Below are 288,358 nucleotides of genomic sequence, written 5' to 3'. Positions count from 1 at the left end.
ATCCATTTATCCCTTGTTCTTTCCGTTTTGCGCTAAACTTCTAACTCTTCCCCATGTTCCCTGCTGCCTTCTTCCTATTTTCTTTCTGTCTCTCTCTCCTCTTTTCCCACCAGCTGGACATAAAGGGACCAGGATTTGAAATACCAAACAATAGCTTTTCAGATCTTGGTATGTTTCCTAAGGACTTCACAGGACTGAAGTCTATGGGAGGGGGAGTAGCCTTTAAAAAAATAAGTAGATGTTCCTAATCATTGCCAGGAGAGGCACTAAGGGGAGCCTACAAGGACTCAGTCAAAAAAAGGGAGTGGTATTTTCCTTGCCATGAGCCCAGTATTGAGCTAGCCAGCACTCTGAGTCACTGGGGGGAGATTTGGTGGGAGAAGTCATCCAGCATGTTCAGTCCAAGAAATGAATCTTAGAACAGCCATTGCCCTATTTTGGAGAATATTAAGTATCAACACAGAGTTTCAGGAAGGTTGTTCAAGGTAATCTTCTTGTTATGGTGAAAAGCGTCAGCTATGCTGAAGTAGAACAGTCCTCCTTAACAGTTTCTCCCTGGTATCCCTCTGGTGTTAACATGGTCACTGTGACCCAGGGTCATCTGCTCAGTACAGATTGGTGGCATATGTTCAAAATGTCCCTACATTCTTTTAAATAGCTCAAGAAATATTTTCCTAATCTCTACAAGTTTTGGAGATACCAAATGATAATTAAGTCCATCCCTGTCCACATACACTTTTCCCAGCTCACTCCAATTGCTCTTAATTTTAACATAAGCATTGTTCATCAATTTCCACTAAAATTACCTAATAAACAAAGATCAGTAAAACTGAAATACCTCGAGGTGTCCCTCTGCATCCTGTAGCCTGTAACATAGTTGGAAGCTTGGGGGAAAAAAATCTTGTTCTCAGAATCCTTCCTTCAACAGAGATAGAAAGGAAGAAAGAGGATTATAGAAAATGTTGGGAGGGCTTTTAGCAAACTGGAACAAAAACTGAGAAACAAACGATGGATGTTTTCTAGTCTCAGATGTCTATAATGGATTTCAAATCAAGCATTAACCGTGGTATATTTGTATGGGAATAGATGTCCCAAAGACATTTGAGACAGGTCCTTTGTTGTAAGAAATGTGGAAAATAAGAGGCAGCTTCCCAAAGACTCCTTTGATTTCTGTTTGTGTATCTTGTATGGCAAATGGAATAATTTGGTAGAGTCTCCATTTGTTACTTTGTCATTTAAAATGTGATGTGCAAAGAAAGTCACAGAAGAGTGACAAAACAGTCACATGGACCAGCTTGTCATCTATTGCTTTACATACATATTTTTCATCACAAGCACTGCTGAAACATTATATTAACTAATCTATGTGATATAATGAGAAACCAGGGCATATAACCCAGGACATCTCTTCATATGCCTCTCTAATCATGGTAAGCCTTTCTGTTTCTGAAATCCATGAGTGGGTTTTTATCTTGTGGTATGGAATGTACAAAAATAAAGAGCAGGGAGACTATATGCTTGGTCATACAAAGGGAAAAATATTAAAAAAATTCTCAATATCAAACATGATGTTGATGAGTTCACTGCTATTCTGACTTTATTTCTAGATCAGGGGATAAACTTTTTTTAAGTCTGTCACCAGATCTGCCACAGCTTTGGGCAAAAAAGGAGTTTTCTCCATGTTTCTGATGCTCCTCCCTTAAAATGAACTTTACAAACGTAAACTACCACAAGATGAACTGATATAACTCACAGGTGAGAGCCTAGGCAGCACCAGAACATGATGTGTGATCAGTTCCCCAGTACCAAATCCATGCCTGAGGCATGCCCAAAATCCTCACTCTTGACTGTGGGGGCAGCCAAAACAAGACTCAGAGGTACAGCCTCCCTCCCTCCCTCCCTCATGTCCTCAGTCTCAAGGGAAGAAAAGCCAGATGCATTTGCTGGAGGCAACTCCAGCATTTTCCAACATAGGTAAGGTCTGATGAGCTGACAGACCAGGACAGCAAGGGAAGGGAGATGATTTTGTACACAGAATTTCCTCTCTTCGATGATAATCTAAAAGAAATCATAAAACCAACCTTACAATCATGCGGGGGAAAAAAAAAAAAGACAATGTGAGCTCTTGAACTTTAGGCTCACAGGGAGCGGTACTTTCCAAGCAATTCATGCAGATGTTCCCAGGTGTGTATTAGACTGCAGGCATACAAAATTAATGTAGCTTTCTCAGAATCTTAATAGGAGGATGAACAAGCAACTAAGCTGATCTGACAACATGTAGATGTACCAGATAGTATGGCCCTGGAAAGAAAAGAAGAAGGCATTTGAAAACCTTCTGTTTAGGGAGCATTATGTCCCTTTGAGATACCTCAAAGACAGCCTTGTGCAAGGTTTACAATTAGTGAGGGAAAAGAGGATTGTGGGAAAAAAAAAAAAAAAAAAAGAAATTAAGGAAATGTAAGGAGAACATGAAGAGCATTTTAAGAGGTTGAAGGCAACCCCCCCCCTCCCAAAGACAGCGGGCAAAAAAGGAGCTAAAAATAGGCAGCATGAGACAGGGCTCTCCAAAAGAGAGCGGGAAGGACACTGTGTTCTGAAAATTGGTGTGACCAACCACAAACAAATGTGCCAAGACTCTTGTACATTTTGTTGGCAGTTGCTCAAGGTTGGCACATAATATATACCAGGAAAGGTATCACCAAGTAGTCAGTGCCCTTCACTAGGGCATGCTTTGCTGCTACAAACTCCTGAAAAATCAGAGGCAAATGGTTCACCATTCAGTGACAAAAAATGATAAAACAAAGACCTTCCTAGACTCTCCCTTATCACCAGACAACTGACAGAAGAAAATTTTTATGTACTTATCTAGCTCCATCAAAAAAATAGTTGGCTTTTCTTTACCTACTTACAGTAAGTTTATAGCCATTTGTTCTCATGCTTACCTTGGTATTTAGTTTCATTCTAAATTAGCTTTAGTCAGCTTATCTTCTTCACCCATGTGTGTAGAGAGAGTAATCATATCCCCCCCACTAAGCTAACACACCAACCTCTGCTATTTTCCTACTGTAGATCAGATCTTTTACTTTCTGATCACTCTCCTTTTCCACCTATGCTTCTACTCTGGTCTAACCTAGTTACTCTTGAAGTAAGGCAAACAGAGTGAAAATGAAACTTCAAATACAAGCTCACAAATATCTTGCAAAATAATACCTCTCTACGTCCATTGAAGATGCCAGACCTGATAAAACATCTGAGGGTAAGTCTTTTTCACTCCCAAATCACACTGATGTTTCTAATCCCTATGACCTCTTCCAGAGATCTGGTTTATGACAGATGTTCTAATTTCCTTTTATGACAAAGTAACTCACCTAGTTGATCAAGGAAAGCCAACTGATGTAATCTTTTAGGATTTCAGTCAAGCTTATGATACTATCTCTCACAGGATCCTTCTGGACAAAATGTCCAGCACACATCTGGATAAACACATCATACAGTGGGTAAGCAGTTGGCTCACAGGTTGAGCACAGAGGGTAACAGTGAATGGGGTGACATCAGACTGGCTACCTGTCATTAGTGGGGTTCCACAGGGCTTCATCTTAGGCCCTGCGCTCTTCAACATCTTCATAAATGACTTGGATGCAGGACTGGAAGGGATACTAAGTAGGTTTGCAGATGATACAAAACTGGGAGGACCTGTTGACTCCCTCGAAGGTAGGGAGACCCTGCAGAGAGACCTCAACAAATTAGAGGACTGGGCAATCACCAACTATATGAAGTTCAACAAAGGGAAGGGCTGGATTCTGTACCTGGGATGGGGCAATCCCAGATATTCGTACAGACTGGGGAATGAGATGCTGGAAAACAGTGCCATGGAAAGGGACCTGGGGTCCTGGTTGGAGGTAAGCTGAATATGAGTTAGCAGTGCCCTGGCAGCCAGGAGGGCCAACCATGTCCTGGGGCAAAGCATCGCCAGCCAGTTGAGGGAGGTGATTGTCCCCCTCTGCTCTGCACTGGTGTGGCCTCACCTTGAATATTGTGTGCAGTTTTGGGCACCACAATATAAGAAAGATATTCAACTCTTAGAGAGTGTCCAAAGGAGGGCAACAGAGATGGGGAAGGGCCTTGAGGGGAAGCTGTATGAGGAGCGGCTGAGGTCACTTGGTCTGTTCAGCCTGGAGGAGACTGAGGGGAGACCTCATTGCAGTCTTCAACTTCCCCGTGAGGGGAAGAGGAGGGGCTCTGATCTCTCTGATTAGAAACACTGATCTCTTCTCTGTGGTGACCAGTGACAGACCTAAGGGAATGGCCTGAAGTTGTGTCAGGGAAGGTTTAGGTTGGATATTAGAAAAAAGTTCTTCACGCACAGAGTAGTTGGGCACTGAAACAGGCTCCCCGGGGAAGCGGTCACAGCCCCAAGCCTGACAGAGTTCAAGCAGCATTTGGACAATACTCTCAAGAGTTACATGGCATGACTCTTGGGGATGGTCCTGTGCAGGGTCAGGAGTTGGACTCAATTATTCTTGTGGGCATATTTTGTGATTCTGTAAATGCAATGATTACCTATTTGTATTATTAAATTCTACCCCGTTTCTGCTGCAGTCATCTACAAAGTAGTCTTCAAAGTCATCTTTATTCAACTATCTGATATTCATCTGTATTGACATGCTTCTCTTTTTATTTATCACTAGCAGTTTTCATCAGATTTTTTCCTGTTTTCTCTTCCAAACTCATTCAACAAACATATTGAATGACACCAGTGCCAAGACAGGGTCTCAAGATACCTCCTTGCAGTCTGACAGGTTTCTTTTCAGAACAGAATGTTGTCCCATCCCTTTTATGTGCAACTCAGCTTTCTCATATTACTCTCCATCATCTCCAATCTGACAGTTTCTCAGGTGGTATAATATAAAATATTTCACTAGAGACCAGGAATATTGAAATTGTCTGCTCAGGGAAGAGTCACCAGCCTGGAGGTATTTAAAAGAGGTGTAGATGTAGTACTTAGGGACATGGTGGACTTGGCAACACTGAGTTAACATTGGACTAAATGATCTTAGTGGTCCTTTCCAAATGAAATGATTCTATGATTTCACTATATTTCCTTAAGTTAGAAAATCACTTATTTACCTCAAAGAGAAATTTTACATCAATATGGAATGGTTTATGCAAGCAAGGTAGTGCTTTCTCATGTTTTCTATTTACCTCCCTTTCCTTAATTATTCTGTACGTTGGCAGTAAGCTGTACTAAAAATCCTTGCTGATAGAGCTACAATTCTCCAACTGGTCTCAGGTGAAGATTGTCCAGTGCCCTGGCTGGGGTACTTGGAGAGGTCTTGGAGACCACATGTTCCTCACTGTCTCTTCCAATCCAAGAAGCAGGAGACAAATTCAAAGCAAACACAAGGAGGTTGTTCTTCAGTCAAGCTGCTGGTAACCTCTGAGATGTCATGGATGATCAAAGTTCAAAATAGATGAGGGGGTACATGATTGAGTCAACGGAAGTGGAAGCAACTGAAGGGCAATACCACAACCCTTCCCACGCTTACTCTGGGTATGGGAGTCCCTGGGCCACAAAATGCTGGAGGCTTGGAAGCTAATACTGTATTGGGAAGCATAGTGAGGTGGATTTTCAGGCAAACTCAGTGAATTGACTCATATATTTATGTAATATAACGTATCTCACTGTGGAGCTTATCTGAGTCTTGGTTCCACAACACTCATTCTGAGATACTCCCATTCACTTTCCCACTTTTTACCTCATTGCCAACATCATAATTATTGAAAGCTGAGACAAAGTGCTTCTTTAGCTTTTACATGATATTCAGATCACCTTTAAACCTCGTAATATCCTTAGGACACAGTAGGTGAATATTTTCTTTTTTTTCTTTGTGTTGCTTGATTTACCTGCTGTCAGTCATTGTAATTTCTTTTGTTAAGAGCCTGACTTCTGGAAATTCTCACTTTGTTCCTACATTTTCTATGATCCAGGTAATTCCTGCTAAGTCCTTTTTCCATTCCTTGTAGACTTCAAGTTCCATTGTTCTTGTTTGACACAACAATTTGTTAGGCCACAACCGGACCCCTTTCTGCAAGTTCTTCCTTGCCAAAGATGAAATAGATTTTACATATTTGAGGTAAATTTTACACCTTTTACACCTAGAGATAGATATTACATCTTTGATCTGAGGAATTCCATCCTTTTGCTGCCTCTCAGTTCTTCGTGTTCTCTAAACAATGAAAGTAAGGATGACAGCTCAGGAGAGAACTGAAAGTAGATTCTCTCATCTGAAGCTCCTTCCAAGCACTTAAGGTACTCACTTACCTTCAAGAATTGCAGCCATCTAGTGGGCAAATACCAGAAAGAGTCACTAGTCAGTAAAAATGTCTCCCTACTTGCAATTGTTCACTGAGTGGACTGGTATTTCATGGCTAAACCAGGCAATATGAAAAAACATGTCCCCAAAGTATTTTATCATAAGTCTGTACTACAGCAGAGTTGCCCTGGTCACCCCACTAAGACCTCAGGAATGAGCACGCCTTGCTACAACACAACATAATACCACAAGGAGTCACTTGGGCATGCAGATATAGTCTTTTGCATTTCCAATACCACAAAAAAGTTACGACTTTACTAATGCTGCCATACTCTGGGAGTTATAAAAAATACATAACCAGAATGGTTTCCACAGAGGGCCACATCACTGACTCACTTGGATGCTTGACAAGTGAGTGTGGATGCAGCTTTGTGTGTCAAGGCCTTACCCTACAGTACCGATTCCCAACCTGTGCTACACCTCCCTGACTGATGTATTGATCACTCTGTCAAGCTGCTGATTATCCCTGGTGTAAATGCGTGCCATCACAGTAGGGAACTACATAGACAACTACCACTTTTGCAAGCTCAATTAGCTCAGTCAGCTAGGTAGTGGCAATCCAACAGCAATCACTGCTTAAAGTGAGGGAATTATGGAAGGTAAATTTGATCAGATGGTTTGCATTTGGTGGAGGAGAGAAAAAGAAAGAAAGGAATGTAGAAATCTTTTGAGCTCTCAAGAGACAGCTATGGAGACAGAAGTGGTTGCTGTTGCGGCTGTAAGTGGTAATTACCTCTTTTAGCAACAGTTGTGATAATATCCACATACTCTATGACCACCAACTGCTTTGACAAAGATTTTTTTATGCAGATATCAGTCACAATTTGTACATCATATAAAATAAAGTACTCCCTTAAGACTGATCTTCATTATTTTTTTAAATGGACACATTATCATAGAGTGCATAACTCCCAAAATGCTCATGTCACAAAAATGTGCATTTGGTAACATGATGCCAGTCTTTCCCTGCCAAAATCCATCTTTTAAAATAAAGGTACTTTAGGGCAAGACAGGACTATTCCATTTTGTTAGCTAGGAGCTCACCAAAATTTTGACGATGTACCACTGATACATGCACCTAAATACAGTGCAGGAACGACTTGTTGGAATCATAGGCACTTTCAGATTTTTTTAAAGTCCTGCCACAAAACATAATTGAATTCCAGCCATTATTACCAAGATAAAAGTCATATGCCCATAAAAGAATTTGCTGAAAAGTGAACCCTGAGAATCCAACTAATATACTAAGCAGGCACAATACAAAAACCTAGCTTTTCCACACTCTGTACACATATTATGGGTGCTTTCAGGTGTCATCATTATATGCCCGCATTTTTCCTGGCTGTTAGGAATAAAAAATTGTAAATAACATTTTTCTAGTGAGACTCAGTTATTGTTCTTCCTTGAGATCACTGTTATGAAGCTGGGTACAAAGAGGATAGACATGAGAGGAGAGGATCAGACCAACAAGGATGAGAAAGGAAGTCAGGAACATTCAGCCACTGAAGTTCCCCTTTCCATACCTGCAGTGTTTTCCCTCCCTTTCTCTTCATTCAGCTCTCATTTCTCCCTGTCTGAGTATCTGAACTGATGCACAGAATTTTCTCCATTTTCTGCTCCTCCATCTCCCAGCAAAGTATCACTGCCAAATACTCACAACTGCTGCTGCTTTTTCTGGAGCAGCAGGTATTTGTCTCCAGAACCTGAAGCACGACTGTTCACAAGGGTATCTCCAGTGTTTCATATTTTATGGTCAGGGCACTTTCTATGAAAAAACAGAAACAGCTCTGTACCACTAACCTCCAGGACAAAACCATGAGCATGCAGCAGCAGCCAACAGTGCCCCAGGAGCAGGGAGATTTTACCAGAGGAAATGCCATGCTCTATGCAGACTTTCATAGTGTTTAGCACAGCTTCTGAAGCTCCTGGAGAAAAACACCATTTGGACAGTAGTTTAACCTGGCTGATTCAGCACCAGAGCTAAGAAAACTATTTGTAGCCAACAGCATAACAAATCCAGCCATTTTTCCTATACATAAATTATGTTTAAGTTTTGCATTTTTGAATTTTTTTGTTTTACTTGCAAGGAATTCACTGTAAAGCTTTATTGAGAAACACGCTATTCATGTTATACCTAAGTCATAGGATATAATTTCTATCACTAGAAACTGAAACCTTACATCAACAGACAGTGTAACTGAAACAGTCATTTCTAGTTGGATCTTTGAGCAAAGACAGACTTACTTACACACACATACAGAAAACAGCAGCCAATGTTTGCTTGTGTGCATGGCCTGAGGCAGCAGTTTTCAATATTGAAACCCAATGGTACACAAGAGATAGGAAAACAGATGTGCCATGAAGTTCCCAGCATGAGCAGAGCATCCTCAGCTACATATTCTAATGATCAATTCACCCCAGGGGGCTGACATCAAACTGCTGTTGGATTTATTTCACATTCCAGAACAGCAGCAATAATCCTAAATTACATAGGTCTACACTGGACTTTAGTGCCTGGCAGTCATCTGTCAGCTGCAGTCTTACTCTGCATGCACTCAGTCCCTGCGATATTTTAGCATCTTGCCTTTTGGAAGGATTAGGGTACTGGACATCCCCTGAGAAAGCATAGGAAATACATACTGGTCTTGTGGTTAATTTAACAAAGCTCTTGATGTCATTATTATTTAGTGGAAATGTAGTCAAACACTTACTGAGCAGCCAAAATTTAAATAAATTCCCATGTTCTTAAGTGGTCATTTGAATGTTTGACATAAAACGTACATCTCTGTTTAAGACATGGCATACGCAAATGAACTTACACACCACTGTGGGTTTTAACATGCTGAAACAATTTGCAACTCTGCTTTAAGGTTACTGGCTTCCAGAACAAATGATGATAAGTAAAGTGAGATCTGGAACAAATTAATATATTTCCAAATAACCTGCGGGGTTCTTCAGGGCTGCCCATAGTACTTAATGGGCAGCCAGAGCTTCCCATAACAACAACAAAATGTAAAAGAAGAAAAAGCACTATGAATATTAATAAGGTGTAAAGCCAGGCACTTAAAATTTAGGAAGTATAAAACTCTCATTCCCCACATGATGTTAATTTGAGACACTTGTATCCATTTATTCTCATACAAACCTGATATTCAACTTAGACTGGATATTAGGAAAAATTTCTTCATGGAAAGGCTTGTCAAGCACTGGTACAGGCTGTCCAGGGAAGTGTTTGAGTCACCATCCCTGGAGGTATTTAGAAGATGTGTAGATGTGGCACTTGGGGACATGGTTTAGTGATGGACTTGGCAGTTCTGGGTTAACGGTTTGACTCGATGATCTTAGAGGTCTTTCTTTTCCAATCTAAATGATTCTGTGACTCTATGATTAATACCATACTGCACCCAGCCTTATGAGCTCGGTTTCTTAACCTTATGATTCTTTCCATGGCTGCGTTATTCTCTATGTGACTGTTTTATATTGGCCTTTTTTATTATAGCAATTTAAAATGGAGAGAAAAGACTTTACAATTTGCACCCATTTTATTCTCCTTCTTTTTTTCTTCTTTACAGAGGGATAAAAAAACCAACCAAAAACCCCAAAGACCATCTCTTCCATTCAGCTTGTCAGTTTTGTACTTGGGCATTACAATGGTTCACATTAACAGCTGTAATATTTTTTACAGGAGGTAACTGGAAGTTCAGAGACACTGAGTGACCTCTCCATGCAGGAGTAAACAAAAGCCTTCATTTCCAGCTTCCTCTTCTAACAGCAAAACTGCTCTCCCACTCTCCTTACAGTTTATCAAAATTTGTCCCTTCTCCTTAAAATGTTTACTCTAAAGTATAGTCTCAGATTCCCACAAAGTTCAGAGTAACAATACAACAGATCCCAAATCTGTCAACATAGTTTTACCTCAGTATTGCTGCTATAGACAAGAATTGGATTAATGTACCGCAGGCTGAGGAACTGCCTATATGTGGTGCCTAGCCACCTATAAAGGAGGCAACAGTGAGGTATGGGTGACAAACTGGCATATGGATTTGAGGAAATGCAAGGACTAGCTGACTAGCTTTAAAATTGTAACCCAGGGACGTATCTGTGACATCTACTTAACACCTACCTGGAGGCCAAGCCCTACTTTCTGAAAGCCATTCATGGATAACTTCAAAGAGTGCTGGTTACTAGTATGTAATCTGTCTGCTGTCTTTTCTCCTTTCTTCAGTCTGTACAATGTTTAGACTAAAAATGTGTTAAGAGCTCTGTGTTGGTTTAGCCAGTCCTTTCAGTGCATCTGCAAACTGCATTGTTTTAGCATGTCTCAACTTCCTGTTATAATTTAGGATGAAATTAGTTGATTCACTTCATGAAAACTGCAAACTCAAACACATTTTGCTTGTTGTGGGTATGACTTGCCCTAGTGCCCCATCACTCCTGTACTGCAAAGTGTCATGTGAGAAAGCAGGAAAGAACTTAGACTCAAAGGTAGACTGCTAGACCCTTTGCTGACACCTTAATGAAGAATGGGTGTCCTCTGGTTGGCAGAAAGCACAAAGTTTGTCCATTTCCTTTGTCAAATCTGTTAGTAGTCCTTCTGCTGCCCCAGGAAACTCAGGTTTCCAGGATCACTGGAAACTGCTCAATGAATCATCACAGATCTACAAATGCATGGCTGCTTCTGAATAAAAGTGTCCTTCATGCACCCTACGTGTACATGGGGAACTTCTCCTCAAGAGGCTTACTGCAAGACTACAAGTTCTTTGCTCATGTCACAGAGTTTTCATGAGATTAAAAATGAGGTTTTGCACAGTACTATGAACAAATATTTATAATTCTGAGCTGAACTAACATGTAACTGTGCCTGCCATAGCTCAACAAGGATTTTAATATGCTACCTGCTTAAAACAAATAAATAAAGCTGAATAAAAGCCAAAGGGAAGAGACTTTGAAAGAAGATTACGTAGTCATATATGATTGCACAAAGTTTTCAAGCAAACTTCAATTGTTTGAAGTTTACTTGAAACTTGTTTTCCCTTCAATTCTGATGCCTTACATTTCTTTAATTCGTATTGCTTTCCCAGCAGAATTTCAGTGCAGCTCTTATCTTTACAATAAAATAGAAATAAAACTGAAGCAAAATTATCCTTTCTCATTTGACTGAGTACCAGTTTTTAATGGGTGGAGTCAGGTCCAAACACAGAATTTCTCAGACAGTCTCTGAGTTCTTTATTTTCATCTCCCCAAACCCTTGAACTGTTCTAAAAATGTTTTTTCTTGCAGTAATTAAATTAAAAATCAGTCATTTCAATATAATTTCAAATGATACATGTAGCATACGTGGGTCTTGTAAACACAGCAAAACATTACAACATCTGTTATTATAAATGCTCCTTATTTTCTGCCAAGTTTATCCATGGTCCTGTCGAGTGAAGAAATCCTTCGTCACTGATACAAGAATCAGACGATCAGTTAGGTTCACGAGGGAAGAGGAGACACAAGGATTCTGGTGCATTTCAAGAGAGTGTAAAGCATACATATTTTTCTTGCTTAGAATAAGAATGAAGGAGTTGTTGCCTATGACTATGACTGAAAGGACTGAGTGCCATATGAATCTCCTTACCAATGTGTTGGGATCTCCTGGATAACCTTAGCATTGTTGGATTTAGTGGGGTGTAGTGAAGGTTCATTACTCATCTTCAGTGGCTTGTAAAGAGAAGCACAGTGTCCTGCATCACCCAGGTTCTGTTTATCAAACATGAAACGATTACATATATTTAGCCCAGAGACAGCAGTATTCAAGTACTCACTCAATGATGATGTTTCAAGCAATAAAAGGATTTTTACTGTGCTGAATACCTAAAAGTGGTAGAAATCAAATAGAGAATCATAATAATGGTGCAAGATGAGATTGACAAGCTATTTGCATGTCAATATACAGAAATCTGAGCTGTGGTATGCCATGGTAACATCTGGAGGAATGAACTGCAAGATTTGAGCCTCATGTTTCTGAAGGCTCAGAAATGTTTTCTGTGGCATTGATAAAGATTAGGAGAAAAAAAATGTCTCTAAAATCTCCAGGAAAAATACATTCAACCTAAAAAAAACTCTCACAATCTTAATTTGCTCAGATCTATCCCATAGGGTGATCCTCATCCTTTCTGCCTGTTTCCACCCCATTTGGTTTATGCCATCTCTTTCTAATACAACCAGGGAAACTGATCAAACACATTCTATACATACCACCCAGCCCACAGTCTCAACACCCCAGCTGTATTCTTAACCTCACAAATTTGCAGTGAAACCATCTCCAGGGTTTCAAAAGCATAGCAGCTTTCATGAAGGGAGGCAGTGGGAACTCTCTTAATTAGCTCAGCTTCTTTGTGCATTTCTAGACATGTCTCCCTCCTTGTTCACCTTTAAGGATTTAGTGCGAGGGTACAAATAGAAGATTTCTCCTCTGTAAAGTACCATCACATTCTTCGGGATCTTCTTTTTTTCCTGACACTCTAAAAAACAGCTGGGGCCAAACATCTAAACAGAAAGAGGTGAATTTTAACCAGTCTGCACATTTGTTGAGGACTAACAGGAAAATTTGGAAGCCCAACCTGTTAGGTGAGTATTTCATTACTAAGAAGTCCTTTACATGTCGTACTCTACAATTCTGCAGGAGAAAATTGAAGTACAAAACCATCATTAATGCAATTCAACCCTTTCTGGAAGTACAAGAAAATTAAATTCAATCTTGATAGCTTAATTCTTTTATTTTTTTCTCTAGAGACATAACTTACCTACCTGACAGTCATTTCTAGAATGCAGAGAAGGCAGCAGAACTGTGAATTTTCTCACCAGAGCTTTAAAGAGAAGAGAGTTGAGAATAAAGCCATGGAAAAATGGGTTCCAGATTCACTGCGTTCCTGATTCCATTGTCAGAGGTTTTCAGCAAGGAAATTGCATGATCCTCTCGCACGTTCAGCCTGGACTGAGAGGTCCTGAGGCAACAGATCACTCAAGGATATGTCTCAATTACACACAGCAAGTTTTTCTAAGGAGATACCATGAAGAACAAGTTAGATAATTTAAATCATTGTTACCATTCTCTTCTGCATACTAACAAAAAGGCTTGAAAACAGACTCTCCATTAAAATCTGCATGAATTCTGAAATCTGAACTAGTAGATGGCTATATAAGAGGCAGCGGTCAATTAAATTTGTAGCTTCTGAGAATTGTTTTGTCTTATATGCTGCAATATTTCTATTACTAGAGAACTGTATTAAAAAGGTTAAATTCTGGGGATTGTCTAATTTTTATGCATTTTCATGATGGCTGAAAAGAAAGATGAAAACATCAAAGAAATTGGAAATTTTGAACCACACGAAAAATGGATCTCCCCCTGAAGGTAAGGCAGCTAAAAACATCAATCCATCTCTAGAAGTTTCCTCATTGTTATGAAGAGGCTGTCTTTCCTACTAAGGAAGCTATATTTAAAGAATTTCATATAAATCCAGTTCCATATAAAGAAAAATAAATTAATTCTGGTCTCTGCCGCAGCTCTACCTCTCTTTTGAACCTCCTTGGCCTAGTACTGGTAGACTATTCCAATTCATCTCACCAACGCCCTTACCAATTCCCCCCTTGAAGTCCTTGCAAGTCTCTCCTGACTATTTAAAACACAATTTTTCTGCTAGAGAGGAGGCAATGATCAAATTAAGGACTACTGACCTTTTCAGTGCATGCACATATGTACACTGTACATCTTGCTGCATGTGTATTCTCTGCTGTATGTGTATTGATCTGCTTCATCAGAAACAGCAAACTTTAAGGGGGTGGGTGTTACCTAAAATTATATCAGCATTGTTTTAAAAGCTTATATTAATAAACTGCTTCAATTTCTTAAAAAACTGTACAACTCTCACAGTAAGGTCTTGGGTATTTTATTTTTCTGATGTAAAATAAGGTCTTAGTTTTATATAACAAGCTTGAACAAGAGTTACATTTAATTTAAGCATAACTTAATTTGCATACTGTACACAGTCCTACTGGTTTAAAAGGTAGCATTTCAAAAGAGACATTTTGGCTATTGGAGCTTTAATGTCAGCGAACCACTGTAACAACTACAAATACATATAGTTAAAGCACAGAGTGAAGCATATATAATATATTCACACTCATGGAGTCCAAGTTATCAATTTTTGCAAATCAGCATCTTAATTCATATTTTAAATTAATTGTAATTAATATTTAGCTGTTCGACTGCTGCTGCATGGAACTTGATGAGAAAAAGTTCACAGGAATATATCCACAGTCAACTTCAGGCAACTAATCACATCTGCTCCGCCTGGATTCTGCCATTCATGGTAACTCAACAGGTCCCAAACCTCATTTCTCAACTGTTCTGTTGAACAAAGGTCACAGACTTTGCATTCACTATGGAAAAAACAGGCTCAATTGACTAGGTTGACCAGCTATTTACCCTTGTTTCTTTTCCATGTAATATCTAACACATTGATGCTATTTAACAAAAATTGAATTCATTAACACATTAGCCAATATACCAATATTGTTTGTTGATTAAGTTCTTGGGTTTTTTTCCCAGGCATAAAATGATCAAATTAAATCTCAGATGGCTTTTTTTCTTGCTTTACTTTCTCAGCTGTTTTTCAAACTATCATTTTCTGTAGATAATTGGGTAAAAGGAAAGGCTTCTGTAACTATTGTCTCTTCGGATGGTCTCTTTTATGTATTCTTACTAGAGCATTTCTGCTGTCCGAAGGGACTGTGACCATCCCTCCTACTGAAGGGCCATACTCAAAGAAAAAAATGAAAAACACAATTCTACAACCACCATGCACGGACTTCTCTTTATTTGTCTGAATAGGGCTTGGCCTGTAGTATCCTGGGGGGTAATTTTATGACTCTTGGACATAGCCTCACTGTCCTGCCTAAGCACAGCAGACTGTGGGGTACAGCTCATTTACATCTGTGCTACCAGACAATGGCTCTCCTCCTGTTTCTAGTGTAGTCACTGAGAATTTTGCCATGAACTCATATTACTGTAATTCAGATGTGCTACTGAAATAAATGTGATGTATATTTTCCATTATATGATTACTGGATTCAGTTCTGGTCAATTAAAGTAGGCCTGCCCAGGGCTATCAAGAGGGTAATGATTAATGTCAGTAGGCAACCTTTGCTCACATCTGCTGGTTAGCTGTATTAAAAAAATAATAAAAAAAGGGGCAGTCACATTAATTTGCTGCCTTCAGCCACACTTAGACTAAGAATATATAACTGCACGCAGCTGAAGTATTGTGTCCAAAGAGAAACTGCCACAGGGAACGCATATTGCTAGGGGCGTGTCAGACCTGAATGACACACTGAATGAGGCCCTGGTTCAAGGTGGAGAGTACAGCTGTAACACCGCCCACATCATCTCTGAAAGGCCATTCAGCAGCACTCTACCATTTCACAAGACAGAAAAACTAGATCACGGCCTCCAAAACAGCCCTAGTGCCAACCAGGGCTCTGGTATGTATGTGGCAGGCAGCCTAAGTGACATCACTGCAGAGGACAGCATAAGAGTAGGTGGGCTTGGACTCTGCTACGGAGGGAGAAATTCAGAATAGAGAAACTCCTGGTGAACTTCACATGGGTCCCTAGCTCTCTCCACTCTCCTTCCAGCTAGCTCCTGATACACTACAGTGACCCTTAGTGCTTCAGCAAGCATGAGATAACCTCTTTTCTGTCCTAGCTGGGCCTTCATCCAGGGGGTTGTATCTCTAAAACAAAGACACCTCCCTGCACTCTAGTTCCTCTCCTAGTTCCTTCTCACGCAGTTTCGATGCCACCCTAGAGACTGTGCTAAGTCGTGAGGGATGGGCATCTCTCATGCTCCATTGTTTTGAAGCAGGAAATGGCTGCAGAAAAGCTCCTTCTCAGTGCACCCAGGCTGATGGCATGGGACTGGTGAGATCCCTTTTGGTCAGAACGTAACCCTCACTGGAACAATCAGCAATTTGGACATCTGAAAATTATTTTATTAAACAACAGTTGTTAATCAGTTGGAGATCTTTTTCCACAGCCATTCTTTAAAGCCGAAACATTTCCATGTTTCCTGTAATACTTGTGCTTAGTCACACATTGACAAATACAAAGAAAAAACCTCAGATCTGTATGACAGTTTTTTGGAACTGCCAAAATAATCTCTTTGAATTCTGCAGCCACTTGACAGCAGGAGTCCAGGCGGAGAGTGTTGAAAGCAAAAACTTGTATTTATTCACTGAAGTTTTTATTGCATTTCTCTCCCAGAACAAGATACCTATCATATTCTGCTAAAAATATATTATCAAACCAACAGACCACAGACCCCATTAAAGTTTAAAAGTTTCCAAGTCAGCTTTTTGCTACCCAGCCCGTAAGCCTGACAGAGAGAAGAGATGGTCTTTGCAGTTCAGCCAGAATTTAACACACTCAGGTATGGAGGCCAAAGGCTCTGCTAGAGGACATCTTCTGCAGAACATCCCATCTTGCACTCTTGCAACTCGCACATTCACACATGCAAAAAGTCTCAGGCTGAGTCTGGCCTCCCCTGTTGTAATATATCACAAGAAAAGCGATCCCTAGGTCAAAATGACCCAAAGTTTGAATGTTTCAGAAGTATAAAGTACTATAATTAAGAGTTATTACTATTAATCTCTAATTACTTAGAGAAGAAGGACTGTGGTGGTTGGGCACAAGGTCATGTGTCACTAAGTCATGAAACTTTCCTCCTCCACACCAGGTGGTCTAGAGGCTGGCAGCTGGGTTCTTTCACAGTGCTGTCCATGCAAAGAGCAGGTCTGCTCATTCTTTTTTTTTATGGTCATCCCAAAAGGCCATGACTTCAATGGAAATGAAGGTGAATATCCTCTCCCACATCTATCAATTTTGAGGCATGCAAGGAACAAGTACTTCATCTCTAAGAAGATTTGGAAAGAAAGAGACAAGTCTGCCTGTTTTACAAAGGACTGGCTATAGCACAGAGCTGGCACTGGGCATAAGCAGCTGAGGAGGGCAATAGCCTGCAGAGGATGACAGTCCTGTGATCTGCTCTACTGGTGGCATGGGCCTGAGAAACTGGGTTCGCTGCTTGACCTTGCATGGGCAGCTCCTGCTGGTGGGATCCTTGCTCCTTTCACCAGGCATCCATCCCTGAGCAGGAGTAGCAGGCTGGGCTCTCCCCCAGCTCTGCCTCATATTTGTCCTTTCCTTCTCCCTCATCTCTTTCCAGGGCAAGCCAAATCTCTCCATCACTCGCCTCAGACCAGGCTAGTTGTGTTGTTGAAAACTTCAAGCATGGTATGCTTTGGGGTCTACCTTGAGGGGAGAGCTTCGGGCTGTGTCCCACAGCAGACCAGTATCAGTACTGGAGATCCAGAAAGGCTTGCAGCTTGGACTTACCTATGGTGTGTCCTACTAGCCTGTTGAGCACCATGTAAACATCATTCACATCCACTCCATATGCCACTACACATGCCAGAGTGTGATTGCTGTACTGGGAATTGAGACTTTATAAAAATCACTAATATCCCCTTACAATAAAGACAGTATTGATGTTAAAAACTGTGTTTAAAATTCATTTTAGCCAGGTGCTGGCCATAATGGGGTAAAGCTGGGAAAGAATTTTGCTGGAAAAGCAAATAATGATATAGCTAGATGTGTATGATGGGTGCAGCTGGGCACCACCAAGCGTTCATAGTGACCTCAGAGGATGAGTAAGTAGACCCACCATTTTCCATGCAGCAGAGAACAATATTTTTCACTTTGCAGCTTTCTCTTGAGACTCCCAAGAGAGCAATTCTTCGTTTTTCCAGACTGCTTCCAACTGCCATAGAGCTTCCCCTCAAATCCCTATAACTCCTGCCTTATCAATAAAAGAAAGGAAGGAAACATAAAATGTACAGAGTGACACGTTCAACTGTTTTTTTCTTCTTAACTAAAAATGTAGGAAGTCTGTGGTGGTGATAGAAAGAGGTGAAAATAAATCAGTGTGTCAAGGTGACGTGCCTTTGCAAACCTCCTGCCTCTTGCTCTCCTTCCACAGGCACAACAGGCCATGAACATAGATGCAATAGCAGCAGCTGTTGCAGATTCCCTAGTTTGCCCTGTTATATTTCCTAGTGGTTCTTCTTGATGCAGACCCCTTTGATCAGCAAAACAGGAAAGATTAGATCTGAGCTAATACAACAGCTCATTGTGGGATAAGGTGCATTCAGCTCCTTCCAGTCAGTGTCATGAAGTGCCATGTCCATGGGGCTACTGCATGTGCATAAGGGTGGCCATGCTGAGTTCCCACGATACACAAAACTCATGTAACAGATTTTCCCTCTTTGCCTCCAGCCATCCCTGTTCTGCTTCTTGCTAAGTCAATATCTACCACACTAGCAGTAAAGGACCCTTGGGAAAAAGGAAATCAGGGAGTAGGCTAGTTTTTCCTGATCTAGGCTTGCTCTGTGCCAATACAGCATATTTTCTAAAATGTTTTTTACAATTCAGTTTAAATGACTCAGCTAAGAGATTTTGTATAACTTCTGACCACAGCCTAACAGTTCTCACAGGAGGTAATATTTCCTAGTGTTTGGCATGAGCTTTCCTCCTTTTCATCTTAGCACTTGTGCTCCTTCAGCAATCCTTACCCACTTCTTTCCTTTCTTCATGCTTACAGCCTACAACTTTGTAAGTGGTTACTGGATCCCTCAACTTCCACTGAGCCCTTCACCACGCAGTGTAATATATCACATTCATTATTGTTATGCAAGTACCTAGACAGGCAGGCTTTATCTAGCTGTCTTAATCTTTCCCATAAACCAGTCCTTAAAGTCGAACAGTGGTTTGAGTTATTTTATGTGAATTCCCTCCAGTTTGTCAACATCAATCTGCAATGCTCTGATGTTTGAATAACTGGATTGTCACAGTGTTGACAAGGTGTGACCATTTTCTTTTTTGTAAGTAACCAACTACTCATTTGTTGCATGTTACTAATTGCACTTAATTCTACCTCTCTTTTTTTTCCCCATTATACTTTCCACATTACAATTTTGTGGTAAGCAGCACCAGACACCATTGGATTCCTTAGCCTGTCAACAGCAAAGGTAATTGCCATAAATATTTAAAACACAGCAAACTATGATATATGAAACAATTAAAACCCTTTCAAAAGCATCTTCTCCCTAACCCAATCTCCTGGTAAACTGAATTTAAGTGGCAGCAAAGCAACCAAGCCAAAACATTGCCTTTCTTTTCTGTCAATGGGAAATATTCCTCCTCTCTGCTCTACATTCTTGCTCCTCACAGAGTGAGTAGATATTTGATTAGGTACAGATTTAAACAGAAAAAGATTTTCCAAGCCTCAGTTCCAGTTCCAAGCAATTACATATTTGCTGGGTGTAACTCACTGCAGGATCACCCAACTAGAGAGCAGAATAGAGAAGGCTCTTTACAAAGAAAAAAACATATTTCAAGTGTTTCATCTCACAAGGAATTCTTGAAAAATTTGCTTCTCTCCAGAGTTCTGGGGTTGTTTGTCTCATTCGAGGGCTGAGTATTTTCCTCTCGCTAGCAAACTGGCAAAGAGGTAGAGGGCTCGTGCTGCAGGGTGAATTGAAGAGCTGCCCTAAGCTGACACCAAATTTGTATAGGAGCTCTTGAGGTCTCCACCTGTGTCACCTAACAGTGCTGTCTGCTGGACACTGGACCCTTGTGTTTGATCTCAAGTATAGCAAGCAGGATGTATTCACCTTATCTGCTCTCCAGCAGCATTGGTAGCAAAATAACTTGGCGATCATTGGAAAAAGTCTCAGTCACGTGCCTAGGTCTGCCCCAAAAGCAGCCTTTCTAAGAGAGAATACAGTTGTTAAGGCTGCTGGTCTTCTGGTGACACTGCAGTGCTATCCCTGAAGAGCTTACCCGGAGAGAATAAAAGCTAGTATTGGTCCACTGGATCTCACATAATCAGGATTAAATGTGATTTTTATAACACTAAAACCAAGTCTAGAACAAGAAGCTAACTAGCTCTGACTAGATGACACCAAGTGGTCATAACAAAGTTTACATTTATTATTACTGGAACACTTTGCAAAACTTTCACCCTTTGAACTGGAGTTTTGCAGCATTGCCATTTGAACAATTTTATTTTTTACATGGGAGCCACTAAGTCTGGATAGTTTGAGTCTAGGAAGAGCACTCAATCTGTGAAAAAAATACAAGGGAAATAGTTACACATGAATTGCTACCATACTTCAAAGTTAATTTACTGTATATTAAGATGCAGTTTTTTAAGCACTAGTTATTTAGTTAATTAATGGTTAATTAAGTGATTAATAACTAGGCTATGTGATAGTGCTAATATAGAAGTCAATTAAAATGTTCCTGATATTATTAAAATATCAGAGGTCTTTGGATAAGGCATTGTGTGGTCTACTCCAGCCTATTGAGTATAAAATAGCAGCAGATCAGCTACGCCATTATTTCAGAGCAAGTGTTTATCACTCCCTATGCTGTTTGAGTTATAATACCTCTCACAAAAGATATTTGAACATGGATTTACTGGACAAGATACTAATTGATGTAGGAAAAGAGATGTCATTGGTGCATTTTCTCATCTGTTACAATTTTGAATATGATGTAGAGTTATATGAGCAAATATCAAAATGTATTTCTAAAAGTTAGTCGTCTGCTGGAATGTGTTCTGCAAAGATGTTTTCTTTTGTTCCTTAGATGACCCTTTGAAATACTTGCCTAGTTATTTTGCCAGCAACCATGAAACCCCAGCAAAACATCAGAAGTCCAGCCAACCCAGCACTGGAAAACTGGCTACACTGAAAATTAACTCAACAGGTTCTTCCATTGTTTTTGAAGGGCTTACGTTTTTCTCCACTAGAAGACTTATCCCATGCAGGCACATGTGAAAAAGAAGAGGAGTCATGATGGGAAAGCAAATGCTCTCTATGCCCATGGGGAAGGCAAGAAGCAGGTGTGTGGACAAAGGTGTGCTGTTGACACATGTACTTTGCACTATTCCTGATCCCAGCAGTGAAATTCTGTTGTCCATAGAGTTATCATCCTCTCTAGATATCTCCTGTACTGACTCTGATCCCTGTACAAGGCATGTGCTGAACTGCAACTTGAATAAGAAGGCAAGGACAGCATGAAACACGCAAGGGAGGGAAACAAGTCCCATTCTCCCTGAGTTTTCCAAGGGGGCTAAATGGCCTGTCTGTGTCTCTGACGTGACAGCAGCTGGCTGCACCATAAGGATTTATTCCCCTGGTACCTATGCAGGTCTGCTCCACAAGTGCATGGCTGTTTCACCAGCTGAACTACAGTGGCCACTTCATACACTTGATGCGCTAAAAATACTCTGTGCCCCCCTGTTCACTGGAATGTACCCCAATTTCTCACGATTCACCTTGCACCTCGGGCTGTGTTTCCTGAGCTCTCCAGGTTGCTTTCTGTCATGCTCATGTTCTTATTGCTATTGTCAGATCTTCTAAATTTTAAATCAATTTATATACTCTATTTATCATCACTCCAGTAGTCTCCTTACTTCCCATTTAAGATCAATACAGAAGAAATCAATGGACTAAACAACAATTCTCTCAGACACTCCTCTCCAGACCACAAAGCATTGCTGGCACCTCCTCTTTATAGATGGTCTGTTAGCTGTCTTTCTCTCTTTACTGTAGTGTTTTTATCTGAGATAATTGTAATTAGCAGAAAGTTTCGATTTCTGGAGAAAATCTGCATGGAAGAGTGGTCCTGAAAATCTAAATATGTATTACTTGTTGTATTGTGCTATTTTATGTTTTGCTGCATGGAACAAATGAAATGCTGTTTTGTTAATAACACAAGTGATGGACTTCAGATGATCCCATAGAGTTATAGAGCACAAGGACTCTGGCCCTTCTGTAACTACAGCAAAAGTCTGACTCTATATGCAACTGTGCCCTGAGCCCTGCAGGGTACCCATTGTGTGGGTACTAACCGAATTAAGATAGGAAGGTACTTGGCAACAGCCTCCAGCAGGGCACTTACTTTGCATGACACTCCCCTCTCCTTACATAATACCAGCAAGAAAATTTTCCCTGGTTCTCCTGACTGTCAGACTCCCTCACACAGTAGGAAGGTTTGGGCTCTCTGGCAGCTGAGGTAGTAAAGCAGCAGGGAGGTTTCTGTAGCTCATCCCACTTACCTCCATCTTCCCTGACAGAGCTCCAACTTGGAATTCCCCTATCAGGGAAGAAAAATTCCTCCTGATTGCAGGAATCCAAATCTCCCTCAGAGATGGATGGGTGATGGAGTCCAAGTGCCACTGCTCTGATATGTCACCTCACGAAGAAAACCTCATGCATGCTGAAGTACCTCAGTGTGGGGCTTCCAGCCAGCAGAAGCTCCAGGGCTGACAGTTTAGGGACATGGACATACCTGGTAACCCTAGGGGCACTCAGGGTTTACAGCACCTAAGCTTAGGCCCAGAAACAATTTAAATGTAATACAGGAGATAAACTAGCAGCATTATTGTAATATAACTTGGAAAATACTGGAGCTAGTCTGTGCTGGGGAGCACCTGCTGAGCCTGGACAATCAGTGTGGTGAGTCTGAGCAGATGTCACAGACAACCCTCATGTTGGGAGCCCCGAACAATCACTGCTAACCCTGAGAGTACCTGAAAAATCCACCAAAGTGCATCAGAGACTGTGCAAGCACAGGAACGGGGAAGGCAGATAAGTCTGACTTGAGCAAACTACCAGAAGATGTTAGGAGAGAATATGGTAAGGGAAAAGGCAGGGTGAGGGAGAGCTGGGGAAAAGCCTGGATAGTGAAGACGGGGTATTTCAGGCAGAGTAGGAATGAGTGATCCAGAAGGAGTGACAGGAGCTGTTAACCAGGAGGATGAACTGAACAGCTTTTCTAAAAGCCCAGAAGCAAAGAGAGGAGGTGTGCTTGGGAAGCAAAGCAGGAGCCTGAACAAAATTTAGTCTACCTAGCAGAAAAGTCAGATTATTCTCTGGTTTTGTGGGAAAATCTGATATCTGCACTTAGAGCCAACCTTGACATCTAAGCAAACAAAAGGGCAGAGAAGGCACCAGCACTACAAGCCTTTCTCATCAAGACTAGAAGAACTGGTTCCCTCAGCCTTATTCAAGAAAGCAGAGAAGAAAAGAGACAAGAAGGAAGAAGAGTTCAGTGTTGACTGTGTAAAAAAGGGCAAAGATGGGAGAAGGACACAGAAATAGGGAGAGTCTATCGAAAAAGGCACTATGTAAAAGGCACTCTGTGACTGGGAAATCATTGCTAGAAATCGGGATCTGCAACCTGCAGTCCAAAGACATCATCAGGTTGTTCCTAGCGATGGAGCTGGCAAAGAGGAAGGGAGAATGTCTCATGAAGAGCAGTAGAAAATAAAGCAACAATCAGAAAGGAAGCTAAGGAGCAAGGCTTGCAGAAGGCCAGGGCAGCTTCCAAGCAGGAGCAATGGTCCAAAAGAAGAGAAAGTTCCAGAGACCTGAGCTTTGGCTCAGAAAATAAAGCTAAAATATTCAGTTTAAAAAAGCATTCCATGGTCAAAAACAATACAACAGTGGCTAAGCTGGGGGCTTGAGAGAGGAAACATGAAAGAACAGCACCTGATTTATCCTTAACACCAGAATAAAAACACCCAAGGACCTCATGGTGTGTTGGCAGGAGGAGTGTCCATTTGCTGTGGTTCTAGAAGGGTCACAGAATCACAGAAAGGATAAGGTTGGAAGGGACCACTGCATGTCATGTATTCCAACCCCCCAGCTCAGGTAGGGTCCCCCAGCACGTGTTACTCTAGAATTGCATCCAGATAGCTTTTAATATATCTAGGAGAGGAGATTCCCAGACTGAAGGCCTGAGGAAGTGCTGCTAGCCAACCCAGGTCCTGCAATGAAGCTCAAAAAAGGAACAGCATGGGTACAAAAATGGCAGTTCTGCTCCTTGCAAAGGTGAGCACCAAGACCCACACAGAACTATCAAGCACCAAAAGCAAACTGTTCTTGCAGTAATTGTAAATGTGCTTTGGTTAACATCTGCCATAAAAAATGAAACACAAGAAAACAACTTACCAAGCAAAAGAAAGTATTTAGAATTTTGGAAAGCTTTCAGTCCGCACAGAATTTCATCCCTTGTACCACAAAGAACAATGAACACTTTTTTAGTCACTGACAATTAGTCTGACATGTCCTCAGAGCTGCAGAGCTTTCCTCTCAAAGTCTGATCTCCTTTTGCTGTAATACGACATATTTATTTTCAACTGTGTCTAACAGAAAAAGTAAACAAAAAAAATTTACACAGAATAAAATTAATTGGAAAGATGTTTAAATAAAATAATACCAAAATAATATAATATTTTGAAGGAGAGAGAAAAGTTTATCACTATAAATCAAAAATACCTTGACAAAATTGTTTTCTTTTAGAAGTAAGAAGAAAATTGGAATTAGGCCCAGTTCCTACAGAGAGAGAGTTTCAATTTCTTTCTTGAAGCAAAATTCATATTCAGTCAACACAGGGTTTTCCTGATTAGGCTCAGCAGGATCAAACATGATATTAACTAAAGAATCACAAAAATACTTGTTCAAGCACAGGCAGCCGTGCTGTGCCGTAAGACACAAGACTGAACAGAACAGAACAGAAGCAACTTCTCTCTCTTGGACAATGGCTGGCAAAAAGGAACTTTCTGTAGTATAGATGAAAAGTTCTCTACATGAATACATATTGATGTTAGTATGTAAAATTTTCACTTTGGGGAAAAACAGTTTCTTCCTTTGGTTTAAAAACCTGATCGAAACTCTTCTGTGGGATAAGACTCTGGCTCTTGACTGCATTTATGCCTGTTTAATTTGGGTACAAATTTTACCAGTTGAGCACTCATTTTGACCCTACATGATTTATTTCAGAGACTTGGAAGATGTTTTCATTAATAATTTTCTTTTTCCAGAGATCATACCTTCTTCTACTGACAAGCAGATGTTTAGTGTGTCCTTTTACTTATCTAGCTTTGCAGGATCTGTAGTTTCAAAGTCCCTTCCAAGTGCCAATAATGACTGTTATTACTGAGGAAGTTTGCTAAAATACCATGGATCTATCCAGAATATCTGGGGTTGCTTATTTTTATTATATGCACAGTCTATATGCAGGAGCATTTTTAGAGCACTAGGTGATGTGCTTTATTATTAACAGCTAGGTTTGAAGCCTGGAGATGATACACTATTTTCTCTCATAAATAAATCTTGGCTAAAATCTTAGCATTGCCTTAAAATTGATTCCTTCCTAACTTTCTGGAAAGCATCTTTGTTTTTACCTTAAAAGAGCAACCAATAACAAAATGCAAATAATGACAATTCTCTGGTTTTTGGCAACCAAAAAGCATTAAAGAAGTACCATTTGGAGTGAAAACATAACAGAAATACAGCAAAACGATGAAAAAAGCTGACTAGGAACAAGGAACTAAAAAAAAAAGAAACAGAATTCCTTTAGCTCAAAACCCACCAAGATTTTATTTAAAAATTCAAGCTCTCCATTTTTGACACAAGACGTGTTTATCTAGCCTTGCTTGCCGCACTTAGTAGTGAATTAAACCATGTTTCACCACTGTGAAAATTTATTTAAACAGAAATGAGTTTCAGTGAGAAAGCTGTGATTATGTGCTCATTTTTACAAGTACTCTATTTCCATTATAATAGGGTAGTTTTATTCTTGCTACAGGTCTATGGATTTTAATAGAGCTACCTCTAAAATAGATTAAAGTTCATAATTTGTGTTGTGCAGAAAACCGTGAGACTAAGTTCTGTATATTTTTGTGAGGTAATTAAGTGGCCTGATTTCCATTAATAAAGGAAGTGCCCTAGTTCCCATTAGCAGCATTGAAGCTGTTCATTAAGATGACTAAAGTTAGTGAGTTCTTAAATCTTGGCCCATAGTTTTTGAAAAAAACACAGAGCCAAAGCCAAGGAGATGTTCCATGAAAGTTTAAAATGCACGGTGATGTCCTAATTCTCTACTGCTGCACGTCTTCTGTGGTCATGTACAGCTGGGTACAGTCCTCATAAAATATTACCAGGCAAGAATTTTGCACATGTGTAGAAAATCAGGACCTGACTTTTGCAGAACATATATGCTGAGTATCAGGCAAAATGCTGTCATTACCAAGACCCTTCACACAATGATTTTAAACTGTTAGCAGGCAATTACTATTTCCATTTTATGGATAAGGGTCTAACATAGAGGGACAAAGCAAGCTAGGCTAGATGGAAATGCCCAGGAAAATTAACAGAGTTAATTTTTAGAGTGGATTAGTTAAACCACAAACAATTCTATGTAGACATCCATTCAAAACCAAAGCTGCTTTTATTCTACTCAGTGTTATTTTATTCTGAAAGTGAATTAATTTAAATCAAATTGCAGCCAGTTCTGTTGTGAATAAGAGCATGCAAATTGAAGTTCAACACACTTCACAGACACTTTTAATTTATACCTTTTGCAAATTTAATTAATTGTCTTGAGTGCCTGAACTCACATAGGAAGCGTGCCAAGGTGCAAAGAGTTAAGGATGAGACTCTCGACTGCAGGGCTTGGCCTCTCCAGCAGCCCTTCCTTGGGGTGCTCTTTCATCACCCTTGTTATCACTAGAAAGTGGGAGCCAGAGGAGGTATTCCTGTTTTTCTGTATCACCTACGATCTAGTGACAGCTCTCAGGGAGAGCATTGCATGCATTGAATGGGAGGACTGGACAAACATGCAACACCTATTGACTAGGGGTCAGGAGGAAGCACTCGACCCAGAAGGGTGCATCCATTGACCTCTGTAGGCACCAAAACAGAGAAGTAGTGTGACACATTACAGGCGATGCAGAGTTATGTTTTCAGTGCTCAGCCTAAAAACCCGATAGACGACTTAACTACTTGACCAAGATCAGATTTTGGAGGTGTAGCTCAATGATAAACATTAAAAGTTGTTACTGAGAAAGGTCTATAAATACCCATCGCATCTTCCTTCCTACTTTTTTTTCTAATCATCTCCAGCCTGAAATGTTAATTTATTATATCTTGTCTTTGTGCATTTTTTATCCTTCCCAAAACTGAAGTAAGCTGAAGTGATCTATTGGAGTGATTGCATCCATCTGAGGGCATTGCAGTTTTATCAGTATCTACGAGGTTATTGTACTACTGCACTAATCACCTGTGGATCAGCCCCTATATAACCTATCAGCAAGAATCCTACAACCCAGCTAATAGTCAAATACTCTCCACAATGCAAATATGCATGGAATGCCATGCATCCACTTCCACCCATGTGCAGCCACTGTCTAGGCAAAGCCACATATTTTAAGGTGTCTTCACTTTTTTTGAGCATTATTTCCTTCAGTTTCATAACACATGGTTTCCTCAGTTGTCTGCTCTTACTTCAGTCTGTGCATCCCACCTTGGTATGAATGTGGCCAGAAATCATGTTAACCTTCTATTTACAATCACACTGGAGAAAAGAAAAAATCAAGAAGGATTTTTCTCATTTTCCTGGCAGTTAGTGATGAGTCCAACAAACAAACAAAAGTAACAGTGCTATCGCTCATAGTCCATGAATGCAAATTGTCTATCTCTACTGTTCTTAAGAGCTTCCTAATATGAGAAGGTAACTTAAAAGTAATAGAACAGTTATCCCTAAGAGGCTGATTACTGAGTGAAGGAAATGGGATAGAAACGTTTGTTTAGAGCAAGAGGGGGTAAAGTATAAAACAAAAAAAAACCAAGAAAAACCCACGCTCTGAGACTAAAGTCTGAGTGCCTTCCGTGTCCAGTAAAGACACTCGGGACAATCTTGAGTCCCTTTGAAGAGAGCTGCTGAGAAAATCTTCAGCTCCTTCAGGAGGCCATGCACATTTTTAAAAGTCTTTAAACCCCCAGCTATTTAATCTTAAATGGCTCACAGCGACGTGTAAAAGGGGCAATCCTGAAACCTCGGGGAAAAGGAAGTTTCATTTTCGGGGACGGAGCAAACGAGAATTGCTTCTCTGCGGGAGCCAGCTCTATAGATGTATCGGGAATATCCTGCTTTGCTTATTTCGCTAGCCAATTCTGGAAGTGCCCCCACGGCTCAGCCCCTGGCGGGGGGCACCGGCCCCACCGCGCCCCGGAGCGCCCACGGGGGCGCATTCCACCGCCGCCTCCAGGCCCCGCAGCCACACTGAATACCAAGTTTTCCAAGAGGAAAAACCAAAAACCAAACCAAACCAAAAAAGCCCCCCCCCCAAAAAAAAACCCCAACCCCCCCCAAACAAAAACAAACAAACAAACAAAAACAAAACAAAAAAAAACCAAAATAAAATTAATTAAAAAAATAAAATAAATTTTAAAAAAAAACCCAACACCACAAAACCAAACCAACCAAACAACAAAAACACAAGAAACCAAACCCGAGGGAGGGAGGGGGAGCTGCCTGACCTCCTCCCGCCGCCCCTAGGCCGGGACAGGAGCCCTGCGGGCCGAGCAGCCTCCGCGGAGCCGCTGCCCGCCCTCTGGCTGGGGCTGCCTCTCCCGGGGAAAAGCTGCTCGGGGAGCGAGGGTCGCCACCCAGCTCTCCCTGCCTGCGGTGCGTGAGAGCGGGGGCTGTCCCGGGGCCTCCAGGCCAGAGGGAAGCGGCGAGTCTGCCCGGCTTTTTCCCTTTGGAGGAAAAAGCACCGGGAAATGAAGAAAGATGCGCTTCCCTGAGCTTCAAATGCGTGGCTGCCACCGCTGAGTGCTGCTAGCAGAGCGGGCAGTCCCGCCGCAGCAAATGCTCTGCAGTGCCACTGGAAAAAGGGACACGCGAGCCATACACCCGGGGCCAAAGCAAAACAAGAGGCTTCGCCCCGCGACGGCGGCTCCCCGAGCGCGGAGAGCCCGCCCGAGCCCCAGCCCCACCCGTGAGTGGTGGTGCTGGTGCTGTCCCGGGGGGCCATGGGGTCCCCACGGAGCCCTTGCCTGCCGCAGAGCACCTGCTGCGGGGAGCAAGCCCGAGACCTGGAGGGGATGCAAAGGCCTCCCTTCCTCGCTGCGTCCTGGGAAAGCCCGTAATTCCTCCTCCAGGGAGCAGGTAGACCTCTTAAAAAAAAAATAAAAATTAATGTGGGCAAAATGAAAACAGGAGCTTGCCGGAGGAAGGACTTCAGCCAGGCTGCCAGGAGGATTTAGTAGCCAGATCCACGACAAACGACGCTGACATAAACCCTACCCGGGGAGATAACCATAAGATAGCTCAGGTTTCTGTAGGAGAACAGCACGCGGGACTTGTGCCCCGGGAAAAAAATTATACCATTAAGCAGTAGGAGCTATTTCCAGAGTGAGCAGAAATTACAAATCCAGCGGCACCGACGCGTGACATTAAAGATTTCTGTGCAAAACCCCGAGACAGCGCAGAAATGCACCAGCATCCTCGGGTGATTCGCGTGCTTTAGAGGGGATTCAGACACCCACCCTCGAGCCTGTGGCCCGTGTTTGTAGGCGCCTCTCGAGCAGCTGCAGCCCAGGCGAGGTAACACGGACTTTAATTCAGACCTACCAATCCTCGCCCCCCTCTGAAAGGCGATGTCTGTGGCCGGGCAGCATCTCACGGCCGCTCCCGGGGCACCCAGCACAAGGGTCCCGGCCGGGGGCGGGAGCGGGCCCGGCTCCCGCAGGTCTCCCGTGTCGTCGCAGCATAAACAACGAAGGGAACTTTAGGGTGGTTTTTTGTTTATTTGGATTTTTTAACAAATATTCTATAAACCCCCTTTTCGAACAGTAAAACTGCTGAGCCTAATCCCAGATTTCTAAAGTGTTTGTGCTTCAAATTGCAGTCGGGCGCTGCAGGCTGCTCCTAGTAGTCCACTTTCCCGAAAGGTCCCAGCACTTTTTGGGGTTGTTTGTTCGTGGGGTTTGTTGGTTGGTTGGGGGGAGTTGTTTGTTTCTTTGTTTTTGGTTTGTTTTTGGTTTTATGTCAGACCCCATCAAAGGGGCCATTGTGGGGAGTGCGTCCCAAGTTCCCGAGAGCTGTCTTCGCCATTCCTGCGGACGCTCGCTTCTGTTGTGTCTGAGCAGCCGCGGATCTTTTAGTAACTCTGCAAACGCGGGCATGAAAAGGATGTCCCGGTAGGGCAATGAGGCATGAAATCCCGCTGTTCCTTTACATAGTAGCAACATCCACATGAAAGGGCAAACACCCGACGTGCCACCAAACATAATTGCAGAGATGGCGGATGTCGGCGTAAAAAAGAGCTGGCGCCGGTTTCTCTTTCGCCACGGCCCTTTCCTACATGCACACCCGCGAACGAACCAAACCACCTGCACCTTCCGTGGGATTTAACTGAGTGGAAAACTGAGTCATTGGCACTGTTGGCCGCTAAATATAAGGCAGCTGGGACAAACTTCACCCGCGAGCAGAAGCGGCCTCGGCCCCGCGCCGGGAAGGTACTCGCTCCTTCAGGCCCGCCGAGCTCGCAGCCTGTCCCGAAAGGAAACCCGAAGCCATTGGCGCCCTCAAACCCTTCTTTCCTCCCTACTCGACTCGCCGATCCTCTCTCCCTCGGGACATAGCAACATCGTGCTGTCGCCGCCTGAAAAGCCGGCGCCACGGTGAGGGTCGCGGCTCCACGCCGGCCCGAAGGGGAGGCGACCCCTCGCCACTTTATCATTTTGCGGCGATGCCGCTAATTGCTTCCCGTGTCTCTCTCCCCGGCAGGTGCTGCCGCAGCGCTCCCCGGAGTCCGGGACGGGCAGCCGCAGCCCTGGGCAGCCAGCTGGGGTGGCGAGGGGGCTGCTGCCGCGACACAGTGCCTGGTAAGGGTAGGGGCAGGGGCAGGGGCAGCCCGCCCCTCGCCGCCCCGCCTGGCCGCAAGCCGGCAAGTTCTCGGGACTGCTGAGCGACCGCGGCTCCGTGCGCCCTGAGAGCCAGGATAACGCGGCGGTGTCCGCGCTGGTGCCGAACCCTCCTCGCCCCGCCCCGGTCTCTCTCGGCGAGCGTCCCGGCAGCAGGGGTGGGAGAAAAATGTTCCCAGGAAGGTGGCAAAGGGGACGGAGGGGGGAACAGGCAGAGGGACGGGCACCAAAGTCGAAAGATTGCATTTCTGCGGAGAACGTACCACTCCGAACGTGTTTTGTCAGGAACCCGGAATTTGAAAACACAAACAAACGGTGTGGGGAAATCCCAAACAAAAGCAAAATAAAGCCCTCTTGCTACAGATTCTCCGGTAAGCGAGACGCTAAACTTCCTCCAAATTCTTCCCAGAAGGGATTATCGCCGTGCTTGGCTCCCGGCCCTGCAAGTGCCCTCGGCGCACCCGTGGAGCCCAGAGGGACGGGGCGGCCAGGGCCGCTCGCCCGAACGGGCGATACCTTTGCCGGGATTGGAAAACTCTCCAACCCGAGCTCATGTGCCCGCTAAGACAACCCACAGCACCCCAAGAGAGCGGTCAGAGCTGCTCGCCACCGCCTGGGGCTCTGGAGTACGGGGCGGGGGGCTGATCCGGCTCCTATCTTAGGGGCCAGGGGGAACAAGGTCTTCCCAAATGCCTGCTGAGACACGGACAGCGGGGCCGCCTCCTGCCTCCCCTCCTCCTCCGACGGCATGGGAGGGCTAGGAGCCTGACAGCGCTTCTTTCCCCCGGAGGGAGAGCTCCGAGGATACCCAGGGCCTCGCGCCGCCGGCATCTCCGCGGCTCCGCTCTCCGCTTGCTGTGATCCGAGAGCGGTCAGGCCCCCGCTGGGCGACCGCTCGCTCCTCCACACGGCTCCGCGCCTCGGCGGTGGGCGGCCCCCTCCCGTCACCCTCGGCAGGGCGGGCCTTGCCGGGGGCGGGCCGTCGGGCTTGAGGCTGTGCCGCGGCGTGGGAAAGCGCCTCAGAGAGGATTTGCTCTGCTGGTGGTGTGGTGCCGTGCTGGAGCCCCCCCCCCCCCCCGGATTTATTTATCTCTGCCCCCGCCCCGGCAAGAAGCTGCGCCGCGCCCTGTGCTCACGATGAAGCGACCTTGCGAGGAAACTACCTCAGACAGCGACATGGACGAGACTATAGATGTGGGGAGTGAGAACAACTACTCGGGGTAAGTGGGGCATCCCTGGGACCGCCGCCTCTGCCGGTGGCACGGGCCGGGGTGCGCGCCGGGATGGGTCAGGGTGGGCGGGAATGCCGGCCACCCCGTCGGGGGAGGTGGTGGCCCCCTGAGGGGAGAGCGGGGTACTGTTGTGTCCCCCCCGGTTAGCTGGCAGCTCGTTCTTAGCCCACCGAAAATTAGCCCCGCAGTCTGACTGCCCGAGCCTCGAAATTACGTGAAGCACTCAAGTAGCTTGCGAGCCGTTCCTTAGCTCCGCTTAATTTGCCATTTGCAATCAGATCCTTTCCAAAATCGATCCTGAGCGGGCCAAACAAGCTACGGGAATCGGCGCCAGTGGAAAACGATCCGTGGAAAGTAAGCAGGGATCCACAGCAGTTGAACTTCAGCAAACCCGCTGTGCAAGCCGAGGGCGAGCAGTGGTGTTTTGCCCAGGCAGGGCCGAGCTGGGCTTGCTGGGCGCACGGTGAGGGGCTTTAGGGCTGGTCCTGCCAATTTAGAGGCTTATGTACCGGACCTCCGTCTCATGCGCACCAGTAGCCAAATGAGTATTAAAGGCTAGTGGGTTTTTTTCACTCGCTTATGATAAAATAAAAGCCTTTTCGTACTCGTGGGTAGTACAGGTTTAAAAGTGGATTTTGAATTCTGCTCCCGATGCCGAACGATGCAACAGACCCGGGCAGGGCAACTGGCATCGTACTTGAGCATCTATTGACTTGCATAGCAATAGGCAGGAACGTCAAAACCCAGCAGGCCTGGCAGAGGTTGTGTCATAGTGTACATGCACTTACCACTTCTGTTGGCATTTAGAGATGGTTCACCTGGGTTAGGGCTCGGTTCTTCAGCCTGTACAGGCTTTATAGGCAAAAGGATTTATATGCAAAGAAAATTAAAGCCACTGTGCTGGACCGTGAATTGTCTCCAGGAAAGGACTTCATTTCCAATAGAATGTTCTGTCAATTCAAAATATATGCTGAGGCAGTCAAAACTGAAATATCTCTCTCTTTAAAAATACTGTGCAATAAAAGGAGTGTTTTCTAGGCATTGAAAACGGCATGAGGAGGACTGCATACATAATATGGTGACCTTGGGTGTCTTCAAAGAGTTTTGTCAAGTTGTGCAACACCTGACATACTTTTATTGTTCCACAGGCAAAGTAATAGTTCTGTCATTCGATCTAATTCACCAACAACGACATCTCAGATCATGGCCAGAAAGAAAAGAAGAGGGGTATGTTGCATTTAATTGTTTTCGTATCTGACAATTTGCATGTGTGCTGTGCTTTTGACCTCCAACATTTTTTATAAACTTAATGTGTTTTGTTTTTTTGGGAATAGATTATAGAGAAAAGGCGCCGTGATCGTATAAATAACAGTTTATCAGAGCTGAGGCGGCTTGTGCCAACTGCTTTTGAAAAACAAGTAAGCCCTTTTTTTTTTTTTTTTTTAAATTCTATATCTCATCTGGCAATGCTAGTTCTCTTGTAAATCTCATTAAAATAATACTGTATGTGTCCTGATCTGGCACAAAGCAGGCATTTCAATAAAATGCTTTGTTGTGGCAAAACTATTAGAAACATAATTCATTATAAGGCTGAGAAACATTTCCATTCTTTGGCTTGTTTTTCCCTTAAGGGTAACTGTGTTCATGTTGCCTCTGTTCTTTCAATGAATTCCAGTAGTGGCTTTGTTGAAAATGTGCTTTATTCCATATTTTTTAAAAAACTACACAAACACGACATAACTCTCCCAAACCTGTATGTACATTATCCTTCTGTCTAAATCTTTAAATATAATCTCCTTTGCCCCTACTTTAAGAAACCTTTATTTTTAAATCTTGTCATTGCAAACTAATCAGTCCAGTTTCCTTAGAAGGGAACAGACAGTCTGGATTATTCACGTTTTAAAATAACTCCTTAGAACCAGAGGTTCTAGGAAGTGGAATAGGCCCATGTTTTGTGGGCTAGTGAAGTCAGTGATATATTCAGACTTTCAGTGAGAAAGTATTGAGCAGGAAAACTGGAAGGATCCAGCTAACTTTGGCTCGACTCTGTGGTCATGAAATTTTAGACCAAAATCTTAGAATATAATCTGTTCTTTTTAAAAAAGGCTTTTTGGTTTTGCCAGTAAAATTAATTTTTTTTCAATATCTTGATTTTTATTTTTTTGGGCTTTGATTCAATATTTAGTCTTGTTCCTGTTTTTCTGTATGTGTCTGAAGATCTATGGATGTGTGCAATTGACACTGTGTTTCAATAAAAAGGAAACATCTGAAAATAAATAACCTGACTTCCTTGTAATAGTAAAATAAAAAAAAACAGAAAATAAAAATCTGAGAGCAGGACTGGGAAGTGCTGGATGCCAGTGGTAACTACGTGGCAAACACTGCACCGTATTAGGCCTGTTCCATCCCTGGCCTGAACAAAAGCTGGCTAAAACTGAACTTAAGTATTGGTGAGAGCATCACTTGTGTCACCTGCAATATGATTTTAGTAACTGGTAGTTGTCACTGTGCCCTTGCACTGGTACTGGCAAAACAGCGACAGAGATATTTTCAGCTAGATAAACAGGGGCAAGAGACAACAGTTGTTTGTCCCATTTTATTGTTTATTTCTTGAAAACCACAAACATTATAAAACAAGTCCTACAAGAGGCTTTGGAAATTACCCAGCGCCATGCAGTTTTTAGCTATTAGTCACTCTCGCTGAGACAGCTTGTACTGTGTCTATGGAAAAGATGAAGTCTGAGAAAACTGCAGGATGTAGTTACATGTAAAATGAGGAATTCTGACCAAAAATTAACACGCACACCAACCTTTGTATGAGCAAAGCATTGAAAGCAATAAGCAGATTGAAAAAAATTCATTGGCGTAAAAATGAGCACGTACTGTATTTGGATCAGAAAATCCCACCATTTTTCTGCAATATGCCAAGGACAAAGTCATCAGTCCTTTTCCAGCTCCTTGACATTCAGCTCACTGGAGTTTCCAAGCTGGAGGTTTAGTTTCGCTTCCGCCTCCTTCCCTTCCCAAATCACAGCGCCGCTCTCGAGACCATAGCAGAGATGGGTGCTGTGGAGGAGGGTGTAAGCCTTGCCTAATATGCACACGTGCCAGCTGGGTGAAGCTGAGACAGTGAGGTTGCCCAGATGATAACTAAGAGAAAGAAATTTGCTTGCAGGATGTGATCCACCGATATCTGCCTCTTGTTTTAGCTGATGCCAAGGGATGATCTCTTCCTGGGAAATAACATTTGTGTTGTCTGGGAGTGCTCCAGATATTGAAGGGAATGCTACCGGGCAAAATAGTTTTATTTATATATTAATACTACCTTTTGAATTGTATTTTGTACTTTTTCAGTACCTGTTGTAGCTCTGTGAGCCACCCCTAGTTTCAGAAAAGATTTTAATGACAGAGGAGCTACACCCTTGCTTTTTCACAGTACTTAGTCCTTACAACTAGGTCTCTCACCAACTTAAAATACTGTGGACTGTGTAGCTGTTGTTTCAGTTGAGAATGAGAATTAAATATTCAGCAGCCAAATAACGTGCTGAAAAGGAACAGGCGATTAAGAGAGGGATAGTGCTGGGTATGTGTCCGCAGGGACATCTACCGGTAATAGCACAGAAAGTAACGTTGCAGCAGGATCTTCATTGATGACCATACGGACCCGTCCTGTCAGCTCTCCATTTGTGTTTGTCATTAAAAAGAAGTCCGGGAAGTTACATATTTCTCTCATTTCATAAAGATGTCATCCTACAATACCTTCAAGGCCAGAGCCACACTGAGCTATAGCCCTAATAAAGCAAAATTCTGCTGCTGCTTATGTCACTAGATAGGAGATGGCATTAGTTCTTAGACAAAGTCTGGAAAGCAGATGCTCACGAAAGAATTAAGCTGAAAATGTCCTAATGATAGGGGAAATTGAAACCATAAGGCTGAGCTCAGTGGAAAGTATATCAAATTAAAGTTTCTAGTACCCGTAAGCCTTTATTTATATGTTTCTCTTATCTCAAAGGGATCTGCCAAATTAGAAAAAGCGGAAATACTGCAAATGACAGTGGATCATCTGAAGATGCTGCAGGCGACAGGAGGTAAAGGTAAGGAGCCAATGATTTCTTTTTTAATATTTGGGGAAATCTCAGCAAAAAAAAAAGTGCTTTGAGGAGCTGTGATAGGCGTTTCCAGATTAAAGGAGTGGAAATCAATGCTAATGGCAGGATTGAACTCGTGGGAAAGAACTACTGGGACAAAAGAAGCACTTGACCCTGGGCTTGTGTTTGCTTTCATAACACTGTGGGAGTAAAGGCTTCATTCACAGGCAGCCCAGTCAGAGATTTGTTTGGGGTTTCCAAAGAGCACTGAAATCTGCACAGGGAGACAAAACAAATACACAAACACCAAACATAAACAGAAGGTTTGTGGCAACAATTGTATAGCACAAAACCGATGCTAAACCTCATTATCCAGCAGCTATACTGAAGGAAGTGGACGGAGAAGAACTTTATTTTTAAATATTTTCTTTGTTCTGGAAAGACTTTTCCGTGCCAGGTTAGACCGTCTCATTCACCAGAACAAAACCCAGTCTTGCTCTATACAGCTCCAGGTATCTGATAAAGCAGACAGACAGGAGGCTAGCAGTGCTCTCTGCACTCATATTTCTACGCCACGTCTGCGTGTCAGAGGCCTGGGTAGCTCCCTGTTAATGGGTGCTGGTGTGACACAGTGGCTGCACCGGCTGACCCGCTAGATCAGCCGACTGCCGGGAGTCGAGCGTACCTCGCTTGTGCAAGCTGACAGTCCTGAAGCTGGAGGCCAAATGATTTCAGCCACCCACGAGGTGTTCTGTGTAGTCATGATTTTGGAACTTATTTGGAGCGAAAAACTTGCTGGCGTCCACATCCCATGCCATCAACTGTGATCATTGTTCAAATTGTGGTAATGAAAACCAGCTGATTCTTCATTCACCCACTATGCCATATAGGTAAAGGCTAGAAAAGAAGCTGCTGCTTCTTTCTTCCTTTTTTTGATTAAAGTTTTTAGCGCATGATTGAATTACTGCTTCTTTCCGTACCTTGCAGCAATTACAAAACTCAACTTAGAACCAGTGCATGCATAACAACAGATGGCTATAGGAAAGCACGTTGAAAGCTGGTGGTCTGTTAATTGTGAAAATTAACACCAAGCTGATATATGTTTTTTCTACATGTTAAGGAGTTTCTCCTAGGAGTCCATTTAAGCTTAAACTTTATGGGTGACTCGTTCAGTGAGAGATGAAAGGAATATTATTGCCCACCAGGTAACAGACATGCCTCTGGATTCCTTGGAAAATGTGCAAAATTAAAAAAAGAAATTAATGTATATGTATAGAAAGTCCTTGAGGAAAGCACTATTTAGTTGGTAAAGCTACACACTTGAAAGTTATGAAACACCAGAATTGATCACGCTTGTGCAATCTGGACTTGGATACTCTGTGTGTGTGCGTGAAGGTGCCGTCTCTAATTGCGTGGTAGCGTTCCACAAGCTCTGTCTCACTCAGTGCACAGAGCAAACAGCACTCGTCTGCTGAGGGAAGTGGTGGCTGTTTCACTTCATCCTCCCTGTGCGACGTGTGGTTCAGCTATCCCAGCCTGACCCCCACTTCACATGGCACATTTTTCCTCTGAGGAGCTGCAGCAGCTCCCACCCCTCCAGTGTTGGCAACAACAGCAAGAGGGCCAGGAGGTGAACCCAGTCAGAGGCCTAATTTAACAGGAAGCTTCCTTTCCCTGCTTCTCCACCCAAAAAAAAGTATATGAGGGATTTTTTTATAACTGGGTCAGTTGGCTCAGCTAGTGAGGGTGGGAGCCGTGGGACAGAGAGAGGTGTTGGCGGAGGCCCAGCCTCTGGCTGCTACTAGACAAGCTGGATGCTGTTAGCAGTCCCAGGTTCCGTGGTCTGGTCTCTTCCTTGGTCAGCCACTAATGCTATGCATCTTCTGCCCAGGCTAACTCTGGCACACCTGTAGCAGTGCAGGGAAGGATGAAGCATTGGGGCGTGGGGAGAAGTGATGCAGGCTGATTTCTGCAGCTGCCTCTCACACTATGGTCCATAGTGGATGGCCCATCCATGTAATACCTGATTGCTTCACAAATCCTACAACTTTGTCTTCTCCTTCTGTCCCACAGATAAGAGTAATCTCACTGCACGAATTAAGAAAGTGTAAGAAAAAGAGGTTTGAGAATTAGTACTGGGCAAAGTTTAAGCCTGCTTTCCTGCTTACTTAATGTTTTACTTTGCTGCTTAAGTAACAGTTTTAAATATAACTTCTTAGGATGTTTTTAAAGTAGATGTGCGGTTTTTTTGCAAGTGTAGTTATTCCCACTTCATAATTCATCCTGTGAACAGGAGTTTTTTGTATCAGCAAAAAAGTCAGTTTCATCGTTTTTCCCATGGACAAATGCAGGAAGGAGAAATGGGTCCTGATACCCTTATTCTCCCCCGCATTAAGGGCTGGGGAGAATTTCTCATCCTCCTCCTCATGCAGAAAGGAGGACACCCCGGATGGGAAATGCATTGGGCTCGACAAGTCAGGATGGTGTCCGCCACTCTCAGCACACTGAGCCTGAGGTGGGCATAGTGGAAGGAAACTCAGTGTGGCTTCTGACCCTTCTCTGCTTTTCTGAGCTGCCAGGATGGACAGGCAGATGTCTCTGAGGACCTGTGCGGACTGCACGTTTCCGCCGCCCTGACGCAGGTGCGGGCAGTGGTCTCTTGTTCACGTTGAGTTATTATTTTGGCCTAGGGCCAGGGCTTTTTGCTGACAGTGCAAGCATGCACGGGGAGGAGTGCTTTGTCAACAGTGAGTTGCTTGCTGAGACCTCAATGTGGTTTTATTGCAGATTCACTGCAAATTTAGCTTGAGTGACTGATATCTGGGTCAGTAGCATGGGTTTGCGTAGCTCAAATGACTTGTGCCCTGTGTGCAGCGCAGATGGGTTACCAGGACAGCTGAAGTAAAACCAAGACTTCCCATTTGCTACAAAACACTGGCATGTATGCTTGTAGGTGGTGGTGGAGGATGTTCTTGGGTTTTGGAAGGAAATGAGAAAGAATATTTTTAAGTCTCTCTCAGAGGGGGGAAGCCAGAGAAGGAGAAACCTGGAAAAGATAACCATCAAAATATAATGGAGCCTGGGAGTCCCAGCTCTCATCTACCCTCTGTTTTTGTGTCTCGGCCACCATAGGAGACTGAAAGGGAGCCAGGATCATCAGGGCTTTGGGATGGCTCGTCACAGAGCCAGCAGCTCAGACTCAGAGGAAGCTGGTGACAATCACATCCCCCACATCTCCTCCGGTCCAGAAGGAGGGACAGAGGGAGGCTGGGAAGCCCTGGCTTGAGCTGAGTGCTCTCAGGACTCCCAGGCTGGCTGACTTGTGGCCAGAGCTGGGAAGCGGTTTTGGCTCTGCGTCAGCCTCTCTGAAGCCGCTGGAGGTCCTGGAGCCTCCAGCCTGGCTGACTGGCACCCGAGAAGGTACCCTCCTATCTCCCCACTGCTGGCATGCCTGGTCTTTGTTTCTCAGGATTTCACTCAAACTGAGGCATTTCCACAGATCATTTGGTTGCAGTGGACCTAGCAGGAGAAAAGCTTTGAGAAATTAGTGCTTGCTGACAGGAGTCGTCTGCCCCTCATGCTCGCTGATCTGCTGGCCAAGCCAGAGTTTCTCTCGGGTTCAGATGAGTGAGATGGACTGCAGCAAAAGTGCCATTGTGATTTGGCAAGAAGGGGTGTATAGCTGGGCACTCAGTGATGGAAACGCTCCTTTCTAGCTTGCAAATTTATAGAAGTGAAAAAAGCCATCTAAGGTGCTAGCACTTTTCAGAAAGGCAGATATTATTTCATGACAGAGTACGAGGTATTGCTGCCACATTCCTCCATAATAAGGGCACTTGATCTTTATATATGGACACACATCACTGTCATGCATACCTAAAAATTTTCATTGAAGGCAAGTGGAAAAACACCATGCCAGCTTGGGAGTGAATAGGATATTATTCCCCCAAGGAGACTACATTTAAACTAAAATTGGAAAATTGCAAAAACTGGAATAGGTTTTTTTGGTTGAAGAGATGCAACTTAAAAACAAGATTTTATGCTATACCCTTTTAGAAAGAGCGTATCATTTCATGTGCATTTAATAAGACTTTTGTTTTTTTCAAATGCTTTTTTGTCCTGGGCCTGTGAGGCTCCAGTTGCTGTTTGTTGAAATACCTCATGGGCCATATGACTGTCAGTCTTCCATCTCCAAATTAGCAATGGCATTACATAAAACGTTTTCTCAGTAAAGCTTTTTATTGTGTGTGTGCAGAGTCATCACAAGATGTTTTTAGTTTGTAGTTAAGTAACACCGTATGTCATATTGTCTTAATGACTCTCTGAAGTAGATGGGACCCCAGCAGTTACAACAACTATCTCACAATGTCAAGAAATAGTTTGAAGCATTCGGATGAATGCCAGTGTAGGAAATAAAAGGCAGGGTAGTACATGCAAGCTCTCTGATCTCCAGCCTGTTTCTTTGTGTGGATAAGCATCTCATTCACACATACAGGATCAACACTGCACTGCAGCAGCTTGCCGAGGAATTTCAGGAAAGGCTGTCACGTATCTTTTTAAGTGTCTTATGGACTTAGTTCTTTTCATGTGTATATTGTCTGCATAAACAACTGCAGCCTATTGCATTACAGGGATGGTGACAGAGATGGTTTACAGATCAGAGAACCAACTTCTCATATTCCACATCTTAACCCATAAATGGCAAATGGGTGATGGGGCAGCTGAGCCAGGACTGGCTGGGCTGTTTCACCTAATATTGGCTGGGAAGCCAGCTCCACACTCAACACATCTTTTGCCCTCCCCTTGCAGGTTATTTTGATGCTCATTCCCTGGCCATGGATTTCATGAGCATCGGCTTCCGAGAGTGCTTGACAGAAGTCGCAAGGTACTTGACTTCAGTGGAAGGTCTCGACACATCTGACCCCCTGCGTGTTAGACTCGTGTCTCACCTGAGCACCTGTGCATCTCAGAGGGAAGCTGCTGCCATGACCTCCTCCATGGCCCACCACCACCACCCCTTGCATCCTCACCACTGGGCAGCTGCCTTTCACCACCTCCCAGCCGCTTTGCTGCAGCCAAATGGACTCCACGCCTCCGATGCCGCCCCATGCAGACTCTCCTCAGATGTGCCCCCCCATGGTTCCGCCCTGCTCACGGCCACCTTCGCCCACACCGATGCCGCCCTCAGAGTTCCCTCCGCTGGCAGCATTGCTCCCTGTGTCCCTCCTCTCTCTACCTCCCTCTTGTCCCTCTCAGCTACTGTTCATGCTGCAGCAGCAGCAGCTACAGCTGCTGCCCAGAGCTTCCCCCTCTCCTTCACTGGCACCTTCCCCATGCTTCCCCCCAGCGCGGCTGCCGCTGCTGTAGCTGCGGCAACAGCCATCACCCCTCCGCTGGCTGTATCGGCCACTGCCAGCCCCCAGCAGGCTGGCAGTGGAGGCAGCACAAAATCCTACCGACCCTGGGGGACAGAAGTTGGAGCATTTTAACTCCCCCCCTCTCTCCTCCCAGTCCAGCTCCCTCCTCTCCCTCAGCACACGCACATGTGCTCAACCCACGTGCCCACACACACCCCCCCACGCATGGGCCTCTGGGACTTGGTGTGTCCTTCCTGCTCAGGATGCCCGGGTGGCCGCCTTCACCCAAAGGGCCCGAGAGGTGCCGGCAAGTCCACCGAGGAATGGCACAGTTATCTTCCTCACTGGGGTGCTGGAGAGGTCATGGGCACCTTCTTCTTCCCAGTTTGTCTTGCTGGAGGCACCTTGAGGGACCAGCAATGGCTTTCATAACAGCATACCGGCACGTAGAGGTTTCCTGTGAAATACTTAGGAATATGTAGACACTAGAACTAATAATTCTCCAGCTATGCATCCTTGTTTGGCAGAGAGTGAGGGATTGTATCTACCAGGTCTACTCAGGCTAGAAAAAGAGTTTAAGTTTCATAAGTGCCTGACATTGAAAAAATAATAAATAAATATATATATGTGTGTGTGTTCTGCTAAAAGAAATAACATTGCACAGGTATAGAAATGGTATGGGGGACAAATTCTGCATTCAACTTCAGAACTCAGATACATTTCCAAGGCAGAGCGCGCTCTTGAAGGGGAGAAGGTTTTTTAGCCAAAAGATTGCCCAGGAAGAATGTTCAATTTGACAGGCCTAGTTGTCACTTCCTTAGTTCACTTTCTTTGTACAGACTTGCTAAATTGTGACGTCTAGCATAGCACTGGCAAAAGCAATTATCTTATCAGTGCTGGGATTAATAAACGTTTCAGCGCTGCCTGTGAGCCCTGAGGCACCCATTTTTATGGCTTAAACATGGTGCTAGCTCTATCTGCACAAACAGTGTATTTGTCATGCACCCAGAAGTAACCACCTATTTAAAGCGTGCACACTTGGATACAGTTGATTCATGCCAATACAAGAGAGTCAGTGTTGCAAGAGTTCAATTTAACTTATTTAGCTGTATTTGGACATTTATGTTTAGCTGATTCCATGTAAGATCCCTCTCCTTTTCACTATCAGTTTCTGGGAGAATGATCACTCTGGGTATGAATGAAGTTATGGTAGGGACAATTTTTAAATTGGCTATTAACATGCCAACATTGTAATGTGGGTTTGATTCCAAACCAAAATGAATGTATTAAATCGATGTAAATTATTTTGTCAATACCCAGATAACTAGTGCTGCATAAAATGGTTTGCTTTCATTTTCTATTACAGTGACTTAAAATAACATAAGTATTTTAATACATCCAGTCAAGAACTAGAGATTTTATGTAAAAAAAAAATAATAAAAATAAAGCACAGCATGTATTATTATGCACTTGATTTCTCTGCTGTGTGGAGAAAGCAATAAGCATTGAGAATGTTAAACATTATGCAAAATATACTTTAAAATATTTGTTTTAAAAATACTGTACCTACTCGGTCTTTTATGCATTACCTTGTTAACCTTTTTCTATGCAAAAGTCTTTACATATCACTAATTAAACGAAGTCCTTTTTGACTGCGTTTTATGGATGATTTGTTGCAGTTTTTGTTTGTTTTTGAGGAATACTCATGGACTCACAATTGTTTTCTGCCACTGGTAACAAGCCTGTTGGCTGCTCTGTACTCTTCTGCTCCCCTTGTTCAGTCAGGAAGCCTGTCTCATACAGTGTGCTTTGGAATAGGCAGGAAAAAGCAGCAGTAAAACAGCACTGGTTTTCAGGCTTGTAAACTGGTTCTGCCTTGACAGTGTGTTTAATGATGCAAACCTATCCGTCCATCCTGGAGAGCCCCAAAAATCATTGGGGTTTTTAGGTTCAGCTTTCCTTCAGATCCACACTAAGGGTTTGGAAGGCAAAAGGTTTAATTGACATCGTTAAATATACAGAATGAGAGGACGTGGGTTTTACCTCCAATTTTGATCTTCTAATTTGCCAGTTCTCACTGAGGCAAGGGTTTGTTATTGTTTCATCTGAGACCTGCAAAGCCCCTCTATGGAAGGTGTGTAAAGCTCTGTTTAAAGGTAGGAGCATGAAGTCTTTCATGTCTGAATGCCCAAGTTACAGCTGACAAGACTGTGGCACAGAAGAAGGGTGATCACCCTACAGTCAGACAGATATTTCACCTGTGATCAAAAGCCTCAGCAGCCTCAGCTCGGTGGCTCACTCCCTGTGATCCCTTTCTCCTGAATGTGAAACCTGGAACCGATCCCTGCCTGAATCAGTTGATCTCCAGCACCTAGGTGAGGAGGGGTTGTGATTCTTGTGAACAGCATTCTGTCCCATGGAAAAAATGGACAAAAGAGGGGAAAGAAGCCTTGCAATCCCTGCACTGTAAATCAACCTTGATATTCTTTGAAGTATTGTATGGAGAGGAATATGACGTTTTTCTGATTAGGGACAGTAATGCTGTACTTCTGTACTGCCATTTTTAGCAGCATACAGTTCAGGTACCATTCACTGTATATGTATGTAGTTTCAAGAAAAAAGATGACATTGATGAACTGGCAGGTATATAAAAAGTGGGGGTTACATGAAAAAGAGCAGGTTGCAGTCCTCCTTGACTTTAAGATGTTAACTATTAACCTGCCTTCTAAGAGCCTGTTAGGAGGTCTCCAATTCATGTATCGTTAAAAATTGGCACCCACTGACTCGGTTCCCTCTAAGGCCTTCAATCTAATTGACGTGCCCCAAAACATTATAATTTGTTTCCCCAAATGCAATATTCTGCCTCATTCTAAATAAAAAGAGAAAAGTCAGTTTGAAAAAATATTTCTAAGACACCGATTAGATGAAAGTGTACTTATTTTAATATCCTGAAACAATACACCACAGATGGATTTGCTGCAGCCTGTTGGTGCTTATCCCATTTTCACCCACAAAACAGGCCAGATCCATGGATGATGAGTTGCTGATGTTTCCTCTATTTCTTGTTGTGTTACTTTTTGGTCTCCTCTATTGCTTGTTGTGTTCTCTTTTGGTTTGGTTTGGTTTCTTTTTAATTCAATCATCTAGAGAGGCTGGGACACTAAGCAGGAGTTCATCCTTCATGCCTGTTCATTCCTAGCCTGTTGGGAACCTCTCTGAGAGTGGATGAAGATTTCCCAAGTGAGAAGTTAACGGAGAGGTATATTTCACATGTGCTGTTGGAAAGACATCAGAGGATAATAGCTTCTGATGGCTTTGGTGCTAACAGGTGATGGTTGTGCTAACTGGTCAGAGCTGAAGAAGTCTATGCAGTTTTTAAAACAGAGCAAGAGAAAGCTCTTTACTTGGCATAACTAAAATCCAACAGATAGGACTCGTGGCTGTGCATATGCAACCTTACTTCAGCATTTTTCTATCTTTACTATTCGTTCGGTGATAAGTGGACCTGAATGAAGAATAAAGTTTTTAATTTATATAATTTAGGACATAATCATAGCACATACCACAAGAAGGCAAATCAGGCTACTTGTTCAACAGTAAGCAGTTGGCTTTGACTAACTTTTCAATGGGTGGGTTTGCAACCTTAAATTCCAGTTATCAAGAGGATCAAAGCAGGTTATGCGATTTCCTAGAATGTTTTTCTTTAGAGGAAAAAACTAAAAACCAATTCTGTCACTCAGCATTAGCAGGCTCGAAACCTTAGCCCTCAGCAATGCAAATAAAAAGCACTTAGGCTGCTGAGAGAAGATTATTACCCTAGAGAGAAGACAGGCAATTGAGAAGTGGTGCTGCCTGTCCTCCCTTTGCTCTGATTGCAAGTGGAGGAAATCCGGCATTAGGTGTTGCCCAGAAGAAAAACCAGCTACTGTGGCTGAGTGTTGAATGCATATATATTCAAAGTAGAATAATCACCTCATGGTTGTGACTACATCTGCCTGAACAACCGCCAGGAGGTGCCAATTCATGCTGCTGCCTCCTTAGTGTAAGCTTTCAAAATGTTTGTTTGCAGCTATTTTGGAAGATGACACTTTAATCAGAATGTTGTGAGATAAGCCTGAGACATGGATATTGGCAAATTCTTAGGGCTATTGTAAATGAGGAATTTCTTCTTTACAATAGGAAAAGGTCACAAGCATTTTTTAATCAGAAGATACAATATCAGAAAATCTACTGAAGTGTGGACTGTTACCAGCTTTGTAGTCACAAACCTCATTAGTCATGTGCTTCTACAGGCACAGATAGCCTGAGATCACACAAATGAGGACCTGGGTGATTGAAAAGTCATTGGTAGTTTTGTCCAACTTCGAGAAAAGATGAAGGAATTGGTATAGCTTTGTTTGCAAGCCTCATTTTTGTGAGATCATTGAGTGAACCTGAGTTAATTTTACTCAGCAGTGAACTTTTTATTTGTGCTCTGTTTCTCTGCTTCATCTTTTTACTCAGCAAGTACTTGCGTGTTTGGAAGCTAATGTGTAAAAACCTCAAAGGGATGATTGCAGCAACTCATCCTATCATAACCAGAAATGATAAGCAGAGAAGCACCAGGCAGGTGCTAGAAATGCTGGGATCTTCACTTGAGGGTAAATTAAACCTTTCCTGATTTATAAATGAAACAATATTTTGACAGATAATTATCTGAAAATACGTGGGATGTTTTTGTTTTGTTTTTATTCCTGGTAATTGCTACTACTGGAAGTTGTAAAGTGCTATTAATGTGTAAATACAATCACTCGGCATTTAGTTGCCTAAATGTTTGCTATGTCCTAAGCTGGGCTTCAACCTCTGGAAGGTGCAGGTCTCCTTTGTGCCTTGTGTCACCTCTGCCTCTGTGCAGATGCCTGGGAAACCCAAGTTGCTTAAGTGGCACTAAATGTGTGTGGCCAGACAACTGAATTTCTCCCTATCTTGCATAATCTCTGGAGCTGTGATCTAATTTTTTCAAAGAATCAGACTCCTCACCAGAAGAAACAACAGAACAATATCAAAATCATTTGGTGATAATGTGTTGTCATCATCTATCAATCCTTTAAAACTAAGACCACTCAACACTTCATTCAACACTAATTTCAGAAGTTCTCTTAATGGTCTGACTGCAGCAGTGGTGGTGATTATAAGATGATACCAATATAATTTATTTTTAAGAGGTATTTTTCTCCATTCATGGTGGCAAGGCAAAGCTGGGACACGTGAATTGGTGTCATACCCTAGATAATCAAATGGAAATTATTATGGGAAATAAAATTAAGTATGTCTGGACGATTACTTTCATGGTCTGGAGAGGCAGAGTCTTTTTTTACAGATGCAACTGCCAATATTGAATTCAAGCAAAGCTAAATATTTTAGACAATGTTTATTTGAAGAGTGCTATTACTTATTCTACAGGGAAGTCCTTCTGAGTGTTGACTTAATTTTGCTTTTTGCCCAGTCCATATTTGGCATTTTTCTCTTCTACAAAGGAAAGTCTTCTGGATGAAAAAATACCTTGATACAACACTGAAATTGTGATTGCTAGGAAATTTCGAACGCTGCCAGTGTCTTCACATGTGTTACACTGCAAGAGCTCTGCATGCAGTGCTGCAGGAAACAGTGTCTCAATAGAAGGTCAATGAAAAGTGTTTTATTTGTAAAGAATACTTGTAAAGAATAATATTACTTGTAAAGAATAATATTACTGTGTGGTAAGTGAAAATCTAACAAATGACTACAAGGCAATACAGAAACCTAAGAAGACAAAATTATAATTACTTAAAGGCCTATACTTTTCCCCCCCTTTGTTTCGATTTAACTCAGAATGCCGTATTTTTTTATATATATTTCAGACAGACAAGTAACTTTAATTTTCTTTAGGAGAAGGACTCTCTCCCTTGAGTAGTTTAAAAGAAAAGTTATGCATTCAAGGTACATTTTTGCAACTTGATTAAAAAGATGAGGTATGTTATGTTGATTGTTCACATAGTTTTTAATGTCACTTGCCAGCACAACTCTTGACTTTAATATACAAAACCTAAAATAAGATAACATTGTTTTTCTCCCCCCCTCCTCTCTCTTTGTTGCTTTCTAAATGTATTTTGGTGGAGGAGAAGGGAGTTTCTTTTGCTTGGGTTTTCTGGGGTTTGTTTTCCTGAAGAGGCACCAGGATGGCAAGGAGGAATGGCAGCTGGGATGCTGCCTCCTGGGACAGCAAGAGCATCTCCTTCCCTCTGGGTAGGCAAAGCTGCTTCCTCTCCTTTTCCCTCCCCTGCCCTCTTTTTGGGCAGCCATCCCACCAGGTGTCTCCCTCCTTCCTTTCCCAACATGAAGGAGATGCAACTGCAGTGAAAGGTCCCTGCCAGGCAGCCATCCCAGCAGCAGCCGGTGGCAAGGACCAGCTACCAGCCTGCAATTTCATCAGGCTGTCCTAGTCCCCCTCGCCACACTTTTTGTCATTTTGTTGATCATAAAAGCTGAAGTGAATGTTTTTTGATAATTATCTCAGACCTTCAGCCTCAATCTGCTGTCACCAGTGGCTGTTTCCTTCCCCGCTCATGTTATCAGGAGTCTGATACCTGCCCAGCTACAATTACTTTGACCCTTCATTTTATTATTGGATTTAGTGGATAAAAATGCTACAAACAGCATTCTCAAAACAAATAAAACCATTTCTCGGTACTGCTGGAAACTGACCTGCATATGCTGCTCTGTCCTCCTTCAAGGTCTGCTAAACTGACAAACAAGATTCCCATTAGTAAATCACTATTGGATCATTAAACCTTTTTAAGGCAGTGTGTGCCTTACCAAGCGAATGAGGATTACGACACAGCAGTGGCTGCTGCCCACCGACAATCATGGGAACCGACCTCAGTAATAAATCCATTAATTATCTGGCTCACTTTGACCGGTTCTCACGCCAGAGCCGCTCCTTTGATGTGACCGTCAAACCCCAAGGATGCCCAATAGCAGTAGCCACCAACAAAACAAAAGAGGAGTAATAATTCAATACAAATGTGTAAAACCTGCTTGCTCGTATGCGCAGCTTTTGCAGTGGGGTATTTCTGTCCCTGTGGACCAAACTGGAGACAAAAAAAATGGGAAATGAAGCCCTTTTTTTTACTGTATATAACCTTTTAAGGGAAGAACAGCTAGAAATGTTAGAGAGATATTTTTTAGCTATTGTTAACATGCATGACTTTTTCAGCAATGGAAAGGAGTTCCCTGTTGCTTTTCAAAATCAGTCTTATAGTTCATCAATATGCACTTAGGAGTTGTCCTGCAGATGGACTAAGGATGTCCTTCTGAGGGACACAGAGGAATTATTCCTCTTCATTGTTATTATTTGTATAAACAAAATTATTTACACTTTCAATCCTGCAAGCCCAAAACTTTAGAGGATGCATTCTTATTTGTCTGATTTTTAAAAATTTTGGGGATCCAGCTACTTTTGAGTGTTTAAATACATCAGAAATACAACTGTTTGTTATCCTGCTTCTTGGCTACCCACCTGCAAAGTTGGAATAGTGTTATTTAATTCTTGTCCTTGACCTTGTCTAATTAGACTTTAGACTCCAGGGGAAAGATTGTCTCCTAACTCGTCATCATCTTGTGAGCACCTGAGTTTCTGGCCCTTACCATAAACCTCTGGTTAATAGAATATAGTAGCTCTCCTGGAGCCCAGATGATAGTGATGGAGACAAATTTCTGATGGCATAAGGGATGACATGGAAGAAAATCCCCTTTAAATCGTATGACCAGAAGAGAAGCAGAACTTATTAAATTACTTTTAATTGTTCGATTTTTTACTCTTCAAGGAGGATCAGCAAACCGTAATAAACACTAGGTACAAAAGATTTTAAAATACTTGGTTTTCAGGAGCACTATAATATTTGTAAATACACCAATATGATGGGAATGAATAAGCAGAGGACGCTGCTTCTGTGTATTATTGTGCTGAGCTGTCCTGGGGAAATTGTTGCCTCATGCCTGGGTGGGGTAACTCTTGCCTGCCTGTAGGCAAACAGCTGCCTGCTCCTGCTGCCTGCAGTGTGTTTGCCTCATGCTGCTGAGAGTTATGTACTGCAAATAGCCCATCAACGGAGTGCAGTCACCAAGAAAGCAGACATGGGGGGTGATGGGCACCTGTTCTAAACTTCTGTGTTTCTGAAGAAGCATGTCAGCACAGCATGCCACAGGGAGCTGTTGCGTTTTACCTGCATCCACAGCCAGAACCACCAGCCACCTGTCACTCCTTTCTCACCAAAGACAGACTTGGGAAGATCATGGTGGTAAAGCCCAAGGGTGAGCACTTCAGAACCAGATTTGGCACACACACAAAGGCTGCCTGTGAGCCTTGTAGCAGGGGAGTCATGGTGATAGGAGCTTACGAGCTCATGTTCATCCTCTCACGTGCTTCACACTCAGCTTCAGCCTGGTTGCTTAAGGGGAGATGGGTGCAGTATGGTAGGAGGGATGAAAGCCACCCAGCAGGCTACAATAAGAAACTCCATTTCAATTGACCCAAGGCCATAGTCCAAACAAATCTGAAATTGAGACTTACTACCTGGCTTGGGGTGGAGAATGAACAAACTGAAGATTAGATATTGCAAAAGTTCACCCTAATAGAATTACACAGGTAGTCTCTTATCTGAACACAAACGAAAATCATTCCTGTTTTTTTGATTTATTTTGGTAGAACTCTTGCGCAGATCTGCAGCTTACAAAATACCAATTATGCCATTTCTAGAAATCAGAGTTGTCATTTATGTAAAAAAAATCCCTTGCAAAGGATGCAGGACCAGTTTGGGTGCAGAGCCACTCGATGGCAGAGCTGCAGAAGGCACTCTGCTATGGCCATGCTCCATCAGCCCAGCCACCTTGTCCTTGTCTGGGTCACTGCTATTCCCTGTTACATGCAGCAGACAGCACCACCACCCAGACCATGTGTTGTAATAGCAGTTTATAGTCTGTTATTATTTTCCTGCTTTGGGGAGAAACTGGCACTTCCCAGCTATGTTTTCCTGCCAGCAAGACAAAAATTAGGCACAGCATAATAATGTTGTCAATATAGTCTACTACAATGTGATTAATCAAAAGAGCATATGGGAAACAAAGCATGGAAAGGCAAAAGGTAATGATTGACTGTAGCCACAAGGCAGTATAAAAAGGGTCTAGAAAACAGATTTCCAGCATGCAAAAGTTCAGACTTTTAAAAGGATCAGAGCTTTCATAATTTCATGATCAGACCACTTCTTAATAGGATATGGCAATTGCTCCTGTTAAAGGACTTGCTGGAAAATGGTCCTTGGATAATATTATGCAGATCTGTGAGTGGTAATTAAATCTGCACTGGACTTCTGTTAACATTACCTTAAATAAAATACCTTGGTTTGGATAAAATAATTTCTCTTAAAACATGATTAAGAGTAAATTTCCCAACTGTAGTTCTGAAGGGACAGTCCTAGGAGGATATGAAATGAGGTTATGTTTTTATCTTACTGTCCAGAAGGTGTTTCATATTGAATCTGTAGCTAGGGAAGAGATTTACAGTTATATTTTAAGACAGTAATATTTTACAGAAAAAATCTTGGGATAGATAATAGGATGGGGGGAAAGTCTGGAGAAGGGATTGTGTGCCTGAAAGCTTCTTTTAGGGTTGTTTTTTTTCTTCTACCTTCAGCAGTTTAATAAATACTTTGCCTTTTTTGTGTCGTTTGACTGCCATGGTGAAAATAGCACTAATGTCATAGCACAGACTGCTCCCATGGCTCACCATTCTTGTGAATCCATGCAGAAGAGAATGAAAGCAGACCTTGCCTCGTGTCCCTGGGCAGCCGATGCCCTGGGATCCTGACCTGGGATGCAGAAATTCTTCTCTTCTTTGCCTTGGCACAAACTTTCCACATGATCTTCAGTTCAAAATCTACAGGTGAAAAGCAGGGATGCTGCTGGTCCCGAACAGAGCAGCTGTGAGGGTGAACACATCCAGGGACACGTGGTTCTTTGTCACTATGGTAATGGTATGTATCATTAATGTATTAATGCCACAGACAGGATGAAGTTTTAGAGTCCAAGTCGTACTCCTGATAATACTGTGTGCCTTTTCTTTTTTCTTTTCTTTAAATGCCATGTTAAGACTGTTTAAAGACAGCTTGTAAAGTTTCCATGTACAACTTCTGAACTAGGCTGCATATAATTTGCCTTAATAACAACCTCATTTGTGCATGAAGTTGGCTTTATCAGCAAATACAAAGCCTTCATTACTCGTTGGAATGAACGGGCACAATGTTAACCTATGGAATTGAATCCGAAACCTCCAGAGCAGGGACCGCTCTGGGAGCCATGGGCGGGTGGGGGCAGACATAGGACCGGGCTGCCACCTCGTGGCGTGTTCCAACGGTATTTTTATCAATAGGCAGAGGCTCGTTGCCTTGCAGAGGACACCACGAAGTTGTACTTGTCTATGTCCACAATAAAACGAAAAATAAGGCCATAAGCGGCCACCAGAGTGTCCTGGGAACAGAATAAATTTAATGACTGCATGACTGTATGCCCTTCAGATAGAAGTGAAACATGAGGGCAAGTAGAAAATATGCCTATTTAAAAAAAAGATGTTCCATTTTCCAAAGAGCTGCCAGTTGTAAAAGTCATGCAAAATTTTATGTTCACTCCCAGCCAAGCTACTTCATATAAGAAGTGGAATTAATGCAGGGCTATAACCTAAGGGAGGTAGCCAGAAAGAAAAGTTGACTCAGCTGGTAGTTAAAGCTGATCTACTGTTAAGATATTGTCTTCCTTATTATTCTTATTTCTTCTGCAGTGCTTTCCCATCAACCTTTGCTGTGAGATGAAAAGCACTCGGTCACACTTTTGAGGAAGAAGAGAAATGAAAGTAAAAATACTTGTGAGCTAGTATTTCAAAATCTATCCAGTTAAAAGCAAATTCAGCTACACTTTCAAAATGTGATATTAATAATCTTATATTTGTTTGCAATATCTGTATTCTAGCCAGATCACTTTTGTAATGTGCTTTTGATTGCACTGCCGCTATTCTGTAAGACTGCCTGCCTTTTCTGGGGTTTCAGCATGCCAGCATCATGAGTTATTTTTTACTTTAAACAAAAATATCAACAAAGACTCTAGGAAGGATGGTTCTTCCACCTGTTAAAAACAAGTACTCTGTTCTTTTCCTCCGTCACATTAATCTAAGGTCCAAGAAACAGTGAATCAGAAACTGCTATAACTGTTCAACACACGCTGAAGGTGAACATTGATTCTGGAGTCTTTTCACCCCAAATCAGGATACCCTTAATCATACTGGGACATGAACAGTAAGGACATCAGCAAGAAGACTGGTTCTTACTCCTTGCCAGGTGGATATTTGCCATCTGCACAAGGGAAAATTTCAGGTCTGTCATTGGACTGAAAACAGATTGGGAAGGCCATTAGATAGTTTCTTCATAGACTATGCTAGTATTCCTAACAAAATATTGAAAACTACTCTTTCTTTGTGTACAAGAGGTACTGTAGTGGCTTTTCCATGTTTCTAAAATCTTACACATGATTATCCTTTCTCAAGTGACTCTGAAGGTGGACTTAAGGTGCTAAAAGTGTGCAAATGTCCTACTACAAAATGAGTTAAAACCAAAGCAGATGCTTTTTTTGTTCCTATTCTGTAAACCCATACATATATCTTTTCTTGGAAGCTAGTCAACACCTGTAATTCATTTTAGCTGCTTTCTAAAACAATGCATCATTTTTTGAGGTGGAAACCGGAAACTTCTTCCACCAACTTGGTAAGGCATTTCACTGAGATCTAAGAGGGAGGGAAGAATCTCAGGGCCCTACACAGCTCAGTGCAGCTCATGTGAACTGTTAATGAAAGGGGAAAGTGCAAGATGAAATAATATAATTGTGACTTTCAGGATCCTAGGTGACCCACTGAGCTATTCCCCTGATCCAGCCTGAGAGCGTTGATGAGATGCTTGCCAGCCCACTCTTAACAACCTCCAGCCATAGGAATGCAATAATTCCTTACGTGACATCCTTTGGTCCTTGGGTTTAACTATTATTTGGCACTTTTTCTTAATACCTAAGAGGTGACAACAGCCCTGTTGACTGTTTGCCTTCTGCCTTAAAGCAAAAGTTATCCCATCCCTTTGCACCTTCTTGAAGCTTGGCATACAAAATATAGTGTAGGACCTTGGGATTTCTCATGAGACACTCCTATCTGCATTGAAGGGCAGCCCAGGCTGCAGTACGTCTCTGGCATGCCTGGGAAAGGCAGCCAAAACCATTATTTCCAGTGGTGTTTTCACATCAGACCAAAGTACTCCCACATAAAGAGTGGCCTGCCAGTACCAAGGAGTTACATGGGTGATGCAAGGGCCATGGCTTGCTCTTGGCAGCAGGGAGAATCCCTGCTAAAGCATAATCTGCCCAGTGTGCTAGCCCCTGGCTTGCAGTCTGTCTAAGATATTATGTTCATTTATTATCAATATTTCTTGTTTTACCAAGAAATAGTGATAGTATTTCTTACGGCAGTGTCCTGGGTCCAGCTGGGATGGAGCTAATTTTCCCCTCAGCAGCCTTCATAATGCTGTGCTTTCTGTTTGTAGCTAGAAGGGTGTTGATAACACATCAGTGTTTTGGCTACTGCTGATCAGTGTTTCCACAGCATCAAGACACTAACACGCCTCCCTCCCAAGGCCAGTAGGAGAGGAGGGGAGTCAGGAGAGGGAGAATTTGGGCAGGGACTCAGCTGGGACAGCTAACCTAAACTTACCAAAGGGGATATTCCCTACTCTATAACCACTGTACTCAGCAATAAAATGCAAGAAAAGGGTGGGGGAAGGGATTAATTTTTAAGGTATTTTTCTTCCAAAGCAACTGCTACATGTACTGGGCCTTTGTTTTTTTGGTTTTTTTTTTTTTTTTCATTAAACTCCCTTTATTCAATCCACAAGTCTTTCATCTTATTTTCTCCCCCTGTACTGCTGAGGAGGGGGCGTAAGAGAACAGTTAAGTGGGCACCTCATAGCAAGCCAGTATGAGCTCACCACAGACAGGCACTGTTCCAACGTGAAAGAAGAGGTCCTCCCACTGCCCTCTCACCCTACAAATTAGGGGCAGGTGTGCGAGCGGGGGGCTACAGGTGAAGAAGAGCAGCTCTTGCTGGAGCCCCAGATGAGGATTTGGATGTGCAGCTGATTGTGCACTGCTACAGGACAGAGCTGTGAGCTCTGGGTGGAGGAGAAGGGGAGGCACCCCCTGCTGCAAGACTGGAGTAGGCTGTACCCTGTTCTCATCACTTCTTCCCTTCACACATACTGGAGAACCCACACCACTTTTAGGAGCTGAGAAAGAAATGGCCTCAAGTTGTGCCAGAGTAGGTTTAGATTATATATTAGGAAATTTTTTTCATGAAAAGGGTTGTTAAGCATTGGAACAGACTGCCCAGAGAAGTAGCGGAATCACCATTCCTGGAAGGGTTAAAAAAACATAGCTCAATGGTGAAGATGGCAGTGGTGCTCTGTCAGCAGCTGGCCGTGATAATCTTAAAGGTCTTTTTCCAACAATAATGATTCTAAGTTGTGGTGAGGGTTTCATTGCAGGAGAGAGCAAGATAGGTGCTAATTGCAGGGAGGTATTAAAAATCCTTTTGTCTCTTTGTTTATGTCTTTCCACCTCCAGAAGAATATCTTATCTCTTCCTTGCACCCCCCCCAACCATATGCGTTGCATGGTGGGGGCTGTGCAAATACACTGCACAAAGACAGCCTGTAGCTTTGCTGAGGAAGCACCACAGAGCACTGCAGTCCCCCTTCTGCCACGACAGGGGTGCAGGGGACAAACCCTTCCCACCTTCTTTGGGGGAAACAGCACTTGGTCAGAGAGGCACATACACACCACAGACAGCTAAGCTGGTCACAGAACCACAGAATGAGTCAGGGAAGGGCTCACAGCAGGTCATCTGCTCCAACCTCCCTGCTCAAGCAGAGTCATCCTAGAGCACATTGCACAGGATTGCATCCAGACGATTCTTGAATATCTCCAGTGAGGGAGACTCCACAACGTCTCTGGGCAATCTGTTCCAGTGCTTGGACACCAGCACAGTAAAGAAGTTCTTTCTCATATTCAGGTGAAACTTCCTGTGCATCAGTTTCTGCCCGTTGCCTCTTGTCTTATTGCTTGGCACCACTGAAAAGAGCCTGGTTCTCTCCTCCTGACACCCTCCCTTCAGATCCTTGTAGACATTGATGAGGTTTCCTCTCATTTGTCTATTCTTGAGGCTGAAGAGGCCCAGTTTCCTCAGCCTTTCCCCATAACAAAGATAGTTCAAAGATTTGTGATAGCACTAAGTAAGCATTCAGCTCTGGGGAGAAAGATGTGGAAACACCCTAACTGTAAGAGCAGCCAAAAAAAAAAAGGAAATTATGGTATTTGTGAGTGCTGGCCAACGGCCCTACTTTTACCCCTCTAAGCAGCCTCTGCTGACTTCTAGACTCCCTATGCGCGAGCATGGGGTGTCCACAGGTAGTTCCGTGAAGTCAAGGCTTCCAAACACTACACCTGGCCACACTTCCCCTGCCCACAGCGCTGTGACTTTGCTCATTGCCTTTGTGCACGATTCCTCCACGCTGCCACATGTGTCTTAATACTCACAGCTGGGCAGTAATGCCCACGCCTCGCGCTCGCACAGCAGCCGGCCGATGCTCCCAGAATTGTAAAAGCAGGAGAGGGGCGGAAAGAATCCAAAAACGCAAGAGTTGGAGGGGAAAAACAGAAAAAACAATCTTCCCTGACCGGGAATCGAACCCGGGCCGCGGCGGTGAGAGCGCCGAATCCTAACCACTAGACCACCAGGGAACTTGACGATATCGCCGTCATTCCTTCCTACCACTCCTTTCTAAAGACCCCCAACGGCCATAACGACACCCCCACGCCGCATTGTGCCGCTGGTTTTTCCTTGTGCTCCCACTTTCCAGGCAGTACCAAGTCGTGGAGGCAGCTGCGTGTACGGAGGGACGTTCCATTCCACCCCACAGAAGGGGATAGCGACGGCGGGGTGGGAAGGAGAGTGGGCGGCCCAGGCGAGGCGGGTGAGGGTCCCCCACCGCGGGCGGGAGGCGGGATGGCTGTGGGGGGCCGGGCGAGACGGAGCCGTCAGCCCGGGGGTGCCGCAGCGGCAGCGGGGGTGACTCGCTCATGGCCACAGGCGAGAGCTGCGCGGCCGGGGCAGGGGCGGGGAGTTCGGGGAAAGGCGCCCGAGCGCGGGGCCGGGTCTCCCTCCCTTCTCCCGCGGGGCCCCCTCCGGCCGCCTTCGGCGGGCGCGGAGCTCCGCACAGTTGTTTTCCCTCATTTCGTGTTGCTTGTACACGCTGTTCCTGACGAGATCGTTTCTTTACGGGGCGCCGCTGTCACGGCTGCAGGCGGGGCCTCGTCAGCCGAGCGCTCTGCCCTGCACATCCCGGGAGGCGGCTGCCGGGAGGGAATGAACGTGGCGGTTCCCTCAGCTCCGGCTTAGTCGTTCTCCGGGCGGGCTGTGAAAATAAAAGCACCGGTGTTAGGCCTGCAGGGGAGAGCCGGTCCAAGGGCGTGCCTCAAGTGGGAGCCAGTGGCCCCGCAGAGGGACTCGAGGTTGGGGGTTTGCTTGCCTTGCACTCCCGCGGCCTACTCACGCCATAGATAATAATCTGTGACCTTGCTTTTTTTGGTAAGATTTGTGTGAGAGGAATGAAAACTGCCAGCGATGCAGATGACATTGCATGAGCGCTTCTTCCTCTGGCATGTTGGTTTTATGAATGCAGTAGATCTGCAAGCAGTACGAGGAAAAATAATATTTCCTGTTTAAGCAGTGTCCAATAATACGGGAGGGTTGGCTCTACACAAGCAAATTTCTCTAGTTCTCAAGCGCTCTGCCTCTAAAATGCATTATATAAGAAACCTTTTCTGTGTTAAGATAGATAAGCTTCTCCTGGACTGTGCAAATATACATTAGCTTATCTTTAAAAGTTTTAGAGTCAGAAAACAAACCTAAAGGGATCCCTTTCTTCGGGAATGTATTCAGGAGGTTGATGGTGTTTGTTTTGTGTCTCACTGGAGTTCCTTGTCATCAGCCAACAGTTGATTTCATCCCAAACCCTTCACCATAGCAGGCTGGAACAAAACATGGGTCTTGATTGTGATGGAGATTTCTTTTGTCTGAACTGAGCAATTTTATTGTGCAATGAGGTAGATATCATAAAATACAAGGTTATAATCAGGCTGTCTTAAATACAGTCTTATGTCTTATATATGCAAGAATACCATTTCACATGTGTAGATTGATAGCACTTTCTTTGGTAAGACCAATGCATTTCAGGCCTTGAAGAGACAAAGCTGTGGAGTGCTAGGGGCTGAGGTATCACTGTGGCCTGAGGCCACTGCAAAGAGGAGTGTGTGGTTAGGGGAAAGAGGTCAGCTGGTCCCAGCAGGTAATCTGTGCCCATTGTCAAAGAGAAAGGCAAGGTGGGACCTAGTTTCCTGCAACATGGAACCTGCAAGGAATGTGAACCAAATAATGAGATGGTTCCATGCTGCAGAAACTGAGCTAGCCTTAAGGAGTTTGTATGCTTCACTAGGTCCACAGTGTCATGGTTAAAAGCATGGACTTCTCCACCCTGGGTGCCTATAATGTGTGTTTTGGAGTGGTACTGAGTTCTGTGCTTCTGTGGCTGAGATGTTAGCAGCATGAGACAATTAGGTTAGAACTAGAGTAGGTCCACAGCAGTTGCATTTGCAGTGTTGACAGTGTGTGTTACAGAAGGGTCATTACCACTGAGTTCTTAGAAGGTCTCTGTTGTGTGACACTGCAGAGGAAGTGTCAGATGAGCCCCCTGATTCTTAAGCTGCCTAAGTGTTGGAGACAAAATATTCCTCCCTGACAATTTCAGAAAAGTAGCGGAGCCTATGAAAGCTGTGATCTTATGGCTGATGGCAGGGTGGGGAAATGTGTTTTTTACAGGCCCTAGAAAACTCTTAAAGGTAGAAACAAATCAGTCTTGTTCTGTTACGCTTGACAATTAGCAAATTATTCTCCAAGTGAGTAATACATCTTACTAAATTTCTCTTGAGCAGTGAAGGGGTTGTTGATTACATCTATAGAAGCAGTGAAAACTAAGGTATGTACTATAAAAATGTATTGAAATAAGAAATCTTTTCCTGGATGTGAACCTGGCTGACCACTAGACCATCAGGAAAGTAGCACTGAGAGTCATATGCTGTCTAGTTATTTTTAGAAATGGCTTTCTCTGCTGTACAAGTCATGTGCACTGACAAAAGATTATGCCTCTTCTCTTGCTTCCTGTATCCGACAGAGAAATGCATCAGTGAAACTGTCAGCGATTCAGCCTCCTGCCAGCACAGAAGCAGCCGGTGCCTGCGTCCCTGAGATGCTGGCTGAAGAATGATCTTCCCGAAAGCTCCAGGGAGGGAATGTCAGAGACTGATGTTTCTTTTCACTTAACAGAACAGCGGTGTATTGGTAAAACCAAGTGAGTACCATTCAGTCTTAGAGCTACTGTACCACAGCTGTCAGTTTGGAATGTAAAGCTGAATTTTGGAATCTGGAAAATCAGAGCGATTACTTTAAATGCAAGCTGTACAGCAGCATGCAATTAACTTGTCTGTTCCATATGAATACATTACATATTATTATTATTTTAATTTGCCATGTTAATTGATGTGTGACAGTAGGCTTACTATGTAAAGATGAGTAAGAATAACATCAAAGCAATGTGCTAATTTATGAAAAGTACATCATTTGAGTATGTTTCTCCTCTATAACTGTAAATACAAAGTGTCTTTAGGACCCGTGGTACATGCTTCAGCAGTAGTGAAAATCCTCGATCCGCACAAAATCTGTAAATTGTATTTGCGACTGTGTAATTTGTGCATTTATCACTCTTCTCTTACCTCAAGTGTGTGTTTCATTTGGAAAGTCCTGGCATCAGCCTTTCTTCTTTAAGTTAGACTGACTTAAAACGTACATCATCCCAGTTTCAAGGAAGTGGAGAGGAGGGGGACGGAGATGATGATGCATGGTCTTTTGCTATTTTATGTTTACTTTCCATGTATGGTCAGAATGGTTACCTAACTGTTAGATTATAATGATTTTCTGGCGGAAAAAATACTATTGTAGTTTATATTTATTATATCTGTTTTAACCGTAGTAGTGTTTTTATGGAAATAATGTAAGGAAAACCTCAGAAGGCATTGTCCAAGTATCAGAACTGCTGATCTCCCAGCTCCAAGCCCCTATTCCAGGCTCCCTCTGCCTGCAGTGTGCCGCACACAGCGCCAGGGAGCGGCACACGGGGACGTGCAGCGTCACATCTCGGTGCCGTCCAGGCGCGGCGTTCCCTGTTTACTTTAATGAGAAATCCTTTAATGGGAAATACTTTAATGATCCTGAAGAACAAGAAAAGGATCAACTAGCAATATTTTTAAAATAATTTTACAAGTTCTTTTATTCTTTTCCTTCAGCTGCCATTTTAACCTTGGCACTGTATTTGATTTAGAAAAACATGTGTCAGCTCTTAGCCTATGTTAAAATGCACCTGATTCGGGGGGTTTGGGATAAGGTATGGTGGTGGGATGCTTCATCCAGCGCCCACTGAGCTCAAAAACATACCTTAGTTGAAACAAATAGGACTTTTTTGCCATCTCTTGTATCAGCAAATTTCATTTCTTTTACAGTCTTTATTCTGAGCATTTTGGAAGCAACTTTTGGTTTGCTCTACTACACAGTAAAAATGGGTGCATAGAACCAGTTATTAGTGGAGAAGTTCTTATAAAATTTTCAAGCTGTGGCCTCTTTCTAATTTTTGTAAAACTTGTGGAAATTTTCAATACCTCTGTCAAATTGAGTTCTACTTAGATGATCAATTCAAAGTTAAAGGGTGAGTTGGGGACACTCTGAAAATTCATCATTATATAAACTGAGGAAACCAGGCTAAAAATAGCCCTCAGTGCATGGTAGGATCAAGCTGGGCCTCAATTATGTATGCATAAAAGTCTGTCTGTATGAAACCTATTTTGTGACTACTTCATGGTGAATAATTGTAGGAATAATTGGGAAAAATGGGACTGCTAATGGAAAAAAAAGATCAGTGTCACCTTTATTTTCATATCTTTTCAAAAATGGACTGTTGTGGTTGTCAAGGTTATCAGTGTAATTCTTTATGGCAGGTTGTCTTTTTTAAATAAGCAAGCTGTAAGCTAACAGTTGCAGATGTAAAAAAAAAATCCAGAAACTACATGAAACACACATGAGTAATACAATATTTTTTTCTGCTATTAATGTAAGCTGATCTGAATGCAGGCCATAAACATACTGTGCCTCTAACAATTTTTTCACTGTAATGCATGCAATTCTGTTAATGTACTCTGAAGTGTGTATTGTGGGAGAACAAAACCCCTTCAAATGTAGTACTTAAGTATCCCAAATCTGTTCTGTCTTCCACGTGTGGTTATACATGTGAGTTTTGTGAGAAATCTATTTCTAGGGTAAAAATTCACAATTTGGAAGTGATTAAAATAGTGAAATTGCATTTTATGTCCATCAAAATAGTGCAATCAGCGATAAAACTAATTTGCGCAATCCTGAAATGAACGAGCAACGTGAACTTAAGATTTTCTCAGGTAAAGATATTCTAACCTCTAAAGATATTCTCCTCTAACTATAAAGAAAAAAAGAAGACAGAGAAAAGAAACACACGTTGCTTTAAAACTTTCATAATTTTAAATATAGCCTTGGGATTTCTTGGGCCCTGATGCATATCTTGGGAATGCCTGGGGTTGACTCTTGAGCAAATCAAATGCTACCATCTGAAGTTAAAATAGGACCCATGGTTCCCAGTTTCCCATCTGTCATTAGGATAAGATCTGACACTAGTGAGATCATACTAAGGATTACCAATTGCAGTGGAAAATAATATGTTTTAATCACACCATTACAATCATGTGAAGAAAAGCAAAATGGGTAATTTTTTCCAAAAAAAGAAGCAAAGGCCTTGTAGCAAGAATCCATGCCCCATTTTCAGTCCACAAACTTTCCCAACTTTGGGTTGACTTGTAACAATAAAAGCCCCAAACTATCTATTCTCAAACCAGCAGTTGATACTACAAAGACAATGAATTAAACTATGTTAGAGCATTTGTATTCAAATGAATTGGCACAGAACATATTGCCATGGGAAAGAGCAAACCATTCAGATCTCTAAACTGTAGAGAGAACAAAACTAAATTTTATTTCAAAGGTGATGTGTGTGTGTGTCTAATCTACCTATCTGCTTATCTCATGTTCATTGCTGCAACAAATAGGCAGGCATTACTTATTACTTCCAGACTCAGTAAAACAAAACAGTGCATTATATCCCACTTACCCAGGTTCTTGTAATGACATGAAGTCTGTGGGTTGAGCTACAACCACAGTAATCCACAGTGCCATAACTGGAACTTGTACAATGCTTTTGTTCTAGTCCTAACCTACTTAGCCTGCTGCTCTGACAGGAGTTCAAGTCATTTGTTCCTCATGCCAGCAGTTTAGAATATGTATTTGAAATGCTTGGGGCAACAAGAATGCTATAGAAATGTGTAGTTTCTTTGTCTACTATATGGAATCTACTCACTGTCTTCATAGAGCTACCTACACAATACAATAGAGGTGACTGTGCTTGGAATGATGATTGGCAGCAAACTGGTACATTAGGACAGGGACAGCTTTTTCTGGAGCTAAAATAAGTTGTTAGTCACTGTCATTGTTGTGCAAGTGCAGCTAAGAGATAATTAGGGTTTCCACTACTTTGATGGATAGGGCTTCATAGTTTCTGCAATTTGGCAAAAGAAGTTGGGTAAATAGTACTGCAGTTTTCTTCCTCTTTTGTTATCTTCCTCTTTTCTTCCTCTGATTTTGTTATCTAAGCACTGCTGGAAGAGTAACTGAGAGCAGGGCCCCTTTCTTCTGTGTGGTGGTAGAGAACCTGTGTGCTAGTGAAGTATTTGAAATTTTAACCAATGTAACTTTGGTTTTGTCCATCTTTTGCCTGGTAATAATATAGATATAAGATGTAGTAGCTGCAGTATGCGATCAAAATGTATCCTCTAAGCAGGAGACTATGTTTTAAAGCAGATTTTTGTCTTGTAAAATGCACTGTTTCAGTTTAAAAAAAAAATCAGATGGAAACTTCAATTTTAGCAGCAAATTTAGTGGAGGAGTTGAGGCAGTTGTTGTCCCAGTATTGAAACTGAGTGGTAGCAAGCATATGCTATGAATAGGGTAATGGCAGTGGTGGGAGATGGCTGTGTGTCTGTATTGGAGTTGCATTTTGTCCTGAAAATGATACATATGTTTTCAAAATGGATCTTTAAGCAGCTGTTAAATTAAAAAATAGGCCTCTGACAAATATCTCTCTTACTTAAAATTAGAATTTGTTGGGTTTGTAACATTATAACTGGTAAAATTATACTTGAGACACCTGCACACCACTTGTTATTTTGACATACTCTCTTAGCATCTCCATGTATATGTGTCATTTTTTCATTTATGCAGGTGTCTGCCTATCTTCTGGCTTTTGTCTTGTGGAATTTAGGATTTAATGTTACAATGCCTTTTTGGCCTTCTCCTAAGCTTTCAGCCTTTTAGAGCTGGTTACTGACCGAAGGAAGAAATAAGCAGCTAGATCTTGTTTAGGCTAGCCGCAAATATCTAGAATGGTTACCTGGAGTTACCTCGGGTAAGGGAATGTAGTTTCTGGTAGCTATAGCAGATGGTGTTTTTTGGGGGTCGGGTGAAGAAGCCTACTTGCTGGCAGTGCAGAAACAGCAGATGAAGTTTGCAGGCGTTTCAGTTTCCCACGGATCTAAAGGCTTTGGTTAACCTTAATTTCCAAAACTGGTTGTTTTGTTTTTAGTACTGCCCTTGAGAAAACTCCTCTTTAGAGGCACACACTGGCGCTCAGGCTGTATGAAGAAACACGCCTAACTCGTAGGACTTATTCTGGCCCCGCAGACCGACCCCTTTCCCCAGGATAGGGCTTGAAGGCCGTGAAGCCCAGGAGGAGCGTGCGCCGGTACGACCCCGCTCCCGAGGCAATGAACGCGGCTCCCGCCCGCCGACGGCGGGGCCAGCGCGGTCCGCTGGGGCCGGGCGGGGCCGAAGGGAGGTGGGACCGTCGGGGCGGGGCGGAGCCGCGGGGGCGCGGCGGGGCCGACGGCGCTGTGGCAGAGCGGGGAGCGGCGGAGCCCTCGCAGAGCGCTCCCGCCGCCGCTGGGCCGCGGGCCCGCCATGCCGCCCGCCCGCAGGTCGGTGTGACTGCCCGTGCCCTGCCGAGGGGCCGCGGGGCGGGCGGGGCTGCTCGGTCACGGCCTTGTTTCCCGGCCGGGGCGTGGACAGGGCGCTGTGGTGGCGGAGGAGCTGTTTGTTTGCCCGCTCGCCGGTGCGCGGAGCCAGCCCGGCACCGCTGCGCGGGAGGTGAGGGGCGGCCCTGCGGGCGCGGCGGGGCCGTGCGGGGCCGTGCGGGGCCGGGGCGGCGGCCGGGGCTGTCTGGGGACCAGCGCTGGGCTCTGCGGCCGCCGCTGACCAGCCGGTACTGCTGAGGGGCGCTTTGACGGCTTTCACGGCTTCGAACCTCATTGATGTCCTCCCTCGCCAGGTCTTGGATGATTTACTGGAATGTTCCAGGCTCTCTCTCGCTCTGTCTCTCTCTGCTTCTCTTAATTTATAGTCTTAGGTTGTCGTTATTAAGAAGTACTGCGGTGCTAGAGGTGTGTCGGTGATTGATTTTTGTCTCTAATCTGTGCAATGGACTTTCTTCCTTGTACCTCATCATACAGTACTTCAGAGTTGGTTTTGGGGTGGAGGGGCATACTTGTGTCTTGAGTGGTGTGTTAGCAATATTATGGCGCTAAAGGATGCAGTCAGTAACTGCTTGTCCCCTAGGTGATGAAATGAGATGATGAACACTTCCATTCAATAACGGGCTTTTAGCATGTGTTTACTTTACATGCTACAATTATTGTTCTCTCATTAAGTAGTCATACATTTCTTGTATTAACGCACAATGGTGGACTTTTAAGATGTGTAGGTGCCCATTAATCCATTATGGTTTGCCTCAAATCCTGTGAAACAGCCTAAGGGCCTGTGTTTGTGTGATACTTAAAAATGCATGTTGATGAACTTTGCCAGTATATTTTATCAGCGAATGTTTACATAGTGTGGAAATAATAATTTACTGATGTTGTTCTGTTGGACGGTTATGTATACACACACAGACTTTCAGAAAATTAATGGAGAAGGCAATAGAAAATGCCAAGAAATTATGTGTGAATATATGTTTTCTGAATTAAAATTACTTTATCGGGAATATATATCTTTAACTGTAAGTCATGGTTAAAAACATATAAGTCACAGTGCATTTTAGACTGCTTTCTCTTTTATGCTTTTACCTGGAAAATGTCCATAAATAAACCGAAAATGTTTTAAAGACCTGAATAGTCAAGTAAGGTTGGTCCTGTGAAGAGTTGTCTTGAAGCAGATGCTTGTAGCCAAAATGCTGTCTGATGCCTTTCCCTCTTTTTTGTTTTTGTTTTTAAATAATGGATCAAAATCTTGGGCTTGGAGAGAAATTCTCTGCTTCATTTAAATTAAATTGCTTTTTTTCTTGTTGCATATTATTATGAAGAAGAAACACTTCTAGAACATCTGATTTGTCCAAGTTAGTTATGAGGCAGTCTCTGGGTTTCACTCCTGGCCTTTGCCCAGTGTCCTGTTCTCATTGCACCAGTGGCCCCACTTCCATTTGGATTTGTCACATCTACCGCCAAAATGATAAGTGATTCCCTTTGGAGTTGAAGTGAGTTAGAATTGATTGGAACAGTTCTTGTCTTGTTGTATAGGCTTTGTTGCTTTGCTTATCCAGGATTTTGAAAGACTAAAGTTGGCTGGAGGTTGGCCCTGACTTCAGGGGACAGCTTGAAAATCTCTTACGGTGTTAGGGAATAAGCCCCTCTATTCAAACAGAAGTGAATTCACTTGAGAGTGATTTGGGTTGGAGAATAACATTTTTTCAAAAAGATAATTAACAAATCATGAGAATCCTATGGATAGGTACTGCAGCCAGAGTGACTCCGTGCAGTCACACATTTGGGTGGGAAATTAGTATGAGCCTCTGCAGCATGATCTGACACAAGAAATTGCCCACCAGGCAGCTGGAAGTACTCACAAACAATAATTATGGAAATAAGGGACAAAGGGACTCAATTTCTCTTTGCTATCTAGTAGGCATGGAAGGAAAGCTGGAACATAACCAGTGTTGAGAAAAATGGTAAAACTACCTTTCTGGAACCGGGCTTGTGTCCTCTGTCTCAGCGGGTGCTGCCCAGTGCAGCTGCAGTAGTCCTTGGCACTTCTGGAGTGAATCCAGTGTCATCAGCCAAGAAGCAGCAAACTGACAAATTGCTTCCTCATCGTGATCAATAAGCCAAAAAATTCTAAGGCTTTATGGGTGCAGCTCTTGTTTTAGTGAGGTACCCACCTGCTGGTGGAGTTATTGACAGTGGGGATGGCCACCTGCCACACAGTTGGTGCCTTCTCATTTGAGGGAGCTGGGCCTGGGGATCTGTACCCTCATGGAAGGAAATGCAGAAGTCACGCTGCTGCTGCTGTGAGTTTGTCCTGGGGGTTAAGATTGCTTCCCCAAAAAGAGGAAATATAATTCTATGTTTCAATGAAGTCAGCATTAAAAGCACTCACTTAGGTGACCTCCTTTGACTAGGAAGTAAAGCAGGGTAGGAGAAACAAGTCTTTGTTTTTATTCCCTCTCCTCCCTTTTTTTTCTTTTTAAATTCTTATTTCCTTGTCATTTTTCCTTAGCCAGATTTATGAAATGAGGCAGTGACAAAATTCACAGCAGGCTAGAGGTTTTATATTTTCCCCCAAAACATAATGTTTCAGGTTGATATATTAAACATATACATAGGAGTATTCTTTTTCTCCCCCTCCCCCTTTTCTTTGCAAACCCTTCTGACTGTAAGCAGAAATCTGTATGTCTTTGTTCCTGGTCAAAACATCAGGTGGGTATGAGTAGTTCTGCTGCTGCTGGAAGGTGTGTGTTAGGAACAGTTTGCTCAATGTTGGGGTGGGCAGCGCACTGCAATGCTTCATGGGGCTGTAGTTGTGTATCTGCAGTCTTTGCTCTGCTTGCCTGCAAGGGCAGGGTGCAGGCAGGCGTCCTGGAGTCTGTTGGTATTTCCAGTGGGTTGCATTGCACTGCAGAAGGTGGTAGTTAAGTGCTCAGAAGGGTGAGTTACTCCAGGTGCAGTACTTCACTTTTGCACCTGAGCTGCTCCCAGTCTCTAACCAAGCTTGGAGAAACAGTACCAGTATTTCTGCTCAGTACCATATAGCATCCTGGTGACTTGCATGTACTTGAGACTTAATGACTTGTCCTGGAACCACAGTTTATCCTTTAGGAAGACTTCTGGCTTAGACTTGGAACTTTCAATGTATGCAGTACTCATCATGATCTCACTAAGCCTTTCTGATTGTTATTTATCTTAAGAGGTGAGCTGTGCTTTGAGTTGCATGCCTCAAATTCCTTGTGTTGTGTGGTCCAGTGCCCTGTCAGGTAGGTGAAGCTGTTCCCTGCTCTCAGTTTTTCTATGCCCTGAAGTACTCCCAAGGTGTAATTAAGCATTAGGCCTCCTCTTCGATATGCTATGTGTAGATCCCACTGAGGTGCCACTTTTTTCTTTTGTTGCCTTTCTTATGGCTACTCTGTACGTTTTACAGGGTTTTTTTCCAATATCCTTCTTGACATGCAGGCTCTATGACTACCCATCATGTTTAAGTAATGGTAACATCAAACTGATTTACAGGAACAGAAAGCATCCAAGCTGAGCAGGGAAGTTATACCTGTTTATACAGGCAAGATATGTGTTTATCTTTTGGTTATAGTGTCAAATTAGTATTGTTTATGTTTCATTTTTTGTTCACTTAGAGAATTTAAAAGATTTTTATATAATTTCTATAAAGGAACATTTCTTACTGTAGTCTCACTCATTAGTGACTGATTTTAATATCTTCCATAGTGTTTCTGTAGATAGGAGAGCCATTTCCCCAAAGTCTAAGACTCCCCAGGCAAAGAGCTGTCCTGGTGCATCAGTTAGAGGAAATCACAGCTTTGTTTTACAGAAGTTCACAGTGAGAGCTGTTGCTTCCTTGAACTCATCTTAAGAAAAGGTAATTTATTCCCTGACTCATTCTTTCAAGTGAATTTAACCTTTTTTTAACAGTGCTCTCTCTATCTGCTGCTACTCCTGTCTGGTTTTTTTCTGCTTTCTGTCCCACATGCCATCTGTCTTATTTTCTGGTTTGTTTTCCTTTGAAATACTCTAAGGTAATGCAGAGGATAGAAAGAAGTATGAATATTTATGAAGTATCACTGCCACCTTCATTCCGAAGGGAAGAGGTGTGAATGGCTTCCTGCCAGATCAGGTGATGCTGTGATTGCAGAAATACTTGAGTCTGCTTAGGTTGTTACTTTGGAGGAGATGCTACAAGGAACAACTCGGTGTTGTCAGTGGCTTGGCAGTGCTTGGATGCTGTGTCAGTAGTCACTGTGCACAAATGCAGTAGGTAGCATTAGGCTGTTGCTGTAGTTAACTATCTCATGGTCAAGTAATGCTTTAGTCTGGTGGCAAGGGCTTTATTTTACTCAGCTTAAGAAGCAGCATTTCCATAATGCTTTTTAAGTAGCTGTACTGATACCAAAGATCTGGGCACTTCTGTTAAAGCTGGGTTTAATCTGTATGGATTTGGTAGCTGTAGCAATTGTGGCAAAACTTTGTAGGCCAGAGAGTGGCTTGAGTTTTTCCATTATACTTTCTTCGCAGAAGCATTGAAGTGTATAATAATTTTACATATGAAGATTGCTTGCGTGATATTTAGAATATATATTAAAAATAAATTCTTCACTGATATGAGCAATGTTTGACTTTTTGTACTCCCTTTTTTTTCCATCCTGGATCAAACCTTTTTCACTGAAGCTGCTGAAGACTGCCAAAGGTAGGAGATGTGATAACCCATGACATAAAATCCAGGCCATGCCATCTGTCCCAGCTTCAAAAACTGAAGTGCCGGTGTTGTCCACTAGATGTGTGGTGTGAGTCATGACATCATGGTGACAATGGGTGGAGAACCAAGGAGGTAAAACTTTTACTTTGTGTGCTGAAATGTGCCCAGGTATGTGGTGAAAGACTGACTTTGCCTGCTGTGAGCCAGTCACTTGTGCAGATCTGGTCCAGATGATTAACAGCTTTGCAACAGCTGATGAGCATGAAAGTCCCTTTGCCACCCAGATATAGGGGTCAAGTTGCAAGCAGCCTGAGTAGTCATCAGGGCAGTTAAGAGGTGAATCCAGAACCATAAAGGAATGACAAGGGTGGCTCTGTGCTAAGGCTGAGTTCTTCAGTCTTTGTGGTTAGGTATCAGCTGAAGCAATTTAATTTGATTTGCAGGTAATTGTTTCTTTGGTTAGGTATGCCTTGTGGTTGGAATGAATAGAGGGTAGCATCACATCACTGTACAAAGGCTAGGCAAGAACTTCTTGTGACATCTACATTTGTGTCCTGCTATGGTAATACAGGATGGAAAATAAAATCTCCTTTATTGGGCTAGTGCTGATGTGGTTGCTCATCGGGACTTATTTGTTCACTTCTATCAGGAGTTCTAGATTCCTTAAAATAGAGCTCTGCTGCTAACTGATCAGTCAGTGGGCAAATTTTTAAGTGGGTTATTTGTTTTGAAAATTGGATTCTGTTTGTAATGCATCATTTCTGTTAGTATAACTAACACATCGGTTGTCATGAAAAGAGATTAAGGAGATGAAGATTAGTTTTCTTTTCTCCTGCTCTGTTGACACTGTGCACCTGACCCTATTGCGTGAGAAGTAAGTTTCAGTGTTTTGTCAACTGGTTATGTCCTTTTCTGAGCCCTACTCTGGTAGTTCCCAGTCCCAGGCTGAGCCTCGCAGGTAACAAGCAGGTTTAGGGAAAGGGGACTAGAAACTGATCTTGAAACCAAAACGGTACAGCAAGTACAAGAAATCATAAATCTCCTACAGGGAGTTTGGAAAGAGCAAGTAACATGAACCCCAGGAATCAATGAGACCTTATGTATTGGAGGGTTCTCCTGGGCTCCATGGATGGTGAGCTGCGGGAAAAACACTGCATCCAGGAGCATTGTTCCTTGCCCTTCTGCTCAACTCTGGATGCGCTTCAGATTAAGTTTATGAGAAGAGCACAGAAGATGCGTTCCCTTCCTTGTTTTCCTCCTGGGAAGGAAATGTAGACCCAGACCTGGCAGAGCAGAGTGACCCTGCTCCTTGCAGAATGGGACCCTGCTGCTTTAGGAACGAGTCATAATTGAAGAGTGTGGTGGGTAGTGTGTGCAAATGGCAGTGGAAAGCCAAGAAGGTTTGCAAAAGGAAAGGTGGTGGAGCTGAAGGGGGCCCCCTGTAGCAGCAAACCTGATTTTAAGGTCCTTCTGAGGAGACATGTATTTCTTTGTACTTGGTAACTGTCATGTGGACCAGCGTAGGGTTTGGAATGTAAGGGCTTCAAGTTACCAAATTTATTTCTTGGGCAAAATTCTCATCATCCCTTCGTAAATGGTTACAGTCCTTCAAAAGCCTGTCTTCTGACTGTGGGGTTTTTTTTCTGTTAGTTCTTGTTGTTGTTGTTCTGGTTTGGTTTTCTTATAATATCCAAAAACTTTGTAAACAATCAGACTTCCGTGGATGTCAGCTGGAATCAGGACTTCACATTCAGTATGGAGTACAGTCTTCAACTCTTAACTCCTTTGCAGTCAGCATTATATTGCATTTAAAATAAAAAGTGTTACCTTGTACTGTGTTTTGCAACTGTTGTTTAAGTTTTTATTTCTTCTTCATGCCATATACTATTTGTTGTGAGTTCTGTGATGAAAGAGCTGTGGATTATTTTCTCACTGAAAGGCTCTGGCGTGACAACATACTGTGTCATAAACTGGAATTTACATTGTCTGGCCTTGAAACGTATCTTTTTTTCCTGCTTCTTTTCACGTTTTTTTTTTTATTCTTATTTTTCTTTTTTTTTTTATACTTCCCTGAGTCCAGCAAGCAGATAGCTCAGAAAAGCAATTTTGACCTGTGGAAGCTACTCCAGGTGTTACTTGTTCATTAGGTTAGTCCAACCATGGGTTTGAGATTGATGAGTGCATTTTAATCCTAGGTCCTGTAATAATTATTGACAAGAATAGGTAGGTAGGTTAAACAGGTAGGTTTAGGGTTAAACTTGATGACCTTAAAGATCTTTCAACTTAAATGATCCTTGATTCTAGGAATCTAGCTCTGGGGTAATACACTTTCCACAGTTATTTGTCAGATTTTCTGAGTTTGTGATGTTTGTTTTGTATTTTTTTTCCCAGAAAGAAGAAATATCTAGCTTCAGCATCCTGAGTTACTTTGTTGATACTGTCACTGTAAGATGTTCAAATTTTAGTTTCAAAATCAGTCTGTTTTGTTCAACAAGAGCACCTCTATTCAATAAAATGTTTAAAACACATGAGTAAGCTGAAAGTAAAATATATACTGCTACTGTGTTACCAGAAAATTTCTACACTTGTTTTTTATGCAACAGTACTCAATCTTAATTTAAGTGTATCTTTAACTTCTTTGTTGTTTAATGAAGCCCTGAACCATGTCCCTGACTGAACACATCCAAGAGTTGAGCAAATAACAACCAGATTAGATATGCTGAAGAAAGGATATCATATAACTGTTTTGTATGAATCTTTCTGTTGTACTGTCTTTTCTGCATACATAGAAATAGGCTACTAACTTTATTTACTGTAATAATTTTGAACAGACAGCTGTGCATGAATGCTCAGAACACAGAAAAGCAAGAAGAACTTTTCTGTTTCTGGAAACAAAAAAGCAGGTCTTCGAAGAGAGACTCTCTGATTAGTAGGTCAATGTGTCTGTGCTCTGGTGTATAGCGAGGGGAATTCTATTTGAGAGGGGAGTTTTTGCATTGTATATAGTGCAAGGTGGCTCTTGTTGCAAGGCCAGAAACTATGTGTAGTTGTTTACAGGAATCTGGAGATGGAGGAAGGAAAAATGGTAAGATAAAAAAGATTTTAACGATGTTTCAGAAAAGCAAGAAACTAAATCACTTTCTCTTACCTAATGCGTAAAGGAATGTGCAAGGAGGAAGGAAATAATTAGAAACATTGCTGCTCTTACAGGCTTCAGTTTATGCAGCAGGGAGAGAGTTTCATTTACGGTTTATCATTGTAATTTTAATGCACCTAATGGTGCCAACATCAGAGCACCTGTGAAGCTGCATGTGCTGGTGTAGTACAGGGTCACACTCAAGAGACAATAAATGCAATAAATGTTGCAGGTTAAGCAATTGAAAAGGAAACAGTGAAGGTTTCCAGTGTTGATTTTGTACATTACAAATGTACAGGATTTTGTGTTACAAGTAAACTGTTCAATATGTTACTTGATGTACAGAGTATGCAATGTGACACTGTTCAGGTTGCTATGGAAACCTGGCATTTTGGTTCTGTTAACAGTGTTTCAGATAGGAAAACATTTGCATTGCATTACTGTGAGACTCCTTTGTGCCCCCACTCTTCAGCTCCTTTGCTTCTCGGCTGGGAGATAGATGACAGAGAAAAAGGCATGGCGTGGAATTTGCATGAGTCAGGGTCAATTGTAAAAAGGACTGTTGAGCTGAAACTTAAAATTTGTGTCTTTAGTTGCTTTTCTGAAGTAACACAGTATTTAAATATTAATCCTTCACAGTGTAGTGTCATTGGCCTGTTGATGTGAGGTTCTTTTTCTAAGAACCTGAGAATGATGGGTACTTTTTAAAGAAACATTTCCCATAATTTTCACAGCATGATTATGAATATGGCTGGAAATGTGCTTGACCTAAAAAACAGTGACCAGTTCTAGTGCTGATGAGTTTGTTCATATTTTAAATCTTTCTTGTTGCCTTGTCTTACTCTGTAAAGCACTGAGAACATGTTTAACAAGTCTCATTGAGTACAATGGATATATTTGCAAATATAAACCTGACTTTAAGCATTTTGGGACGTAAGCTAATTGTAAGTAGAAGGTGATTTATGGTACCCTGGGATTGATGGTACAGGTATTTGTGCCAAGCATAGAGCCGCATCTTTGTGGCTTAAGTGACTCTTCAATCACCAATCTCTTTTGGCTCTGAGCTTTATTTGCTTTTGGTATCAATGCCTTTCTTGTGCTTGTGAGAAAAGAACTGAGAAGAGAGAGAGCAAGATTGCTGTGAAACTGAGATCATGCATTTATTTGTCTTTCGTAGCCTGTTTCTCATCTCGGGAATGCTGGCTGTAGGTCTCCACAGCACTCATCTTTCCAAGTATGTGGTTGCTAATGCCTCCTGAACAAAGTCACTGCCCAAGCTTTCTCCTGCAGTTCTGCTTTCTGTGGCACAAGTGAGAGTGTGCCTACAGTTCATCCATGTGCAGCAAAGCCCACTGGAAGGGGGCGTGAGCTGGCATGGTAGGATATAAACGGAAGTACAGACACAGAGCCACTTTTGCTGAGTCTTCTGCAAGTCATCTCTGTGGAAATTTTGGGTGAAGTGGTAGCAAGCAGCTGAAGTAAGTGAAAGGGAGGAAGGCGAAGGGCAGTAATACTTGAAACTGACAGCTGCTTGTTGCAGGGACGTATGTTAACAGCCTTAGACAGATGAATGGAAACCCAATTCCTTTGGCTGATCAGGGTCCCCTTTATCACCAAAGGACATTTGCTGTATGTTGTCTGCCATGATGCTGCTGTTTTACCCGTGCAAATCGCACTCGAGGCCTGTGTAAGCTAATTCATAGAAACAACTCTGGTGTGTAGCCAGGCTGCAATATGTGACACTCTGGTTTCAGTGGCCTTTAGCAGCATTCTAACTATGGGGTGTAGGACAGTTCTTCTGGTTGCTCACCTGGCACGGAGGGAGCCCCAAGTGGTTGGCTGAATTTGTTTGCTACCTGACTTGCTCTTGTAACATACCACTGTGTAGGAACGGTGAGGATGGAGTGACTTTCTGTTCACTGCTTCTCTCCCTTTGCTTGGTTCAGAGAGGGGAATCTAAGGAGGACTTGATCGTGTCACTTATAAACCTGGTAGAGAACCTGTAATTCCTTGGGTCTGGGAGTGATGTGGTTATCTTTATGCATGTGTTTTGACCTTGTCAAAACAGATATGCAGGCTTTCTTTGAAATACTAAACAGATCATGAAATTAGAAGTTGTTATGAGCAAGGAACATGATGGTGTCAAGTGACAAATCAGCAAGGTAGTGCTAAGCAGATTGCCTAAATGCTAGTTGATATGTTGAGTGTTTATAATTTTTTTTGGATTGTAGAAAATGGTAAATATTTGGTGTTTTAGTTGAATGCTGGGAAGTGCCTACATAAAAAGTCCTTTGTGTATATGTCTGCATGCTCTAGGGAGAGGTAAGGGAACAGTGATCCATCTTACCTCGCTGGATATGGTAAACTGCATCCTTCTCTAGTTCACAGAATCACAGAGTCATTAAGGTTGCAAAAGACCTCCAAGATCATCAAATCCAACCTTCTACCGAATCCATATTGCAAAGTGCCATGTCTGCTCATTTTTTCAACACTTCAGGGATGGTGATTCTACCACTTTCCTGGGGGGTATGTTCCAATGCTTAACCACTATTCTAGTGAAGAAATATTTCCTAATATACAACCTGCACCTTCACTGGTGCAATTTAAGGCCTTTTCCCTTTGTCATATCACTAGTTCCCTGAAAGAAGAGGCCGACCCCCATCTCTTTTCAGATAGTTGTAGAGGGTAATACTGTGTATACCTCTAGAGTGTGAGCATAAGAAGCCGCAGGATTCAGAGGGCTTGGACTTGATGCTTGATTGAATTGGGGTGGGTTGAAACAGGATAAACAAGAAAATGAAAGTATTAATTGTTTTAAAACATCTGCAACAGTGTTCTTGTTGACCTAAAAATCAAAATCTTCCCAAGTGGCCTGATTTCCAATGGCACTGCACTTTTACATTTGAGATGGCATAGCACTCTCTCTGTTAATAGTTTATGTTCTGTTTTGTAACCAGTTTCTGTCTAGCAACTGCAGCTGAGTTAAACAGTAAAATACATTGTGTTCCTTATGGAAAATACATCTGGTGATGTTCAGCTGCCTGTGAGGGAAGAGTGAATCTGGATGTTTTTGTCTCTTGACAACTTCACTGGTGATGTGGAATTTCTGGTAGGTCTTATGCTTCTCTTTATTCTGTGTTAAATGTGACAGGTTGAGTTAGTGGGTAAAAGTCTCTTCCCAAGCTAGACAGGAGTAATTTGTGTGGAGAGTTCTTTGGAGCTGAATCAAGTTTTGTTATTTGAACTTTGTTCATGTGGACAGACTGTTGCAGATCCAGTTGGGGAGCTGAAGGTGATCTAAACTTAACCTGTTCTTACTTCATTAATAGGGAATGAAAATGCTTGGACCATTAGCTTACTATATCACTGTAGGGGGGATAATAACCTCCTAAACATTGTACTGTATTCCTCAAGAGCAAGAGTATTTGTTTTCTTTGCCTGTCTTATCTCCAGATCTTATCTGTCCTTGAGGGTCCACAGCATGCAAATAGCCATATCGAATCTCTTTTTTTCTCTCCATTTGGTAACACAGGAATTGTGATGCTGTTCTGTGTTTAATATGAGCAAGAAGTCTAGAAATTGCTTCTGCATACAGATTTATTTTCAGTCCCTTAATTGATGCATTTTAATTCTTTTTGGATTTTAAGAGTGTACCCTTGTTACAAGAAATAATGTGACAGGAGTAAATATTAAAGGTTAAAGGCATGAATAAGGGTCATTCACCTAAGCAAGGGTTGAGTCATCAGCCTCAGCTTCCAGTGGAGAGGCTCTCCTAGGTTAGTTTAACACCCTTCAGTTATGTGTAACGAACTGCAACTTCTTTATAGAGCTTATTAATGTTTTAGAAGTAACATTACTATTCACATGGTGATTATAATGTGTCTATATAATTCTATTAAAATAATTCCATATTTGTCTTAAGATAACTTTAGAATAAACAATTATTTTACCAATCCAACTTAATACATTAAGTCTGTGCTGTGTTTTATTTGCTTGTGCTAGGTGCTTTCCTGAAAGCTTCCAATCCCACTTTTTTCTGGGTCATTCTGCCTGAAGAAAAAGACTAAAAGAGTTGTAGCTTACTCTCCTCGTTGCTGGCTGTGCATTTGTGTTAACATTTCATCTTGGGATGCTGTAGTATTTATTCCAAAACTTTTATCTTTACTATTGTGCCAAATAAAATACACTAGCAGAATATAAAAGCAGTAAAACTCAACCTGGTTAGTCCAGTCAGTGAGGCGTTAATGAAATGCTGCAAAGTTGAGCATTTCTCCTGAAGTGTGAATGTGTGTTCACCTTCCTGACTTTAAACATGGGAGGTCTGTTGAAACGAATGCAAGAATCAGTATTGGTGGTTTGGCTTGTGAAGCTTAATCATCTGTATTTATATGACCGAGAAGCAGTGTCTCTTCTTTCATGTTTCTGTTACCTTATGTTTAAAGGTGGTTTGTGTGACAACCTTCTTAGTGTGTGGTTTTACCTATTTGCATCTGCACAGTGCTCTGGCAACTCCTTTGGGCTTATCGGAGCCACAGCTAGCAACCCCCAAGGGTTCAGTTTCAGATCTAATACACTGAAAATTCTTTCTCTATACCTGTGTTATGTTCTACAATTTTGTATTTTTCCAACTTGATAGACATTTTTAATATTGCTTTTGGAGTACTACATACATATCTTTTCTGGTTTTGGTCTTAGTATTGACTTGTTGGTGTAATCCTTGTCATCTGTCATGGTACATCTTTTAGGGTCAGAATTGGCACATGTACCCAGAAGACTTGTTATTGATAAGAAGACAGAGTTGCAGATCTAAGGCAAATAATTAGTAATGCTTCATGTCTGAATATGACCAGTTTTGAATGTTGGTATTACAGCAGGTGATAGTAAGGAAGTGTGCAGTGGTATGAGCAGATGTGGGTGATGTTTGTCTGTAGTCTCACAGACAGAGGTATAATAGAGAAGCAAAAATTTAAAAATTACTATTGTATGGGTTACCATACCAGAGAGCACCAGAACCTGGATCCTCAGAGAGCTGGCTTTTTATTTTCTTTTGTAGATCTGAGCTGTAATTTCTATGAATATGCCCACAGAGCCAAATAAAATGGAGACTGTGCTTTGGTCTTAAAAGTTAGTCGGTTTAAATTCTTAGAAAATAATAACTGTCTCCGTGTCAAAATAGTCTCCTCCCGTGTTCTCATTACTGCTAGTTATTGAGGCTGGCTGGATTAAAGCTAGTGGGAGGATACTTGCACACATTGCTGTTCTGCTTTCATTTGAGCATGTGGAGGTACTTCTGGTAGTTCACTTCCCTTTTTGCGTTGTAGGGAATTACATAATTTTCCTACCTTATGAAAGGTTGAGAGATATTGACTCTACAGGATCATAAAAAATATATCTAGAGAACTGCATGATCTTGAATGCTTTTTTTTCTCTGTATGTCCTTCCAGGACTTGCAGTGGGCACAGATGGTCAGAGACAAGCCATCAAGTCCACTGAGTATTCTAAAAATAATCAGATACTCCATTAGCTTCTGCATTGCTAGTGCTGTTGGATGTACTCTTGTTCATGTGCATGGTTTTGCAAAGTAATGCCCACAGTTGGGGGATTGTTGATGCTTTAGAGCCAGCAAACAGGATTTCTGGGTGCTTACCCATGAGTGCAGCAAGCAGGGTTTTTTGTTGTCTCATGAAAATGTAAACTACTTAAACTCCAAGTAGCAGGTACATTATTCTTCATGCCTGAGCAGGGAGGGAGAAGGAAGAAAAAATAATTTTGAAAAATTGATAAATTTATCATCCTTTAAAGGGTGCTCTAGTCACATACTTAGTTATTTTTAATGTTCCCCTCAAAAATACAGTTCTCATTCCCTTTGTTTATCCTCACACTTAGAGCATCTGCTACTGCTGCTTTGAATGTATCAGTACAGGAGGCTGCTGTCCTGCAGAGCCAGGTGGCAGGATGGGCAGCAGGACCTGGAAGCAGCATTTCTGGAGATCTTGGGAGGGTGGTAGCAGTTGAAGTGGTGTGGGTATCCATGGTCAGGAGCTCAGTCTGTTCCCTGGATTTTAACTTTAAAATTTCTGTTCTTTTTTTATGGCGTTGCTGGAGCATTCCCACTCTCATTACAAACTCTCAGTAGCATCCCCAGAACTCCCTGGTGGCAAAACTAAATAGACGAAGCAAATATCCAAAAATGAGCAAATATAAATGAAAATATCCAGAACAACAGGACCAACATTGAAAAGGACAGTATATTTTTATGCATTTTGTACTTTTCTTCATATAGTTATCAGGTGCTGACATTGGTTAAATTTGGAGAGTGGCAAATTTTTAACTGGATCCTTCCTTAAATGCATTGTTTGGTCGTTAGGAATATCTTTCCTCTTGAAAATGCCAAATTAAAAGAATTAGCATTGCTGTAGACATGTAATATAAGCTTTTCACTGTTTCAGTTTCAGAGTAGAAAGAGTTAAACTCAGCCTGAAATTTCTATAAAATCAGCTTTGTCATCATTTGAGTTTGCACTGAACTCATGATACGTAAGTTGTCTGTCTCTGGGCATATAAATATCCCCCAAATATGTACATTTTTAACAGTCTGTCTGATTCAGTCTTCATCTCTACCAGAAAGGAGCTGCCAGGAAACCAAGATTCATTTTAATCATATAGCATTAATAACATTTTAAGCAGTTAATATTAATAAAGATTACTTGGTCTTTCTTTCTTGGGAGATATCAAAGGGCGGGTGGGGGGAAGTGTGGAGTAGGTTTGCATTTTTTGGTATAATCTTAACACGTCAGTGACAATCTAAAAGGAATTGTGGCTTTTGTACTGTTACTGCTTAAACAACTAAAAAATGAAAAGGACCTTTCAGAAATACTAAATACTGGTTTTCTGTAGCAATTACTGCAGGTTGCACTTCCTAGCTTTCAGGCTTTTTTTTTTTTCTCTCTTAAAGCCAACTAGTACATGAAAATTCCCAACAAAAAAAGTAAACTCAGAACTTACGAAGTCAGCATTCCTGATCAGTTTGCTTTTCCTAGTACTGCATTTTCAAAGTATAATTTTCAGACTTAAATATACCTTTCTAGAGCAACACCTTTGTTTCTTCTAGGGAGATGAGCTAAGTAAGTTTTAAGTCAACAGAGTGGGATCTGATGTTAAATTATTTTATTGTAAAAATTTTCTATAATTGGATATTATGTTCCTGTATATTTTTATTAGTGAAAGAAAAAATCAAATTCTCCTGAATGCCTTTGCTGCTTCTGGTCTTTGGATAGCATTCCGATTTTCTGAATGCCCATCTGTTATGATTATAATTATTAATTTTTTTTAAAGTTCTTGATTTATTCCCCCTCACTGTGTGAAAGGACTTGGATCTGCATTTAGCTGATGTGAGAGGAACAGGCTCCATACTTGGCCTTGTCATTGCAAGCTTTGTTTAGTGTTGATGAAAGCAAACCGCAAACCTTACACATACCTTGCTGGTTTAGTGTTGGTACCTCCTGCATCATCTGTGGTTAGGTCCAGGCTTAAGCCCTACCTCCTCTCTCTTTCTTCATGCCCCTTTTTGCTGAAGCAGCCAGGGGCTTCTCTGGCACTGGGCCAGACAGGGATGTGGGCAGGCAGGGGCATCTCCTGGCTCCCTGGGCAGTAGTCCCATCGGGGCAGGGCTGTTATTCCCCTAGGTGGGATTGGTAGATCATGGGAGAGGAAGAGAATGAATGGAAAGAGCATGCCACTGACTCTTGCACTGGATGAGGCACTGAGGAGAGATCTCTCTTCCCTTTGTTCATCCCAGCTGACCATGTTGCAGTGAGGTGAAGGGCTCTCCCCGCTTCCCTCTTCTCATTTCCATGGGTTCCACTGTCCTTGTGGTCATGGGTTTAATACTATCTCAATGCTTTGTGGTTATTTGATAGTTCTTGGTGTCAACATGAGACTCAGCTGTGGCCTGAGTGCCCTCATGCCTCAACACAGTGTAGTGAAGGCCAAGGGGAAAGAGTAGTTCCTTTTTCCTTGAACTCTTTTTGTAATTTGGTACATAGGTTGTAGTTGTATGCTTTGAAAGACTTTTTGTACTTCTAACTGCAGTGATAAGAAAGCCACCAGTTCTGATCCTCTGAAGATCTAAGGACCTGCCCCAACAGGGAAGATAAAGATGCATTAAAATTCTCAGGAAGTATGTGGTATCTTCATACAGACTGAACATCTAAGCAGGCCAATTTGTTTTGATGCTGCTGTTATGCTATTGTCGTGTAGGTTTCTGTGTCCAGCTGAAGATTGCATCTTGTAGAGATAAAATAGTATTCTCTTTATAAAGCCAAAGTTGTCTTAGACATTTGCCTTTAAAGAGTGCCCATTACTGTAAGACTCTACCTGATGTGTAAAGATCAGAGAGACTAGAGTCCTTTTGATGTGCTGGATATATTCAAACATAATGAGTAAGAAAAACTGCATTTTGAAGCAATAGACTTCAGTTGCTGTGGACTGATCGTCTATAAATAAGGAGGGAAAATTGTGGCAAGTACTTCTGATAGAATCTAGCATGGTATGTTCTTGGGTTTTTCAAGTAGATTAGTCTGTCTTTGCTACGTTATCTATTTTGTTGACAACTGGTAGTTTGTAGCTTATGATCTTTTAATGCAGGGAAAAATAGGTCCTCTGATTAGGTCCCAGAGGAATTTTTCTTCTTTTGCTATGATTTATGTGGCTTCCATTTCTTTGTTATGCAGCCCATTAAACTAAAATGTTTAGGAGTAACTTCTGGTTTGAGCTTAATCTGAAATATCGATAATGAGCTCTAAAGTTAACTTATTTTGTGCATGTGCACAAGCAACTGAGATGGGTTAACATGTATTTAAGAGGGAAAGAGGATAAAAAAATTTGGCAGGATCTTGGACAGGAGTAGATGTGGCAAATTTTTAATTGCAGTAATTATAAAGCAGTTTGAAAATTTCCAGCTCCTGGTTTCCCAGTGTCTTAGTATGGCATTCTGCCAAGAGGTGGTGATGTTCATGTCTAAAGCCAGTGTTACTAGTCTCTTTTTTTAATTATTTATTTAATTTCTGAGATAACCTAGATAATCTTCCCTAGTCTTGCCTATCTCAAGGTGACTGCATTTCATCTGGAGAGCTGGAGGTCCATCTTGTTTCTCCCTTATACTTGTTTGAACTTTTGTATTGGTGACAACAGTCAAACCTCTGTAAAGAATGTAGGTCACTCTTTCTTCCTTTACACTGTTTTAAAACTTCTTGATTTCTCACTGTTTTACAGATTTTTTATAAAGTGCGTGTCTTACTGGTTTTACTGTGTGTACTGTACATTTCCAAAGCTTCTCTTGGTCTTCTGTCTATGAAACACGTGAGACTTTGAAGATGTTTTGGTAGAAACGTGCCAAGTAGTTTAATCTTTCCAGAGTTTTAGAACTTGGTGCAGCTCTTTGGGTTACCTGCTTTGCAGTATCTCTTTTTTGCTGATGGGGAAACTGGCCTGAGTGCATTTATTTGGTTTTGTCTCATTGTATACTAAACGGGTATTGCATGGCAAACACTGGTTAAAGTTTTACTTCGCTTTGTCACTGGGTCAGTTTTATTTCCACGACCTGTTGGGTTTTGTAGGTGTTGTTGACATGTTGATTTATGAACTTCCGGTTTTTAAATGTTATATACAGGAGACGCTGCCTGGATATGAGGTACTGAGGGGAGAAAGAGCATCGTGCTTGGCTGCTCACCTTGCCCATTTGAGTCTGAATTATGGAGACCAAGGAAGAGAAGAAAGAACGGCGACAAGGCTATTTTGCTCGGTAAGGTTATGGGGTTTATTTCAGTGTTGATTAAAATATGGAATTCATTATTCTGCCTTTTTCACAAGTATGATTTTTCAGATATGTATAAAAATGAAACCTGCTGCAGTATGTATCCAAGAAATGCTATCCCTGCTGTGTCCTCAGTGTTGGAGTGGTGATTTTTTCTTTTGGGTAGCGGAGAGAATTATAATTGTAATTTGTGACACTAAACTGTTCTTGGGTACTCGATTGCAAATTGCCCTGCATCTGAGCTTCCAACATCCAGTTCTTGGAGAGTGTTTAGAAAACAAGCATATCTAAAATATAAACATGTCTAAACCTAAAGTTTATCTAAGTAGTATTATCTCATACTATAAGACCAACTCAGAAAGGGTAAGCTGTCTAGACTGTATCATCTCTTGGTGACCAGTGACAGGACCTGAGGGAATGGCCTGAGGTTTCGTTAGGTTTAGGTTGGATATTAAAAAAAGATTCTTTACCCAGAGGGTGGTTGGGCACTGGAACAGGCTCCCCAGGGAAGTGGTCACAGCACCAAGCCTGGCAGAGTTCAAGAAGCATTTGGACAATACTCTTTGGGCACATGGTGTGACTCTTGGGGATGGTCCTGTGTAGGGACCGATGATCCCTGTGACTCCCTTCCAACTTGGCATATTCTGTGATTTTGTGACCTTTATAAATGAAAACAATATTTTTTCAGTCAATTATTTTTATCATTTGGAATTTACAGTTGGTGACTTCTAAGAAATAAATGATGTTGCTTTCCTAGTACCTTTTGTTTGTTAAGTTATCAAGTCTCAATCATCTTGACCTCTGATGTACAAGAAGAACCAAAGCTCGCTTATTCTTGGGGGGGTAGGAAATAAGTATAAAAAACATCTTTGTCTCCAGGATGTTTTCTCTACTGTTGAAGAGGAGAATCGTATACTCTCTTCACTCAGTACTAAGTGACTGTTATCAAAGCTGCACTAAACCAGTAGCCGTAGTGCATTACAGACATCTAGAGACATGTCTGTCCCACTTAGAAGTAGTAGCGTGGGGAAAAGTTGCTACTTTATTGCTATTCAGATGGTATGCAGTGGTGGCTGAAGATCTGTGGTCAAGTTTCATCTCTTAATGCCTTGTGACTGGCTTTCCATCGGTAGAAATGCAATTATGTTGATGTTTGACAGAATGGAATGTTGTGGTTTGGGATTCTGAGAAGGGGAAATTGACAGTGGCACCTGTAGCAGAGGATGCATGGGGAAGGATAAAGCAGAAGTAGCTAAAGGGATTGTACTAAGGAACAATTAACTTTGTGTTAAGGAAGACTCAGGCTTTGAGACAGATGTCTGAGTAAGATGCTTTACTATTGAGGATGTTATGAGTTCTTTCTAAGTGCTGTCTGCTAAACAAATGGAAAGCCCTGAGAGGCTTTCAGGAAAGTCCTTGACATGGTGTTTAATCTGTTGTGCAGCTTTTCTCTGTCCTCTTGTGGCTGTTTTCTTTGAAAAATTCACAGGGGCGGTGTGTCTTGTATGGGCATAGGACATTGAGCAAGGGTCAAAAGGATCTGAAATCAGTTCTTAGTTCTAGCACTTAACTGCTGTGTAAGTTTGAGGAGGTCACCTGTCTCTTTCCCTCCCAGCTTCCATTTTTTTTCCTCTCTGTAAGTTGCAGGCCCTTAAGTGAAGTCCCCACTCGAAGCAAACCCATGCATGATTTCTACAAGAATGTTCTTGCAGACCCTCAAGTCATGTTTTAATAGAAGCTAAAGTATGTCAGTAGGTGGTATGCCCAGCCAGCATCCCAAAGCGGCTGACTTACCAATCAGAAGGCACCTTTCAGCCTTCAGACTAGTGTAATTCTTGTGCCTCCTGGACAGCTTTTTGTAGGAGTGTTGCTCCGTGTCTGAGTGGTTACTCTAGCAATTGTTGGAAAGGTTAGCTTGAGAATGCCAAAATACTGTGTGCTGGCAAACCAGCTCCTGAACTGCAAGAGAGGAAGCAAGATGAACATGAAATTTTCTACATCTTTTCCCCCAAGATTTAGTGTTGTAAATAAGCTTGTTTACACATTTATCCTTTAAAGTATTTGAAAGTTCTCTGTAGAAGAGAGCCACACAGCCATTTTATCTTTCCTCTATGGATAGTCATGGTCTGAGAACCTCAGTTTTCCCAGGTCTTTTCCTCTCTCTCTGGCAAGTGATGCTGAAATAAAACCCTCTCCATCCATTTTTACTTCTTACCAAATGCTCCTTTTTTGTCTTGTGGTAAAGGGCTTATTTTTTGCCTTGGTTGGCAAGAAATGAAAAAGTACCTTTTCAAACAAAATAGAAATGTCTACAAAAATTTTAAAGAGCAATTTAGACTCCTTATGTAGATAAGATGTTATAGCTCGTGGGAGTTTAACAGGCAAGAAGTAAAAGAGTAACATGCAAGCATAAATTTCTCTTATGCAATAGGTCCTTATTTAAGACTGTTACTCCTACTTAAAGACTATTCTGTGTAGTTAAGTTTTCTTGCCTAATTTTACAAACCTTGTTTTTAGGCTCTTCTGTTGTCACTGGCTCCCAAGTGGACCAATACCCGTGCTGGTATCCAGCAAGTCCAAAAATAAATGGCACAGTGTAATACAGATGTACAGTGGCACATCTATGTCTGTTGGGTCCCTGACTCTGCTGTGACGTTTGGTCCTTTTATTGTGATTATGTGCCCTTGAGCCCAGGTACAACTTGCTATTTTCCTCTATGTGTGCATCTTCTCTCTCACCTTACAGAATGGAGAGCCTCTCTGTTTTCCCTTGCCCATTGCATAGGGTCAAGTTCTTAGGCAATGCACCTCATAAATTATTAGCTATTAAAATTTTAACTTCATTTAAAAAGAAATTACCAAAATGAGTGATGTGTGTCCCATGGAAAGAATTGGTAGTCTAGAAGACTGAATGTACAGCTTGAAATTGGAATTGGTTTGCATGTGCTATTGTGTGATACTGGATGTGTTTGGACAAGAAGTTGAAGGAGATGAGAAATCATAATGGAAGAGTTTGAATAGTTTTCTGAAAGAATGATGAAAGGGGCTCTTTTAGTTTCAGGTTTTCTGTGTATCTTAACTTCCATCACAGTGAGTTACTCGGCATTTTCCATGCTGTGTACGACCTGTGTCAAGTAGCTGTGTACTACTGTCTTAGCAGTGAAAACAACTAAGTATACTTTATTTGAAAAAATGTTGCTTTTCAACAAGTTGACCAAAATGCTTACATTAATTTTATTAATTGTTATATCTCCAACTTGTGGTGACCTTAATCTGAAGAATGCTATGTGCAGGTGAACTGTAAGAACAATACTTACATTGAATGATTTCTTAGTGGTTTCCAGGGGAATTATGAATCTTAGTTTTCAGTCTCTTTTTTTCGGTCATCACCGAGAGCCAGATTTCTGAAGTCAAAGAAGAAGTGAAAGTATTAGGGAAAATGTTCTCACTGGGATTTGGGTGCTTTTGTATTTATTACATTTACATTGGTCTTATTACCATCATTCTTTTGAAAAAACTACATCAGTGCTCCAAAGCCCATCTCAGTAGGCAGGCACTCCCTTTAGTTCGAGATTGCTAATACTTTGTCAGAACCTGAAGCCTGTTGTACAACCTATTATTCACCTCATGTTTCCTTATGATGTGAATATCTAAGGGAAATAAAGAAATTCACAGCATGTTGTAATTTAATTTAAATTCTTGGCTTAGATGCTACCTAAATCTGCATTCAGACAGATGAAGACATACATTAAAACCAAGATTTACAAGCAAATATATGAGTGTTTACTGCAGTTGTTATTTAGTTGTTTCCAGGCTCTAATTTACAGCTTTCCCCCCTCTTTCTAATTATTTTTAATGCCTAAAAATAACTAAAACAAACCATACAACAAATGGTATACAGATTTTCAATCACAGTAGTTGTTTACGACCTAACCTTAGCTTTCCCTTTAAACATTCACAACAATTCCAACAATAGGAATCATTGATACATAGTTACTGAGTTGTAAACAGCTAGAGAGTGGAAAGCTTATATCATATTGTTACGGCCTTTCCTGGGTCCTTACAGCTGTTGGAGGCAGGATGTTGGCTTGCAGAGACCCTGGGTCTGACATGCTATGGTCACTCCTTTGGTCAGTTGTTTGTGTACTGCAAACTAACAAGTTTGTAAGCATCTCATTTGGAATTTTTCTGTCTTCTATTTTATTCTCATGTTGAGTATTTGTACCCTGTGGCTATTAAGACATAGGAAGATCGTGAAATAAGAAAAATGCAGCAAGCACAGAGGGAATGTGTGGAAAGAAGAAATCATTGATGTCTAGGACAAAGGAAAACACAATATAGGGGATATATAGATAAGGGATATATACACAAACACCCTTTCTTGAGGGCATCTCCTATGCATGAGACTTTGTCATAAGTTGTTCTGTTAAGTGCTTTCCTTGTTGGCCAGACTCATTATATCCATGCAAGGAGCTTCAAAAGTTTGGTGCTCCTCAGTTCATTATTTCTCCAGCAGTTGCCTCCTTGCAATTGTTCTTACTCTGCTGAGCCAAAGTGTTGGTGTTTATTCAGGTTTCCTGTAGCACCCGTAATTTATTTTTTGCTTTTAGAAGGAAAAGTTTCCACACATTGTTTTTAAAACAAACCATCATGGAGGTTTATCTTGGGTGTGAAGAATAGTCAAGCCAAGATCCTGGAGATGCTTAAATATTTTTAAATGACTGTAGGAAATAATACATCATTTCGGTTCATCTGTATAATGGAAATAACTCTGCTTCCAGACGTATAAACATTACCTCATAATCCTGTTACTAACACTAAATAACAATATTGCATTTTACTCACATTGTTTCAGTCAATAACTTGTATGCTTGAGGCATTTTATTTTGTAGGAAAAGATGAATATATCCCTACTTCAAATTTATGGGGTGCAATGTTTATTATTTGCTCTGTTATTTAGGAGTATATGTTAGGGATAGGTGATTTGCGATGTTGGATAAAATGTTTTCTGAAACATACAGTATTGTGATTTATCTTCCAGTTACTTAAAATGGAAGGGTTTCAATGTTTTTAGCAGACTTTCTGCCTGCTGCTGGGTAGGTTAGTGTTTTAGCTGTCCTTTGCAATTGCCGTAGTTTAAGACATTGAAAAATGTCTCAAATTTCACAGACAGCAGCACTAGGACCTTTTGAGTAGAACTTTGCGAGGTTGGTTAGGTCCTTCAGATGCTTAAGAGACAGCTGCTATTCATTGCTTACAAACTTACTGTTTTATATCTATCTATATATAGATATGTATATATATAAAAGTTTTATCATAGTTGTAAACCTGGAGAATGAGAGTTGGGAGGGAAACTGAACCTACTTTTTCTGAAGAGTGTTGCAGTGCCTGGGAAGAGTATGTTGAACAATTGTTTATCTTGGGAACTGTTTCCTCATCTCACATTGTGTTGCACAGTTGCTTACTGGATTCTGACGTTTTTATATTAGCAGTCTTTTAATTCTGTGGTGCAGATTGGGAGTCAGCAGAACATGGATTACTGTTTTCTATTTAGTCTTTGAATCACAGAATTATTCCCAACGTGAGTGCTTCCTCTGGGAAACATAAACAAGATAGTGGTTTCTGTAGTCACGGTTCTTTTCATTGCTTTCATCCTCAAGAGTAGCCAAGTTATTTAGGATTGAAGAAGACTTCAGTTACTGATAACAGAGTTAGTGAAAGTATTTAATGGGGCCCTGAGGCCCAGTGTTCTTCAAAATTTTCCAGTACTGGAAATGCTGTTAATGGAGATAAAAACCTTGCATAAGAAGGGAAGAGTGGTTAATCTCCTCACCCATTCACTTTCCCCCTACATGTGAAGTGAGACTTGGGTAACAGTGTGAGCTCTGTATGAAGAACCTTTTTTTAGGAGGGAGAAGAAAGGCGGAGTTTTGCGATGTTATTGATTTCTTTGAGTGCTATATCACAGACTATGCAGAGAAAAGAGTTTATTTAATCTTCAAACATGTGGTGTCACACCAGTAATTTCAGAATTTTTCACCTTGCAAGATTCTTATAAGACTGGATTGTTGGGCAGAGGCCTAACAATGACCTTAAATTTGCTTTTCCCAAAGGGACCTTTGGGTGTCTCTTATCAGCCTTTAGAAAGAAACTTATTTAGCCTCATTTTTAGAACATAGTTACACCATAGGCTTTTTGATGTAGATGTCTGTGCAGTTTTGGTAAGAGTTGCTATTAAGATAGTTGCAATGTATTTTGTCTTCCTCTGCTTCCCTTCCCCACGAATGCCGGGCATGCGGGGTGTGCTGGACGTTCCTGGTGGGCTGTGCCATTTACCTTTTCACTCATGGAGAGATTTAAAGACATATCTTAAAGGTTATAAAATTTGGAGCCTTCACAAGATGGCTTTCTGGATAGATGAGATACAGACTTCTTGCTGTATCTGATATAATTACCTTTTTAAATTGCACTGTTTCTGTAGCATCTGCAAGTATGGTGTTGTCCCTTCAGCTTCCCAGACATGTCTTCTCTTCTGCTCTTAGATGCTTTATGTACTTACTGCATAAAATTTTGCTTAATCCCAGTGAACTCTTTTAAAATTAAGTCTAACTTAAATGCTGGTGGAAATTAGCATTACTAATTGGCAGATGTGTGTTCTACAATCAGTTTTTAAAGCAGTGTTGCATAAGATGCTACTGTGAAACAGGTGATCCAACTCAGCCTTCTGATTTTACCATGTCTCTTACGCATGACAGCTGCATCACTGAGTTACTACGGCATGAAGGCACCTTCCAGAAGCAGCCACCTAAAGAGATGCCTAATGGTACTGACTTTTTAGTGGTGCTCATGCTTGGAGAAATCTCAGCTGTCTTACCTCTTTGTGGCAGCAGTCCTAGTCAGCTCTCCTGTGCTTTGTACCACATGGTAGTAGGGAATAGGGTGTATAGTATTTTGAGAAGAAGAGTTAGCATTGTGACATATGTTAAGAGTTTACTGGGTTGAAGAAAACACGGGTTGATAAGAAGCCAGATATGCCTGTTCAGGGAAGGTGCCAGTGTTTCTGGCCCACAAATTAAATTGCCTGCCTTTGTATCTGCTGCCCCTTATTCAAGGCTGTTGCCCGTTTGGTTCTGGAATGTGCCGTGCTACATTGTATTGTTGGTTTGGCTGGTGGGATGGTCTATTCTGGTAATAGTGCTGCGTGTTTAAAGGGAAAGGTATGAATAATACCTGCAGGAATGTGCTTTTGGAAAGAGGCAGGTTTTCCCCCTCTGTCAGAGAGATTATAGAGCATTATATAGCTAACTAAGGGAATTTTGTCTGGGTGCACTGGGTGCCTGTTTGCTTGCAGTGTATCTGAACTATTTAACTGCATGTTCTGAAGTTTCTGCTGCGTGCCTGTGCACATTGGGGTCCCAGCTCCTACCTCCCCAAGGGACTGAAGTTTTTTCCTATGCTCTGGGACTTTGAACAGGGTAAGAGGCTGTGTGGATATTCCTGATGGCCTTAGGTTCCCCGTGGTGCTAAGGTGGTAAACTCTCATGCCCTCAGCGTTAATCCAGCTTCCAGACTGTATTTTGAAGGGATTTCTACCCACCCCACTCTGCTCCTGCCAATCGGATTATGGGGAGGTGAGTTACAAGCGTAGATTTGCGGTGGGTTTTTTTTGTCCTACTCAGTAGTCTGGATAGGGAGCATTTCCTAGGATCATCTGAAATTTGAGCATGTGTGTTAGCTATGCTCTAAGTCTCTATGCCATTCCACTGAGGTCTGTGGGATTCCTCTTGTTGATTGGTGTGAAAGAAAATCCCAAGGAGAGCAACAGAACTGCTTAGGAATTTGGGGAGGAGGGAGATAATTGTCCTTACTTTAGAAAACGTTTGTAATGTAAATGAGCCATAAATCAATTCTCTAGGTGTCTCAATGCACTGAGTATTTTCCTGTGACACATCAGTCTCAGGCATAGAGAACTTGCCTTGTATAACACTTGTATAATACTGATAACAGCTTCAGGTTTTTACCACTGTTTTTCTGGACTGGCTGTTTTTATTTAAGTAGATGTAAACTTAACAGCTAACCAATCACAGGTAAGCTTAATTTAAATTATATTTTATGTTTCTGGCATATTTCTTTCATGGATTTTTGCTTTTGGTAATGCTTCTATAAATAAATAGCTTCAAGCTGTTAATCACATATTTCAATCAGACAATCTTTAAAAATAAAGCCTCCTTAAGCAGAAGATTTATCTCTATGTTCACTCTCTGTGTTAAAAAGACGATGCTCCTCTTTCCACCTGGACCACAGCAGGTGCTGCATGTAGCAGTTCTGCTTGCCTGAGGCTGAGAAGGATTTTTGTTGTTATAGAGGTGTTTTGTTTTACAAATGCTGCCAAAACTTTTTTTTTCGCAATCTGAAACTACAGCGTATGACTCTGGTCCCATGGACTAAAGCACTTCAGCAATTGTATGCATATGAAGAACCATACTGTTAGGTTTAACAGAACAGAGGAAGTTGCTTGTAGGAACTGAACTGTGCAGGCAGGGGTGGTGAGGGCAAGTCCAAAGCACTGTGGCTGCAGGGTGAAGTGCCAGGGCACTGCAGAGGAGGGGAGGCCAGCAGCTCCCTACTCACCTTCCATAGCCAAGAGTAGGACCCAACATGACAGGAAGCTTTCCTCCCCAGCCCAGAAGGGAATGGTCAGGTGTGGGCATAGTGGCAGGCAGCAGAACAGGGTGTCAGAGAGCACCTCCCTTATCTGGCTCAGGCCAACCAGATTTGCTAGGAGGTCGTTGTCCTTGAAAATAGCAGGAGACTGAAGATAGCTCCTGGCCTGCTTCCCTCCCACCTTCCTGTTCTGCATCTGCAGGGAGGAGGTGTCACTCAGCCTCCTGGATGTACTGCAGCTTGGGTGGTGTGTGGATGCTACAAGGAGCGAGGACACTTGGTGTTAAGCAGAGAGGTGCCTTGTGAGATCAAATTCGAGAGCAGTATACCTTTCTGGTGTCCTCCCATTATTATACTAGTTCAGAATTTGCCTGAAGTGCTGTGGGACCTTATGGACTCCTTGGCGCCAGAGAACGTGGAAAGGGAGCAGGACCTCTCGCATCTTCCTGTCACCTCTTCTTCCACTGTTCTGACAGAGGGCAAGATTTACTTTTTGTGTTTTTATTTCCGCTGCGGTAAGCAGTTCTTCTCCTTTCAACCATATACATTTTGATACATGTTGAAAGTGTCGACCAAAGTGAAAAAGCAAAAATCCAAACACTTCTTCAGTCAAAAATCAAAGCATAAATAATATAATACTTGATATAAAATCCACAGAGAAATTTTAAGATGAAGTAATTAATACACACTTTATCTCTTACATGTGTAATTGAGGACCTGCTATACTACTGTGATGGTATGGCTAATGGAAAATATCAGACCATGCCAAATTCTCATTTTAGCATAAAGTATATGCATTTGAGAAGTTGCATTGATACATACCTGCCATATGACTGCCCCATGTAGACAAGCCCTCCTTATCCTGTCATCTTTATACCTATGGTTAATGTCTTTTGACTAGAGTATTAAAAAGATGATGCCATAGTATTTTGAATAGAAGCATTGATGCAAACATCTCCTCTGGGTGTAGAGTGATTATCATTCTCACTTATGAAATATTTGTTGTGTGAGACAATATCAGTCATTATTCCAAACACTGTAGCTACAGATTCCTCTTTTTCCCCACCTATTATCGACCTGGTTGGCTGTCTTTTTAGAACTTTAATGCATGTAACACACTATTCAGTGCACTTGGGCATTTCTTCCTTGCTGCCTGTCGGTTAATGGGAAGTCTGTTCAGGAAATCCATTAAACTGCTCAGCATGCAAAATAGGTTACAAGTCATTTGAGGACAATGAATGCAAACATAGAACTAAGACATGCAGTGGGTTGGTTGAGATTTGGTTTTAGAAATTACTCTGAAATACTTTAAATAAAACCTTTTCTCACTCATGTCACTGTGCTTCTTGCTGTAAATTTGTTCCTAAATGACTGTCTGTAGGCATGTGCACAATATCCCATATACTAGGAGTTCCAGCTGTTATTAACAGAATCCTTGAGAAATATATAGTGATATTTGGATAATTCTGGCATCATTACGAAAGTTAGCATTTAAACCCAACAATTTGACTTCCTTTTTAGTGCCTTTTTTTTTTTTATAAACTTGGTCTTCTCTATTAATAATAAAAAATAAAAAGGATGGTGTTTTTCTCTGTATTTTTCTTTCTTTAAACTATTGTTTACAACTGTATTAAATCTGTAGTTTGATGCCATACAGAGTGGTGCAATGATGCAGAGAGCCTCGACATTTAAATGGTAATTTTCAAAGTAACTTTTTTAATAAAAACAAAAGCTAATGCAAAGACAAGTACTTTAATTCTCAGTCCCCTCCCTCTCTAAGATATCCCTGTTAGTAGTCATTTAAATAAAGAAATCATTAAGTTTTTTGACTTCTTAGCCGTAGCTACTTTTGGATCCCCCTGACCTTCCTGCTCGGCAAACACAGAGACGTGACTTCACTTATTGACTTGAATCACCTTACTCAACATTAAGATCCTCTTTATGAAGAAAACAATGATTTCTTCTCTGCTGCTTTTGAAGAAGCAGAATCACCATTACCTTTTTGCAGGAGGGGAACCTGCCCATCTTCCAGCCCTCGGGAACGCAAATATTCATGAAAATTTCCCATCATCAAAGCACCTTTTCCGGATAAGTGGGAAGAAACTGCCACAACTGCTTCGGTGCTCCTGTCCAGAGGTCTGTTGGGCATGGTGTGGTGTGTGCCTGGTTTGGCTTTCTGGCATCCTCTTTTTACTGGTCTCAACTAATATTGCAGAGAAGAACCAAGGCTGTTGTTTGACAAGCCCATCCATCTGGGCAACGTGCCTTTGAACTAATGCTGGTGCTTGGAGGAGCAGTCTTATCTCCTCTTTTGGCCTTCTCTTTGGGTTGATAGGAATGGTAGCACAGCCAAGTGGGATCTAATGAGGGAGTGATCCAGTTTTGAAAACAATTTATGTACTGGCACTATTGCTGGGTTATCTTTAACCGAGATAATTTCCCAGATCTGGTCCCTGTGCAGCAAAGAGCTGTGTGTGAGAACGGACATCTCCTGGGGACAGGATCAGTGGTGAGCAGAGAGGCACCTTCTTTTGCTGACAAAGTGGCTTAAGTTGCTTCTTTGAGCTACAAGCCTTGAGACAAGTCTCCTTTTCCTCAAATAGTGTTGCGCTCCTCTTGAGCCCTGGAGGGTTGCTGTGCTTTTTGCCTCATTACTGTTGCACTTGCCATGCTTTATTTCTGCCAGGGGCCAGTCAGGGATGCTCAAGAATGGGGGCAGGGGGAAAGCTGGATGCATGTTAGTATCCTTCAAGAGTCTGCCTCCAGCTGTTCAGGCTTCTGGCAGTTGGTGGTGCAGGTACCTGCTGAGCAAAAAAACCCCAAACCCACAAAACCAAAACAAACCACTAAACCCAAAAGGCTGTTGCTGTGTTCTCCATGGCCCTACCTTGATCAGTTTTCATAGTTGCTCTTTGTACCATTTTACATCTTTGGCAAACACAGCATGCCTAATCTATTTTTAACTGCTTTTCACCTTATCTGAAGGTAATTCTTGAAATAATTAAATCTCGTGTCCTTGGTACTTCTCATATAAGAAATAATAAGATAGCACTCCCTGAGGTTTTTTTTTTTCCTGGAGGTGGTTTCCAGCTATGTTACTGCTGCACAATGTTCAGCACATTTCCTGTGGATTTTGCTTTAACTGACCATTGATTTTCATCTACTCTTTTATTGCTTCCTTGTGAATGTTTATTGCTGTTTGAGTCACTGAGCACTACATTTCTTTCTGACTGTTTCCAATCAGTTTAATCAATACTAAAACTTCTTTCTGTTATCGGGAAAATTTGATACAGAGGTGATCTGATAAAGTGGGTGTGCAGCAATGACTGTATGGAGTGGTACTCATCCCCCCAAAGCTTCCCGTGTCCCTGTTGTCACCTTTGGGGTTGTTCTCAATTCTTGCACTATTTTTCCCTATGTTAATTAATTACTAATTTTAAAGGGACTCCTCTTTGTTTCATGGAATTTGAGTTCCATGTCAGTTGAGGCAGGGTGGGAGGAGTTTTGGGGGTAAAAGTTTTGGGGAAATTTGAGATGTGTTTCAGCCAGCTCGATTGTTGTGGCCATATTGTCCCCATCAGAATAATCTTAACAGTTTTTAATACAGCATTACTCTTCTGTGCAAAATCTGTGCAGCTTCTCTGTAACACCCTCCTTTGCTGTGTAACTGCAGTTCCCTTTTTCTTACTTCCCTTTACTTACTTGAGTTTCAGCCACTGATATTGAGGGAATGGTGGCTTAAGGAGCTGGCACTAAGTGTGGGAGAGCAGCTGGAGGCCAGTGCTGGCTGGAGGCGACAGGGGCAAGGCCATTCCTCCCTTGCCAGGGCTTCAGTGCAGGGAGAGTGTCTTGCTGAGCCACTTTGGGAAGAATTCCTTGCATGTGTAGGAGCGGTTTGGGGTGATTAATGAACACCACAGTAGGAGAAAGTATCTGGCATTGTCAGCAGAGGAGAAGGAGCAGGATGGGCGTGTGGTTAAGAGTCAAGTTGATATTTGTGACAAAATAACATCTGTGGTGCTAGTTTAATTGGACAAGCCTATTAAAGTGAACTTAAGGCAGAGTTAAAGGAGTCATCCAAAGAGAAGGATTTCTTTATTTTGCTTTCTGCCTAAAGCTGTTCTTTGAGAGCCTGCAATAACTGAGGTCATAAGAAAAGGAGCTAAATATATGTCTAAATCAAGCAAAATAGCTTTCAAGAATCCTTCCCATATGGAAAATGTTTTATTAAATCATTGTCATGGTAATAGAGTACTGAATACATCATAACCTCTTTTGTTAAGGAAACAGAAAAGATGGGGTTACTTTTTGCCTTTGAAAATAGAAAGTTTATCAAACTCTGTGGGAACGTTGTAGTCTTAAATTTAAGAAAATAAGAACTTTCTGACAGTTCAAAACTCTTGAGCTTGACCCTGGGAAACTGGGATTATTCACATCCCCCAAATAAACATAAAAGATGTTAGCTGGGATATTTAAAATTCCCTGATACAAGCCTGAAAACTGAGGAGGGTAAATTAACATATTTTCACTTAATCTAAAAACTTTTTATCAGAAAGTGCAGTGTCTTTAAAATTCCAGAAAAACCTTCACTACAAATCTTTCCCTCCACATTACAGAGAAACAGAGGTAGTGACTTATTTTAGTGAGCTAATGGCAGTATGAGGAAGAAAATGAACATACTCTAATTGTCGGTACAGCACTTCACTTTTTGGAGCGTGCTAACTTTGTTGAGCATTGCTGATGACTGACCATGCATGAAGCCTGGTGCTGGTATTTGTTGTAAATTAGTAACAGGAGTTCCAATAAAAGTGGAAATTTCCAGCTTTGACCTGTGCTACTAGTATTAGAGCTTTCTGTAGTTCCTCTTCCTCTGTCATGACGAATGACCAGATTATGGACACTTTGGGTGTCTGGAACCACACTGTTGTCCTTGATAAGTTCTTCAGAGTTAGGTTTTCTTGTATGTTTTCCCTTTGTAGTTAATTGTTTAAATGTCTGGTAAAAGGTGTGTTCCCTCCCTTCTATTTGCCTTAATAGTCTGTTTTAATAGTAAATACACAGCCTTGTGGCTTGCTCATTTCCAAAACAGGTCATAGACCAACCTGAAATGGCTGGTGTTTCATGGACCGTGCTTCCTTGCAGGGTGGATGCTGTTCAGTTTTAGGAAGATTTCTAACTGAGGATGAATGGTTTTGTATTTGTTTTTGGGGTGAGGTGAAAGTAGCTGCACTGGGGTAAAGTGTTACAGTCTGGCAAGCAGCCTGACTTCCTTTGGCTTGACAGACAGTAATGATTTATTTTGTCTGAAATTGCTTATTCGTATTGAATGGGATGAGTGCACAGCCACGCCTGGAGCTGGCCAAGTCATGTTGGCACCGAACTGGGTGAAAGGGGGACGGATGATCTGTGCAGGATGGAAGAGAGTAGCTGATTAGCATCAGACCAGTGGGTGCCTAGTGGGGATTTTTACTATAAGGTTTCTGTACGTAGATGTGGGTGTTTTTTGACATGGTTTTGATTTGTTTAACTGTTCTGGATGGTTGGAGAAAGGCATGTAGGGTAGAAAGAAACTAGTACATCTTATGATCAGTGCACAGATTAAAATTATGATTAAAATGTTTAATTTTGAATGAAATAATTAGGGTGTATATCATTTTCATACAAAGTAAATTAACAGGAATCTTGATGAGAACAAAACAGATTAAGATGTTTGAAGTGTTTTTAAGTTGTTTTTTTTTACAAGTTCTGTTAATCTTACTGTATATATGTGTAAATGGATTTAAAAAAACAGTGTTTGTGAACATGGTCTGTTTACACTGTGCAGGATGTTAAGCTGATTGTGTACCAGATATCAAGGCACATTTTAGAGGATGCACATTGTGGAAAATTTCCCAAAAGGAAACCTTGAGCTTGTCAGCTTCAAGATAAAATGATATCTTCTCCCTTCCCTCTTTTTTTTATACTTTTGGAGGGCCACTTCATTAGATGCTTTTATTTCAAAAGCAAGAATTGTTCATGGTATATGACTTTTATTAATCTAATACATCATAAAAAACATGCCTTATTATCCTAGGATTTTTTTAGAACATCCTATGATAAGGATGTAGTGCTCTTTGTCTGTGATATTATGTATCAGATAAGGTCCTATTTAATATTCCGATAGGCATCTCTGTTGCATAAGTGTTAAGAAAAATAAAACAGAATTTCTAGACAAAAAAGGTATTGAGATACTAAAGAAATGAAAATCTGACAAGGTCAGAGTTGCATAGCTTTACTGGTTGCTTGTAGTTTCTAGTGAAAGTTGGGCAGATTACATCACCCGTTTGTTTTTTTTTTACACTAACCACCTATCTTGTTAGTGTAATGGGAAATTCAGGCTGCTTTATCCTAAAAACTAGTTATTTGCCTTTCATAGGCAGTCAAATAGACTTGGGTCTGGTAGATGAAGTAGGGCATTTCTGGAATCTTTCCTGGCTCTTTTCCTGTAAGTCAGTGCCCAAGGTATTAAACAGTCAGTTGCAAATTTAATTTAAGTAAGCACTGCTAACCTTGCATTTTTACGTGCCTACTTTGAGATTGCATACATTTCGGGTCATTAACCTTTATTAAATGAGAATGATCTTTATGTTGCAGAAAGTTTTACTTTTTTTGTAAACTTTTGTTTGGGAAACTTTGTATTTGGACTAACTTAGAAAATGGCTTACTGGTTGATGCTCAGAAGACACTTTGAGGAGCTGGAAAAGGATGCCTCTAGAGAAACTCAGAAGAAATGTTTGACTTGTCAGAACAAATTAGCTTGAAAAATGTTATCTGGTGTCTAAATGAAATTACAGATGCGTAAGACTTTCTTCATAAACGGGAGTGTTTTTGCAGATAAGATGTTTGTTTATCCTGCCTTCCCTTTTTCTTTCTTCTCTTTCTTCCCCCAGCAACTTTCTTATTGACTGATGCTGACAGTCAAGTATTTTCTACAGTAACACTTAATGCATTCACTGGAAAAGATGCATATTGTTTTGATCACACTGATGCAGTGTGAGTAGAAATAGGGGTGCCAGTGGACACTTGCTAGTTCTCGTCTACTGAAGCAGATGATTTGGGTATCCTGTGGTATACACATTTTGAAAGGCTGATGTAATTGTAAAACATGACAGTGATCAAACTGAGGGGGTTTAATTTATTTATTTATTTGACCTTCAGCTCCCTTTTACTCTCATAACTGTTAGAACAAGTCTTAATGTTGGATTTGTTCAGACGTCCTCTTTAAAACTGAGCAAAACTACTCAAAGTCTTCCAAAATAGTTGGAAAAGGAAAAACTTGACAAATTATGTTCTAAGCCCATCTTCTGTGGTAGCTCTTGTCAAGGTTGGGAAATAGACCTGAGAACTGGGAGAAGAGCAGACGAGACCTTCAGCCTCCACCTTCTTCAGGAGGTGACAGGTTTGATATTTGCATGGGAGAAGGACTGGGAACTTGTGTGGGATATGCGGGTTGGTGTGAGAGAAGGGCGAGTGAAGGCTGAAGGAGGTACCCCAGGGGGATGGACTTTAAGATGCAGTAATCTTTCCAGCTGTACTCTTCCCATCCCACTCTCTGCTGCACCGTACCAGTGTATGTTAATAATGAACTGCCTTGTGTGTATACAGGGCTTCATATTTGCTTTACTAAGTTTTTTTTTTTTACTAAGATTTTTTTTTTACTAATTTTTTTTTTACTAAGATTTACTAAGATTTCTTTACTAAGACATTTTTTAATGTCAAAAAGTATAATAGATTTGAGGCTCCTGTTACAATTTTAAATGCTGTTGAAGGCTTGTTTTAGTTCCTTGGGATATATTAATCAAGGCTTTTCAAGAGTAAGTGAATTGGAGGGTTCAGAGTAATTTCACCAGGCTTTAGAGATCTCTAAAAGCAGCATCTTCTGAGCAGAGATCATAACCCTAGGCAGAGTTACACTGGGTATTGTCTTGAATGTCATGGATACTTGGTCCTCATTTGGTATTTTTTTCTAGTGCCAAGGTTGCCACTTTGAGAGTTGGATTGTCATGGCCTTGAATAAGAGCAATGGGCAGGAGGAGTAAGCTTGGCACCATCTGAAAATCTGATGCCTGCCATGAGAATGGAATAGAAATTATGGACTGTCAAGATTCTTGATCACTAGTATCTGAAAGGTGCCTGGTGCTCTGTCCATTTGCAGCAGCATCAGCTGTGTGCTGAGGGTGCTGTAGGTTGTGTAGTGAACTCTCAGTGGGCTGTAGTACTGGGAATTCAGCAAGATTAAACACTTTGAGGAGAAGTGCCAGTCAGTTGCATTGCAGTGAGTCAGTTCAGAAGCTTATTTCTGCTTTCCTCTTTTCTATCGCTAATGGACCAGTTCTGTTTTAGCTCTTCATTCTAAAAGTTGCCAGGGGCAACTTTGAATGCTCCGGTTCAAATGAGTATGTTTTAAGGAAAGCACCGACAGAAGCTGTTAGTATTGTCACAAGGACTGTTGACCTCTAGAGGGGTTTTTCTCTATTCTTTTTTGTTTCCCTTCCAGAAAAGTGTTCTGTGTTTCCATTAGTGGCTTTTTTTGTTGTTTTGAGGCATACATTCGTACTACAGAGAGCTTACTTAACAGTTTGTGATCAAAACAAATAGACTTTGAAGACCGAAGCCTGTGGTGCAGTGTGAGTAGAAATAGGGGTGCCAGTGAACACTTGCTAGTTCTTGTCTACTGAAGCAGATGATTTGGGTACCCTGTGGTATACACGTGGACAGGAAGGTCATTGAATCAGTAGAGTAAAAGATCAGGGATGTGGCTCATTTACAAGTCTGGAATCAGATACAACCATGATAAGAATATGCCATTTCAACATAGAGGGCTGCTTTGCAAAGATTGATACCAGGGCTAAATATACTCATTGTGCAAGCAATATGACTGTAATGTTTTGTGATTGCTACAGCAGCCTTTGATCAGGACTGTGGCTTATTAGTAAAAAACTTCCTTTGCATATGCAAATTTTCATTAGTCTAAACAAAACACTTCATTTGCTATAGAGATGTATTCACTGTTACCTTTTATAGATGCCTGTACGGTGTTTTCATGTGTAATCAGGATGGAATCCAGACAGTTGCACATACAATAAATGTCTATTGCTGTGGGGAGCGTGAATTGCTACTAGTTGTCTTAAAAATCTCTGGATTTGAGTGAATGGAGAATCCTCACTGAGTTGACTGCAGAATGTGAATCTCCTACTGTCCTATTTTGGGAAGTATTAAAGAAATATGTATATGTACATGTGTGATAGACACAGTGTTTGTAAGGCAGTATTTTGAAATGTTTAACTAGAAAGTGTTGGTCACGTATAATTTGAGAAATAGACCCTTCTCAGAGGTCTCAGACTAGACAGTCTAAACTTGGAACTGGTTTTAATGTTTTATTAAGAGAAAAGATGAGTAGGCTGAAATGTATTGCTAAAATTGTCAAATGCTCTGTGTATTTATTTTTATGTTGTAGCTTAAAAAAAATACAAATAGCATGGGAACATAAACGGTGGAAGGAAGAATCTCTGAAATTCCTGCATTATATTGATAACTTCAAGTATTGAGTTTTCACTTACGTAAACTACTGCTGTGAGATCATGTAACCTTTACACGTTTGTGGTGACTCACTGGCTGTCTGTAGTTTCTATGCATATGCATTCCTTTGCACCTAACAAAGTTTTTAGCATCAACAAGATAAATATACTACTCCCTCCCTTGGGTACCTTGTAACTAAGAAGTTAATGTGCTATAGAGAAGGGCAATTAGATAGATTAGATTTTCATTTTGTGGTATGTGTCAGTGATTAACTGGGAACTATTTTAGTGACACTGACCCTCAACCCATAAAGTCAGTCTTTGCTTTTGCTAAGCGAAGTCAGTGCTATTAGATGGTGATTTAGCAGAAAATTCTGTTAGGATTCCTGAAACATCTTTCTCACTTGAGCTGTGCTTTAAGAGGTAATTTAAATAGAAAATATTCCTGTTGCTGTACGGATAAGTTGGATGATTTATAGGCATCTCGTTAAGGTTTCTCTCAGAAGAAATCCAGGCAGCTGGAAAATGTCCTGGCACAGGTAGTTTGCTGCCACATTGGTCACACTGCAGAATGAGCTGCTGGGTGACACTTGTGAAACAAGAGTCAGCCCCTAAGAGAGTTAACTAAGATAGGCCCCCTAACACCCAGTGTACCTGAGCTACCAAGACTCATTCTGTTCTGCCCCCTGGACCAAAACTTAGAAGAATGCTAGAAGCAGTATACAATAGGCCTAGAGGTAATAAATTAGGATAAGGTAGACATTTGAATAGGAGAAACAGGCCTGGAGCCAAGGCTTTCTCCAAGCTTCAGTGAGCGAGTCAAGAACAATGGAAAGGTAGAGAGGTCAGACTGATGAAGATGAGAAGACCCCAAAACCCAGGCTGAAGGCTGGAACCCCCACTGAAATTGGGGGCCAAGAAAAGCACCACCCTAAACTCTACCTGAATTCCGCCTATCATGTGTATAGATAGATGTTGCAATCATATGAATATAAGAATCATATATGAAAATTATATAAAAACCCTGATTTTGTGTGATACCTCTGAGCAAGTTTTCTGTGGTGCAAACCACGCTTGCTCCCAACATTGTAATAAATACTTTGCTGCTCAAAAGATCCAAAGTCTCTGAGCAGTTCTTCATACCGGATTTTCAGCATCAGTTGGAGTACCAGGTGGTGTGGGTTGTGCAAGAACAGTTGTGGAATAGCATGAGTGCCAGCTAGGAGATAACCTTGGACAAAGTGGAAAAAAAATAACAAGTTTATATGAGAACAAATGGTTTTATAAAGCAGGAGCACTGGACTGTGAAATTATTATGTTGTCTGTTGCATTATAATACATTATGATCTAAGGTTTTATTCTGTGCTTCATCTTGAAAACATGATTCACTATCTTGTTTCTACATTCAGATGTATGATGCTTTAAAACAAAACAACTTTTCGATATTTTGTTTGTTTGTCCCTGTTCCTTCTCAGTAAACAACAGTAAAAACTTTATTATGTCTTTTGTTATTCTTGAGAAAGCATCCTTGAGATTATGATATAATTGAAGAGTATGAAGTAGGATGATCTTAGTTACCAAGTTACTGATGCCAGGTGTGTGGTTTTTAAAGAGCTGTAAGGAATTCTGATATTAAATTCATTTTTAAAAAGATCAAGTTAGCAAGTGAGTTAACTTCTATGTAGAGGTTGGCTACATCTTAACATTGTGGGTTTGTTTTCTTTATGCATAGTTTGAAAAAGAAAAGGCAAGTCAAACAAAACACCGAGACTGTCTCTGCCAATTCCCCTGGATCTCCTGTTTCCAAAACACCGTCAGAGAAAGATGATGAAAGTAAAGTTATTTTGGAGCAACTCAGTTCCTCTGGAGACAACTGTAAATTTCCTGGGGAAAAGGAAACTGCTCCAGACAAGGAAAAGAAAAAGAAAAAATACAGTCAGCTGAAAGACATCAGACGCACAGAACTTAAAAGATACTATAGTACTGGTGAGTTAATGGTATAGTATTTTGAAACATGTTTGGTTTTATAGCTTATTAATGTACTTTCCTCATATTCTTTAGGCCTTTCTTAAAAGGATAATCGACTTTAAATATCCTTCCTGTAAAAGCAAATAGAATTATATAGTTGTAAATATCATCAGCTTCTAACTTAAACCTTGCAGTTCTCAAAAAAAAAATGTCTTGCTTCTCAGTTCTAAAACTCAGTGCTGTTATAGGCATCAATTAGTTCATTATCGGATTTTACTTCAATTAAAGATTTCTCTTTAATGTTTTGTGGTATTTGGGTTCAGGTTTTTTTGTGGGGTTATTTGTTTCATAAATTGATGTATACCATTTAAGACTTCAGTCAATTCATATTCATGTTTGTCTGTTGAAATGTGAGAAAGTAAGTAAATTAACTACATATTTTTAAACAAGATGTCAAAGGGCTTGTGTGATGGAAAGCTTGCTTCCCTCTCATCCCCCCAGCTGTATGAGTAACTCAGTTAATTTTAAATTCCTTTTTAGATTTATTTTTGCAAGTAATTAAAAAAAAAATTCTGCATAAATATACGAGATGAGCCATATACACATCTCTTTGCAGTTCTGGATTGTAATTTGTTAGATACTCTAAGTAATTTTAGATATGATTTATGAAGTACTTCTAGTTCCAGATTTTCTCTTGGTATTTTGTTAGAATGAATTCTTAGATTTGGGGAACTCTGGTTCCATCTTGTAAGAAATTCTTTTTTAAAGAGAAGGAAGGGAACAGAAAATTGTAGCTACCCTCAAAGCAGACTTCTTTACTGCTCACACAGTGAGTGCATGAATGGCTGACTCCTAAGGAGGAGTCCTCTTTAGGAGAAAAAAAGAAATCTGCAGCAAAAATGTTGTTATGCGTTGACTGGTGCATGTGGACTGGCCCACAACCAAAAAGTCTCTTTTATGAGGCAGTACAGGCCTTGCCATGAAGAAAATGAACCTTGGAGTAATGTTTCTTCACAAGCGCAAGAGTTTACAGTGATTTATTGATCAGCCTGTACTTTTTGGCAGATTTGACTGTGATGAGATCAATAATTTGGAAACTAAAAGAAAACTTTCTTATCTTTGTCGGAAGTTCTGACCACGCTGTTCTTGATATAAAATCTGTAGAGGAAAAACTGGAGAGTTGTTAGTGAATGCACCTGTAAATTCTTTTCTCTTTTAGTAGCATGCTGATATAAAAGAAATCCAAACACACCAAAATATAAGCTTCTGTTGCATTCCCAGTAAAATGTTTCTGCTACAAGCAGTGATTTATTTTTGGTTTGTACCTAGAGGAATTTGGGGTTTTGTGGCTGAACTTTGTTTGTTTGGTGTTTCAGGAGTTTAATTAAAAAATGCTGCAACAGTTGACACTTGGGATGGCGAGATTAGGGTCGATGTCACTTAAGAGTGTGGCCAGGCTGGTGAGGGACGCTGTAAGGCTCTCCAACTTGTCTTTGACTTATGATCCAACAGTCAGTACAAACTCAGATTTTACTAATGTTTGTTTCATAAGCATTCCTGTGTTTCATGTGTACTGGCATCATTACAGGGTGACTTGAAATGGTACTGGCCATCATGTAGGTGTGCAAAGCTTCTGGGTTCTGCAGAAATGCAGAATTTCTTTTGAGAAATAAAATAATTTAATGCTGCTGTTGAGCTGAGCACAGACCCGACTGACAAAAACTCAGAGAGATGAAAACCCCTTTCTTGTTTAAATGCCAGCTTTTGGTTGTTCCTAAAGAAAGACGTTTACCCAACTGGAGCATCAGATTGCGGAATTGAAAGTTTAAATAGATACAGAAAACAGTGGATTGTGAAACAAGGGCAGCAGCTCTATGTTCCCTGTGCAATTTTCAAAATTAAGTCACTTCAGTAGAATTGCTAGTCGTTGCTATAGTGTTAGAAAGACTGCGTGTCTTGTATGTGCCTTCATCCACTGCAGCTACTACTCACAGGGCTTACCTGCTTAGCTGTTTGTTACTGCTGTTCTCCTGAAAGCTGCCACCTTTGCTAACACACTGAATAGTTTCCAAGAGCTGTCTCTACACCCATAGAGTCTGAAGAGCTGGACTTGTTAAAGTAGTTAACCTTTTACCTGCATGTGGTGTGGCAGAGGACAAAACAATCTGTCTCGGTGAGCTGAGTTCTGCCAGAAGGTGTATATTTGACAGTTCTCTGCTGGAAGATGTGTTAGCTGCCATAGTGGGAAGGTACTGCCAAATCTGTAAGGACTTTTATCTTTTAGTCATTGATACACTTCCATATGAAAGTGGCTGAGAGGGATTATCCATGCATATGCATCTGTCTTCATTATTTAACATCAGGGATACATATATCTTGTTTTTCCCCCCAACATGTTTTTTCTTTCCCTTCTGACTTGTCCCTTTATTGATGTTTCTGAGGTGTTCTGACTAAAATGTGCTTTCTCTCTCTGTCTCTCTCTCTCCCCCTCCCTCTCTCCCCCTGTTAACCATTTTTCTAGTTGTGTTTTCACAAGGGCTTGGGGTTCTTGATGGTTGTTCCTTCCCAACTACCCGGCCTTGAGTAATGTCTAGAACATGGCAGTGGGATTGGAGCTAGGTGATCTTTAAGGCCCCTTTCAGCTCAAGCAAACCTATGATCCTAACTTTAAGAAAATCTGATACAGGAATTACTGGTTTTCTTTTTTTTCTAAATACTTTCTGCACTTTGTCAAAAAACTGAAGTTTTCCTTGTCAGAAGAAAAATCTGTTAGACATAGCAACAGCCTTGCATATTCTCATGATATATGTACTTTATTTTGTGGCTTAATGGAGGTCCTGTCATAAGACAATATGAATCTAGAAGAGTTGTGTCAGTCAGTCTAACAGAGTGAAGACCACTGTCCTCTGAATAATCTCCCTTTCATATTTTACAGGACAATAAATCCTTCTTTATTTATTGTGCTAAGGGATGGGGGAAGGAACATCACATCTGAGTTCAGTTTCTTCCTTGCACACCACATCACTTCATTAGAAGCTTGTGAATGTGTTGGCCTTTATGAATCTGGAAATGCTGACAGTGACATCCTGACTTCCACTTTGAATACCGTGCCTTTTAATAGGTAACATGCAGGCATGACGTTGTCAGGAGGAGTTTGTTGGCTCAGTAAATCCCTCTTCTCCGGTGGAAAGACTGTAACGCAACTTCTGAAGGCTGTGCAGAACTGCAGATGGTTGTTGTCCCTGAGTGTTTAAAAGACTTTTTGTTTATTTGAGGAAGGTGGAAGTGCAGCGGTGGAGTGAGGAGCTGCTCGCCTGGTGTTCAGGTGCGACGTTGTGTTAATGGCTGCAGCCGGCGGGTGGCACCGCCGAGCCGAGCAGGAGGAGGGTGCACTCGAGCATCCTCTAGAAAGGGATCCTCCAGCAACCCTGTCTCAGCCAAGACTCTTCTATACAGCATATCTGTTAGTATTGTCGTGGCACTGTTACAAATAACTTGATGGTACACAGTATTGATCATTTCTCTTAGGGCACTGCAAAAGAATGAACAGGTCCTACTCTTCCTAAGGTTTCTCCAGCGTAGCCTCATATTTTTGTTTTCTCTTAGCATTTGCACTGTTTTTCAGTGTCACTGTACTTCTGGAATAATTTGTACCATTCAACCTCCAAATCTCACCCAATAAGACATTGCTTTGCAGATACAGCCCTTGTTTTTTTGCCTTAAAACAACAGAGATGCTAATACTGCTTGTTGTTTGTTCCTGAAGACCAATGGAAATGACACTCCTTTCTCCTTATTTTTACCTCCTCTCTTGGCTTATGTGGTAGTCTGCTTTTTAACTTTGTCTTACCCTTTCTGCTGTTGTTGCTGCAGAAAGCTGCTTTCAGATTTCCAAGGATATGTCTGTCTGGTACAGTGGAGTGGTTCTGTAGGCAGTCTGGCTGCTATACTCTGTGCCCAGGATGCTCCCTCTTTCTTCTTGGGATAACCTAGTTGACCTACTTCTGCAGTATGGCTGCATGGTTCAGATACACTTTCTCAAGGAAGTCTGTTTTTGTTGGAAGATGTTGGCTTGACTTCTGTGAGATTAGGAAACCATGATTCCTGTCGGGAATTGCTAAACTGAATGAAAATATTTGTCTGTGTTTTGCCGCTGAAGACGCTGAAACAGTGTCTGTGTGTGACCTTCTGAAAGTAGTCAGTGTAACAGTGGTCAAACACAACACTAAATTTCATCGATATACTTATTCCAGCATGATATAATATGTCCTTCTATCAAATGTTCATAATATTCCTAGATTCCACTGATTTTGCTTGAGAATATAAGCATTCGACATATGTGAGGAATTAGTCTGCATTAAAGAATACGTCATAAATAAAAGTTTGGTTTAGGTGAGTTATCCCACATCACAGAGTTACTTTTGTCAATAAAATACAGTCCAGTTGACTACCTTATTGTTCTACTCTGTAATCATAAAGCCATCCTTTCTCATTCACTGCACGGTGTTCGATTTCTGCTGTGAGTGGGAGGTGAGATTAACAAAACCTCTTCTTATTGTAGCTCTGATTTCTATCCCAAACAAAGAGGAGTCCTGAACATCACGAGAAGGAAAATAGTATGTGCCAGTTTAATGAGATAGTGTATCGTATGTTAAGCAGGAGGTGCCAGAGGCAGAAACCAGAAGCCTTTCTTTGACTTACACTCCCTACCATCACTGGAGCAGGGGGCAATACAGGAGCAGCACAGCATGTGTGCAGTTACCAAGCCTCTGAATGTTCTGGGTAGCTGGCCAAGAACAAATTTTAGTAAATAAAATAGAGAGGGCATAGCGATTTTCATCGCTCATAATGTGTGAGATTTGCCGTGACTGGCACAGAAACAGCAGAGGCAACTCCCATGATGCCAGCAGTACTTACTCTGTTTTGAAGTTGAAAGTTACTTGCCACGCAGTGAAAATTTGTAGAGAATTTAAATTTAGTAAAAAGGCAGGGCACTTACTGAATGCACATTACATAATAGCTAGGCCTGATAAATAGGCTCAATCCGAAGTGGACTTTTCAATATATATTGAGTTGAAAATTTAAACTTCCTTCATTTAATGAGTCCTGTTTTTGTCTTTTGTATTACCTAGTACAAAACAGTAGGATGCAGTTGAGGACCTAATTAAAGTGCTAGTCATAAAAAGGTAAAAAGAATTTTTAAAAAAGAGAAAATCTTTACAAATTCTTACTGGTAATTAGCTAACAATAATCAGCCCTAATCTCTGGTGACTTGATTTGGTGAGCCCTATTTGTGTAGCAAAGTATTTTCTATTCTAAGTAATCCAAGTAATTTAAAAACTGGTCTACTCAGTATTGTGTTGTTGCTTAATACAACTATAAGAGGAACAGGATCTGAATTTTTCCAAGTTCTGAGAGCTTACTGTAGCGTTTTTGTTTCAGTTTGGCTTCAGACAGCAAAAATGAGAGTAAATACAAAGAGGAGTGAAAAGGGAAATAATTTGTTTCTTCCAGAAATAGCATTAAAAGTAGTATATATGGTTATAATTGCCTGTGTAGAATCACATGAAGGTTGGAATAACTTGCATATGAGTGTAAACTGGATGTAATGGGCAGTGGCTGGTTGAGAAGCTTCAGGAAGCTGGTTTATTAGCACTGGCTGTGGAAACCATGTGGAAAGAATGAAGTGGACAAATGACTGAAAGGCAGCTGTTTTCATATGACTCGTTTTGGAACAAGAATAAATGATCATGAATCCCAGTGGATCAGTGGTAAGGCTACCAGGTTATATTCAAGCTGTGTTGTTAATAGATGTTTACTAGGAACAGTTGCACAGAGAAGGGGCACGCCTTGTTCACAGGCAAGAGAATTTGATTTGAGCAGTAAGTACTAGTAATAATGCTGTTAGCATTTAAGTTCTGAAAATTTGGATGGAAACATCTTAATGCTGGGCAGGTGTGGAATCCTCTTCAAATTTTCATCTTGATGGATAAGCTCCTGTTTGTTGTAAAACTAAGTAAAAAGATGCAAATAATTGGCACTTGGTTGACTTACATGGCATAGCCTTCCCAGGCAAGCTTTGTGTGTACAAGCAGCAAAATAAATGAAGAAAAACAGCTTGTGTAGTGTTAACAGTTTTCTAAAATGCCCATGTTTTGTCTTGTGATGCCTAAGTATTCCTTCCCTCATACCTGCTTTGTTGACAGGTTGATTTTTCTCACTCTGTTTGTCCTTGAGTACCTGATGTAGTGGATAGTCAGAAATTTTACAGTGATACTTCTGTGATTGGTGCGTTTAGGTACTGACACTTACCTGAACAGAATTCACAAGTAATGCTGTCAGACTGCAAAGATCAGTAGGCAGCTTCTTGTCCACCTATCTCCAAAATGCTCTTCAGCCTGCTAACACTCAAAGTGAGTACAAACTCACTGAATCTTCTTTTCTGCATCCCTTCATCTCTTGAAATAATCACCAACTCTTTTTATCTCCACCTTTGCATAAGAAACCTGGAAGTAGATATAATTATCACCATATCTGTCCCAGAGTCCACTTTCATAAACAGTTAGAGTCACTCTAAGGTGTCTGTGCTGCCACTAAAAGAGGATGTGCTACCTGTCTTACTCCTGAGCCCAGCTGAGTGGTGCCAGTCCTAGCCTTCAACTGTCACCAGCCCAGAGAGGCAGGACCTGCTTTCTCTAGGTTGGTATCTAGTGACCTTGACCAGTGCTGGGCTGGTGGCAGGAACATGTGGAGGAAGAAGGTTGGTGGAGTTGCCACTTTCAGCAACAGCTTCATCTTAGGTTGGTTTAAGCTCCTTGTGGCCCTGTGTCCAAATTCAGTCTCACTTCAAGAAATTTAATGTTGAGTTTACTTTCAGGGGGAGCTGTACAGAGACATTTGCATTAAGGCTTTGTTACCATCAGGGTAAATTCATTGAAGAAATTAAAGTTAGGTATGTGAAAGGTTGATTTTTAACCATTGCTTAGTCTGAAAAGTCTATGTGGTGTTTTTTTCTAAAAAAAGAAAAAGCAAAAACCACCACAAACCAAAAAAAACCAACCCCACAAACAAAACTGAAAAATATGTGCTATAAATTACATGTTGGAATTTTTAGTGTTTTCTGATGGAAGTCTTTGCTTTTTCTTATTCCCACTATTTTGTTTCTTAACTTCATCTGAATGAACTCCATCCACGCAGAGGCCTGAGAGAGGTGGTGTGAAAACTTTTGTTCCTGTGCCTGGTTTTCCTTCAGTAACTGAAAACAGGATGTAGAGTTTACTAAGAATTGGGTTTCTGGCCACACAATTAGATACCAAGTGTCTGAATAGCCCAGGCCAGTGACAGAAAATAAGAACAGCCTTCTCTCTCTGATCTAAAGATATGTGTGGCTTTCTTCTTGCAGTTTGCAGTAACACAGTGTATTTGGGTAGTGCGTTCAAAGATCAAAATACTTCAGCTAGGCTGTGTGGATTGATCCAGTTTATAAGTTGATACCACAAACACCTGCATGGAGTATATATATCTGCGGGTGACCAACTTAGGCAGAAAAGCTCTTACACATGCAGTGAATAATGGGGGGAAAGAGTATTCAAGGAAGCACTTACCAGATACTTTATTAATGTGTGTATCAAACTGAAAATGTAGGATTTTTTTTTCCCTCTGATTTTTAAATAAAAACAGGGAAATTAGTTGGTTATTTCCTTCTTTTTTCCCCCCATGTAGTTCACCTTGCTATTTTTTGAGGTGTAGGACTTCTTCTATTTTAAGTGTGTGGTCACTGTTGCTATGTGATAAGACAGCTGAGACCTCACTGGCTGATAAATCTGGCAAAGCACAAAATTCCTTCTGTCCTGCAGCTCCAACTGGCTTTTTCAGTGCACCCATGAGGGCCTTTCTTCCTACACAAATAAACAAGGAGAGCAGGATATTGTAGAGGCAGACTGTCAGACACAGGGATTTTGGCATAGATTGAATGGTTGTGAACTAGAAACTGGAAGAAATGATGACAGATGGTATGAACAGCTTCAAATCTTGAGTCTGCGTGTTTCTTACATATGAGTAAAACTGAAACTCTGGATGGGGAGGAAGTTTCTGGATGATGAATCTGTGAATTGTCTTGCTCAAGTTGGTGTTTCTGTGGAAGGTTGACTTAGCACTGTATATTTGTATAATGCTAATCATGCTAGTGGGGAACTGCCAAACAGGCTGGAGGATACAATAATGCAGTTTTGGGATTCTTGTGTACGTACCTAAGTGTACTCAGCAAGTTGGTAGCAGCCTGTGATGAAGTTTCTGTTGATGCATCTTTGCTTTGACTGCTATTCACACTTCTTAGACTGAAGATAGCATGTGTACCTGGATGCTCTGTAATTACTTTCCTGATATCCATAGACCTCATGGATGGTAGCTATTTAATCTGCCCTTAAGTAGGAGACATCCATTGCTTGCAGGCCATCTTTTGTGTGGCTGATAAATGTTGCTCATAAACTTTGCTCTGAAGGAGAATGAAGCACTTGGCTGAGGACAAGGTATTTGGCTGCTGACAGCAGTTAACCTGAGGTGGTGCTGATGTCAAGTAGGACTTCAGTCAGTCTCTGGATAGCTCAGATGAACAACGTGCTCCCAAGTCCACCTTACACAGGCTGTTGCAGGTTGGTGAAATAGCAGTGGGGAAAGACAGTTTGTGGTCAATTAAAAGTAGGTCAGGAATAGTCCGCAGTTTTGATGACACCACAGAGTAGTTACCCAGAGTGCATGGGAACAAGCTCCTGTCACAAAAATGATGATCACTTCCTATTGTTACAGTCATGTCAGTATTTCACTGTGACTATCCAGGGCCAGAATAAATACATGTTTTTAAGTACTTCCACAGTAAGTATAGTTAGATCATGTATGTGAAATGCAGGAGGACACTTACAAATATTTTTCCATTTGCAGTTCTCTGTGGATTTCCATTTCAATGTTAGACTTAAAACTTTCTGTAACAGATCTCCTTTCACCATTTCCACATCTTTCAGCAGTGTCACCATTGCTTTGCCTGTACACAGGATGTACAGAAAGAGACCTGTCTGTGAAATGGAAGGCTAAAATTATCACACATGTCTTTGTGTCCAGGCATCAGTAGGAATTCAAGACAACCTTCAGTAAAGAAATTGTGATAACAGATCAGACATACAACTGATATTGAAGAGAGAAATCAGTTGTCCTTTTCTAAAGGAAAGAACAGAATTAGGACCTGGATCTACCACCCAACTGCTTCAACTGTGGTGGAGTGTCTTGAAAAATCAGTCCCTACTCACTGCCACATTCGCATTCCTTCATTCTTCCCTACCCTATCCCTCTTTTCCCTCTCTCATCCTCAGTGCTGACACCAAGCTTGGTTAAATGCCACCTTGCCCTGAGAGGATTAGGCAAGTTGGGATAGAGTGAAAGTTCATAGATTGGAGTAGGATGAGCAGAAACTAAAGCTAGGAAACTATTTACTGGTTTAAAGCATAATCCAAAAAATTAATCTCCCCAGAAGTGAGGAACGGAAAACTTGGTTTTGTATGATAATGTGGGTTGATTCAAATGTACACTGCTGAATTTTGAAATAGTGTTGCACAGGCTAAAACCTCACATATGAATGTGGTGCATGGTGAAGAGCACTCTATAAAATGTATGAAAAGCTCATAGGAACATGATGAACTCTGGTGTTAGGGCATATAACTTGTAGTTCCATGATGCTTATACTACCGGTTTATTCATGGTACTAGAGGAGCCGCTTGTGGTCTGGATCTTGTTCTCTGTTACAGTAACAGTTGTATAGTTCCTTAAAGATAGTAATTGTTGTATAGTTTCTTGTGGGGACTAAACCGATCAAGATCCACTTTAAAACTAATGAGAACTTCCCTGCCTCATTCTGTCAATCGTTCTTACTGCTCTCCTGTCAATGAATTACCTGATTTTATGCCATCTGAATATTTCTGGTTGTCCCTCACAATCTTAAAGAATAATAAATAGGTTTCATATGTCTGTGTTTCCTATTTAAAATTTCTTTGTTAAAGTAACCCACGCCTGATGGAGTCTACATCCATATGTCCGGTGGCTATCGTTTTCTTAGGTGGTAGTTCCAAGTACAGCTGAGTGCTATGAGGAGCTGGATGTTCCACAATGTGAATTAATGCTTTGCTGCTGGTGGATGCGGAGGTCTTGTGCTTCCTCTCCCTGCTTGGAGCAATGTTTTTTCTATCGCTCTGAACTGACACTGCCATTTATCAGGCCACAATGTAAATGTAAACTTAAAAATAAACTACTGAACTGATTTTCTAGGCCACTGCACCTTCACTGGAGTCAGTTCAGTAGTTGTGTGGGTTTTGTTCCTGTTGAATCCAGTAAATCGAAATCAAATGATTCTTGACATGCAATTCTTTTGTTTTCTTTCAAGTATTTGCATATGAGGGAGTTTGGTTTGTCCTGTAAATACTTTCCTCTGCATAAGCAGTGTTGACTCTGCTTTTGAGTGCAAGGTATTGTACCATTACTTTTAGTTATTTAATATAGTCTAAATACCCCCCCAAGAGCTGTTTACATTTCCCCCCCCCCCCCCATTCTTCAAAGTTTTCTCCTTCTGTGTAAGGAAAATTACTTTATCCAGTGTAGATTTTTAATTCCTGTGCCACTTTTATTTCTGCCTTTCATTTGTATAGCTGCCTTGAACAAATACTTATTTGGGAACAGTATCTCTCATACAAATTTTAAAATAATAACCTGATTTATAATATGAAGCAAGGCTACCTCTACAGTGAAGCTCTTTGGCCAGCTGCCATCATACAGTCTTGGACAAGTCACAGTGGTCTGCAGATGTACAGCTTGTGTTTAACTTTAGGCAGCTGAGCAGTCCCTTTTGGTTTTGACAGTACCCTTTACCTGTGTTTGGTGTTTTGACAAACACTTTCTCATATTACAGTATGACAGTGTGAACTGTCAATTCCAATAAATTAAGAAACAAAACTTCAGTATGCTCTAGTGTAAAATGTTCAAGAGAGATGCACTTACTTCAGAGCCCTAAATTGCTTTTGAAAAACCGGACCCAGGCACGTGTGCAAATCCTACCCAAAAAGCAGCTGTGATTGGTATCTCAACATCAGATAAATCTCCTCCAAGAGCAAGACCACATATGGTTTAATAATACAATAAACAACTGTTAGGTTTTTTGCTCAGTATGTATTTCACCCTTGTGTAAGGAGGTGTTTGGTTGTGTCTGCAAAAACCTTGTGTACAGAAGTATACCAGTTGCATCGTGGGAACTTGGCTTAAAGATTGTTATCAGCTGTTCCCCAAAATGTGACTTGCAGAAATGAGATTGTTTTGTCTTACCTATTTTTCTTTTGCATCTTGAAATGCAAACCACTCCTTTAGAGAGATGCTTAGGATAATTCCATTTTTGTACATTACATTCCCTAGGGACAAGCAGAAGTATTTCTTGAAATCTAACCAGCTTTTTAAAAACAGTATTGGTATGTTCCGTCTCAAACCCAAATGGGAATGTGATTTTTGTTTTGATCCACAGACAGCTAAAAGTGATGTTTGCTCATGCGCCCAGTCTATCTCTGAGAGTCCTAGGACACAAAACGTTTGCACCATGTTGGTCATTTTCCATGCCACAAAAGAAAAGGATGTGACACTAGGTTACTGAGGGGTAAAGACAGACAGATACAGTCAGTGCAGCTAGGAGCTATTCTTCTGTCCAGACAATACATAACATAACTTGTTCCTAATATGTATTTAGTAGCAAAGACTGATCCTTGTCAGACCTGAAAAACATGTTGGTGGTCCCAAAGACTTCTCTGATTTTTCCATCTATGTTCACTGTACTGTCAGAAACCTCTTACCTCTCACAATAGCCTTGTCTTGCTTGGTTTTGGCTACAAGGGACACTTCACCCCCTGCCTTCATGTTCTCTCCTTCCTTCTTCCTCGTGACTCCAAATATTCACATTGCAGATAGGCTGCATTACATCTGCAGAAAGGTGGGAGAGAGCTCCCTGGGAGTCACTCATCTCCCTTTTCCCCAGGATAAGTTTCACAGGAGCTGGAGGCAGAGGCTGTCCTGCCCATCAGCATCCCTTATTATCAGAGGATGAGTTGTCCAGTCTCCATCAGCAAGGCACATGCATCTAGAATGGCTTTCTCTACAACCTTGCTGCACTTTGGCAAATGTTGCTATGACCTATTTCTTAAGTTCTCGTCTCTATGTGCAGAAGTATGTCTGTTTCCTGTCTGATAAGAGGTTATCAATTGATCTGCATCATGCTTGTGTCTTCAGACAGTCTTAGAGCAAATGCCAGCAACCCTTCACCTTTGCCTTTACTGGACATCCTCTGCATGTCCTTCCTGTGCACAGCCCTGCGCATTCCTCTCCTTTCAACTTCCCTTCTGACCGTCACATTCAGTATAAAGAGCCTTCTAGTCATCCTTCTTCAGTGCTTTTCTCTGGCTGCTCAGTGACACACCATTTCAGCAGTACTCTGATTTTAGTACATTTCAACTGTTGTCACACAGGACAGAGATTTCCAGCTGAGATTTAGAGCTAAAGCACTGTGCTGTTGACTGTATCTCACTGTTTCTTTACAATAATGTTCATATTTTCCCCCTGACAGTTGAAGTGCGTGACCTCCCTCTGAAATTGAGTGGAGGGGGTGTTTTTTGTATTCCACTTCCTACTTCCCTCCCTTTTCCTCCCTTTTTGATTTGTTCTGATCAGGGAAATGCTATTTTCCTATTGCAAAAGTTTCACTGGTGAAGGAGCACAGGTGTGGTCATAATGGATGACAGTTGCCTTTTTGTTTCGAGGGACTTCAGCAGTAGTGAAGGAGGAAACCAAACAAGAAAATGATTCAGTACAGTAAAGTATGCAGAAGTGAAGGTGAGGGCTTGTCAGAAGATTGTGGGGAAAGTGGGAAGCAGAACAAAAACAGACACCTGAGTTGAAAAGGTATAGGGATTTTTCTTTTCTTTTAATATGTTAGCAGCACACTACCCAAATCTGAGCAGGGACTGTTTCTGTCTAACTCACTGCTTTTCTTCAGGGAGATAGGTCTGATGAGATAGCCAAAAAACCTTTCTATGGGTATACCCCTTAGTGCTGCAGCTACCTAAGGGGGGAATGGGGCTGGGATAATGTCTGTCTCAGAGTCTGCTGCATCCTCAGGGAAGTGCTGAAATGTTAGAGTGGGTGGGAGGTGTCCCAAACCAGGAATCTGGCTCCTGTGGTGGTGGGGTTCACTCACATGTGACAGGACCTGAAAGAGCAACTTTTTATTTTAAACTAATAATTGCAATGTGAATGCTGTTCAGTTCATTTCAGGAGTCATGGGAAGAACAGAGAGGTGCTTTAAGTCACAAATCATCCTATTCACTAGTCTGCACATAACAGAATTGCTGAAAGTTATTAAAAAGTCAGTGTAGAAAGTAGAAATGGAAAAAATTGTTCAGACAGACTGATTTGTCTTCCTCCTCTACCATCCCAAGCAGGACTTTCATATTCTTGAGATTTCTGAATTTCTCCAGAATGACTTAAGTGATACTAACCCCGTCTCTGTCAATGTAATTGGTATCAGGTCTCATTCACTGATAAGGGAACTACTCCAGGAAGCCTTGTTTGCTTAATTTCTTATCAGTACTCTGATTAGGTTACTCTGAGTGATAACTCTTCTCCTCTGAATTTATTGCATTTTAGATTCTTTTAAGCTACCTGCAGATTTTCACTCCTTTGTCCTGGTGCTTGGCTAGACTGTGGTAATATAGTTTTATTACTTCTAACATCTGTCATAGAGATGTAGGACTGGAATGTCCTAAACCAGCAATGACGTACTGAGTGGTGTGGAAAAGTATGACTGCTGTGTGATGTGGAAAAATTACCAGTACATACAGATTTAAGGAAATCCTTATTATGTCACCAGCAAAATTAATATTTTTTTCATATCTTAAAAGTCTGTGCTTGGTTTTACTTCATCCATCTTAAAAAGGATATAGTAGGAGAAGAAAAGCTGACAAGAATTATGGCCTGTGTGGTCAGAGAAATTGGAAAGAGTCTGAAGTATTGGCCTGAAAAATGAAATAACTAAGAAACGATGTTGGAAATCTGTGACATCATGAATGGTATGCAGAAGGTGAATGATGACTTGTTCACCCTTAAACTAACATTAATTATGATGATCAGTGAAATTAAGTATAAAGTGCAAGAAGGGAAGCACTAATTTGTGTAGCACATCATGGAAGCGATAATTTATGTAGCACATTGTGGGGTTCACTGGCATAGGGCTGGTGTGGAGGTCTTGAAGGGACAGGGCAGTTGAGTGAATGCTGCTACTCTACTCTGGGAAATTTATGATTTCTAGAAGGGACTAGTCAGGGGAAAGATTCATCTTATTTACATACAGCCTAAGTCTTTGGTAAGACAGAGATTAATAAGTAAATTGGACTTTTGCGCTAAGTATGCCATTGCCTCTATCCTCTCAGGATACTGAATTTGTTTGCCAGGTGTGGGAAATGGTCAGTCCTTTGGCCCCTTGTTTACTTCAGCATTTCTGCTGGGCTACCAACATCAGGACCTGTCAGGCATGTTCAGCTTGTCACTGCCAGCACTGTGAAACCTTGCACTGATTTTGACTGGCAGCAGGTTAGTCTGTAACACTGGTGGTGATGGTATTGTACATCAGTGTGGGCAGCCCCGGAGTCTGCTGATGCTCCTTGACCTATTCTATCTACTTATAGAGCTATTTACACAGTTGCAGAGGTGTAATTCTCCTATCATGCGTCAAGGTCTTTTGTATGATAAACTGATTAACCTCTTTATTATACTCCTTCAATAGTTGCTGTCCAAATTACTCTTAGGTAACTGGTTTTTGTAAGGTTTCCCTTAGCACTGCTAAATGAAGTGTGAAGAGTCTGCTAGGAAACTGAGATACAAATACATCATTAAGAGCAGAAAAATTCCCATTCTAGACCTGTCTGTTTTCAGTAGGCCTGTATTTCATTGCCTGTTCTCTCTTGGCATTCTTCTTCTCTCTGCTCATTATTTTTTTTTTTACATAATTCTTATTTTGCATGTTTCCTGGAACCACAGAGAGGTTCAGTCCACCCACACTGCCCTTTTCCTAAAAATGCAGTGTGATCAAATTTGCATTAGCACCTAGTAACTTCTCATTGTTGTGCAATCCCATCTCCAGTGTACATGCAGTGCAGAAGAACTTGGGAGGCAGAACCATGAGTCATTTCACCACTAAGCAAATGTTCAAAAAGTAGACAGTGACAGTTGTTTTAAAGCCTGTGGAGCTCTTCATCTAATTCTGCCTGAAAGAAATGTGGTTTCTGAGGGACTCCATCATGCCTGCATATGCTCTGGGTGCCTTTGGGACTACTGTTAGAGCTATTGCCTTCAGATCATGTCAGAAAAAGATTGGCTTCCTGAAGGAGAAATTAGAGAAGGGAACTGGAGAGATAGTATGTGGTGGTGTGCTTAGCCAGGCTTCCCGCTCACTGTGCTGTAAACCATTCATGTAGAGCACAATTTGTGACCTTGGCCTCGCTACATGTACAGTATGTGGGGCGTAGCAGTACCTGTCAAATTAAACGGATTCATTGCAATTTTTTATTCTGAAGATCTGAATTTTTTAATTTATGATTTTAAATCTTTATATGTACAATTAAAAATATAGACTAGTTAAGACTTTGCACTATTCAAATTGATATGATGTGGTTTTGGATTGCCCAAGCCTGCCTAGTAGTTAGGCTCAAGTGTAAGAACGGTGTTCAGAGCTCCTTGTTGTTGGGGTAGGAAAAAAAAAAGGGACTAGAGGGTAGAGGAACAAAAGCATCCAAACAGAAAGTGTAAGGTTTTGGTTTCAGAAGACAAGTAAGTTTACAGACTGTGACTGCTTCTTTTCGCCTGTAGCTAAACAGGCTATACAACATATATTCTTGCACATAGATGTGCAAGAAAAGCAAGTGTCCAATTGTTCAACTTATTTAGAATTTATTAATATTTATTGGCAAAAGGAGGACTGTATTATGTTTAGTCTAAACTCAGCTTGTCTTTTGAACTTTTTTTCTTGTCTGTATGGTTTGGTGTTTTCAACTATGTGTGCATATTTAGTTCACTCTTCTGTATTGCACCATACTTGTGTTTAGGACCATACTAAATAGACTCACAGTCCTGTCAGCCAAGAACTAGAGCATATTGTATGTCTCCTTTGAACACAGCATTTCAAGTTACAGCTTTTCACTGGATAGTATTTTTTAGTCTCCAAACTTTACAGTCCGTGCAATTAGGGGTACCTGGAAAATACAGTGTATTTCACAGAGGGAGAGAGAGAGGTGTCCTATCTCCCAGGGAGGAAACTGTAGGGGAGAAAGTTGTCTGTATTGCTATTTTGTGGTCATCTTTTGCCACAGTGGCATAGTGGTTGCTGTCATGCTCAGCTCTCAGTCACAGTTTCCAAAGACAAAGCTTTGGAACAAAAAATGTTTAGCTATAACCAACATCATAAGCTCTTCAGAGAAACTGGTTTTATTGCATATTGTTATTTCTCCCATCCACACCCAGACTTAAACTTTTTCACATTCAACAGGTACAAAGTCTCTCTCCCTACATCTGTCTGGGCTACTTTATTTCCACACCTCCAAGGTCATACTGGTGCGTGTCTAGTTAGTGTCAAATAATTACTCTTAACTGTTTCCTACCTTGTGTACTGTTTCAGATATAAGTAAAGGTTAAAATATCTGAAAACTTGTCTACTTTTTCCAGTTAGGCCAAATAATTTACTAGAAGATTAAGTCTGCCTATCAACCTTTCTTTTATTTCTCCAGTCATAGGTTGCAAACAGCTTAGGTGGTTTGCCTGCATGGGTGTGATATGTAGTTCTAGTTATCCTGGAGTAACCAAAATGGTACCTCCTATTAGCACAAAATAATGTATACTCACTCATTGTTAATTGGGGGAGCTTCTTCAGACAGCATTGTGCCATATTGGCAGTTGTGTGTAGATAATGGATAAAGAAAACATCCAGTATTTGTCACTTTTTTTGTCTTCATATTGTTATTTTGTTTCTGATAGTTTAATATTGTGCCCTGCTAATGCTGTCTTTACCTATTTTTCCATCCTTCAGCACAGACTGCTTTGACTTTGATCATAGGAAGGTGGTGAAACAATGGTGAAAATACAAATGGTCAGAAAAAGTTTCACTGTGGGTCTCCAGTCTCGGAGATGAAATATCTGAGATGATTGATGCTCTATCCCAAAATGCTGTTAGAGAAAAGCCAGCATCATCCTAATCTTTCTCTTTCTACCTCTGTCATTCATGCCATGTGTACTATCCACGTGTACTTAAATTGTGTATGTTTAGGTCCCTACATGTTTTCTGCCTCTGTTGTATCCCTAACCAGTGTACTTCTCGTGACTGCATCCCTGGCAGGTGGGGAGTGGGGTAAGCTGGCAGTACTGCCTGGATGTGTGTTCAGGGCTCTTGTGAGTCTCTTCTGACTGAAGGAGATAGTCCCTCCAGTAACCTCTGGGAGACACTGCGGCAGCTCCACAGCACTAATCTTGCTGTAGACATGGGCCGGCAGAAGGATCAGGTGCAGCATGATTCTCGACCCCTCCTTGTTTCTTGTGTACATTACAGTGGGACAGGCCAGTCCTCGCCCTTCTTTTTACTATCTGCCTCTTGCTCCCTGGAAATAGCAAAGGTTGCAGCAAAGCCTGAATGCAAGTCAGAAGCCCTGTGCTGCCATTCCCTGCCCTTTCCCTCCTGATCTTCCAGAGCTGCCAGCTTGGACCACAGGAAGGTGGAAGGACAGCATCTCTGGGCTCTTGGTTCTGGCTGCTGGTTTTGCTGGGCCCAGCCTTGCATTGTCTTCTCGCCTCTTCCCATCTTGTTCAGGCTGCAGCAACCTGCTGGAGACAGCAGGACCTTCCTGAGGGGTTGGGGCGATCAGGCTGGGTGAGCAGGGCAGCCATGAATTGCCTCACCATGCCCCATCCCCACTCGTGGAGCTGGGGCTGCATGCTGCCCTCACCTCCCCCAGGTATGTGGGTGTGGGTCTGGGTCTGGCTGTGGAAGGCGAGACCCATGGGGCTGGGGCTGGCTGGGCAGCTGGCATCATGCCTGATCCTTGGCTTCACTCACCCACTGCTGTAGTAAAAATTGGGAATCTCTACCTTGTTCATGCTGCTGAGAGCTCCTGAGTGCCTTTTGGGTCCTGCAAGGGTTTCTGCAAGGGTAGTGGGTTTTGTACTGCAGCTGATAGGAAACGTCTTCTGCACGAACTTTGTGCTTTCTCATGCTTGACCGTATACATGCATGTTTTGCAGAACTCTTGGCATACTTTTAGATTCAGAGTTTAAAATAGTATTTAAATATAATGTACTTGTGGTGAAGTGGTGATTGATCAGTATTGTGTTCGTACCAAGGTAATAGCAGTGCATCCATTCATCTGCTGGTACAAAGTACTTGCATCCAACACCTGAATTATGTAGGAATCACAGAGGAAAACACAGGAGCAGTACTGTATTGATATGGTATTATGTATACGTTACTCTTGCAGAGTTCCTGAATGATTACTAAATCTGCTGTATTTGATGAAGTTCTGCTTGCCTTACAATGCAATTTTAAGGCCTAATAGGTATTTTTAATGTCTTCTCTTGTTCCTGTTCACAGCTCCTTTTTGCACATCCTGTAGATCACTTTCAAAACATGCTGAAAGACAAAAATTTTGAAAGTCAATTACTTGAATTTTTTTTTCTCTTTAGATGACAATCAAAACAAAACCAATGAAAAGAAAGAGAAGAAAATGGTTTCTCAGAAACCCCATGGTACCATAGAATACACTGTAAGTATTGGTTTGTGGTGTGTTCATATCTGCTTTTTGAAAGTGGAGCTGTTGAGGTCAAGAGGGAGGCAGTGGCACAAAACTGAAAGCACTTAGTAAATAATTTTGAAGTTTACACCTGTCTCAATAGGGATTGCTCCAAATATTGTTGTACGGGGAGAGCTAGGCTGACATCCTGAATCTGTTCAGCCCGGGTCCTCTGTCTTTTCTTGCAGCTGCCAATTCTATTTTTACTTCTACATTATAGCTCTCTAGTAGAGCAATTGTTTTGTTATTCTGAAAAATACTTCCATTCCCACAGTGTTGCTAAGGTCATCAAGTGGTTGGCCTGTGCTTGGTCTCGAGATGGTGAGACCTCTTTGGCTATACTGGAGCAGGACAGCAGCATGCTGCTGTGGCAGCTCAGAGGACTAGCTCTGCCCAGAAAGTCTGTGTGAGCTGTCAGGACCCTAAACAGGGACTGCACTCAACTCTCTCTCATGCAGAGCTGCTGTGGAAGGTGAGTGTCCCAGCTGGGAACAACACAAATGCCTGATGTGCTGTGACTGCTGGAGGTGTAGTGAACTTTGCAGTGTTTGACCTTGCTCTCCTTGCCAGACCAGTTCTAAATACAGTGGTGCTGCTTTAAGGTTTTAACAGGAAAGAAGAGGGACATCTGTAACACCTCAGCACTTTATCTACTGTATAGTATGAGAGAAGAGTTGTGTCTTTTTTTTATGCTGGTCTGTCACTTAAGCTGTTAAATAGAGGGTGTGTTGAGGTCATCAAGTCTATTCCCTGAAAACAACCTGTTAGGTGGGTTTTGGTTCAGCTGGTGTGCTGAATGTTTTCACTATACCTTAAGCTTCAACTCTTTCTTCAGGCTGGAAATCAGGACACCATAAACAGCATAGCATTAAAGTTTAACGTCACCCCAAACAAGCTTGTGGAGCTCAATAAGCTTTTCACGCAGACCATTGTGCCAGGCCAGGTAAGTCTTTTATTTATTTGGGGTTTTTTTAATACCTGAAACATTATTATTTGCTATGTATTTAAAAGCTTTTTAGCACTTAGATATATCTTTTAGGTACTTGGATACAAGGATAAGGGGCAGTAATTTAAAGCCCTCCCTCAAAGTGAAACTTAGTAGATCATTACTTGGAGTGGGGGGGAAGGGAGAGCTTTGTAATTGCCATATCTGGCTTGTTATTTATGTGCTGTCACTAAAGCTTAAAGATGACTCTAAAGCTCAATAAGGTAATACAGTTGTTACAAGGGAGTTGAATTCTTGGCAAGTCTAAATAAATGCAATATATAATGCATTAAAGAATTACAAAGTTAGATACAGAAATTGAAATGGCTTTTTACCATTATGTTGGGAATGAGTCAGTCTCCTGTAAGATAAGAAATAAATGGAGAGAGAATTTTTTTAGGAGAGTCAAGTATCGGAAAGGCAAATATGGAGACTAACACCTGGTTCATGAAGAGTAGATCTCTACTTCTGCTTCACAGACATGAAGAGATTCAAGTGTCCTGATTTGCGTATAGGGAAACTGAGGCACAGAGAGATGGCTTGACTTACCTAAGAATACCCAGCAGACAAAAGCTGGGATAAGGAAAATAGTTTCATTTTTCTGAACATTTTTAGTTTAAAACTAAACTGTGAACATTTTTTTAAATTTAGAAATATCTTTCTTTACTCTGAGACTTGGAACAAATTACTCTCTTTTTATTTGGGGTGGAGGTCCAAAGGTGTACTGCAATTCTAGTACTCTTGTACTAAAAATCTGTAATGTTCACTGTGAGGGAATGTGGAAACTCAAACAAAGCATTGCGTTTTTATATACACTTATATTAGCATTGTACATTTGGGATTTTTTTCTTACAATCGTAGTAGATGCTAAAATGCTGCTTCATATAAAGAATATTTTCTTAGATTTGGAGATGCAAATATGTTTTTGGAAACAGACAACCTGTAGTGAAGTGTTATAAACTTCTAGCACTAAAAATCCCTCTTTTTCAGCAATGGCCTTCACTTTAGAGCAGAATTTGTTTTCACAAGTTAATGGTTATTAATAGTAATTTTGCAGTTACTTGTTTTCTAGTTGGCGGTAGTTGCAAGACAGCCTGGGATTGCAAATCTGAGGGGGGAAAAAAGGAGGTTCCCAATCTGTGGAATGTGTTTTATTCTCTTGCCTGTGCTGCAAATCAAAATGTAGAGCTAGATCCTGCAATTAGACCTGCATGTGCCCCACTATCATCATCTACGAAGGGCTTTAGAATAAGTAGTTGTTAAGGAGTGCATTGCAGTCATGAGTGATCAATATTGTGGTGTCTTTCTAGAAGAATGTTGTATTTATATTGAATAACCTTTTACAGCTTGTGCCTTACTGTTCTGAAATGTGTTTGTATTTAGATTCTCTTTGTGCCAGAGACAAGCGCTGCCAGACTGTCGTCTTTTAGTCCTGGTGCTCCTGTTTCTCCTTCTTCATCAGATGCTGAATATGACAAACTCCCTGTAAGTCAGACATGGGTTCACTGGTCTTAAACTCTCAAAATATTTTCTGATTCTGAAGTTGAGATTCAAGGCTGTGTAAATAGCAGTTTTTTTGAGGTTACAGGCCTTGTGTGTAGTGTATTGTATAAAATTAATTTGCTGTACTACAAAATTTACCATATCTTAAAAAAAATTCCAAAGTAAGGAAATTCTGTCAGAATTACAAGTTCAATTGGGCCCAGAGTCTATCAAAACAACTGAAAATAGTCCAGTGTGTAATTTTTAAAGAATAGAAAGTCAAATATGAAAAATTATTTAGTGTTTCACACTGGAGATTTTTATGCTGCTCTACAGTCCAGAGTCTTGAATCCTGCATTGGGATCCTTGAACAGAGAGGCTGTTAGTTTACTCTGAGCAGTCAGTATCTTTCTAGTTAAACATATTATGGTGGTACCCATATATAGACTTGTCTTTAGACAAGACTGCAGGATTTAATCTTTGTGAAAGGCCTTGGCACAGCTGATCTTTCATTTTCTTTAGAAGGATGATTGGCTATGATGATTTTTAGGCAGTTTAGCTGCCTTTAACATCTTTAATATTGGCTGATGTAAAAGTAATTAGTTATTTCAAATCCATAACTAATGAAAAGGAAAGTGGAGAGAAGCTTAGAGTGAATAACTGTGTTTAACCTTAGCCTTATGCCTCTGTGCCACCTGCGCAGGGAATCACACTAGTGCTCTATGAGCAGAGGTCTTCAGTGTAGATGATGTGGCAGGGCAGGCCCTCTCTTAATGAGAGTGCATCACTGAATTTTGGTGAGCTGACTTGCCTTGAGGTTTTTTAATTTTTTACCTGTTGTTTGTATGGAGGTTTTTTTGTAATGTTACAAGGGTTTTTTTCCATACAGGGTGCTGTGGGAAGTGAACATACATACATACATAACCATTGCTTTTCTTCCTTAAGCAAAAGGAAAATAGTTGTTTGAACCTGGCCTTTTAGTTTTTCAAAATCTAAAAGTATAGTATTCTGATCCTGTTGCTCTGCACTGAACTTTTTCTTTTCTAAGGATGCTGATTTGGCAAGAAAGGCTTTCAAACCAGTTGAGAGAGTCTTGTCCTCTACTTCAGAAGAGGATGAGCCTGTGGTTGTCAAATTTTTAAAAATGAATTGTCGTTACTTCACAGATGGTAAGGTAGGTGAAACCTGACTTTTGGGCATTGTTTGAGATTCTTTAAAAGCAAAATTTCTTTGGATAAGTAAGAGATGAATAGTGGGGGAGTCAAATGTGCTCCATGTTTTTAAAGAATGTAAACGTTAGGTTGGCTTTATCTGTTACTGCTGTGCTTATTGATACTGTGATAATATGCTGTATAATGTTGTTCTTTCAGTTGTTTAATTTGTTATGCTAATAGCTTTATGAAAGAATAGCTCTTCTACCCGTCATTATTCCATTACTATGTCTTACCAGTTATCTGTGTGAGAGTGCATTGCTATAGAGTGCATAGAGAAAGAAAACTGCACTTTAGAGTTATGACATGTCAGGATTAGTTGTCCAAGTTCCATTAAATTGTGCAACAGCTTTATAAAATGAGTACATGCCAATCTATTTCATTTATGACTTCAAGATAAATTTTAACTATTCCCAGAGCAGTGTTTCCAAATATGTCCATGATGCTTCTGCACTTTCTAATTAGTGTTGTGCAAGCCCTAATAAAAAGATAAATATTGCTTTATACAACCTTTTCTTTCTGTTTTGTGGAAGCATTCTTGTAATATATGTGTACCCACCACGACTGCAAACCCTAAATTACAGCAGCTGTTTTAGAAGCAAAGGCACAAAGCTTGGGTAGTATTTTAACCTGCTTTGCTTCTCAAGGTTGCAAGACACTGTCTTCTTGAACCGCCTACTTTGATATATCTACTCTTGTTGACTGTGGTTTCAGTTAGATATCTGCATGTTTGGTTTTCAAATTCTCTGGAATTTGTAATACTGGATATGCTAATCATTGTCATTTCAACGTATTTTTTCCCTTAGTCCTGACTAAGATGGATGTGTTTACACCTACAGTTTCTGGCTTCAGTGGATGTAGACTGTATTTAACCACTCTGCAATTTTGCAGTCTGCTATTTTGTAGAAAGTAATAGAGAACTACTTGGTGTCTTGCATGTAAATTAGGGCAATACTGTCACTTTGTATGTGATGCTTGTTAGGTGCAGAGGATACAGATTGCCAGTTTTATGGCTGCAGGACTGAAAAAGTAATTTGCAGTCAGAACAATTTAAAATGAGATGGCTTCTTTGCCAGCGTAGCTAAAATCTAAAATCCCTTGTTGCCTGGCTTCCCGCAGTGGGAAGCACAGCCTATTGATGTATTGCTTTTCTGGCTATACTAGAGTTACATTACATGTCTCTGCATTTGGCTTCGATTCTTTGACCCAAACACAAACCAGGCTTGTGAACTGGGTCATACAGGAAAAGCAAATGTGAAATACATACGGACTTTGCTTTACAGAGGAGCAGGCATTCATGTACTCACTTGCTAATGCCAAGCCATCAGCTTGATATCTTATTCATTAAAAACAAACAAACAAACCAAGCTTGTGGTCTTTTACCTGCCTATTTGTGAGACTTCCTTGGCTTACCTTGCAGATGACCTTGAATAGTTAATAATATCTGCAGTGTGAGTCACTCCAGTTGATCTGTGGCTCCTATTTGTCAGTTGTCATGATTTACACACAGCTTCTGAGTTGGTCTGGTGAATTTTGTAACTCCTCTGAAGGAGAGGGTGCAGGAGAGAGACATTGGAAATATCCTTTGTAAATCTTGAAAAATGGTCAGTTGCCACGAGTTGATGTTGAGTAATGGCTGATGCAGCCTCTTTCAAATTCATGGGTAGAACACGTTTTGAAGAATTAAATATGTCCTCTACAGCTGTGCAAAATACACTTGGATCGGTAGTAGAAGCTGCTTCTATTTTGGGGAGAAGATCTCTTGTATCAGATCCCTATATAGAGAAGCTTTTTGCATGTACCTCTGGGAGACTAGATCAAGGAGACCTATAGTGTAGCTTAGCATAGTAGCCTGGACATTTCCATGAGTAAGACTGCATTCAGGTGTGCTGGTTGCATGTAAATTCATGTATCAAATGAAGATGGCTGCATTTAGAATAAAAAACTACATCCTTTTTTAAAAAAATAAATCCACTAATCTATTTTGTTAGATTGATTAACAGTCACATTTTTATCTTGTAGTAGTCAGCACTGAAAGTTGAATAATTCAGATGTTCTTCCTTACCTGCAAAGAACTTGGTTGTTACTAAGACACTTTTTTCTTTGTTCTTCTTACAATGTCTGACTTGATGCAATTGGAAAACAGAATGTTTTATTAGCAAAGATTGCATGACACAGTATAAAGAGGAAGAAAGAGGTTTTGCTTTTTAGGATAATAGCCTAAAATCCAATAATAAATGATAAGTGCATTATATGTGATGTGCTCACTCTCTCTTCTCCTGTTTTAGGGTGTAGTTGGAGGAGTCATGATAGTAACTCCAAACAATATCATGTTTGACCCACATAAATCTGATCCTCTGGTAATTGAGAATGGCTGTGAAGAATACGGGCTCATCTGCCCCATGGAGGAGGTTGTCTCAATAGCTCTCTACAATGACATCTCTCACATGAAGATTAAAGATGCATTGCCATCGTAAGGAGTGTTCTTTCCTGAACTTATATTTGTAGATTTTCAGTAAGGGTCATGGAAAAGGGGCAGGGGAGGGGGGGATGGAGGGGAAGAGTTTTAATGCAGCAGAGTAAAAAACAGGGGAGGAAAGTGCCAGCAAAGGAATGATTCACTTGTGTTGTTCTTCCACTTTCTTTTTAGAACACTAAAGTGGCATTAAAGGCAAATTGGTCATGCATATGAGAACCAAAGTGCAAAGGAGACCAGTACAAACCAGTAATTAATAAAAGCATTGGTGTCATGCTGTGGCTGGGCCCTTGCACTGACCTGTCTCTAGGGCTATTTCAGTGGAAGCAAATAGGGTTAGATTTGGAGCAATATTGTGTTACTAGGACTGTTCTGAGAGGAGTATTTAAAACTTTTAAAGATAACAGTACCTTAACTGCCATCTTCAGGACTTACAGAAATGCCAGTCTATGGAATACTTCTATTTCAAACCAGAAATGCATCGATAGTTATAATCTGTAATGCATAATAGACTTTCTGGGTGAGCTACTTTCTTTTATGCATAGACTAGGCAGTGCTTATGTATTTGTTCTAAGCAAGGTTTTGTTCTTACAGGCAATACCTGTTTGATCAGTGGAATTCATCATCTTCCCTCCATTTTCTCATTTCAAGAAAAACTTTCCAGATACTTGTTATGCTCATTACTAGAGTGTTTAGTAACTTCTTAGTAACCTTTAAGTGATGAGGATCTTGTATTCTCATTCACCTCAGACTTTTTTGCAGTAATGAAGAGCTCAAGTTTTATGATGATAGATTTTTTTCAAAATTTTCCATTTTGAAATGTTTTATGATTGTCCTGCTTTAAAAAGAAACGTTTGAGGAAGCTGCATTGAAACAGTATGTTTGCGTAATGGAGACAAATAAAAGGAAAAAAACCCAACTCTGTTGCCTGTTACTGTTTTGCAGTAAATATGTTCAAACAGGACATGACTTATCTCCAATTTGCTTTTTCTCAAAAATACGTTTGTACTGACTAGGGAAGCATGGATGGTTGTAGAGGTTGACTCATTGTCAGGTTTGGGAAATTACAGTATTAATATGATTTGAATGAAATTCCAGCAGCTAAATACATGTCCTGTGATTTTCTGTTACTGAACTTCTGTTGACTTGCACATTGTTATTACACGTGTACCATTTCTTCACCCATGTGGCATATTCTGCCAAGTGGCTTACTCATTTTATTTTGGTATTATCCTTTCAGCATTTTTCTCCATTTTCTTTAAAGTCACTTATTTCCAAAATTTTGTGTTTATTTTGGAGAAAATAATTTTTTATTGAGTGTCACAGTTTGTTTGTATATTATTTAGTTTTTCCTTTCAGTTTTTTTTTTTCTGTTTCCGTTTTGCTTTTAACATCCTATGTACATCCATCATTTCCCCTGACAGTGACATACCAAAGGATCTTTGTCCTCTGTACAGGCCAGGAGAATGGGAAGACCTATCCTCTGAGAAAGATATCAATCCTTTCAGCAAATTCAAATCCCTTAGCAAGGAGAAGAGGCAACAGAATGGGGATCCATCCGTTGCTCTGGGCTCCAAACAGATAAAGCCTTCAGATAAGGAAAAGTCTGCTGATTTTGAAGTTCTTCAGTCATCTGAGAGTACAGGCTCAATCAAATCAAATTCTGTGGAGTTTCCCAACAACATCACTGCCACTGAACATTTGGAAAAGTTTACTGTGGATCCATGTGCCAAGGACCCTTCTGGGGAAAAAAATGCTTCAGATATCAAAACCAAAGAAAAATCGCGTTTAGGAGAAGGAGAGGATGACTTCATTGAGCTGGAAAAGACATCATCTCATATGGATAGAGGGTTGGACAGGAAAATCTCAGTAATGGAAGGCTTGCTGGCAGACCCCCGGGACTTGGGGAGAACTAAGCAGCAGGTAACCAAACCTACTACAGAAGTCCAGGAGCACTTGACAGTTGATTCCTTGGAAAAAAAGGACAGTGTTGAACCTAAAGCTGACTTAGACTTAGAGCTGTGCGAAAAGCAAGATGTTATTCCAGAAGTAAACAAATGTGTCAGTTCCCCAACAGGTAAGGTGGAGAATGCATTGGACACTAAGAAAGAGCTAGAGAAAGATAAACTTATTGAATTTTACCTCAATAAAGATGGGAATGGGTCTCAGTCATCTGAAGACTTACACAAGGCTGAAATCCAGAAAGGTGAAAACAATAAAGCAATTGGCATAGACCTTACACTTAGCTGTTCAAAGTCCCAAGCTAATGAAGTCCATACAGTTAAAAGTATGGAGCTTGATTCCTGCTGTGTTGAAAGGAAAGCACCTTCATTAGAAATCAGCTCAGCAGCAGCAGAGGAAAAGAACCCGAAAGAGTCTGTGGACTCTTCCTTAGTACCAGCTATAGACAAGACCTGTCAAGAAACACAGTTAGACAATCAATCAGAAATCAGACTGTGGCTGCTGCAGAAAATTCAAGTGCCAATTGAAGGTAGGTCTCTGGTTATCCTTATTTCCTCTGAGACTTGGACAGCATTACGATGGTAACCTTTGAATTGATTGCATTCTGCTCTAAATTTCCTCTTTCCCTGGTCTCTTTTTTACTCTTGTATATTTCATTTTTATATTATCTGCTATCTTCAAATTCTCTAAGCTTCTAGTTTGATAAGTAGCTTGTGTGCTCTTCCCATATCCAGTGATCACTGTTTATATATCTTTACCTCTGTTTGCTGGGTTTAAGAAGGACAGTGAAATGTCATCCAGTTTCACTATTGACAAGGACACTTCATGGTCTATGAATTGTCACTCTGTATTGTGTCTGTTGGCTTATGGAAGTCTGTCAGTGTATTTCTGAGAGTATCCAAAGTAGTAGTGCATTGCTCTAAGGCAGGTTACCAAAGTATTCTTGACACTATTTGTGTATGTCAGGTGTCTTTCATGCTATGGAAACCCTTAAAGAAGTGATAAATAGGAATATATGTAGAGTCCTACTGACTGATCTTTTTTCCTGATTGTTACTGTGTTATCACAGGATTCAGGCTACTACTGGAAAGCATATAACAAAATGAAATCTTAGTTCAGGTAGTATGCACACTGATAGTATGCATACTACCATTTCTACCCAGTGCCTCCAAGCACTAGCGTGTCCTGGAGCATTGATGCTCCTCTCTTGGTAATTTAATGAACCTGTGGACATACCCTTGATCCATATCAGGTGGGGGGGATGATTAGAGTGGAAGTCTTTATTTTAAAAACAGTAGTTCTTAAAATGATTTTTCCTTTCTTTCAGAAGGGTTTTTATCTTGCTAGTTTTATTTGGCTGTATGTGTATTCCTAAAATGAAGAAGGCATCTTCAGTGTGATTAAGGCTAGAGTTTATTAAGCAGGGGTTTTTCACACTAGCAATTTGAGGAGCTTAAACTGCTCTTAGGCTTGGCCCTGACTTGTGCAGATAAAAGGTGCTTATATGGTTGTCTGACCATCAGAATTGAGAAACCGATTAGGCTTCTTGTGTGCGTGCGTAAAGGATTACCCCTCAGCTGGATGGGTTTCCAGGACCCAGTCAAACACTGTCCCCTTTACTTGCCTGCTTCATGTTGCAGGCAGTACCCAGCCTGGTCATCTTACCTATTTGCTTTACAGGGTTATTCTATACATAGCTTTACAGCTGAGGGGGATACAGTTTAGGATGAATGTGGATTATTAAACCAGTTGTGCTATTGAAGTCAGGTGTAATTCTGTGCATGATGCCTCTGAGTATTGCTTTGCACAAGATTATTAATCTTTGTCACAGTGTTTTATCAGCCATAGTTTTTGTACTTTTCCTGTAAGCAACCTGTTTCTTTTGTGTCTTATTCAGATATGCTTCCTTCAAAAGAGGAGAAGAGCAAGACTCCTCCAATGTTTCTGTGCATTAAAGTAGGCAAGCCCATGAGAAAGTCCTTTGTGTCTCAGAACACCACCGTGTCTCAGCAGTACAGTAAGAAGATAAAGCAACCAGAGTACTGGTTTGCTGTTCCTCGGGAAAGGTAAGCTGCAGTCCTCTTAGCACAAAAACATGATTGTCTGTTACTTTTTAAATGTGTAGTGCTTTCTCGAGTTGAATCTGATCTTCCTTATGTGGTCTAAGGTGTGAAATGCAGCAGGGATGCTGAGAGTAGGAGAGGGGTGCCCTCATTTCATTGCATGCCAGAAACAAAGCAATGTTTGTTTCTGGTCTAGCACGGCTCCCAGTGGGAAGGAAGAAAGGTTCGGGTGCCACTTGAAGAGGGAAAGAGGAATGTATGTGCAGCTAACATGTGATAAAAGAACTGAAGGATGGTCTGGGTTTCCCCTGTAGTCTAGAAAGTGAGGGAATTTCACATGAGCAAAGGCCATCATGTTGGAAAAGAGAGACACTCCTAACTAAACAAGTGTGATTATTTCTGCCTTCAGGCCCATAAAAAATAATTCTATCCCTTTGCAATAAAATTGAAGAACATATTTTCTGTGTACTTATGTAGTGCTATAGCAAAAAGCAAGACAACAAAAGAGGTGAAGGTCTGTGATTTTCCACATAAATCACCCAAGAATTTTCACTGTCTGTGAGGAATCAGATCCCTGATCCTTCTTTCGCTAGAAGGCAGCTAGAGGAATTCTCTGGTCTGTTGATGAACCAAAATCAGTGATTTTGATGAATTAGATACCAGGAAGGAGGAAGCTGAACTTGTGATCCATCTCAGAGGTGTTTATTTAAGATGCAATCAATCTTTTTTTTTAAAATTATTTTTATTTAATAATTTTAATTTCAAATATGTAGCATGTATGTTGATTTAAGTGTTTATTTTTAGTGGTTTAGAAATGAGTGTTTTGATTGCCTGTAGGGAAGTTGCTGACCTGGAACTCTCCCTGGAGGAGAGGGAGAGGTTTAATCCAGCTGGAATGTGCCATTGGGAGTGTAGCTGGATAGATTTTGGTTTGCTTGCTATCTGCTGATCTCAGTCCTTGGCTCCTCAGGGATTGCAAAAGGGCAGGTTCAGAAAATTCTAGGTGGAAGTGTGAGTAAATACTTCAAGGAGTTGAAGTGATGGTGTAATATAACACAAGGTCAGTTACGGCTTTGGGGATAGTGTATCTAACATTGAATAAAGCTGCTGAGCTGAACTTGAGGTCATCTCTAATCATGCTCTGTGCAACAGGTAAATCTATCCAACTTCTTACCACAGACTTGGAAAATGGCTTTTCTACTTGTCTTTTTGTGAGTAGAAACTTTCTGAAGAGTGAGCAGACCTAATCCATATATAAACTGAAGTGCTGACAACTGGTTTGTACTTCAGTTTTTATAATGAGAAAAAAGTAATTTCTGCAGTGAGCTACTGCAGCAGTACTTGGCTGTGCTGGCTGACAGACCAGATCTTTGATATCAGGGCGGCTGTTCAGATCTTGATCAAAATTAGAGGTGAATGATTGGTTATAAGATTGGGTCATTTTGATGCTATTCATGCATGCCTGTTTTAACATGACAGAGTTGCCTAAAAGATCATGTAGAACTTGGAGCAGAAATTAAATGTGAGCCCCACTCCTTTGTATTAATGCAAGATGTGTCATGTGGGATAGCTTTGCAGTGTATTTTAGATACAATATATGAGATAATTTACTACATTTAAAACTATTTGGAATGCAGTTTATGTATGAAAATACCAAAGATATCACTCTCATCTTGTTGGCCACAAAGCAGTGTAAGTGATAGTAACAAAAAAACAAACAAAAAAACTCCATAAAAAACAAAACCGAAACACCAAAACAAACTAACAGTCCAAACCTGGAGAGAGATTGTGAAGAAATTGGTCTGCATGTCTGTAATCACAGCGTAAGTTAAGCTTCCTCTGATTTGCTTTTAAATACATTTTTTCCACCGTCTTTTAGTGTTTGCTGTTAAAACAGTGTCTGTCATCAGTTGTGAAAATGGCTCCATTTTCAGCCTGGACCCCATAGCCCGCTGCTCCCAGCAGAGCTGCTCTTCCATATGCAGGCTGCTTTCCTGGCCTTGGAGTCTGCAGGAAAGTGGCACTTCAGGGAAAAATGTACTTACCATTTAATTTACTTTTTTTTTTTTAATGGAAGCCTCTGGAAACATTATTAATACAGAGAGAAGACTTCAAGGCTGATATTCTTTATAAAGGCTGTCACTAAATCTTAAGTTTCATTTGCCTTTTGTGACTGTTGTAGGTGTTCTCTCTTCCTGCATGGCTTCCAGGGCGCCAAGTGTGTCCCAGTACACATCCCCCTGTGACCTGCACAGTGTGGCTGAGTTAATCAGTCACTACAAGACTCCTTTGTGCTGCCTGTTTGATCACAGGAGTGCTCGCCTTAGCACGTAAAGGGGGTAGTGGGTGTCTTGAGTTCCCTTAAATACAGATTCCTCGGCTAGGGCAGCTTCATGACAGGTTCAGCTGAGCAGAGAGAAACCCATGCTTTTGGACACGAATACAGAAGCTGATTTTTTTGCTGGGAAGTCTTGCAATGGGTATAGCTTACAGTATTAGGGGGTAAGTCTATAGTGCTCTTACTACATGGATTTATGTTTAAATGGTAGGTAGATTTCCCACCCTAGTGGATTTTGAGTAGTAGTAGCTCAGTAATTAGGACACAGATTTCCTCAATGTCTTGCAGAAGAAAACGCCTTGCACTGGGACAGAGATAGTAATGCAGAATTTCTTTGTTTGTAAATAATAGCTTGCGCATAATAGCATTGACTAGTTCATCAGTCAAGAAGTAAATCTCTTTGATTTTCCCATAGTATAAATTTGGCAGACAGGTTTGGTTTATGAATGTAAATTTGTACTGAAGTTCATGTAAAAGACTGCACTGAGATCATGCTGCTGAGGGATACCTGCTTTTTTTAAGTTTATTTCTTGAAAGGAGGCAGATTTTCAAGGAGGAAAAATAACAGGAATTGAGCCTTGCTTCTCTTTTTCAGTCTTTGCATCCTACCTCATTGATTTGTTAGATTTGGTTTGGGGAGATGGGTAAGTTTTGGTTTGGTTTTTGTTACTGTTTCAGTTTCTGTGGGGTTTCCTTTTGTAGAGCAAGATATTGCTTGATTGTGACTCGTGTTAGTTTGTAACACCCTGTATTTAACACGGTTGAAGCTGAGACGTGAAAGAACTTGCAGCACAACTGGCTGGAATCAATACCTACAGGATGCTTCCATGCACTTACTCAGGGCTTTGCATAAAGGGACAATGATTAAGATGGTCCAGATGCTGAAGGATCATTCTTCCATGTTCCTGTTAATGGAACAGGTAGCATAAAAGATTTAGAATCCTTTTGAATTAGCCCCTACAAGGGGAGTACTCCTAGTCTACTCATAATAAGATATCAAACTATATAGATGAAACCTATGGAAACCTGTTTGTATCTGTAGCTTAATGTCTTATAAGGAGGACTCATTGAAGTCTGTATAAGTTGGTAAAAGCATATGAGGGCTTATGATACCTCAGCCCTCATAAAATTTGTGAAGGATCGTCATCTAGGCAGGCACGTTTATAATACAGTCACAGGACTCCTCTGAATTAATTCCTTTTTCTAGGCCAGGAGCTGTGGTTGGACTTAGAACCTTTTGAATATTTTCTTTCTGGAGTAATTAACTTCAGGTTTCTGAAGTTGTTTCTTTCCAAGTGCTTTGTGTTTTATTGATGTTTCTCTGTTAGTGCATGACACACTCATAAGCATATGATCACCAAAACAGCTGCTGAGTTCTAGGACAAATTTCCTCACAGCTGTCAGGTTGGCTGTAAGAGAGTTCCTCAAGCAGTGGTTTTTCAATTTAAAAATTGGCTTAAATTTTTTTCAATTTGGTAGCTTGAAAATACCAGCATAGCATAATGTTACAATTTCATTAGCAGAGCATCCATTTTCAGAATGACATCACTTCTACAATCACCTATTTCTGTTTTATGCTGCTGCTTCTTAAATCTGGAGTGTCTGGATTTATTTATCAACTGTCCATTGTAGAGGAAAACTTAGTTATGTACTACTTATATAAACTGAGCATATACAGGTCCATGGGGCCTGACAGGAAATGTTCGGAGTATACTGAGGAAGTTGGGCTGCTTTCTATCATCTTTCGAAAGGTTATGATCACTGGGAGCAGTCCTTAATAACTGGAAACACAAATGCTGCAACCGTTGTCAGAAAAATGGAGGAGGATCTGTGGGAGCACAGAGCAGTCAGCTTCACCTCAGTCCCTGGGAAGCAAGTCCTTACATACATCATTTCCAAGCACACAGAGGGCAAGAAGTGATCAGGATCAGCTGTCATAGATTTACCAAGGGCAAATTATTTTTCTACCAACCAGATATATTTTCCATTTGAGATGGCTAGCTGTCTGAGCAAGGAGAGAGCAAGGGATTGTTGCTTTACCATGGCATTAGTAAGGCTTTCAACACACTCTGTCTTAGTATTGTTATAGTCAAATTGGCAAGATGTGACCTGGATGGGTAGACTACCAGGTGGTTGAAAAACTGACTGGACCATTGGGCTTGAAGGGTTGGTATCTAGTCTGAGTGACAGCCAGGTGCAGGTGGTATTTCTTGGGGACTGATACTGTTTAATGCCTTCATCGGTGACATGGACATTGAGACAGACCACACCTTTGCCATTTTGGGGCATGATGCCAAATTTGGAGAGTGTTCTTACGTTAGAGGGCAGGGCTACTGTTCAGAGGGACCTCAACACAGACAAATGGGCTGACAGAAACATCAGGAAGTTCGGAAAGGGCAAATGCAAAGTGCGCACCTGGGGCGGAGCAGTGCCTGCAGCAGTACGGTCTGGGGACAGGTGGCCTGGGGAGTAGCTCTGCAGAAAAGAAGTTGGGGAGGTTGACAGCAAACACTATGTCACTAACAAAAATTTTGTTTCTTGGAGGCTCACATAAGGAAGAACAGCCATACAACTTGGGTGGTGGTTAATGCCCTCTTCCTTTTAGACATATGGTTAAAAAAAAGAGGGGAGGGGACAAGAAAAAGTAGGATGACACCAGACCCTTCTCAGATCACATGCTGCATGCCTCAGAGGAAACTAATTAGATAGAAGAGAAAAAAACCCCATGAGACTCACTATGCATGGAACAGGTTGCATGGAGAGGTTGTAGAATCGCTGTTGGAGATTTTCACAACTGCAAATGGACAAGAATGTGCAGCCTCCTCTAACCTGGAAGTTAGCTCTGCTATAAACAGGAACTGGCCTAGATGATCTCCAGAGGTGCCTTACAACCTAAATATGTTCTGCGATTCTGAGATCAGAGTATGCTGCTCTCCTCCACCCACCTGCATGAATGTGCTTTAAAACTGATGTTAGCCAGACAGCAGCAACCATTAATTTTATTGTTCATTCTTAGGGATTTGTAGGAATTAAGTAGTTAGCTTTCCAGAGTAGAACTGCTGTACATAAAATACACAGTGCTCAAGTTAAATGTCTCTTTCAGTTAAAACTCACATTAGTTAGCAAAGAGATGATCACACTGCTCTTTCTGAAGCCTCTGTGAGCAAGTGAAGGGAACAGGGCATGCTGAGTGGCACCTATTGATGTGGGAAACTTGTGCAGTTAGAAGAACATAAGGTCTTGACTGAAATGAGATGATATGACTTTTAGAAGAACCTTCCATAGTTCACTCGTTTTAGATCGGTGCAAACGTGTAAGCAATCACATGGCTTCTCACAAAGAAGAGGGAACCCTTCACAATGGGGGTGTGACCCTCTTTTAGCTTTTTCCAGGCAATTATTGGTGAGAACTATCCCAGAGACCGATTGTTTGCACAGTACTACCCTGATCTCTTTCATGTCTGTGTTTCTGTGGAGGAATGAGCAGCAGCTAAAATTTTTTACTTCCATATCAGCATTAACTACCTTATTTGTTCTTGATGAAGGGAGGCTGCTGATAACTCAGGAACTAGTGTTGGATGTTCAAAAAATGTAGGATAATTGTACTAAAACTGTATTTATTATATATATTAAAAATGTTTCACAGGTACAGTTGTTATTTGATAACAAATTTAAATTCTGCTAGAACATCTCCTAGCCATGCACCACAAAAGCATTTGTGAATGTGCAAAGGAGAGGAGAAAAATATGGCAATGGTAATTTGTTTCTTTTTCTCTTATTAAGAGGGCATTTCCATGATGAAGCAAAGCAAATCCTTTACTCTTTTTGAGGGGAGTGGAAATTGGAGCGAAATATCTTGAGGCGAAAGTGACTGAAGCCCCTCCAGACATCCAAATCAGAGGGCTGGAGCACCTCTCCTATGAAGATGGGCTGAAAGAGTTGGGGTTGTTCAGCCTGGAGAAAAGAAGGCTCTGAGGAGACTTTACATCAGCCTCCCAGTACAAAAAGGGGGCTTAAAAGAGAACAGGAGAGGGACTTTTTACAAGGGCATGTAGTGATAGAACAAGGGTAAATACCTTTAAACTGAAAGAGGGTAAGTTTAGATTAGATATTAGAAAGAAATTCTTTACTTTGAGGGTGGTGAAACTGTAACAGGTTTCCTAGAGAGGTTGTGGATGCCATGTCCCTGGAAGTGTTCAGTGCCAGGTTGCATGGGGCTTGGAACGGCCTGGTCTAGTCGAAGGTGGCCCTGCCCAATGCAGGGGGGTTGGAACTGCATGGTTTTTGAGGTTCCTTCCAACCCAAACCATTCTATGATTCTGTGAAATATCTCACTTTGACTGTGAATTAGTCTAGCTGTCGTGAGCAGGCAACAATTTCAGGGCTGTCAGTTTATGCAGTTAGAACTAACATCAAACTTTAGCCCTCTTTGGTAGGAGTGGAGAAGAAAAAACGTAGGCTCAATTGGAAAAATCTCTGGAATTATACTAGTGACCTTGAACTGGCTGCAACAGAGCTGAGTTGGTATTTTAAGATTATTTTTGTGTATATATAAATCTAAGTAAGCTTAGTATAAATCTTGAAATATAGGGGGAAAATGCCTAAATTTCTCTTAAGACTTTTCATGTTTTGTATTGATCAAGGAATTGCTGGACAAAACTTTCAGATGAGTAAGTGGAGACAGATCCAGTGCCATAAGCACTTATTATCTTTCTATCTGCCCTCTTTACCGTCTGTTTTGTTTTTTTGCTGGCAATTCAACTTCTTGTATAGTGGATCCATTATCATATTCCTGTTTGAAATTGCATGTGTTCATTTTAACTTATTACATAAATCCCTTATTCAGAAATTGTTTCATGTTTTGTTACGGATGTTGTCAAGGACCATGTCTTTAAAGACAGTGGCTGAGAGCTGACTACATTTATGGAAGAGCATGTACTCCTGGTATAATATCATTAGCAAAGCTGTTGGTAACAGCTTATTTTCATAATGCTATCAGAATGAAGATTGTTTTGTGATTAGCCTCTATAACTTTTAAAGGGCAGCTAGAAATGTGGTGTAAACTTTACTGGTGATCTCATGGCTTGTTTTATCCTGGAAGTCAAACTAAATAAGTAAAGTACATTGAGGGGAGTGAAAGCAGAGCAACCTTCAAATGTTTCAGGCTGCCAGGTGGGGGGAGCTGTTGCTTTGTGTGATATGTGAGGGTGGAGGTACCCGAGTATCCTATTTGTGTGGTTGTCCCTGCTTTGTCATTGGGCAAGACCTCTGTACTAAGTGACAGTGTTATGTTCACGGACCACTGAATAATGGTTGTCTCCTCTTTTCTTCATAGGGTGGATCACTTATACACATTTTTTGTTCAGTGGTCACCAGAAATATATGGGAAAGATGCCAAAGAACAGGGTTTTGTCGTGGTAGAAAAGGAGGAACTTGACATGATAGACAACTTCTTCAGTGAGCCCACTTCTAAAAGCTGGGAGGTGAGTGCCTTCTGCCTTCACATGAAGCACATGCATATCAAGTGTGCATCCTCTGTTAAGAATCTTAGCAGTTGTTCTTTTGAGGATTTTTATGGTGTTTCTTTATAACAGTTTCTGCTTCACATAGAGGTCTCTTCAAGACTTTTATCTGTCTCACAAATGTACTCCTATTCCTTCAGTCCTCTTTTCTTCTCTCCCTAGAAAGAGCAGGTAAACAACTGGGAGCTGTGTGGTGTGCAGCCAGAAATTGTGTAAATATTTTGATCGTGTGATGTTAGTCTTTTGCAAAGCTATACAGGTGTATATAGTTAGCATTGCTAAATTCTTATTGTATTTATATGCTACAAATAAAACCTTAGAATGTATATATGTGCGTAAACATCAACACAGACTCCTGTGTCCTGGTTGAAACGCAAATGTGGTGATGTGCCAGATCCTTGCTTCTTGGGTGCACACAGCAATACTAAGTTTTATCCTTGGACTTTGGGCTTTTCATGAGGGGTCTTTGGCAATCTGTTTTAACCACTTGGCATGCATGTGCTTGTTATCTATCTGTTTCTTCTGCATACAAAGCCTAGTTTCTAAGGGAAATAAGCTTGAACACATTTTTAAAATTATATTTCTGAATGCTCAAACACTTGCTGTGCTAAGGATATGGGATAAATTTAAAAAGACAATTCCCAATGTGGGAAATATCTTTATGGTGATTTAAAAAGTGATCTGCTTATATGTCTTAAACTTGTTTTCTTTAAATTCTACTGCCTTTTTTTTGAACATTTTTATCTTCAAAGTGTATTATACTGTTCAAAAATGGAGCTTGAGAGTGGGTCTTATCATTTGCAATGTAGCAACCTCTAAATCCCAAATAGTTTATATTTTTACACTTTTGTAGTTTCTTAATGTCGGTGCTTTGTGAACTGCAAGATGGGGAAAAAAAAGCCTTTCTTGTTTTCCCAGAGCTGAGGGCAGTCATACATTGCACTAGATTTCACTGTTCAGTTATTTGCATGCCATTTTCATAAAACCAAAATGAAGGAGGAGAGCCAGTGATCCAAAGAATAGAGGTGAGAGAGATCTGGCCACACTAGGAGCTTGTCTCTCATTGTTTTATTTAAATATGTATTAGGAACTGGAAACTGCTTCTAAAGGTGTGTTTCTTTTATTTGTAATATATTCAGGCTTTACCAATTTAAAGTATGTCTGCCAGGAAACCTCTGTTGAATACAGTCCAAATTTGGGCATGATGACTGTGGAAGTTTCACTCTCCCTTGCGGGGAAACAGAAAGTGTAATTGTAGAGAAGCATATAAGCAATTTTATCACAGCACACCATGGCCAGTAGCTGTCTGTTGTGCTTGCGGGTTAGAACTCTTGCCACTAGAGCAGGGATAGAGTGGTGGATACTGCAAAATAAACTGCTAGATGATGAAACAGAGACAAATGCCTTTGAATATTCGAATTCTTTACTATGCCAGACCTGACCAGGAGGAACCTTTTGTGGAGGTATGTTGAACTGTCCCTGTTTGAGCAGTGTAGATCTGATGACAGCACTTCTGTCCTAGTAATAAATGTGCTCTGTACTCAATGGGGGGGGGGGGCATTTCCACCTCAGGTAGCTGCTTTCTCAGACTTCTAAAATCTTTGAAAGATTTTGTAGATCCAGTTTCTGTAGTGGTTGATTAGTTTCATCTATTTTTGCTTTTGTGTGGTCTTTAAATATCTGATCTTGCAGATCCCTCTTTTAGCAGTTGTTGACTAAACTTCATTCAAATGTGCAGTTCAGTTAGAGACTGAGTAGGTGCCCATGCAGAGAAGAGGAGGGGCTTGTTGGTCCCTGGAGTCAATTTGCAATTTAAAACTGTGTTAATAGGTTTTCTATGGTTGCCTGTCTTTGAATTTAGTCACGTTTTGCTACAGGTACCTGTTGCTGGTTGATTTACTGTGATACTTTTCCCCTACTCCTGGTGGGAGACTATTCCTAAAAGATAGTCTTCAAAAGTGGAGCTGTGTACTTTTGATTTAAGGTGAAAATTAAAAAAAAATGTGTTAATTAAAAAAAAAAAGATAAAATAATGATCTGGGAGATGAGGAGGAAAGGCAAACCATTCAGAAAGTGAAAAAAGAACAAAGATAAAAGGAGAAAACCCATTTTCTTTTAACAGTTTGTTGTGGTGGTTTGGGTTTGGGTTTTTTTTTAAATTATCCTAATTTTGCAGTGCAAACCTTCCCTGAAATTGACCATATGAAAAATTTTCCAGCAAAGGATTCTCTGCTGTCTCAGAAGACCTAGGATTGGGCTGGAGGGGCAGGATAAGGCTGTACACCTCTTGCAGTATTGCAGTCAGGAATACCTGTAGCCCCTCAGGGTGCAGGGTCACATAACAGCATTAGTTCTGCAGGATGGATTTTTCCCTGTGATCCTTCTCTCTTCCTAACCCTGCTGTGTGCATTGGAGTGCCGATGCCTGGGTGCCCTGTTTGGCTCCAGGCATCTGCAGGTGAATGTGGACTGGACATGCAGTGTATGTATTGCTCACATCCCACCAGGGATGCTAGGTGTGACTGACAGGTTTTGTGACAGGCTTTGTGAACTCCTCACTGGTCCTGGTCGTCATGAAAACCCCCTTCTGTGCTTTGCAGTATGGTTAAATCCGCACCTGGAGTCAGTCCAGTGCATTTGCCTTCTTGCCTGGGGGGCAGGTGTGTGAAGGACGTCAGGCAAGTTCAAACAGTGATTGTGAAGGTGCAGAGTAGTTATACAAAACTTGATCCATATGTAACATGAAAGCTGCTTGGAAGCCTTATTGGCAGGGAGGGGCATAGCAGTGTACTCTGCAGCCACATCTTGTGCTTCCTGCTCTTCTGTGGTGATATGCTCATGGAAGGAAAAGACAGTTTAAGGTTTCCTGTTTATTTTGTAGCTAGGCCTCCTTGCTTCCACTTTTCTTTCTCATCAGCTCCATCTCTGAGCTCTTGCTGTTGCTTCCTATGTGCCGTAGTGGCACCAGGCCCCAGGTAAAGCCCCGCTGCTGGGTACAACAGGCCTCATCCCACCTCCCGCTGCTGTGCGGAGTTGAGGCTCCTGTCACTCGCAGAGCACCCTGAGCTGCACTGACGGCTTGGCAGCTTTTAAACTGTGCCAGGTGTTGTGCCCTCTGCTAGATGGAAGACTGAGCACCCCAGCAGCAGCTTGTTGGGAGCCAGGACACTTGGACTGATGCCACCGGGGGTTAAGGTGGTGTCCTCCTCTCTGCAGTGAGCTCTGGGCACCGTGGGTGCTGCCAGCCTGGGAGCTCCTGCTCCATGCCACTCTTGGGATCCTGTTTGCTCCTCATGTCGTGTGGGGTTCAGAGTTTGCCCTGTCTTTCTCAGCAAAGGAGTAGATAGAAGTTTCCAAAGAGCTGTTTGGTCACCTCCAAGTAAGAATGTATTTTATGAAGACCTTGACTGTTGTTCTGTCAAAAAGGCACCTTGCCAGTTAAGGTGTTCCCCATTTGGTTAAGGCTGCCTGTGCTTGATATAACTATCCCATATGGTGGTTTTGCTCCACACAGTGTGACACCTGAGGAGTAAGTTTTAAATTAATTGGTTTCAACAAAGGATTGACAGTTTAAGAGCTATGCTTTACGCTGGACACTTGTTCTCTTGCCTCAGATCATTACTGTAGAAGAAGCCAAACGACGAAAGAGTGTTTGCAGTTACTATGAAGAAGAGGATGATGATACTTTGCCTATCTTAAAGCATCACAGTGCTCTCCTGGAGAACATGCACATAGAGCAGGTATGGCTAAAAAACCCTCAAGTTTCCTTGTTAGATGTGGTGCTGTCTCTGAGTGTGGGACATTCTGCCTGCTGAAGGCAACGCCAATGCTTTTTTTTTCTGGAAAGTACGTAGCATGTTAGAGTGACCTTGTGCAAAGTCCAGTTTGCTGCAGCACTGGATCACCTGGAGAGCTTATTTTTGAGTCATGATCTTGAGGACTGGCAACATTTTCAATGCTTTCAACAAGTGATGAGAATGCAGGCAGTTGGGCTCATGTGGCATGTGGCACAGATGTTAAGCTGCTGCTCCCTTGGCAGCCATTTTTTGATTTGAAAGCCCCTGCAGGAAGGGAATAGCCTGGGGCACCATCTGTGAGCCAACCTGTTGATTGTGTAACCATTTCCCCCTGTTCATTGCCCAGCTTGCCCGGCGCTTGCCCGCACGAGTGCAGGGATATCCATGGCGCCTCGCGTACAGCACACTGGAGCATGGGACTAGCTTGAAGACTCTGTACCGTAAATCAGCATCTCTTGACAGTCCTGTTCTCCTTGTCATCAAAGATATGGACAACCAGGTAAGGAGTGCTTGTTCTGCGGGGGTTGGACTGAAAGGGCAACATTATGAAAAGCAACCATTATGAAATGCTAGTCATACCATGAAGTGACATCATACCAAAATAAGACATTGGTGTTTTCTTTTGTATTTTCTACTGCCTAAACTAAACTCACAGAAGGAAAGTACTTCAGCACTAATAAAAGCTTTAGAATTGCAATGAGTGCAATAGTGCCTTTGGTAGTATCTTCCTTAGGTATCTTAATTAAGGAGCTGTCACAAACTATGTCTCTGTGGAGGTCTCATTCTTCAGTAGCTCCTAGAGGTGGCAATCGTGTTGCCATTGTTGTCATCTGGCTTTTACAGATACAAAAGATTTGGAGGAGTACTTGCTTATCTGGTGTACTTTACGAGTTGGTTCTTCTAACATGAAAATCAGCTCAGTTGTTCTTAGAAAGTATTTTTAAAATGTTTGGGTTTTTTTCACTTTAATTTTGCACTGTCCACAAAAGTAGTTTAATCATTTTATTCCAACAGATATTTGGAGCATACGCTACACATCCCTTCAAGTTTAGTGACCACTACTATGGCACTGGTGAAACATTCCTCTACACATTCAGTCCACATTTCAAGGTAAGTCGATGTTCACTTTCTCAAATGAAATTTTTGGGTTCCCCTTTTGAAACATTTATGAGATTTTTATGAAGACAGCATATTTGAGTTTAGAAGATGTGCCAGCTGTTGATAAATGCAGTTACATTCATTGCTTCAATGCAATGCTTTAAGCAAAAGTGGCTATAATTACTTTAAGTGCTGAGAAGACAATCTATTATGGTGAGGAGGAGAGGGTTTTAAGTGGATTGAAGGTGGAAGCACAGAGGAATTAAGGAGTGGACTGTCAAAGACACCGTGGAAGGCAGTGATATCAACAATAGGGTATAATTTTATGTGTGCTTGGAATCACAGTGGCAACAAACTAGAGATAAGAGTGATACTGAAATACCCCTTAATGCTTATGGCTTATGCATTCTTTTCATACTGAACACATTGTTCCTTTTTAACAGAATACTTGTTGCTTTAGAGAGGGAGGCAGAATTTAAGAGAAGGATTAGTATGCCTTGTTCATAGTTTTAAATATATATTGATCCTTTCTACCTATTACCTCTTCCCCTTTCAAGAAAAAAGTAAAATAAAAGATGACCACACCATAAAATACCTGCTAAGAGTAGGTACCTAAGAGTTTGAGAGTACAAGAATCTTCACAGTCCAAATATATTTGGGTTTTTTCCCCCCTCTTCAGGTATTCAAATGGAGTGGAGAGAATACCTACTTCATCAATGGAGATACTACCTCCCTGGAGCTTGGAGGTGGCGGGTGAGTGAATGTTTGGTTTTCAAATCATGTGGCCAACTTTATTTTAAATGAGAATAGGGACAATGGTAGATGTAAGACAAACTTAGCAGTCAAGTGTCTGAACTTTTAGCAGTAAAAAGTATGTAGTCTGTGTAGTGCAGATACCTCAGCAATCTGATTTCTGTTACAGACTAAGAGCAATTTCATTTGCTTAAAGAGAGTGACTGATGTTAGCCAAGTAGGGTTTGTTGCAGTGTTGTTTTTTGGTTGGGTATTTTTTTAGCTAGAAAAAAATCCAGATGTTTTGGGTAGATACATCTCTTGCTGAAGAGGGTTGAAGATAATCTTTAATATGGCAGTTTTGCCATCAGCTTCTCAGGTTTATCACATCGTCCTTATTAAGTTGTCATTATTCTGTTGATCCAGAGAGCAAGGATGCAGACAGTGTGTAGTCAGGTCATGAGTCTGAGAGAGGTCAGTGGGTATGAAATCAAGGGCTAGGGCTCTGTGACTAACTAAAGCTTACTGCAGGTTGTACCATGGTACCTCTGGGCATGGTTTGCATCGGGAGTACATAAACTCCCTGCCTCCTCCTCCTAACCAGAAGGGGCTGTGTCCATCCACATCCAGGCAGCCAGGGGAGGAACCCCAGCATCCATGCCCTGGTGTGAGCCATAGCTGGCAGTGCAAACAGTCGAATGGCTCAAGGGGCTGTAGGCCCTCTCAAGGTCCTGTGCACTGCTCCACTCACTGGTGCAAACAAAGCAAGGGGACTGCTCCGCAGGCTTCCTGGTGAGCGGTTTGCCATGACTGAGCTCTTCAAGTTTGGTCTAAGAGATCCTCAGAACTACCTAGATTTCTCCATATTGTTTCTTTGATTGTTTTTACAGCTTTCAGTATTTTTACTATTATAAATAACTCAAGATTTGTTGTGTGTTTCCTTTTTAGTGGCCGGTTTGGCTTATGGTTAGATGCAGATTTGTATCATGGGCGAAGCAATTCCTGCAGCACCTTCAATAATGACATCTTAACTAAGAAAGAAGATTTCATAATACAGGACGTAGAAGTATGGACATTTGAGTGAAATACTGACTGCCTTAAGGACTGGATCCATTAGGCACTTAAAAGCTAACTAGAAGGTGCAGGCTGCCTCACAATGTTACACGCTTTTTCCTCAAGTTTGTACCAGAGCATGACTACGCAAAAAAACCCAACCAAACAACCCAAGAATAAAAGAATTGGTTTTGAGAGGCAGCAAGAGACAGAACAGTAAGAGATCACTCTGAAGTGTTTTTTACTGCCTCTTCCAACACGCCTCCCTTGAAGATATGATGCTTATGAAAACATTCATGGTGTATAAGTTGAAAACTTTTTATGTAACTGTGAAAAAAAACCTTTGGGAAAACTGTAACTATCTACATTCCATGTGTATTTATGTTCAACATACAAATGCTGACCAAAAATAAAAGGTTACTCTACCAAAATCTACAGCATACTGTTTACCATGGAAAAGAGTCAGAAACAGGTGTACACAGCACTTAAGGGAACATGTTTTTAAAATAATTTTATTTATTGTTACTGTATAGCAGATTTTTTTGTGAATATATTAGTTATGATTTTTCTTTCAATGTTTCAAATCTCATTTTGATAAATAGTTGCTCTTGAGGTAGGTTTCTTATGCATTGACATTTATTTTGAATCAATTTATTTGATTTTTGAAGTTAATTTTTATATTTTTATTTTGTAAATGAGATTTTGTTTTCATTATACCCTAATTAGAGGGTTTGTTTTTCTGGCAGAAACACTTGAGTGCATAATTCTGTTTCATTTTCTTTTCCTGAAATGAGGGAGAAGGTGCATAGTGCTTCTTATTAACTCTGCTGTCACATTCCTGTTAATAGATTATTATTTTGGCAGTATGGAGACACTGGGCAAAGTGCCACGTGGTGTAGACTGTATCAGCTCTGTTGCAATCCACAGAATTGGGACGGCATGCTCTGAGCATCTGCCCTAGTATTATTTGACTGTTTACAAAAGACATTTTTAAGAGAGAATTGTTTTTCTGTGTAACCACCAAATGATTCAAAATAAGCCTCTCACTGTGCTTTTATGAGCATTTCTCTATAAATTTAAGGATTTGTTAAGGAGAAGATACAATGGAGATTTAGAGAAGAATGTTCTTTTCCTTGCAGCCAGGTCACGTTAGTGTAAAACTTGTTTTCTTAGTAATTACATACAATATTTCTTTTCCCCAAAAAAAGGCCCTTGAAGCAACAGGGTGGTTTAGGATTTGACAGGCAACTAAATAGTCTTGCTTGTTTTTAATGAGATGAAATTATACTCCCTGCCCGCCAAAGCTGAAAAGACTATAGTACAAAATGAAAATTTTGGTAAAAAGGGAGAGTGTGAGAGAAGACTGGCAATCTTCACTGTTTGCTAAGGAATTCTGCTTTGCCATTAAGCTGTGGTTTTGTTTACACAGTTCAGGCCTAACCAACATTAGGATGCTGTCCTGCCCTTAGATTTGAATGCATCATTGTCCTGAGAAAGGCAGGTTTTAGAAACAGTAGTGTGCATTAAAACAGTACAATCTAATTTTGGAATATTAATAACTGGGTAATACAACTCAATTTAGTAACTGCTCTTTCCTTTTTGAATAGATTAAATAAAAAAAAAAAAGCCAAGTGTTTTTTTTTTTGAAAAGCATTTCTAAATCTTAATCCTGCACAGAAATTTCACTGTCTAAAAAACCAGTGCTATATATGGTAAGCCTGTATCACACTGCACGTGAACTTTTCACACTCCCTTTCTATATGGCTGGTCTACTACAGCCATAAATAAAGTTCTTATTGGTAATGCTTTAAAAGATTTTGGAAGTTGCTAACAGCATAATGCTTTGAAGATACCCAGAATATCTAACACTGTTTGCTCTTTTAAATGGTGGCAGACTACTTAATAGTTAAAAAAACGCAAAAAATCAACAGAAAACCCCCACAACAACCAAAACTAGACCAACTAAGTTCAACATTTTACATACATTTCACTATTGCAACCTACGATTACTCCATTATATTATCTTGTCAGAGCATATCTAAACGCTGTGGTCTTATTCAAAACAGTGTTGTTCAATCAAAATTCTGTGACCCTTGAACTATGAATATTGAATATATGTAATGCAGTGCTATCACAATATTTTCAATAAAGGAATTTATGCATTCAGAAACTTGTTACAACTGCTTTCTCTTTTATTCACAAACTTTAGAACATTTTAAAGATTAAAGGATACAGTTTAAGTTACAGGCTATGCTGACAAATACCTGTGCCTCCTCATAAAAAGAGAATTTCAGCAATACCATCTTTTAGAAACACAGGTAAAGAGATTGGAGCTTTTGGTTGAGTTGGTTTGGGCTTTGAGGGTTTTTTGTGTGTGTGTGTAGTATGGTATGCCCTAAAAGAGAGCTATGTTTTGAGTTCACTTGGACATAGACTGACAAAGGGCTAAGAAATACCAGTAAACAGTTAAACAATTAACTTAGGAGTTCTTGCTGCTACTCTCAGCAGTAGGGAATGACATGTATTCCCTCATCTTTTTTGACCAACCTGTTCCTAGAAGTCATAAGTCCATGTAAATCATTATTGTATGCACCCTTTTCATATTTTCAAAGTGTTTGTGTATTTTTATTTCTGCCCAAGCAAGACAAAGGCATACATCTTAAAAGTACTTGCTTCTTGGGTTTTATTGTTTTTTACTGTATACAGAAGTGGCTTTAAGAGAAAACAAACTACGCTTATGTGTGAAATGGAACAAGTGTACTGTGAGCCTTGCTTTGAGGGAAATGCATTAATGACTCTCTTAAAGTAATTGGAAAATTACACTAATAATTTTTCTCTCGGGTAAAACAAAAGCTTGTTCTTGCAATATCAAGCATGTGCTTTAGTGCTACTTGGATAAAGATTTTTGATTCGGGATGGTGCAAAAATGTGCATTCAATAAGGCTTGTCATTACTCAGGTAAGTGCAGATGTTTTATTTGGTACTGGTTTCAGTGCAGGTTTTGCACTGGATGTTTTGCACAAATCTGGCTTTAGAGCAAAGGAATATCTAGTTACTCTCAGAATAATTCTCATTTGTAAACTTTAAAGATTTCATTTGCCTGTTTGAAGCAGAGAAAAGGAGCAGGTTAAGACATTGCAAAGGAATGCCCAGCACTCTGCAGGTTGGTGAATCTGGCAAATGAGTTGCTTCAGGTAGAATAGCTAACCTTGTCCTGTTTGTACAGGCACAGCTTGCTGCCCCTAAAAAAATACGCATTTTTGAAAAATCTCAGTCTAAATTTTTCATCTCGTTACCTTTTCAAACACTGTGCCCTGTCATCGGTGGGACAAGTACTTTATGACTTTTGGGCTGCATGAAGAATACAAACATTGAAATTCCATGGTCAGTTGATTCTGCAGCAGTGCAAACAATTTAAAATACAAGTTATTAAGAAAACATTTTTAGAAATTGAAAGATAACTACCACTTACAAATACCTCTGTTAGCTTTGGAAGCAGTTGATAGGATGAGGGTGGTGAGGCACTGGCAAAGCTTGCCCAGAGACGCCATGGATGCCCTGTCCCTGGAAGTGCTCAAGGCCAGGTTGGATGGGGTTTGGAGCAGTCTGGTCTAGTCGAAGGTGCCCCTGCCCATGGCAGGGGTTGGGGGGAGGGGATGTGGAACTAGATGAGCTTTAAAGTCCCTTCCAACCCAAACCATTCTATGAAATATCTCGCTTTGACTGTGAATTAGTGTAGCTGTCGTGAGCAGGCAACAATTTCAGGGCTGTCAGTTTATGCAGTTAGAACTAACATCAGACTTTAGCCCTCTTTGGTAGGGGTGTAGAAGAAAAAATGTAGACTCAATTGGAAAAATCTCTGGAATTATACTAGTGACCCTGAACTGACTGCAACAGAGCTGAGTTGATATTTTAAGATTATTTTTGTGTATATAGAAATGTAAGTAAGCTTAGTATAAATCTTGAAATATAGGGGCAAAATGCCTAAATTTCTCTTAAAACTTTTCATGTTTTGTATTGATCAAGGAATTGCTGGACAAAACTTTCAGATGAGTAAGTGGAGACAGATCCATTGTCATAAGCACTTTCTATCTGCCCCTTTTACTGTGGATTTGATTTCTTTTATTTTTTATTCCTGGCAGTTCGGCTTTAATGACCTCAGAATGCAATCACTTGATTTTACTCCCAGTCTGTACCTTTTTTTTTTTTTTTTTTTTCCCAGTGAAAACTTCACGGTGAGCAGACTTCATGCGTTTCTGCCGATGCTGCGGAGGTGTCACTCGGCGTGCGGCTAGAGGCCAGACGCAGAGCTCCGAGGAAGCTCAGGATCGTGCCCCCTGGAAGAGCAGCCCCTGTTCCCAGTGACTCCGGGGGTACCGGCGCTCCTCCCTCGGCGGGCGGGGCGCAGGCGCGGCCGCGGGAGGCGGCGGGAGAGGAACGGGAACGGGAGCGCGGCCATGGCCGAGGGGGAGGCCGCGGGTGCGGCCGCCGCCGCCGCCCAGGGGAGCGAAGCCGGGAATGGCAGCGGTGGCTACGACGGGAAGTGCGTGTTCTGCAGGATCGCCCGCCGGGAGGAGCCGGGCACGGCGCTGCTCCCCTGCGAGGTGGGTGAGGGGCACCGGTGCCAGCGCGGCCTCCATCCTTCCATCCTTCCCACCTCCCTCCTGCCTTCCCTCGGGCGGTGCCGGGCGGCCGCCTGGCGAACGGGTCGCGCACAGAGGCGGGGCGGGTGCGCGGCAGCCCTGAGGGTCGTCAGCTCCTACACTTGGACATGGGGGTGAAACATCGATCGGATGGAAAACACTGTGCCTTCCGTAAATGTTGGCACAGCAGCCGTGAAGCTGGCACCGAGGAATCCTGACTGCAGGAGGTCAAAACATCGTGCTTTTTGGCTGGCTCCAAAAATCTCAAGGTTTTTTGCTAGTTACTTCAGCTGTGACATTAGATATTTTTAGATTTTTTAGTTTGGTATTGTTGTTGATATGGGAAGGATGGACTTTCTTGCCGACTCTTCGCCAATATCCTCATCCTAATCAATTTAATATGTTTACATCCTTTTTTGTAGTATGAAGACCTTGTTTGCTTTAGAGATAGGAAACCTGGTGCCCCCCACCACTACCTGGTGGTGCCTGTGAAGCACATGGGAAACTGCAAAACATTGAAGACAGAGCACATACCTCTCGGTAAGGATCTAAGTGTGTGTTTAAGCTAAGGGAAAGTAATTTTTCACAGCCTTAAATAGTGCGTTCTGAAGTAAATTACACCTTTGAATACTATTTGTAAACACGGAAATAGTTGATGTGAGTGTAGGTAGGGACTTAACGCTTTCTGGGAACTTCCATGTGCTGTTCTGGAATGGCACATTTTTTTTGCAATTCTGTAAAAACGCTGCACTAGTGCATGAAATCTCTTATGCTTGCGTGGAGTACAGATGCCTCTGTACTTTGTTGGAACCGCAGCTTTATTATTAAAGCATTTATGTGTTGTTTCATTGCGTTTTCTTAAATATATATGCAATTTTAAATTATATGAAAAACTTAACAGAAGAATTTTATAAAATGTACACTTCGAAATAAGCGCTACATTTTTCAGAAAAAAGGGAGTGATAGATGAAAAGGGGAAATGCTGTTCCAATAAACTTTAAAAAATTTTGAAAAAATAAAATTCTAAAATGTTGAAGCTATGATTTATTGTTGCCAGGCTTCTTTTTTCCTTAGGAAAACACTGTCCTGGAATTTGTTTCACAAGATATGCCTAGCTAAATGTGTTGAGTAACAGAGGAAACTACAGCCGTACATGCATGAAGAGATTCCATCTTAGGGAAATTTACAGGTGATGCAAGAAAATAGTTACAGTGGTATTTTGCAAATCTTGCATCACTAGTGGTATTTCTCTTCTAAACATAGGGTGATTTTCTCCAGAAAAAAACCTTTTGTATGTGTTTGGATTGAAGACAATTCCCTTTGACTTTTACATTGAGTTTTTGTATTAGAGTTGCTGCATTTTTTAGTGATAGAGTAATGGAATTTTGTCCTAGTAATAAGTAGGACTAGGAATTTTATTTTAATTTGTGTACTGTCTCTGAAATTTACACCAGGCTGCACAGGACCTACCTGGAGATCAAAGTCCCATACCTGTATAGAGGCACAACACTGGAATTAGTGTAAACGTCATCATTCTGACCAATCAGTATTTGTTGTGTTTTTTTGATAAGGATGTGATGATAGCATGGCTTTGGCCAAAGTCTTTAGAATACTACCACAATTAAAAGCATCACTAATGTGGAAATTGGTAACAGTGTCAATTTTCCAGTCAGTCATTGCACACACACACTCTTGGTTGTCTTTCTTTGATTAGGAGTAGTTACAGTGTTTATATTTTGAAAAACCCTTGTTGGTAATCTCAATGTTATTAGTCTGTTGAAGTTAATATTCTGAAGAATACGTTTTTTAAATCAAATTTATTTGTGTTTAACAGTGAAGAGAATGATGGAAGTTGGAAAATCTGTCCTCCAGAAAAATAATTTTAGTGACTTGAATGATGTAAGGTATGTAATGGAAACCTTCTGTCTACTGAGCATGTTTTTTACTTTTACTTAACTTTAAAATGTTATTTCAGAGATGGTGGCAAAAACTGCAGTATGATTTATTGAAGAAATTGGGTCTACGTTCACTCATTGCATGACTTCTCAAGTAGAATCTGCTGGCACTGAATATAAACTTTTTCTCTGATAGAATTCCAGCACAGATTGCATTCCAGCTCTGAGATTCTTTAACAACCATATCTTGGAATAGGGAGGGCACTTCAAACAACTTACCTAAAAGGCTGCTTTCTCTTTATATGCTGAGAGTATGCTCTAAATCCTAGATGCTAGAAGAGAAGTATAACTTTGTCCTATTCAAGGGCACTGCATTGTGTTTCAGTCATAGCTGCATTCATTTCTTTCAGTGCTGGACCCTGTAGTTTAAGGCAGTGCATTTGATGGCTGAAGTAAACCGTAACATAATTTAAACAGTATAGAGAAATAAGGAGATGGGCCTTCATGATTAAAATTGATAGTTGGTTTTCGAGCTGAAAACTTGATAGGATACATTTAAATACTTGTTCTTGTTTCTTTTTTAAAATAAATGTGTCTTAAATACAGAGATGTGAGGGATGAGGTTAATGGGTTTTTGAAAAGTTTTTTTTGTGATATAATGAAAGGGCATATTTTTGTTCTTGCCTTTATGTACAAGAAAAATGGGATGAGTTGTGAATTCCATTATCATGTTAAATAACCTGCAGTGTTCCACTTCTTCCTGAATTAACATCACTAATATCTTTTACTTCTTTTCCTTTTCTAAAGAATGGGTTTTCACTGGCCTCCATTCTGCTCAATATCCCACTTGCATCTTCATGTCCTGGCCCCAGCCAGTCAGCTAGGATTCTTATCCAGGCTGTATTACAGAATCAATTCCTACTGGTTTATAACGGTGAGTGTAATGCACATGAGCTTTTTGATAGGTTTTCAGTTGCAAGCTGAAAATGTGATGTCTTTCTGACCTTTGAACTTTGACCAATGATTTTTGTTGTTACTATAATTCTTAATCATGTATATTTTGCATGAACTACTTGAGAAAAACATAATAGCATAAACATTAAGGTTTTTACCAATTACAGGGAATGGAGTGCTAATAACAGCAAACAGTACAGTACTTCTGGATTTTATGTGAAGCTCAGGTTCTGTGATATGCTTCTGTGGACACTTTGTAAATATTTGGGGTTTAATTTAAAAGATTAATTTAAAGGTTATATTCAAATGCGATGGACTGTTTTGTACATATTCTGGTTCATCCAGTGTAGGTGAAAACATATCCACCTAATGATTGCATTTATCAGTTCATCTTGTCGTCTTTAGACTAAAACAAGTGTCTGCTTTACAAAAATATTGTTTGTACTGATTTGTGTTAGTTTTTGCTGATTTATGCCAGTAGAGATAAGCAGTGAAACTGAACTGGCACTGACTAAAGCACTTTGAAAATCTCTCTCTTGGGATCTAAAGCTCACTCTCACTGCTTTGATACAGCAAAGCACCTATCCTTGTGATGTAGCTGCAGCATCCTGGTATAATTACACAGCCCCAAATTAAAGTTGCTGAAAAATGTCTGTCTCATCTAAAGAATATAGACAGCCTCTTACAAAAGAGAAGAAACTTGGCTTCTTCACAGTGGTACCTCGCTGAAGATCTCAGCTTAAAAAAAGCAGATGTGTCTGCTGTGTTGTTGAGGATCTTACAAATATTTGGCCCTAAAATAAGTATAGTTGTGTAGTTTTACTGCTTATTATCTTGGATTAGTTCAGGGAGATCTGTATGAAGTCTGGTTATTCAATATGAATGCACTTTAAAAGGTATTCTGCCCCTTTGTCAAGTTGAAAAATGTTCCTGGGTTGGTGCTGGGTTTGGTTTGATTTTGTTTTTTTTAATTATAGTGTCTTGAATGTAGTACTTATCTCAGAATGCAAATCAGGATTCAGATAAATTCATTTTCAGTTGCTCCATCTTTTATGTAGCTTCATTTACTGTAAAAACCCACAGTAACTACTGAAGTCCTGTTAAGTTCCTACCCTAAGTAGCTGATTGCATTTTTACTGTGTGTATTTAAAATACGCCAAACTTAAACTTTTCACCTTTTAATGTAGTTCCTTTGGAGACCTCAATAAAACCTCAAGCACTAGCTCAAATTAAAAGTTTAATTCAGTAGGACTGTCAAAAAAAGGAAAGACTGACAGTAAACTCATCTGTTTCAGAAGTGCCCGTGGGCTCAATTTGGCTTGGTTGTTGCCAGACTTCCTCCTGCCCTGAGCCTTTCTGAGGGCTTGGTGAGCTGGTGCTGTTAGTGTACAAAACACAGCTGTCCCAGTTCTGCCCTAGATGGGATATGATGAGAAAAGCACATATGAGTGTAGTGACAGGACCAAAGGATGATGTGTATCTCGTGACAGGAACCACATACGTGGACACCCCCAACCTCTCAGTGTCGTATGCAGCTGGTGTGCAGCTTGCTGGGTGATGAGAGCTCACAACACTCTGCTCTGGAGCGTCTCACAACAAATCCCAGGTCTCACCACTTGGTTGTTATGAGCACTGCTTTCTTCTGAGGTCTTTAAATTCACAGTGCTTTAATAGATCTGCCATTTATTTGCTCCAGCATCCTCTGACTTCCACAGGTTATGTTAACTCTTCTGATCACCGTGTGGGAGTGTGATAGAAACTGTGAGAGTCTGCTGTTGAAAGCAATTGTTGTATTCTGCTTCTGTTGTATGCTCTGTCTGTAAAAGTGCAAAGTAAATGCTCTGTCAGCGTCACTGTTTTTAAAATGGAATTTTCAGTAAACTGAAGGCCCACGGTGTAGTTAAAACATTGCTTTCTCTCTCTCCTAGGCCGAACAGCTGATTGAGAGACTGCAAAGTGAAAATGCTACCAGCTGAAAACTTGTGTCATTAGCCAGTTTGTCTTTGAGCTCTGATTTAAGGTTGCACAGTTTGATGTTGCCAATAATATTCCAGGATAAAAAAAGCTTTAGTTCCTTATGAGGAAAGGCACAAAGGTTTTGTAACTGCCAACCTTATTCTCCTTTGGATACTTCAGTCTGTATACTTCCCTCGCAATAGCTCAGTGTATTTAAATTATAATTTTATATTTGTGTATATACATGCATAATATACGCACACACACTTGCACACAAAGAACTTTTCCTAATGAAAGGCAGGGTATAGTCATGGAATGTACTGCAGCTAAGGCAACAAGTTACAACTAACAGCATGTACATGGTGCCAGAGGGAGTATTTCTTGTGGAATCAAGCTTTTGTTTTCGGGCTGCATTGTTCTGGAATTGCAGGTAACATTAAGACATTTAAGTTTCCATCTACATTTGTATGATATGGTAGTTATATAAGCCTAGTTATTAGTATTGCTGAAAGTCCATTACTGACTTTCTGGTGCTAAAACACTTCAACGTTACCTGATTTGTTTGCATCACAATGACATAGTAAATGTCAATACAATATGTGCCCAAGATGTGATAATGCTGTATAACATTGAATGTAGTTTATGTGTAAGTGGTTGTATGTTGGACTTAAACGGGTTTTTTTCCCTCTAATATGCACAATGTTTGAAAGTAGTTATCGTATGTTTACAAAAAAAGCGAAGAGTTCAGAGGAATGGATTTAATACATTGCTCTTCTGCATGGCAGTAGATACAAAAATCCAAATTTTCTGATATTTTTCTCGCTGGAAGTTCCTTGGAGATTACTAATGCCTTGGCTGAATTTGGATTCAAAGTGAAGTCATAGTAGAAACAGGTCTTTAGTGCAGTAAGTGTGTGGCAGGCTTACATAAGAGCAATGTGATTTGAATCTGGGATAGCAGGGACTCAGCCCAAAACTGGAAAACTCAATTGTTGAGTTGCTTAAGGAACCTGCTGAACATTTGCCATTGCTGTATGACTCTAATTGGGAATGCCAGCACTTTGTTTTTCAATACCATAATAAGGCAGACTGTTTGGAAAGTTAAAACTCTAGAAAACATGGAGTGGATTTTCTTTGTTCACAGAGCGTGTCTTGGTGTCAAACTAACGAAGTGTCCTTACCTGATGCATTTAGATGCAGCTGAGGTGATGATGTCTGTTCCACCTGCAAGCTTCCCTGAATATAATATTCTGTGTTTTCCACGCATCCAGCACCTGTTGCCTTGGTGATACGATGTATTGTAATATTCTTACAGTACTTAAGGGAGTTCCCAGCAGTCTGAAGAACAGCATTTTCTACCTGGAAGAGTTTACGCCTCTCTATTTGTAAGATCTTCTTCCTAATGTCTTGTTATTCTTATTAGTGGGCACTTACATGTAATTTGCAGCCCTTTAGGGTTTTAGTTTCTAACATTTGGTAGGAAAAGTGTGACTTAAAGACACTGAACTTCTGTGCAATAGATGAGGAGGTTTGAGCTGGCTTCTAGCTTTGGGAAATACCCAGACATTAAGGTCTTTCAAGAGTTAATACTGTGCATGTGTTCTGATTTGTAATTAATTTATGTAACTGTACTTAACTGTGACATGTAATATTTAAAGTACCAACATGAACTGTTGTCAAAAAGGATTAATAAACAGAATAAATGCTAATCGTGGAATGATCTTCCAGTGTAATGGAATAGTTGACTGGGGGGGTTGACCCTAGATAGCCTCACTCTTCACCCTTGACCCCAGCAGGATGGGAGAACAGAAAAAGCAAAATGAGAAAACTCATGGATTGAGATAAAAGCAGTTTAATATGTGAAGGAAACTGGAAGAAGAAAGCCAAGGTGTGCAATGCAAAGGTAATCCTCCCATGACCTCCCACAAGTAGGGCAGTAGCAATCCCCCCACCTCCCCGCCAAAAAAAAAAAAGCCCTCTCCTCAGCTTTTATTGCTGAGCAGACATTATATGACACAGAATATCCCTGCTGGCCAGTCGGTGTCAGGTGTGCAGGTTGTGCCCCCTACAAGCTTTTTGCCCCCTGGAGAGGGCAGAGCAGAAAAAAGAGAAGGCCTTGATGCTGTGCACGCACTGCTCAGCAATCGCCAGAACACTGCTGTGTTACCAACACTGTTCCAGTCAAACCCAAAACATGGGCTGCTCTGAAGAAAGTCACCTCTGTCCCAGCCAGACTCAGTACGCTGGCAAATGTACACAAAAGCAAAAAGGACAAGTTTTATATCTTAACTTTTGAGAAGGATTGCACAAATGATGATAAGACTGCAAAGATAAAAATCTGGATATAATTCTAGCTTCCAGAGTTTTGCTGATGAGTGAGATGGAGAATCTCACTTATCCCTGATAGCAGTAGACAGACCTCAAAACAGCTCAAACAACGAAGTGTTAAACAGAGGAACATTAATTACTGAGGAATGCTCAGCATCTTGTTAGCATTTTTCAGCACAGAACTGTGTTCATTTTCCTTCTACATTGACAAGCACTCTTGGACTCTGCAGATAATTTTTTTAATTAGGAAAGAAATATTTTGTGAAAAGCCTATCCTAATACTTTGAATACAGTTCTGAACTACTGGCTGTCCTCTGGAACAGGCAGTGGGCAAATCCCATTGACTATGTCACCATCTTCCATAGAAGATTTTAGTTATTTTAAAACTTAAAAAATCATCTGTAGAGCTTTCCAAGGAGCAAAGGTCAATAAGCAGAGTGAACACAGTAGCTCTTACTCTCCAAGAGCCTGGAGAAGCAAAGGAAAGATGTTTAGCCACTGCCCCAGCTCTGTTCTTTGATCCAGTATTAGCAGTCCTGAGAAAAGCTGCTTTTTTGACCTCATGTTTAGAAATGACAAAGCTTTATTTGTACTGTTTTGCTCAATTGTTTTACATAAACTCCCAACCTAATGTGAACCCAAAAAGTTATGCTGAACTACTAAAAGCTTCCTCTGAAAGCATGAAACAGATACACATACAATGCTGTTAAATTAAGAATGAAAAAAAAGTTTGTGTTTTGACTATGGACAGCATTTTCAACGTGCTTAAAGTAGTAATAGCCCCCCAAACTATTCCAAAGTCTTTTAAAGTGAGAGCTGTAAATAAAAGCATAAAAATGGGAGAAAATCAGTGAAAACAGTATTTGAAAATTGACAAACTTGGAAACAATAAAATGCTGCTTAAAAACCGTCATTTCAAACTGATGTGCAATATTTATTGAAATGGTGAAAATGCCTTCAGTGTTTGACAAGACAAACCACAGATAATCCCTATATGATGTACAGTCCAAAACAGATGGAGAGTTCACAGCCTTCAAGGGAAAGAAGAGAAAAGACCACTGAGGGAGCCTGCTGCAAAGAAGTGAAGTTTAGGAGAGATTTCAAGAGCTGTAAGTTACCTAGAGTAGGGCAAGAACACCTTTTAGAGTGTTGGAGTTTACTGCTCTCCACGTGCTACAATTTTTTGCAAAAATAATTCAATAAATTCTGTTTCATTTACTCTAATGGGAGTCTGCTGGAAAAAAAAAGTGTGTTTACATTCCCATTTCATCTGTAGATGCTAATTAATCACATCACAGATGAGGAAACAGAATTTTATAAAACTTGTAAACTAGTAGCTAAACTGAATCATGCCCATTAGATATGATGCATTCATGACTATACAGCCTTCAGGAGTAATTTTTTATTCTGTAGTGGAGTGGGCAAGCTGACCAATTGTATTACTTATCTTTTAGCTGTTTTTTTCAGAATACTGGCTATTAGTGGAAGCACGAGATCAGATTTGTCAACCTGGATGCTGACCCAGTTTGGCAGCTCAGTGTTTATAATCATTGTGTGGGCACATAGAAGGATTTCAGTCACTCTTTCTAGAATGCTCATCTAAAGCTGGCAGGCAGGAAATGTGGCCCTATAATGGTTTAAAAAAACACCACCCCTCTATAAATAATATTTTTTCTATACTAATCCTTAGTTTTATTCAAAATAAAATGATAGAGCAAGGTTTTTTTAGTTGCTTACAAAGTAGGTAAGACCATGTCATTAAAGGCCTGTTCTGTTTCCATCTCTTTTGATCAGAGGTGTGCTTAAAGATATACTCAAGGGGTATTTAAACCAACCAGCAGCAGGAGAAAATGCATCAGAGGCTGCATAAGCATCTGCCACTAACTGCTTACAGTAGTTACAGTGAGAACTTAGATTGCTCATATTTAACTATTTGAGCCAGCCTTAAGAACTACTAAGTTTATATAAGCTGGAGTTGCATCTTGGGGTGCTCAGACTACACGCTGCCTCAACTGTGTGTCTTGCCATGGATTATTTGTACAATTTCTAGCAATGTATTACATTTCCTGATAATTACAACGCCATTAGTTGGCGGGTGACATTTGAAGCACCTGATGCTGCTTCCCGCAAGCGATGAACTAACACTACAGCAGACCTGACTGAATTTCAGAACTGACAGATTTAAACAAAAGTCATTCCATAGCTGATTTATAAAAAGCTCGATTTGTTTTGAAATCCAAATGTATGTAAAGACTTCATCTAATGGGAGCTGAAATCTCCTGAGGTGTGCTCACATCACTTTGGCAAAAAATGCTTTTCCAAAAAAATCAAATCATTTTAAATGTCTTAAGATCACAAATGACATGCCTTATTTTCAGCTGCAAGACATAGATTTATTTGGAAGAAATGGCGGGTTTGAAAATTAAGTGGACACACACCAGCAATGCCTGATGCAGCACATATTCCCCAGTTTCCAACATGGTAAAATTATGTGGTGATTAAAACCCACCCTTTGTTCCCCCATCCATTTTTTACCTACATCTGACTCCCTTGTTCCCCAGATATACTTATTTCAGCACATTAATTTCTTCCTTTTTTCCTATTTTCATTGTCTTCTCACTAGAAAAAAAAAGGAGGCAGAGTGATAATGAAATCTGTATTCTTATTTGCTCAGTCAAAAGGCTTATTTTGATGCAAATCCCAATTGGATGGAAACGTCAAAACAAAAAAACATTCTTTTAGGCTTTTTGCAATAAAGGTTTTTTTATATAAGTAGCATAAAGTAACATCACTTTTATCAAGTTCTTAATTTATATTAAATTTTAATATCCTTTTGATGCAAGAGAGTATCTTTAAAGACCCATCAAGTAGTGTAGTTAACACCACACAAAAGCTTTTATTTGCACTGATAAAAACCAGAACTTTAGATTTCTAATTTTACAGCTTTACTGATGGGAACTATTGTAAATACAGCTCCTGATTATTTTTAATAGCACTATTACAACTATTTTATATAATCAATCCTTTTTTTTTCTTTTAAAAAGTTTGGAGAGCTCACAACTCTGCTCTGAAAGCACAGCTTTGCCTTTGGTAAACGAGGTATGGGACAGCACTGCTATATTTTTATTTATGCATTTGGCACTACAGGATCTCTCCTCTCGTAAAAAACATTGCCTCATTTTTGTGAAAGAAGAGCCTTTTTTTTCCTTATGAATGTACAGGTGCCCCAGTACAGAATTTCTGTTGTCTTTCACATCTTTATGTTGTGGCACCTTACTTCCTATGAAGGGGTATAGCTGAATTCACCAAAAAAACTGCAGAGCTTTGTGACCTTCTAGGGTATGACACAACATTGGAAGAACAGAAGAGGTAAAAATGGTGTGAGATACAGAAGAAAAAGAACATAGGACACAGAAGGTTTGGAGAAAATATGATTATAAGAATAGGCTATTAAATACCAGGACTAGTGGAGCTCTCCAAAATACATGCAAGGTGCAACTAATTTAGGAACCATCACATATCCTTGCTGTGGTATTTTACTAAGTTTGGGAATTTTTTTCTCCTTCATGAAAATAGCTTCCATTTATTCAGTTTAACAGTGTGAAATTAAACCTAAATATATCCAAGCTCTTTGTCTGAAGAAGTATATGAATGCCCACAAAAATTTTCAATTCCACATTTTACAAATCTCAATCCCCCATGCAGCAAGTATTTCACAACCTGCAAGGATCAGTGTTGTATGGTAGGAAGCTAGTTATTTATCCTTTCAGTAACCTAAAAGCAGTCAGCCAGCAGAGTCATTTGAAGAACTGTGATATACATAACAGTAGATGATAAGGACAATCCAATGGCAGCGTGATGGATCAGCTCATCATTTGTGATTTCTGTCCAAATCTCTACATTTTTACAATAATATGCTTTATCCTTCTCACCAACTTTCTCTCCTGCTCATGTCCCAGTAGGTAGCTGAGTTGAAATTCTGTAATGAAAACCTTTCAAGGTGGTATCTAGGTATATTTGTCCAAATGGAACCATGCAGCAAAATTCATTCCATGACAAAGCCTTATTGTAGCAAAGTGATGATCACATCATCATCTTTTCCTTGCCAAAGCATTTCACCTTCAAAATGAACCAGACCGTGTTTTCTGGCTCTTAACAAGATTCCTACTACTTTGTTGGAAATAGTCACATATGTTTCAAACAGCTGCCCGAATGTCACACTCACGTGTCCATCTTCTCCCACCTGTCCAGTGCTTCTAATGATCAAGCACAGCTCTTCTACTTCCTTGCCCACGTGTGAGTGAGCATCTTTCCCTCTCTGCTCTGTCCGAGACCCTTCAGGGGGTCTCCCATAGGTAGGATCTCCTCGGTGAGTGTGCGCAGGTTTAGATGCAAGCCTGTCGTCACTGCTGAACGGGTTCTTTTTCTGATACTCAATGTGATCCTCTGCCCAGGTCTGCCAGCTTCTCCTCAGGTCACCCACTGCACTGGTAGCTTTAGCACTCTGCCCTTTATCTCCTTCCATTTCTTGAAAAACGTTTTATGGTACTCAAGCAGGAAACAAATCAATGACTGGTTGTAACTGTGGTTCTTGGGTGCACTGTCAGCTGTAAAAGAAAAACAACAAATCAGCTCGATAATTTTTGGAGGAGTTTTGCTCAAGTGAGAGGAAAGGCTGCTGAAAAAGACAAATATCTGAAGACTTTTTAAGTCCACCCATAATTCTACAGCAATGAAGAAAGTAAAAGTGATTCAGCTAAAATTCAGAAGCAACGTTGGAACACAGTAAGTTATTCTTAAAAGGTTACCCAGTGTACAACTGGTCCCACAGCCTCTGTGCAACACAAACATAATGCAGTACTTACTTTTCCTGCAATGATGCCTTTTAAAGAACTTTATCCTAGTACCCGGCAGCCCCGCTGACTTCCCAAACAACCTGATGCAGTGCTGGCTGACCCGGGAAGAGAGCAAACCATTCCCGAGAGGCAGCACACCAACCCACGGAGAGGGGTGGAAAGCCTTTCTCCTGCCTGCGCGCTGATTAAAGGTGGACAAATTCACGCTGTGCTGACAAGGTTCCCACAGACTGTGAAAGTTATTATGCACAGAAAATAGTATCTGGAGCTGAAATGGCAGTACATGGTGAGAGCAGGAGGATTTTCCTCATCAGGCACTGGAAAGAGGAGTGGAAATCCCAGTTAGTGAGCGTGTCACTGTCTGCAACACCCTATTAGTGAAGAAGACAAAACCCGAATAGATAGTTCTCCCTTAAAAGGCTGTGCTGCACAGCCATGTCTGCCAGCTACAAGCCACAGGCAGGCTCCAAGGCAAGGGAGCTTGTGCTCCAGAGGGGAAACTGCCTTACCGCTCCGGGTACACGGGCTGCCCACCCCCTATGACATTACATGTACTTAGATTATGGGCTATCTGTGAAGTACAGGATTATTTTGATGAATTAGGCACAGACTTTTGCATACCTACAGAGATCTGAATGTGTTATAACCATGTCTTTGCTGGGTCGTATTTTTCACCTGTTGAAATATGCAAACTGGAGTTTCCATATAGCACATTAGTAGAGCTGATACTTTTACTGACATTTGAAGACAAAACCGAGGATTAGGGCTAGTTTTTCTATGGGGAAATGGACAGAAATGCAAATTCTGAACAGTTTAACAACTGAATTATAGAACAGGTATTTCTATAACTTAAAAAGATCGCTGTTTTTAAGGTAGAATTTCATGGATATTTGCCCATACTGGGCAACTTGGCCCAAATTGCACCATGTTGGTGCTGTTGCACATGAACCCACGAGCAGTGACAGAGCTCCCCGAATGCCCCAGCAGAATGTGCAAGTCAGTCAAAAAACACTTGTGTTGCCTTTGGGTCCAAAAGAGGGCATGGAGTGAGCAGAAAATGGCAACACAATTACTACAAAAGAGACCTGAGAATAATAAGCAGCGGCACACATTAAACAATGGCTTTTCAATCATGCTCTCTCACTTTTAAACTGAAACTCATGATTGGCATATGATCCTATTGTTATATTTTTTTGTGAGAGGAAGGTGGTTAATTCTAGCTTCCTGGATAAATTTCAAGATGAGTAATTACATTTTGTGTACTTAAAATTTTCCTTAAAATCTTAAGGCTAAAAAGCTAAAAAGGACAATTTTTCTTTCTTTCCCTCCCTAAAATAGTTACATAATGTTGATTTAGGATGACTTCCCAAATCCACACTAACAAACTGCTTGATTCTTCTCAATGACATTACAGGAACGTATGTTCAGTTTACAAACACAGCATCTGAAAAGCATTTTGTTTTTATGTCAGAATCAAATGCTCTGTAAGTCTTAGTAATGTACATTCACTCTCAAACTATGCTGAGCAACATATATAGACTACCAGAGATTTTGCATGGATCCTCAAGTCTAAAGCAAGAAAAAAACAGGGCTTTAGTTAAATTCTTCTGCAGAAGCAGTATCACTGGAAAACTGAGGTATTCATCTCGTGAGAACAGACAGCAATGCTATGAAGATAAAGCAGTGCAGATAAAGTAAGCAAAAGCCAGTCTCAAAGAGATTAAGCTTAAAAATAATACCAATAACACCTCCTAAGGAGTTTCAAAAATGGAAGCCATACAGCTAAGAAATTTAAAGTGAGACAGAATGTAAAAATAAAAGCAGGCTTCTTTCAATAAATCTCTCTCAGCAATCCCAAGATTTTGTAAGCAATCTCAGGCTCTCAGGGTTTGTCAGCAGTTCAGCAATGTGTTTATTGCTGGGTGCCAGCATTCAACTGCTCAGGTGAAAAAGCCTGATCCACATCTACCTCTTTTCTTTCTCTTCTAGGAAAGTTCACGTTTAGCTGCCAGGTCACTTTAGATTGTTTTCCTGTCAATCATCAGGGCTAAAACTTCACAGTAAACCTCAGTTTTGGTTACTGCAGGAAGGGATAACTGGAGAAGCTGCAGAATGGGATTATGGAGATGCATAAGGAAGGTGGCCTGTGGAGTGCACACTGGTCATGAGCAAAATCTTAGCCATCTAGAAAAAAAGCTGCCCAAAAATTAGCACATAAAATACGAAACATGAGTTCAGTGCTGAGCTGGCCTGATTCTAATGAAAAGCTTACCGAAATCAGGATAAGCCGAATCTCTCAACTCAACATAACAGGGAGATCAGTGAGTACAAGATTATAGTTATCAAGCCTAGATATTAAAATAAAAGAAAATATAATCCACAAGACAAATCCCTTTCCCTCCCCCCCCCCCCCCCGTTGGATCGTCACACCTCTGTCCTTCTCCTGGGAATCTGCTTCTCTACGTGGTCCGACACCCACGTCGCCGGTGCTGACCTCCTTCCCACGGAAAAACGAATGCGACTCCTTTGGCATCTGTTAATTCTTAATGTTATTTAATGCTCCAGATCCTTAAATGTGGCCAGGAGAGGCCGCAGGGCTGCCCTACCAGTGCTAACACCTCTGAGCCAGCGTGTGTCCCCAGGATACGTGTAGTTATTTATAAACCATACGCAGGCTCTGCTGTCCTGACACGTGGCGCGCATGATAAAGCACACACAAAATACAAATTACAAGAAGGATGAGAGGGAGACGAAATGAACAGTAGGTAGCACAGAGTGCGCGCAGCACCCGGTCCGCCCGCCTCGCTCCGTCGGCGGGGTATCCCTGTCACACGCCCCCGGCCGGGCTGTTCCCGCCTCTCCCGCCCCACGGCGCGGAGCCCGCCCGCTCCCGGCGGCGCATGCGGGGGGCGGGGGATGGGCGGACATGGAGCTGGCGGCTCCGGCGCTCCGTCGGTATTTGCTGCTGCTGGCGCAGGAGCACCTCGAGTTCCGCCTGCCGGTGAGCGCTGCAACGGGCCGGGACCGGGGCCAGGGCCGGGAGCCGGGAAAGGGAGCCGGAGCGCTCCCGGACAGCGCGGTCCCGGGTGTGCCCGCGGGCGGCCGGACCCCGGCGGGGCCTCGCCCGCCCCGGCTCGGGGAAAGCCGGGGACGAAGGGTTCCCGGTCCCCCTTCGCTCGCCGCTCCTCGCGTCCCGTGGCAAGGGACCCCCAAGCGTGAGGCTGCCTCTCCTCCCTTCCTGCCCCATGGAGAGCGTCTGCGTGGTGGCTTTTTTCCGTGCTTTTGGCGCTAGGAGAGGTTGCCAGCAGAGTACGTGGGGCTCCACGTGAGAAAGGGAAGCTGTGAGAGGGGGGAAAATGGAGTTGCAAGAATGCTTTCACAAGGTCTTGGTCTGATGACTTTTAAAATTTGTTTAAACTATATTGCTGCTCCCGCCAGCGTGGTGTGGGTACAGAAAAGGTTGGTGCAGCCCTGGAGGACGTGTGGGGTCAGCTCTCATTCCAGTGTCCGATGGACTGCCAGGGGAAGTGGTGGAGTCACCGTCCCTGGAGGTGTTTAAGGAAAAGACTGGATGTGGCACGTTGTGCCATGGTCTAGTTGACATGGTGATGTTCAGGCATAGGTTGGTCTCCATGATCTCAGAGGTCTTTCCCAACCTGATTGATTCGGTGATTCCCTGTCCCAGGTGTTTATGGAGCTTTGTGAGGCAGGAGAGTTGCAGGAGTTGCATTTTCAGGAGGAAGATATGGGGGTCAGCGAGCATGGTGCTCTCTGAAGTCATAGGGCCTATGGCATGAGCCGGGAGCACATGAGCACAGGTCTCCAAGGCCTCGGCTGGTGTCCTGGTTGTGAGCCTTGCTCGCACCAGTGGCACTGAGGACTGTTCGCTTTTGGCTTGTGATCCTGAGTGTTTACTTCCATACAGTCAGAAGGGTTTGTGCCCCACTGGCCTGTGTGGGATTAGGCAGAGTAGAGCAGCTGCTGTGGTGGGATCAGAGCAAGTGATGCCTGGAGTGCTGCACTGTGCTTGTCATTGACACGTGTGTGATGGTTGGTTGCAAAATCTGGGGTGCAGAGTTCGTTCCCTGTCGCTAAATCTGTTTTACCTTATCAAGTAATGTTCACAGAAATAATTGAAACAAAAATAGATTGTAACTTATTTGAAGATCCCTGGTCTTTTTTATGAATCCCCAGTGTTTTTTATGTGCCCTTGGTGAATGTGTAGTTTAGCATACACTCAGTTTTCACATTAGTTAGAAAATCCTCTTGTTTGTAAATTTAACTTGTGATTATTTTTTTTCCCCATGATAATTTACAGAGTTGCTATACACCTTAGCAAATTTTGATACCCAAAGGGCTCTTCTAGGCACCATCTAGAAGAGCTAGTAATATCCAGGATGATAAGTTATTGTTTAAAATAATGCCGAAATGCGGAGTTATTTTGTTAGAATTGGTGGGTCATCATTAAATGTGTTATAAAATATTTAATGTGTCTTGCATCATTTGTTTTCCTTGTTTTCATTAAGGCTTTCTTTTGTGCATTGATTTTTACTATTTGCTTTGTGAGACTGGAACATGAATTTATTTATTTATGATCAACCCAGTTTGTCTTTAGACAAGGTCATCAGATGAAGTAAAAAGATGATATGTAACGAAGTTTTTGTTTTATCACCAGGGTTGTAGTGGCACTTGGTTGATATAGCTGCTGAAGAAAGCAGTTCCATTTCCCTTTTCTTGTACTCTGCTCAGCTATGTGTTTGGCTTTGTCATGAGCTGTGTTAAGGACTTAATGAAGCAAGGAAGGACAGATTTTTTTAGCCAGATGATCTGCTTGATCTCCATCTCTACCACATCTGAATATGGGATATGAGAGGACTGCTTTTGTGCTGCCGGTAGTGCTGGATCACAGCAGCTGAAGATGTTTGTCAGAGTCCACATTTGTTATTCAGTGTCTGAAGTTATGTGTTTCATATTTCTTAGTTGATAAACTGTGCTCCATAATCAGGGTTCTGTTTTTTGTTAGGTCAGATACTTAGGGGTAAGATCAGGCATCGTGTTTTACAGCAAAGCTTGTGTCTAATGGACAGATCAGTGCATTTCGGATGTTTTCTTATCAGTGTCCTCAGGCAGATATGTTCCAGTGCTTCACTGTCTTTACTCTTGGAAGGATCTTCCCAAATACTCATCCAGAGTACTGCTGTGGTTTGAACCTCATTGTCATCTCCTCCATAATAAATGTCGAAAACAGATTATCTTTCTTTATCACAGCAACCTTTAGGCTGGTCTCTCCCAGCCTTTTCTTGCAGGCTGTGTTTTTTCTGCTTCTCATTTTTGTCACTTTCCTGTAGGTAATATTACCAGTGTTTGGAGGTGCCACCGATTCATGTGTAACATCTCAGGTGCTTTTTCTGCCTCAGGACTGTACAGTGAAATGGTTACACATAATCTTATATTCTCCTGGAGCAAACCCCCTGTTTTTTCCAATGTTTCTTATGTCCTTTCTATTCAAATGGAAAGATGGAAATGAGTGGGGTAATGTCCCACTAAAACCATATGCTAGCGTCATGTTGGGTTTTCCTTTTCTCCATTTTTTTGGTGATAATTAATGGTAATCTTTTCATTTACCCACTCAGTTGAAATCTAAGCCAGTATAAAATTTTGCCTCTGTGTTCTTTTGCCAGTATCATTCAGAGATTGCAGCATGTCATTTCTGGTATTGGGCCTACATGAGAAACATCCCTGGTGTTTACATCTCATTTGAGTTTGAAAGTCTTTTTAGTGCATTGTTTTTTCTTTTTTTCAGGTATTACTTATGAGCTTGTTTCTTGGTGGTTTGTTCTTTCATATATTCAGTTTACAGTCTTTTGATTTAGAGAAGACATCTACTGAAGAAAACTGTTGAGATACTTGTAAAGCAGAGAGGTAACAGAAATGGAATTGATGCTCGGTGCTTGTCCTGGCCCTGGGTCAGTGTTACTAGTGAAACATCATTTTTATGTGAATTAGGCAGAAAAATATTTTAAGAATAGAGAGAATAATATTGTAACAGGAATATTGTTATGAGAGTGCAGGGTTGAACAGTAAAGATTTAGATGAAAGAGAAAATATGAAGCGGGGGAATTTGATTACTGCAATTTGCCTAACAGAGCCCATTCCTTTGCCACTGAACTCTGAGAAAGCTGCTTTTATAACAGGAAAGTCTTAATTTTTTTTTCTGTTCATGAACAGTACATACAAGCTGAATTTATGTGTGAACTTCTGTCCTATCCACACAACTACTCTGAGTGTTTCACTGTTGGTTCCCACAGTAAAGTTGGTAGTACATGCCATTCTGACTTCTCTTCTAGAATTCTCTTCATAATCCTCACCGTCTGCATTAGAATTTGTGTTATGCTGCCCTTTTTTCCTTGTTTCCCCCCTTTCTTTCTTCAAAACATTCGTTAATGATTCTAAGGCCTGACCTTTATATTTTCAATTTAGGAAATAACATCATTGCTCTCCCTTTGTGGTGGAAAATTCAGTGGTGAGCAGGAAATTCGTGTAAATGTAAGTGAGGACCAAATATTTTACTTGAGTGTGTGTATGGGATGCAAGGACGTTCTTTATAGTATTTTTGTTAAATGTGGGTAGCTGAATAAATTTTGAAGTTTCTTAGAAAAATCAAGAATCTTCCAAAAATGAGGAACTCTCAATTCAGTAAAGACTCAGAACTTAAAAAAAAGATGCACAAAATGCACCTTAGGCTGTCTTCATTTAAGACTGTGAAAAGAAGTAGTGCCATCTACTGGGAGGCTCTCCTTTCTTCTCAGAATAGGCAAACTGTGAAAACATTCAGCAGCACTTTGGATTTGGTGTTTGCATCTAAATCAGTGAGACAGAATACGGCTAGGAAGCTGTATGATTTTGGTCTCAATGCCTAGTCAGAGAATATTACTGGGAATAAGTTACTACTTGTGTGTAACGAGATGTTTTCCGTCTCTAGGGGCTGAATAATCTACAGAAGTGCAAACAAATAATATTTTGCTAAGTCAAAGATACAGTGGAAAAATGAAATACATAACAAAATTTCTCAGACATTCAAGCCAAATAAACAGTTTTTCCTGAAATTAAATATTTATCCTCTGTATGATTACAGTCAACAGATTTATTTTTTTTTCATTTATTTTCAGCATGCACGTTCTGTTTTTATAGAACAGAACTGTGTAGTTGTGTAATTCATCTGACATCCTCCAACTAGGTATTTGTATGACTTATCTTCTCTTTATTTCAGTCTCCGTTTTGGATCCTCAATATTCCTTCAGAAGAGATGGCAAGGGGACTAATGAAACGGACAGTATGTGCAAAGTAAGAGATGGAAAATCTTGTAAACGATAACTGAAGCGGTGGAATATTGTTTTCTTATGTTGTGGCAAATACAGATTTTTTATGGAGTCTTCAAATAAACAGTCTTTGATTCCTTCTAGAATCGAGAAGATGTAACCAGAGTTTGTAGGACTCCTGTAGGACTGATTATGTAGAGTTCACGTTCTCTTTACTTGGTGTATGATCAAGTCAGGATAGTGTTCTTCACTCCAGGGACAGTACTCACTGATGTTTTATTGACCTTCAATAGTTTAGTTAGTGAGTTGTTTTAAAACATGTCTGGAACTAAAAGATAAAAACAATGATAAGTAAAAATTGAAAATCAAGTTTTGAAGGGAAAGGTTGTGTTACCCTCTCTTAGTGCTGGCATCTGAGCCCTCAGCCCAATCTGCTGCAGCAGAAGTCCTTCTAGAAAATTCAAGAGCACAAGAGTATACCAGAGAGTGATTGTTCCAGCTGGTCCTTTTTAGAGGTGTCTGAATAATATTCTTTGCAGTGAGGCTTGTGAGAGAGGCTGTGGAGGTATGGTTCAGGATGAGAGCCAGTGGAAGTGTGGTATGTCTCTCTGACCATACTAAATTTGTGATGTCTGTGCTGTGTTCTTCATAGTTAGTTTGGGCCCCTCTGCAGAGCATTGCGTAGTCCCTGTTGAGTGCTTATTGTGTCAGGTATTCAGTTTTGCCTCCAGTGACTAGGGCTGTCCAGTCTTGCCTAAAGGAGTCCCATGTGTACAAAACTGTCCTTATTACAGTATGTTTCCAGTGGAGATCAACTGTACTGCACTTCAGAAAGCAGCTGTAGGCAACCAATGAATTAAAATACGACAAAGCAGCTTGTAGATGTTCTGTATACCATGATCTCTCAGCTAATGTATCCTTATTTTGTGTAGAAAGTGTAGTTAGCCCACAGCTTATTTTTCTGGCCTACTACTCGTTGTGGGAAGACATGTTAGTTTTAGAAGAAAATTTCCAGTGCATCTCCATTGCACTGCTAATCAGTAACAAAAGCTCTAAAGCTTTTGGTATATGTTACCAAATTAAAAAAAAAGCATTGTTAAAATGTCATTTTAGGATTAAAAATTAGTGTGTCCTTCTTAAGAACAAAAATTAAAATATTTGCTAAGAGTTAAATACCACACTTTAGTACTCCATGAAGTAAAGCCTAAATAAATTGGCCATGAAGGTTAAAAGGAATAAGTGTCTGTAAGGCATTTTGCCCCCTCCATGTGACTGCACTCTCAAAAACTGTGTAATTCCAGGTCTATATTTGAACTGTGGGGTCATGGAAGATCTGAGGGCGAGCTCTATGCCTCTCTGAAGAACTATCCAGTGGACAAGATGGTATGCATATAAAGAATCTGGGTAATGTGGTTCCTCTATGCACTGAATAGCACTGCATCTGTACTAATGAAACGGTCTTGGCCTTTTTTTTTCAGCTTCCGTATCTCCAATCAGACTCTACTTACAAAGTACATATTCACACGTTTAATAAAACACTGACTCAAGCACAGAAAATAAAAAAGATCGATGTAAGTAGGTGGTTAAGAAATCTTTGATGTTTAGTTTAATCATTTATTTTGTTCTTGTTCCACGCTATCAGAGTTTTTAAGTTTGGGTTTCCTGAAGATCTGAAAGAAGTTTATTGCTTATGTCTTATCAGGTCTAAATGAGATCTTTGCGTCAAATTCCCTCAAAATTTACGACTTTTTTTTTTTGTTTCCCTAAACAGCCCACGTGAGGCATATACAAAACCAAATAAACATCACCGCTGATTTTGGCCCAGTGTGCTGGGGAAACTGAAGCTTATTGCCCAAAACACTAAGATTCGAGTGGCTAGAGTTAGGTGCTAGACTTTTGGAAAATCTGTTACTTGATCTGCACATTAGGCTTTTATTGTTGCAGAATGTGGAACAAGTGACTTCAGTTGCAAGCTGTGGATTGTGTGCTAATCTCCTGTTCTGTCGTTTTCTCTTTTCTGCACTTGTACTCTCCTCCTAACTGTATTGGTATTATAATTAGGAAATTTTTCTAAATTACTGTTGATTTTTTGTTCTTCCACATTCTATTTTATCAGCTTTTTCTTTTATTTACACCATTTACAGAGACTGAAATTATCTGTATTAGTAGTAGCCACTCTTTCCTGTTCGTTCAGTTTTTGTGTACATGAAATAATGCTGAGTATGTAAATTGGTGTAGCTGCACATCACTGAAATTTTATATCCTATTGTTCATCATCAGTGTTGTTTTTATAACTTGAAAATTGCATAAATAATAAGCACCATTCATTTCCTCTAAAGTTTGGTTCTCTCCAGTTAATAAAAAGTGTTATGGCTCCTGATTTCTAATTCTTAATTATTTGAGGTATTTTTATTTACAAGAAAGGTATTTCAAAAATCTAGATAAAATTGAGAATGTACTTTTTAATACTTATCTGTCATTTCTCCTAGTAAAATTGTAGTGAGGTTTTTTGGGGGCAAGAGTTTGTTTTGGTTTTTTTTCTATTGGAGGGGAGATGCCTATTTAAAAAATTGACCCTAGTTTGATGTTTTTTTTACTCTTATTTTTTCTTTATTGTATAGGCCCTTGAGTTTCTGCCATTCAAAGGAAAAGTAAATTTAAAGAATCCAGAACACATCTTCTGGATTTTGGAAGATTATGGAATGAACCCAAATAATGTTCCAGAAGAGCCCTTTCATCTGTATTTTGGTAGATGGGTGCGTGAATACGCTTGCTTCAGTTCTTATGAGCTTGTATTTTCAGGAAAGTGTTCTTCAGTTGAAATGTAAAAAATTCTATTGACTTTCAGTGGAAGCAGACAATATAATTATGTCTGAATCTGTCACTGCAAGTCTGGGAAACTTTACTGTGACTAGGAATAAGTGGGTTTATTGAGCAATTTGGAGGTGGAAAAAATGAAGTTGTATCTGGAAACACACCTTCTTGCCCTCCACTGAGAGAACTCAGCACAGCTGTGAGACTGCGCAGCTGTGGTGGTGTATTATGTTATTGTGGGACCAGCTGCAGCTGAAAGCACCAGCAGTGTGTTTCAGACATGTAGAAAAAGATATACAGAACTATAGGTGGCTTGTGGCCCTGCTGAGTTGCGTCAGGCCCACTAGAGCATTCTGTAAGTGCTTCAAGAGGTCCTGATGGGAACCTCCACAGAAAGGTGCAGACTGATCCCTGAGGCTTTGGACATCAGTAGGTTCAGCACACAGGCCCGAGGAGACACTGGCAGTGCAGGGCCTACAGCAGTTATAAAAACTGTCTGGAGCCTGTCAGCTGAGGTCTTCACTGCTAACTTTCTTGCCTGTCAGCCGTATGCACTCTAAAGCTGCCGCATTATTAGGATATCCTGAGGAAATTTGATCTGGTCTTTATATTTTTGTGAGGAAAATGTGGCTCCCCAAAGGACATCTTCTAGAATGACACTAGCCACTGATGGGAATATGTGCTAGCAGTGTCCTGGGTAAAGGGCAGCTGGAAGGAGGGAGAACCGCCGCAGAGGCTGTACAGCTATAGTCAGTGGCTTGTGTACAGGGAAGTCAGACATCCAAGTGATCCGTTAGGACCTGTGAGTGTTCTGTCTGCATGTGATTAATGTGTAAGCACTCTGGGTTGTGACAATACTGTAAAACATTGCAGCTGTTGGCCCATCTGTGCTGGATTTCTGAAGTATTGAGTAAACTAACCTGAAAAAAATAGGCAAATGTATTTTGTTTACCCAGTAAGACTGACGTTGACCAGAGATGGGGGGATAGTGTTGGAAGAGCTTTTGACCATGTCTTCTTGCAGATTGCGTTGGTCTTCTTCAACATATTTTAGAAGTCTGATGTAAAAATAATAGCATTTGGTCTTTGTTTGCTTTTCCATTAAATTCTGATCTGTCAGTGCTATCCTAAATTTAGATTTTGAGCATGGCAGAAGTGCCAGTGAAGAAGGAAGTTCTGTATGACCTTAAGCATACGTGTGTGTATGTGCAATGCATGTGTTAACATGCATTTCTCCTCCTCTTAATTTTGAAATTCTTTTAACTCTGAATTGCCAGGAATTGTTTTTCTGATACTCAGAATAATAGCAAAGTTGCTATAATTGTTATTTCTTCAGAAGAATTTTCTGTCTAAAATGTTTGTGTATTTTTAACCTCTGTCTTGAAGAATTTATCTAGGTGTTGAACCAAGATATCTGTTGCTTGGAAAGAAGTCTGTCATATTTTCAGACGTCTGAAAGCAAGATGATGTGTTATGAAATGAAGTTACCAGGTTTTGGATGGTGTCACTTAAGCACGTGTTAGCCTGCCTGCTTATATCTTGTATTTAAGACCTGACAGGGATTTTAAATGTTTCAACAGATTGCAGATGGCCAAAGAGAACTCATTGAATCCTACAGTGTAAAGAAGAGACACTTCATTGGAAATACAAGCATGGATGCCTGCCTGTCTTTCATTATGGCCAACCATGGGAGAGTAAAACCCAATGATGTTGTATATGATCCATTTGTTGGAACAGGTATATATATTTTTTTTCCACTGGTGGGAAAAACTGGAATATTTTCTTACTGTTTGCACCAGGTTTTACCTGGTGCAGTGGCTTCTGGTGCTCAGCTGATATTTGAGAGGATACCAAAGGCAAAATGGTGATTGTAAAATAAGTAGTCTGTTAACTTGAAAGGGATTTTGGGGGAAGAAGACCAACTTCCAAAGCTATAAACAGTTTGTTTCACGCTTCTAAAAAATCTGTCTTCATGGTTTTATTTTATGCACCATGGGTTAAACACTACTTCATATTTGTTATGGACTGCCTAAGATCCAAAGTGACCAAGAAGTGAAATTTGGCTGATGCACTTCCCGCAGTCACTTTCAGGGGGTTACAAGGAGTAGCATTTTAGAGCTGGCTATTTAGAGTGCTGAGGGCACATGTAGGCTTTTAACACAGCGTAACAATAGTTAGGTCATAGCATTCAGTAGAGATCAGTTTGTTGTGCCTTCACATCCTGTCTTCAGGATAATGCTGCTCACACCACGTATCCGCCCCAGCTGAACTTTTCCTAGTTTATCCAGGAGGGGGAGCTTTTATTCCACATATGACATAAAAGTACATTTTGACTCGGAAACTGAGCTGTTGTGTAGGTGAAATAGCTGATCTGTTGTGTCAGGTTGTGCCATATAATCGTAGCAGAGTATATTGTATTAAGCTACCTATAGTAGTTTCTTAAAAAACGTAACGAAGGCTGTGTTTTTGACCTGGATTTTAGAACCATAGAGTAGAATCATAGAACATCCTGGGTTGGAAGGGACCCACAAGGATCATCAAAGTCCAGCTCCTGAATCTGCACAGGACAACCACAAGAGTCACACCATGTGCCTGAGAGCATTGTCCAAACACTTTGTGAACTCTGTCAGGCTTGGTGCTGTGACCACTTCCCTGGGGAGCCTGTTCCAGTGCTCAACCACCCCCTCGGTGAAGAACCTTTTTCTGATATCTAACTTAAACTTCCTCTGACTCAGCTTCAAGCCATTTCCTCCAGTGCTGTCACTGGTCACCAGAGAGCAGGGATCAGTGTCTGCCCCTCCACATCCACAGCTTTTTCAGACTGCAGTGAGGCCTCCCGTCAGTCTCCTCTTCTCCAGGCTGAACAGACCAAATGCCCTCAGCCGCTCCTCATACAGCGTCCTCTCAAGGCCCTTCAACATCTTCGTTGCTCTCCTTTGAGTGCTCTGTAATGGCTTAATATCTTTCTTATATTGTGACACCCAAAACTGCACACAATATTCAAGGTGAGGCCACACCAGTGCAGAGCAGAGCAGGACAGTCCCCTCCCTCAACCAGCTGGCGATGCTTTGCCTGATGCCCCCCTGGGATACTGTTGGCCCTCCTGGCCAACTTGCTAGACTTTGATCAAGATGACCATGTGTGAAATGCATACAATTAAAAATGCTTACATTAATGGGAGGATGAGGATAGTTTTCTGCAGAAATGACTGCAGAGAAGTTAGGGAGAGAGAAGACAACACTACAGGGCCACCAGGAGGATAAATTCTTAATAGCATGTATCTTCTCTGTACCACAGAAAACAAACCAGGGATATAATTTCAGAAACACAGGGCTTCAGTGAACTCTTATGTTTTTGTCTTAAATTTTTGTTCATATATGATCTGGATTTTTTTCATGCGTAATAATGTCTTATGAAATTTTCTCTTCATCCTTGTGCTTTTCCTTCTTTGAAAGGTTCAGGAAATTCCTCTACTTATCTATGAGCAGTTTGTTTGATTTTGGTGTCTGTGGCTTTGCATCTTCTTACAAAAATCTACTAAACAAAAAGAAAATCTCTGAGAGCATTCATTCTCATGGAAGTGAAAAGGAAGGTAAAGACAGAGGAAGAATTATCACATGGAAATGGCAAAGCTATAGAAATTCTATATAAATGTTAAATCGTTTTTCAGTTTGAAAGGTAACAAACACAATACAAGTATGTAAAATTCTCAACAAATTGCCTAGTGGTTTGAATTACATTTTTTTTGGATTTTTTCCCTGGATATCTGTAATATAAAGGCTAGAGATTAAAGCTGCATGAGTTTGCTGACCGGTTTAGAAAGAACATACATACAGGATTTGATGAGCATTTTGAAACTGTGGTTCAGATTTCTTTATTGATGCAGCTTTATTACCTGGCTTGGTTTCTTCCTGGTTTTTTTACACTAAAAATGTAAATAGTGCCAAATCAGAATGGCCTTACAAAATGGTACTTGATTGTTGGAAAGAAACTGGTTTTTGCATAAGCCAAATCACAAGTCTTCCACGTTAGTGTAACAGTGGCAAATTGGCATTTGTCACTGGAATATGAAGTGCTCTTTGACCAGGCTGGCTTTTAGGAGACTTGATTCCCCTTCTTATTGTAGAGCAGAATTGGAACATCTGGGATTGTTTTTAAGTTCCATAAATGTTTAGATACTCTTTCCTCAGTGTTGGGCAGAAAGAAGCTTGGAGCTTTCTGGAAGAATAAATCAAGTCTTCTACCTTAATATTTTGTGCTTCCTCCTAGACAGTCTGTTCAGGTTATCTCAGTAATCTTGTTATTATACCATTGGAAGGTATTTGTCCTTACTTTCTCTTTGCCAGTTTGTGATACTGTGTAGTTGCAAATGACAAGAATTCTTTTCTTTGACATTCTGGGGGACAGTGCTATGACCAGTCCTCATGTGTGCTGAAGAGATGGGGGAATAGCGTACGATAGAAAGGCATGAAGTTCTGTGCCACTGGCATTCTGCTAATAGTCATCAGGGGATACAGTGATTCTCTGATTAACACTCTTAGCATGTTTCACATAGTAGATCAAAGAGCTGGCCTTATTACTGTATTTAAGTATTCATGCACCTTCTGTGTAAACACAACTGAACTAGTACCAGCTGAGACTTATTGAAAGCTCGAAGTTCATGTTTTTCTAACTTTTTTTTGCTTATGATTAAAACTATTCTTAGATGGGCAAAGTACTTTCTTCTTACTTTTTTTATAGGACTGGGTGGTATGCCTTACTTGGGGTCAGGGCTAGCTAAATTTGTCGTGACCCTCTGGAGGTACTGCCCATCTCTTCTGAGGGATTGCAGCCAAGAAGGGAAATGGGTGACTCCTCTGGGGTGAGTAGCCTTGCTTTTCCCTGATCCGCTTCCTTGATCCAGGAAAAATCAGAGGAATTTGAAAACTTTTCTTTCTCCCTCACATTTGGTTTTTGTAGAGTTGGTTACCATATGGTGTAGGAGTGCTCTGAGATGGGATCCTTCAGCCCATGCACACAGGGCATGTTAGGGAGGTGTTCGTGCTGAGTGGATGGCTCAGGGTAGTTTAGCCACCTGAAGTGCTTCTCTCTATGCTCCCTGTGAATGGGAAAACTGGTGTCATCAGCACAGCCAGCTTGCACATTGTTCCCTGTGCTTGTCAACTCTTCATCCTGCAGCAGTCTTCCCCTTTATTTTAGCAGGACTGTTGACGCCAGTAATGTGGGGTTCACAGCCTTGTTCTCAGTCACCGTTCTGTTTTAAACCATTCTGCTAGCTACATACCTCCTAATTAATAACTTGACCACACAGGTATTTGGTAATCTTCTACAGTCTGTCCATTGTTTCATTTGGAAGCTGTTAAAGAGGTAATGTCATTTGTTCATTTTTGTGGTCTGTTCAACTGCTATCAAGTTTCAAGGGGAAATCACACATGCTTTTCTGTTAGTTTTTTTTTTTTTTTTGTAAATTAGTAAAGCAGATTGCAATAGTGTTAATTAAAAAAAATTATTTTATTGCAGAATAAGTACACTGGTAAAACTGCTGACAAAATAGGCAGCATACTCACAGAAAAATGCATTTGTATATAGTTTTCACACGGCATAACAATTACAGGAACTGTTTTGATGTTCCTGTTTACAATGGACATATTTACATTTGCAAGGCTCTTGACCATTGTTTCTTACTCAGGGAATGACCACATTTTACAACAAGTTTGATTTTAGACACAGTTAAGGAGATACTTTGAGAACAGACACAGGAGAACTGCCGTTTGTTTGGTGATGACTTTTCAAATTGTGTACCAACAATTTGAAATTCTGTTCCTTGCAAAGTAGTATCAAAAGTTTTGGTTCATGTAATGATTAAAGAATCTTACTGCCTTGAAATACAGAAAACCATAAACAAACTCCTAAGAGCAGTCTCAAAAGATAAGGAGTGACATAAAGCATAGTAAGGTAAGGAAAATCAGGTATAGCAGACAAAGGACTTGGTGTAATTATTTCTGATTATAGTTATAACAGGTTGGTAGTTTTATTTCTGTTTTTAGTTTCTTTTTTTTTATGCTTGGGTCTAGCTTTGGGTCTAGTGTGCTACTGCTGTAAACTCCTGAAGTTCCTGAGGGAAAAATTCCAACACAAGTAACATTTATGACAGGAGTTTATATTTTTCCTCTTTTCTCCCCTGTATAGGTGGCCTTTTAATCTCCTCAGCACACTTTGGAGCATATGTGTGTGGTACTGATATAGATTACAACACAATCCACGGATTAGGTATGTTACATATTTCTAAGCCACTGAAATCTTGCTCTCTGCAATTTAGGATGGTAGTGGATGATACTTAGTGGATTTTAAAGCAATATTAATCTTATTAGGATTTATTTGGTCATGCTTATTTTTATTCACCAATTTACATATATCCTAGATAAAATATTATCTTATTTTTAAGTAGGAAATATTTTAAAAAAGGAATGATAAAAACCAAACAAAATTCCAAATAATAATTACCACGGCTGTGTGCTGTCTTAACCTGTGATGTAGGAAGCTTCTTGTAACCCAACCCAGGAAATCTAATCTTATTCTTACTTCTCTGAAAATCTGTAGAGCAAATTGTATCTGACCTAGTGGACAGGATTGTGACTGATGGTCAGAGAGAATTTCTAACAAAACAACATTTTTACAAATGTGTTCTGGGACACCCCATGCAGATGGTGCAGCAGAACTTTTCTAGTGTATTTTCATTATTTCTTACTACTTCTGAAGTTTACTGCAAGTACTTTTGACAGGTTTTGTAGTGATATTTAATTATTTTCCTTTAAATTAAATGGTTGAGTATATGAAAAGCTTTTCTTATATAATAGTTTCTTGTTGAGTGTGCTTTTTTCCCCCACTCTGGGCCCTCTCCCCTCCCAGGCAAGGCAAGCAGAAAGAACCAGAAATGGAGAGGGCCAGATGAAAATATCAGAGCTAATCTCCGACAGTATGGTTTAGAGAAATACTACCTCGATGCACTGGTTGCTGATTCTTCAAGGCCAATATGGCGAAAAGGGATGCTGTTCGATGCAATCATTACAGACCGTAAGTTTGTTACTGCTTTTTGTTGCCTGATAGCAGTGACTGAAAGATTATTGCCTGTGTCTGTGCCTATGTGTGTTGATTTAATGTTTCGATGAGTGCTCAAATCTGCAGTTTATCAAAGATGGTTATTGAGAGCGGCACTGTGGAAATTGGATCTGCATTTGACATCTCTGCATTTATTTTAAGGGTAGTTATAAATGTGTAACAAAGCTGGCAGTAACTCTTTCTTCCGTGGAAAGAATATTATGTTCACCAGCAGAAATCAATATGGCTGGAAATCATCCTTTGAAGAAGTCTCATTCAGTAAAAGTGTAACTTTATTGATGTACAGAGACTTCTTATCAGAATGGTACATGTTGCTGTTAGAACTTGATCTGCAGGACATAGGAGTCTGCCATGCAGCCCTGATGGACTTCTGAAGATTTATGTTAAATGCTTATTGTAATGCTTCCAAAGAGAAGTTTTAATGTGTTTCCAATACACTTAACTACTGGAAGCATTAGCGTTTTGGAAGGATCCTTTGCTCTTTTAGCAACCTATGTACTAAACACCATTTGTCATGTATGAGAGGGAATAGAAACTAAGGGAATAAATGAAAGACCTTGATACAGCAATTTCTGATCTCTAGTGCTGACTCTTATGATGAGACATTCATATTAATTAGGAATAGGGAGTGTGACTTTTCTTCGTGGGTTGCTTGCTAGTTTTTATTCGTTCCATTTGGCAATAAAACACTGTTGAATATTAATATGGACTCAGAACTGAGCGTGACACAATTTGTAAGACTTCCGTGGTGGTTATATTGGTGCTTCTATGATGCTGAAACAAGTCTCACAAAACCAGAGGTTTTGAACGGGAAATAAATATGTTATGTTATTAGAAATGTGCAAAAATGCCTGAGAAAAAGCCATCTCTGGTTCTTATGTGTGAGAATTACCATTTGTGTAATGTACTGGCAAGAAATTCCAATGTATTTAATTTCATTTTGAAAAAGGTTAACTAAGTGCTATAGGAGACATGTTCATGTCTAGCAAACAAAAGAGGATGGTATTATTTGTCACATGTTTCAAGTCTGAGGAATATCTTTTAATCAACAAAACAGAAAAGCATTGTTCTTTGTAGTGTAGCAAACTTCTAGGCTATTAGAAGCTCTTAGAAAGCTGAAGGGCTTTCTTTGAATCAGTTCTAAAGTAACCTTTTGGAGTAATAAACTTTTAATAGATCTTGAAGAAATTTCCCTTGCTTAGTTTTACTTTGTAAAAACTTTTCTTTTTTTAACTTTGTATAAGCCACAGTTTATGCACTGTCGTGTATGTATGGTATAATTGTGTGTTATTTGGACAAGGAATGAGGTTCTCATCTCTGCATTATGCATTTACTTTGTCTAGCACCATATGGTATCAGAGAAGCTACTCGCAGAACAGGTTCACAAAAGGAAGCAGTTAAGTCAGTTGAAAGAAGGTAGGTGAGCTGTCTCATCTGTTGTAGAATATAAATGTCTTAATGGAAATCTAGTCATAGTTTTAGAATCTTTACTATTTCTCGGTCGGCTATCAACAGTTAAAAAAATGGTGGCAATATAAATTAAAGAAGAAAAACCCTTTTTACTCTGTTTGCAAAACCAGTATGTCACTTCCTGAAATCATCTTGGTTTTGTTCTCCCTGCTTATCATTTGTGTGTGTTCAGATTTTGAATCCTATTTCTCACCTCTGTAAGCCATCATTACCTTTTATTTCCTATTCTCAGAAAGTTCTTTTCAGTCTCTGCAGGCTGCAAAATCAGTTTAAAATAGAATACCCATATTTTACCCCAACCTCTTCTCTTTTGGATTTCCACTGCTCTTTTCAGAGATAGGTCGTACTTCTCCACTGCCTGGCCTTCATTTTCTTCTGCATTTTGCTCTAAATTGTTAAGAAAGATGTTGTTAAGAAACAACTATTCCCGGTATACCTGTGATACTTTGACTTCAAATACTAAAGATGATAGTCTGAAGAGCCAGTTATGGGAACTTGCAAAGTCATATTCCTCGTATTAGAAGTTGTATTTCTGGATTGTCACAATTAGTTTTGCAAGTGTCAGATAGTGCTTTTGTGGTCTGTTTTTGGTTTTGGGGTTTTTTTAGTTATTATTTTAAGAAATGTAGGTTTTACCTGTGCTTTTATGTTTGTTTACACTTGTACATTTTTTGTTTAGCACAGAAAATCACATCTTCGTTTCATCCAATTATCATCTAAGTGACATCTTTTTTGACCTGTTGAAGTTTGCGGCAGAATATCTGGTGATGGGAGGAAGATTAGTTTACTGGCTGCCAATATACAGGCCTGAGTATGTATTGTTGATTTCTGTTATGTTGTAAGTCAGAATGGCTGCTGCACTCTCACTGTGTTTCTTTTGGGGCACAGTACAGCTGGAGCTTCCGTAGCACCAGCACTCAAGAGTAGTGCCCAGACTTCATATTTTAAAACTTTGTGTGAGGAAAACCAGATTTTGAGATAAGGGTTTTGAATGGCTATAATTCCTGACTATTACCAAACAGAAAAAGACTTAGTGTGTCATTGCAAATGTACATCCAGTGAGTTGAGGTTTAAGCTTAGGAAATTAAACTTTCAAGGTACATATTAGAATGTGTTTCTCTAGAGTAATTGGTAAAGATGTGTGACAAGGTCCTATGAAAAACATTCTTGGTTCTTTGGAGTTTGGCACTGCTAATTTAGCTTTCTTCTGAGAAATAAAAGTCAAATGACCAAGAGATGGTAGTGAGAGGCAAGAATCATAAGGGAGCAGCCCTGTTAAGGACGAGAGGGGCCAGCAGAGACTGCGGGATCCTGTCTGCTCAGTAGTGCAGCCTGAGTTCAGAACTGAGTTTAAAAGGAAAGACAGCTGTTTGCATACCTTACTGGAGCATCTCTTAGATAAGGTTTGATGGTATTTTTGTTTTGGTTTCGGTTTTTTTTAAACTGTTTCACTGTAAAGTGAAGAGTTCTGTAGGTTTTTCAAAGTATCTTCCAGATACAGATGTGCTCTGAAGGTAGTTTTTACAATGTTTCTATGTGCAGTCAAAATATTACTGATGAATAAAGTGGTGGTTGTGCCTGGTTTCATCATGGAAATGGCTTGTGTCAGCCCTATATATCCTATATATCACACGCTTTGAAAACTTGGAAATCAAATGGAGCCATTTCTTTTACGTGCTGCTGTAATGGAAGAGTGCACTTAGCAGTTCACAATTTTTTAATAAATGATGGAATTGGTATCCTTAGACTTTTTTTCATTGTGAGACAATTAAAAAACAAAGCAATGAATGCCATTGACAGTATTATAACTAGTTATTCAAAATGTCTGTCTATACATGCCTAGCCCCAACAAACTATGTGCGATTGTGAATTCTAAGATTTCAATGTCAGTAAAAGCTATTTGGATTTACTGAATTTATTCTGTTCATCAAGATACTAGAGTTTTTCTGTCTGCTCATTGAACTTTGATAAAAACCATGTTTCCTCACTTTAGATAACTTGGGAACTGCACATTCAGGATCTACTTCGGTTGCTGTTTTGGGGAGGTCTAGTTAAGTTGCCTCATAAAAAATGAATTTGTACATCCTACTGTGAATTGAAATACTGAAGTCACTATATTAGCACGGAATATTAGTACAGTCAGTTTATTTTCAGTTGTAATGCTGAACAAGGGAACAGACATTAAAACAAGTATGTAGGGGGAAGGGAAGATACTTCCTACTAACATATTGCATTATCAAATATCCCTTGGCAACACCTGCCTTCAATTTCATTTCTTGAGATCCTTTTGTATTACCTTAAATTAAAGCCAAAACTGGATTGAATTGGGTGTCTGTTAAAACCACTGCTTCTGTATTCCTTACTTGATGAGGTTCTGAGTTTTACCTGAAAGAATGTAGAAATATATGCATTAATGCTAACAGACAAGGCTTTTTAACAAACTGATAATGATCTCTCCTGCAAGATAGCATCTCACTCCGAAGTTTACTCTTTCAGTCTGACATTGAAGTCATTGTTGAGTCAGAATTCTTTTAATTCCTTTGCAGTCAGCCTTTTATAATGTTATATATTTATAAACTTTATGTATAAACTTTATTACATATATTTTTTATATATATTATTGTATATATAAAAATTTAAGATGATGTGGTGGAGTGCCTACCTTTGTAGGAGAAAGAGCGAGTTTGGTGGTACTAGATGCATTGAAAGTCTTGTATAACAGAAAGAGCAGTTGAGAAATAATTTTATTCTCCTTTGTCAAAAGCATGTTCTGACGTCAGCTAGCGGAAGTAGCAAGTTGATTCCACATGAGAAGTGACTGAAAGGTTGTTTTGCATTCTGGAAGTTTTGAGGCAAACAAAGAGGCAGTACTGTTTGGGGTTCTTTTTCTCTTATTTACAAATCTGTGTTTGGTATTGAGTTACTTGTTTAACAGCTCACTGTTATCTTAAGAAATGCCAAGTTTTCCATCAGCATCTAGACGGATCCTATTTTGAGTTGTGTTACATTTGTCTTCTCTTTCTCCCAGAACAATACCTTTACTTTGTAAAGTGCATTCATAAAATCCGCCTCTTCACAAGAAAAAATGCGAAGCTCCTCTTTCTACCTTATAAGTTGAAGTGATAGGTGTTTCAGTTGTTTAGTTCTGCATTTTAATGTCTGACTCCTGTTGACTCCCAAGCATTGGAGAATCATGAGAGCAGACATTTTGTATGAAGTCATAGTCCCTGACAATACCAAAACCCATTTTCTGTGTTATGTGGAAGTAACTATTACATGACAGCTTATTACAAAAACTAAGACTAAATGACTGATCTATGTTTCAGTATATGGGAAGGGTGTCTGATCTCATATTTTTTATATTGGCTAGGTTAATACTTCTTGCTGTTCTGGTCCCATGCAAAGGTGTCTAAGTTTTACTTGGCTCCCCGCCAAGTCCATAGACCCAGCACAAAAACCTCTGGCAAAGAGCAAAGAAAAAAAACCTATGAAAAATCCAGACCAGCCGAACTATATTAAAATACATGTATTTACATATATTACAGTTAAATACAGTTGAAATACTATATACAATCCCGAAAGGGAAAGGAAGGGGAAGGGAAAAAAAAAAAACCAACAAAAAACCAAAACAGATATACATAATCAAAAAAACCCCTCAGGATCTAGCAAACTAAAGAATTAGCAAAAGAATATCTTACTACTTTCCTTGGGATAGCACAATTGCCCAAAAGCTGCCACCACACTGTCGGACTCCGGATCAGCAGGAACAACAGGCCCTGTAGGCCCAGCCAGGCCCCAACTCCCCCACAGAAGCAAGACCAGCTGTGGGGAATCTGCTGTCTCCAAACCTCGCCAGAAGGGAAGAGAGGAAGAGGCTTCTCTCTCTATTTATATGTTTGGATTACGTAAAGGAATAGGATGGAATACTTCCTTCCTTCCTTCCTGGCGACCAGGAAGGAAGGCCTAAACTCAAAACCGTTACAAAAGGTCTTAAATCTTTAAATTCCTCTTTCAGCCTTAGAAATAGAAAGATTGAAAGCAATCTAGAGAAAGCACTTTCTACAGACAATAGTATGCGTATGAGGTGGGGCATTTAAAACACTTTAACTGCTTGCTTCTATAGATAGGATTTAATTGTAAGCCAGTGTTGCTGCTATCTAATGTTAAATGATAATGGATTTTTTTTCTTGCCATTAGAAAAAATAATTGTGATGAGATAGGTTTGTAACACCAAATGTTGAAGTCCAGGAATGTCACTGTCTGTTAAAATCTGGCTTAATAAGATTTGAAATTGAAGCGTAATGGTCTCTTTTTAGGGAGACGGAGTTAAGTCTCTTATTCCTGCAACATCATATATGTTGGCTGGAATATGTTTTTAAAATCACAGCTCCCATTGGATAAGTTATTATTTCTGGTTGGCTGAGATATTTTCTACTTGACATTATCCAGGCAGGCCTGTGTGCATACATTAATGTAATTTAAATAGATATGAAAAAAGGAGGAGGGTTATGTCTCTTCACTGTGAGCTTTTAATTTATTCTATGCACTATATGTCACAAGATGATTGAAATATATGTTGTCAAAACTCTGGAGCACCGATATCTGAATTTCTTTAATCAGAATAAAGTGCATAACAACTTTCTAGTGTAAGCCTTTCTGTGAAGAGTCTGTAAGAATTTTGTTTCAGATACAAGTCTTCCACTTCATGAGCTTACAGCATTATGAATGTTAATTTCTTCCAGATATACAGAAGAAATCATTCCCCGCCACCCATGCCTGAAACTTATTAGCAACTGTGAGCAGATGCTTTCCAGCCACACATCAAGGCGCCTGATTACCATGGAAAAGGTGAAAGAATTCAAGGTAAGCTTGAATTCTTGATTATATCGTGTAAAATAGTAGTTACAGCATTCATGACAAGTTTGTGCTATTTGCCAGTTGATCCTTATTTCTATCACACTTGAGTTTTTATGATCAGATTTAGAGCTTCTGGAAAATTGGGTAGTGATATAAGGTTTGGTTTTTTTCCTTTTTCTTCTCAGTTTTTGGTAAACTCTTCATCCCAAGCAAGCCCCTGAATAGTGTGAAAAAGATCTTTGAACTTATGGTTACTTGTGAATCCCATCCACCGAGATGCCTAAGTTTCCATTGATTTCAAAGTGTAACTTGATGCCTGAGTATATACTAAATGGCTTTGTGGGTCTTTCAGTACAGGTAAACCATATTCGATTCTGTTACTTCATCTTTAGAACTCTTAGTTTTTGAGATAATATTGACGTTGGGAAAGTACAGTGAAGCACACTGACTCTTTTTTTGTTTTGGGATGCACTGAGTGGCTCTCCTGAGGCAGTTGGGGGGAGGGAATATTGCATTCAGGTCTCCTTTCCATTCTCGATGCTTCTCTCACTCAATACTGTTAAAAGAGATGCTAAGCAACTGTGAGGCAAATTCTTAATGAAAATGCACACAGTGAGCAAGTGTTTTTAGTGCAATCCTTGTCAGTTGGAAGAGCTGTTTCAGATGACAGGAGATACAGTCAAACTGCTGTGTCTGCATGGTGCTTGCACTAATAACACAGCAGGGTTTCAGTACTGTGCTCATAATGCTCATGATAAGTGCAGTTCTCAAGCAACACCTGAATTTTTAAAAGCACCGTAGTTGGAGTTCAGTGTCGGAGTTGCCAACATCACCAGTAGCGAACTAGGAGGGTAGATGCTGAAAATTTTTGACATGTGTGTCTCAGGGTTTTCAGGGAGGTTTTCTGCAGGAGTTTTATTAATACCAGTGCTGTAGGATAATATGTTCTAATCTAAAAAATATATCCACCCTTCTGTGATTAGACTTTTGTCATTTGTTATTCTTGTTTTATCCATCACCTGTTCTTCAGTACGTGATTTGACAGGTTCATGTCTGGAAATGCTTAGCTCTGAGCACCTGAGGATATTTGGCAGGCTTACTGTTTAGATAAAACTGTGCAAGTGCTTATATTCAGGACTCCAAATGTCTGTTAGATAATCTGAAGATACCAGAACCCATGTATGGTTTTTGATGATGTAAAACTTATCTAAAGAACAAAATGCATATTGAGTCCTTAGCCAATGCCTGCCTGGTTTAGGGTCTTGTTTGGTGTCTAAGATTTCCCCAGCTCAGTGTCCCTTGCTTGGAACATGGCTTTTCCTTTCTTAATATCCTGAGCAACCTTTGAATTGAATATTTCTTTCTGACTCACCAGATGTGATCATAAAATTCAATAGATAGTGTTTTGGCTGTTTTCTTAAATGAAAGAGTGAATTTTTATGAATATGCAAACATTTATGTTTCCAGACAGTTCCTGTCTGTTTTACTAAACTGGTCTGTAACAGACCCTCACAGCTGCCTTTTAATTCAGCTTAGTGCAGCACTTGCAAGTGGCTAAGAAGTTTTATGAATCATGTAGTGTCATTATGCAGTTCTTTGGTTTCCCCAGGGTTTGCCACCAATAAGGAATTGCAGATTTCACAGCAAATTTGATTTCACTGTTAACACTCTAAACTCTTAAATGAAGATGAATTCAGTCAGTTACTGAAATTGATGGTGCATTTTGCTTTGAATTGTAATAAAAAGGAGACCAAAATGAATGCAAAAAGTGAGTATATCTAGGTGAAGTATTGATCTATCGTAACTAATCATTAACATGAAGATCATATATGTTGAATTAAAAGCCTCACAAAAGGTGGTATATAACTCACTGTCTAGTGAGCATCCAGTCTGTTCTTTTTAAGTTTACAGTGAAATCATGCCAACTGGAAAAGATTTCTTACTGAACTCAGTGCTGATATGAATAGGCTTTTCCAGCATATGCACAATATGAGCAGAGAAGTTGTTTGTTTATTAACATTTAAAGCTTTTTTTTTTTTTCTTTTTAAATTACCGTTTCAGGCAACTTTTGCCATTGTTCCTTCCAGCACAGTGCTCACCCCAAAATTTTCATGTCACATGGTCACTCCAGAGTTGTTACTGGTGTAGAATTTTTCCTGTTGAATTTAGCAGTGTCTGTTCCTGGACATGACCCTGTTGTCCCCGTTTTGGTAACTGGTCTGTTTTGTTTATAGCTGTATAACATTAGTACAAGTGGTTTCTGTAGCTACTGTCCAGTACCAGATGTGGAGTGGTAGGAAGAGATGATAGGGCTAGGAAGAATTTTTTTTCTTTAAACAAAAACTGAATGTGGGTAATTACCCTGGAGCCAAACTGAGACATGCTAGATTTATAAAAATCTTTAGAATATCACTTAATATTTGCCAAGATGTCAAGAAAAGCAAAACTTTCTTGTTATCATTAAGCATCCTCCTCTCTTCCACCTCTGTCATTATTTACTGGAGATCTGTCACACCTATTTTAGTGTTGTCATTACAAGAGATAAGTGTTGAGTTGAAAACTCAAACTAGCTAAAAGCAATTTGGTAGCTTTTTGACAACAACTTTGTTTGCAGTTGTCACAGAACTCATCATAAAACATTTCAGAGCAACATTTATGTGGTAACTGCTGCTTGCAATTAGTCTGCTGTTTTGAGAACTTATATTATTCAAAATAAGAACCAAGGGTGATGATAAAGAATGACCAGAGATTAACAAGCATCTCCTGTTCTGAATTTTACAAATAAAAGAAGAAGTCTTTGTCTTCTTGGTAGTGCTGACACACTAGGGAAAGAGCTGACTTAGTGCCAAGTAGGCTGATCATTGCTGATCAGTCTTGTAAATTATTTCTTGGAAAGTCTCACTGTTTTGTGTTAAATAACCAATTACAAACTTTATGCCTTGAAAACTACATATGGTTGTTTCAAAGGAAATGAGAGAAAAAAGTTACTCATCCCTAGATGCAGCTGTGTGTCACCAGCAGCACTGCTTATTTCTCCTCCAGCGTGTCAAGAGGAGGAAGGAGACTGTCTTCCTTAAAACCATATGGTTCAACTCCATTCCCTGAATTAAAGCCTTTTTCCTAAAAAAAAAAAAAAAAAAAAAAAGAGAATGTTAAAAAACATCCATGTTAACTGCACTGGACAGTTAATGCGTTTGAGGGAGACTTGACACTGCCCCTGACACCTTCCATAAGAGAGATCTCTTACTGCAAAATGTTCCTGTCATATATTTAGTTTGCATATTCTAACAATTTATGCTACTCAAGACAGAGAGTAACTGAGGATGTTTGACTGATTTCCTTACTGAAACAAGCTGCTGCTTGATGGCAAATTCTAGTGCAAATTGTCACAATAAATTCTTTAATGAAGAGTTTTTTGGACAAGCATTCCTGGTGTTCAAGTTGTACCCATTCAGCTCCCCGATACAAAATGTCGTAACTTAGAATTTATTTGGAAATCATTAGTTTCTGAAATCCAAGAATTTATTTTACTTTGATCAATTCTCATGTTGCCCATAAAACTATTTTGACTAGTAAATGCTAACAGTGAGTGGTACCTCCAGGTAGTTCAGGATTTCTTTATTTTCTTTTCCCTCTTTTAAGGAGCAATTCACAATCTGTTGATTTTTTTGTTGTTGTTTTTGGTTGGTTGGTTTTTTGTTTGGTTTCTGGGTTTTTTTTAAGCAGTCACCATCTTTATTAGGCAGTCATGCCTGCACAGGAGAAAGGTAGAGAATGAAACCTCTTAAACTGGAATTATTGTGATGTGGGCCAGGAGCTTCCTTTGTAATCTCTCCCAATAAACCCATGCGTAGCTGCAGATCTCTCATCTAGCGAGCAGAGTTTTGCAGAGCTTTTGATGAGGCCTGGATTTTCAAGATAGATTCTGCTGTGAAGTGGTGCACCAAGCCTGTTTCCATTTGATGAATACAGATGCTCCTATTACACCTGTGTTTTACTCAAAATTTGTTCTCTTACACAGTATATCCTCTGTTTACCTTAACCAGCTTGGGGATAGAGGAAGGAGAAGTTTCTTTCCTCTTTCCTCCCTTCACCCTGAATCAGCATTTTGTTTCTTACAGAATCAAGATGAATGGTGTACACATGTGTGACCTCTTAGAGGTTGTGGGGATTATGCTATTGAGCATAATAAAGTGACATCAATAAGCATAACACTGTTTTTAGAAGGCCCATCAGTTTTCTTTAGCACTCAGGTCAAAGTTTGATGTATTGTTTAGCTTATAGCATTGCTAATGTTAGTTGACAAGTATCTTCATTGTGTAAAGCCATAATACATAATGAAATAAACCTTTGTATATGTAGTGGGACAGTTTTCTAAACTATATTGTTGGCTGGTGTCAAATATGTATTATGTGTAGGGATTTACTGTATCAACTTAACTTTCAGAGACATATGAATGCTGCACAAAAAAATTTTCTCTGATTGTGCTTCAATAACTGTAGGGAACTCAGTTTAGCTGACTGTGTTCCTCTTCTGTTTGTACCTGCCTTAGAGACCTCTGAGTAATGGAATTCTCCAGATGGCATTTTTTCTGGAAAATACATGTTTTCCTTTATAAAAGTCTGTGTAGCATAGTACCTGTGCTCATTCATTCATGTAAGGGTAAGATTCTCGTGATGCCAGATGAGATATTTTCGGTGATGCAGCGCTTTTAAAACTGACAACTTGCATAATTTTGCTGTACAGAGTAGAATAATGGAAGTTTGAATGAGTACATTAAGAAACACAAAAAAACCCCTAACATCACAAACAAAATCTCTTTGTCTGCTTACAGCTTGTATTTGATTAATGTCAAATGAGACTCCATGGCATATGGAATTTCATTTCTGTTAAATGTTAAGACTTTGAAGTAGAATGTATATGTTCTTGTTAATCCTAATGGAAACCTTAGCATTCTTTTTTTAAAATTCTTTAAATCAGGCTAGTGTCTTAAATGGGTGCTGTTGAATTGTAAAAAAAACCTAACTACTTTACCCTTACTTGTAAGTGTTTGAAAAAGTCTGGAAGCAAACCAGTGGCAATACCTGCTGAACATACTATCCTGAAGTCTAATGCTTGCATTTTGATACCGTGCAGGATCAAGATGAGAATTCTTACTTGTTGGATGGCCAGTATATGCCATACAGGGGACACAATTCTTTCCGTGAGAAGTATTTCAGTGGTGTGACAAAGAGGATTGCCAAGGAAGAAAAAGACAATCAAAAGTAAAATATAATATAAACAGATTAAAAAATGAGAAAAGAATGGAGATCGTGTTTCTTTGTAAGGACATCTGGATATGAACATTCATTTGAATGTTTCAGAAAAACAAATACTGCTTTTAATTTTAAAACAAGATGAAACCCACAACACAGGTTGAGAGCAGTTCTTTTTAATTAGCTTTGTTTACAGCAGATTTTATTGTACAAGTTTTTTGAGTCTTATTTAATTTATATTTGTACTTTCAAGTACTAATGATGATTGACTAAAACCATTATTATTGTTCTTTCACCATTAACATTTACAAAAAAGTAGTAGTATTATTTGGCTTCTTAAACTGTGAACATCTGGCTGTTTGAGAAACACGTGGTGGTGATCAAGAATTGCTTATTAAGAAGATAATTTTCATTTGTTTTGGTTTTTTGTATATGGTACACAATAAAACAAGATTGTCGTGAGTTTTTTTTAATTACTGCATGTAGTAATTGCTTGAATGAATTCCACTTGCTCTGGCTGAGGTCAGAAGTATTTAAAACAAACAAAAAATGCAAAGAAACAACTGGGCACGTGCACACCCCACAAAAAAAAAGGAAAGCCTCTGTGACCTGACAAACTCTGGAGAGCCTATTAAACCCTGTGAAGCCTGTCCGCATCTGAAGCTCATCTGTACCTTGGATTTGCTTTTGCATTCCTAAACCTTGACTCTTGGTCAAGCCAACTGTCTGCAATTTTTGGTTTAGAAATTGATAGTTAAACCAGTTACAACAACAGCATAAAATCACTAATGGTTCCCTAATGGTATTAAACCTAATCAAATCTTTGAAACTGAAACTGTATTTGTTAAAGGGCAGACTTTGCTGAATCCACACCATGTCCATCATGAAAATACCTCATTTGAAAACCACTAAGCCCATTAATTCAGGATGTTAATGGTCCTTCTCATTTTGGTGGTCAAATATGGTCACATATTCTTCAGCAGGGCATTGATGAATGCATCTATGTGCTCCAGCCAGAGGAACCCTGCTTCTCAACTTACCGCAGGTCGCCAACTATGGTCATGTTAGAATCTTTGTAGATCATAGTTTTTAAGTGCCTCTCCAAGGAAGGCACCAGTCATTGTGTGTATCTGATCAAGTTCATTAACTGAATTTGCTCTTCTGTGTATTGTGGTCTTCAGCTGCAGCAGGAAAGCTTACAAACTCAATGACAGCTTTGCCTGACCTTCTGGATCTAATTTGTTGTGTGTTAAAAAGTTCTCAAATAGTGATTTATTTTCTCTGTTTCCATTATAAATCACTTTTTTTTGAGACTTCTTATAATAGTTGTTCTGGGCTAAACTTGGAGCAAGATCAAAAGCTCAGAAAATTTTTCGAAAGTAGAATTTGAATTGATCACTTTCAAATATTACTTCAAAAATTACTGCTTCTGAAAACCTGTCTTCGTTTCGACATTACAATTTGGCATTCAGCTTTTATTACTTTAAAAATTAAAATTACTTTCAATTCTTCATAGGCAAGAAATTTTTCTAAATGGATTTATTATGCCTTTATAACTTCATTTTCGTAAAAGTTCCCTTACACAGGCATGCTCTACATAGTTATACAAAAGGGAAGGTAGTGGCAAATCTGGCTCTGTGTATTCAATGAAAATGATTGAGTTTACTTCTCCTCTGCCTGGACCAACTTTTAGTCCCTTCAGCAGTGGTGCTGTAACCTCTGTTTAGCAGTTCATACATAACAGCTCTATCATTACTCAAGAATACCGTTTCGAACAGAAACTGCAAGTGTATTTGGGGTACTGCATCAACACCCACTAATCAAAAATCGTTTAGAATTGAAATCAGATGTTCAAGCTCTGCTGATCCGCAACTTTAAAGCTATGATTTGGAAATATTCCTCATGTTTAAATTTCTCCTTGTTTAATGTGCACGCTCCCGCCTGTTGTACGTGCAGCCTTGCAAAGCACAGGCATGTATAGCTGTAGAACCGTGACACAGTCCTTGCCCTTGCTCTGTCAAAGGACTGACAGGCGGGTGAGTTATCCTTTCAGCAAGACTTGGCCATCCATGGCCGCGGTTTCTGGCACTTTCGTTCAATCTGGTTCCATTCAGTCTCTTTCTGAGTAGTTCCAGTTTCCTGTCCCTGGCGGGGAGCATCAGTTCACAATCCCGCGCTGAACTCATGCCGTTGTCATTCTCTTCTTTGGGGTGGTTTATGCCATTTTCCAGTTTTTAAAGATAAATGTTATTTTTGGAATGCTTTGTTGTGCTGCAGCAAATTGGATGGAGGGAGGAGCTGAAAACAGCTGCGAGGTCGTATGGTCAGAGGCTGTCTCTTGCTGTAGGGAGCGATTTGTTGAGGCAACAAAAGGAGAGAGCCCCCTCTTTTCACAGTATCCCTTTACCTGATGTTGGTGTTCCTGGCTGCAAGCCTCCTACATATCTATGGGAAGAGGAATTGGAAAAATAGTGGAAATAGATTTTCTCTGCAGTCGTTGTGTGTCCTACCTGTTCTCTCTCTCTAATACTTTAATTAGTAGCCAATATGACCAAGTGTAACAGAGGGTCAGGGTTTGATGATGTCTTACCAGATAACAGGAAGCTACACATTTTGTTGAAATAGGCAGAAGTGTTGAAAAAAAAAAGACCTAGTTAATCTCTTCCAAGGAAAAGGCTGTAATACAAGTTCAACTCTCACTAAACATCAGAGAACCCACACGGAAACGAGGCCTGGAGACAAAAGCTCTCACCAATGTTTTTTGTTCCTGCTGTGGCAACCAGCGCTGGCCCTGCTGCTTCTTGGTCTCCCCTTAAAACAAAGAGACACAAGTAAAAGCATACAAAGAGCTTTTTTTAGATGAAACATAAAGGTCTTGGCTGAACTTTCCACTTCTACCCAAGGTACGAGACAAACTCACAGAAACTCAGACTCGGTAGTTTCTCCTTATCACCAATGAGAGGAGTAGATGTATCAGCTTGGTGAACTTCTCAAGAAGAGTGCAATTCTCCCCGTAAACCAGCCTAAGAAACTGGTGTTTCTTAGGAATAACATCTTAACTCTGGGTCTCCTCCAGTAGAGAAGCAGTTTTGCCTCACTGGATATGGACTCTTCAACAGCAACTCTTGAAGGTTGGTTTTGGTGGACCCTTTATTCCTCTCTACCTGTTCAACAGGGCTGGAAGGCTGTGGTGGAAGTGCTTAACTGTTCAGTATCTCTTCTTTTTTCCTTAGAGTAACATTATAGCTCAGAGCTGGGACCTAAAAGAAGGACATAGGTATCCATGGCCACCACAGTTGGCAGAAGGCAGTCAAATTTTTGTGAGTTCTCAGTCAAGCTCACCTGTCCGAAATTACTGAAAAATGTGGCTTAGAAGATAAAGTACGGGCTTTCTCTCTGGCTGTTTTGATACTGGTTGAATGTAGAAATGTTATAGGGAAAAAACACCATAATAATTCTCAGTATTTGCTTTCCTTCTATCACTGCTTTTTAAGATTTCGTCTTAATGGTTATTTCCACTGTCGCCAGGACAATTCCACAGCTTCAAGGCCACCAGCCAGAGAAGGGTGTCACAGAGATGGTGACACTGGCATTGTCCTCTGGTCACAGGTTTTCCAGAGACAAAAAAAATGTCCAGTTGGAGCAGGCAAGACTGAAGTGGGTGATATGCAGTGGTTACAGGTTTTCCTGTTGGACAATAAGCAGCTCTGGGGTTACCTGACAGGAGGTGCAGCTGCTAGCTCAGCTCCAGTCACCACAGCGTTCCTCTTTTCTGACTCTCCTTTCCACCCCTTTGTAAAAGCAGAGAATTAAAATTTAATGTGTTCGTTCTTTGCTGTTTAGCTTGGTTTGCAGTTTAAACTGAGGTCCAGAGTTAAACAAGGCTGTCTTTTCAGTCTGAAGATTTCTTCCCTGCTCCTAAAACAAACAGAGTTGTGGGTACCCAGGAGAATGAAGAGACTCTCTCCCTTTCTTTCGTGTTTGCTATTTGGAAAAAAAATATGTTTCTTTAACTTTATTCTTTTATATAATTGATTTTGATGATCATTTAATTTAAAACAGCAAAGCACATCTTACCTGTTTCCATGCTACCCTTTTTAATATATTTCTGTGATGTTCTCTTATTGGCTTATTGGACTTTAAAAATCTCTGTTCATGTATGTATCCTCACAACTGTTTTCTTTGTAGTTTTCTATCATGGATGCTGTTATTTTGTACGTTATATTTTGTACTGCTCTTATCAGCTACAGCTTTCCTGGGCCTGTGGGTGTGCAGGACACCACTCAAACGAGACGTCAGCTCTCTGTTAGCTGAAACACCTCATCAGACCCAAGGTCCTGGAGAATGGACATTCCATCTGGCTACACTAAGGGTATTGGACCTTGAGACAGGTTTGCCAAGTAAGATCTTATACAGCTCTTGCAGGTTGCATAAAGTGAGGTGGGCAGCTGAAAGGTAAAATCCATTGATAGGAGGGAGATCTTCGTGTCTTTGCTACCACTGATAGTAGCTCACTGCACCCTCAGTGAGGTGCCCAGGAGAGGCTGCTGCCAACCCAAGGCACAGGAGGCTCTGACCATGCATATCAGGTCTAATAAGGAGTACTTTGAGTACCACTGGGTAGGAACAGGATATTTTGCTTCATTTAAAATTCCCCAGAAGGTAATTTTTTAACATTCCGGTTTTGGGTGCTGGAAAGAGGTGGTGATTGGCAATGATCATCTGAAATTTTAATCCAAATTTACTTTACATAAAAATGGTGAAAATAAAAAAAAATCTAAACGTGTAAAAACAGCATAATGTTGTAATTCTCTCCAAAACAACATTTTATTTAGGTTCTTTTTCTTCCAATTAAAATGCCGCTTGAAGTATAAAATTTTAATCTAAAACTTTTTCTTCATGGATTTGTTCTAATAATTTTTTCACTAATAAAGTGCAAAATAGCAGGTCGTGTTACTGTATGTGATGGGACAAGTAGTTAATTCTAATCTAGTATATAACTCCTAACTAAACAATCTCATCTCCATAAGAAGATGCCATTTGTAAAATAGTCATAGTTAATCACAATACTTCCTTCTCTGGAGTCTGTCCCAAAAGATATGATGTCTCTGACTGATGAGTAAGAATGAATGTTCTGTGCCATGACTGGACAGCCCAGAGTGTCTTTGCTTTATTCTGCGACTGATGTGAAAGATTTCCACTGAACACTTGTATTTTAGAGGCAAGACTCATGCTTGTTCTATCTATTTTTCTATTGATGTATCACTAGGAGAAATACAAGTAGATCATTTCAGTACTGGAAAAATTTAGTTATGAAAGTTCTTAGCACCTAATAGGGAAGGTTCCTAAAATACTGTGATTTTTGGCTAGAGATGAAACATAGCTATGTGGAGAAAATCCTGTGAGTAGTAGTTGGATCTTTTAAGTTGGAAGGATAGCTCCTTACACGCAGGCAGTCTTCTCCACTGAGCTGTGGTCCTGTCCTTTGTGTGAATGTATGTGATGGGTAGAATGATGCCTCTGTGGTCACAGTTCATGCCTTTATAACCTGTTCTGCCCTTCAGGTTTGTTTTGAGGCTGTTTACTTAAAGCTATGAGATCCTGAGATTAGCAGTGCTAGGCAGGTGCAGTGGGTTTATTGCAATAACAGTTGTGGCAGAGACTAGGATAAACAGAATCATGAGCAGTACCATAGGACATAGACTGCTGTCTTGAAGAGAACCTTGTGTCTCATTAATAAGCAGACCTGTAGCAATTTAGGAGGGTTTTGGAAAGTTCCTACTCTCTCTTCAAAATGCCTGTGTGACAGAGAGTACTTGTATGCCTTTGCTCAAACCTCATTCCGTAACACAGTAGTCCCTGGAAAAAGGTAATGAAATTACATAAGGAAAGGGGCTGCTATGGGCAGTGTGAATGTGCTGATGCATCCTGGGTGAATACATACAAGCACCCAAGCACCACCTGCAGTTGTTCTGCCTCCTCGTTCTGGTGTTCCCCGGAGTGACCTGACAGGCTGCAGGCTGAACTTGTTAAACTGCTGCTGTTTGCTACAGGGAATGACCTGCCAAAAAAATGCACGGGCCTCGTGCCACTGGGGCCGGGGGAGTGGGCCCTCCCCTCTCACCCCCAGCCACCTTGCCTCCTTATGAAGCAAAGAAATTAATTTTATAAATCTCATAGAATAGCATTTTCAGCCTTATGTAAAGATCTTGAAGACAAAAGATACAGATTATTTCTTAATTAAATATAGATTTTATTTTGGTTTTTGTTTTTACTCAAAAAGCAAACCAAAACAAGTTTGTGCCAAGAGCTGTTACATCCCACCCCCTTCCTATTTTTTTTTAAATTGTGTTTTTATAAGCCTGGAAGAATTAATGATGAAAATCTTTCCAGCTGTGACTTTGCCAGGATCCCTTTCTGAAGCTCCTACTAATTTGGATTAAAACTGGATGGATGAAAGCTTTAAACAGCAAATCCTGGCAGTAGATTTGCTGAGGCCCCACGGCATATACTTCTCCAACTGTTCTTATCTTCTGAGGCAAAAAAGAAAAAAAAGAAAATAAGCAAACATCATTTTGTAATTACACAGTTGTTAACGTTTTCCCCGCTTTTCCCCTCCCTGGTCTAGGACACAGGGTCCCACCATCCCAGTAGCCTGCTGGGGCTCCTCTTTGCTGGACAGACCCCTGGATTTTGCAGGACAAGGTTTTGCTTGCAGAGCGGTGGGTTTCTTAAGCACTATCTCATACCAGCTACTCTGAATGTTAACAGCCAGTGTGGATTTTAGAGAGAGTTGCCACCCTGGGATGTAACAGTTCAGAATGGCAATGCTGGGTGTGCAAGCCTGTCTTTGCAGGGACATGAAGCCACCAAGCTTCCTGAGTCCCGGCTGCTGGGTGTTCACCTCATCTGCTTAATTCTAGCAGTGTTGGCGCCGTGTTGTCTTACTGTCCAGGCTTCCTGGAGCCAGCAGCTGCAAGCTCTCCTACTGCCACAAACAATTAAATTAATTTCTTTAAATTGGACAGATCGATCTCTGGCAACTGGCCCATGTTCCTACTCCTCCTCCCTCTCGCCAGGAGAGTCTTCTGGAAACTTGTGAGCTTATTAAGCCCTTGCTCAGTGTGTTCCTCTCTTCATGACCATGCTGAGTCTGAGGAAAGGCAGTGCTCCAAACACAAGCAGAGCCGTGGGACACTGACAGCCTCTTCCTGTGGCCTTGCCAGAGGGTGTCCTCTTCACCAGTGCAGCCCCTCCAGGTGTGAGGCTGCAGCTCACAAAGGCATCTGAAAGCTACTTGTGTGCGCAGCTGGCTTAGATGCCTGCACTTGCCAGAGGGGGTGGCAGGAGCTCCTCACTGCAGATGTTCTAAGTGCCTTGCTGACCTGGCTGGAGCACCTCCTGCACAGAGAAGGCACATGAATACTATCAGTTATATTTATGGCATAGTCTGCTAATAATTGTGAATAACAGCAACTTTGCCTACTTGCACTTTCTGGCAAATGTGAAGATTGTGAAGGAGGTGGCCACTGCTGAAGCATTATAGGGGGATGGTGTAGGCGCAGCAGCATCTCCTGTCTCCACACTGTGCCTGGTGGCATGGAAAGATGTGCAGCCCTTCTTCTGTGGGAGACTTACCCCTCCCACTCATTTCCAGTGGTCCGAGGGCTTTGTTTTTATAGAATGTGCTGCTTGTCCCTCTTAGCTGCTGTTTTGCCCCATTGCTACTCAGCAAGTATGAGCAGATGCTTGAGAGGCTGCCTTAACTTGCCTCCAGCTGCTTCAAATGAGCAGGGGAAATGCACAGTGACCAAGATCATCTTTCCTTCTCAGGATGCCTTGAGGTAGGGGTGAATATAATCTCTAGGCGGCACCTAATCTTTTGTGTCAATGCCGTATCTAAAGCAGTTATGTTGGTCTCCTTCTAGTCCCGTAGTGGAGAGGACCAAGACCAGGGCACTTGTCAGTCTGCTATTCTGGAGCTCTTGGATATGTACAACTCAGACTTCCTCATTTATGAGTTACTGTAGTTGGTAATGTCTGGTTTTTTACAGTACTTCTTTGTTTACAGTGAGGCCAGTTAATTCATCACCATTTCATATATGCATATCAGCTCCTGCTTCTACTATGCTGGATAAGAATATTTATGAAATAGTTTTGCATCTTCATTTTCATCTACTTTGTCCATCCAAAAATGAACCAATTAGCTTTTGATATACAAGAAAAAACAATAATTCAACAAACACACAGGAGAGCAAACACTGAAGATCAAAATCTCTCTTGCTGTCTTTTGGCAGTCACAGAATTTATTTCCTTTTGTCCTTTTGGCCATCTTATCAGGTTTCTGGCTTGTGATTTCTATAAGCTGCTGCCTACTTCTTTTTTTGTGGGTTATCTAAATATTTGCGCAGCTAATTTTATTTCCCCTTTCAGTAGATTGTTACTGTATACGTGCGATGCTTTGGGGGAGCTGATGGGTGAGATATAAATCCTCCTTGGGAGTACTGGATTACATTTCATGAAAGGTTCTGCAGAAGAGTTATTGCTCCACAGCAGGTCCTCAGTCTGCGGTTTCACAAGCATGGGAGCTAATGTGACAGTGCAGTGCTGCTGAAAGGAGAGTGGGTTTGTGCCTTTTCCCTATTCCCTGGTCCTGGCTTTTCTCACCTTCTGCTCAGCAGAGTTGCCCACTCTTACACTGGCTCTGATTCTTACTGGAGCCTTTCATGTGCCAGTTTAACATATTAAGACAGCAGAAAACTGTTTATTTTGATGAAAAAGATTACCTCAAGAGAGTGAATTTCTTTCTTCAGAGGTGAGTTGTTGGATCAGCTCACAGTGGTCATGAAATTGTGGTCTCGGTCATATCACTCCTAGACCTCAGGCTGACTGTGGAGGCTGTGCAGCTCCTTGCTGAATTGCCCAAGAACCTCCTGGCAGAAGGAAAGCAGCTTTTGTGTTACTGTGGGCTTTGTTAAATGTAAAATTTTGGAAAGTTGAAGAAGAAAAGTCATTAGCTGCCTTTCTCAACACAGATTGACCATGCCTTTGAGAAAAGGAAAGATAAAGTGAGAAGGATTGTCTTTGGGGTTATTTATTCACTTGAGACTTAATGCTTTATTACATTTTTCCTTTAACTGAAGAGCTATGTCATGGCTTTACTTCTTGTGATCCAGGGACAGGGTTTGCCAAGTTAACCCAGAAGTACAATTGGGCTTATGGTCTGTGGGATTTAGCACCTTGGAGGGGCATAAAGAGATTTGCAGCCCTGCAGCACTTGCAGCCTCTCTTCAAATTCTGGAGGGTTTTAAGATGTAGAGTAGCAGTGTGTGTCACAGCAGCAGAAATTTCCTTTTTTTGTGTGTGATTGTAGATCTTTTGTGTATTCAGTGCTCTCTTTTTTAGTACTTCCCAATTATTACTTCTGTTTTCCTTTCAAAAATTCTCTCTCCTAGCTGATTTGGCTCATGATAGTTTCCAACTATCATGAGCCAAATCAGCTAGGAGAGTGAGTTTTTGTGTGAAACCGGCCGTTTTGAAATGCAGTATGTTTCTGATTTGGTCTTTGGCCTATTTGGATTTTATATCTCAGTGGCTACTGATTTTTACTGAGAAGTCAGTCCTTTCCTCTTGAAAGACCGTGGGACATTCATCGCTCTCAGTGTGTTTGTGCTCCTTTCATTTGGATGCTGCAACATACTGACCCAGGCATTTCAGAGAGCATGCCTGGCCAGCTTGTGTGAGGATGTGCTGGGGCAGTGGGTTTTTTCTCTCCTTGGTTTTGTGAGACAGTCCTTGTCTGTACAGATAAGGTCTGAGTAGCAGGACGTAAACAAGACTCGAGGTGTGAAATCAATGACTAGTTAATTCCACCCTGAATAATATGGGGAAGCAGCAGTGTTGTGTAGCAACACTTAGCCAGAAAACAGCAGCACACAGAGTTTTGGGAGGTGTTTGGAATGAGATGCCACGTGGGGACATTTGTACCCTGTATGCTGAGATGATGAAGCAGTACCAGAGTGACAGAGCAGCTGTGACTGCATCGGGTAACCCAGATTTTATATCCTGCCTGAAGCAGAAGGTGGTTTCTGTGTGTGAAATGCAAATTCATCTCAGAGGCTGGGAACATCTTCCTGTGTGGAACATCTGCCTTCGGGAAAGGAGGGTTAAAACTCCTTCTGTATGGTGCTGTGGCCATTCTTTCTACAAATTGTAGGGGAATCTAGGACTTCTTATCCTAGGAGCTTCTAAACCCATAGCTTACATAGTTACTTTATGTATTTATGTAAACCATCAGCTCTGGGACCCTCAAGATAAGAAAGACATTGGTCTGCTCAACCAGGCTCAGAGAAGGCCATGAAGTAATTGTCCACAATATACTGCATGTTCTCTTAATATTTTAGTGCTTTGGGCACCATTTACATTCATTTGCTTTCTGACTGGAAAGAACCAATGATCCACAGCAGTGTACTAAAAATACATGAAAGAAAGAATGGTTTTAAAAATGGTGGGGAAATTCATGCTGAAATATGAAGTAATTGTCCACAATATACTGCATATATCTCTTAAACTGCACAATATCTCTTAAACAAAACTGCTTGATACCATGAGCAGCAATGCAAGTGAATTCATCAATTGCTGTTAAATTTTTCTGGGCAATTAGTATGATCTTCAAGTAATACTTCAAAGGTTACAATCTGCACAATTGGTTTCATTCACTTTGACTTGTCAGTTGTAAGAAAGGTACTCTTTATTTTATACTAAACTATGGCAAACAGATTAAGACCTAGGAAACTGAGAAAATCAATCCTTTATTGTAGCAGTTATCTTCAAAGCCTGTCTGAAAGATTTTTTCCCACAAAAGACCCATCTGTGTTAGGATTTCCAAAGTAAAAAATGAATATTTGTGTTTGCTAATGTCAAGAAAGCCTAATTATGTATGGAGCATTGCTAGTTTGTGAGTACTGATGGTGCTGGGACTAAAGCACACTCATAGAATTTCATTAAAACTAGTAACTGGGGCTTATTACTCCACGTCTAAAGCACGTCTAAAGCACTCAGCATTGGGCTGAGATACTCAGTATGAAAAACACAAGAATAACATTTAATTTTTCAGAAAGCTTTATTTTATTAATACCAGGCCTTCGCGAAAGTCATGAGAATGGAGATGTCATTAAAACTTACTGTTCTTCCGTGTCACCTTCAGGCACGTTTCGCCAGATCTGAAATCTAGAGCAGTGTTGACACTATTCTCTCACTCCAGAGAGAACAGACCATTCAGATTCTCCTCCATCACTCAGCAGAGCTGTGACAAGGTGAAGAGAAAAACATCACAACATTTCAGAGAATCTGTCTTAACCTTCTTCACAGGATGCAACACATCAGCACAAAGACAGAGGACAGGGTGGTGAGGTACCTCCAGCACATGCCTAGAAGATTATTTTCAAAGTTTTATGTTTGTTCTTCTAGAAATGAATTCCTTTTCTATGATGATGGATATTTTCAGTCTTAAAGGTAAGAGACTAGACTATCAGATTACTGACTACCAGATATGGACAACTGATCATGTTGCCTGTTCCAGCAGCCTGTGATTTTATGCCTGTGCTTAACTCTGCCTTTCTAGCCTTCACTGCTACAGATGGATACTGCAGTGCTATTCCTAAATTAAATTAGAATAATAGACTCTAGAGATGGAAAAGTACCTAATGGTCTATTTCCCTGTAGCTGCCAAACATACTTTATTTGTAAAAGCAGAGGCAAATATCTTCCCTGACAATCTTCTACCTTGAAATATTACATCCTCTTTATAGTCTGGGCTGAGAAAAGGAGACCTAACAGCTTCTTGATTTAAGGTTTTGCCAGTCTGTAAGCCTGCTACCCAAAGAGTCTTTCGGTACCAGTTACCTTTTTCTTTGTAGATTTAAAGCATCTGGAAAGTAAGATAGAGCAGTTTGAAAAGTGTCCAACTAATCTACTGTGTTGTCCTCAGAACTGATCGCAATATGTGATTTTATAAACCAGGGGTTTCAGCATTCGCAGGCGTGCGTGTTTGTGTGTGTGTTTTTGTAAATCTGGATTCTGCAGAAATAACTAAAATACCTCATTTAGGTTATTGAAACGGTAATGGAAAAAATGCCCTGCAGACACTGTAATTGTTTAATTGGTATTCAATTGCTTGTACTCTTTCAGTCTTTAAAATAAAGATATCAAAGAATGAACTATAAAGTCAGATGTATATCTCCAGAGACTTAAACTGTCCAGTTTCCAGTGACATGCTTTAATTCTTCTCCCACTTAGTAATTTTACATTGGCACAAGTTCTTTGGATAAGAAAGGGCAACTGACCCCTCCAAAATTACTCTTCTTACCTTGAACTAGAAATGATGGGATCTCACAAAATATGTAATCTCATTAATTTTAAGTGTACCTGCATTAATATCTTGGAGGTGATCCAAGGAAGACTTCAGCCTATGCAGTCTTGCACATGCTTAGGTGCTTAGCCAGTTTTAGAAATTATTGTAAGTACAGAATTACTGATGACCAATGTTTTCCACTCCTTTCCCCGTTCCTACCCCTCTCCCTTCCCCACATCGTTACTTAGATTTCAGTTAGTTCAGGTGCTCTCTGCAACATAAATATCTGCCTGAAGAAAAACCCCAACAAACCCACAACAAGACCTATCCAAGAAAAACCCCACTCCAAAGCCTGGGTTTTTGTTCAGGGAGTCCTGCTGCAGCCAGCTTTGAGGTGATGTACCAGCAGCCAGTGTCGAGCCTCCTCTGAGCACGTGCCCAGATGGGCAGGTAGAGGGGAAGGGGTTCTGTGCCTGGGTGCCTCAGGCCATGACAGACACACATTCTTGCCTTCTCCCCACTGCAGTGGGAGGCCATCTGCTTTATTTTGTGTTGTGGATACCTCTTCTGGCAAAGCAGGACATTGTGCCCTGAAGTGCAGGGCCTGGAAGGACCAAAATGTGCCATGTCCTTGTCTCCAGACGTGTCTGCTTCATGCCAGTGAAACCGCTCACCCCTTAGCAGGTGGTAGAGCAGCCGGTGTCTTGGGCTGATCACTGGTGACCTGAGTTCTCCTGGTGATCACTGTTCTTCTGGCAACATACTGTGGTTATTCAGTCGAGTAAATGCTTAGGACCTCTACTTGTAATGTACAACACATAAATAAGGTGGCGTAGAGATTTAAACCCAAAGGAAATAGCCTCTGTTTATATAAATTGGAAGGGAGTTTGAAATCTCAATGTCTCATCTTGTTTTGATTTCTTTGTGGGTTCCCCTTCCTCTTTCCTACTCATTACTTATGACAGACTGAAGTTTATTGAGACCTTTCAATTTCCTGACTCCTGCCCCAGAAGCAGAAACTCAGGATGAGGTAGGATCTATGCCAGCCTCAGTTTCTTTTCTATTCTCCAGTAGTTGTAATCTGAGTATTAACTACCTCGAAATACATACAATAACATATATACATTGGAGAAACAGATACAAAGTATGGTTTCTACTAAAATGATCAATTTATTTATTATGGAAACCATGATCTTGCTTGTTATCTTTGGTTTAAAATATGACTAATTGTTTGGACAGACCAGCAGTTTAGTTGGATGGCTGGCTAGATATTGTAAGTTGTTTAAGAATGAAGTAGTTGATTTTGATGATAAAATATGCTCAAATATTATTACAGTTGTGTGTTTGCATGAAAATTTAGGGGAAAGGTTTGGGGTTTTTTTTCTTTCTTTTCTTGGCTGAGTTCTTGGTTTTCTTGGCCAAGGAAATTATTCTGTGTTAATCTAATTTGCAAAGAAATTGTTCAACAGAGACCTGTAACAGCTTATTAGAGCTGTTGGGGTAATTCTGAGATAGGGGACATTTTGTTAGAGTCAGAGGACAGCAGGAACCTAAACTTATTATTAATTCTGCTTGTAAGAGAAGAAATTGTAAAACTTCAAAACAGACGGTCACTCAAATACATTCAGCTCCATTTCTATTGCGGCAAAGATCTTAGGAGAGGTTGAGCTGTATGTTTTAAGGTTATATTTTTCCCTTCTTAATCTTGCTTTGAAAATCATGTTGCAGAGAGCAGCGGGATTTGTAATGTCTTTGAATAGTTTGAAAAAGGGTAGTATTTCTCAACCTTTCTTAATTGAAGAATGGTGTAGTCTTATAAAATCTGTGAACCTTTCTGAATCCCTCTCTTTGTTGGAAAAAAAGGGTCAGTAATAAGTAAGAAAATCTTTGGCAATCAAGCTAATCACTTTGCAAAATCTTAGGTTAATCTTGTAATCAAACCATTTGATTAGACATGTTGATAATAAAAATGTCTTTATGCCTTCTAGTAGGTCCTGCCAACCCATAAAAACTGATGGCTGAGGGACTGGCTCCCACTGTTTTCTCTAGTAGGTGGTGATGCTTGTCAACTGTGGGTTGGAAGCTGTGGGTTTGTTTGAAGCAAGGTGTAGTCATTTTACCAGCCACCTTCTGATATTGTAGAAACCCTGGTGCTCTGTGGACCTTGAGCCGAGTAGCAGAGATGAAAGAGAGCAGAGCTGTGGCTTCTCATGAGTACCTTTGCTGCTTTTCTCTCCTTTATAAAGTTTCTGCTTTTGAGCTTCATCACAAAGTGGGGATGCATTAGAGTTGCTTCTTTACCAGGAACTGGGGAGCAAGTCCATTGTTTCCTAAAGAAAGGGAGGAGAACGATTCTAGAACAGGAGAACAGTCTCTTTTTCTGAATTTTGCCTGAGGAGATGATGTGCCTGAGATGGGCCTGGGAAAAGAGATGGAGAATCTTGAAGGAGTGAGATTGTTGAGAAGCACTTAGCATGCTGTTGTCCTCAGGCCCTGTCTAGCCTAATGGAACTGGCTGCAGAGATGGAAGAAACACAGATTAACTTTGTCTATGAATCAAAGATTTTCGGAATGCTTATAGTAGAAATACAAGGTGCTCTTTGAGCTAATGGCAGCACTAGCATTCACATAGCTTCTAGTATAAACTCTGGGAAATCAGGGTTTATAGAGCTGTATTCAGAGGGGATCTGTTAGTTATACCATACACAGGTTTTATCCAGCCTTCGTCTGCTTCAGATGAAATGAGCTACTTTCTGTGCCTCTTCCTATTGAAAAATGAAGTCTAGGTTGTTGCCTCTAAAGTGCTGTGGACTTAGAAGTAAAACTGGAGCTTTGAATGTGTATTTCTGCCTATGTCCTGAACATGGGGAGAGCCAAATCCTGCAAATGAAGTTTACTGCTGGCTCAGTGTCTGAGTGGGGTTAAAAAGGAGGCATTACAGTAACCTACTATTTGGAGCCTGGCACTCTGAGTATACTCATCATTTCTTAATCTGTCTCTGGGTCTGGTTATAATTTGCATCTTGAGCAATCATATTCACTCTGCATTTGCATTTGTGTTTTCTTTTTCCATTGTTAAACCTGTTTTCATCTTACACATTTTTCATTCTTCTGCAGCCCATAACCAGTGATAGATGACAAGGTTCAGATGCAGAAGGCCAATTAGATCATCCAGTGTCCATCTCTGCCAGCACAGGATTATTGTTTCTGTGGTCTATTTGCTATTGTTTTGTCCAGCTGATTGCTAAATGAATCCTGTTTATTCGACAGAGTTTTGCCACTAATAATATCCCACATAACCTTAACTATAACAGGGGAGTAGTCTGGGGTACTGTTGAGAGGTGGGAGATGGTCTTGTATGGTCAGAAAAATAATCTGTTTTTTTATTCTTTTTACTCATACCAGTTCCAGTAGGTTGTTCTGAAGCACATTCCATTAACTGTTAAGTCAAATGTCTACATCACCAGCACTGTTTGAGTCCTACTTATCTCAATCCTTTCAGTCTAGGATATTCACATAGCAGAAAACATGATGGCTATTGGCATGCATCCTCATTAACTTAAAGGTTGTTTTGTTTATTGAGTGCATGTTTGCTAGCATGTTTGCAATCATTCTGGGCAAAGAGGTTTGCAGTTTGCTTTCCTGTGGTTTCAAATTGCAGTGGTTATCTAGTAGGGAAGCCTGTCTTAAAGAGTTAAATAAGGAACTAATGAAAATTACTTGCCTACAGAATGAAAGTTTCACTGGCAGCCTAGAGACAGAAATCTGCTGAATCTGAGACTGGGAGTGATGCTGCATTGAAAATTACTTAGTGCACTTTTATCTTAAATTTTAAAAAATCGCTAATACAAGTCTAAAGCATATATAATTCATGCCAATTTCAAAATGTTTTTCTAAGGCTAGACTGTCAAGATTATTCTAAATTGGACAATGAGAAGTATATTTTAATTATTTTAAAGCAGGTTTCTTCAATGCCTTAAGATCTGCAGACCAACTGAAATCAGTGGAGAAATTGCTTGAAAGCAGCATACAGCTGTCTGAATGATAAGATTACCTAAACAGATTCTGCTTATGCAGAAACATTTTACTGTTAGCTGGATAAAATCACATAAATATTCTTTGGGGTAGTTGTTTCTTAGATGTATCTTTCAGGTGATTTCACATAAATATTACTCATGTACACTTAATAAGAGGGCATAAGGAGAAGGTCAGTTTCTGGCAGAGTTCTTCTTTGTGGAGAATGATCTAGGTACTGAAATACTAAAGGCAATGGGAGGTGAAGAAAGAGCAACATATCCTTATGTGACAAAGAGTTACCTGGGCATGAACACCTTCCATCAGGAGGAGATTCAGACTAAGCAGAGAGATATTTGTTCTGTCTCTGACTGTGGTCCCATTCTCTTCTGCTGTGGTTTCTCCAGGGCAATGTAAATAACTTCATGATCAGTGTGCTGGTTTCTAGGAATACTATTCTAAGGCACCTAATTCTCCCTGGGAATTGTATCTTGAGTGTCTAATTCCTGGCTGAGGAGTCTACTAGGCAACAGGAAATCTGCAAATTAAAACATTGCAACATCTAAGTCCCTGGCTGTACCCCAGCTTTGCTGGAGGACCAGTTTTCATCTGTTTGCCTATGAAAAAATATACTCAGATGTGTATCGTTTCTCTTGCATCATTTAAGTGATTCCTCATGTTTCCCACTGGCTATTATTTTTATTACCCACATGCAGTACTTTGCTGCTTATTTTGTTCATTGTAATGCAGCCAGTAGCACTCTTGTTTCTTGATCCCCCAAAATGTGTGGTTTAAGGTCCCACATTAGCAAAAGGTGGTTGAAGTTAAGTGGGCTTAGCCCTCCAGCCTCTGCTATTTTGTGGTAGGAACTGGACCAGCTCATTTACCCAGTGTAGCGGTGGACTGTCCATTCTGATTTACTGGTATGGATAGCTTCTGTTCCCTAGTCTTTTGTTTTTCCTTAAAAAGAGTTTGGAAGGGACTGTGCTCTGAGGTGCTTGCTGACAACAGTCAATACAACACTAGTCATCTTCACTTCTTCTCCCATTTACTGACCACTCTGGGGTCCTTTCTTTATGAATCCAGGAAATATTTCTCTTCCTTCTCCCATAGCATGAGCCATCAGCTCACTAATGGCAGCTCTAACCTGATGTCAGAAGGGAACTTTGCTTCCGGCCACATCCTCTTTGAGAATACAGAGTAATCCATGGTCCCCTGGCCAAAGCACTCAGAATTACGTAGGTGGAAGTGCCAAATATTTCAGTGCTCAGGGAACCCATAAATTAAATTTGGAAACCAAAGGTAAATCTAGTCAACATTTTTTCTTTGCTGAAGAACAAGTCTGAATGTTGAACCAAATTTGCAGGTATTGATGCTTGGAAGATCCTACAGTTCTTGGAAACTCTATAATTGCTGGGTAGACTGTATCTGTTCTTCTCCAGACCTTTTTGGGGAAAGAGCTTTTTCTTTATTTGGCCTGGAAGGAGAGGAAAGTGTCTTGTCTGTGAGTGATGCTCAAAGGCAACCATTGCAAAAAGGCATAAACCAACAAAAATAAATTGAAGTATCCTCTGCCTCGGTATTTAAAGACTGGCTGACTGGCTCTCTGCTTCCCTCTGATGATAAAGTAAGGCACACTGTGAAGGACTGAGAAGGTATTTCTTAGAGTCACAGAGTGGTTTGGGTTGGAGGGACCTTAAAGATCATCTTGTTCTAAGCCCCGTGCCATGGGCAGGAGCATATTCTAGATCAACTAGACCAGATTGCTCAAAGCCCCATCCAGCCTGATCTTGAATGCTTCCAGGGATGAGGCATTCACAGATTCTGTGAGCAACCTATTCAAGTGTCTCTCCAAGCTCACAGTAAATAATTTCTTCCTCATATCTAATCTGAGTCTGTCCTCTTTCAGTTCCGGCTCAACCTGTTTACCCAGTCTTTGGGACACACAGTTTGAACATGTATGCACGCGCGTACACACACACTCCCACCCCCCCACCTCCCCCCTCCCACACGCCCACCCACCCCTTTACCAGGGAGAACCAGGGCTCTTTACACACCTTGTAGGAGAAAGGGGTTTAGAAAGCTTTGCGATTGTGGACTTCAGTCTCCCCATTGAAGCTGTCATCTTTGGGGTCAAGGATTTAATTATCATATTTGGAGGAAGCACTGGAAGAGGTAAGGCTGTCTCTCCAGGGTGCAAGACCTCTCTAGAGACTGTGGAAATGTAGTTCCCACCCTTCTGCTGCACCAAATCTTTCAGGCAAAGGTAGGAACCACTTGTCCCCCTCCCAGTTAACTGTCACAAATACTTGAGTTCACATAAAGCAAAAGAGCTTGTGTGTGAGTGAATGCGCTACAGAAGGGAAGGAAGAGTTCATTTTGGAGAAGTATAATGTGGCAAGGGGAGGAGAAACTGAACAGAGAATATCGACATCTTGCAAGAGGAAGGTGAATCATACCTATTTATGCTAAAAATGGATGCACCCAGTGCAGTGCTCAGTATCATAGTGTTTCAGTTCTGCCTGCAAAGCTGGACCTCTGGTCTGTGTAGCTGGGAGACAGATAAATTCTGGATTTGGAAGGACTTGTCCTGAGCCACAGGAATAAAAACTTGTTTACATCACACAAGGTAAGATTTACTGAGCATTGTCACTATTAATAGCATGAACCTATGTAACAACTTACTCCTTTCTAGCTGACAGTTCCCTGGCCCAAGCTGAGAGTCCTGGGCTGTCATCAAGGATGTTGTTATGCATAATGTATTAACAGCATTGCTTCAGATGATTTCTGATTACAGCTCTCTCTTTGTTCCTTCCCAGTTTCCTCTTCCCAAGTCTGCTCGTCTCCACTCTGCTTCTTCTCCATTTCTTCTGGCTGCTCAGTGGCCAAATTTCTAGTCTGTTTGTGTTCTGCCCCATAATGTAATCACTGCACTTGGGACTAGCCATGAGATTCTGAAAAAAGGCGAATGTTGGGTCCCCACTTTGGTGGCATCACAAGCATCTCCAAAAAGAAAGGGAGCAACTGCCTCTCCAGGCCAAGAGATAGAATTGTGGCCTTCTGTTTGTATGCCAGAGCTCCAGGCTCCTGGCTGCTTTCACTAAGTGTTGAACCAACCAGGAGAGCTTTACAATATACATTAGAAGAGGGTCTGCTTTAGAAATTGTATTAGATTTAAGGTATGGAAATTCCTTCAGTATTGGAATTCCCCAAACTTTAACAGTCAGCAGATTTCATATGCTAATAATATTTGTGACAACAGGGAATGTGGGGAATAAAATAAGGCTGGAGGTAGAATTAACCCAAATTCCTAGCTTTTGTCTGTTACAAATAGTGCTGCATTATTGATATTTTCATCTTACGGATTTTAAGGATCACAACACTAGAGCAAAGATGATTGGAACAGCCTTGCATTGCCTTATAAATTCAGCTGCATAAACTAGGAGGTCAAGCTGCATAATTAGATTTACTCTAAGCTATTATTCACAGAGTAGTATGTAAAGTGCATTAGGAGAAATGGATTCATTTCAGATGCCATCTAAAGCAACTGATTTTAATAACTGGACAAGTGCTGAGCCAAAGGTCTGGATTTTCTGTTTATCACCAGTTTTTTGCTACTTCATATGCAAATTTGATAATATAGTGAGTGTTGAGGCCTAGTTTGTCCTTGAGCGTACGTGCAGAGCTGGCCGACCCCAAGGACAGGAACAGGATACATGCCTCTGAAGGCATAAGGGGAACACTTCCTTTGCTTTACATAAACCTCAGTCTTTAATGACTTCAGAGAGAATGCTCAAATACTTAAATTAACATTATTCTTGAACATGAAGTTTTAATAGTGCACCTTTTAAGTTTGTCATCATGTATAAATTTATAGCAGATGAGAGTCTGTGCAATGCTTCAACTGCTTTGAAGTGAAACCCTGTTCCATGACTGGGGAATCCACCCACTTCACTAGATCCCAAAGAAATCAACTCCCCAGCTTAGAATTTGCTGGGAGAAACTAATGATGAGCAGGATGGATGTTCCTAATACAACTATCTGTATGCACTTTAGGAGCAACAGCTGCAGCTTCTGTGGTGATTTTGCTTTTAGCTTTCTGTCAGTATAATTAGGAAAGAAAAGCTAGAGGACTGTTCCTAACCACAGCATGAATTTTTTAGGCTAGATATTAGTTGCATGTCAAAACTGAAATCTTTGTAGGGGGAAGTGATATATTTACTGGACAAATTTGAAAGCCTTAGAATTCAAAACAATACCAAAATATTTCAAATATGTATTTAGTCCAATATACTTTCAATAGCGTGAAATGTGTAATAAGGCTGTTTCTGGTTTGATTTCAAAGCAGCTAACTTTTGTTTTCTGTCTGAAACCACACATTGTTGCAGTTGGGCAACTTCCTCACAGGATGGGATGGAAAGGAGCCATGGAAGCGTAAAAAGCCCCTTGCAATCTCTTATGAAACAGCCAATAAAGGAAACCTAGGCATGGATGATCTTAGGTGCTTCTGCCGTTGGTGGTGGGACACCTGCGGGGCCAGCCAAGCCAGGAGCCAGAGACATGTCCCTGGAAGCGCCTGTCTCTGAGTCACTGCGGCAGCTGAGCTGGGGCTAAATTGAAAACAGAAATACCGATTGTCATGTCACCCGGATGCTCTGCCTCCAGCCAAATGGTAGATGGAAAAAAAATGCTACCAGATGTTCTTATGTTATTAATATTGTTATTATTGTTATTATAAATAATATTCCATATTGACTGGCTTTCACTCCTGGCCCATCTGGAGCGCACATGCTTGGGAAGAGAGCCCCAGCAGCCTGTTGTTCCCCCATTTCCCTTCACACCTGTAAAGGAGGCTGGGAGGACTCCGCTCTCTGTGCTGGAGGATGAAGAATGCAGGGGGCTGCCTGTGACAGGGTGCCCCCTGCCCTACTCCCCTCCCACTGCTACAGGTACTAGTCCAAGCTCTGCTGGCGTCCCAGCACTGCTGCCCAAGCCAGGCCTTTTTTCCGCTTTCCTTTTTACAGCAGGGTGAGATCCTTTCACGCACAGCCTTGTTTTGAGAGCTTTGTACCCATACACACCCTGGCTTTATATGGTGAGGTCAAGCTCTGCTGATGTTCCTGTCACTGGACATTTTGCAGTAGGAGGTGCCAACGTGACATTCTCATAGTCTGAAGCACTTCTGGCCAAGGTGAAAGTTCTCTGGCTTATCCTTCCAATCTAATGTTAAACCAGAAACTCTCCAAAAATGTTTCTGTGTAATTGCTCCCACTCCATGTCACCAAAAAAATGGACTGGCTTTGGAGGTGAAAATGGAGAGTATGGCATGACTCCAGTGTGGGACTCACCATAAACTTCATCAGGTTCTCTGTCTTAATGATGCGCCACCTACCAAGCACTGTATAATGTAAGCGCCAAACCATTACTGGAGTGGAAATTATCCCATTATACCCATTTAGGCCAACTGTCTAGGAATATAGGAATGAGAAAAAAAATACTGAAGGAGGTGATGACAGTGGTTCATTAAAAAGGATAAAATGCTAGGATACTCTAAAGTGTGGCATATTAGTATTTGTATATCTCTAAGCAGAGATATGCTGTATATCTCCAGCATAAATAGATGGAACTTTATAAGTGGACTTTTGTGGTCACACTAGCTGTGTATTTTTAATTATTACATTGTGGTGACCTACAGCTGGTACAGCACTTCCCTGGGGATACGGGAAGGTGTGCCTGCCAGTAGAAGTTTGCCTCCATGAAAAAATGAATTACAGCTCTCTGAAGGTCAGGTTTACCTCAGGTGGCTCTACACACATCATATCTCCCTATTCCAAGGGCAGCACTGCTGCCCAGGCAGCTGAGGGCCCAGTGAGGCTCTCATGAGTCACAATTCCCAGCCAGGGGAGTGCAGACCCAACCTTGGTCCTTGTATTCCTGGCTAGAAACAGGAGAGGTGCCCTATGCAGATGCTGGGAAAGGGCAATGCCCACAGTGGCTGGAGAGTCTCTTCCCAAAGGCAAACCTGGACAAGGGACACCCTGGCCAAAACAACCAGCTGTGTTCTGGGTGAAATCTCAGCTGTTCTGTACACAGGAGCTAGCTGCAATCACCACAAAACCAGTCACCACACGTGACTGCAGTTGCTATGGGTCTGTATTGGAGCAATTCCTTTGCCACTGGCTTCAGTAACAATCATTGGTTTTCATCTCACTTTGACCGAGGCTCATCCTGTGCAATGAGATGTCCATGCAATCAAGTTTTCTGGAGAGTGTCTCCTTTTCTGGCTGAAAGGTTCGTTCAGGCAAAATAGACAAGTTTTACAATGCTGGCCAGGGGTTTTCAGTCTGTGACTACATGAGGATGTTTGCGCTTCTGAAAATGCAAAAACTGTAGTGGAAGGGCTGGGGTCATACATACCCCCTCCATGTGCTGCTGGCCAGAAGCCCTCCTGGGAGCAGCAGAGGCCCTTGCAGTCTGCGGCTGCAGACTAAGCCCTTCATTGCTCTACAGACTAACTTAGTATTTTTTCTTTCCCTCCCCCCTCCTCCTTTTCCTTTTGCACCTCAGGGGAACAGAATCAACCAAGTAAATATTGGTGGAACTGGCTTTTTCAGACACCTCGCATTCCCCCACTACACTGCTGGAAAACAAAAACCAGTGCTAGTCTGAAACCGTAACAAAACAGCAGGAAACCTTTTCTCTGTTAAATCAACAAGGTTTTTGCCATCAATGTGAGTAAGTCACAGACTTCATACTTGCCACCTGAGAGACATCCACTCATCCTATGGAACAGAGAAGCAATTAGTCTAAATTGTGGGCAAATGAAAAGATAAGGGTGTTTTTCCTCTTCCTTTCCCTGCTATTTTAGAACCCAGTAGTTTTCTACTTCAAGTGGAAAATAAGGATCATTACTGTGTTCAGCCTTGGTTTTTGTTAGATGCTTGTAAATCTTGCTAATTAGCTGTAGAAATCATAAAAGCTCAGCATAATGTTTTAATCATAAGCCCCTCCAGACACTGATGTTCATGTTGTTCCCTGGATCCTCATTTCTATGTACAAATTACTGTGCCCATAACACTTTGGCAGCTCATCTCTCATGCCAAGGATATTTTCAACGGAATTATTGTTTCAGTAACTAAGCCACAAGCCTACACCTGCAAAAAATAAGAGAATAGCACTGCAGTGGAAGGTCCCCTCTCCTTGTACTGGTAGAATATTAAAGCTTCTTCAAAGTAATTAAACACAGGCTTCAGTTATGCAGGCTGGCTGACAGATCAGTGAAATCATTTCTCTTTTCCAAGAAGCTAAAGCAGCTGAGGAGGACAGGAATCCATGAGCACCACACTTAGGAACCACTGCTAGCATGCTGGGAATTTCTGGGGCAGTACAACAGGTCCAAGGCATCATGGACATAGCTATGAAATCAAATCTCAAATTCTTATCCCAATCACCATAAACGAGGTCAGCATCTGCTAAGACACTGGATAATAATAGCTTGCTTAATTATACATTTTGCCTGTAATTTATTCCAGATCAGCTTTCCTACTGGCAGTGAAGGAGGGTATTTTCCAGTTCTTTTATGTTCCTATGATTAGTGAATAATGCCTTTGGTGTATGTGCATGCATCTAATTTTCACTTTTGACTTTAATGCAATTTAACATCATCAAAATAAATATTATTCTTCACTTTTCCAAATTTTATTTCAGCACTTGTAAAGTAAATATTTTTCTTAATGTGGAATAGCCTGTGCCTGCTTACTGATGCTCTCTCCGAGGGGAAGGAGCCCTCTATTGCAGCAGCTGAGGATTGGCCAGCAGACAGTGGTGCTTCTTTCAGAGAGGACAAGACCTTCTTAACCTGTGGCAGAGGAGCAGAGTGGATGGGCAGGGATACCTGTTTTGGCTACACTGTCAAATTTGCCTTCACTACAGCCCAAATAATAAAGGATAAATGGGATAATGGGATAAAAGCTTTCTTTTTTTGTTCCTTTACATGAATTGTTGAACTAAACTCGTCTTTGAATCATTAGACAACAGTCTCATTCCTTTACTGTCAGCAAGCTGATGATGTCAGTCAAATTTCTGAGCAGCTCAGAGCTTCTATGCTGGGCATGGCTGTAAGAACTGCAGAAAATTGAGCTGAACCAAGCTTGACCATTTAGAATCCCCCACCTCTGCAGTGCCATGGTTGAGGTATCACGGGTGGTTATTTCTCATACACCTAAGACTGGTTGCTAGCAGTGACGACCATGGTTGAAAAGAATATCTTGGTTTGCAGCTGCAATGGAAATATTGGAAATATGGAAAGCATATAGGACCTGGCCTGCTCCAACTCTCTCTGGAGGAGGCTTAGGTGAGTCAAGGGAAGCTCTCTGTAACTGTTCCCTTAGTCAAACCTGAGCACTGCTCAAGATACAGAAGCTACATTTGCTAAAAAATTGGATGAAAAAGTCACTGATCATGCGTCTCTGGTTAAGTCTTATTTTCTGAGCTGTTTACAAGCAAAAGTGAAAATTGAAAACTGGCAAACTTACAAGATCAATAGACTTTACTTAAATTGCTCACCAATTAGTGTGTCTGTGGCTTTTAGTAACGTTGTATTCTTGCCAATCACACTGGTTTAAACTTTCCCTCATATATAAATTACACACCCCATTTCATGACTCCTTTCCTCCTTTTCCTTTTCCTTTTCCTTTTCCTTTTCCTTCCTTCCCTTCCCTTCCCTTCCCTTCCCTTCCCTTCCCTTCCCTTCCCTTCCCTTCCCTTCCCTTCCCTTCCCTTCCCAAACCTTCCCAAACCTTCCCAAACCTTCCCAAACCTTCCCAAACCTTCCCTTCCCAAACCTTCCCAAACCTTCCCTTCCCAAACCTTCCCTTCCCTTCCCAAACCTTCCCTTCCCAAACCTTCCCTTCCCAAACCTTCCCCTTTCCCTTTCCTTCCCTAACCCTCCCCTCCCCTCCCCTCTCCTCCTCTCCTCTTCTTTTCCGGCTGAATCTTGTATTCAGCGTGTCCAGGGAAGTCTGTCCAGCTGGTGAGAAGCATGATTTGGGGGCAGATGCCCTGCAGCATTGGTAACATGAGGACAGAAGCAGAGATCAAGGAGAGATCCCCAGTCTCCCTGTGAGATGCATAACCAACACTTCTTATTTAGAGTTCAAAGTGCAGTGGGTAGAGGGTCTTAATAAATGTACTTTTTAAAGGACTAAAGGCGAGCTGTGATCAGCATTGCTCTTCTGTCTCTGGGTCTGGCCTGCAGAACATGCCTGTTACTGTTTTGGAATCAGCCCTAGCTACCGTCATCCATAGCCCTTGTCCCCCTGTGCCTGCACAGCACAGCGGCAGCAGCCTCCCTCCTAGGAGGCTGGGGTGGAAGAGGTGCAGAGTGCAGCTGGCCTCACCACATGGCTGGGGCCGGCAGACTGACCCGTGGACAGATTTAGCTTGCACAGAGTCTCAAACTGAGGATAAATTCCCAAACTGATCTAAAACATCTGCAAATAGCTAAGAGCTTGCATGCTCAAGAGGCCTGTCCCTGTTCTTGACTCTGTGTGTGTTCATCCATTCCATTTGACTTTGCTATCCAGGAGAAAGAGCTGTGAGCCCGGTGTCCTTCACGATGCTCCCTTTGCTTTCGCAGTCGCATACAAGACATGCAGCTGTGTTATCCCCGTTTGTGAGAGGCAGTCGAACTGCAGTGAACCACCCGTGCGTGTCCTCTCAGTGCCTCAGGCACGGGAAACGGAGCCCAGGGACACAAACCCACATCAGGTGGGTTGAAGCTGCACTGTCTCGCCTTTCAATTGCCGTGTGCGAAGCAAAGTGCTCACACAGACACTCAGTAAGCAAGGGGAACCTCATCCTGTGTCTGAGCCCTTGTTCAGCCTGAAGCAGGCCAGATTTGTTGACCTTACAGGCACACTGCAAACCACATTATTCCTCATAGGCTTTTGCAGAGGTTATGAGCCTGGGGAACATGTGGTTAAAAGGGAAGTAGGCCATGTATTTACGTGGTTTCATTTTATTCTTTTCCTCTTCTGGTGCAGCACGTTATTTTATTTGCTACAAAAATGCCTTTGACAATTAGATAGGCACTTTGCTGCATGCGAGAAATCTAAAAAAAATTAAAAGTCTTTGAGGGGCTTAAACACCATGTTGTGTTTAGCTAAAATGAAGCTTAACAACAGCCTGGACTAAGATGAGTTTATACACAGGCACATAAAGCTCCAGGGTGGTCTTAGTGGGTCTGCTGAATCCACCCTTTATCTGCAATCCTCCAGCCATGTTTCCTGCTGTTGAGTTTGCACAGGTGCCTGCATAATTTGGCTTCCAATGTACTCATTTCTTGTGATGAGACACCAGGCCAAAAAAAAAATCACATTACACCATCTTACCCCGAGATCAGTTTGCTGGGCTGGCGGTCAGAGGAAACCTCTGGTGAACTGTGTGCATCTGACACAAGAGTAGGGAGACTGTCAGGCTCTGGACCCCTCAGGACCATTTTTAGAGATATGCTTTTCAGGGCTGACCTGCCTGGAGCATGACATAAGGGAGCCCACACAGTGAGTCAGTGTTGGAACCGAGTTCTTGGCGCTCAGTCCTCTGCTCACTCTGCTAAACCACACTGAGATTAAACCAACAGAGGCAAAGAGGGAGCCTGGATATAAGGGAATTTAGCAGGGAACCTGCCTTCACTTATTAATGGAAACTTTTGAAAACAGGCAGCAGCAGTAATTTTATTATATATTTTTCCCCATGCTGAAACAATTTGTGTGCAGTAGAGTCATTCCCTGGAAAAACATTTCTTTAATTTATCTTCTTTAATTATCACTCATCTTTAGCAGCATCTGGTTCTGATATTTTATTAGAAAGTTTTCATGTTTAAACCAGGCCTGGGTGGTATTTAATTTTTTCTTGTTTCCATTTTCTACTGTGATGGTGCTTCCTGTGGTAGTAGATTGGCTTTGCTTTATTTCACAAGACATAATAAATCATATGACCATTCTACTTTAACATCATTATTACCATGTAAGCATGCTCAGAGACATATCCTGCAGATTGCTTGGTGTATTTAATTGAGGTTAGAATGCCAAGCATTACAAACAGCAGATTGAGTTCCTATTGTAAAGAAGTACATATTGCTTATGGGACGATGTACTATCTGCCCAAGATCTTAGTGTCTGGCTGGTGATGCTGAACAGCTTATGATGCCCAAAACAAAGCCTGATTTTTGGAAGACTCCTTAAAATTGAGCCCCTGTAATATTTCTCAAGTTGTGCTTCCAAAGCATGAGGTACTTGACATCCAGCTCCCTGCTGAGATTTTAAGCTGTAGTTTCTATGAACCATTGTGGACAGAAGAGAAAAGATTGATGCTCTTATGGGCCACTTCTTCCTTTATTAGTATTGCGTTTCAAGACTAGCTACCTGCTAAGGGACAAGGTGCTGCTCAGGCTACCTAAGATTGACAGACCTTTTGTTTCCGCTGCTGATTCCACCTAAAAGTCATTTTCTTTATGGTCATAAATAGACCTTCTCTAAAGTAACCCACCAGTGTCAATGGTTGGTTGGTCAGAAATCATCTACCAGATGAACATTAATTCACCTGTAACAAGAAGATACCCATTTTTCTGAACAGGGGAAAAATGTCTTTCAGAGAATTGCAGATAAAAGTTTTCCATTTTACCTTGGAAAGAATAAAAAATAAGATAATGAAGCCAGGTATTAGAGATCTTTAGACAGAAATAAAGAAGAGCAGATGTCAGTTGAAGGTTTTCAGTACCTACATTATATTGTACTTTCCTTCCTGTGACATCTGCTTACTCAACATGCTGTACTGGATTTTGTGGTGTATACTTAGTTTGTGGTCTGCCTGTTTTCCCTATCATGCAATGTTTTCTTCTGGTTACATGGAATTATGGTCAGTGTGGTAAGGGCAAATTAAATGTGACCTAGCACTCACTTGTCCTTATATACATAAACCAGTGAGTGTTTGCTGTTGTCCAGCAAGGGCTGTGTCCTTTCTTACTGATGCACATCTATAATGACCACAGGAGTCTTGATGAAATTTCATCTAAATAAGCAGTTTGGTTTTGGAAGAGGAGAACTGCTAGTTCTTGAAATGCAGCATGGAAAAGCAATGCTGTGTGGATACACTCAGATGATCATAAAGAGTACTTCTTGTTAGTGCCCTGGAACTGGAAGGCAGGAGCTGAGCAGGCCTGGCACATTCTCCGCTGCAAATGTAATGCAAAATCACTGATATGCTAATAGATTAAACATGATTTCAGGTGACTTAAACAAGCCTAGCTTACTTACTTGCTGTAGAGCAAAGGGTACTAGGTCCTGGCAAAGGATATTACCATCATCACTGCCAATAGTCAATGCTTTCTCCTGATGCAAGCTTGCCCCAGGGTAATCCTGGACCAGTGGGGCTGTGGGGCTCACATCCGTAGTCCCATCAGAGTTCATTATTAGAAACTGGGTCTTGGCCTCATGTTGGACATTGAGCCTTCGCTAACTGGGGGAGATTTCAAGAGTCTGAGTCTTGACTCTCCTTGAGTTGCCAGGGGCTTACAGTACAGGGAGGAAAGGTTTCACCAAAAACCATGTTTGGATGTCTGTGGACTTTCCCTCAAGGATAGTGTGACAAACGATGCCCACAAAATGTCAAAACCACTTTCTCAAAACTATAGTATTGTTTCCTTTTCCAAAAAAAGCATTTACAAAATGAGCAATTCTTCCCCATTCTCCAAGTTATCCAAATCTCTACCCCTCTGGCAACTGAGGCAGGTGTCTGCTTCTGCAGACACTGCAGTGAGCGCCTGAGTCTCGGTCTGGTGCCCCTGAACAGCTCCGCAAGATCTCCCTGGCTCTGAAAAGAGAGTCCTGCTGATGCAGCCAGAGTTCATTTGTGCTTCTCGCTTGTCAGACTTTTGGCTCTATTTTTCGCAGCCAGTTCAGTAGGCCCTGCAGGAAGCTGAACCAGACTCCTGTGAGCCCATGACTTTCCCATTGTCCTGTGTTAACTGCAGGGCTGGCTGAGTTCAAGCCATTTTTCTTCCTTTCTGACTGTTTTCCTTACAGTCTGCTATTAAACTTAACCAAAATATTTGTGCAATAAACAGTTACTAGGCCAGTGCAGACTGTTAAAATTATTGTGAGGTGTCTATCACACCATGCACTATCCAGCTAAATATGCAATAGGCTGCTCTTTGGCCGTCACATATACAGATGATCCTAGGACATCAGCTTTAGAGTCATGCAGCATGACAAGTGACGCCTGCCCCAACACTTGTGCTCTTCTGATCAGACTAGGCAATCTACATGTTCAGGGATGTTTCCTACAAGGTTTTGTTATGAAGATGTGAACTGGGGCCATGTGGCAATGTTAAGGTGGCTGGTCTTTATCTTGCTTCACTGATTTTGGAACAGCAGTGAAGAGATCACTCAACTCTGCGGTGAACTCCAAACAGGCAGCAGCCCAGTTTAATCAAGGATATCAAATCAAGGTAATGGAAGACCGTCTTCATTTGCTCAATGGACTGTATTAAACGGGTGACATCAGAGTGTCATTGCAGTGTCTAAAGAGCATATTCTTTTTATCCAGGTAATAAGAAAAACACATCTCTGGAGTCTTTGCTGGATCTTAACAGGTAACTAAAAAAAGAAACACCACATGAAGACTAATGTGCTCTTTCATCTCTATTTGAGCCCCATCCCTGCTCCCCTCTGTGAGGGAGGTACATTTTTTGTAGAAGTAGTTTTATGAGGAGTGTGGAGGGAGAAAGACATTATGAAAAGGAGACACTAGCAATCCCACTCAGGCTGAAAACAGAGAGGGGACAGGAACTGCTCCAAGACACTCCTCCTGTCCCAGCTATCCCATCTTGGGGAACAACAAGAGACCCCATCTTTCTAGGGTACCAAACAAGTCATCTTTTGCCCTGACAAAGCCACTGAAATAGAAGGAAAAAAAATTCCCTCAGAAAGGTGGAAAATGGTAGTGTAATTATCAAGCTGGATCTTTTTTAATGTGCTGTAGTTTTCGACTGTCATGGATGTAAACTTGGCCTTGTGGTTGAAATGGCAACAGCTGTAAACTACAAAGAATAAATTCCTCCACACTTTTTTAATAAGCGTCTACCCTCATCAGCAGACAATCTGCATGGTTCAGCTGAGTTTCTAATTGTCCAGTACTTTCATGCATGAAGTACAAGCTATGGTTTCCCAGGCTTGTTTTAGGACACAGCACTCCCCCATTAGAGGGAAATTTTTCCATATTGCTCACTGACAGGATATGGAAGGAGTGAATATTTTGCTGGAAAGACCTGGGGTTATTCCCTAACAAATTGAGTGTGGTGTCTGTGGTTTGGCATGAACATCAGCACCAGTTTATCTCACTGTAGCCCAGAATCATCGTGAGCTTCTGACTGCTTCAGCAGACACATAGGCAGGTTAGTGCACTCCTTCCAGGTATTTTTTCTCTTGTGTTCTGTTGATTGACTCCCAGGGGTATGCTGGAACTGACCCTCGGTAAACCACCCAGTCCCTTCTTGCTCTGTCTTCATTTTCAGCCATTTTCAGCCTTCTTGTGTCTGAAATTAGAGAAAGGAGTAAGTACACGATGATATTTAGGCCAGAAGTCCATGGATCAGTTATGGCTTATTTAGTAAGCACCTGTTTTTACTGTTGAACATTTCTTTCATTTCCTTTCTCTTTAATATTTTCCTCTCATAAGCCTTAGTGATTGGGTGCTGCTAAATATTGATTGTATTGCATGTGTGTCTTGGATCATACCTTCACAAAATTTGGGAAGAGCCTTCTATGCCTTGGGTTTTAAGAAACAATAACAAAAATAACTTTTGCATTAAATCTGAATGATGTGGGAACATCTTGACTTCACTGAGGCTGATTTCAGGATCATAATTACTGATTAGTGTCTGCTCAATGCCATGGCCTGTGACTCTGGACATTTCCTGGATGCATTGAAAAGTCGTTGGGATCCAGTTGCTGACTCAGTGATGTACTGAGATATTTCTCTTGTTCTTGTGTCAATAGCAGCCGATTTCTTTTTCAAATGGGCCATTTCCCACTTCTTCCTCATCCTCTTCTGACTGTTCTGGACAAAATAGGCACACCCAGCATTAGCACTGGGGATCTGATCTCAACACCCAGTACTTCTGGTTGTAACTGACAATAGAGAGACAGTTTATTGCTTCAATAAAGCATCTTTGCAGAGAAGACATAGGGAACCCAGCCATTTGAAAGGCTGTTAGTGTATTTTGAATTAATTTCCTTCCCTTACTCTCCATGTATATCCATGGCTTGACCTTTATTAGAGCTTTTTAAGAACAGATTGAACATATACTCTCAGCTGTATTTAGCCTGCCTCACGTTAAAAGCATGGAATAAATGACTTCTTGAGATCCCTTCCAGCTTTGTTTCTGGGATGTTTATGACTCGCACTTTACTACAACACACTATGCAAAAATGTTATCCTGTGTTTTATGTATGCTGCCTGTGAGGCTGTTTGTGAGCTGGACCCCTCCCCAGGCGCTACATCTCTGGCTGTTTCCAGTCTATAAATGTGGTCTGCTCTAACTCAAATTGCTTCTTTTATGCCTGCTGTACAACTGTCTTTTCATTGATTTGTCTCCTTTCAGATGCCCTCTTATGCATTTCAATTTGTGAAATCAGCTTATTGTTTGCTTTGTTCTCTTTTCAGGAGGTGCAAGTTCTCACGTAGGTGAATTAGTGCTGAACAAGAAAAAGGGAAAGCTTTCAGGGAGGGTTCCTTTGCTTTTCTGAGCATAACCTATTCTGGGGATCCAACTCTGCTACTTTAGGCACTAATAATTGGCAGATGGTTCAAAAATCCTGGTTTTATTGTTACAGATCATTGGGAGCCTGTACTGATCCAGTATGGCTTCACAGTGCCATTAATAATTTTTGATTGACCTGAGTTTTCATATGGGATCAAGTAAAAGTCTGAAGGGTTGGTTTGTATCTATTCTGTGGATCAAGATAAATATCTAAGAGATAGCTTTTTTTTTCCCCCCAGTTGTGTTGAAGTCATGGACAGATCCACAGAAGAAGTGTTCAAAAGGCCCTTTCGGGAATTCCTAAGCAGACACAGCTCCTGCCCAGGTCAGCCACTTGATGTACTTCAGAGGATACACTTGATTATTGGAAAATCAAGGATGTCTCATTTACAGAAATGCTAGAGGTATCTCCAATATGTATAGAAAAGAAATTTAATTTTGTCTCTGAAATTTAGTCAGCTGACTGAATGGACCCCAAAGCTCTAGTTTTGAATGCCTTTATTTTGTGGGAAGTCATTGTTTTGTAGGGAAGTTTCTACTTATGTCAAATAAATGTTATTGCTATTTGGTAGGGAAGCCAGATACCACTGTCTGCATAAGAAAATGCTAATTGTTTTGGCACACTGGGATGCCAAGTAGACATGTTAATATATGGCTACATGTATACATTCTGGTATCAGTAGTGGATGAAAATAATATAGATGTAGTTACTGGAATATCTATGGATAACTACAACATTTACACCTGGAAAAAAAAAGTTTTATTTTGCTTTCTTGATCAATTAGAAATACAGTCCAGATTTTCTGGGGGAAAAAAAAAGAACCAAAGAAAACCCCATCTCTGTAAGAGCAGTAAATGATCAAACTGCAGTCTATATTTTTTTCCTAGTGGAACATTGAATGAGATACTGATGAATGCCTTCTCCTGGTCTGCTTTAGACACAAATGTTGTAAGAGTACGGAGTAAGTTAGCTCCAGGCACATACTTTCTGCTCCAATCAAGGGAGCAGCAGGGGCATTTTGTAGTCACCTCCTGGATCATAAGGCAGGGTTCCCACTACATGGGATAGAGGGGACTAATCTGTATCTGGGTCTGGTCTCAACATAGAATTGAATGTAGCTGGCATGAATACCTAGATAGAGGAGCTAGGAAGTACTCCCAGGTCCTGCCAGACAGACATGGTCAAAGTGCCTGGTGCTTGTAAAGTGTTTTGGAGCAGGGAGAGGTGATAGATAGCAAATCTTGCATGCTTAATACTTATGAATTACCTTTCCAAAGACACGATTCCTTCCTTTCAGCCAGCTGTTCCGCCTCAGCACTCTTAGCTGGTAGTCTTCCAGAGCTGCAATGTGAGTTTAAATTAATTTCTTGAAAAATCTTCCGCCTTGCTGCAGTCAGCTGAATCTGCTGTGCCTTATAAAAGAGGTAGTTGAACCAAGGTTATTTTCAGCAATTCTTGTTCTATTTCATAACAAAACTCAATGACATCAAGCCTGGTTTGTCAAATATCTTCACTGGTCTTTTCTGTCCATTGTTTGCTGTTAAAACTAAATGGTTTTGAGCATTTCATTTTCATTCGTATTCCATGGATTTAGGCAAGGGCTCTATCTAATACTTAGCAAAGGCAACAGAGTCCTTTCAACTACAGGCTTGTGTGGACATTGGATCAGCCCCTAACTGCCCATGTCTGTAATTTTGCTGTGGAAGTTGAAAGCTTGGGGCCCTAGAGTATAGCCCTTGCAAGAGAAAAATAAACAGGGAAAATCCAAAGGATAGAAGTGGGAAATCTACTTGAACTGCACTCTTTTTCTATTTCTGAAAGTCTGGAGGAACAGTGGAAGATTTTGAGTGATGTAGGTACTCAGCAGTAGGTACTTTCACTGTTCTCACTTATCCTGCTGGCTATCCCTATCCGTTCGTAGGATGGTCATGGTCTGTGTGTGGTTAACTAGTATGGAGCAGAGGGAGGACAACCCTCAATCTGACATGTAGGATAATGTGCTCAGATGGCAGTATTGTCAATCTGCTTGTCTGATCATTCACACAGATCCTTACATTTTTATATGCCTTGGCTTCTTATGAACAAAATAGGAATAATAACATCTTGAAAAACAACCATGGTGTACTACAGCAAATGTCCATCCATCCCATCATCTTCTCTCTCTTATCACCCAGTAGCAGATTTTCAAAGCAGGAGTTCTTGGTCACAACCTTGGTGATTTATGGAGGAGTTTTTAAAAGACGATTGCAGATTTTTTTTTAATATGCTATCCCTTTAGCAGTCAAAGAGACATTAAGTTCCCTCCTCAGCTGTCATAATTCATAGTCTGGTGTATTAACTTAAGTCTTGTTCTCATTTCGCCTTGGTGCCCTGGGCTGTGACCTGCAACAGATATGTGCTCTGATCCATCGTCCCTGCTGCCTGCTGCCCTGATGGCTCAAGGGAACAGTAACCTTTTCAGCCACTGCCACTAAATTTGACAAGGGCTGTGAATCAGAGCCCTGAAATTATGGGAAGTGAGTGAATCTCTCTGTGCATCTAGCTGTGATTGCACGTCACATCTGCGCGCAAGCTTCACACACAACCTCCCCCTCTAGGTTATTTGTATAATGTAATCATATCCGTGTGTTTTGGAAATGCTTAACCTTTCCTTTAAACCAGTCTGATAATTTTATTCTTACTTAAAGACAATGGCTATGAAGCATCATGGATGAATTTATTACTAAAAATGCCCTCTCCAACTGTGTAATGCATTTATTTCAAAGACTGATGGTCTTCCTTCCTTTCTCACTATGCAATCTTTATTAGGGTCTTCCATGATCAGTTTTGGAGTAGGAACATGAAAGGGGCAGCTCTCCAAGAATGACATTTTCTGCATTCACTCTCAGATTTTATTTTTTATTTATTTATTTCTTTGTTAGAAGATATTTCACTCAGAGAATCCCTGCTGAGCTTTTTATTGCAGAAAATTAGGGATCATAAATCGTCTCCCAGAAAACTATAAATCCAGTACTATTGAAACATTCCATGGGCAGACCTTGGCTCATTGATGAAATCACTCCTTTTCTTGTATAATTTATGAGCTTTTTTTCAGCATGGGGCGATTTATGCTTTTAAATTGCTCACCAGGGTTTTATTGAATATAATTTGCTAGCAAATTTATATGAACCAAATATATTGCATTTTATCCACAATTATGAGCAATAAAATTGATGGGGCTTTACTTTTCATTTTCGTCTGGCAAGCAGAGGAAACATGAGTTTATCATGAACTTGGAGTGAGGTTTCTGGGATTCACGTGTACCATTAAAAAAGAAAAGAGTGTAGTCAGCAAGGCAGAGGTGCCATTTTGGAAACTTTATTTGGTGTATGGGAGGGGTCAAGTTAGATTTCTCTTACTCCAAAGGGATTGTAACACACTGAGAAGCTGAGTTAAAACCACTGAAGCCTATGACACACACCAACTTCTGCAGGGTTTGAATCACACTGTTGGGAGGGAAGGTGTGGGTAAGCTATGTAAGAACTGCATGTCTTTCAAAGTCCCCTTTGATCCCATTTGCCTGATATATTAAAAGGTGCAAACAAAAACCCCAATATAACCCTAACTTCTATGATTTATTTTATTTACTGTATCTGAATTGTTTTAGTTTTGGTATGCCTATTTCCCTTGAGGACTTTTAATACTGACAGAAGAGAGGAATAAAATTCCACATCTCATTAATCTCTATAAGGCATAAGGAGCCACAAAAGTGCTCCGTATCTTAACAGGCTGTTATTTCCAAACATGGTTTCCTCAAAATGAGGCTTCTAAACCATTGTTACCTTCATAACACAGTCAGATGCAAATATTGCAGCTTGCTTCTGAGTCAGTGTGTAACATGTGGGGTGCATCACACTGCCTAAGTGACAGGGTACAGAATAGGAAGAAAAATTCAGGTGCAGGACTACACCTGGGCAAGACATCCCTCTGAGCAGAGGCCTACCCTGCCTTGAACTTTGTTCCATAGACTCTCACCTGCTTTGGGCCAGCATGGCTGCTGCAGCCCTGCTTGTCTCTGCGTCCATCCTTCCTTCTCTCTGTTGGCTTCCTGGGCTCTGAATCTTGTCCCTCTATAGGAACACCAAATCCTTACAACAGAGACTTGTGGTCTGGGAGAAGAAATGTTTAATACAGTTTAGCTGAACTGAGGCAAACTGGTTTGTAGACACACATCACAGACAAATAAGGAAAAAGATTTCATTTAGCTGCTCTAAAAATGGAAATAAGATGGTGGGCATTTCAAAAGCAGGAGAGCACCAGCCCCTGGTCCACACCCTGTGGCTGTCCAGGGGATGGGAGATTGACCCTCCTCCGTCACCTCACTCTTCACAGGAGGGAAATCACCTTTTGTCCTGAGGTAAATGTTTGGAGATATCCCAGGGAGGATCCTCGTAACTTATCCCTCCCTTTTTGGCCTTCTCCTTCAGGTTTTACAGCAGAAGAGCTCATTTTGACATGGAGCAGGTACCTTGAGCTTTTTCTTTGTTACTAAAGGAAATTAAGGCTGCAAATTAAAATGGGCAAATCAAAGGAAATTCAAAGTTTAAGACCTACATACTCTTTGAGCTAATTGTCCCACAAGAGCCCAGGCTGCTAGTATGGCCAGGGCATTAACAGTGAATATCCTGTCTGGCTCATGCCCATTTTTTGCCATAGCTGTATTATTATTATAAAATTTTATAGGTTTTGGACTTAATGTACACAGAGTGATGATTGCTGGGGCGATAATAATGAAATATTACTTTCTTAATGAAATTTCAGTCCCAGCTCATTTCACTGCTGACATTGAGGTGACTGCAAATAAACACTTTCCAGAAGAGTCAGTTAAATGGCTGCATAAGCAATTTATCAAGTAAGGTAACGTTTAAATAAATAAAAAAGAAATATTCAAGTGTGGTATATTACTGCCTGTGGCTTTGTTCCCAATAACCTCATGACTTGTCTTTCTAATAGTTAAATTCCCACTGACCAAAAACAAATCTCTTTCCAACTTGGAGAATTTTATCGGATTTATCTGAATGTCAGATCAATGTCTAGGAAACAAATGGAGTCAGCAACATGATTTAAATTAGAAGTCTAACAGTTTACAGTCTTCACTGGTTTCTCATAAACCTTGTTAGCGTTTGGCATTGGGTATACCAAGGAACTATAAATAACATTCCAGAAGAACATTTATATCTGCTTAGACTCTTGTTATATGTCTTCAACACAGCTTAAATAATGTCAGTAATACCTTCATCATGAACAGGAAATGAAAAAGTTACCCCATACATGTTTTGTCTTTTAATCAAATATTATTTTCTACTTAGAACTGCAGAAGTGGTGGTGTTTTTTTAATATTTATTTTATTTATTCAAAACTTATGTCTACAATTTCCACTTGTTTTCTAGATCTCAGTAGGGTACAAACCCCTCCCATCCAAACAGAGCTGAGCAGTTTCTTCACATCTCTCCTGCAGTCCTTCCTTCCTACTCCTTTACCTCAGCTGCTGTTAAAGGCCAGACTTACTCCTCAGGAACATGAGCAGGGGCAACACCAGGACACCATGAGCTGCCTGTGGAAAGAGGCAGCACAAGGAAGGAGAGCACTATCAGGCATTTCTAAAATGGGGTCTGATTGTAGCAGAGCAGGAGATGAGAGAGATTTATGGACAACCACCCCAAACTGCCCTCACTCATTTCTTATATTCTTTTCTGCTTTCTTTCTCTAATTTTTTTTTTCTCCTGTCCATGTGCAAAGATTTCATTTCCTTCCTTAGAAGAGTGGACCCAGATTTTCTTTTCCACCTAGCATATCCAAACTCTACTGTCCAAAATTCAGTTCTGTTCTGTAATAATCTGCTCCCAGTCTGCTGTGTGGTCCTTGTTATTTTTATGGAATCATTGAATATCCTGAGTTGGAAGTGACACATCGGGATCATTGAAGTCCAACTCTTGGACCTGCACAGGACACCCCAAGAACCACACCATGTGCCTGAAAGCACACTTCTTGAACTCTGGCTGACTTGGTGCTGTGACCACTTCGCTAGGAAGCCTGTTCCAGTGCCCAACCACCCTGTAGGTGAAGAATCTTTCTCTAATATCCTCCTAAACCTCCCCTGACGCCAGGCCATTCCCTTGGGTTCTGTCACTGGTTGCCAGTGTGAAGGGATCAGTTCCTGTCCCTCCTTTTCCCCTTATGAGGAAGATGTAGACTGCAATGAGGTCTCCCCTCCGTCTCATCTTCTCCAGAGTGAACAGGCCGAGTGACCGCTCCTCATATGGCTTTCCCTCAAGGCCCTCCTTGGACACTTTCTAAGAGCTTAATATCTTTCTTATATTGCAGTGCCCAAAACTGCACGCAATATTCGAGGTGAGGCCACACCAGTGCAGAGCAGAGCAGGACAATCCCCTCCCTCGACCAGCTGGCGATGCTTTGCCTGATGCCCCCCAGGACACTGCTAGTCCTCCTGGCTGCCAGGGCACTGCTGTCTCATATTCAACTTGCTGTCGACCAGGACCCCCAGAACCCTTTCTGCGGTGTTGCTCTCTAGCATCTCATTCCACAGTCTGTGCATACATCCAGGGTTGCCCCATTCCAAGTGCTGAATCTGGTACTTGTCTTTGTTAAACTTCATACAGCTGGTGATTGCCCAGCCCTCTAATTTGTCTCTCTGCAGGGTCTCCCTGCCTTCGAGGGAGTCAACAGCTCCTCCTGGTTTAGCGTCATTGGCAAACTTGCTAAGTATCCCTTCAAGTCCTGTATTCAAGTCATTAATAAAGATGTCACAGAGCCCTGGGCCTAAGGTAGAGTCCGTGGCTGGTAGGTGAGATGAGCCTCGGTGTCTGTAGCAGAAAGGATGTTGCAAAGCATACTGTACCAGGAGTGATGTGGCAGCCTTCCACCCTGACACACCATGGGGAGCAAAGGAATGGGCAGCATAGCCAGAGCTTCATGCACATCGCTGCAGCCAGTCCCTTGGGACTTGTGCCAAGTGGTATGTGATAACTCATATGATCAGAGAGAAACTATGATCATGTCCTACATACAGCAGTTCCCTCCAGCAGCTCCTTGTATGAGATCAGGGAAGAGTTGAATCCTTGTAATTACCTTTGCTTGTTTCAGGCATCCAGATTCCAGGTTACCTCATTTGCTAGACTCTCACCATGGCCTCTTACCTTTCCTGGATGGCCCTTCCCACAGCATTCCCAATCCCCACAGGTAAAGCCTGGAAACCCGCAGCCAGACAGCTTACCTGGGCTGCTCTCTCCCTTGTATCCCTCTTGTCAGCCCTTGTCTGTACATGTCCCTCTCCAGTCATCTGCTACCTCTATTCCCATGCAGACTATTACACCTGTGAAGCAAAATCCCATGGCTGCATCTCCACCCAGCCCCCCACACTGACACTCTCAGCCCAGTGGGGCAGGTGGGACCCTTTTTTACGGTAATAACAAAGTCAGCACACAGCAGTGAAGCTTCACTTGCAATTTTTGTTTTTTGCTTGGCTCCTAACAAGGTATTTAGATTTAAAAGGGCCTTCAGAGCCAAAAAAAAAAAAAAAGATTGCCAAAGGCAGAAAAAGAAAGAACACAGACAAAAATTAAAAAGCCACAGAAATGCTAAAAGAAATATATCAAAGAGGTGACAATTAGATTTAGCTGCTCAGAATGATGTGACAGTTTCAAAGGCAGAAATATTTGACATTCAGTAGTATAAGAAAATTAATTCCAAGAATGTCTGGCCACAAAGCCAAATGTCTCTTCACCTACAGAAGCCAAATACAAGAAAAACAAAACCTTTAGCTTGACCTTCAAAGTACAATTAGTGCTGATTTATTGACACGGTTTTCCAGAACATGGACAATGCTTATGAAGACATTGAGAACACTGTATAATAAATTATATTTTCTTTGAGCTTCAAGGGATGTAGCCAATTTTCCACTTCAAATAAGCTCTGCCAGGGTGTCCTTTTGTTAAGTGTAAGAATTAAATTCAAACAAAACAACAGCTTTATTGTAGCATGTGGTTTAGCAATAGACCTGAAGCAACTACTCAGTAAAAAAGAGGAATAATTACACACTTCGTTATGAAAATTACATGATAAGTTCATTAACAATCTCTCTGAAAATAAAGTAAGTACATGGTAATTCAGTTTTCCACTACCGAGTTATCTCCTCACTGTGACTATTTGAGGGAAATTGGTGTGTTCGGCGTGGGAGTCAGATATCACCGTAAGTTGCAAGGTCCCATAGTTCCTTCAGTTGAGGGGAAGAAGAAATTCTATCAGAATCACCTTTTATTTTTTGAAGCCTTTTTTTCCCTTTTCTCCTCAAGTACTACGATTATTGGTTAGCAGACATCTTAAAAGTACCTCCAAAGTTATGTGGCACTCACAAAGCTGAGTTTATGCTGTCAACATACAAGTGAGATTTGTGCAAGTTTTGGAAGTGCCTATGTACCATTTTGGAAAGGAATTTGGGAACCTAAGACCCCAAACAACCACACAACTCCTAGTGCATAGCAGATTACTGTGTGTGCACTAAGCTGCAATACCTCCCTGTGTGCCTGCTTTCAGTCTGTGGCAGCTCTGAATTTACCTCATAACATGAGAGGTTTAAATTAGGTCAAATTACACTGCGCTTGTGTGCATTCAGACACTCCCATTCAGTGTACACACAGCCTCTGGTAACTCCTGGCTGGACCAGTCTGAGTAACCCGACTATTTGTTTGATTTCTCAGTACCACTCAAAGTCACCAAGGCTCAGTAACAAAGGTAGTTCTGAGAATTGTACTCAGAAACTGGTAATTGCTTGTGAGGCACCCATGTCAGATGGAGTTAAGGAGATCCTAGCAATTTTAGGAATACAACAGTAGACAGCCTACAAATAGATAATACTTGCCAAAGGATCTGCTTGTCATCAGGTGATCAGTGTGGCATTGGCCTTATGCTACATTATAGAATTTATTATCCTTATAAAGAGGTTTATTGCTTTAATTTACTTTAGTATCTTCTTTATGGAACGTGTATAATTTGTGTGATGATGCAGATAAAAGGGATGAATTTCATCATCACATGCCCACCAATAATTCCAGTAAAAGAGCAGCACCCAGGCACCATGACTTGTGAGGAGACCTCAGTCCCAGAGACCTCCCCATATGCCACCTACCGGGATGACAATGCTGGAAACACAACAAAATATTCTTCACCTTAGCACTGACAGGTGAGAACCCAGAGAATAAGTCCTTGGAGAGTGCCAGAGATACTTGAGAGTAGCTAACATTTCCATGTGACTGTTCACCTGTGAGTTACAAATTGTTTTCATGACACTTGTTTTCTGAATTGCCCTCATGCCGGACACTTATCACTTTGCTGTAAGGAAGCTGGGGAGCCCTTTCATAACCCTACCATTTTCTCCAGAGCAACAATGGTGGAAAAAAAGTGAATGCCTGTGATTTGTGTGAGTGAAGTCATCTGAAGCAATTGCCAGAATGTGGCTTTATTCTGAGACAGTTTATGCGGGAAGAATTTTCTTTTGCAGATACAATCAGGGGTTATTATACTCCTGCTGGCTGTATAAGATTTGGTGATAGATCACAAATTTTAGCAATTCCCTAATGCCTTGCCACTTTGTTTGACTGGATATTGAGCTCTCAGTCAGCCAAGTGTCCAGAAATCCTGCACGATGGCCACTTGGCATAAGTGGCAACAGTCAATCCTCACATTTGCACAAGGAGTCTTGCAGCTGGGACTTGTTGGACTTGCAGTTAACACTTCAACTAATTGCCATTAGAACTGGGGTGAAATCAGACCATTCTGGATTGCCAGTAAAGGAAGGTCTCCTTATGCTATCTATACAGCATATGTACATCCTGATTCAACCCAACTTTAATTCCGTAGAAATAATAGAGACTGAGTATGAACCAATTCAAAGCAAACATCAAAGGTCTGTATAGATTTTAAATAGCTGATTCTCAGTCCATATTGATGAAGCAGATTAATAATAGCATTCTGCATTCTGAAATTGGGAAAGTAATACAGACATTTAGGGCCAGTAACTTTTAGTTGTTGGGTGAACACTTCGGAAGAAAAAATTATTTGATTTTTTAAAGCAATGTAAGGAGAAGGCCTTCAGTGTCTCACACTAGCCAAAAACTCAGCAGTCCTGCTCAGAAGCTGTTTTTAAAATTTGCTCTAGCCCAGCATCCAAAGCCACACAGGGAGTCAGTGAGAAGAGCCAGGTGAGATCTAAGGAGTTTCTAATCACTGCTTGTGTTTTCCCACTTCTAACCCAAGCTTCTGGATTAAATATAAAGTGAGTTGTCAAGTAAATCATAGAATCATAGAATCATTTAAGTTGGAAAAGACCTTTAAGATCATTGAGTCCAACCGTTAAAGGCACTCACGCCATATGCTAGAGACATCACAAAGCTTTGTTGGCCATATAAAAATTGCTGCACATGGGAACAATAACTCTTTCTTGAAAACCAAATAACTATTCTGATCTAAATCAGTCAGATCTGAGAAAGAGAGAAAATCCACTCCTTTCAGGATACGGTCATTACTCAAGTATTAGGAATATAACAGAGATTTAAAAAACCACAGTCTCTGGTACCTGCCCTTCTCAGAGCTATTGCTTTTAAGTGTGAGCTGTAAGATCTCTTCTGCCAAGATTTTAGCCCTGAGGAAATATCCCTGTCAGTGACATAACCCTTTACAGGTCAGAGTTCTTAACTGAAAGCTAGTCCTCTTGGCTGATGGAGTGACCACTGCAGAGCACATAGTGAGTTGTCGGTCAGATTTTTTTCTTGCACTTTTTCTCCTTCATTTGTAATTTTCAATTTATGATAATTTGAGAAATAAATTCAAGACAAATAATTTGTAGAAAGCTAGGCAGTCACTGCTTTTTCAGCTGTGTAATGTAAAGTCTAAAGGTAATGTATGTCTTCAAATTCAGTTTCTATCTGCAAATAGACAGAAAGCAAAAGCATAGAGACTGTTGTGTATGGGTGGATCTAATTTGCTGTTTGTATTTAAGTGGACCTTCGGAGACTTTTGAGCATGTTACTGTAAAAAGAGGCAGCAACAGAAAGGAAGACAGCACATCAGAAAACTTACGTACCTCGTAGAGAAATGACAGAGGCTGGAAATTTTACCATTATTTTCACACTACCTTCTGTAATGAGCTAACTAATTTCTACCCAGGACTCTCAAATGCAGCAAATATACAAACCAACAACAATAACAAACTTGCTGTCTTGCCAGAGCTTTTTCTGGTGGGATAGGAGTGGCTGGGGAGGGAGGACACACAGGCTTTCCTACAGCCCTCTTCTTCATTGGGGTCAATCTGAGACATGTCTGTGAAGTGCAACCATGTCCCTATGACACCTCAAATGACCTGAGCCAGGGCCACAGACACTCCATGTGGCACTTGGATTGACGTAGTTCCTTTTAAAAGCAATTGTCTTCCCGTGGGTGGGAATCAATGAGCCTAATTAGCTATGGTTTGTATCCATTGGCTGAGCAGGCAACAGGGGTTTGTGATGGAAACCCCTTCTGGGAATGGGGCATCTCTGGGGCCGTGCTCATGTGTGTGCTCACCCAGCTGTGCTAAGAGCACCCTCAGCCAGGCATGGGCTCCCTAACCAGTCTCAAGGACAGCCTGCATGCAGCTTCAGAGGGGGCTTCAGTGGAGTAGAAAGACAGCAGATGAATGTGCATATGGGTAGAGTGGCTGCAATGTTTCCAAGGCAGGCAGGCAAAAAAATTCAGTGTTTATGATTTCAAATATTATGATTACAAATGCAGTGATGTGTGTGGGCAAATATGAAGGAGAGAAAAGAGGGTTATGGGATAACCTGAGAGAAAACAGCGAAGTTAGAGAGGGGGATAGATTTGCAGCTGGGTTCTCCAAGTTCAGCCACCAGTGTGGTTATCATTAAATGTTGTAAACAGATGCCAAACTAGAATCATGTGACAGCAAAATTTAAATTTTAGAAGCCGTTTGGGTTCGTTTGCTTGCTTGTGTGTTTGTTCAGCTAGCATTGCACTGCTTAATCCTTATCATGCTGCCTGAATACTTTGCATATATATCACATCCTCAACAAAAATCTTGCAGCCTGATCAAAGCCAGTGAAGGGAAAAGGTCAAAGCACAGGTTATAATGCACACAGCTCCAGGGAGCTCTGTGTCACTTGTGCACATGTCTGTATAAAAAAAATCCCTTCTGTATGATGCACTGTGGATAAGATTCATGGAGTTCACTAGTCAGGAAGCAGCACTGTGCTGACAAAACTCTGTGGTGGTGGTGAGATAAGCAGTGCAAAATGACCAGCTGCAGAACAGAAGCTTCCCAGGCAGGCCTGCATACTCATCCCCATGCTGAGACCTGGAACTTGCAGCTATTTTTTCTCATAAGGAAAAAATACTGGGAAATGTTTCAGATTTTTCCTAAATGGTGGCATAAAAAGTGATTGCAATAGCCCCATTGCCTGGTTGGTTGTGACTTTCCTTGTATGGCTCCCAGTAGAAAGCATCACAATAATTTGTTCTGACCTTCTTCACCATCTAGGTCATGAAGTACCATATATATATATACATATATACGCATATATGTATTCTATATGGAGTTTGACTTCATTCTATCCGATTCAAAAACCAGATTAGCCTGTTAGTTATCTTTTCCCCCTCGCTGCTTACAATCTTTATTTGGCTTCAGTGGACTCGCCTTTCTCAAACTTTTCTCTATATTCCTGTCTCTACACACAGGTCTCTGTGTGTAGTTGTACCTTCAGACCCAAGGTCTCCTGCCTGCTTGGGGAAATACCGAGTGTGGGAGTCTGTCTCTAGCTCTGCTTTGCTATTTTTTTCCCCAAATTTCCTCTCCTTCTTCTTCCACTCCCTCAGACATTTTTCCTCTTCACCCTCCGGTCACTGGCAATACATCCTCCTTTTGCTGCCTTAACTCTACTGCTTGGATGTATTAGTGCTTAGCTACCTGATTATTTTTAATTCCATTCTTCATTTTATTGATTTTGCCATAACTGAATCCATCTGCTGCATCTGACCAACGGGAGGATGGGAAGGCTGTTTTTGAAATGGTTTCTTTCCTCCTTAAAAGGGTGGTGTTTTATAGAACTCAGCATGAGAGTTTTGGTGCTGTCTAGAAATTTCCACAGAACATGTTCTCTATCATCTCATTACTATTCAGCAATTTACTGGTTATTGTTAACAAATTTGATTATGGGGGGTCAAATCGCACTGAAATATAAAGTGTTTCCTTTCCCTTGTTCCTCCAAGTAGCTATTTGTGCCAGTCATGTACTGTGGTCCAAGCCAACGACAGTCCCACAACTGCCAAAAACACAGTCGAAGCAGGAGTGTCCCATATTTTCATCTTTCCACTTGCTCCTTGGTGAAGCTACTCAGCTTCTCTTCATACTACTAACTCCATTTTCTTCATGACCTGCTTGGCCCATGCAGCCCTCTGACTGACATTTTGATGCAACATATATGATGGAAATCAGCATTTTAATTTCTGCAATAACTGCCACAGTACAAAAGTATTGCTCAGAAATTTGCTATTACTGTCTGGAGTGTTAGTTTTTTATGGTGCCATATACATGTGCAGTATGGACAAGTTACAGTTGCCATGGGAATGTTAGTAATGAAATTCTTGAGTTCTCAGTGCTTAAAAAGTCTCAAGTGAGTTATAAAGGAGACTTGTTCGCATTTCATTTCCTTTGTCAAAGGCAGAAAGAAACCACATCCACAACCCTTTGCGACAAAATTTGCCAAACTCCTTCCATCTTAAAGATTTTTTTGACTTTTTAATCTTTATTTTATTTTTATTTCACTGTCTGCAAAATGAAGCTTTTGCTGTTTATCCACATTTTTGGTTTTATTTTTTTCCAGGTCTACTCAATACTTCTACTGGAAGTCTAAATGAGGTTGAGGTAGGGAACTGGAAAAATCCAGGTTATAATTCATGCAGTGTAAATCAGTTATGACAGAATATGTAAAGACCAGGCCTGATTTAGGAATTACAAAGGAGAATTTTACCCCCCACATAGGTACAAAAATTTTCTGTGTTAAAGCGCTAGTTGCTTCCATGTAATCTCACATTTCCCCATTTCCACTAGTGCACATTGCCTGGCATTCATCAGCATCCTCTTCTTGATCAGCAAGACAGTCCCTTATCATGATTCTACCAGGCACAAAACTAGGAGGTCTGATGCTCTAATCTGCACACTGAGATTGAGCAGTTTCTCACAAGAGTTTATTCAATTTCCACAACGTAAGTGGAAAACGACTTTACTGTTATCATAGCCCAATGTTGTTGTTGTTGTTTATCTGGAAAATCCTCTTTGAGAATTAGTTTTGGAGTGTGTCTGATATTTTGATGTCCTCCCTGCTTCTTACTCCCCATTAAAATTAGCTCTTAGCCTCTTTTTAGCAGGAAAGGAATAAGATCTAGGGCTTGAAGACAACAAGTAACCAAATACCACCAGGAAAACAGTTTATTTTTTTCACGATAAGAGAATAGTTGCTGGAGCAGAATAACAGTTGTAGAGTTTCAGGCTAAAGTAGGCAGGGTGCTTAATAACCTGTAACTCTCAAAGCTGTAATTTAGAGGGTAGGTACATATCTGGTAGGAGTGTATTTGTAGCAAAGCCAAGGTATTTGTAGACTTTAAGAACTTACCACTGCAACATAAAATGTTATTTTGCACTCGGGAAAGACATAAGGTTGTATTTCTGTTTCAAACACATACCTAGGTGTACATACAAAATGCAAAATCATACTACTGTCTTTGAAAACTGCATTCATGTCAGTACACAACTGATGATTGTAGGGATGAATGCAGTGTGTAAAACAATTACAGAAGTTACAAAAGAATCCTTGGTTTCTGTGGGAGGGGGCAAGCAACTCCTTAGAGTAACTTGCTGTTGTTATAGAACAACAGTATAATGGTCAGAAGTCCATGTGAAGGGGTTGGGACAGGCATTTGATATTAAGGATATAGGTACAGGGATGGGAGGAGAAAGCAAGGATATAGTGGAACTGTGGTAAGAGATGGAGGGAAAAGGGTGTATTCTGAAGTCAGCTGAGAAAGTGAAAAAAATAATAGAGGGGAAAGAAAGACAAAACAAAGAAGAGAAGAATGTATAAACAACAGACACCAAGAGAATTCAGAAAATGGACAAGACAACTTACAATAAGATTGATTAACATATTATATAGTCATTAACAGTGACCAAGAATGACAATGAGGACAGGTGCCTCCAATCTGCTTTGTCTTCCAGAGTGCTCCTTTACGGACTCTGGAAACCTGGATGTATTGAGGACATTGGACAGTAAACTGTGGAGAGTAGATGTCTCTGATAGCTGAACTTTACTGCATAGTCTGTGTAATAATCAAGTGTCAGAATCTGGAGAAGAACCAGTAATTTAGGAAAAATTAATATGCAGGACTGGAGTGTGAAAGAAGGGTTTGGATGTAGCAGTATAAGAAGAGGGATCTAGTGATCAGATGATAGGAAGAAAAATGACAGAAATGTTTTACTTTTCATTAACATATTCTCACCCATTTACCTGACAGCACTATACAGACATGTAATGGTTGATTATAGATCTGATCCAATATTGATTTAAGCAAAGGACATATCATCTAAAGTGAACCTTGTATTGATGTTTGTTCTGGTCTAGATTAAAAGAGTACCTAAATTTAACAGCTTGGGTTTGACATTGACAATGTCTATATTTATATAAATGCACATTTTTATATACATCTTATTTTTTCATTTGCTGAAAACAGAGCAATCGAAAAGGAGGAGGGAAAATGGTTCTAGAGAACACAACTAGGATTAATTTCTGAAAATGTCATCAACTTGCCTTATATATGAACTTGATTTTGAGAAAAATCAACATAGAGCCAGAGGAAGAAGAAGAAAGAATAATAAAACATTACTGAATTACACTATGAATAGGATTGTTTTAAATTAGTTGTTTCATAACTGTGAATCAGATGGGGTTTTTTCTAATCATTCCCAGCACATGTCCTTTACTGGACAGTGTTAACCTTTCAGCTCAGAGAATATGAATTCTCAGTTTCAAATGTCATTTGAATTCCTAAATTTCTAACATTTTAGGGTTCTAATTACTTCTGTCCAAGTGACTAACTTCATGAATAGGACATACATGATTGGTTGCAGCAGTGAAATTTGGCTCAGTGGAGCAGATCCTTGGCTATCAATCTTCAGAGGCACGGTGACAGCTCTGCCAGTCAACGGCCTGACTTGTAAAGTGCCACTCGCTTAGACACTTGTAAAATGCTATGCACTCTCAACATTTTCTAAAGGTGCTGGCAGCTGTGTTTGCTTGATACCTTGCAGAATTGCTTAGCATCTTGAAAAATTGAGTCCTAAACTGATGTCGTTATCTTTTTTGTTGTTGTTATTTTGGGGATTTTTTTTGTTTCATTTTGGGTTTTTTGGCTGGTTTCCTTTGTCTCCTGAAAAATCACAGGAAAATTCACAACAATGCCATTAAAGCTGCTGCTACAGCTGGTGATGGGGCATAACCAACCCCATCCCCTCCCCCAAATTTAGTGATTCAGATAAAATAGAATGACATCCAAACCAACCCCTAGTTGTTTTTGTTTTTGTGAAACCAAAACCTGAGTGATGAGGTTTTGCAACATTTAAACCCAATCCACTGCAGTTTGTCCATTACAGACATGAGACTGAACTCAATCCCTTTTATCTGGGCTCTCTATCCCCTCTGGATTTTGGTGGTTTGGCTAAAAATGGAACCCAGAGTTAAACCATCCCCAATTTGGGTTGTGCAAATCACAACCTGACTAATGTAGTTCTTCAAAACCAAAACCATAACATGGCCTTCTTGTTCTATCCCTAATTTGATTAAATGTCCAGGGCATTATGGAGACTGAAATGTACAGAAGAATGCTATCAGCATAAAACAACCTTCTATTTTATTCATTCCCAAAGGGCCTGATCCTGAAATCACAAAGCCTTCCCTCACCTCATCAGACTGTCCTTGTGGGCACTTGGCAAGATACTTCTGCTTTGAAGAGGGTTGTTACTGCTTTCTTTAAAAATAGTGAATTAACTTCCACTGAATTCAAGAGCAATGTACCCTCTCTCACTTGTATTTTCTGGGGACTTTGTAATCCCATATATTTGCAGGTCAGGAGAGGCTGAAGAAGAGCAGACTTGGCCGTGTCCCTGTCATCAGAAGAGAGCAGCTTTAGTTCTTGAAAAATTTTTTGATCCTCTGACATCATATCAGAAGAAATAGGGATTCTTGTATGGCATCTTCTGGAATTTCTGATCAATCATGGTCAATCATCATGGCTGGGCTTCGCAAACGAAGATTTGGGAAGGGTCTCTACCCATGTTTGTTACAAGCACGCTGGTGGCTAAAAAGGCCAATACAAGACAGGCATGTCCAGTTGCAAAAGGCACAGTAGAAAGACTCCTTAGGTGGTAAGTTCTGCAAGGCACGATTCTTTCTGCGTTGTCTTTTCTCCTCGAGAGTGATCCTGCGTGCGTTCTCAAAGGCATCAGCAGCGTTATAGATGGTGTGTCTCCAGGCCTCCCGATTGGAGGCCAGAGTAGACCAGTTATGATGATCAATATGGCCAAGGCTGAGATGTTGTTTCAGGGAGTCTTGTATCTTCTCTTCAGGGCTCCTCTCTTGCGGTAGCCGGTGGTAAGTTCACCATAAAGCAGGATCTTAGGGAGGCGGTGGTCCTTCATCCTTGAGATGTGCCCTGCCCAACGCAGCTGTGTTCTCAGCAACATGGCCTCAATACTTGTGACTGCTGCTTGTTCTAGAACAGATGTATTGGTCACGTAATCTGACCAGTGGATGTTTAGGATTGTACAGAGGCAGCGTTGATGGAAGCGTTCTAGGAGACGCAGGTGGTGGCTGTAGATGACCCATGATTCAGATCCATATAAAAGAGTAGACAGCACTATGGCTTTGTAAACACTGATCTTGATACTTTTCTTCAAGTGTTTATTTCACCAAACTCTTTTATGAAGCTTTCCAAAGGCACTCTATGCCTTTGCTAATCTGTTGTCTATCTCTCCGTCAATCTTACCATCCAAGGAGATGAGGCTGTCTAGGTAATGAAACTGTTGGACTGATTTGAGCTCTGATTGGCCAATGGTGATATGAGGATGATGAAAGACTTCCTGAGGTGCAGGTTGATAGAGAACTTCTGTCTTCTTTAAGCTGACTTCCAGCCCAAAGAGCTCAGCAGCGTCTGCAAAGCAGGATGTTAAACGCTGCAGAGCTGTTTCTGTGTGGGCAACAAGGGCGGCGTCATCAGCATAAAGCAGCTCCTGGACCAGATGGTTTAAGGTCTTGGTGTGGACCTTCAGTTGCCTTAGGTTGAAAAGGCTTCCATCAGTACGGTATCAAATGTAGATACCATCCTGATCTTCGAGGTCTGCCATGACCCTTTGGAGCATCATGCTGAAAAAGACTATGAATAGGATTGGTGTGAGAACGCAGCCTTGTTTCACACCATTAGTTATTAGAAAGGGCTCAGGAAGTGCATCACCATATCTGACTTGGCTGTGCTGATCCTCATGGAGTGAGATGATCATTTTAAGGAACTTGGGGGGACAACTTAAGTGTTCCAAAATCTTCCATAGACCTTTTCTGCTCACAGTATCGAAAGCCTTGGGGAGATCAACAGAGGTTACATAGAGACCTTTATTCTGTTCCCTACACTTCTCTTGCAGTTGTCTGAGAACAAATACCATGTCTGTGGTACTCCTGTTGGCTCTGAAACCACACTGGCTTTCAGGTAGAATTCCTTCTGCTATAGCAGGTATTAGTCTGTTCAAAAGTGTTCTTGCCAGGATTTTGCCAGCAATGGAGAGCAGAGTAATACCACAGTAATTTGAACAGTCTGATTTAGTACCTTTCTTTTTATACAAAGTAATGATGACTGCATCTCGAAGATCTGATGGTAGTTCGCCTAGTTCCCAACAGCGCAGCACAAACTCGTGAAATTTGGTATGGAGTGCAAGGCGCCCATGTTTCCAGACTTCAGGTGGAATTCCATCAACCCCAGCTGCCTTGCCGATTTTCACCTGCTGTATGGCCTTAAGGGTTTCTCCTAAAGTGGGGGCAGTATCCAATTCATACTTCACCAGTTGGACTGAATGGCTGAGTCTTGGACTACACGGTTGGTACTGAAAAGGGTCTGAAAGTGTTCACACCATCAATTCAGAATGGAGGTTTTATCTGTCAGAAGCGTTTGACCATCAGTGCTGAGTAGAGGACTTTGAACTTGGTACATGGGCCCGTATGCTCTTTTCAGGGCCTCACAGAACCCTCTGTGTTCACCTGTGTCTGCGCATAATTGAGTTTTTTCAGCTAGATTGATCCACCACTTGTTCTGGATGTCACAGAGTTTCTGTTGGAATTTCTAATAGACTCTTGTCAACCATCTTGTCAACTTTCCTCAGAGAGTATATCCTGGTCTAGAAGCAGCTGATGCAGCTCCTAGGATAGTCCTATGCAAGTTCTTTAAGGATTTTCTGTGAACCTTTGCCCATGCTGGAATTTTGCTTGTGATTGATGTATGCTTTCTCAACTTTGCCACTGTCTCTGTTTTCACTTGCTGCCACAAGCAAGGGTCCAAGGGCAGTGTTTTTCCATCTCTGGACTGCCTGTGGACTACTTGAAAAGGCCAGTAAATGGTAGCCAAGGAAAACAAGCCCAGTGGTAATAGGCAATACCGTGTATTCTTCCTCTCCAGCATAATGTTTTAGGGTGTCTGCAAATAAAGAGATGCCTGAAAACCATCATCAGCATTCACAGAGAGGTCTCCTGGAGATTTGGGAAGGGAGATGAGTGCTGCTAAGAAGCCAGGCTCCACCCTAGTTCCCAAAGGAGTCAGTGTCCCAGCTCCCCTGCCCAGGACATGCTGCTTTCCCCATAGCTACGCTAACAGACCAAGAATCCTTTTTTCTAGGTCTCTAAAAGTGTTGCAGGCTAAACTTAGGCAAATGCTTCACTGTATTTATTCAACTGGAACTCACTTTCTGATAAATACTTGCAGGTAAGTTGTTACTCCTCTGTTAGTGTTTTGCTGTTGCTGCCACTGTCTGCTGATTTTTTCCTTTTTTTTTTTTCATGTTTGCATTCCAATAGGCAATTTGGAAGTAATAATCACAAAGGAGAACATTTTAAGAGCAGCATATGCAGATTAAAACCACCCCACCCTTTAAATACCAAAACCTCTGAACTTAACAATAATAGTTTTTCTTGTCTACTCCAAGTGCTAAGACTCATATCCTTTTCTCTATGGCTACAAGCTACTCCAAGGAGAAACAGTCATAGAACTGGAGCAAGCTGGACATTTAACCAGATAGCTGGTACAATTACAATTATACCACAAGCAGCTTGGACTAATAAGTTGAATGAAACTCAAAGCCCAGTGTCTTTTTTTGCCTTGAGGAATGACTTTTATCCAGTATGTTCTCTTAAAAAGAAACAGGCTAAAAGCTAAGGACATAACTGCAATCCTGTATGCCTAAAGTTGAACAAGGAAACCTGTGCCAGCAGTTCCTCCTTACCCCACCCATGAGCCCCGGGGGAGGGGTTGTTGTATGTTCATCCTTTCTTTTCATCCAAAGCACAGGGCAGGAGGGAGAGAGAGAATTTTGTTTCGTGGGAAGTCAGGAAAAAGTCTCTTCAAATTCAACAAGGAAGTGGCAGTTGAGATGTGAGTAGGGAAGTGCAGGGAGGTCTTGGGAGAGAGTTGCACCTTCTCTTTGGCATCATGGACTCCCTTCAGAGAATCCCACCAGTTAGTTGCTAAAACAACTAAAATTCTACTCTCCTGCCTCATATATTCCTGTTGACTCAGAGTATCTCTCTCCTAGTCTTCATTTGGACGTATTGCTCTTCAGCAATCCCACCTGTTGGACAGTCTGCAGGGCTGGGGTGGACCAGTAAATGTGCATGCCTTATGTCTGGGCCTCTGTAATACTGTACATCTGGGTAAGTTTAAACAAAGCCAGGGGTGGGAAGTGCCAGTATAACAAATTGTATGAGCCGTAAGAGCTCAGTTTAGGGCCCGTGCATATGTTTTCAATGCTAATTTCAAGCAAACCTTTTCAGATTCATGCTCCGGTCTCTTTTTGCAATGTCTAGAAATGATGTAACTCCAATGCCTTTCATCCTTAAGATTGTGCCATTACTTGGCCTATCCTGCCCAGACTCCTAAAACAAAACTGTTAGGAACTCAGACATTTTCCTGTCAGAGAAACTGTCCCTGTAGAGTTTATTGTCAGACTACCACTAGACATTTGCTCTGGTGTGAAGCCAGAGCCAGACCTAGAAATCTACGGAGGGAGAAGAGGTCAAAGTCCTTGAGATCCCTCATACGGCCTTGATACAGCTACTCTGGAAGGCCTGGGCACAGGCAAGTCTGAATGTTGTGCTGCTTAAACCCCCAACAACTTCCTGGGCTTAGATCCTGCTGAGTACTGTGAGGACTCAGACCCGGTGACAGACTCAGCAGCATGCCTGGAAAGAAAAGTTGCTCCAGAGGTGTTTCTGTTTCCTGCCATCTCGTGGCATTCCAGTTACCCTTTCTGAGCTGGGAATAAGTTAGGCAAATGTCAAACCAAGTAAAAATATTGGTGTTTCAAACCTTGCTGCTTTGGGGCAAAGGGAATGTAAAAATATTGGGAGGTTATGTAGCTGCACTAAATCTGCAGGTTTATTTTAGAACATAATATTTTTCTGCTCCCATGTCGTCCACTTTTAAACAAGATCTGGCAAAGCTCCAAAGGAGACCCTCTGAATCTGACCTGTAAGCTCAGCTCTGTGATTGTCCCATAGCTCTCCTTGTGTCACCCGTAGGTATGACCAGAGAGAAACTGAAGGAAGCACCACCCGTTGAGGGAAGTGAGGAAAAGCATGACTATCCTGAGGGACACTGATGTGGCAGGTCAGAGAGAGGAAAGTTATAGAGTTTGGGTGTTGAGTTTTTTCATGAGAGAGATTAAAAAAAAAGTTAGAAACAAAATACTTGTGAGAAAATTCCCCTCCAAAGACAGTCATGGTGGAAATTTTTTCAAGAAGCTCAGTCTTCAGATCAGCTTACTACATTTGATTGAGTTGCACTGTACAGCTCAGTTCTCAAAAGTTGTTAAAAGCTTTCCTTATGAGAAGGGCTATCCTCCCTCCCATCCATCTGCCATGAAAAACAGATTTCCCACCATCAGATGCAGAACCTTTGAGGCAGAACTGTCTTGAACTATAAAGTTAATAGCATGTCCATAAATAAGTGAATTATCCTCAGACATTTTGGTGGATCTTTAAAATATTTACTTTTTAGGGGCAAGTTGGGTAATGGGTTTTCCTCAAACCTTAAAGTTTTAGTGGGCAACAAAGAATGCAGAGTGGAAGCTGCTTACCAGATGTTCCACAGCCTGCAGAGATAAAAGGAGATTGTTTTTACAAGTACAAATGGTGATATAGTAGCCTGAACTGTGTAAAGTACATATTTTTATTAAGTCATTATGCAGTTGGACAAATAATTTTCCATATTTCCCAGTCATAACCTGGTTTATCCATGTTGAGTATTTTGCCAGTTCTGACTGCTTCTTTTTCAGTTTACAGTGCTGGCAAACTTGCTAGGGATTTTTTATTTTGTTTTTAAATAAAAACCCCTCAATTTTATTCCTTTAGTAATTTAAAATTGCATCATCTTTGAAACTTTAGATAAACATAATAAAACTAATCTCATTAATAGAGCACAAAAATATCTTAACACTCCAAAGTGATTAAAGAGCTTGGGGAAATTGCTTACTGCAGAAGACATACCCAAGGGCAACAGAGGAGTCAGTTCTGGACTCCTATAAATGCACTTGCCTTGGTTAGCAGTACTGCACTAATGTACTAGATGTTGTAGATCTGGTCCTTAATTTGTAAGAGTCAAGCAATCAGAATAAATTGGGTGAAAGTGTTTAATGCAGCGGAACAGCAAGAAGGTAAAGGTTTATTTTCCCAGAGGATATTCCATATTTTCAGGGTTTCCTTGAAGTTTGTTATTTTTTAAGTCTGAAGGTTTAGTTTAGTTGTGTGTGCTTCTCCATGTGCAGTTAGTCTTTTGAAGAAATAAATATGAGAAAAAGAATAAGCAAAATATCTTGGTTTTCTGCCAGTTTTTTTTACAGCCTTGTATGGTTAGGATACCCAAATTTCTCTCTATTCAAACAGGTTCTATCCTACAGACACTCTTCAAAATTCTGGGTGAATGTGGAAATAGTTGCCTTTGTCCTGCAGAGGGGGGATGAAGCCCAAGCAGACAGAAGGTGATAAGATTTTGCAATAAGTCATCTTTAGCATACAAAAAGATATTTGCTTTTATCAAGCCCTAGTGACAGGTGACACAGACCATAGACAGACAAACTAGCTTGGCATAACTGACTTACCTGTACTTGTGCAAAATGCAGGTTATTTACAGAAGTGAAGCTGAATAAAGCAGTATGATGCTGAAGCACTTCTAAAATTTCTTTACTATTCTGGTTGTGATCGGCAATGAAAGCACAGGTCCTGAGATACTATTAAAAATCTCAAGCTTCATGAAGTCCTAGAAAACTGGTGGTAAAGTCCACTTCCACAGGATTTTTAATCTCATGCTGTGAACTTTGCAGCTTTAGATAGGCCTAGCTTTGAGAATGAACCAAAATAAAACTAAAATTCTAACTGTCAAAGAGTAGTCTGCTGCTGCTGCTATGAATTAAAGCAATATTATATGTAGTAAATACTTGTAGCCTATACAATGTCTAATAGGAATTGCCAAAATGTCTTGCTCCTGAAAAGACTTATTCTGATTTTAACATTGTGTGACCATGCTGCTTCGTTAGGCGACAGCATTTGACTCACCTTTTATATTTATAGTAAAAATTAAGATAAAATAATCTAGTAAAGTTCTAGATTAGACCACCTTAAGTGCACCATCAAATGTAAACCCCATTCATTTGAAACTTAAAACTCTGTTTCCTGAATCTGAACCTGTGGGATTATACTCTGCAGTTCTTACTACATTTGATCTGTGAGATTTGAAGAAATTCTGTGTTTTCTTTCTTTCCCTTTTTAATCTAAATGAGAAATAAAGCCATGGAAATAAATGGAGCATTATTCTTGGCTTTGGTTCAGTTTCAGATCCAGACTCTGAACCCAAGCTGAAATGTGCCATGCATCTTAAATGCTGCTTTCTTGAACTGCCTTTGGTTGGACTATACTGCATTTCACATGGATCAATGCAGTCACTACCTCTGAATTTAATGCTTGAACAACAGATGGAGTTTTAAAAATCCAAAGCTGTCTCAGTAATTGCTACCTGCATAAAAAATATCACAATATATTGCTTGTGAATATAATCTATATAATTTTGAGATGCTGCTAAAAATGAATGGCCAAAATACACAGTGAGTTAAGGAATCCTTCCTTTCTCCCAACCAGTTAAAGAAGTAATTTAAAGGTTTCAGAAGGAACAACAACAAAAAAAAGGTATTGCAGAAGAAAACTGGATTTCCTCCCATGAAAGCATGAAAATAGGAGGAGGGATTTCATTCAGGACTAAAAACAACCAATGAAAGTTTCATCTTGAAATGTAAATCCATTTGTGTTTTCCAAAGATGTTTAAATGGGAGCCAGGGAAACTTTAACAAGCAGTGAAAGATAAAAATAAAAATATTAGAGACATCCTAAAATAACAGCTAGACTTGTATCAGTGTTATATTTCAACAGGGAAGAAAAAGTCTGAGCAACAAAAGGAATTTTATTTAGAGTTCGAGAGATCTGTAAATAGAATCAGGGAAAGTACCTCTGCTTTGAAATTATATATTAAATGACCCATGGGTGAGATGATTTTTGGCATATGATTCACTGAAGTATCACGTTTTAGAAACTTTCTGTTTTTCAATCTTTACTTTTCCTAGAAAAGGGTGTCATCAATTCTTACCTTGGTCACAGTGTCATATGTACAGCAATAAGTCCCATTGCAGGAATAGCTGGTGTAAGATTATTTTTTTTTTTGAATACTCCTGTGAAATAAGCCTTTTAACTTTGTTTCACTTCAGAAACTCCTATTAAAGATGGATCCACTTCTGCATTAGAAAGTGAGTGAAGAAAAGTTGTGACGTGCAGAACAATTCTATTCAGCAGTTGATCAATAATCAATACATTTGACTTAGCAGTCTGATCTCATTTTGTATGCCCTCCTGCCAAAAATGTTTAGTGAGAGGGTTTTTGGGTATACGTCTAGCCTGAAGCTTTGTGGGAGAGATGTCTGGAAGCTCATGAGTGACCACAGGGGATATCAAAACTCCAGCAGTGAGATCCTCCTCTTTGAGGGTACGATTTAGATAATATTTTGTTTAACACAGGGACTCCATGTCCTGCTCCTCTAGTGGGCATATGACTGATCTGCAAGACTTACAGTTACTGAAACTCTGATGTATTGCTTTTCATATTCCTCATTCACTGAACTCTACAGAAAGTCTTCCCAGCAGTTAAAATTTCCAGTGTTTTCTATTGTTTTAGTGCCTCAAAAGGCCCAGCCCCAGCTGGAAACATGGAGGTATGGTATTTGCTGCACAGAAATTTTGTAGGAAATTTTATATATTGTAAGAAATAGAACCTACTATATTAAATGTAGGCAGAATTTAGGCTATTATTGTCAATGGTGGTTCAGTGCCACAGCATTTGGGGTTATTCAGCTGCTCTTTGCAAACAGATGAAGATATTGTCTACCCAGGCCAACACCAAGAAGGCAGCCAGAGCAGCTGTCCAGTCTCCCCAGTGCTGCCTGCTCATAGGTACCTCAGGTTCTGCTGAAACTGGCCTCCCTTGTGTAAACACCAAAGGGTAAATTCAGTCACCATGGCTCCTGCTATAGTGAGGTAACCAGACATCCCAGGCTCCCTGCTTGGCCAGAAGACTTGCGATTTTTAATAGCTGTTAAAAATATATTTATTTTTTGCCGTTCTTGGCTGATCTTCTCCTTTCATGGTGATTAACAATGCTCTGATCTTTTACTGCTGCCTTTTAGTAACATAGCAGCCTTCCAAGATGGAAGAAGGCCACGCTATTCCTCTAACTAGTGTTTATATACCCTGCAATAATTTTTCTTCCACAGTTGCTGTTCCTACTAGTTTCTTCAACATCCTATTCCACACATTTTATTTTAAATGTAGGAGCACGTCTCTTAATTATCCACAAGGCCTTTTATGTGTTTAATTTAGAATTTTGAGCATTGTTTCTCTAACTGCAATCCTTGCAGACATTTAAGTCACCATCTGTGATTTTATGACATTGATAATAATTTTTCCTTTGGAATGGAGTGGAATATTCTCTGATACATATTCTTTTGATTAATCTGATGTTCTTTTTTGTTAACAAGCATGGCTCAGGGAGTAGGCAATGGGATATGAAAATGTTTGCCATTATCTTGTTACTGCGTGTCTAGACTGAGGAAGTTAGCAAAATGGTTTTCTATGAGATAGGTTTCTCTTTTTTTTTTTTTGGCATTTGATTGCTCCAATTTGATCCTCAGTAAGTGATTTTAATAGCTGTTAAGAGTGTGACATTAATGAAAATGAACAGATTGCTTCTTAATTCTACAATATAAACAAGTGTGTGTAGTGATATTATTAGAGGAGAAATTCTGCATGTGTAATTGATATTTCCCTTTCCTATATTCTGTTTGTTTATAGTGTAACAAAACAATTTACAACTAAAAGAATTGCATGTAGCAAGCAGACCGTTTCAAATGAAACTAAATTTGTTCTTCTAAGTGGCATGCTGTGAAACCTGTTGAATATTTAAGTAGCAGATAAGTACATATGAATCCCTTTAATGTGCTTATTTTTTTAATTAAAAAACCCTACATGAATGGAAACTTTTAAAAATGAACTATAATCACAGAAATGCTTCCGCTTTTGCAGGTGGGCAGAGGAAATTCTACTTCACTGTATAAATCACTTAAAAATGTCTTGGCTTGCAAAGTTTCTAAACTCTGCTCTGCGCAATATCAAAGGATTATGAGTGGATTATGGGTATTAGATAGGAAGACTACCAGGGGACACATGGCACAAACAAGAACACGACCTTGTGGATAAAAGGATGTATGGAGTGGGAGATTCTTAATCTCCCCTTTATCAATTGATGCCTTCATACAAAACAAACAAACAAACAAACAAACAAGAAATGTTTCTCTCCAAAATAGGTTGTTGTTTATTGCTGCACTCAGGATTTTTTCTCACATTGTCTTGGCTGAGCTTTGGATCAGTGGGTTTCACTCAAGATTTACTGTGGCTCTGGTGCTCTTGTTTTTACAAGAGGGAGAGTTATCTTAATACCTCAATTAATTTACTGTGTAATGACAAGGTCACAGTGCTGTGGAATATGGATGCTAGTGTGATAAAGAGGCAGAGAGTAGTATTATCTCTAGAAAAACACTTTTTAAAAGATCTTTTGAGTCAGCCCAATTGGCAATGACCCTAGCTACGTTTGAAATCATTTGGTGGTATTTACCTGAAGCTAGCAAGCTACTGCTTCTGAAGGCTTAGGAAAGTTCTATTTTAAGGTCAATACTGATTCACAATAAAAATGTGTATTCTATTTTTACTAATAATACACTTTTTCATGCTTGCAGAGCCTTTGCAGGGGTTGCAGCCTTGCTGGGCTAAATATTGCACATGCCCAAAGCAAGAAAGTACTCTAAAGGGTCTTACAGATGATAATAGACACTATGGAGCATTGGAAAAGGCAAATATCTCTGTTTTACATAGATTGAATTGAGGCCCAGATCTTCCAAAATGCTTCCTGCTTTATGTACCTAAGTCTCACTGAAATCAATGTGAGCCAAACACCTAAGTGCCTTGAACATCTGAGATGTTGGTGCCAGGGATGTTCTGAGATGGCACCACACAATGTGGTGGAGATGAGCCAGGCAGATCTGGTGAGGATGCAGGGTAGCTTGGCTTGTGGAGTGGCATCTCTGAGCCCACAGGAATACCTCTCCACAGACTGATCAGACAGTCACACCCTTATCCACACTCACTTATGCACAGTCATTACACTTTTCCTCCAGCCTTCTGGTTACTGTATGTGGTGTTGGGTTTTTTTCAGTTTTGCAGTTAATGTTAATGAAATCAGCAGGGTCATTTGTCTACTGAACTATATTGACACCTTCCTAATAACTGGAACCTGGGCATTTAGGAAGCCTGGAGCTGAGCCAAAGCCACCCGAGCATCAGCCTTTATCCACTGGCAATACTCTGTGTCCTTCCTATGTTCTTTCAGAAAATACTGCATATGATGCTTCTTTGTGTAACTGCAGTTGTGTTCTTGGAATTTTTTTTTTTTGTTTGGGTTGGATTTTTGGGGGGTTTTTTTTGGGTTTTTTTGTATAATATACTTCAACACACACAGTCTATAATGCAGGCATGCACATACAATGGCATGTTTCAAACCAGCTGGGTGCAAACGGCACAGAGGCAGTGAAAGGGCAGAGGTCTGTTTCCAATCGGAACAGTTACTCAGCTCCACTGGCATCACTGAAACTCACAGAACTTCTGAGAGGCTTTCCCGTGCTCTATTCACAGGGGTGTGCCCTTAGCCAAAGCCCAGATTAACTGTCAAAATCAATCTAAGTAAGGACTTGAATGACCCCTGAACAAGAAAACTTTTTCTTTATGGGAATGAGTTTTATCTGTGGTGAATAAATCCTACAGGATCTAACCTGTCGATTGTGAAAAGTAAACAAGGTGCTAGCAATTCACTCTAATGACACCAGACAGTTATTAGTAACAGAACAGGAGTAAAAAAGGGACAAGTTATGCTGAGTATCTTCCTTTAAAAAAAATTAATAGAAAAATTATTTCCATTTGCTTGAGCTGTTCTTTTCCTATCCCGCTGTCTTCATCTTTCAGCTGCCAAGGGCAGAATGATGTGATTCATAGACTTTTTAATTGAAATTGTATGCAGCCAAATCATAGGGCTGCTGCTCCCTTGGAAGTCAATGGCAAAATTCCCACTGGCTTCAACAGAAGTAAGCTTAGTCTACCAATGGGTAGAGAAAAGTACAGCATCAACCTGGGTGATCCAGAAAAGGGTCCCTTACATCTCTGGGACCGTGCCCTGGTTCACGTCCCAGGGTACCCTACTGGTTCTTGTATAGCTGCAGATCTTGTGGTTTCATCTGTCTCTTTTCAGAGTCTGTACTTCTGCCCAAGTGATTTTATAGTTAAGTTCTGATGTTTAGACTAAATTTGTCATCTCAGTGTGTCAGGCTGTTCCAGCATGTCCTGTCCCTTTTCAAACAAGAACTATTTCCCTTTAGTTTATTCTGTGTAGAGTAACATCTCTTAAAACATCTGGTTTGAAGGTTTTCTTTATTAGCTTTAAGGATTTCTCCACTGTTACTCTACTTCTGATCATCTTCCTTCAAATTTCTGAACATTCACCACCTTTTCTTACCCTAAATGCAACTTGTGTAGGGCTCTGGATGTACAGCTGCAGGATCCAAGGCTGCAGTGCCAGATCCTGGATGGTGCTGAGTGTCTTGGTTTGCTCCAGCCAGGTATTTAAAAACTGCTCAAAAACAAGACAAGTGAGTAATCCCAGAAGCAGAAGACAGTGTCACTCTTTACATGTTTTATTGCTGAATGGAATTCAATGGACTTGTCAGACTCCAACTAATAAATGGGAATGATTACAGAGTAGCTGTCCATAGCAGAACTGTCAGACATAAAGAGACCAGGGAGACCAGGCCTGTCAAGCAGCACCTTTACAACATTGACAGACAGAGCACATTTTTTAAAGAAAGAGATGATTATGTTAGATGTATGTTCAAAATCTGCAGCCAGAGCTACTTATTCTGTCTCACTTTGAATATTATTCAGATGCCTGGCTGATCAGTCAGCCAGCTAGACTACTGTCAGTGATCTATGGTCAGTATAGATGGGTTATCAGCTCTTCTACCACTGAAGAAAGTTGTTGGATTGATTAGTACCAGAAACAGGCTCTCTAAATGCAGTGGTTCTCAATCTCTTCCAGACTGTGACCCCAAGTCACAAAAAGAGGGGAGTTTAAGGATTCCTCTTCTCTGATTCTAATAAAAGAAGGGTGTTTCCTGCATATGTATATACATTCCTGCAGACTCACTACATCCAGAGACTGATTTTACTTGTTGAATGGATTAAGCATCTGCAGCACTGCAAACATCATCTACTTCGAATCCATTTACAGTGAAGTCCTCTGTGGCTTTGTAAGCCAGTGATCTACAGATTGGCCTTGCTACAGGCTTTTGCACCTCCCGGTCTGAAAGAGGCCTCTTCAGCTATTTGCTTTCTTCTAGGATACTGTAAATCTGCTTTTCTCTTTGGAACAGATATATCATCCTTGCTGATTTGGGGCAAGAAGAGAAAGACAGTTCATATATTAAAAAAAAAATTTTTTTTGCAATGTTTATGTGAATAGGTTGTCTGATCATAAAATTAATATAAAATTAATTTGATTTTCATGAACAGCTAGCTGCCCACTTCAATTTTACATGATAAGAGATCTTTGCAGTGTGTAATTATAATCACTACAAATTTTTTAGTGCTATTGATCAGTACAAGTAAAAACAATCAAGTCAATTCTGCCAAATCTTCCCCCCCCGTGTACTTCTGGTGAGCTAGGCAGCAACGTGCTGTTGCACAGCACTGCACTAAACATCTGTGCAAATTTGTAAATGTAAATGCATTGCAAAACAACAGATTTTCTCAATAATAAGTGGAAATGGCAAAAAGAGTACTATGTCTTCTAGTAAAAAATTCATTATATACCATCCACATGTTCTTTTTTCCCCAACTTTTGTTCCCTTTATAAGAGCAATTTAGGCTACTTTGGTCAGAGACCTTGCCATGCCATTTATTCTGGTCTACTGCCTCTTTCCACAATTTCCGTGTTTGAAGAAATTTTCCTTCAGGAAAGGTCATTTTTCCCATTTGTGAGCTAGAAACACAGACTACAGACATCCGGAAGGCAAAGCAGATTGGGGTCAGCTAGTCTGAAGGGGGAGAGTTGGCACAGAAAGGGTTCTACTCTTCCCTGTTCCTCTTCTCAGCTCTTTTGGCACTGAGGTTTTTAAAGAGTAGTGGGGAGCATCATGTAACAGCACACGGAGCTTATCTATTCCCTCTGTATAAGAGGGGATAGACCTTGGGGAGACTCTGTTCTTGCTGACCATCGCAGCACTGGCAAGGGCACACTTCCTTCTTCTCACTGGCTCTTGACTCCCATGAAGTAGCTTTGGATAGACTCCTAGGTGTACCTTTGTTTTGTGGGAGCAAAGAGTACGGCAGCAAGCTAAAATTTTTAAACTTTCACTGTAACTCCCCTTCCCAAATTTCATTGTACTACGTTTGTGATGACATAACTCAGGGTACTTTATGCTAGTTGTAGAAGTACATAGGGTTGTTCTAGGTGGTGTTGAATTCCATATTTTGGATGTGTACTATCTCACACAAGTAAAATGAGACAGATGTTGATCTCTTTTAACCAGGTACATTCTCTCTGAAGTACTTTTGTGAGCACCTGTTCTACATGCTTTAAATAAATCACAAGGGAGATGAGAATGATATTATTCTTTGACTTAAATCCAAAACCAGTTTTTAATGAGTCATACATTAAATTTATATTTATCTTACTATGCCGAATAATGTGAGATTTTTCTCTGGTCTGCTTAAACATATCAATGGATCTATAGTTGACAGTAGCAAACCACTATATCAGATCAAATCAAGAGTAAAAATGGAGTTTTGACTGGAAAATTCCTCCCTCCGAGTTTTCAAATGATGCAATGCAACAGACATTTCACAGTTGACTGGACAATAAATAACCTTTTCCACTGAGGTAAGTCTGATTCAAGAGAAAGGAGAGTTGTGAGAAAAGATGCCTTTTGTGTTTATTCTAAAATGATGCTCCAAGGAGTTAAACAAACTTAGAAATTCAGAGCTCACCAACATCTGGTTTGTATCAATAGAAACCAAAAGCTTAGGGCAGTCTGGTTATATCACTACTCTGTGTCTGTGCGCCTGTACATAGTAACTTCTCCTGACATTACCTGAGAGATTACTGGACTGGAAGATGCTTATGTTTCTTCAAACACACACCCACCCACCCACCCACCCCCAACATTAGGTGTATTCTTCATCTGCTTAGCCCCCATATCCCATTCAGTGCCAGTTGTGTGAGCAGTGCCATCTCTTACGGTCATTCAAGCCACCTAATTTAGATACCTACAACTTCCTCTAAGAATATAGTAGACCTTTCAGAAATACTGAGTCCTTATCAGTACTCACCTGACTTGTCTGCATGCCTTTCTTCTGAGCACAGGTACCTTACGGGAGAGCGATGCTCCTTTCTCACAGCAGTGATCACAGTGCTCTCACAGGCAGTGGGGTGCCTTAAACACTGGGTCCACTCCGCTGGACAATGACCAAATTTATCTTTTCATCTCGCAGAAGTAACTGAGCTGCAAGGCCATACTGTATCCTGCTTGAGAGTATCTCTTCCTTCTGTTGAAGATGAACCACAGGAAACAGCAGCAAGAGATGTGTGACTTTAGCTGATTAGTTAGTTACTTGACTGTGAAGAGAGGAAGCTGGGGTTAGATCCTACTTCTTGGGAGTGGATGAATTTCCATTCACTTTGTCAGTGGGTTAAAGAAAATGCAGAACAGACCTGGGCAAATGGGCTAGGCCTTTCCACCGTCTCCCTCCAAGATGAGTGCCCTAATCAGTAGTTTGATAGGAATCATACTCCTTGTTGCCTTTTCTCTCTCTGTCTTTGTAGCTCTTGCATGCCTGGCTGTACTGTGGCTCAGTTTCAAGAGGGAGAAGGAGGAATGCTCTTCTTCAGGAGCATACCCTATGATCTGGTGGTCAGAGCACTTTTTAGAGAGTGAGTGGGCTTAATCCCTCTTTTGCTTTCTGCTTTAATCATTTGCTAGCCAAAAGCAGATATCAGCAGTACTTCTGACTCTCTTTAACTCTTTGTGCTTCCTAGAGACTTGTGCAGTGTTCAGGTGCAATAGTCATGCACTGAAACGATTCTGCAACAGAGCATGCACTTTTGGACATAAAGGGAATAAAGATGGAAATGCCCAAAGAACATTTATAATGGAACAAATGAATCTGGGTTAAATACTGGAAGGAGGATTGGATTAGCATTTGTGCAAACCTGCTTGTGCCTGCAGGTAAGATTTGAAGAACCTTGATCATCTGGAGAATTTCACAGGCAGTGCTGCTCAGGATGTGATCCATAAGTGCTCCAGCCCTTGGGAGCAGCTGTTGCCATTTTAGTCCCTCGGGAACCCACACGAAAGTTCTTCTTTGCTTCTTTTTTGGAGACCTATTTTTGTATGCCAGCACCTTCACACAACTGCATATCCGGTTTCTGATTTCCACTACTTTAGTTACATTTCTTCTTGTTTGAATATTGGCAGGATTTTTGTTCACAACTTTCTTGTTTTTCTTTCCTTGGAAATAAAAATTACAAGTGACCTGTGAATCTTTTAGGTTGTTATATCAATAAAAATGGCTAAATCTGATCCTCAGTGTTATGATGTATAATATGCTTCTACAGTTTCTGTGTAACTAGTCAGTTAAAAGAAGTGCTAAAGCACAGTCCAAAAGTTTTTAACATCTTCTGTCTTAATATTTACAAAGTTAATACTATAGCTTAGCCAACTAAAATCATCGTCTTATGTTACAATATGTTTTAATTTTTTTCTATCTTTGCATAAATGTTTAGGGAGTAATGAGCTCAGAGTGTCCTGATTAAAATAAACATCTTTGTACCTGGATATTCTTTACAGCTAACAATATTTTAAAGCTGCTTTCAGTTTTTCCCTCCTTCCAGTGTGAATTATTCTTAAGGTGTAGTGATCTGCAGGTAGTTAGAGATCTGCTGTTTCCATGTCCCTGTGTATTTTTCTTTCTTTTTTCAATCACTTTGTATTATTTCTCCTCCTTGTTGCCAGTTACTCTTCATCTCATTTTTATCTGCACTTCTTTTCTAAAGATAGATAGAATCATATAATCACAGAGTAGTTTAGGCTGGAAGTGACTTTTAAAGGTCATCTGGTTCCAATTCCTCCTGTTTCAGCATTGCACCACCCTTACCATAAAAAAATTCATCCTTATATCCAGCCTAAATTTACTTTCTTTTAGTTTAAACCCATTACCCCTTGTTCTGTTTTTGCCTAAAGATCATCAGGAGCAAAAAAACCCTCCAGGCAAATTTAGTATAGATAAGAGAGAGGACAGCTCTTTTAATGAAGGCCTTCTGACCATGGAGTACAAAAGGCATGCGCCTACGTACATAATTCTTACACTTTTATACCTTTACTAATTATCATATCTAATGGGGACATCCAATCGTAAGACCTGTTTTGCCCTGGTACCACCCTCATAATTGCTCCACTGGAGCCCCTCCAAGGGCCTTGAGCCTTCTATCTTGTTTTGTCTACCATATCTCTTGTTATTCCGGTGCAGGTGCACATCCCAATGGAAGCCAATGGAATGTTCTTGCTGAATATCTATTACCTTGAAAAGTCAGTTAAAAGACAGTTAAACCGAAGCTTCAGGAATGTGACACACAAACTGTGAGAAAGTAACGGTCTAAAGTGAAGGAAAACTCCAGCTACATTAAAATCTACAAAAAGCTAAAAATCCTAAAAATTCTAAGGCATCACTATTGCAACTCCTGCAATGCAATACTGTGTTGCTGTATAGAGAAGAAAATTTGCTGGACTTTTTGACTTGTAAACTGCTGCAATTTGACTTCTAATATCAAAAAGATGTGATTAGTAAAAGCAACAGGAAAGTTCTCGAAGTTTGAGACCCCTTTGGAGAGCCTCAAAATCAGTTGATGGAAAGCAGGAAACATCCATTTCCTATCATACATTTTTTCCATTTTCCAAAATATATGTAATTATGGTCAATCCTGTTTAAATTATGCTCTGGAAAAAATTGCTTAAATAGTAGAAGATTCCACTGCATTAGGAAAAGCTTATAGATGCATGAGAGAGGATGCTGCGTCTAGTTGCCTAGAAATGTGGTTGAAGTCCAAATTGACCTTGCTGAAGGGATCAGAAATCTGTGCTATCCCTGCTATGTGTTTGTGAAGGTTTGGCCCCCACAAAAATCCAATCTCCAAGCTTCCCCCGCCTCCCCACAACTTACCTCAACACCAAAGAGAAATTTTCAGGCAGGCACACTTCTGTATGGGGGAAGGGAAAATATATACAGTTTATTCCTATACAAAATAAATACTGTACAAACTAAAAGCAATTATATATATACAATATTAACACACTTTTGTCATCCCTCGAGCCCCTCCCACAATCAGTCCAGGAGAAGCCCTCAGGCTGATAGTTAAACAATCTCTCTCTCATTGGGGTATCAGGAAAAGGGTTCCTCTCAACCATCCCCCCACCTGTCTCAGCTACTTGCTGAGGTCTCCATCACAAGGTCTAAGAAGATAGCTCTGAGTCCATCCTCCTTGGTTCGTGGAGGTTTCCTCCCAGTGGTAAGATGCTGTTCTGAGTCTTTACCCAGAACTCACTTGTTGCTAGTTGACGCTCTCACTCTTCTCCAGCTACTGTAGCTTCAATTTCGGTAGCCGTGTCCAAACCCAACATAGGCACCTCCGAGCCTGCTTGGCCTGTCTCAAATTTTGCCTGGAGTTCTCCTTCTCCTGGCACCGAGCTTCTTTCAGCCCATCTCCTTGGCTCAGCTTAAAATACTGAACCTTAAGATCCACCCCATGCAGTGGGGGGAAAGAAAGCCCCCTAACTAGCTAAAGGCATTTGGTCCAGTTATGAGCTGTCCCGAGCTCTGCAGTCTGTCTGCGGGGGGAAGAGGGCTTAGCCAAAGGCCTGCCTCCTTTCCTCTTACCTCAGCGGTTGTGAGTCTCTCTCTCACAACACATATACACTCCTACACGCTGCCTTCAGCCCTGGCTTGGCCAGGGCCACGGGGGCATGGGGCCCCGGGTGGGGGCCCAATCCACCCCTTGACTGCTCTCTCTCTCTCTCTCTCTCTCTCTCTCTCTGCCAACTCACTTCTGGGTAGCTGCTGATATCTAATTTTCACAGGAGCGAAATAAGACCAGCTCTGATTTGTTCCTGAGGGAAGACTGTTCCGGGACCAGTCAGCTCTAACTCTTAACTCAGGGCTCCCATGAACCTGGGAGGAAGGGGGGCAGTTGAAACCAAGACAGTGGTATTTGCATACAGTTGGTCAGAGACATATTTACTGGGGAAGCTGGAGGAGGGCAGAAGTGGTGGAGTAACAGTGGCTAAGCTAAAATATTTAGGATGGTGAAGGCAGATAATCAACCTTCTTGGCACCTCTGTGATATAAAGAAGAGTCCATTTCAAACCTGTTTGACTAGAAAAATCCATGGGATTATTCCCTTTTCTGTCCTTGAAAATACTTTTTAAAAAAGTGAATGGAAAATCACGTTTTTCAAACATTTCTGATTTTTATTTCTTCACGAACTGTTTTGTCCTTTCCCCACCCACTCTCTTCTGAAAGAACAGGAATTTCTCAACCCTTCTCTCTTGTTAGCATTGAGGTTGAAAAGCCCAAGTGGTGGCATTTTCATTAGTAGGCTTAGATCAAATAGATGATTGAAATAGCCTTTTCCTGTCTATATTTAAATAAATAAATGTAGAAATTATTACTTCAGCTATTTTCAGACCTACATGTGTAGATGTGTAGATAGATAGATAGATAGATAGATAGATAGATAGATAGATAGATGTGGCAAAGTAATAGAGAGAAGACTCTCAGTCAAACGCGCAAAGTATGACACTGATTATGTGGATGATTATGACTAGATTTATTGCTAATACAGTATTTAAATATTGCCAATGAAGTATACAAGCAGGTCAAAAGGGTTATAATATATGCAGGTTCAGCTAGAAACATAAAGATTTACAGATTTTGGCCTTTCAGAATGCACAATTGCAAAGCAACAAAACACCTATGGAGCTACTTAGGATTTAACCTCCATATGTGACCTTTGCACTTTTACTCACCCATCCAAAAGTGAATGTTCTCAGTCTTTGGGCTGGATGTACTCTGCAGGTGTCTCTGCCTGGGAACTGGTGTGTATGTATGTGTGAACCCATCAGGAAGCTGCCTGCAATCTTGGGAAATCTTGGGAGACCAGTTGGCCCAGTTGGCCCAATCTCCAGCAGCATTTTATACTCTTTTGAAAGCCAATGTGCACCAAAGCCAATCACAAACATCACAGCTCCCCCATCTCTGGAATCCATTCATTACCTAAGCACCCAGATAGTTCTTCCTGCAATTACCACCTCGTGTTCTTATCCTAGGACAAATCACACTGCCCAGCAGAGATAATCACAAGGGAGAGGATGTGTGTGTGTGCGTGGAGGATGCATGCAAAGACTGGACTGTCTTTCATTGTGGTCATAGTAGAGCGTGATAAACTGGTCCCAAAGACAAACCACCTACCTGGGTCTTAATAGTACCTGAATCTTAACAATAGGTCCCTAGGACTGTCACATTCTCAAAGATAAGAAGAAATCTTTCTTTCCTTTCTGACAAGGCCTGGGAGATTAGGCAGGAGAGCTCCTGAGAAGGCTCAAAAGCAAGTACTCAAAAATGTGCACATGTGGGTAAATCTAGGCAAGGGAATGCTACCTGCAAGCTCCTGAATAGCATCTTGCACTTCTGATTCTCAGTCCCAGAGTCCAAAGCATTGTCTGACTTTACTGAGGCTTCAAATTTTCACCTATTTACATACATACTATGTCTGAATGAAATGGCTGGGTGTGGATGAGAATTAAGACATGGGAATTCTTAAATGCTTTTCGTTTTCTCCAGGCAGAGACGAGCATGCTGAGGAAACCCACATTAGCTGTTAGTCTCTAGTTGTCTCTGTGCTATTTTATTACCAGGCTTGTGCAGCATTTGAAGACGTAATTTTTTTACTACACAGGTTCTACCTTTGACTCCAGGTCTGGCCAGTGACAGAGATTATGATGAGCTTGATGACATTTGATGACTATGGGGTGTTTGGGTGAAATAACTTGCTCTTAGTCTAGATAAATATTGTCATTGCACTCTCACAGCAGAGTCTTTAGGAGAGCAAGGGAGTGGGGAGATGAGCTATATTTTATGGTACAGCTCACCCACTGCATGTGAGGTATTTGGTGGGGTTTTGCCTGAGGAAAAATGGTGTTGTTCCTGCCACACTGGTGCAGAGAGGCTCGCTTGGATAGATCAGGTTTTGGTTCAGTACCTTCAAGCTCTTGGATAAACCTCATTGATTTTGGCTAAGTATACTTAATCAGAGGCTAGGTTTTTGTGCTGAGTTCGGTTGGTGCTATAAGGAGCACTAAACGACTTGTATTCCTTTTCTTCCTCCTTTTTCAAAGTGGTCAATATTTTATTTTTAGAAAGAGCACAAAGGAAGTAATGGAGAGGGAAGAAAGGAAACTGCTCCCAGTGCTAAAATCTTGGATTAGTTGTGGACATAATGATGAGATATATGGCCTTTCCTAGGTCTGTAGAATAATAACTGATTTACCAGGAAATGTGATGTTATTACAAATGTGGAGCCTAATTTGGATTTTGTTGCTTGGGAGTTGCCTGGGTGGGGAAGGAAAGTGGGATCCAGCCTTTATTTTTGCTCCTCTTCTTAGCCTTGAGAATATACATGTTCAAATAACATGTCTCACTCCTTTTGCACAGTCTGCTCATCACTGCCTTTTGCTGAAGCAGACCAAACACTCTTAACACAGGGGAGCCCAGACTGCACACTTACTCTGCCCTGTCAGGCAGTAGCTACATTTTGGAAGGAAACCGCAGCACAAAAGTGGGATCTCAGGTTCCATGCAGTGTATGCAAAGCAGTTTCATTTAAAATGCCATGTTTACCTTGGCAGAGCCACTCTTTAGTAGGGATTAAGCCTGCAAAAACCACTGAATCATACTCTCTGTTTCCATCCATGTGCCAGGTCACAAACATAAATTGTAATGTTGGCCCTCGTCCGTCATCACATAACGCTCTGGCATACTTTTTCATTCCCTGAAAATGAGTGGAATGAGAAGGTTACTTGGAAAGTCATCTGTCTGAGAAGCTGTCCTGTTATAATTAGTGGGCAATCTTGAATTTCATCTCTGGAAAATTATGAAGTGAAAAGGTGGGGGAATGGGATGTGCATGTTAGATTACCAGGGCCTCTGGTAAGCCAATCTGACCATGACCCAAAAGGCTGAAGTGAAAAAAGTTGGGAGAATCAGACAATGCTATTTTTTTAAACAGAAAGGTGTAAAGATGACTACAAGCAGCCAAATGTGGATCTAGATATAAGTTTGAATTTCAAGCAACTCTAAACTTCAGGGATATTTAGAGGCAGGAGTTTGGTTTGGCTCTCATCTAGTACCAAAGAATCTCTTTTCTTTCTAAAGGCTTCTCAGACACCAGAGTAAACGAAAGGCAGCTCAAGGTGGAGCCACAGAATAAGGGAAAATAGCAGACAACTAGATGGGGATTGTAGCTGTAGGTTAATCACATAAAGTTAGCAATGATCTTCCAAGTTATCTGAAGTCATCTCCTTCACATCTGTACTACAAGCTAAGGGCTGTTGTCTTTAGCTGTGCTTCTGTCACAACATCTGCAAGGTGTGTACAGTCTGATTTGGCCATATTTTTCAGAGATCTGCAACAGTCAACCTAAACCACCCTGGTGCTGTAGTAAGGCAAGAAGGACCTTTTTTCATACTGCTTATGTTTCTTTCAAATATGTGGGGGACATTATCCTTTCAACAGCTTTCAGACAGACTGCTAAAAGCAACTTTGTACTTCAAGATTTTGTGCTAAATATGTTCTCTCTCTCCCTCTTTTTTTTCTTTCCTTAGTCAGGAAATGTGTTAACATTTTTCTGCCTGCTGTAGTGTGGAATATTAGATGCTCTGAGAGGAAAATGAATGCTTAAGGCTTCCTTCCTCTGTCACTTCATTAATGCCAAGAAGGATGCTGGATAGTGTTGCTTTAATTAGCAGGCTTTTGTTAAAAGAAGTGGTTGGAACTACCTGATTGCAGTTTTACCCAGCAAAAGAAAGACAGAAATTACTTCCTAGAACAGAACATTGCCTCTACCAAGAGCAACACTTGTAATATATTTGTCTATACGTGTCATACTTCACAATTTTATTCTTGACTCCCGCTGGGGACTGACTTGGGCCTTGAAATGAGGATCGTGTTTCCTGTACTAATTTAACTTGTTGGTCAGTTGGTCATTGAGGTTTTTTGCCTTCTCTCTAAGCCTTTGTGTTGCGTAGCTTTTTGTAAGATAGATAGATTTATTTAGATTTTTTTTTGTGAGACTATAAATTAGAATATTTTTTATGGTGTTCTTGATTTTTCATTGTTTACCCAGTTCTACATGAACTGCTTTCCTTTTGTGTTTTCTATCAGTCTTTGTTCATATGAGGTAATCACAGTGTTTGGGCACTGACAGGGCAGTAGTTGTCTGTGTGAATGTTTGGTTTCATCCCGGATAATACCTGCAGAATTTCTCAGGTGTCCACTGATGTGTACATGAGCATGATTTGGCCGCATTACCAGGAATTTCTATACCTATTGCCATGCTGGATATTGTCAGTGTACATACAAAGGCATTGCTTCATGTGTAGAGTGTATGCCTCTCTGTAAGGTACTTCTATAGTACACTGTTCTATGAGCAAATTTTATTCTGAACCCTGGCAGTGATGACTGGGTTGCTTCTTGAAGTATGAAGCTTTCTATTTACTCTCTTTTTTATTCTTACCATCATTATTGCTGTTTTAAATTTATGCAACTTTGGTTTGAGTTCCCGTGAGCTCTTCCTCAGCATTGTTCCAGTTTGTACTGCAAGCACATATTAGGCAGAAAATTACAAAAGAACTGTTTCTAAATGGGGAGAATTTTGAACAAAAGAAGAAAACTGTAATTATTCCAATGAGGATTTGAGCAAGCCATCAGAATTAACGGTGCTGCTTTTCCAAATTTGCCATTGTTTTGATTAGCTTATGCACTTATACAATCCCCGCCATGGCAGTGACCGTAACTGAATGCCTGTAACCGCAGGCAGAAAGCTATTAGAGCCCATCCACAAAAAAGCAGCTATTTTGGTTTCTTCTCATCAAAAGCCTACAGTGCCCAAGAGATGCCAGCTAAGTATTTGTTTCTGTGGGATTCTTATCTCTTTCTACCATTCAAAATACTTTTTTTTTGCAGAATTTTTTAAACTTGATCTATTAATAATGTTTATAAAAAGTGTGTTCTTCAACACATTCTTTGGGCACTGCCAGAAAACAGCCCTTGAAGCAGAAAAAACAATCTTAACTATGCTGACCACTTGAGGGAGGTGGTGTGTTGTCTGGAGGGTTGAACTAAAACCAGTCTAGTTACTAGCTTGCAATAGAAATGTCAAAGGTTTAAGTCTTTTGTAGGCAAAAGGGAATACTGGACTTCAGCAGTGGCTGGTTTTCCTCATAAGGCCATTCCGCATGCAATCTATAATTCATTTGTGACCAGACAGTTTCTGCTTTCTGAAGGGCATACAGTTTAGAGAATAAAGAAAAAATGTCAGAACAAATAAATGTCTTTGTTCTAATCAGAAACAAATTAGAAAAAGCAAAATCTAAGGAAGGTTTCTAAAAGCCAGCAGAAGAAAATGTGAGATTTCAATAGCTGTTCAACATATTTTTCAGAATAAGGATGTTTACTGACTGGCCGGAACTTAAGTAAAATTATGAATGTAAAAGTTCTTCATTCCCCTCAGTGAGTTATGTGCAATACTTGGAGACCTGTTCTTTTATCCCTTCTTCTGTCTTCCCTTCCATCCCACAGATGTTTGGCCTGGCGGTGCAGCAGAACTACCACGGTAAAGACAATACAAATGTGATACGGCATTTTCCCATCTGAAGGGCTTGGAGGTAAGCCTAGAGTTTTGGAGAAATTAGGAACAAAAACATTTCAGAACTAGTGTCTGATCTGGTGTTTGGGCCTAACTCCTTAAATGAAAATGAAAAAAAAAACCAACCAAAACTATGCAAAACGAGCAGCCCAGTCCCCTATATGGGGCACTGCGTTCAGCAGAGCAGCGGAGTATGGAGGAACGGCAGAAGCCCCACTCATTCTGCATGTCCTCACCAACAGTGGCTGGCTCCATGTCCTCTGAAGAAGGTATTCCAAAGTCTAGAGTAACAATCATCCTAGAAAATAGAGCTAGAGTGGATCGAGAAGTGGAAACATCAAAACTGGCTAAAACAGAATAGCAGGTGTTATTTTCTGAGTAGGACAGAAGCTGCTGCATGTCTTTTCTTGTGTTTATAAGTCCTAGCTTAGTGTTTGGCCTGTCCAGAGTAGGATGACGTGGCTGATTTATACTCAGCCAGCAGTACTTTATAACCCCAAGATCTTTCTGTCCTTGTCCACCCAAGCAGTTTTCCCCATCGTGCATCTAAGAAGCTGATTCCTTCTGGCTAAGTGTAGAACTTTGTGTTTTTCCTTGTTGAATACCATCCTGGTTTTTTTCATGCAACTTTAGTTTTCAGGATCATTCTGAGCTTTTCAACATGTCTGAAGCTCTACCCTTCCTATTGTCTGCAGATTTAATAAGGACTTTCTGTTTTCCATCATCTAGACTGTTCATGAAAATACACTTGCTGAAGGAGATTTCCTCCAAACCCTGGTTAACAGAGCTATTGGCTTAAATCTAAAACGTATCCAATTGTTCTCATAAAGTTTATATCTGCCTACTGTAATTCAGGATATTCAGCATTTAATGTAAACATTTTAATTAGCTGAACTTTCTCAAATATATAGCATAACCTCTTCAAGGCAGAGGGTAATGCAAACGTGGGTAGAGACCAAATAAGTCCCTCTAACTATGAATTCTGTTTTCTAATCAGGCTTCCTACCTAAAATACTCTAAATTTGGAAATCTGTGCTCAGTAGTTTGAGCTCTGTGGAGGGTTTCTCTTTCTGTTTATCTGCCACTTTTACTCTGGCCTCAAATGGAGTTCGAACCCCAAAATATAAATAAGTGTGTGAGTTTGCATATTACCAAGAAGTTGAAGTCTGCTGGGAAGTGAGAGCTCCGAATGACAATTTTGACACAAATAACGTTCACCCTCCGTATTAATAAAAACGTGCTGATGAAGTGTCAGAAACAATATCCTGCAGCTAAGTAAGTTACAATAGTCTTCTTTTCCTCACCAACAAAATAGATTTTATCCTACACACTTACATCATGTTGACTGCTAATTTTGACAAAGTCTCTGCTGTTCCACATTTAGCTGAAAATATTTTAAGAAGACACAAACCCTCCTATTTATTATCCTCTTTCACTTTTTTTCTGCATCCTGCCTACTTAACTGATATTTTATTCCATGCAAACTTTTCTACCAGGGGCTTGCAGAAGCCCCTTTTCCATATTAATCCAATCAACTATGACTGTTTTGAATTCCTAAAATGCAATTCTGAAAGTACTGAGAAAGGCTTGTTATTTTCATATGAAGGAGTAGTAAACTTCAAAATCAAACCAAAATGTTTGATGATCTTCATACAAAAAAAAATAAAATATAAAAATGGGTGTTAATATGACTGTTTTAAAATACGTACACCATATATTTCTTTTCAGTTTTGATGAACACTTACCAAAAATTTAAAAGATACAGATGAAATACAGTTAAGTGGCTCATAAATGGTAACTGCACAGGCAGTACTTCCTAATGAACTGTGTTTTTTAGAGTTCGGTTCTGATTTGTCTAATACAACCCTTCTTAATTATTGCCTTTCATTACTGTTGCAGTATTTCCAGGTGATTGTTACTTTCATTGCTGCTGAATTTATCTGTCAGGGATTTCTTGGCATTTGGTTTATAAAGATGAAGACCAAAGAGTCTGAGCTCACTGCCTGCTTAAGAAACAACTACCCTTTGGCATTCCTGGTAGGTCTAATGCTTAAATAACATACCACTTTAAGTTAGAAGGTGGTTTTTGGTTGCTGAAGCCCTTTGGTACGTATTAATAGGTCATTGATCAAAATGTTTAGAATCCATTTTTTAGCTACGTTATTGTTTATTACATTAAAAAAAGGCCAACAACAGAAGGTTGTATCTGTGGAGGGTGAAGGCTTTTAGGTGGTTTACTTCTTAATTAAAAAAAGAACACCAGCAAAAACATCTTAGTCAGGGGATTCTGTTGTAAATATGTCTGGGAGTGGCAATGCATTTTATTATCCGCTCTTTTGATTAGCTTGCTCCTTTATACTTCATTGTTGGTGATTAAAAATAAAGTTATATTCACATCTACTCAAGTTAGTAGAGGCAAAACAGATATAGCAAAAGACTTCCGCTATGAGCTCCATTATGGTGAGATTTGTTACACCAAACGCAGGAACACAAAGCTATTAAAATGCACTGCAGTGCACACTGTTTTCAGGACTGATTGATGACATTTCCATATATAGTTAGGAGTAAGGCATTGCTTTTGAAAATAGAATTAAAACTTTCCCTTTTTAGGAGCAAGCACCACTTTGGCAACACAACTAAACCCGAGTACATTAGTTCTTTTGGTCAAAACATTAACAGGGTACTTTGCTAACAAAATGTTCAGGTCATGATAAGGTCAAAGCATGAACTGTAGGGCTTTTTATGAGCTAAATGTTTCCAAATAGTACTCCAAGTTGAAAGTGCTGAAATTAAAGGTTTTCTCCTGTAAACAGGGTGTTGCTGAGCTGGGTATATGTTGGTTTTTTTCAATTACTCAGCATAAGGTGATGGGACTGCAATGACACGCATTCGCTGAGCAAAGACAGATGTCACCAGAAACCTGGATGGTAGGAACAATTCAAGGAAAAGATAATAAAGATGTATTTTGTATTTGCATTGCCACTTTCTGTCTCTCTTTCCAACTTGGCAAATATTTGCCTGTTTTCCAAAATGAAAACTTTGTGCAACAGCTTACTGTCTCAATTGTAAACATGAATCTAATAATCTGATCTAATTAGAAAAATAATAACTTTCCCCCTTGTATTCATACTTCTCAATTCAAGTCTAAATTTGCAAATGCCCATGGACATACATTCCCAGCAGGATATAGGGTGGTAGGAAGGTAGGTGGAACCTCACCAGCTGAATTGAAGGTAGGTAGCATTGCTACCCCATAACATTCTCACAAAAAGTGAGATATGATTTTGAATACTGTTTTAATGTGGAAATTATTTCACTTTGCTACTAACTTTTTTGGAGACACATTTGCACTACGGAGAAGATAGATTATAATAAAAATTTAAAGGACTTCGACAGGTTGGAGAGATGGGTAAAGAAGAACTGTCTGAAATTCAACAAAGGCAAATATAGAGTCCTGCACCTGGGGAGGAATAACCTATGGCACCAGCACAGGCTGTGGGCTGATCTGCTGAAAAGCAGCTCTGCAGAGAAGGATCTCGAGGTCCTGGTGGATGACAAGCTTTCCATGAGCTAACAGTGTGTTCTCGTGCCAAGAAAGCCAATGATATCCTGAGGTTCATTAGGAAGAACATGGCCAACAGGTTGAGGGAAGTGATCCTGCTGCTCTACTCAGCCCTTGTGAGGTCACATCTGGAGTGTTGTGTCCAGTTCTGGGCTCCTCAGTACAAGAGAGACATGGAACTCTTGGGGTGGGTCCAGCAGAGGGCAACAAAGTTGATCAAGGGACTGGAGCATCTCTCATGAAGAAAGGCTGAGGGATCAGGGCCTGTTCAGTCTCAAGAAGAGATGACTGACAGGGGACCTCATCAATGTCTACAAGTATCTGAAGAGAGCGTGTCAAGAGGATAGAGCCAGGCTCTTCTCAGTGGTGCCAAGCAATAAAGAGGCAATGGACAGAAACTGATGCTCAGGAAGTTTCACCCGAATATGAGGAAGAACTTCTTTACTGTGCAGTGACAGCACTGGAACAGATATTGCCCAGAGAGGTTGTGGTGTCTCCCTCACTGGAGATATTCAAGAACTGTCTGGATGCAATCCTATGCCATGTGCTCTAGGATGACCCTGCTTGAGCAGGGAGGTTGGACCAGATGACCCACTGTGGTCCCTCCCAACCTGACCCATTCTGTGATCCTGTGAAAATTTGCACGGTATCTGCAGGGGTATAAGATAGTCCTTATGTAACTAAATCCACTGTTTACTCCTCATAAGAACATAAATTGGCAGCAACAGTGCAAGGTACTAATGTGAGATAATTTTGGAAAGACATGGCTAAAAACAACTTAATTTTGAGTAGAGAGGAGTAGAAATGAATGCAGTTTCATAAGCTCTGCAGGCCATGCTGTCATCTGAACCAGACATTTCCAAAACTGCATGTGGGTCTGTGCAAGTTTCAGCTACCCAAAAACATTCCAGGTTTTGTTTTGTTGTAAGAAATTACTCAAAACATGGGGAACACTTACCCAAATGTTTTAATGCACATTTTTCTACCACCTTGAATGAAGCATGACAATGTTAATGCTGAATTCCCCAGAACTGCTGCTTGCATCCTGAAATACAATATTATTATATAAGTACCTCTAATTTGCTTTGTACACAGGAGAAAATTGGGAGGAAAACTGTTGAAATAAATGGCACTGAGCTAGAACTGAGCTGTATGCTTTGCCTGTCAGGACATCAGTAGCTTCACAGTAGACATAACAGCAGACTTCAGCATCATGGTCTTAATAGACGGGATCACAGTTTTGGAAGACAATGTTTTGAAGAATGAAATATGAAGTGGCAGTGCTGAGAGGAGAGGGTGTTTTTTATTACATACACTTTATGATATAATTTAGAGAGTTCTGTACCTAAGTCTTACTCTGCCTTTAATCCCTTATATCCTAAGAATATATGAGTAACAGAAAAACCTGTTCTTGGGACAGGCATTGAAAAATGAGCTGAAAATAAATGTTTCCCATTGTTTTTTCCTGATCTCCTGAATTAAAACTGATGCTCTGATTACTATATAGAATAAAAAAACTACATTAAATCAAAGTAGTGTCAAATACAAATTTCAATTTATTGCAAAAACTATCACGGTTGTTCAAAAAACTTAAAATGAGATCTAGAAAATGTACAATTCTATCCTGCCCTCATTCTTATGTATGAAATTAGGTATTTCACACTGGATCTCATTTAATTTGGAAACAGCTTGTGACTTATTGGCTAGACAAAAGGGGGAGATCTGAGGAATCACTGACAGAGCATGCACAATGAAAGTGCCACCATAGATGGGAAGTTATTGATTGGGGTCTCCATTTTTAAATATTATTTCAGTACATTATTTTGAGGAATTTGAAAAGGCAAAAGGAAAGAACTACATTTGGTATATACACCTAACTATAGCCAGGGGTGCAGCCCTGCAGGTGCAAACTGGTACAGCTGCTGTCCCAAGAGACACAGCAGTAGCTATAAATATATGTCCATGCTGATACAGGCAAGCTACCTGTGGATGTGTTAGCTGGACGTGTGGGTCATGGCCACCCTACCATAGAAATACTGAGGAGAATTCCTGTATCAGTAAAATCTACAGTAGCTTGATGCAAGCGTCTCCTCTACCACTTAGCACAGTGTGGGAAGTGTGGGTGATTGTCAACCTGTGGTAATATGGTGAACAAGAGGGATAAAATCATATGGATATGATGGACCACTGTATATAGTATGAATGCTCAATGTGGTTTTGGGGTCTGAGGGATTTGGGTTTGGGGTCTCAGTCTAATTCTGGGTAAAAATTCTGGTATTACAGTTTGGGATGGCAGAATAGCTACTTAACATCATGCCAACTAGAGTGAGATTGTCTAACCTGTGATCACAAGTTGGGTCCTGCAAATCTGAGTCCAATATTACAAGAATAAGTGAAGAGAAATAATGAAGAGAGATAACCTTAGCACTGACTACTGATAAAAGATGTGTGAACTGGATAATGTGCTAGAGCAGTCAAGCCAAAAGTTCTTACTACAATTAAAAATGGGTGTTAAAATGTTGTGTTACAATTAAGAATACTTGCTTCCAAATTGATGGATCAGAAAAACAAGGTATGGTCAGCTCTAAACTAATGAAGTATTCATGCTTTTGAGTCCTGTCATCCCAGTCATTTCCAAGCAGCTCAGGAAGAAGCAGCTAGGGTCTTTTCTCTCTCATGTATCAGCCACAGAATATACATTCATCCTGTTTATGGAGTCTTACCACATAATTTTCACAGTACTTCGTATAGGAAAAAGCATTTTCACTGGAAACGAGAGATTTGCTAAACATGTGACCTTTTTTGAGGATTAACTGACCAATGGCATCAAGTGACTTTAGTTGATATTTGCAAAATTGCAAAGACTTGAGATGAAGAAATCAAGGTGCCCAGAACAGAGCAGACTTGCATAGCTTCACACACCAAGTCCATGAGAGGTGAGGAACAGAAATACAACCCTCTTGGATGCTGTGATTCTTGTTCCATGTACTCAGAAACTGAGCACCAAAGTAAAAAAAAAAAAAAAAAAAAAAAAAAAAGAAATTATTTCTTCTATCATTCTCTGATGGGAGCCATCACTGAACAGACCTAATGCTCTGCAGGCTCATGCTGGCTCTATGCCAGCATTTGCAAAGGCAGCGTATTTTCTCTTCGAAACCTTTTCCTGCAAAGCACAGATTGCGGCTGTCAACATCTCCATCTCTGGCATATCAAATATGAGTTTTCAGCACATAAGGACTTCATTATGTACCACAGGCTTTGGTTTTCCACTCCCATTGCCTGAGCCTTCCTCAGTGGTAGCTGAAGTTCAGACTAGATCTGTCACTGGCAGGATCACCTGAACCGGAAAAGCACAGGCAGGATTTCAACACACTTGCTCCCTTGTTCGCCACCCCTCCACACCTGCTCTCCACCAGTGGGACAGGGCTTCACCACCCATGGCAGTGACTCAGCTCCTTCCTCCAGCTCCACCAAGGTTATGGCCAGTGAGAGTTAAGAGAAGACAGAACAAAGAGGAGACACCCTCCTCTGACAAAAGGGCTTCTCACAACAAACAGATTCTCTTTCAGAGCAGGTGAGAAAAAAATAAGAGGAGATCCCTTATCAGTCAGCTCAGCCTGGAGAGATGAGAATGAAAGCAACCTTTGAAACAACCTCATGAGGCTGGAGGTAAAGCTCATGAGGACACTTCTAGCACAGCTTGCACTCCCCTCCTTTCTGTGACATTGCTTGGAGATGTCCTGAGGCACCCAAAGCAAGATGATCAGTAACTGATGGCAGTTTTATTTGGAAGCAGCCATGGCAGGGATCTGAACGCCTCTAAGGAGAAAGGTGCAGCTTGGCCTGCTGTACTTCTGATTTCCAGGTCATCTTGCATATGGAACTTGGTCTTCCCAGTCTCACATGCTGTCACCAGAGAAGCAGACCAACTGTTTCTGCTCCTTTTCCTCATTCCCTGTGCATCTGGGTTTCTGTCAGAATCGAAGCAAGTCCTCCTGACAGAAATATCCAAACCTGCCTCCAAGCAGCAGACTGGAAGGCTGCATTCCACTATCTGCTGGGATTTTCTTTTTCTTTCCATGAGCTAACGCTGTAAATCCCACAGCAAGGCATGAATAAACAAAAACTAGGAAGGATTAGTACGTACTATTTAGCGAATCATGACTAACACAGCCCCGTCTTGCTTCCTCTGAAAGCGTGCCACAAAAGTTCAACAAATATTATTGTGAAATGAACCACAAAGTCTTTACACACTTTAGAAATGGCATCTTCACCCATTTTCTCTGGCAAAAAACAAATGGATTTAGTTTCTAGTTGATGGGAAAATCTCTAAATTTAAAACACTTGATAATTGACACAAGAATGGAGTTTTTCAATTCTTTTCCTCCCTCCTACACCCTTCCTGTATGACAAATACAATTTAGCAGAAGATTCCGAGAGTCAGAGGGTTTTAATCAAGATGAGCGCCTACTTGCTTTGCCTTTTGCTAAGAAAACACTCAGCAATGACTCCTTCTGTGAACTGAAAGGTTTAGAAATATTACTGGGACACCCACTTCTTGTGCACATAATTGCTGTAGACGGCAGGGGGAATATCAGGCATATCAAAAGAGGTGTTTTCTGTGCATAAGAACAGTGAAAGGAGGAATAATTTCTTGTTGTAATGTAGCCTGTGGTGTTATGAGTGCTTGTGTGCTTACACGTGTATGATGTTCTTCTTAGACATAGACATATGGGATATGTCTATGGCTTTGAGACATTGGGCATTAAGCAGGTTTGTTTTAAAAAGTAATTGTTATGGTCACAACCCTTGGGATAGATTAAAAGATCCATTTCCAAAAGAAGTCACATAAAACACTGGAAGAGGAGGACAGGCTACAGTTCTAAAATTGCTCATTGGAATATTACTTGTAAATATTTGTTATAATACCATTAAAAAACCCAAATCCCCTAGGCAATACAGATAGATCCTTAGCCATGTACATAAATCTAAATAAAGATAAAAGGGAAGAAAGAACAATCATACCTGGTATTGCTGCAAATCTAATTCCTTTTAGTAATGTGGGTGCTATTATTCCATTCCCCTGCCAGCTATGGATGCTTTTAAACTCCACGAAAATCGATCACAGGATTTTAGCATTTTAGAAAATGTCTGTGAGTGTCATGATCTTTCAATACTAGGGAAACAGGCCTTGGAATTTCGGGCTTGCCCAAATATTGCCTACGCTGCAGATGAGTATTTTTCTTTCACACATGGGATCAATTCCTTTGTGCTAACAAGGATCCACCCACTCCCATTCCTTGTTCCCTGGCTTAATATCTACCTCAAATGTGCTGAACCCTCCCATGTGGTTCCTTGTGCCTGCAAGAACCAGATTTTGCAGAAGATAATCCTGAAGGATGGCAAGGGAAATATGAGAAACAAGTGCTAAAAGTGGTGTGGAAATAAAGTCCTGGTTAAACCAGCCATTCTCACTGGAGTTTTAACTCTTCCAAATTCCAGACTTTTGTTTTCTCTCCATTTGGAGAAGTGTTGTCGCCCTTTCTTTCCATAAAAGGTACTCAGTAACTACCTTTAAGCTCCACTTAACAGTAGCCCTTTTGCTACACTAGGGAAAATCATCCCCTGTTCACAGCTCAAGAGAACCAGGGGACATCTTTTTATTCTGATGACTCTAAGTGCAAACACAACAAAAAACTGAAACAGATGGCAATTTATTTGTCTCTAAACTTTGCATATGTGTTCCATGACATTTTTATAAGACTTTAAAGATTTCTCCTTTCCTGTCATCAGTAATCTGAAATTGCTTTTTCCAATAAAATGAATTTGCTTGACTCTCAGTGATGCTGCAGTCTCAGAAGATAGCTGTCCTTTCTTCATAGTTTTCCTGTGCTAACATGGTTTCTCTCTATATATGTTTTTTAAGACTATTACACACTTTGATATTCAAGAGTTAGACCTGCATGCAGCACTCAGCATGGATTCATACATGGCTTAATGAAGTTTTCATTTCCCCCTCTATCCTCTGTGCCTGCTGGAAAGCTCTTTGCATGCTCACTATTTTAAAGAAACATTTAATATTTGAGCTTGACTTTCACCAAGAAAATCAGTTTTGAGTCTTCCTTACTAGATCAAGTCTTTCCTTGTGGCTACTAAGTATAAATTTTATTATAGTTTCTATAGTTTCCTCTGTGGAAGTGAGACTTACTGATCTATACTTCCGCAAATCTTTCCTGATGGCTTAAAGATGGTATCACATTTGTTGTTTTCTGTTTCTCTAGGAATGAGACTGATTTTAAGTGACAGATTACACATAACATTTTCACATTGGCACGTGTGATACTTCAGAAAACCTGTGTGAACACCATCTGGTCCTTCTGATTTCCTACTTCTCATTTGATAAATTTTATTAAAAAATCTCTTCTGACACTGCAATTTGAAACAGCCCATCAGACTCAGATCTCTATAAAGAAAAGCTGTGGTGGAAACCTCCCTTATTAAGTAAAGATTTCATTTAGTTTTTCTTTAATGACCTTATCTTTCCGGAAAGCTTCTTTTACAGCTAAATCTGTTGACTCTGCAGACTCTTTGTTACGCTTCTTGCTTCTGATGCATTTGAAACCTTGTTAAGTTTTTATTTCACTTCTTCCTCTATTTCATAAGTTTTGAAAACTCCCATGAAACTTTAGAATTTATGCTACGTAGGCAGCAAAACATTGCATTTATGACTGGAACAGCTAAAAAAAAAGGACAAAACATAAAAAAGGAATAAGCTAATGCCTTCTCTTTAAATCTAACTCAATAGATTCAACCCACTCCAGTATTAATAAAGTACACAATATAATATTTATACTGAGAAACTGCTAAAATATTGATTCTTCACAAATAAAAAATAACAAGACTTTCTTTTGGCTAACAAAACCAAAGGATTACAGATATCACTGTGTGTTGTGCTCCATAAATGAAACTATTCCTTTCTACATGCACTGCAGATTACACTAGTTTTGCAATTCATATATGAACTTTCTAGCTTGGCATTAAATTACATATACACTCAGACACGCAGGCAGAAAGCTAGAATATAAATACACAGCTTTGCCCCTTTCCAAATGGAAATGCTCAAGGCTCTTCCAGCATCCATTGCAGCCAGCTCCAAAAGTAAGTGTTCTAGTTCATGGAGCTCAATTTGTCATGAACGAAAATACTGGAGACTGTCATGGGTGAGTGCTGTTATGGGAAGCTAATCTGACTTGGACAGGAGAGAAATTGAATATTAACTTTTTGGTGAGAGGGAAGAAAGAAAACATGCAGCTTATGTTATTCCACTGTGAGGTCTTCCCCATTAAATCTGCTTTATCACGGATGTACCTCTAGACCAGAAAGATGAACTGCCAGGAACTCTATTTGGAGGCCACATGCAGGCTCACAGAAGGAGCTAGTTCGTGGCAGCTATATACACACAGAGAGATTTATGAACCCTTGCCTCTGGTTTTATTGATTTAGCAGGTTTAGAGCAACTCTGATAATGTTACTGGCTGGAGTTCACATTTCCATCTTGCCTTGTAGCCTATAAACAGGTCTAGACTTACTGACAAAGGAGATAGCAGCCAGAAGATTAAATGGTAAACGTAAATTTAAATATCAATCACTCATTGTAGAATGAGTGGCTCCCATAGGACTTAGGGATCAATAATAAAAGCAGATAAAAGCACAGATATGGGGCTGCATATTTGCTTCCTACCTTTCCTCAGATCGTGAAACTAAAAGCGTAGCACCATGTGTTATACCTCTGTGTCCTGCTACAGCAATGTGGTTCTGCTCACAGCAAGTCTTGGTGTTTCTTAAACACGGTCTCTATGTCAGCTCAGGATATTTGGATTTGGTCCTTCTCAGTTGCACAACTACATTGCACATATAATACAGCATACAAAAAAAACCCCCCTGGTTATCTGAGGTTTTCAATTATGCCTTTACTGAAAAATAGCTCCTGGATTTAGTAAGGGCCAAATTACAGAATCTAAATATTCTATCAGTACTACCTCCAGGTACCAGTATGAAGTGAGCTTTCCTATGAGATAGGTTATTAGCAGCTTTTGGCATAGAACTGACTGTTCTTCTGGTAATATCAAGGACTGATGTGGGTAGATCCACAAAGATGTCTCAGCCGTAGTGTTTGCATATTCAATTTCAGCTTTCCAAAAGCAGCAATGATACGTGTGAGATGCCTACATCTCCCCAGTCCCACTCCCCCTGCCCCTGCCATCATTCTCCATTTCCTCCTCTCACTTCAAATGGCCATAAGCGAAACAATCTCTTCCTGGTTCAACACAGACCTTTTTTCTACTCTGGCCTTTCATATCTTATCCATCTAACCCCTCTCTGAGACAGATGTTGAAACAGGGCTTTCCTCCATGAATATTCCCTAGAACTGCAAAGAAAATCAAGAACTAAAGCAAAATTTTTTATATTTCATTTCTGAAAAAAAAATATTTTTGCTTGACAATAGTCCAGCATTGCTTTTGCTTTTCAAGACTGATCAATTTGTGGAATTAAAAGATCATGATTTCTGTCTGTAGAAGTGCAAGTGTTAGGAAGGAAGTTGAAAACAAACACAAAAGAAGCCAGCTAACCAGCTTTCTATCATAATTTCCAAACATTCTTAGTAGTGTTCTTGTTGAAGATAAAGTGAGTTCTAAAAAGGTGTAGTATATGTTTTCCCCAAGTCTTTCATTTACCCATGCTGAACAATACAGTGCCAATTTGAACCCTACTTACCAAAATGATCCAGGTCTGTTTCAAAAGTCCTTTCTTTCTTTCTTTCCAATATTTTGATATATATATATATATATATATATATTCAGTACTTATATATATTACCACTATTTGTATTATTTAGAGATTGTATAAATAATGATTTAAGGTTTGCTCTGGGCTCATTGATAAAAACTGTTTATATTACAGAGCCACAAACTGATTTCAGTGACCAAGGATGGCTCTTGATGTTTCACTGATGCAAATGAAATAAATTTTGCTGTGCACTTCTGCATGTTCATAGAAATTCAGATCTGGGGAAATTAGTTTGTTTTACCTATACCGTAATACAGTAATGAAGATGCAACTCAATAAAAAACTCGCTTTTACATTTAAATTGATCTAAGAAGAGCAGTCTTTTCAAAATTAATAACATAACAACAACTTCATGAATTCTAGGAAGAAGATTATTAAGGGAAGGTAGTCTAGTAGTCACACCAAGCACTTAGAACTCATGTCTGAAACTCAGAAGCCTCATTTCTGCATTTATTTTAATGGGTAATAAACGTGCCTTATTCTCCAAAACAAAGTCACTTGACTGGGGTCTCAGAGAAGAATGAATTTGATTAAAAAAAAGCAACCCTATGTTAACTTCGTCCTAAAATTTCTGGGAACTATTTCAGGGCAATATACTCTGCAAAGATGAAGCCCACAGCTGTTTATATTGTCAAAGAGATATGAACATATAAATGCTGATCAATTAATTATATAATATTTCCTTTCCTTTTCTGTTATGCTAGGCAGCTGTGCAGTCTGTCCCTGTAAAACATCATCTTCTTCTGAGACATCTAAACCTTCATCTCCCCAGCATTGCTTACAGCTCTGAAATTTCACTTGAAGTCTATTACCCAGTAATTAGTGTATTGAATTAGACCTGTATGTTTCATAGCTGTAGTGCCTCAATCAAAATGTTCCACAGTACTGAATCAAATATCCCATCATGGAAATTATTTTAACCCTATTACTGTTATCAAAAAGCCCTAAAGCCTCATAACCTTATTTTAAAAAGTAGTTTGAGATAGGTTCATGGGAAAAGGCTATGCAAATATGAGTTCCTTGGAGAGTACCTTCTTATCAAATCCAGTGCTGGTCACTTCATTTTGCTTAGGACTGAGGGTAGTTTGCCAGGCCTGAAGATTACTTCATCACCTTGTTTACCCTTTTGAGTAAGCCCATCAGATGGCACTGTTGCACATAATCTTGTAAATTCTCTCGTAGCCCATTTGAGAAAAATTTCAGTCCTGTAAGAAAAGGGTTTTGTTGAGTCTTTTTTACCCCCCAGATCCTATTGCATATGCCCTCATTAGGATTCACGAGAAGCAGTCACTGCTTTTTTTGTTGGACTGTCTGCCACAGAAACTTTTTCACCAGATAGAGATTTCTGACCTTGAGAATCAGGCATAGGCATTTGAACAGTGGTCCTCAAAAGAAAAGAAATTCCTCAAGTAGAGTGTAGGTGTATTATAAAACTAGTTGCATTAAGACAGGACTAGTATAACACTGATAACAACGGCAAAGCTGCAAAGCCATTGTGAAAAAGAAGTCATTCTCCCTTTCCTCAATTCTTCCTCTCCTGCCTGCCATGAAAGTGTAACTGTCATACAGGTGGGTCCGTCTGTTCTCTCCAGCTTCTGGGGGTGCAGCTTCCCTGGGCCAGGGAAGGGGGTAGAGTCTTCATAACAAGACAAACATGGAATATTAGATGTAAGAATCATGGGAAGAAAAACCAAGGTGCAGCTCAGGAAAGTCTTATTCATTCTACATGGCTTCAGCATGTCCCTTGTCTGCCTTAAACCAACTGGCATCACACATACCTTCATTTTGTATGTGTTCTTCACATTTGTCACTTAAGGACAGAGGTTTTAGAAGCTGATTAACAAGTGCTGTATTAGCCATTGAGGGGCCCATGTACAGCTGTATCTTTGCCTATGATGTTCAGGAATTTTATTTTGTTAGAAATCTAGCAGCAAGTTAGTAAACAGTCAATTTGACCAAAGCAGTCCTACTACCTGTTAGCAACATCTCCTGCTTAAGCTGGCTGTTTTGGTTTCTTCACCTCAGGCCAAAATCATAACTAACAAAGATTCCAAATGTCCTGCAAATTGAGTTATTTTCCTAATACAGTATCACATTGTTATGGTTATAACAGGACATTCTCTGTGGCAGGTATTCAGCATCTGAAGAAGTATCCCAATCATGCTAGGTCCTAAAATAAAACTGAGGAAATGAGGTATCTGTGCGTGTATGCATGTGCACTGTGAGTATATAGATCATCTTTTGCCTGAATGTTGTGTTTTAAAATATCCATTATTTATTAATTCAATCTTAAGATCAGTGGTTTACTTGTCTTTCTTATTTATTACCAGAAGAAATGTTGTGCTAGTCAGAGAAAGCACAAGAAATAACCTATACAGAAATTATTTACCCAGTCATGAAAGGCTCCAACATTCTTTAAGTGAAGTCCTCAACTAGTTTTGACACTGAATGACAGAGGAATTAAAATTTGCAAATACTGAGTTAGATCTTCATCAAGCAGAGTCAGTGTAATTATATGAATATAAACGGGGAAAGAACTGCTTTGCAGAATATATGACATACATACAAAAGTGGCTTAATTGAGTGCAGTGGGTCAGACGGTAATATTACCGTGGGTTTAGATAAAACACAAGTCAGACTCCTCCTAGTTTGATTTGCTTTAGTCTGACTTTAACCATCACCTTCACCCATTTGTTTCAAATGAATCAATTCTGGTTTACACCAGTGTGGCAGGAGGAACAGGTCTCTTGCTGTGGCCAGACACTTCAGCAGTGAACTCAGTGATGGATCACAGAGCTATTCTTAAGCAAGAAAACATTTATAAACCATTTGTGGCCCATTTGTTTTGTCTGTAGTCTTGAATTTAAATTAATTCCATGCTTATTTGTGAAACACTCATCGACCAGGAAGAGAAGTTTGAACTTTAAAATGATCCCATAGCAACCAAGTTCTGCATGGGAATTGCATTATTTGTAGCTTCAAGAAAATTACTTGCTGTAGCTAATTCTCTTTTCTTCACCCCAGAGCTTAATAAAGATCTTTTCATGTTGCAACTTTCACAGGCCGAGATGGATGCTCTTTTTTCATGATGCCTTCCTTGGAATAGAATCAGGATCTGAAAAGTCCCCTTAGAAATGAGAACATGTCCTGTGACATATTTCATGGGGAAGGAGGAATGCCAGGGTGACTGATGAAGGTTTTGTATGCTAATGTAACGGTACAGGCTTTCTGCAAAAGGGGATAGAGGAAAGAGTTTTCTTCTTCCATATGTATTCTGTCAGGAAATGTTATAGTCTCACAGTAAATCTGTATCGCCCTCTTCCCACTACCCTCCTCGAATCCCCAAATCTCAAGGCAGTGAATGCAGCAAATGACTCACTACACATGAGTTAATGTTTCAGCAGCCTCACAAATGAGTCCCGCAAGGACATGAGCACTGCATGGGGCAGGCACAAGGCAGCCATCTCTTAGGGTTCAGCCGAGCCCATGGTATCCTGGTCCCAGTACCAATCACTTTAAACTGACTGTGACCTGAAGATACGAGGTGCTCATTAGAGGCCTTAGTAGCCTAATATCATCAGTAGATTGAACCAAGCTGCTCTAGTCTTTGCCAGCACAACCATTAATAAAAGGGACCATGTCAATAAAAGTTTCCAAAATGAACCCATAGAATGAGGCACTTATAGACTATTATAAACAATTTGCCCTTTGGAGGTTGTCTGTTATCAGGCCCAGTCAAAGCCTTGATAAGTTTTGCCTCTTTAGGAATCATTAATTTCCTTGGAAATTTAAACAGCTGTCACTTGTGATATTCTTCAGGTGTACATGTGGGAAAGATTAGCTAGTGTTTATAATCCAATCTGTTCATTAAGTGCCTGCCCATGTGGAACCTCCTTCACAAGCGGAGAGTCCAGCCTGCAAAGCTCCCACAGATAATTGGAGGCAGCCATGAATTATGCGAATGAGCTGTCGACAACAGGGATTGTGAGGCCTTACTGGTATCAGCTGGTCTCAGGACAAGGTTTAGTGATTCCTTGCAAACAAGATCTGGCCTCTCTGTGCTTAGTCTCCATCAATGAGGAGAGCTGGGCTTGTGCTTCCTGCTTGGGCTGCTCTGCTTCTGGCTTGCTCCTGCTGAGATGGTATCTTTCCATAACACAGTGAAATGTATCCTCCTGGAATCAGGGCTATATGAGGTAACTGTCAGTGCCTCAAGGGTGCTGATAGGCCTTAGTGGCCTCAGCTGGCCTCACTTAGGGTGCTCACTGGCGTTTCCTCTGCCCAGGGGCTCTTTGTAAAATCACAAATGGGCACTCAGTCCTGTCCTGAGCTACGTTGTAGGTGTGACTATCTCCAGCCCTGTCTCCACCATGGACCTTGGACCTACTCTGTATCTACCTTGAGTCCTGAACAGATCCCTCAGTCATATGTTGCAGCTTATCTCCACATCTGTCTTCAGCTCCATCTCCTTTTGCGCCTGTGGGTGAACACTGACCCTGGTTCCTCCCTTATGCTGCTCTGTGGCCCCTGCTACAGACCCTATGGGATCATGCCTTGTTGGTTGAGGGTATGGTCTGTGCTGGGGTCACCCTTGGCTGTTGACTTCTCCTCCTCTATGGGACAATCCTGTTCTTGCTGCTCTCTGACTGTAACCCCATGACAGGCACAAGCTCCAGGGCCTTGTGTGTGCTGCTTCATTGGGAGCACACTTCCTTGGGAGGCATGGGACAAGTGTCCCTTGGGTCACACTCTAGTACTGCAGATGCTTCTGCAGCTGCTGGTTTGATGGCCATGGTTGCAGTCAAGGGGAGGGGTGTCATTGGGTACCAACGTTTTCTAAAACAGTGCCATAGCTCAAGGAGTCAGGGACTTCCAAAAGCATGTCATTAAGAGCACAACTACTTTTAAACACCTACTTATTTCCATTCTTGGTCATTGTGTAATTCCACTTGGGCAGCAAGATCAGACATCATCACAATAGCTGGCATATAACCATTTAGCATGAGATGTGTTTCAGATGGCACACAGTTTTGCTAAACATAGGGAGAAGCTGACAAAATACAGCCTCTCCCACTGAAGCTACTGAGAGTGGAAGCTGCTAAACTCCTTGCAGAGGACACAAGTAATTTTCTCAATTTACTACTTCTTTATTCTAAAAAGATAATGTTCATTTTTTAATTCCCCAACCCTTACCCTTTCTTGAAGTTTCTAACAGTTTGAATACAATTCTCTTCATTTCCCTTTTCTTTCACTGCTTATCTTTAAACCATTGCCTTCATAATGAAAGGAGAGAGAGTGTATCCCATTTCAGGGTCCACCCAAGCCTGGTTTAGGCAGACTGCAAGAACTGCTGGGCCTTCAGCCAAGGTCTCTTGTCTAGGCTAGGGTGGAAGGTTTAGGTTTTGAGTGAGAGTTTTTGAAGGGATGGGTGGAGGTGCATGTCAATACTTCTAAAAGTCATGCTCTGGCTTTGAAGTACTTTTCTGGAGATAAACAGATCCTGCATGTACCACACACCGACTCTGGAATTTGTGCCACTGCCTGACCTCCTTGACTAAGGAAGATTTATCTTTGATTTTCAGATGGGCTCTATTCTTACAGCAGAAGTCTGCTCTGACCCATCACATAGACCAGCAGCATAAGTCAGTGTGCCAAGTATCAGACTGGCTCAGAAATGCTCAGTTGGATGGAACTATTTTATTATTTTCTGTGATGTTAATTTATTGAGGTGAACAGGTTTGCCACTGGAACGTGAAACAGTGGACTCTAGGGTCTATCTTTGAAGAGCAGCCTAGGTTAACTATGTCATTACACTTACTGATTAATTTCAAATAATGCTTAGATATTTATGTTTTAGAGCAAGGACAGGATGAATGAATGAGGACAAATGAGTGAATAAGGCAGACCGCATATTGACTGCATTAAGAGGAACATGGATAGTTAATCAAAGAAAGTTATAATTACCCTTTACTTGGTGCTTGGGAAGCCCTGTCTGGGATACAGCATCTAGTCTTGGCCCCAGTTCAAGGAGGAGAGAGACTAGAGAGGCTACAAACTGGTTGGGACCCCCTAGAACATATCACTTCTGAGGAGAGGCTGAAGGAGCTGGGCTTGTTTCTTCCTGGCAAAGAAAAGCCTAAAGGGTGATTACTAGCAGTAGAAACAGTTACAGTGGTGACAGAGTCAAACTTCTATCTTTTGTGGCAAAGTATATAAGAAGGGTCAGTGGGCATACAGTGTGGCTTGGGAGGACATTAGGAAAACACTTTTTGACTAGAAGGGTAGGGGAACAAGGTAGTGTATTATGAGAGCCAGATGCTCCCTGTTAGTGCCCAAAGAAAGAGCAAGAGACAATGGGTGAAAACTGAAGTTCAGGAAATTCCATTTAAACACAGAAAAAACTTTTTACGGTAAGGATGATCAAACATTTGAACAGGTTGCCCAGAGAGGCTGTGGAAATATCCATCCATGGATATTTCAAAATCAGGCTAGGGAAGGTTCTGGACCCTCTTCTTTGAGCTGGGAGAGTAGACTAGATGACTGCAAGAAGTTACTTCAAACTTCAGCTATCCTCTGAACCCCTCAGATTCATTTGTTGTTGCTATATTGGTCAGAATTTGGAACCTTGGTTTTTTTTTCCCCTGGGTATACCACAGATGCAGTCAGTTTTTGATCATCCAAAACAAATTTTCAGGTTCTGCATTAACTATGAAACTTGTGCAGAGACATTAAAGCTAGCTCAGTTTGAGTCAGAACAGTCTCTCTGAGTTTGTATGGTGCCATACATCACTAACTTGTGTTGGCACTACTTGAATGACTTTTCTTGAATATACCCTCAAAGTACATTTTGGATCAGCTTTATTTTGACACTACCTGGCTAGTATTAAATCTGTAATAACCTCAAGAAATTAAAATACACTTTTGTTTAAATCTCCCTACTGATACTGAAACAGTGCAAGTTTGGAGTTTGCTTAAAAATGAGGTTCTCTTGGTGTCGCACCTGATTTTCTCTCCCTATATATATCAGATTATGCTCAGTTTTTAAGAACGCAATTAATTAAGGAAGTCACTTCTCATATGAGGATATAAAATGTAATCTACATGTGTCATCATTCTGGAACTCTTACCCAATTTTTCTCCCAGGGGTACCAGTACCGTCACAGGTGTACCACAAGTTGCTTCTGCTGAATTTTCCTGTAGTTTCTTAAACATAAAAGAAATAACCTAAGCAGTTTTACCTAGTCTTCAGTAATTCATTTTTTGGTAGTTTATTTCAATTTTAAGGTGCCCAGTTCCCTTTAAAATGTACTACTTTAACATCTCAGTATGCATCTGTTGAATTTCTGAAGCTGTAGACTTGAGAAATTGTTTCTGGTGGGAAGACTTTCTGAGTCTGTATAGTTATATTGCTTGTCTAACACAAACCACAGATCTATAGCATATACATTGATATTTCACTAGTTATTGGAAGGTCCCTTATTAAAAAAAGTAAAATTTGAAATGATTGTGCAGAGTAGCTAGGAAGTAGTGTGAGGATGGCCACTGCATTTGCACAGAGCAATTAATGTCAGTTATGAACACCTAGGAGGTTGAGCTTTACCACTCTTTTTGACTGTGTGCAAGCATGTGGCCAACTTTCCCTCTGCCACTAAAACCAGTATCTTTCAGGAAAAGTACCTTATATCAGTTTACTTTAAAAAAAACCCAGTTGCCTCGTATGACTACTCACTTCACCTTTGACAGAAAGCTTATCTGAAAGCCTGTTTACTTTAACAAGAGTAAACAATTTATAAGAACAAATTGGGTGAAAGAGGACTCGACCGCTTCTTTTCAAACACTGATTATATCAGTGCATCCTCAGTGATGCTGCAGTTACTGCAGTTACTGGGAAATCTCCACCCTAGTTGGAACTCAGAGCTACATAAGCCTCTCCTTTTGGTCTTTATTGAAGACAAGTAACTAAGTTGTGAAGTAAAGGAGAGGAAAGACAGGAAAGACACTACCTGACCACTTTTTTTTTTTTTTTTAATAGTGGTTACTAAGTAGCTCAAAAAGGCACTACATATTGAAGGGTTAAGTCAACCCTAATATCATTTCAGTGACTCGGCTGCATTACACTGATAGTTAGATGGTGAAAAACAGTTATTTCAAAGCCTGCTACATCCACAGGTTCAGTCCTCATAGACCCTGGGTCTCCTTCCCTTCTTATCACTGGAGGGGCAGTTCTGCATAATGCAGAACTATCATGGGGTGTGAGGAACTGCATCTGCAGAAATGAGTCTCTGGAAACTGGTCAACCAACAGAGATGAGGCTCTGTGTTCTACCAACAGTGTGACTAGTCCTTTTAACAGAAAGCTCACATGGGAGAGGGAAACTGACCCATTTTGCCCCTCTCTGGTAAAAATTATGCCCATGTCTTCTACCTCACCTGTAGGGTCAGACTCCTACAGAGTACATTAATCTTGTGCTCTTTTATGTCCTTTGTCAGGGCATCTAGAGGAAAGGCTGCTGCAGCACTGGCCATGTTTTTGTGAGGAGCTGGCCATGCTGTGCTACATGCTGACCTTACTGCTCTTACATGAGTCGGAAGCAGGCTGTAATGGACTGCAGCTGTAGAGAGACAACCTTATTTCTGGATCATGGTACAGCATAAGCGAGAACGTGCGTCACATCTGAAGTCCTGTTGTGGCTGTGCAGGCACTTAGGGAGCTTTAAGACACTGAAAAGGCATAATAGAGGTGCCCACTAAATTTTAGATGCCTTCATGATAACGTACAGCTGGATAATAGCATTCTTCATCACTTTTCTTGGACCTAAGGTTTGTCTACATTGCATTCAACCTGGGTGCTCTCAATCCTTCTCAAGAAATTGGAGCAAATTTTTTTTGTATAGCTGAGTTATATTTTTATACATTCAGTATAAGAATTTTGATGAAGTTTTGGAATTCTGTTTCTAGGATGAAGTTTGAAACATTGATGTATTTTCTTTTCAGTTCCTCCCTTTTCTTGGCAATCCCCTGCTAGCACTAGATTAAAGTATTTGCCTTTCTGAATTGTAGCCTAAATGGTTACAGCTGTTGAATCATCCCAGGCTAATCAGGATGAATTATGGTATCTGATATTTGAACAGACCTAGCTCTCTCTTCACTTGGCTTTGTAAATCACTTTGCCTATGTCTACACAACCTTTGACATGAAACCATTCTCATGGCATGCTCCCTGACACAGCTGACTCCCAGGAGGCTCACAAGCAGCCTCTCTGGGCAAACCAGGTGGAAAGTCAAGGCTGATCAGGATGCATCCTGTTGGGTCTCAAGATCACCTGGGGCCAGTCTCTCAGAATGGCTGCCTGTCCATGGGAACCGTGAAGCTGGTGCCATGGTTGGCCATTGGGTGGTTCTCCAGGCTGTCGGGGGGGCAGTATTGTCAAGTGACAGCAACACATCACCCAAGAGTCTAGAACACCTGAAACATCCATATACAGCCTTGTATAAATGTTGGGCTTTGAACTCTGAGGTGCTAGAACTGCGCTGCTACATTTTTCTTTTTATTTATAAGCTACAGTGGTATTTATAAGCCAGTGGTATTCACACCAAAGAGTGACTCTTGACCAAATGAGGCAGATTGGCCTGTTTCTGCACTGCTTAAGTCTCCGCCATTTGGAAGGATAGGTCTTATCCTTGCTGTGCATCAATGATGCACACTGTGCTACAAATGCCACCTCTTCCTCCCCTTGCTCACAGGCACCACTGCATGTGCTAAGGAGTACCACAGTTTTTCCTCATCTCAGAAAGTGTGAGCCCTGCTTCATGTGAGATGTGGAGAGAGAAATGTGCCAGCAGAACCAGAACTGGGATCAATGTCCATATACCCCAATATGGACTGGCCCCAACTGGTGCTTAGATTTTTTATCCGAAAGAGCTGTTGGTACACATACTAAAGCAGAGAATGAATGCAGACTATGCTATATCCAGGGAGAATGTGGAGCTGGCATAGGGATGTGAATTAACATTGCACAAATTGGTTCATAAGGTCCCTAACTGGCAATGAGAGAGGTGCTCTGGCATATATGTACATTGAGTTCACAACTCTGCAGTTCTGGGTCCTTCAGTTTTTGAGGTTGTGGCTGCATTTCTCCCCTCAGCTTCTCATTTACAACCTCCACACCTGAGGACCCACAAAGTCCCAAGACTGTCTTGTCAAACTCCTCCTGGCCCTGTCTATGCTGGCTATTCACAGATATAAGGAAAGGAAACTCGATGGGATCCGGTGTTCCCTCTTTCTGTCCCTTCCATTTGGGAAGAACACCACTGAGCAATTCTCTCTTTGTGTGCTTTGAGCTGAATGCCTTGAAGGAATGGTGATGCTGTTGGCATGTCTCTGCCCCACCCACATGTTC

General features: G+C 40.8%; 4 protein-coding genes, 2 long non-coding RNA genes and 1 other non-coding gene across 29 annotated transcripts; 4 read left to right on the top strand and 3 right to left on the bottom strand.

Annotated features, from left to right (window-relative positions):
* The first annotated feature begins 32,251 nt into the window (after positions 1 to 32,251).
* Positions 32,252 to 42,295, top strand: HEY2 (hes related family bHLH transcription factor with YRPW motif 2). Its single transcript, XM_032682741.1, has 5 exons — positions 32,252 to 32,478; positions 33,639 to 33,717; positions 33,825 to 33,908; positions 36,503 to 36,584; positions 41,388 to 42,295. Exons 1-5 carry the CDS (start codon positions 32,396 to 32,398, stop codon positions 42,065 to 42,067), a joined length of 1,008 nt encoding a protein of 335 aa, XP_032538632.1. The 5' UTR covers positions 32,252 to 32,395; the 3' UTR covers positions 42,068 to 42,295.
* A 14,465-nt stretch (positions 42,296 to 56,760) lies between these two features.
* Positions 56,761 to 56,832, bottom strand: TRNAE-CUC. Its single transcript has one exon. It is a non-coding gene; the product is annotated as a tRNA-Glu (tRNA).
* A 35-nt stretch (positions 56,833 to 56,867) lies between these two features.
* On the top strand, positions 56,868 to 148,001 carry NCOA7 (nuclear receptor coactivator 7). Of its 9 annotated transcripts, XM_032682091.1 has the most exons (18): positions 56,871 to 57,065; positions 59,322 to 59,498; positions 68,095 to 68,245; positions 81,885 to 82,016; positions 101,981 to 102,234; positions 121,008 to 121,087; positions 121,950 to 122,057; positions 123,483 to 123,584; positions 124,630 to 124,755; positions 127,081 to 127,265; positions 128,693 to 129,759; positions 131,128 to 131,296; positions 138,966 to 139,113; positions 142,766 to 142,891; positions 143,295 to 143,447; positions 143,963 to 144,058; positions 144,726 to 144,799; positions 145,727 to 148,001. In XM_032682091.1, exons 4-18 carry the CDS (start codon positions 81,967 to 81,969, stop codon positions 145,860 to 145,862), a joined length of 2,874 nt encoding a protein of 957 aa, XP_032537982.1. In that variant the 5' UTR covers positions 56,871 to 57,065; positions 59,322 to 59,498; positions 68,095 to 68,245; positions 81,885 to 81,966; the 3' UTR covers positions 145,863 to 148,001. The 9 variants fall into 9 exon arrangements, with proteins under 9 accessions (XP_032537983.1, XP_032537982.1, XP_032537981.1 ...); XM_032682092.1 differs by lacking the exon at positions 68,095 to 68,245 and having other exon boundaries at positions 56,868 to 56,980; XM_032682090.1 differs by lacking the exon at positions 68,095 to 68,245.
* Positions 148,002 to 150,244: 2,243 nt separating this feature from the next.
* On the top strand, positions 150,245 to 156,999 carry HINT3 (histidine triad nucleotide binding protein 3). Its single transcript, XM_032683002.1, has 5 exons — positions 150,245 to 150,435; positions 150,897 to 151,014; positions 152,309 to 152,378; positions 153,177 to 153,303; positions 155,252 to 156,999. The coding sequence occupies exons 1-5, from the start codon at positions 150,289 to 150,291 to the stop codon at positions 155,297 to 155,299; spliced, it is 510 nt and encodes a 169-aa protein (XP_032538893.1). The 5' UTR covers positions 150,245 to 150,288; the 3' UTR covers positions 155,300 to 156,999.
* A 115-nt stretch (positions 157,000 to 157,114) lies between these two features.
* Positions 157,115 to 165,293, bottom strand: LOC116784413. Of its 2 annotated transcripts, XR_004356063.1 has the most exons (3): positions 164,893 to 165,293; positions 162,472 to 162,779; positions 157,115 to 162,213 (listed from the first exon to the last, which is right to left on the bottom strand). It is a non-coding gene; the product is annotated as an uncharacterized LOC116784413 (long non-coding RNA). The 2 variants fall into 2 exon arrangements; XR_004356062.1 differs by lacking the exon at positions 164,893 to 165,293 and having other exon boundaries at positions 162,472 to 163,981.
* A 57-nt stretch (positions 165,294 to 165,350) lies between these two features.
* On the top strand, positions 165,351 to 268,088 carry TRMT11 (tRNA methyltransferase 11 homolog). 14 transcript variants are annotated; one of them, XR_004355848.1, is made up of 14 exons: positions 165,370 to 165,463; positions 168,943 to 169,008; positions 169,733 to 169,806; positions 171,083 to 171,164; positions 171,260 to 171,352; positions 172,403 to 172,537; positions 174,175 to 174,331; positions 178,784 to 178,864; positions 179,504 to 179,668; positions 181,057 to 181,129; positions 181,863 to 181,994; positions 185,926 to 186,046; positions 195,540 to 195,686; positions 215,368 to 215,630. XR_004355848.1 is itself a non-coding variant. In XM_032681654.1 (14 exons), exons 1-14 carry the CDS (start codon positions 165,389 to 165,391, stop codon positions 267,544 to 267,546), a joined length of 1,335 nt encoding a protein of 444 aa, XP_032537545.1. In that variant the 5' UTR covers positions 165,370 to 165,388; the 3' UTR covers positions 267,547 to 268,088. The 14 variants fall into 14 exon arrangements, 12 of the variants coding, with proteins under 12 accessions (XP_032537544.1, XP_032537545.1, XP_032537546.1 ...); XR_004355849.1 differs by having other exon boundaries at positions 195,540 to 195,695; XM_032681654.1 differs by lacking the exons at positions 195,540 to 195,686; positions 215,368 to 215,630 and adding exons at positions 265,486 to 265,519; positions 267,500 to 268,088.
* Positions 181,159 to 184,926, bottom strand: LOC116783803. Its single transcript, XR_004355850.1, has 3 exons — positions 184,882 to 184,926; positions 183,480 to 183,568; positions 181,159 to 181,570 (listed from the first exon to the last, which is right to left on the bottom strand). It is a non-coding gene; the product is annotated as an uncharacterized LOC116783803 (long non-coding RNA).
* Positions 268,089 to 288,358: the final 20,270 nt, after the last annotated feature.

Source organism: Chiroxiphia lanceolata, chromosome 3 (assembly GCF_009829145.1).
Source record: "Chiroxiphia lanceolata isolate bChiLan1 chromosome 3, bChiLan1.pri, whole genome shotgun sequence".
In the NCBI taxonomy this organism is placed as follows: domain Eukaryota; kingdom Metazoa; phylum Chordata; class Aves; order Passeriformes; family Pipridae; genus Chiroxiphia; species Chiroxiphia lanceolata.
Note: the sequence above shows the minus strand (reverse complement) of the source record. Positions and strands in the feature narration are given on the sequence as shown.

What these genes read in the sequence shown, in the direction of transcription:
- HEY2 (XM_032682741.1), top strand. Translation starts at nt 32,396, where the DNA reads ATGAAGCGACCTTGCGAGGAAACTACCTCAGACAGCGACATGGACGAG. An exon ending in CAACTGCTTTTGAAAAACAA is followed by an intron (nt 33,909 to 36,502) that starts GTAAGCCCTTTT and finishes CTTATCTCAAAG; the next exon opens with GGATCTGCCAAATTAGAAAA. An exon ending in GCAGGCGACAGGAGGTAAAG is followed by an intron (nt 36,585 to 41,387) that starts GTAAGGAGCCAA and finishes CTCCCCTTGCAG; the next exon opens with GTTATTTTGATGCTCATTCC.
- NCOA7 (XM_032682092.1), top strand. Translation starts at nt 81,967, where the DNA reads ATGGAGACCAAGGAAGAGAAGAAAGAACGGCGACAAGGCTATTTTGCT. An exon ending in CGACAAGGCTATTTTGCTCG is followed by an intron (nt 82,017 to 101,980) that starts GTAAGGTTATGG and finishes CTTTATGCATAG; the next exon opens with TTTGAAAAAGAAAAGGCAAG. An exon ending in CATTCAGTCCACATTTCAAG is followed by an intron (nt 144,059 to 144,725) that starts GTAAGTCGATGT and finishes CCCCCTCTTCAG; the next exon opens with GTATTCAAATGGAGTGGAGA.
- HINT3 (XM_032683002.1), top strand. Translation starts at nt 150,289, where the DNA reads ATGGCCGAGGGGGAGGCCGCGGGTGCGGCCGCCGCCGCCGCCCAGGGG. An exon ending in CGGCGCTGCTCCCCTGCGAG is followed by an intron (nt 150,436 to 150,896) that starts GTGGGTGAGGGG and finishes CCTTTTTTGTAG; the next exon opens with TATGAAGACCTTGTTTGCTT. An exon ending in ATTCCTACTGGTTTATAACG is followed by an intron (nt 153,304 to 155,251) that starts GTGAGTGTAATG and finishes TCTCTCTCCTAG; the next exon opens with GCCGAACAGCTGATTGAGAG.
- TRMT11 (XM_032681652.1), top strand. Translation starts at nt 165,389, where the DNA reads ATGGAGCTGGCGGCTCCGGCGCTCCGTCGGTATTTGCTGCTGCTGGCG. An exon ending in ATCTGTATTTTGGTAGATGG is followed by an intron (nt 172,538 to 174,174) that starts GTGCGTGAATAC and finishes ATGTTTCAACAG; the next exon opens with ATTGCAGATGGCCAAAGAGA. An exon ending in CGATGCAATCATTACAGACC is followed by an intron (nt 179,669 to 181,056) that starts GTAAGTTTGTTA and finishes TACTTTGTCTAG; the next exon opens with CACCATATGGTATCAGAGAA.